The sequence below is a fragment of the Pseudoliparis swirei genome, chromosome 15 (assembly GCF_029220125.1).
Source record: "Pseudoliparis swirei isolate HS2019 ecotype Mariana Trench chromosome 15, NWPU_hadal_v1, whole genome shotgun sequence".
Taxonomy (NCBI): Eukaryota; Metazoa; Chordata; class Actinopteri; order Perciformes; family Liparidae; genus Pseudoliparis; species Pseudoliparis swirei.
Genome location: NC_079402.1, coordinates 10,170,574 through 10,414,366, shown reverse-complemented (window position 1 = coordinate 10,414,366; position 243,793 = coordinate 10,170,574). Strand labels below are relative to the sequence as shown.

General features: G+C 41.0%; 6 protein-coding genes and 1 long non-coding RNA gene across 14 annotated transcripts; 5 read left to right on the top strand and 2 right to left on the bottom strand.

Moving 5' to 3' along the window:
• The first annotated feature begins 414 nt into the window (after positions 1 to 414).
• Positions 415 to 4,076, top strand: ube2g1b (ubiquitin-conjugating enzyme E2G 1b (UBC7 homolog, yeast)). The gene is made up of 6 exons (XM_056432127.1): positions 415 to 675; positions 1,123 to 1,225; positions 1,313 to 1,410; positions 2,304 to 2,482; positions 2,570 to 2,680; positions 2,834 to 4,076. The coding sequence occupies exons 1-5, from the start codon at positions 633 to 635 to the stop codon at positions 2,654 to 2,656; spliced, it is 510 nt and encodes a 169-aa protein (XP_056288102.1). The 5' UTR covers positions 415 to 632; the 3' UTR covers positions 2,657 to 2,680; positions 2,834 to 4,076.
• Positions 4,077 to 4,267: 191 nt separating this feature from the next.
• Positions 4,268 to 8,588, bottom strand: arpc3 (actin related protein 2/3 complex, subunit 3). The gene is made up of 7 exons (XM_056432126.1): positions 8,486 to 8,588; positions 8,013 to 8,112; positions 7,219 to 7,295; positions 6,878 to 6,946; positions 5,293 to 5,419; positions 4,796 to 4,890; positions 4,268 to 4,518 (listed from the first exon to the last, which is right to left on the bottom strand). Exons 1-7 carry the CDS (start codon positions 8,489 to 8,491, stop codon positions 4,456 to 4,458), a joined length of 537 nt encoding a protein of 178 aa, XP_056288101.1. The 5' UTR covers positions 8,492 to 8,588; the 3' UTR covers positions 4,268 to 4,455.
• Positions 8,589 to 8,664: 76 nt separating this feature from the next.
• gpn3 (GPN-loop GTPase 3) lies at positions 8,665 to 11,478 on the bottom strand. The gene is made up of 8 exons (XM_056432122.1): positions 11,340 to 11,478; positions 11,066 to 11,174; positions 10,404 to 10,571; positions 9,981 to 10,105; positions 9,718 to 9,833; positions 9,329 to 9,425; positions 9,122 to 9,250; positions 8,665 to 9,018 (listed from the first exon to the last, which is right to left on the bottom strand). Exons 1-8 carry the CDS (start codon positions 11,385 to 11,387, stop codon positions 8,968 to 8,970), a joined length of 843 nt encoding a protein of 280 aa, XP_056288097.1. The 5' UTR covers positions 11,388 to 11,478; the 3' UTR covers positions 8,665 to 8,967.
• A 148-nt stretch (positions 11,479 to 11,626) lies between these two features.
• rnf170 (ring finger protein 170) lies at positions 11,627 to 15,746 on the top strand. 3 transcript variants are annotated; one of them, XM_056432123.1, is made up of 7 exons: positions 11,627 to 11,836; positions 12,678 to 12,841; positions 13,167 to 13,242; positions 13,560 to 13,674; positions 13,906 to 13,979; positions 14,532 to 14,663; positions 14,972 to 15,746. In XM_056432123.1, the coding sequence occupies exons 2-7, from the start codon at positions 12,702 to 12,704 to the stop codon at positions 15,239 to 15,241; spliced, it is 807 nt and encodes a 268-aa protein (XP_056288098.1). In that variant the 5' UTR covers positions 11,627 to 11,836; positions 12,678 to 12,701; the 3' UTR covers positions 15,242 to 15,746. The 3 variants fall into 3 exon arrangements, with proteins under 3 accessions (XP_056288098.1, XP_056288100.1, XP_056288099.1); XM_056432125.1 differs by lacking the exon at positions 11,627 to 11,836 and adding an exon at positions 11,847 to 12,060; XM_056432124.1 differs by lacking the exon at positions 11,627 to 11,836 and adding an exon at positions 12,070 to 12,400.
• A 2,107-nt stretch (positions 15,747 to 17,853) lies between these two features.
• On the top strand, positions 17,854 to 42,644 carry hook3 (hook microtubule-tethering protein 3). 5 transcript variants are annotated; one of them, XM_056432631.1, is made up of 25 exons: positions 17,854 to 17,961; positions 25,197 to 25,282; positions 25,538 to 25,610; positions 25,826 to 25,876; positions 26,817 to 26,949; positions 27,064 to 27,131; positions 27,340 to 27,402; positions 27,994 to 28,077; positions 28,894 to 28,956; positions 30,343 to 30,506; positions 30,630 to 30,770; positions 30,999 to 31,086; positions 31,293 to 31,406; positions 31,586 to 31,696; positions 32,078 to 32,162; positions 32,283 to 32,352; positions 34,191 to 34,331; positions 34,706 to 34,793; positions 36,017 to 36,051; positions 36,216 to 36,298; positions 36,481 to 36,581; positions 36,668 to 36,772; positions 36,933 to 37,004; positions 37,891 to 38,027; positions 39,424 to 42,644. In XM_056432631.1, the coding sequence occupies exons 1-25, from the start codon at positions 17,905 to 17,907 to the stop codon at positions 39,437 to 39,439; spliced, it is 2,229 nt and encodes a 742-aa protein (XP_056288606.1). In that variant the 5' UTR covers positions 17,854 to 17,904; the 3' UTR covers positions 39,440 to 42,644. The 5 variants fall into 5 exon arrangements, with proteins under 5 accessions (XP_056288606.1, XP_056288607.1, XP_056288609.1 ...); XM_056432632.1 differs by having other exon boundaries at positions 38,190 to 42,644; XM_056432633.1 differs by lacking the exon at positions 17,854 to 17,961 and adding an exon at positions 21,364 to 21,753.
• A 16,730-nt stretch (positions 42,645 to 59,374) lies between these two features.
• trabd2a (TraB domain containing 2A) lies at positions 59,375 to 129,579 on the top strand. 2 transcript variants are annotated; one of them, XM_056432349.1, is made up of 7 exons: positions 59,375 to 59,499; positions 62,354 to 62,914; positions 86,616 to 86,762; positions 87,344 to 87,518; positions 118,458 to 118,548; positions 124,068 to 124,334; positions 127,991 to 129,579. In XM_056432349.1, exons 1-7 carry the CDS (start codon positions 59,407 to 59,409, stop codon positions 128,190 to 128,192), a joined length of 1,536 nt encoding a protein of 511 aa, XP_056288324.1. In that variant the 5' UTR covers positions 59,375 to 59,406; the 3' UTR covers positions 128,193 to 129,579. The 2 variants fall into 2 exon arrangements, with proteins under 2 accessions (XP_056288324.1, XP_056288323.1); XM_056432348.1 differs by lacking the exon at positions 59,375 to 59,499 and adding an exon at positions 60,669 to 61,060.
• Positions 129,580 to 140,038: 10,459 nt separating this feature from the next.
• Positions 140,039 to 141,989, top strand: LOC130205830 (uncharacterized). Its single transcript, XR_008833982.1, has 3 exons — positions 140,039 to 140,306; positions 141,691 to 141,762; positions 141,919 to 141,989. It is a non-coding gene; the product is annotated as an uncharacterized LOC130205830 (long non-coding RNA).
• Positions 141,990 to 243,793: the final 101,804 nt, after the last annotated feature.

The following is a 243,793-nucleotide window of genomic DNA, read 5'->3' as shown; positions in this document are numbered from 1 at the left end:
CCAAATGCCGGTAAACCCTTCTTCACATCGCCAGGAATATAACTGAGGTGAGGAAATCGGAAGTAGTTTTTATCTTTTGGCATCTTTTCCACAGATTTGCACCTGGGGGTGCAAAAAAGAGAACGTGTAGTGCTCATTGCAAACGGTAGGGGGCAGTAATGCACCAATGGAGGTATTGTATGCTGCAAAGCAACACGAAGAAGAGCGTTTCGTCCAGGACAAATGTAACCCCGGATTTAACCTGACAGGCAGCACAATCTAACCTTTGTGGGAAATACATTCGGACATTTTTTAGAAAACGAACTACCGTCTATATCAGCCATGGGCCTTAGTGTGAGATTAACATGCAGTTAGTTGGTGAAATTCATCGAAGACCGAACACACCCTTGAAGAAATGCTTACCTGACAGGCAATGCTGAGGAAATAATATAACCGTTTTTTTCTTAACCTTTTTTGGTTTTTGACTCATGTTATTTATTGGTCTTGACCACAGAGGCAGATGAGCAAACGTGGACGTCGTTAGCTTCAGTCTCTGCCCAGTGATAAACTGAACCGCGGTGACAGTTTGACAGTTAGTTGGCGTTAATCAATACAAGTGACGGAGTTGGGAAGCACGCTGTTATAGCTTTACAATGACGGAACGCTCCTCGTTGTTGCTCCGGAAACAATTAGCAGGTAAGTTTGCTAACTTGCTACTGGACCTTATTTTCCGCACGTGACGTCCCAGTCCCACCAGAGCCATCGCCGCGTTGTGAACGTGTTATTTGGTCAGCTTGTGCTCTTACGTACGGAGACAGCGAGTGACAACAAGGCTGTAGTGCACGTGCAGCGTTACAGACCAAGCTAGCAGACAGCTGTGAGAGTGGACGTGACGGAGGCTAGTTGTTGCTCAATAACCAGTGACACAGGCCACTACGTACGTTGGATATTCAGCTAACTAAGCTTAACTAGGTTGATATTAGGGCCACTTGTATTACTCTACTTGCATGCCAATACATATTTAAGTATATCAGCAATATTGATCAACTTACTACTGCTGTTGATGTAGTTAGTGCGACAAAAACCTGAGTTTCAACTGCTTCCGTCCACATTACATCAGGTTAATTGCAATTTGATTTCCAGAGCTCAACAAGAACCCAGTGGAAGGATTCTCTGCCGGTCTCGTTGATGATGATGACATCTATCAGTGGGAAGTGGTTGTCATTGGACCTCAAGACACGTTATTGTGAGATAAATCACTTTTACCAGTTGGCTTACTGTCACTCATAAACCCCACTGTTCACATTAACGCCGTCCTCTTTGTCATCTGTAGTGAAGGAGGTTTCTTCAAAGCTACCCTAACGTTCCCCCGTGACTATCCTCTGAGGCCTCCCAAGTTGAAGTTCGTCACAGAAATCTGGCATCCAAATGGTGAGAACTAACTGACCAGGCTCCTGTGTCTCTAATTAATCTGTATCAAGGCAAGTAATCAATACATTTAGTCTGCAGCTGGTGTGAAAACAAATAGTAGGGTTACCTATAGAAATATAGCCGTACATGGCTAAAACATTCACTAAGACTTTTATTTTAGGAGTATTACATTGGATTATGTTATTTAGTATCTGCTATAATGTACATGTGAATACATTTTCAGGGGAACTATATTTTTTGGATATTCAAACAGTTGCTGTGAGTGTTTTTAGTTTGCAGCTGCAGTTCTGTGCTAAAGATGCCTTGACAAGAGTGTCTCACTGCAAGTGGCGTCACAATCTTTTTGCCGAGTGCAGAGCTGCAGTCTGGAACCTGATCTTCTGCATAAGTTCAAACGTGTCAGTAAGGTTGGGGAATATGTCCCACATTTTTTATCCTGTTATAGGTAATTTCATATATCAATATATTTATATCACAATATAGCACATTGTCTGGTAGTTTAATAGAAAGTCGATGTGAAATAACCACATGGCCTATTTAGTCGTGTGAAAAGAATACTTGACATACGAAAACTACTAATTTAGTGCAGAATTAGCAAAAGAGACTTTTATACACTGACTATAATACATGCACATAAATACAGAGTGAGGTGAAGACAATAGTTTGATTAACTACACTGTGGTGTTCCTATTGAGCATAATTCATATCAGTTTAGGTTTTCAGAAAAATGTGCTTATTGGCATCAATTTAGATGACAAAGTTGTGTGCCATGTTATCTCGTGTATCGATTTCATCACAATGGGATTCCGTTGAATGACGATAAATGGTCCCATTTTAATTTTCAACTAGCTCTACATGTCGGTTATCTCTGTGTATTCCTGTTCGTCTACCAGTGGCAAAAAATGGAGATGTCTGCATCTCTATCCTGCATGAACCTGGCGAGGACAAGTATGGCTATGAGAAGCCTGAGGAGCGCTGGCTGCCGATCCATACAGTGGAGACCATCATGATCAGCGTTATCTCCATGTTGGCAGACCCCAATGGAGACTCCCCCGCCAACGTAGACGCAGCTGTAAGTGCCCACTGTCTCGCCTCAGGTTGCTCTCCAGCTGGGGTCAGTTTGCAGACTTTGATGGAGTTTGTGTTTTATATCCTGCAGAAAGAGTGGCGGGAGGATCCGAGAGGGGTTTTTAAGAAGAAGGTGGCGCGCTGCGTGCGGAGGAGTCAAGAGATGGCTTATGACTAAAGCCTTCCTCCCGCCATCAACACAGTGAGTAGCACCACCTGTCAGGATTCATCGTAGTGTGTCAGTTAGGTTACTGTCGCTGCTCATCGAGGAGATGTTTTTCCTTGAGCGCTGTAGGTTTACACAATATACAACAACAACAATGATGACCAAACCTTGATGTTTATTTTGTTTCAGATTGGAACTGGACAGGGGATTTGACAACTGGTTACACTTAAATTGGCTCGATGGTCATGGGGGCCCACAACTAGTCACCAAAACAAGAAAAAGACTCACAGGAAAAGATTAAAAAAACATATTTCTCTACTAATTTTGCTATTTGAGGGTTTATATTTATGACTTATGCTGACTGGCAGATGCATTCATGCTGCCATGAGTTACATTTTTCCACCATCAATTGCACCAGACACTTATTGGTCAAGCATCTACTTTTCACTCACAGGAAGACTAATTACACAGCCTAATACTTTCTCTAATGTACATACGTGTCAGATTTTTAGGAGGAATCCTCGTTGATAAATGCAACATTTTTTGTTATTTAGTTTACATTTATATTGACCTATTTATTTAGAGTGAGGCTGTTTTAAGATGCATATCATCTGAGTTTTTTTGTTTATTTTCACCCTGCCACACTGAGCCATCCAGTCCACAGCTAATTTTAATCAAATATGCAATTTTGCAATATTTACAGTCCCACTGGTTCTCATTTCCCTGCACACCCTAAGTGTTCTCCAGAGAATGTGGTCCTTCTCTCCCTGATGGGCAAACTTATCACCCAGCGCTGCCTTAACGTGGACTGCCAGCAAAGGAAAAGTATATCTTCAATAAGGACCGCATCCGAAGGCCTGTTTAGAATCCAGAAAAAAAAAAACTTGTGGGCAAACCAAAGAGAATACACACCAATAAATATATATATTTTAACGAACATGCTACTTTTTTTTATTTTACTCGTGTAAATATAAACTGTTTGTCCTTGCTTTGATAAACTGTCAATATGCTTTTGAACACTGCATGTTTAGAGAGAATGCATTCAGCTTGCCTCTGGGAGAGGCGGGATGTTATTGTAGTCGCGTTCAATTGGGGTCTTTTTCACAGAAGGTATTTTGACATGTCGCAGGAGATGCAGTGTATATAATCAAAATAAGTGGCTAAATTCCATTCAGCAGCTCCCGCCTCACGCTTATCTTTAGAGGCACTTCAACAGAATGTAGTTATCACTAACAATTTTCTGATGAGTAAAAATGTCTACCGTTGTAAAGGCCGACAACACCTACATGATCGGCTGATCAGGTGACTTGGAGCCGAACGGTAATAACCAATTTGTATGCTTAGTATGGACATCGGTTGAATAACAGGTATGTTGGCACACTTATGAACTTTACATTGTGAAAACTAGTAATAAACCATATTGTGGACAAGTGCGCGAGTACTGAAATATTTTTACCCCTCCGCTATACAACTTGGTCTTCATCTAAAAATAAACCTGTGCCTTGAGGTCAGTAAATTCTAACTTTTCAGATTTAACACCACTCCACAAGTATTAATCACAACACATATGGGCATAGTTTAAAATGTGAGGTGCAATATAAGTACATATACAGTTCCACAACATTTTCCAATATCCATGATTGCTTTATTGAATTAAGCACCAGCTCAATATGGTCAACATCCAAACAAGATATATTCTTACTCAGATTATAAAATCATTTTAGCAACAACAAAGGAGCAGACCCATCCACACTCAAAAGAAAACTCCATCGATCTTGCAGGTGTAGAGTAGAAACGGAGTCCTGAGTCATTTACTGTCCAGGAGCTGACAGACTTTTATTCATGAACTGCCTTTTGACAAAGCACACCCACCACTGGAAAGACAAGAAGGACACGTCAAGAAAAGTACCTGGAGCAAGATTTTAAAAAAATTAATTAAATCACTAAACGGGTGAGAGATGCTCCAACATGGAGTTGCACTCGATATGTTGATATACATTATATTGATGCAGTGGATGTGCTATATTAATGCTCCATCAACCAAACCTGGACGTACTCGCAGGCTGCGGTCGACCCTTGATGAACAGCTATAGCTTTTCTACAACACTCCCTCATAGCAATGCATATGAAACTGTTGTGCATTGGACTCGCCTTGCTGGGTTTGTCTGTCTGGGGATCAAACACGCGATCACATAGTCTCAAGCCGGTCTCCTGGCGGATCTGCTGGAGGTACGCCCTCATCGTCTCTGGAAAAGGTTACGGAGAGTTATCATGTTTTAGACAGTCATGCAATGTCACAGGATAACATTTTATTTGCTACGAGGATCAATCGTTGACCTCACACCTATATTATTTTCTTATTCCAAAAAAAAAAAAATAGCCGGGAATAACATGTAAACATAGATGTGACGATGACAAATGCAAAGACAGCATGGATGTCGTGTTGATTCAGTCAAATTAACATCTCAGCCTCTACCTAACTCGAATATGAGGTTGAGCGACGCCACACAAGCATCTTTAAAGATGATGGGGGGTCAGCATTGCCGTTTTAGGATTGCCATTACTTCAGGCTGGGTACAAGGATACCGTCTACTGGGGAGCAGGGAAGTGAAACCACATTAGACCTCGTTGATGGTGCTGGTTCTTACCGTCCTCTTGCTTGTTTGCAGGTTTGACATACATAGCATTGAGAGGGAAGCCAGGTTCTCCAGGAATGGGGAAGTTAGTGATGCCCAGAGTGTACATCTCCTTCTCTCCCTGGCTCCTGGAGCTGCACTGTAAACAGAAACCAAACCAAAGGGTTAGATAGATCACCCGTTTGAAGGAATCAACGCCCATTTCGATCGGCATTTAATTCCTTCTCCCTGTGCGTAAAGAAAATAATTCACATTCGACTAATTGAATTAGGGCTGCAACAACGAATCGATAAAAATCGATTATTAAAATAGTTGGCAACGAATTTCATTATCGATTCGTTGTGTCGCGCGATTATTACGGCGCTCAATAAGTCACGGAGTATAAACAAAGTTGATTTGAGCGCAGAGCCGCGCAGGAGAAACAAGAGTGTAGCAGAGGGAGAGGAGAGAAGGAACGCTGCGTTGTGAGAGCCAATCAGCGCTGAGCTGCTCCTCTGTTGATGAATCTAATTGGCTGCTGCTGCTGCTCACGTGGCGCTGGATGCGGAAGTCATTCACGTAGTCGGAGACATTCACGGAGCCAAGTGCGCCTCCGGGTGACGTTATGAACCCAGGCACCAGGGCGCTACATGTCACGACGTGTGTGGCATTTCCACAAGAGTATAACGTAGAAAACGTGGTTATTTATTCCGTGGCGGATAGCGGAAAATATTTTTCCACGGAGAAAGGCAACGGAGATAAGCCACGACGCCACTCGCTGTGAGCGCTGCGCTGCGCGTGCAGATATTTAACGGAGCGGAGCAGCGCGTGCGCTCTGATCGGGACACGTCTCATCAAAGATGTTCTATTGCGAAGAGCACCACTTCACATGTTTTCCGCGTCTCACTGCAATCTCAACGGCAGCGGGCCAGGTGAAAAAAAAATATCTGAACGCGTCTCTGATATTGTTCAGGGGGCCGGTCCACATGGGGACCACTGCTCAGGAGAGGAAAGCTGTCAGTCTGTTTGTGACGGGTTCATCCACATGCTGACCAGTGGATCTCCAGGACCTTTCCATGACTTTAAACCAAATTTCCATGATTAAACATTTTGTGAAAACTGTCTATACGTGACAAAGTGAAAATATATAGTATTTAAACTAACAATGAGAATTCCAAAGCATACCGTATATATACCATGTAAATTAACATCTGAATAAAACAAATTTGCATTACTTTTCCAAATATTTTGGGATTTTATTTTTTTCAATTACTTTTCTAGGCCTGCTAATAGCCATTTACAAATGCCATGACTTTTCCAGGTTTTCCATGACCGTACGGACCCTGTTTTGAATAAAGGGTTGAAAATTAAAGTTTGTTTTTTTATCCGATTAATCGATAAAATAATCAACAGATTAATCGATTATCAAAATAATCGTTAGTTGCAGCCCTAAATTGAATGACCCCATAAAATCCCTTTGTAACACAGAGTAGATCTTTAGCCTTTGATTGAGAACACAGAGTAAGAGTATGTTCTAAATTGTTTCCCCTAATAATACAAAACCAGTGTAAAGTCTAGATTTTCATCACTTCTGTCCTTTAACAAATGTGCAATTTACCTTCTGTAGCCTCTTCAGGCATTCAGAAATGTACAGCGTGACGTAGATCAGCGTCCTGTCTGCCTCATTCTGTAAACAACAGCACACAAACAAACAGCATGAATGTTATTAAAATAGTTACAGTTACAGCCAGGTCTCAACAGTAAGAGGAAATAGTTCCAATCCAGAGCAAATATGCACTTCTGAGGGGAGCGGAAAGAAGCAAGTAGGGGCACGTGGGGGAATCAAAATGCCCAGTTGCGAGTGACAGGCATACTAGTGAGGTTCATACTTGTTCCTCACTGTCAAACTTAAATGAGGAATGACGGACATGCCAATGCAAGTGAAACTACACGACTTACCTTGATTTCATAGTTCTTAAAGAAAACATTGGCCTTGAAGTAGTAGATGGCCTCATCGATGATGTCCGACTCGATACCTGAAATGGAAAAAGAGGCATTTCTGATCAATTAATGATGATTAATTAGATCGTTTACATTTAACAAGTGTTGTCAAACTATGTTCATCAATGCGTCATTTCCTGTTTTGATATCTGGTTATATAATTATAATCTCCAGGCATAGAATAGAATATACACTTTTATTAATCCCCAAGGGGAAATTAGTTCTCTGCATTTAACCCATCCTTAGTTATTAAGGAGCAGTGGGCTGCGGTGAAGCGCCCGGGAAGCAACTGGGGGTTCAGTGCCTTGCTCAAGGACACTTCGACTTGCAACTAATGGGGAGAGCGGGGATCGAACCCACAACCCTGCGGTTGCAGGACGGCCCTCTTACCCCACTGAGCTACAGCCGCATAACTTGGCACTCATTATTGCTCTATAGTGAAAATTCATGAGCCCCACTGTGACTACCAAAATCAAATATTCTGCGGGATATTACATCCTGGAGACATGTCTACACAACCTGGGGGGGGACAGTGACTTCTGAGCTTTACAGACACGGACACGGTGGAAGAGGAGCGTCAAGAAGACACGAATGAAGAAGTTAAACTTGAGGCTGCACTCTTCGGACCATATATGGATGTGAAGCCAATCCATGAATCAGGGACGTGTCGTAACAAGGTAAACTCGGGCGAGTGAGACTCCATTAAGGCACAACGTACAGGTATCGTGTGTGTTTCTGAAGTGCAGCCTTACCGTCTCCTCGAGCAGGTCCCTTGAACTGGGTTTTAAGAGGAAGCAAAGCCATGTTCCCCACCATCCTGGTATCGGGGACCATCAGGCTCGAGTGATACGCCTTTAAAAGAAAGAGAAAAAGTTGCTTTCACCAGGTCACGTTAGATTTCTGTCAGAGAGCAGGAGTGACATTTCCACTACGGCTCCATCCGCTCGAACGACGATGCCATCGCGAAGCCAATGTGCGTTATAGACGATAAACAATGAAGATCGTCTAGAAATAAGTCACAACGGGGACTTTATGATGTCGGACATGTAAAAGCATCACTAGCGAGCGTAAGCTAACATAGCTAGTTAGCTAGCGAGACTCGTCATCACAGCTAGCGTTATCTCGGAGGCTCTTGTGTCAACCAGGAGTTTAAACGCATGTATGTGTACTCGACACCGCACAGCAGGAGCTTCTGCTCGTCAATAATCGTCTAGAGTTTACTCACCGGCATGTTGAGTGATAAATATCAGTCCAACTGCTCAGCGAGAGGAAAACAGTAGCACGGTAGGACCCAGCTTCCGCCTGTCCCACCCTTCAGCTTTACAGGAAGTGGCCGCGTGTTATGCAGCGTACCGACCGCACGGGGGCGCTAGCGCACCATTTTTATTCACACCGGAAGTCAAGTTGAATATTTTGTCATATTTTATTTTTAAAATATAGCATTAATACATGCATTTACAAAAAAAACATGGCTCTGAAATAATGAAACATGAATGATTTAAAATCCCCTTAAATCTTCAAAAGAACAGGAACAAAAATGATATGTGGTATTTGTGATCTTCTGTCTTCTTTACTCCACACATGCCCCTTTCTTGTTGTTCTTGCAGTTTCATGATATTCTCCATCTAGGGTTGATATAGGGAATCCTGGTTCTTTGTTATCCTCAAACTAGTCCTGGAGTTACTCGACTCCTCAGCTGTCCACTTTCTATTGAAACGCCTCATCATAATTTAGGTCAGCAGACTCTTCATCAACCTCCTGTAAAAAAAGTAAGAATGTGAATAACAACAAAGGAATAATACATAATATTACAATAATGATCATAAAATGATTTTGTATTGTGTTTTGTTCATTGCTTTACCTTTGGCTCCTTAAATTCCAGGTCCTCTCCATACTGTATACAGAAGTCAATATTTTGCAGTACTATGTTCATACCTTCCTCATCTGTCCGGTCAAAAGGCAGGAATCTCACCATACTGTAGTCATCAACCTGTCCACAGACAAAGACATTCAAAAACAAATTCTGATCCAAAATTAAATGCAATATCAAATGAAGGACTTCACTTACCAGACCACAGATGGCTTGAGTCAGTTTCTTGAACTTTGCGCTTCTGTTGTTATCTATGCTATCTTCCATCATTGAGTACATATCTGGGTCCAGGTACCTAGTGACAAACAAAGCAAAACACAATGTGTGCTGCTTCCGCCTGAAAAAATTGTAAGCTTTTCAAGAATTCTTTAAAAAAATGAATATAGCATACGTTTTTTTCAATATCTTTAGGTTATGAAATTTGTTTCAGACAATTCTATAAAAGTAATATTGAAGTCACAATAAACCTTCCTTTTATTCCTTGTTCTTTTAGTGTCATAGTACCAACTTTAAGGGTAATCATAAGTAATGTTTCATGGGAACTGAAGACACATTGCACGGTTGTTCTCTACTCCTACAGCACTTACTTCTCAATCTCCTTCTTGGATTTGGGGCTGAGCAGGTCCATTTTTGTCATGATGCTTATTTGAGGGATCTCTAATAACACCATGGCACTCAGGGCGGCCATGACTCCTGAGAGGAACTATATGTGGAGAGGAGGGAAGGTGTGAGACTCCATGTTTGCTTTCATTGCCAAATGAAGTGCACCCCAGTTGAGACAAAAGTAGTGTTCTGGCACAAACAGGAACCAAATAAACAGATGAAACTACTCAGGAGATTTGCCCGTTACCTTAAAAGACTCCACCATGAACTGGGAGTCTACCAGAAAGACCCCACACACCCGAAACTCCCGCTGCTGGAGCTGGTCCACCAGCTGCTTCATTACAGGGAGGTGTGTATAAAGTTCAATCTGACCTGCAAAAGAAGCTAAATGTCAAAGCTGTGCTAGAGCTGTAAAAACATTGCTCCAAAACTGTAACAGTGCTGTATCTCTGTTGACAGTAATCTATTATAACATGCCATAAAGAAAAACATGACACATTTCATGAGAGTATATCTCATCCCCTTGTTTACTTTCTTAAATTAAATTCATGCTTTTCTAAAAAGACCTACATTTAATTTCTTTGCCCCATTAAAACTCTTAACATACTGGGCCAGCACAAACAAAGTGGGTATTGCACTGGCTCCAGCATGCGTCTGCCAAGATGTTTACCTGGGCAATCGAACAATATGTAGTCATCCTCTACATGACCCAGGCTTTCATCCAGCCAGTCAAAGTTGTTGGCGAAGTACTCCATGCAGAAGACCAGGCCTCCGTTCGGGCCAAATCTGAGAGAAGGGTCCTCCATTACATCTTCCACCGAGATGAGCTCACGGATGTCTGCGGACACAGAAACAGTGAGATTGTTGTCGAAGTATACTAAATGTAATAGAAAGTACCACATATTAGCATGTGATTCAGAACATATATGTCATAACATTGTGCTGTGCAGTGCATACGGAATTACTTTCTTCATTTAACAAACTACAGTAGACTAAATACATTTAAATAAAAAACGTATGGTTTTGTACTGTTTTTGTCTTGTTTAGATTGACCATGTGTGTGCTCATACTAAACAGTATCCGTCTGAGTTGAGTATGTTGGTGTACAGTATGCGAAACAAACTCACTTATATATCCATCCATCCATAATTTAAAAAACACATCTCAATGTTTCAGAGTTTCACTGAAAAGCTTGATTAGATCTAAAACACTATCTAACCCCATATGCATGTAACACATGAACAACTCTTGAATCTCGTCTTACAATTGTGTAACCCTCTTTGTACTGGGTCAATAATATTGTTTGTCAAACTAAAAACATGTTGTGTTCACCTGCCATGACGGTGTAGTCAAAGTGCTCAGCTGCCGGGTCCAGATTGACTACATGGGCTGAGCGGTTCATGGCGGCCAAGTGCTCGATCATGGTGGAGCAGTAGGTACTCTGAAATGAAAAATAAAAGGCTGATACAAGGTTAAGTGGATCTGTGTGGCTTGGACGAGAAGACGAGAAGACAAGAAGACAACCTCATGCCTTCTTAGCACATCGCTTAGCCGCACAGCATAACAAGGCATTTCAGCACGCGCGACTAAATGGCGGATAGCTTACCTTGCCGCTCCCCGCCGGGCCCATCACAAGCTGCGCATAACGAGGCATGCTCAATGAGAAGGTGTTGTGGTCAAGCTCAATACCTATATTCGCTGAAAGTAGCTAGTTTAGCTATGTTATGTACTGATCCCTTAGCCCTTCTTCTTTTTCTTTTCAGGGACGTTCAGACCCACTACTGCCACCTACCGCCTTGAGGTGGTACACCTGGAAGCGTCGATAAGAGCGGAAACCCGAGAGCAGAAGAAGAAAAAGGCGAAGAGGAGGAGGAGGAAGCGACAAACTGACTCAACACCAGCATGCAGGACTGACTGCTTCTCATATAGAAACCCCAAACTGCTGCGAAACTAAACTCGTTGCCAAACCTGCACAAACCGGGTTCTCGTACACGGCGTATTCACAACGCGGCAACCTTCTCACGAGCTCCTAAAATCTGACTTGAAAATGTCTCGAGGCTAAAAAGAGTGAATGGAGTTGTCGAGACGTAACTGGACTCATTGGTAGGTCATCGTCATATCTTGCGCTGCAGGTCACGTCGACTTGCGTTTGCTGGATTGTGCTTTAGCTGCAACTCGCGTCGGCTGGACCCGACCGTTGGACCCGGGACCATGCGTCGCTTAACCGGCTCAGGAGGGGCGCGTTAGCTATTTTTATGCTTTAACTGCAAGCGATTACTGGCCAGGTTGAGCCCGGATTTAGAACACCAGCCATTAGTGTTTCATCGGTGTGTAATAACAACCATCTCACGCCACTGTCCTGCGGTGGGTCTGCTTTCAAAAGCGACACGACGTTGGCTACCAGCGTTAGCAGTATTTATAACGTCAACTAGGTTACTAATATAAATTACTACGCATTATGTGCGAGTCACGGCGACTTTGCGCTAACGCTAAATGTAGCTAGCAGTGTGAGTTCAGTAACTTGTCAGCTTAAGGCGGACAGTGACAGCTGACAGTCAGTAAAGTAAACAACAGCAGGTATTTGGTAATTTGTAGTTTCATATCGATTTGGATTGGATCAGACCAGGAATGCTAACGTGCTAACGATATTATTGTTTTGGTTCATTGGTAAGAGCAAACGTCATTTATGTGGCTTAAATGTATTCAGTGAAAAATTAGGAAAAAATCCAAAAGTTTTCGATTGTTCAAATAGTGGTAACAGGTAGTTAGATGATGGGATATTCACAATATGAATGATATTGCTGCTGCTACTTGCACTATTAGACATTGTAATACTTCACGATGCGTTATATTACTAATGCACACAGTTTTCTTTGACTCTTGGATAGATAGGGATCAGAAACGGAAGACCGTGGAGTAGTGCTAACCTCTCTTTGTGCTCTAGTGTTGTAGGCTATGAGTGTGGGTGATGGAGGACAGTCAATGCGGAGACTTGGACTACCTGGTCCAAGATGAGGATACTCTCATTGAAGGTGTTGGCAACCAGGTCGTATTTGCTGTGGTGCTGAGCATCACCTTCCTTGCAGGAATTCTCACTTTGCTCTGCAGGTAATTTAAAGTCCATTTTTCTCTCAGTAAAAGATGATTACTATAATTCTGCACAATGCAGCGAGTAAATGTATAACACAAAAGTTGTACTTCTGGCTCAGGCTCACAACGGATAACTTCCCTCCACAGCCAGCGGGCCTGTTGCACCTAACATTCATTTAACTACAGTATTATGAGTCTTTCTATCATTCAAAATAAAATGGCCTGTACGGCATGCTTAGTTTTGCCAGCTTTCCCAATCCTTTGTAAAAATGAAAATGGTCTCATGTGTTTTTCCACTCATTAGCTTCAGCTGTCAAATGTCTGCCTATTCACATTTTTGCAGACAACAGCAGCAGAACATTCATCCTGAGAATCAAGAGCATGTTCGAGCCGTCCGACAACAGCTCCAAACCGAGCAGGTAGACGGGCAAACACGCTAGCCTCTCCGCCAACATATGGTTACACAAACAATAAAAAAACACCAGAGACACTTCTTTATTTAACCGTGAACAAGTTCGACAAATTAAATGACATGTTTACTCAATGTTGTGGGTAGGGGATACGGTCACACACACTGTTTTTTTGCAGCACTGTTGACTGGTGTAATTTTGTATGCATTTGTAAAATCTATTTTTCAATTAGGCAACGCATTTTTAAAATGGTGTTCTCCGTGATGACTCGTATTAAACGTCCATGTGTGTTTTTGATTTTCATGCATTTGATTTCTGTTTTTCAGGATGAAAATCCTCAGGCGGAGGCCAGGCAGCAGTATTACACAGACATGTCTTGTCCTGTGTGTTTACAGCAGGCGGTTCTGCCTGTGGAAACTAACTGTGGACACCTTTTCTGTGGTAAGGCTGTTGTACAGTTCGTAATGTACGCTGAAAAATTTAACAAATTATTAATTGTTACTACTTGAGTCTGTTTACTTCACTCTATTCTGTTAACAAATGCTGAAATAGCTTTAGATCATACATCGAAGTTTGTGACTGGAATCCAGTTGCAAAAGATGTATTCTTGGTGATTTTATTTGTACCTATGCTATGTTCATGTTGTAAAGCAATGTCTTTTTTTCTGCATAGGATCCTGCATTGTAGCCTACTGGAGGTATGGCACATGGCTGGGTGCTATTCACTGCCCCATATGCAGACAAATGGTGAGACTTGTAATACATGTTCGATGTAGAATATTCATGTTACTCTTTCTCGATACCAGATTGCAGGTAGCTGTAAACAATGCTATCTTCCAAATTTACTCAGAAAGATAAATGCTAAATTATCATCTATAAAGACAAATGTTTATCTCTCAGTTAAAAGGCATTTCATTTTCTATGTATTTGTTTTCTGTTGGTTATTTTTTATATATACAATTGTATTAATCCCCAAGGGGAAATTAGTTCTCTGCATTTAACCCATCCTTAGTTATTAAGGAGCAGTGGGCTGCAGTGAAGCGCCCGGGAAGCAACTGGGGGTTCAGTGCCTTGCTCAAGGACACTTTGACTTGCAACTAATGGGGAGAGCGGGGATCGAACCCACAACCTTGCGGTTGCAGGACGGCCCTCTTACCCCACTGAGCTACAGCCGCCCCTCAAAATTATGTGTGCACAGAGTTACTTTCTCCTCACTAAAAAAATTTGTATTCATGTAGGTGTGCGTATTTTTTGGGCGTCAGTATTGCCATGTGCCACGTGTCTCTGCCCCTTGCCCAGGTTACGTTGCTGTTCCCACTGTTTCATGAGCACACCACCCCTCAGAGGGTCCAGGAGGAGGGGGCGGAGCCTCAGTTGATACTCACGGACATCGTCGATTACAATCGCAGGTTCTCAGGCCAGCCAAGATCTGTGAGTATACCACAGCGATATTACAATATTCATATTTAAATAACTTGTGTGTGTGAGATTAGCAACAATTATTGAAATAGAAACAAGTTAAAGTTGCTACTAGTAACATGTATGTCAACTTGGTACAAATGTTATTCAAGTTTGTTAAAAGCAGTATCACTGACTATGCTTTTAAGTGTTAAGAACACACATTTCCCTCCAGTATATAACATCTGTGGCTCTGCTGGTAAAAGAGACAACTATACATATGCGATAACAACATACACGAGTAGATTTTGAACTTCCCATAATATATGTTGTCTTCTCAGTACATGGACAGGCTGCGAGATGTGCCCACCCTGCTTCGTCATGCCTTTCGGGAGATGTTCTCTGTGGGTGGCCTCTTCTGGATGTTCAGGATTCGGATTCTTCTCTGCCTTGTGGGAGCAATCACCTACCTGGCCTCGCCGTTCGACATCCTCCCTGAGGCACTTTTCGGTCTGCTGGGATTCATGGACGATTTCTTTGTGATCCTACTCCTCTTTGTGTACATCTCCATCATGTACAGAGAGGTGGTAACGCAGAGACTTAATGGTTAGAGGTTCTTTGATAACAGAAGCTTTCACTCGCTCGCAGCGGGCTCGGGAAGAGTGAACGCGGGCGTCTGAAGTGGCCACGCATCTTGGTTCATCACTGGAGAGGGGTCATCAAAAGAATGAACTCTGAATGTTCACACGAGATAGAATTCACCACGAATGCTTCATAGATTGTGTGGGATGACGGGGGAACAACAAAAGACAACAGAAGACCTGTTGGACTCTAAGAGGAAGTCGTTTCGGTGCATTCAGTGACTTGAGAGGCTGAACTGAACACTACCACCACCATGTGTCATCATTGCCAGTTATTTGGTTAATGTGCACGAACATAATGAAGACTACTGTGTAACAAAATGTGGTTATGAATGTACTGTCTACATGGCAGTGTCTTGATTATATGCATTTAAAGTTGTATGTCTGCATTGAGACTATTGAGTGGAGAACCATCTTGTTGTGGCTATTGCAGCCTGTTGGGTCAATTAAACTGATAATGCATTTGTTTAATTAACCTGTGACTATTCATAATGACCAAAATGGAAAAACCACAGCCTTTTTGTGCTTGTGAGAAAAGTCACGTGATCGTTTTGCTTCCAACAGTTTACATTTATATCTCAGCTCTGAAGAAGTCTGAACCTCTCTGCATGTGTCCACTTGAACTGAGGATGGACACGACAACCAGATGTTATAGAGAAATAACTTTTCAAATTTAATTAAAAAGTCGTCTTGATCATGAAAATAAGGCAAACCAAAGGTATCGAAGCATAATTAAAGGGCTTGTTGAATGTAAACATGCTAAAGTCACGTTCATTTAAAGCTAATTGTGTGTTTGAATGTCTTGCAGTCCTGAGGTTCAGAGGCCCCTGAACTCTGCACACCACAAAGAATGTAATGTTGGGGAACATCTGTTTCCTAATTTTCAACCTGTTACATTAAAAAAAAAAGGTAATTCATATTTCAAAATTAAATTAATATGTGATTTAATATTGGGAAATATTTTGCCACGGCATCCTGACTCACAGAAAGATGTTGTTCTCAACCCTTTTTGCCTAGTGACACTTAAATTAATCTTACATTTGTTGAAATATAAATATTTGTTCCGTTTCTATTAAAGCTTTAATTGGCACCCAAAAGTTACTTTGAGGCCATGAGGGATTTCTGACCCTCTGAAAATGTCTGCTTCGGAGTGGCAACTGGAACTGTATCCAGGCCATTTGCCTGCCGTGAGGCTCTATTTGCTGAGGAAGCACTGGCCTCCGTGTTCAGAAAGGAAAAACAATAAGATTGCAGTCGGTTTCTAATTTGGTGGATAAAAGGAATATGTAAAATACATTCAGTTTGCGTCACAGCTTCAGTTCCCTGTCAGAATGTCATGTTTTAAGGTGTGGCACATGCCAAGCTTTAGTATTCCTATTCATGCTCCTCCAGTGTGTCTCCGGGCAGTTTGAGCAACCTCCACCCTTTTGGTTTTTTCAACAGCCAAACTGAGGCATCGTGTGTTCTTCTGCTCATCATCAGGGAACCGGTTTGGTGAGTCTTACCCTGGTGGGTAAATACTGTGGTTGCTGGAGGAGTCAGTGCTTTGGACCCAAAAATAGATGACACCAAGATCAAGCGTTTTCCATGGAAAATGCTCCAAAGTGACTGATTCTATGAAACAATATCACGGTCCTCTTTGTCAGTCGGGATACTTGGCTGACATTTACCATTTATTGAGTGTGGTGGTCATATGATGCTCCAGACAGTTCTGCATTACACAGACTGGTCTCTGAGCACAACCCCCAATCTTTCTTCAGGTGAGACTCAGCTGTGCACTTTCCCAAACTAGAGACTGACACTGCTCAGTGAAAGGGGGTAGACGAGACAGCTAATAATAGCATAGGTCACTTCTGTTTTGGCTGTAGGTCTATGATATTTAAAAAACTTGACGTCAAATTATCCTGTAATTCACATTAAAATAAGATGGAATTAGACTAACGTAATGTTACGGTTTTGCCTATGGTTGTATACTTTCCTATGTTAGTAATCACATCACAACCCCTAATTAGCTATCCAGATTGGGATCCACTGACATTACCACGTTTACACTCAGAATGCATTCTCCTTCTCTGCTTCTGTGTTAAGCGAGGCTGGATTACTACAGGGCCTTAGGCCAAAGGTGTCTGCATGGACATTACTTCATGCATATTCAATACATTACATATGCGTTTGATAATGCACCAGTAAAGCACCATAACCCGAAACTGGCCCAGAGGTAATTTCCACATTTTTACCAAACACTTTAGCCAGCAACTCTTTTTTTTCTCCGAGGTCCAGCTGGTTAATGCAAGTGAACCACCTGAGTTGTACTTTTGAAAGTGGCTATACATGCAATTTTAACGCACTGCTTCTTATTTGTGTCACCAAGCTCCATGCCATAGCATCTCCCGTCCCCAAAGCAACATTTCAAATGATGGATAATTGTGTGTTTTTGTCTTTTTATTTTTATTTTTTACATGCACTGCAGACTCCGCCCACCCAGCCCGCCCCCGGCAGACGCCGGGCTGGCGAAGCAGCGAACCCGACTATTGGCCGACGTGACTGGGAAACATCGGGAGTAACGTTACATGAAGCCGACTGTTAACTTCAGGCTCTGTACACCACGCAAAGTCGGTTAACGTCACGTAAAGATGACTACCTCGGGGCCCTTGGATCGAATGGAACTCTGTGAAAGCCTCTTGACATGGGTAGGTCATCAAATGGGAAGGTTTTTTAGTTTTTTAAATATTTATCTCTCACTGACAGACAGCTCTCTGGCGCCGGGGCGACGCTTGCTAGCTACTTCTAGCTCCCGGGGCTAGCGGGGTGTAACGTTAGCGGGCTCGCCGCGGTTACGTGCACCGGCCAGCTGTTTGCTGCTTTTGCTGCTGATGTGTCGCTTTTGTTAGCTGCCAGAAAGCGTCCACCCGGCCGTGAACACAATACTGCCTCTAGCTCTGGATTCAGCTAGCTCAATGTTGCAGTGCCCCGTCGTGTGTTGTGACGGGGTGGATCTAACGGCAGAATCATTGGCCTTGTTGTGGTCCATCTCTTTCTGAGCGAAGTCTCCCCTCTGGATCGTACAGCGCGTCAGCTCGGTGTCTGCTTTGGAGTCTGACATTCCTGCCATTGTTGACAGTCGCATCGTGTCGGAGCTCCCTCCCTTATTTCCTCTTGATCATAACACGTCAAATACGGGCTCTGCTTTCTAACGGGACTCTAAATAGTTCCACTTAAAATCTGAAAACGGATTTGGAAAATAGCATCAGATTGTAGGGTCACATGACACGGATTGTAGCATGTTTACATTGTTGACAGGAATCACATCTCTGAACTGAAATGTAGACTTTGAGAGAGGGAAAAGGCAATACTTCTGTCACTGACGACTCATTTCTAATGCTTCAACTTCCATCACAAACATTATTCAGATGTGCACAGACGTGTGAATGGATGGGCTGACGTATCATTTGGTGGAAACTGTGCGTCAGTACTTTCATGTTTTCACCACACACTACTGGTTTAAATGTCGGAAAACAAATTCAAGTACAGCTGGTTTTAGTTCGACCTCAGGACAATCAATCTACCGTCCTGCGTGGTCATGTCACATCATCATACTTGAAATCAATTTGTGACTTTTCTGTGAAATGGTGAAAAAGGCCTTTCAGAGCTTGTGCTTATGTAATGTGACATGAGCATTGATGCCTCATCCTCACAGCTGTTTTCACAGCTTGGCAACTCAGAGTTGCCTTTCTTCGTGCTCCTCTTAATGATGTCGCTGTCAGACATTCCCCACATACCTGTCAGCTGTGAAGTCACAGCCCTGAGTGTGACCGACTGTTATTAAAGCGCATGGGGCAATACCTCTTACGAAATAGCAGAAGCCTCAGCATTGAGTCAATGTGTTTACGATTGTTGTTTGGTTTGAATGCCAAAAGTATTGACGTAACAATAGGTTTGATATGGAAAATGAATGATTTCAATTTGTTCTTTCAGAGTTCTTTATGTGGCCCAAGCCGCATTAATATCTCGTAATTCCAGTTATCAATCGACATGCAAATTTTTTTTAGTTTCACCAAGTGTATTAATATGAATAATGAATTAATAACTGTATCCATTTCCTACAAATGTGCCCGATAACGATAGTAACCAAATGCAGTATAGCAGCACTGCTTGGAAATGATCACGTCTGACATGCTTTACACAGAAAGTATGCACTGGATGACACGTCACCGAAGCTACGAGGTGCATTGCTTTCATTGTATTGTCTGTTTTATTAAAAGTTGTATGGTGAGACCTGATATGGACATTATAGTGTCGAAGGTAGAGTATCCGTCTTCACTTTGATCACTTGTCCTAGTCATGTGACATTTGTGTTTTCCACTGCTAAACTGTCTCACTTCCAACTGTTTACACAAACTCTTAGGTGTGGACTTCCTTTTTTGCATCAATCCGCCCTGTTTTTGTAGTTATGCCAATATTGTGAACGATATCATTCGTTTCATTTTGTATTTCTTTGCTTTTTTTTCAAAAATGAAAACATACGGTTTTCAAATAGATAAGACAAAGTTTATTTTCTATTTCATCGCCCTGTTGCGTGCTACCACGAAACGGTTGTCATTCCCTGAGTTATTGTGCATGTGCCTCGTTTCGGTCTCATACATTGTCAGACATGAACTTCTTAAAGTTAAACTCAATTAAGCTCTCTTCTCTACCCTATGAGCAGAGGGCTATGGATGATGTGATCGAAGCAGACTGAATGTAATCTGGAAACATGAGCAGATTTTATGAAACCTGAACCTCAAAATCCCTCAGATCACATGATGCTTTGACAGATTAATTGGTTTTCAATCATCACATTGCAGCTCACACACGAAGATTGGGCATTAAAAGGGCCTTAACCCTCCTGTTACCTTTAGGGTCAATTTGACCCCATTCAATGTTTAATGTCGGTGTTCTTTGGGGTCAATTTGACCCCAGGCTGTTTTTCACTGTGTCAAACATATAAGAAATATCAACTTTTTTATTTATTTAAAGGGCTATTTAGGTAGTCAACAAACAAACAAACATAAAGTACCTCACACTTAAACTTGGAAAACAATATTAATTCTAATAATTTTCAGGAGGTTTTAATTGCTGGGGTCAAATTGACCCCGAGGGTAAAATATGTTCGTAAATGTAAAGGTAACAGGAGGGTTAAGACACTGTGCAGATAAAATAGTACAATATGGTTTGTGGCAAATGCTGCTTAATCTGGGTTGTGCTGTTTCAGTGACCACACATTACTGTAAACTTGATAGGAAACCTTTAAGCAATAGAGGTTGGAAGTCTTAGTGGTTGGCAATAAATATCATCATAACCTAATCATAATAATAATGAACTTGGGACATACGAAACAGTTTATTTCATTAGCTGAACAACAATCTTTGTAGGCTATTCTTGCAATACAAAATTGTCTGTAAAAATAATGTCTAAAATAGATGCATAACACACATGTAGTGTTTAGTTCTGACTAGAAGCAACATTTAAATATCACTGTTGCAACAAATATGAACAATGTATTTATTTGTGGGTGCATGTGTAGCTGTCACTATTGTTATGTTGAAAGTAGTTGGTCCCTGGAAACGGTGACTGTTGATCCATGCTTATACGATGTGGATGGATACCCTAAAAAGATGATTATTTCTAAAATGATGTTGATTTCAACAAACTCTTGGTCGCTAGAATGTTTCTCTGTCTGTGATAAATGGAGTTTTATTATCCATTTGAGTTTTATGGCCATTAATTTATTTATGATTCCTGATCGACATTCATTTGTGACACAAATAATGAACTTCTAAAAGCATAATTCATGTGTCATCAGGAAAAGAAACAGCTGGAAAAGGGGCTTCTTTCACTGATAGCCAGTGTCTGCACAATGTCCCATACAGCATAAAGGAATCAGCAGCGCCGCTCCACTGTGGCTTTTCAAGAGACATCACATGGGCATACATTCTGTAAAAAGGCTTTGTCATCCAGTCAGGGCTCCAGACTGCGACCAAATGGTCGCATTTTGCGCCTAAAATTAGACACAGTGCGAGTAAATTTTTCATCAACTCGCGCATGCGCGACCAGTAAATTATCAGATTTCTTTTTTTTGTTATTAAATATTTTTGTTGTTTACAAACTTGTTCTACACTTCAGCCCACTATAGTTAGCGGTAATGCCTGAATGACTGGTTTGCTAACCGACATTAACTCCAGAAGAAGAAGAAAGGAGACGAAAACCGAAGAAGAAGAAGGCTGGCCTGTGTGTGAGAGGGGGGGGGGGGCTAATGTGTGAAAAGAGGCGCACCGCAACGGAGACACAACGAGGGCGAGGGCCGCAGAGTTTGAGGTCCACGAGGGGATCCTCACCACCGAGCGGCGTCCCCGTCCCCCGAGTTGAATCTCTGGGTCAACTCAGAATCTCTGGGTCAACTCAGCCGACTCTCACATGTCTGCCCTTATAGACTGATGTTCACGGTAAACGCATTCGATCTGGAGCGCGCGAGGGTTTTGATAACGTTAGCGGAAGGATTTAAGTGACAACATCCGGTTTTGCAAAGTTAGCGGAAAGAACCACGTGAAACAACATCCGTTTATCAAAATAAGATGTCGACAAATCATACACTAACATATAAAAGTAAACAATGAACTGATGTTGTATCTTTATAGATAGTTTCTGAGATTTAGCTTAAATTATGCTAACATTAAAATGTTTACTGTACCAAGGAAGAGTTTATAAAAATTAGTCAGTCTTTTGTATGTTAAGAAAAGTCCTGTATATAGATTTCCCCAAGAGTTCCAGGAAATGAATGATGCAGAAGATGTGTTCCATATATGAATCCCCTACAATAGCAATCAAACAATTGTAATGTATCAATTAGGAAATTTTCAAAAAGTTCTAAATGTTTAAAGAAATCGGTAATTTCTTTAATGTTTGAGTTTTATATGTATTTCCTCATAGTCCTAGGCAATAAGCAACAATGCAATAGAATGCTTCAATCAACACCACCGTGATCGGTATATTATCGGATCGGCAGATACTGATTTCAGTGATCGGATCGGCACCAAAACCTGATCGGTGCATCTCTAGAAACCAACCAACAAAATGTTTTGATTGGCCACATCAAACAACATGCACATGCTCAAGGTATGTTTTCTCTTCAAATATGTTTGAACTCAATACAGTAACTTCTGAAGAGTTCTCTGTTGTGAATGTTTTGCAGTTCATGAAGGCAAACAGGCATAAGATTGTATATTGTCAAATTATTTATCAGTAATACAGTAAAATGATGGGAAAACTTTGCAAGTCGATTTATAGTGTGTTTTTTCCTGCAGAAAAAAGGCGCGCCTAAGCCGTTTTCCCGAGCGCCTATGACAAATCCCGAGCGCCTAAGGCAAAAAACTGCGTTGAAAAACAAAAACAACTGTGTTCATCAGGTTCATGTCAGCGAATATGTTCTCAATAGTATGTTCAAGGAGGTGTGCTCACCTGTGTGTGTGCGTATCACAGCTGGCCAGCTGCTGATCACATGAATAGAATCGACTGCATGAATAGAAAAAAAAATGGGACCACCCACCACCCATTTTGACCCAGGAAAAGTGCTAAATTTTCTGCTTGCGCCCCTAACATTTTAAGTTAGGAGCGACTGTGCTCCTAGTTAAAAAAGTTAGTCTGGAGCCCTGCATCCAGTGGTGTGTTTACCACAGGTCGGTTGACCTGACATAAAGTCGAGCATGGGGAGCTGTGGCAATGACAACCTATTTCTGCTTGGGAACAATAGTTTAGGGTATAAAAATAGAGCATCGTCAAAGGTACTGTTGCTCAGTCGGTCTACAAAATGCAATAGATGTGGATTTTTGCTTCATTTTTTCCCAGTGTCGGCACTTGTTGCTGTGACCCACCAGGTGTAATGCCCTTTTTCGGTCTTCCACAGTGCTGCTTACTTTCAGACTGGTCTAAAAAGCAATTTGAAAGCAACATTTTTGACGAACAGTTTCATCACAATTACATCCATTCTAATATGTAATACAATCTCACTTTCCAGTATTGTGTTAGCATCTAAACACAGGAAGTCGGCACGTGACCCGCTCTACGAGACGACTCCGCCTCACAGGAACGGAGTAGACTTGAGTGTGATCTGTCGTATTCATTTTCGATTGCAGTCTCAATGTGGCAGGGTAGTTGGAGCGGGTCAGGTTTTCTCAGTCTCTCACTGGTAACCCGTGTTATTGATTCAGGGTGATTGTTTCTGTGTTGTGCCAGAGGTTTACTGATCCACCGAGAAGCTATCTTATTGGTGATTGGCTACCTGGAAAAAAGTGATGGCTTGTTAGTGGAAATGGGAATAATAATACAGATGTTCGAGGGGGTCATGCGAGTCATTTGAAAGCGTTCATACAGTCATTCAGGAGCAATGTAGTAAAACTTTTAGTGGATGTACCTAGAAGTCGATCTATACCCACATTAGGATATTTTAAATAGCTTTTTTTGTTATTGGATCAGTTTTACACAATTTATTAACCCTCCTGTCGCCTTAGGGTCATTTTGACCCGATTAAATATTTCACCCTCCTGTTACCTTTATATTTACTAACATATTTTACCCTTTGGGTTCAATTTGACGCCAGCAATTAAAACCTCCAGAAAATTATTAGAATTAATATTGTTTTCCAAGTTTAAGTGTGAGGTACTTTATGTTTGTTTGTTGACTACCGAAAGAACACCGACATTAAACATTGAATGGGGTCAAATTAATCCTAAGGCGACACGAGGGTGTAATATTGATTCGGGTCAAATTGACCCTAAGGCAACACAAGGGTTAAAGTGAGTGGGCAAACATTTTTAAGGTTCACAGTTACGTAGAGGTTGTGCACTTAATGTCCACCCGTGTATCTAAATGAAAACAGCAGTCTATAGTATTTTAGGAACATTAATAAAAATATTTAGGTTGTATAAATGTATCGACGGATTTGTGTGTGTCGTTTTGAATGTCATGTTGACCTTGTGTCATGTGACACGGGGCTGTATTGTTTACAGTGTCAAATGTCTTCCTGACCTCTGTCTCTGCTAATAAGGGATATTATATGTATCTTAGGTGTTGCTTCATGTACCAGACCTATGGAATTGATTGTAAAGAATACATCAAAATAATAATAAAGCACAGTGTATTCACCTGTCCATTGAAAATATGTTCAAACCAGACACACAATACAGCCACACAGAATTAGAGCTGTTATGCATCATCTGAATCTCCTACAACTAGTAGTTTAATATTAGGGGAGCCAACACCAAGATAATGGCATATTTTTGCCTACCCAACACTTGTACAGTAAAATATTTAAAAAGAAATCTTTGAGTTTATCTGCTGATGTCTTGTTTGTTGCCCTCTTGGTGAATCTGTGACTCAGAGCTTGAGAGCTGCACGATGCGCCACGTAATGAAAAGTGAGCCGGATGAAACGCCACGCAGACGGCATTTAAACCTCGTCATTTTCTTTCGGTCCGAACTCCAACATTCCCGCTCTCAATTTCCCCCCCTCCTTTGGCCTGTGGGCCGAAACAAATATTCTCTTGTGTCTGGGCAACATACTTTCAGCCAGCTGGAAAAGTGGCGAAGAAGGATATACAGGCCAGAAAGAGAACCATGGCTTGCCAAGTGAGAAAAAAAGGTTCTGCAATAAGATGGATGGAGCTGATGAAAGAGAAACTGAGCCAGAAGGAGAGGTTTAGCAGGAGCAGTGAGTGAGCTGCACACACGTGACCATGCTCTGGCCTTCAGGGAGCTACTCTGGAAAGATTCCATCATCATCCCATTTGCCTAACTTGTCATGTCAAATGTTTGTTGACATTTTACTCGAGGTGCACTTGACTGCATCGTTTTCTGCTGCACTCAACAGGTGTCTGTCTGTTTTTCTTTTTTAGATCCAGACATTTGGAGTGGAGGCTCCATGCAAGACGGTCGAAGACTTGACGAGCGGCATCGTCATGGCCCAAGCGCTGCAGAAAATGTAAGTTCTCATCTTCAAGAGGGAGAAGGAAATGCATCTTTCTGAGAATACTTCTGTGGTACACCGTTTACACTGTTGGCTGCATTTTGTGTTATTCCTGAGCGGATCGAATTATATGTTGAAAGACAAAATATCCGAATGCACTGTAAACATAATTCTCACTTATAAGTCCACATAATATTCAGAATAAACTGTCAGCCTTTTACTCTGTATGTTTGCTGAAGCCCTGTTCTCTTGTCTATCTGCATCTTCTAGAGATTTAGTTTATTTCAATGACGCTTGGATTGGTAGAGTCAAACCAGAGGTTGGGGACAACTGGAGGTTGAAGGTAAGAATACGTTAGTTGTATTTGTAGGTGTGTGTGGTTTATGTTTTGTGAAACAAGTTTTTTTTTTCCTCATTAGCAAATGACATAGCAGACTTCAACGTTTAAATTAAATGAATCTGTTTATCCAGAAAGTGGTGATTATTTGGTGGTACTGTCTAGGTTAATTGCTATTTTTAATATTCAAGGGATACCTCGACATAAATCTCTCGTTTCAGATCAGCAATCTCAAGAAGGTTCTGAAAGGCGCTCTAGACTATAACCAGGAGGTAAGAAGACTCTACTTTTATCATTTAGATTTCATCAGAACCCAGCATTCAACTCACAGAAGCCGACGTTTAGTTTAGTTTAGTTTATTAAGGATCCCCATTAGTCTACACCGTAGTGGAGACTATTCTTCCTGGGGTCCAGGCAAAAAACATTACAATACAATACAAATACATAAAATGCAGTACAGCATGATACATTTTCACAAAAACACTTTTACTTAGAAAACAACATTTACATTAAAAGTAAAATATTAACACCTAAATACCTTAAATACCTAAAATAATAACCTAATCTACTATAATTTCCTTTCCGATTATTGCTGCCTTAAATTTCCTTTTGAAATCACATTTATTTCTTGTTAGAGTCACATATGAGGGGAGCACATTCCAGTATGCAATGGCTCTGTACATTACTGATTTCTTTAGTGCATTAGTTCTTGGTAGAGGAAAAGTAAAGTGACCATTTAGTGCATGTCTAGTATTATAAGCATGTCTCATTTGCAGGTGATAGCTGTAAAGACAGACTGACAGGTTTCTGTGAGGAATACACATTATTTAAAAACAGAATAAGGCTACATGCCAGTCTTTCATCCACCCTCATCCATGACAGCCTGGCATGCATATCATCCACACTACTCCTCACAGAGCAATGAAGTGCTAGTCTTGCCGCTCTGTTCTGAGCAAGTTGAAGCTTACCGAGATCTTGCTTTGATGCACTAGACCAGATAACAGGACAGTAGTCCAGATTCGACAGAACTAAAGATTGTATAACTAGTCTAATTGTCGTATTAGTTAGCAGATGAGCGCTTCTTGTGGAGTGGGCACACATCGTGTTTGCAGACACTGCCCTTAATCCCTTTAGCTCAACACAGGCCACGATAATCCGGTTTTCATATCATGATATGTTTTGATTATTAAAAAGCCTTTTATGCCTGTCTAGATCCTTGGTCAGCACATTGACGACTTCACACTACCCGATGTCAACCTCATTGGGGAGCACTCTGACCCTGCAGAACTCGGGAGGATGCTTCAACTTATTCTGGGCTGCGCTGTCAACTGTGAACAGAAACAAGGTACACATTACTCACGTGTCCTATATGTGGTTCGAAAACAACGTTCGGCGATATCACATTGTTTTACCAACTCGGAGGCTTGAATCCCGCTCGTTATATTGTCTATTTCTCCAGAATACATCCAGACCATAATGATGATGGAGGAGTCAGTGCAGCATGTTGTCATGACCGCCATCCAAGAGGTGAACGATCATGCTTTTTTTATATAATAATAATAATTGTTGACCGATGAGAATAAGGTGGGATTGGGATGGCTGACGGTGCTCCTGTGGCCGTCGGCAGGTGCAGCTGGTCGCTGGTTGTCCTCATAACTGAACCAAAGATCAAGTTTGGTGCTGTGCACACTGAACTTTCTTCCAACCCTTAACTTATGTCTGTGTGTTTCTGCAGCTGATGAGTAAAGAGACTCCAGTGATGGGAGGAGCTGACTCGTATGTGGACCTAGACAGACAGGTATGGAGACTATAAAACCTCACAGTGGTGCTTTTTATAGCACGTCTGTTTTCTAACGGTGCCATCAAAATGGTCTTAGATTAGACAGATTTCAAGTTTGAAGGTAACTGGTCTGTATTGAATCGACTTTTCTTTGACGGTGAAATATTGAACATTCACACGTGAAAGTCTTTGAACTCGCACACAGACTCCCTCCAGTATCGGCATTTTCTACTGAAATATCAACACCAATGCCGTTACACACAAAGTGCTTGAAACCAGACCTCTGCCTCAGCCGATGCTAAACCCTCTTCCTCTTTGGCCACGGCCCTGTGAAACAGCTGGATGTTTAGAAGAAACAGCTGGATGTGTCAAACAGCGAGCATCAGTCGACGTGCTGCGCTGTTGTGCAATAACTGCTGTGTACAAACTGCCTCAAAAACATCTCGCACTGTTTTTTGGGGTACATGTATTGGTTTAGTGCTTGATCCAACAGCTCCTTGAGGTTATACATGTTCTTTTCTTTAGCCTCAGCCGAGTAGACAATAAATTGTGTGGAAATTAAACAAAATCTGCAGGGTTTTAATTCTTTTTTTAACTTTTGTTTCTCAGCTGAAGAAGACGGCAGAGGAGCTGAATGATGCCTTGTCGACCAAGGAGGAGATTGCCCAGAGGTGTCGTGAGCTTGACATGCAGGTTGGTTTGATCGCTCGTGTGTTAGGGTGGTCGGCTTTAAACCTCATCACAGCACGGTGTTCAAATCTTGTGTCCAAACCTGAAAGCCTGAAACACCATTGGGCCTGGCGCGGTTGTATAGGTCATTTAGTTATCACAATGGCACACTATTAAAAAGGAGTTATGTGAATAATTGACATTAATAATATTGCATAACATTATTCTATGCTGCCCTCATTATGAGAGAACTATTCGGTCTTTGTCTTCATGGAATGACAATCATATAATGTCCAACCCGTGGTTACGGTATATTTTAGCTGTTTGGCAAATAGCATTGTGCAATGATGATGCAATTTGAAACTGAAAGGTTGAGTGAGCACTTCTGAACAGTAACTGTATACTTTTCAGGAACATATTCATACAAATAACTAACTTTACTTTACTTTTTTGCCTTTTTATTTTGTAACTTTTCATACTTCTTACAGCTATTGTTTGATTACACTTTAAAAGCAGCTCCTTTTTTCCATCATTACACTGTAAAACAACTGATTGGACTTTTCTATATTTGTTTACTTCAATATTTCCTGGTTAGATTGTTGATTTTCTTAACCTTAACATGTTGATTTTCTTGAACTTAACTGTGAGAAAAAAAAGAAACATTAACACACTTTGTGTATCAATATTGATAGCAGATGATCATAATCTTTGATTTACATTAACTTGCTAAAGACAGAGCTAATGCAGATGAAATGGAGCTGTGATTTAAAGGGTTACCTGCTCTCCCTTAAATCGGCTTGCTGATTTCCTGACTATGCATCACTGTGCCTTGCTTTAAAGGCCCTCCGTGTCCAGGAGGAGCGTGATAGACTGAGGTTAGACTTTAATGAGCTAGAAGAGAGGGTAAATCCACACTTTCTTTTCTTTCTGTCTCTTCTTTCCGTCTCCATGATGTGTGTGTGGTGTGTCTAATAGTCCTGGGGGGTTCTGTCTGCTTGCACCAGCATCCCCTTTGGAATCCAGATCCCCCTCCTTCTAATTATCTGCGCATGTGTGTTTGTGCACACGTACACACATGCGCCTCATGGGGCACACCGGCCACAACACGCAACAAGTTTGCTGTGGGTGTGTCAGTTGTCACCCTTTCACTAATTATCCCTTGTTCCCTTGTGTGTTTCATTGCTCTCCCAAAGCAATAGCAGACAGTCAGGGGTAAACTGTTGAGTATATGTAAAATATCACACACACTGTATATTATTATATTTATTATGTGATGTAACCATTCTGCTTTTTACTGAATGTAAAGTGCACATCCAGAACCCTTTTAGCAAAATGAAAAAGGACTCTGGTCAGGAGGCAGTCAGCAGCAGCATTGCTCGTACTCTAACTCAATTACTTATGTTTCTTTTATTTTTTATGATCAAAGCTCTGATGGGAATAGGCGTGTTGCAGTGGGAGCATTTTCACACTTTTGCAAGTTGTCCGAGACCACTCTAACATAAGTGTTACCGACACATAAATAGAATATATTTTACACATAGAACACACTTTTTTACAAAAGCAGACGTAGCCAGTGCGTCAGCGGGAAGTCAGAAAAGTCTGATGGCATTTGTTTTAAAGTCTCAATATATATTAGCTCATGACTTATTTATACAGGGTTGAGAAATTAAGATATGTGGTGATAGTTATATCCTTTCAGGCCAGGCAATTACACAATTTGATAATAACCGTGCTTATTCATCTTATAAATATATTTCTATCCCCTTTTAACAAAACTATTAAGATTAGTTTTTTAATGTTTTGAGCTGTAACAGACTTAGTATTGAATAACTATCATTTGTGGCACATTGAAAACTAGGAATCTGCTTTGCTTTGTATGGAGTTTGATACCCTGTCTGCCATGTTGAGAAGGCAACATCAAACCATATGTAGCCCTCTTTGCTATGTTGGAGTTTGTTGGTTTTCCCCGTTGACGTGTTTTTTGGTGTGCGCTTGCTTTATGACCAGAAGCGATGCTGCAGCATCATGACCGAATGGATTGAATGCTGTCAAGAAAATGTTGCGTTTACATATCAGTAGTTTCGGAGAAGAACTAACTTATTTCCTTTTTCTGCTTCTCTTCATTCTCTATCTTCAACATTCCATCCCTCTATCCTTCTCTACACCGCCCATAATCCTTCTATCCCTCCGTCCTCCACTCACGACTGAACCCATGTCCTCTTGCCCTTTCTGGTTCTCTTTTTGCATTCCCATTCTTTGCCCTCCTTTTCGCTGGCGTCCCTTCCACAGGTGGCAGCCCTGCAAGAGGAGAAGAGCAGTTTACTCGCAGAAAACCAGGTCCTGATGGAGAGACTTAACCAGTCTGACTCCATAGAGGATATAAACAGCCCTGCAGGACGCAGACACCTGCAGCTGCAGACACAACTGGAGCAACTGCAGGAAGAAACATTCAGGTTGGGAGTTGATAGGAGGAGAGAGATTTTGTTTTGTAAAAAGTTAGCGTTGAATTGATGGATGCTGGTGTGTCAAAACCTGATTTAAAAAAAAAAAAGATGATTACTGCTAATTCTGTCTAGGTTGGAGGCATCAAAAGATGACTTCCGGATCCGTTGTGAAGAGCTCGAAAAAGAGCTCGTGGACTTAAAGTCACAGAATGAAGAGCTTGCGTCTCTGGCTGACGAAGCACAGTCTCTCAAGGACGAGATGGATGTCCTCCGGTAAGAAGGGGATGCTAAATCTCGGCTCTCAACACACTCGGATTACTGTAATGAAGCAAACTAAACTCAAGAGATGCCAAATGGAAATAAATATCCCAAAGAAAAGGAGATGAAGCTAGATAAATAATGTATTGTTGAGCCACTATCCTGTTATTTCCGACTACTCTCCTTTCCGTCTTTCTAAATGGAACATTGAAAATTGAGAGTGCCTGTTGTTTCCCTCCCCAGGCATTCGTCAGACAAAGTGTCAAAGCTAGAGGGCACAGTGGAGCACTACAAGAAGAAACTGGAGGACATGGGACTTCTCAGGAGACAGGTACCCAGACGGCAGCAATAACTTAATGCTGTTCTATTGCGATGAGTTGTAATGCATTTTCCTGACGATATATCACTCGGCGTTCCTTATTTAGTTTCAATCGGTACCTTTTAAGAAAATATATTCACCACGGGTTATTCTAACAACTGCCCATATTTGTACGTCCAAGTTACAAACAAATAAAGTTGTCTGTCGTTCTCTCCCAGAATAAGCTTTTGGAGGAGAAGAACACGGTGTTAATGCAAAGCATTGTCAGTTTGGAAGAAGAGATACGAAAAGCTAATGCGACTAAGGGCCAGCTGGAGACGTACAAGAGACAGGTAACCAACCAACAGCCATGGTGACTCAGTATTCACATGGCCTCTGGCGTGGCGATGTAGCCCAACTTGTTAATCTGTTATTAGAAAATACTCACATTCATATCTATACATAAATGTATAGATATAATGTATATTTGAAGAGGTAATGTATTTACCTTATCTGCTCTTTCTCTGCACAGGTGGTTGAACTTCAGAACCGACTGTCAGAAGAGTCTAAAAAGGCTGACAAGATGGAGTTTGAATACAAACGCGTCAAAGAGAAAGTGGACTCTCTCCAAAAAGAAAAAGATGTATGTACAATTCATTGTATTAATATATGTACTTGTACAGTATTATTTCACAGTATTATTTTGACTCTGAAGTTGAATATAACGTTTTCCGAGATATCCCACCATACATTTTCTCGGTCCTATTTTATAGATGGAATGTATAAAAACCAGAGCGGTGTGCCTACATTTATAAATGAAACATTTTGTTCTCCAAGTAAGAAGAAGGTTATGCATAACTTTTAAATGCTGCCGTATACAAAGTTACTAGAGTGTGCACGGACCCTACTTGATTGACAGATGAATTATTTTGGGCACATTGGGGATCTTCATCGCAAACCCTGCACCATTTAATTTTCATATTTTCTGGATAACTCCGTCACACATGTTCCTCTCCCTCTGCAGCGTATGCGTACGGAGAGAGACTCTCTGAAGGAGACCATTGAAGAGCTACATTGTGTCCAAGCCCAGGAGGGACAGCTCACATCAGGTAAAAGGAAGAAATGCTAATCTTTTAGCTTGGCCTTTCTTCAGCAAAGTATAATCTACTTGGCCAAGCCTAAATATTTGGTTTTACCCTTGATTCACGTTACTATTTTGTTTGTTATAGGCTTGTTGCCGATGGCCAGCAACGACGGCTCTGACTCCCTGGCTGCTGAGATCACCACCCCAGAGATCCGGTATGCCCTTTGAACCCCACATTTTCATTCACTGAAGTGATTTAATATAGAGAAGCTGGTGAGATAGAAATGTCGAGTACAAATATCGGATCATCTCATGCGTTCCTATTCACTAGGTTACAGAGGAAGAAATATGACGTGAAAGTATTTGTACTTGCTGTTACAAGTTTTTGGAAACAGGTTTTGTTGCGTGCTAGACACGCATCAGAAGATGTAAGATTAGATTTGTGAGGTGGCGTGCGGTTGTTCACTCTGTAGCCAGATGGTTAATGGTCGGCTCCCTTTTGTTCTCCGCTGTTTTAAAGTGAATAATTTGGGCTTTAAAAGAACCGTCTCTGTCGTGACTTATGCAATAGTTGGGTGTGAGTTACATCAGCCCGACTGCTGCTTTCCAAGAGGGCTGGGTTTCGTGCTGGCAGCATAACCCTAACCCTGGTTCACACAGTTTACCATGTGTGAACAACAATACATATGGATTTACTTTGAAATCCTCTTAAAGCTACTAATGGGAACACAAAGTTAACCCAGTCCAGACTAATTATTACCCTGTGGAGGTAAAGTAAGACAACAGCTGCCTGGCCTGAGGTCATGGCATATCCTGCAAGCTTTCAGAGGTGGAAGGTAAAAATTGCAATAGCAGGGTTTCATGTGAGATTTCTAAAGAGAAAAGCTGGTTGAAATACAAAATTGATGATTCATACTCTCTTGTGATGTCCGATTCATCGTCCAACAGTGAGTGTGAAGACTGAACCAGGCTGTGCCTTTTCGACACATTCAACCTGTTGCTTTCATAAGCTGCATCCAGAGTTGATTTCTGTCCTTCAGTTTCCACTAAACCTCGACCAACAGAAATCCGCTCATGCCATGGTAATATTTTCCGAGTAAGCTGCATTGAGAACTCTACTTAAGTCTTCCTCTGCCTTTGCTGGCTCGACCTTCGCGAGCCAGCAGCTGTGACTTCATCTGGAAATAATTTTAAAGTCTTCCAGTTGGAGAGTAGTCGGCAGCCACGCCCTAAAACCACGTGATCTGTTACGTCTAGGATCTGTCTTTTGATAGTGTTGAGTGTCTGCTGGTTTCTATCGCTTTGGGGGAAAGTATCTCAAGTATCTCTGCACCTTTCCACCTTTTCAGTTTTGTGTTTAGCTGAGTCCAAAGTTCGACATCAGGCGAGAGTCATATCAGTCGGGGGAACAGGGTGGGCATCTCAAAGTACATACGGTATATTTCTGTTTTTTGAGGAGGCATTGTTGGTCAGTCTGACAGCCAACCGCTTGTCAGTTGTCTTGTTGCTCTAAATATTTTAGTATTATCTACAGTCTAGTTAATACTGGTTCGGCCTAGTTACTAGACCAAACCAGCAGCTGGGTTGCATCCATGTGCATAACGTGTGTGTAAGTAGAATGTATTGAGTTTCCCAAGTGCTAAAAAAATTAAAATTTCTCACGTTTAACTTTGCACAGTTTGTGCCAAATAGTAACAGAGGACAAATATAATAAATATACAGAGAACTACGCATGCAAAAATGTGTTTGTACTGGTGTGCTGTGTTAACGCTGTGATGTCACGAGTATAATTCTCAGTCCGGCTAATCAAAGATGAATTCTTGTGACGTCGCTCGGACGGACAAGGACGAGGTGGCTGAATACTTCACATGATTTAAGCCGTTGTTCATCTTTAGCCGTGATGATATAATATCTGATTTAATTGACATGTAAATGTTTTATAGGGCTTGGGAGTACAGGTACAACAACCCATATTGGTTGGTTCAACTATGTTTGATCAGTTATCGCTGTTGTTTGAAATGAATACTTTCTTCCGTCCCATGTGTTGCTCCAGAGAACATCTGATTCGTCTTCAGCACGAGAACAAGATGCTGAAGCTGGCCCAGGAGGGGTCCGACAATGAGAAGATTGCACTGCTGCAGAGTCTACTGGAGGATGCCAACCGAAGAAAAAATGAACTGGAGACAGAAAACAGGTCAGCAGAGGGCACGGAGACACACACGCACCCTGGGAGCCCTCGCAGCATAAGCTAACAAACTGGAGGCTGAATTATTTTTTGTATTTGCCTATAAAAACATGATAACAATTTTTTTTTTCTTGCTTAGTTTCTTATTGAAAATTCATGAACATCTTTGGTTGTGTTCATGTAGTTTTGAGAGACACAGTTTCAGTGTGTGCTGCGTGTGTTGGTTTTATTTAGGTGTTCATGTCCCCCGTGAGATTCTCTTTGTCTTTACTGGAATTTCAGGGAGCAAGCTTTTAGTCCGCAGCCTGTCTCCCTGCTTATTGCTGCGTCTAAACGTTCTGGTCAAACTGGTCTTTTGTGCTTTTTTAAATTTTTAAATCTAGGTTAATCAATCAGCGCCTGATGGAGGAACAGGGTCAGGTGGAGGAGCTCCATAAGAATCTTCAAGAACAGGGCTCCAAAGCGGATGATGTAAGTAACGACATGTTGTTGTGCACTGTGGAGGCATGACTCCGATACCAGTTGGAACTCTCATCAAAACACACGTGAACAAAGACGTTGGACAACACGGCAGCGCACCGCTCCTCCTGAAGGCTCACGGCTTTGATATTTTAGTTTGGAAAAGTCACATTACCAAGGGAAAATGAGTATAATTAACATAATTAGCTCTCCGTCTTTTCACTCAAACCAACACTTATTTTAAGTATTTTGATCACTTTTTAATACAGTTTATCAAAACAATTGTGTCAACGAAAATTGTATCAGCGAAACTTTCTCACGATTATGGAGGAATTATCTCAGAAGACCTTTTAATTAAGTACATTATTTTAGTACAAGGAGCCGGTGTGTCAAACATGCAAATATCAGAATCAGAATCCGAAACAGTTTTATTGCCAGGAATGTTTACACAAACGAGGAATTTTTTTTGGCGGAAGGTGCAACATTTAGACATGACAAACATGACAAACAACAATCAACACGAGTCAATATGAGAGACACCATGACTGATTATCGCGTGGATGATTTTTGCCTCTTAGTGAAATACCTGTGCATTTTCTTTTCAAATAATGCTTCCACTCACAGACGATAGTAAGTATAACTTTGTGATTCCCGACAAGTTCCCTCTCTTAGACGTTGTTCTTTCAAGATGTTAGCTATATTAGTTAAAAAATCTGTGTTTTATGTGGAACTAATGTTGTGTTAGTTTACATATTGTAAACATTTTGCAAATCTAAATACTTAACGCACTAGTTACACTGAGTTTCTGCACTAAAGTAGGAGTAGTTTGGAGATTCTGCAGGTCTCTTTGTCCTGTTAGAAATAGAAGAGCGGCATCTGTTATAGGTTATTATATCTTCTTCCATCACCCGCCCAAAGGTTTTGGTTCGGGGTCTGCATTTCTTCTGTGTTGCCTCGTTTGCGGAAAATAATATACTTTAAAAATATAGTTTTATACCACAGGATAACATTACACAAACATGTCATGTTCTACACTCCGCTCTGTTGGATGAAGGGAAATGTGCAGGGTTTTATTATATTGTGGTGCCTTGTAGTGACTACTTTAACGGTTCTTTTGCATTTATCCAACACCAAAGTCTCTGAATGTTTCTTGTCTTTTAATTTTTTTATTTGAAGTTGAATTTGTAGGTTGGAATATATTGTTTATCCTTGATTTTGATCTTCTTTTTCTTCAGTCTTCCATCCTGAAGAAGAAATATGAGGAGCACATGTAAGTTCCCGTTTTACAAGTCCATAAATATGCTCGCATATAAACCAAACTGGGTTTGGATATATGTAAAATGTCCTCTTAACTGGGAGGCTTAATGTGAAATATTCCACAAAACTTTGTTTGAATAATTTTTGTTGACGTTGGTGCTTTGTACTCTTCATCAGGGATAAACTACGAGAGTTGAACAATGAGTTACTGAAGAAGAACGCCTTCATCGACGAAATGGAGCCCAAATACAACACCAGCTGTGAGTTTGAATTCTGATGAAAAGCAGTTGAAGCCTGATGACCTCATCCTCTTTTAACACCTGTTCTCATTGTTTTAGCTGAAAGGAGTATGATATTGTAATACAGAAACACTGAGACATAGCATCGCAAAAGACGACTACACTAAGCTTAACAAAATCCCTTTTATGTTGTTGCCGCTCAGCCCAACGAGTGGAGGAGCTGGAAGACGCCTTGAAGAAGAAAGATGAAGACATGAAGCAGATGGAGGAGAGATATAAGAAATACCTGGAAAAAGCCAAGAGTGTGAGTTTATTTTTAGCTGAACTATTGCGTGCTCTCAGTGCAGGTCAACAGGACAGTGTATATGTGATTGAATGTGTCCGCTCCAGGTGATCCGGACCCTAGACCCCAAGCAGAACCAGGGTTCAGGTCCAGAAGTCCAGGCCCTTAAGAACCAGCTGCAGGAGAAGGACCGGATGTTGCACTCATTGGAGGTACTAAAGTATTCGAGTTGGATGATCCGGTAAAGAAAGCAGTGGATTCTGCAGCTTGTTAACCTTTATAGATGAGCAGGGGCTGGAGAAGGAAGCATGTTAATCAAAAAGCTCTGGCATTGATCATTTGTGTGTGCTTTTGAATGTTTTCTCCAAACAGAAAGAGATGGACAAGACAAAAACCCAGAGAGAATATGAGGAGAAACTGATCGTGTCTGCCTGGTACAATATGGTAAGAGGGACCTTTTCAAATCGTGTCCTTTTTAAAAATTCTGGCCCACACAATTGTACAGTTGGGATTTATTGCCAAGAAGATTAACAATTCATAATACACAGAAAACCAGTCTTTGAGGGGGAGCAATTTCCTTCCCTGCTTCACTCTCTCTCATTATTAATATGATTTATATATGTGAGTAATATAGAACCTGAAGCCATTTTTATGCGGAAATGCCAAACGGTTGATGGTACCAGCTTTTCAAAAATGAGAATTCCCCACTTTTATTATAAAGAATTGAGTATCTTGAGGTTTTGGACTTCTCATCGGACCAAATATATATTTTTAATAAGTCATTTTGTGCTCTTGGACAGTGATTGGCATTTTTATTTTCCAAATATTGACTTCAGAATTTAGTTGCTACTTCTAATAATACATGGCTCAATCTAGGATAGCTCTTAGGAATAAAATATGAAATGAGGCACTGAAAAACAGACGTATTACTTCAGTCAGTTCCTATTAATAGACGAAACATCTTACTTTTTCTTACGCATAGGATTCCATCCACATGTATTTATGTGTGAATTTGAATGCTTTTAGTGGGTTTTAGTATGCATGAAATTCATAATTATTTACAGGTCATGCAAGAAGGCATTTCAACCACCAGAGGGCAGCACATGCTTATCTATAGTTGTAAAAGAAACTGCATGTCCTCCGTTAAACATGTGATAAATAGCTGGTGTTAATGTTCACGTTAAATAGGAACTCGTCTGGTGTTTGGGCTCTTGTGCTGCGCTGATGGCAGCTGATTCTCTGGTGACTTCCACTCTGCGTGTCGAGCTCCTGCTAAAGCTCTGGCTCCTTCGCGGCTCTTGACTCTCCATCTCTGCATCTTTTTTTCCAGGGTATGTCTCTGCAGAAGAAGGCGGCTGAAGACAGACTTGCCAACACCGGTTCTGGTCAGTCCTTCCTGGCCCGGCAGAGACAAGCCACCAGCACACGTCGCTCCTATCCAGGCCACGTCCAGCCAGCTACCGCAAGGTAGATAGCAGCAGGGCAGAAAAACAATGCGACAAACTACCCCACAAATCCCCTGAACTTTTTTTTTTGAGGCCGCTATTTGCATATTCATTTCTAATGGACGTTCTTGTTTTCCTGCTTTCCGCCTATTGATTTTCTTTTTTTTTCCCCCTTCTTGATCAGATCCATGAGGTAGAGATGCCAGGCAAGGATGCCCAAAATCTCGCAGCACTTTTTCTTCTTCTTTTTAATTTTTTTTTATCACAAAGCATATTTTACCCTGCCTCCTGTGATGTCAGGCTCCACCCCTTTTAAACACCCCAGCATATTCCGTAGGGTCTGACTAACCACCCCAAGCAGCCTCTCTTCCTCCCTCTCAACCACTGACCTTCCTCAACCTGTGCTCTGTGGCACACCTTTTATCAGGCAGGTAATTTTGACCCCAAGGCAGAGAAGAACCATTTCTGTTTTGAGGAACCGCTCTTGCCCGTTCATTTCACATGTTTTCAACGTTTGGATTCTGTTTTTCAAATATGTTGCTCTCCTGCCATGTCATTATATGTAATTTTCTTATTTTAGATGCAATATAGAGCAACAAATACATACAACGGCAGATTTATAGTCTCATCATCTCATGTAAATGTTCCTTTGGCTCGCTTTTGGTCTCGATGATCTCTAACAGGACTTCATGATTTGGAAAGACAAACAGGTGACTGTCATCTGGTAACGGTGCAGCAATAATGGTGGCTGGAAATTTCCTCTGAGAAAAAACTTAAAGTTGTAATCCTCAGCAAAGAATTCTACATAACTTTATCATTTTCAACATTATCTTTCTTACCGTCAAGCAGACTGGGAAATGCATCAGTTCATATAGTTTTTGAGCTCCACCAGCATGGAGCAGGTTGTCTCGGACAACACCACCTCACGTGCCACAGCATTACATTTCAGAACATGCACCTCCGTGTTCGGTCCACAGCGCTGCACAGACACAAATGTGTTAAAGGGATAGTTGTGAGATCGTTTGAGATCCTCTGATCGGGACTTAGTCTGCAGATCACCGGTTCTGCTAATGAGTGACCAAAGAGGAGGAGTTTAAACGGTGAAGGTTGTTCAGGGTCTTTTTCAACAGTACACAGTGCTTCTCACGCCACTCTCAGCATCTTGAATCGGTATGTATGCCTGCTGCAGCTGTTCCTGTCCTTTCTTCAACCCATTTCCTGTTCCACTCTGTTTGCCTTGTCATTGTTTTTAAGCCACATCCTGAACGATCTATTAACACGACGGACCTTTTTTCTTTTTTTAGACGCTTTGGAAGTGGCCCTGTTCGTTGGCTTATGTGTTTTAGATCAAGGCGCAGAATCTCAAGCTAACAAACCCCGCCGTCTGACCGTTGTCTCTCTCTTTCCTCCCTCAACAGCAATGTCACTGCATGACTGGCACACCACTGAACTGGCCACGCCTCGAGCGGCCCGGCCTGTCTTTGGCCATACGCTGGCCCCGCCCCCTGAGACACACGGTGCATGAACTACCTGCCTGCCTGCTGTTTGCATGCCTTTGCATTAACTCAAGTCTGCGAATAATCAGCACACCAGTAACGGCATGAGCACTAACAACCCTCCGCAGCGGCGTGCATCGTAACCCCCGGACCAGCTCAAGGAGGCCAGCAACTAAACTCCTTTCCTTCCAGCTCCGTGCTCCTCATGTTCTCCTGCTCTTTGTTCCCCTTCTCTCCTCCCTCCCCTCACTCTTCGGGCACGAGCCTGCTTGTGCTCCCATGCCACGTCCAGTCTGTTACACTTCAATTTATGTTACAAACACCCAGGACAGGGGCAGAATACAGCGGCGTCGTCTGTCAATCAAGAATAGGCCTTCTCTGCCATGTGCAACTGCCTCGGGATACCTCAATGACATATTTCCACATATCTGTCTCTATTTCCATGGGAGATAAATATTTGAGAGGTGTGGCCTGTAGATCAGTCTCCATAACAAAAAGCTTTCCCCTTTAAACCTCCAGGTATGGTTCTGCCCAGCCTCTCCTCCACATGTTGCTCTTAGAAGTGGTTTTACCTCAAGTAGTAGTCCGTGCAACGAGTGCAGGACATTACTGTGACGTCCTGTCGGCATTCGGACAGATCGGAGCATAGGATGGCAAAATAAGTGTTTTAAAATGAATAACATTGTTACAGATACACTTTCATACGGGATAAAAGCCCTCATTCAGACCACTGACTTGTTTTCCAATGGAATTTAATGTCCGCATAGCATCTATTTCTCCATTAAAATCTTACTTTAATGCACATTTATACGGCGGTTGTAATTGACAACTATGTTGTCTGTTATTTGTCTAAGTAGCAAATAACCAGTCTAATTGAGCCAACAGCAAGAGGCTCGGCGGGCGGTGCATTTTGTCACACGTTTTATCCATTTTACCATAAAACATAAATGCTAATTTAATAGAATAATTTTCTGACAAAAATAAGCAAATGAAACCGTACATTAGCTCTTGCAGGCTAATGTCGAGGGCATTACGTGTGTTGGCTGGACAGGGCTCAACCATTTGAAGAAATGTAGAAAGGGAAAGCCCTGCAACGATCCCAAAGGATCCCGTTGATCACAGATGTTATTCAATCCATTTCAGTTCATGTCAGTTTTTTTTTTTTGGCATTGACAAATGTGTTGACCGCTTACACAGTTTACACAGATTATCAATAATAAGAAACCTAAAGTTGGTGTTGTTGAAAGACATGATGTACACTGTGTGTAGTTTTTAATGTATTATTTCAATTTAATTTTCAGAGGTATGTTGACAATTAGGGTGACAGAGACTTTAAAAACAACAACACCTGGAGTTAAGGATATTTATAGGCATATGTGCATACAAATTGTTCAAAAAAGTGCGATGGTTGAATTCTCCCATTTTAGTGCCTGGCTGGTCTTTTTCTGACTAAAGAAGGCAAGGCATACCACTCCTATTTTAAAGACCAGTTTTATTGTGTTATTTGAAAAAAAGGTGAGTTTTTAATCTCATATTCATACATGAAGTAGACTTAATGAGGGCTTTTCTTCTCTGTACTTTGACCTATTTTACTTTATGTATTATTGTGTAACCTTGGTTTAATTCATGCCGTGCATTTTTATCTTGATGGCTTATTTATTCTTTCTGGCGCTTGTACAGCAATATTGTTACATCTTCTTTCTTTTTTTATATCGGTAGTATTATATCACCACTTGTACTGTTACAATGGAGTTGAAGTTTCCATACAAGATTGAGATACTGTTACACACTTGTCTTATGCAACAAAAGGAGGAGATCTAAATAGCGTATTGTTTGTCTCCATCTCATGAAAATGACACACGGTTATTATTAACCGTCATCAGTGAAAAAATGAGGAAATTGTGCACGGTCTCCAGTCTTTTCAGGAAGAGGACGCTCCTAGAAAACGTGTCACGTTTTAAAAACAGAATTTTTTTCTCATCAACAAAAGAAAGCACATTTTTACACTTTTTAATTCCCTGAAAGGTCGGTGACCCTAGAAAATGACCTTTGGTGTTTCTAGCGATGGCAACAAAGACTGGGGGAAAGCCTCTTCAGCTTCAAGCATGCGTGGGTAACTGTAGTAACAGTGAGCTCAGATGTTTGATGAACTAATCTTGATCAAATTATATTCAACATTCAGGCATCAAATAAAAGAACATGCCCAAAGGGAGTGGTGACGCGGTACGTCGTTGCCGTCTTAATTCAAAGCAAAGCCGTGATGTTTTGTCTAGTTCGCGACTTGTTTCTGTCCAAGTCTGTGTTTTGGAAACCACTTGCCATGAACATCCAGCTGTAAGTTATATTACACAGAACTCTTTTTAACCGTCCATCCTCATGAGTCATTGGTTTGGTAAGGAATCTGTATATAATGGAACACTTCCACGTTGGGGTTGACCCGTTTAAAATCATATCGGGGATGTCGGGGAAACATTTTTCTGTTATTTAATAACCCCTAAGAGAGGGCCTATTATGTTCTCTTTAATCCCCGTTCAAGTCAGCCGCTGTAATGTGTCGTTATATGCGTCTGTGTATATACTTAATATTACTGGCAAATAATGAGATACTGGGAGGGGGGAGATTATCGCAGTAATAAAACCTGAGAAAACCAGCTAGTTTGTGACATTCTCTGACCTTATTAATGGCAATTTCGTCTCAATAAAGCAAGGGTTTACTGTTTAATGCTATGATCCCAAATCATTTTCATTTTTCAGAACAAAATAAGGAAAATCGCAGTATAGAAAACGTGGTCATAATGTGGCGTATGAAGCTCTGACCGATAACTGCACCGTCAGAAGTGTTTCAGAGTTGAGACCGACGCGTGCAATGTTTGCTGTATTTTTGTACTCATTGGAAAATGTTTCTTTACATATTGAAGTTGCAAATAACCTTCCATTTGCCACGTTTTTATAACACGATGTACATACTAAATGTGGCCGTGCTAGAGGAGGTCTCTGGCTATTTGAGAACAATAACATGAAACGTATGTCAAGTTAGATGGATTTCATTTAGCGTCGGTCCGATCAGGGCCTGTTGATGGGAAATGTGCTTCCTTCGCTCCAAAACTTGGAACTTACTTTGTAAATAAAGCTTGTATAAAACTGTCCGCGTCTCTCTTCGGCCTCATTTTTACCAATCATGATGACCAGTAGCATGCAATATGAAACCACACACACCGTAGTCTAGTTCCATAGGTCCACTTTATTTAAGGTGGACCATAATTAGACTGGTGACATCAATTAATCCGTGACCATGAATTCCATTGTACACACAATTGATTATCTGTATATTAGTAACGTATCAAATGACAGTGATGAACCGACAGAGGAAGCCACTGAATCTGCAACGCCCCTCGTCTGGACGGAGCTTCAGCTGACCAGCCCGCAGCACCAATGTTGCTTCTCTTGTAGGAACTGTGTTGGCACTGAGACATTCTGGTCCAACCACTGGATGGAAACACATTACATCTGATGAACGATGAACAAAGATGGCCGCTCGCCAGCTACCTGGATAAGAAACAAAATTGTTTCAGACAAGCCGTTGTTTCCCTCAGGAGAAGGGATATAGATATATAGATATATAGATATATATATTTGGACTTCATATGCCAGATAGACAGAAGTAGCCTATGACTCTGAATTAAGGATAATTTGACTGCTGAGTGTGTAAATAAGCAACTGTTTGCAAAAAAGTTCACAGCATTAATTTAGAGAGTAATACGTCCCTCTTGTGCACCTCTATGACCCCAAGTGACCAAAAGTATAAATAATGTAATACAGGTAGAATGAGCCTCAATGAACCAGATGGAGTTACCGTGGCCTGCTGGTGGAGATTCTGCAGGAAGAGATCACGACACATGTTTAGTGTAGCTATGTCACACACACATACACACACACACACACACACACACACACTCCTTGGGTTGCAAAGACCATAAAAGACCAAACAGTCAAGTCGAGGCCGTTGGTGAATTTAAATCCTTTCTTCAGCCGTTCTTTAACGCCTTCCAGCGGTGCGTCTTTGCTTTCACTAGAACACTAGACCGATGGAACAGTATACAGGTCCGGCTTTCTCTTATTTATAATGCAGAATTTAGATTAGCATTTAAGTTACTGTGTATGGTGAATGCCAATTAGGTTTTCCATAATAATAGGTTGCCTTACCCGGCATCCTAACTTTGGCCGTAACCACTCGCGTTGATCCGGAACCCGTTTGGTCCTCGCTAATGAAGTGAATCTGTGCACGCAGACGCATCCCGGCCTGGGAAACGAAGCCCGGATCCCCCTCGAGGCTGCGGACACAGAAACTTCCCCGTATCGGTGTCGCATTCTTCATTCCTGAGAGCTTCTTTCTCTCTCTCTCTCTCCCGACCTCGAGCCTCTGGGTGCTGCCTCCTGACGTTTAGCAGGCAGAGGTCCAGAGTCCATGAAAATACACTCCTCCGGTTTCTCACTCACTTCCACCATGACGGCTCTGTTTGAAGGGAATGGTTGCAGTCCGGTGTGGTATCACTTCCCAAAATTTGCTGAACGGATTGGTTGTCCCTATTTCTAGTCCACTGCTTACCTTGAGTGTTTGTGATGTTGTTTGCACAACTGTGTGATATGTTATACAGGACCGTTCTCTGGTGGACAATTATGAATTGCACATCTTTAGGAGGTGCTTGGATTACATCATAGCAATTCTGAAGGGATGTGTACATAATGTCAAATACAATGCATGTCCTGGCATATTGAATCATCAAGTGACACTTTTCTGCCTTGTAGTGGATGTAATAGTTTTGAGGAACATCTCCAGGATTGTTCAGTGTCCATATACCGATGAAATTACACCTGCCTCACTGTATGACATTTACTGTATGTTCTAGCTCTGGTTTGCTCCAATGTGTCATCAGGATTTCAAGGACACGAAGGAGAAGAGAAAAGGCGCCACGGGCAGACAGTGAGTCGTGAACATTATTATTATAGTGGACAAGCAGCAGCAATAACAGGATTCCACCCGTGTGGTCCCCGATCTTTGTCCTGTTGCTTCCATGTCATTCCGTTAAGGTTCGACGCCCCGTCAAATATCACAGATGAATAGATTCATCCATCCTATAAACAACCGATGTTCTGCAAAAATAAAACTATATGAATATAATTTGACTTGAGATGCTCTGACAACATTACTATTTAAGAGAATTTAAATTGATATGGCATGTTTTTTTTATTGTTTCTGAAGAAATGTTCAACACCTTCAACCCTAATTCAGCTAAATGGCAACGCTGAATTTGACAAATTGTACAGTCCACACATTCCACTGCACGTCGTTGCTCTTCCCAGAAAATGCTGCAAGAGTCAGAACATTGTTGTTAATATCCCAAGAAAATATTGTCATTGATCCCAGATGTTTTCTCTTTTTTTCTCTCTCTCTTTTTGAGTCTCAATATTGAAGTAATTATGGAAACATTCCACCGGGAGGAAAATCAGAGCAAACAAGAGCTGTCATTTCCCTAATGAAAGGGTCTGTTATTATTCTTCATAACTTAACGTCTGGCTGACAATATGGGCTTTATGACACTTTCAATTTCCATTTCAATCAGAATAGTGGGGGTGGGGGGGGGGGGCTGATAACACAAGGCTCTCATTGATGCACACACTCCGCCGCGCACACACAATCAGACACACACACACACACACAAAGATCAGGTGGTGCGTCAGCCCTTTGGTTTGGAGCCCGGCGGATACCTGACCTGAGATTTTAACACGCACAGAAAGCATTCAGTGTCCAACACACACACACACACACACACACACAGAGCACATCACCCTCAGCCAAGACACAGGCAACCACTCCACTTTTACATGATCTATTTTGGCACGACTTCAAGGAGACGCAGGTGAGAAGTGCACTGAAACTGAAACCTCATGCTCGGCCTGTTGACACAGGCGGAGAGTCAAAGGGAGAGTGCCTCTTTGGACTGTATTGACCCATCTGAGCGAGGAGAGTTTGAGGACAGCTGTTTGACGGACAGCCGCTGTGATACATACATATATATATATTTTTTTGAGACAAAAATCTCTTCTCATTCAACATGAATATGTATTTATTTGTCGGGCCTCCTCTCAGGCTTGTTACGTTGTCGAAACGCCTCTCGTTGAGCAATAGGTCGCCGAGGTGTCGAGCAGAAAGAGATGATTTCAGTTCCAACATGAGCCCTGGCCTTTCCAAACAGATTCTCAGGCTTACCGTCACGTTGCATCCCCTCTGATATCGCCTGCTGATGCGCTCACCATCAGAATGAGGGACCTAAAAATTATAACAATAATCAAGAGTGCTTCCTGATTTTGCCTGTTTAGCCTCCCATCCAACCCGTTGTACCCTGTTGTTCCCCAGAAAGTGACCATACTTCTCCGCTCATGAGCAGAGTCAACATTACATGGATGCACACAGTGATGAAATAACTTAAGTGGAAGTGGTAAATTGAATTATCCTTCATCTGGTACTTGACACCATGAAAACAAAGACAAAACTGAGTGCAATGGGCTTCATTCAAAGCCAAACTGTGATGGTTTGTCCAAGACTAGCCGAGTAGTTTTATTGCCGTTCCACAAAACGAACCGTGTGTAACAAGACACAACGTTTCACAACGCTAACGAAGCCGCATCAAGAGTAGAGAGGAGATCACGTTTCATACTCCTCCGTTGATTAACTGTGAATGTAAACAATGCGGTCTTCAAATGTATTCACTTTGCCAATGTTTCGGAAGAAAGTAAATGCATTCAACATGTGTGTCGGGCCTCAGACACACAATGGATTCTTGGTGAGAATTACGAAATTTTCAACAGAAACTTTGTTTGTTTAAATTGAAAGAAAAGTCCACAGTGCAATTTAGAATGTGTGACTTATAAAAAAAGTTTACTCTCTCTCTTTCAAACACACACACACACACACACACACATATATAGACACACACAGAGTCTGACAGAGCAGGAAACCATCGGACCAGAGGGATGGACGTCTGAGGGATCTCCACGGTGTTTGAGCCGGAGTGAGTCACGCTGGGCACCGTGACCACTAAATCAAAGAGGTGTTTGAACAGCTGCATTCCTCCATACCCCTTTACTCTCTCTGTCTCTCTGTCTCTCTGTCCCTCTGTCTCTCTCTCTCGGAGTGCAGGAGTGAAGTAAGTCATCCTTTGACTGTGGACAGGTGTCTATTAGAGGTTGAGCGTAAAGATGAGACAGAGAGACTCTGTGAGGCTTCACAGCAGCAACTGCCACTGATTTATGGAGCCATGACATCCCCAAGTGAGTCATTATGCAGCTTCCATTTCTTTCACTCACACAGCTGTCCTCCTCCAGAGTCACATACTGTTGGGCCATTCGTTTTCAGTGACAGGCACGATAATCGCAATTGTATGGACAAACTCAGCACTGAATTTGTTCTTCTGACTGAATCCTGGCATTTCCAAGTTGATGTTGATTCTTTGAACTGCCACCTTTGATTTAGTTCACTTCTGTAACCATGCTATTAGTACAGTGTACTTAATCTAAAATCATCAATCAATCGAATAAAAATGCATTGGAATTGTTGGATGTTTTAACAGAATGCGAATAAATTGTTTTATTTATGTATTTATTCGCACAATAAAAGAACAACAGTATAAATGTAACATTATTAAAAGACACAGAAATGAGTGCAGGTGAGAAATGACGAATAAATGACCCAAAGGGCTGATACAAGGTTGTCACCTAAAGTATACAAGAATAAAGTTAAACGGGGTACATCTTACATAAGAGACGATAAACAAGTACCTTGTCCTATGGTCCTGTGGATTCAAACATCAACATAAATATCGATAACAATGCACGTCATCAGCAAATACAAAACAATATGTACATGATGGCTCAGTCTTGATTCACCAGGCTGGAGACCGAGACAAGCATGAAAACACACAAGGCAGGAAAGAAATCAGAACAGCTGATTTATGCATACAGTATATATATATATATATATATATATATTATAAAGTGGAAAGAAATGCTGTTTTTGAACACGTTTGAGCGTCTGGCAGTGACAGATAACTGAGACATCAATTTAAGCATGTCGTCATTAAACTTAATGATCTGAATACACATGCACGCTGCACATCAAAGAGAGAAAGAGAGTCTTCGTGGAACGGGCTGGAAGTCGAGGGTGGAGTTGGAATGATAATAGTAGGAAAGATTATCTTTTTTTTCTTTACCTAACACTGGCTGGGAGCAATAAACAACTCACGGTCAACTTTTGACCTCAACTGGGGACAATCTTTGGAAAAGCAACAGGATAGACTTCAATTGCACCGAATTTTCAGTCCATTTAATGAACAAAACTGATCGTGTTTCATGTGACTGTCTCGGTCTGATGTATATTTAATTCCGAACATACCAATAAACAAAGACCTAACCATTGGAATACATTGAATATGTCCAGGTAACTTTGCACACTGGTGTCAGGTGTAACTTTAAACTCATCACACTGCAGCCTGATGCAAACCTATACTGTTGTATTCATGTGTTCAACCAAACTGCTTTTTAAATATTGTTTCATTATTATGGTATTTTAAATGGTTATAATATGATATTTTGGAACAGTGATATAAATACATTTATAGTGTAATCAAACGTTTTTCAAAAGGATTCTTTAAATGTGGTGGCTGAGCAAGACACAGTGTAGACACGCGTCTGTTCTCTCTGGTCTACGGACTCTGTAACGAGACACTGTTTCTAAAAGACTTCAAACCTTCAGCATATGCCTCAAACCATATTTGACATGTCTGACTACTTATTGGCTGACATATACGCTGATTAGGGATCTGTCATGAACTGATGTTACTGACCCCTCCCACACACACACACACATTGTTTGGGCTGTACTCATCATGCATTGGTTGCCAGTTGTTACCACTTATTGCATTGTCCTCTAACTCCGTTTATCAGCTCAAGTGTAGTATTATTCTTATTCTTATTATTTGTAGTAATACTATTATAATGTATTAGTATGTGGAATGTGCTTGAAACAAATCAATGACACCTGGGAAATATGTCCTCATAAATAGAGAGGGGTAACAGGACAATGGTGGTGGTGGTGGTGTGGGTGGGGGGAGGGGGGGGGGTTAGTAAGCTGTAAATTGGAGCAGAACTTTGGATCTAATGTATGTGGTGTGTGTGTGTGTGTGTGTGTGTGTGAGAGGGGGGTGCACCCACCACAGAGCCCTGGATTCCAGTAAATGTTTTTTACCATGAACACCATTTTCCCTTTGATGCTGTGACTAAAGGCTCAGTTACTCGACCACTTCCATCCCAACTGGCCGTGGAGTCGCGCCTTTTCTCTCCGCGCGTCAGTCGGAGTTAGTGTCATGTTTGTTTTTTTCAATCTGAAACTATACAAGAAGCGAATATTTGAATGTGTTTTGCGAATATCAAACACAGTAATCATGTGGTTTGTATTGCTCCTCAAAATCAGAAGGTCGGTGTATAAAAAGTACCGATGTTGATTTATCTGGAAGGTTTGTTTGCTTGTGTTAGTAAATCATATATCAGAATAGATTTAGATTACTGTAGGCGGCAGAAAAACATAATTTAGATCATTCGTCAGATTATCTCTCTGTGGGTGCATTCGTGTGAGTGGAAAAGTAAAGCCATTTTCGAAAACATCGACATGTCTGGTGCAGATTTAGTAAAATGCATTCAAATCCACTGGGTGTTTAAGAAGTGGATACCTATGGAAATGAGCACCCAAATGATTCAGTGTATAACTGCTTGTTATTTATTTAAATCCCGTTTCATTCACATCATGTGTGTATCGCCGAGCAGTGAAAGAAACGAACCACAAACTGATCTCAGTGTGTTGATATGTATTCCCCCGCCTCTACATGGAGCACTTCGAGTGAAGAGGCGAAGGGTACAATGATGGGTGACACTAAAGACACACCTGTCATACACAGATAACCAGGGATGACAATCATTATTGGTGAGACAACTGACTGAGTGACAGAGAGCAAAAATAAAATGGAGAAAAGAGAGAGGTGGGGAGATAAAAGAAAGTGAGGAGAAAGAGGTGAGTGAGAGCTGCAAACACTGAGTAACCACTTGCCTTGTGTGAAATGAGAAAAACAGAGAGAAACTCCAAATGTTGCGTGAGTGACCCATGAGAGTGTGACTGTTGGCTTCAGAGACTGCAAACACTCCAACTTGTGGTCGGTCACCATCCACATCTCAGCATTGAGCTTTCTCAGTAAATACATTCTCAATTATTCCCCCAACCCAAAGTTACTCTGTTGTGCTGCAGAAGTTTCATGCTAAATACTTGTTTTGTGAGTGTATTATGATGTATATGTATTTGTATGTGCTGTAGTCTGCTTTTTCTTTTTGCATGTACTATAGGTAAACGTGCATATTTCGTTGAGTCATTAGTGTCAAATGTGCCCTGGAAATGAACACTGTACTGGTGAACGTCTGAGTCCAAAGTATGCAGTGAACAAACTAATTACACTTCCAACGGTGAGACGGAGGGGAACGGAGGAGAGAAGACTTGGAAGTAGGTAGTAAAGAGAATACTGTATATTTAATATAATAGGTGTGTTGGGTAAAATGTGTGCACAATAAATCAATAAAAGATATAAACAACATGAATACAAGGAAGGCAGTCGGCAGAGGGAGAGATAAGAAGATGAGGACACAGATTAACCAAAATAACTCCCAGGAGAGATTATTGAAGAGTACAGACATGTTGTTATTTTTTCTGTCAGTGCTACTCACTTATTTAGCAAACCTAATTTTTAAGAATGAAAATTGTCTTCTGTCCCTCGAGCAGCACGCCAATCATAAGCAATAAATGTACATTCAAGGCACATGTATACCTTACTTTAAATCCATAATACAAACATGTATTAGGGCTTGTTGGGGCATACAGTCTCGCTGCTTGCAATAAAGTGAGTATAATGTGAATTGATGCTGTCTTCAGTTTTTTAAACCTGTTCCTCGATAACAACAAACATATTTTTTGTTTTGGATGAACTACCAATTGGTAGTTGTGTAATCTGTCAGATATTACTCAGTGAACACCTCTCGGTAGAAGCCAGACCATCGACATGTCTTGTTAAATGTTCTAGTTACACCTGTTAACTGGCCCAGTGCGCGAGGTGCACACTTCAATCCCCGCTAGTTGGGTTTCCTGAGTGTGAGGACAGGCCTTTTGATAAATGAGGTCGCTACCTGAACATGAAAATCGATTTTGATGCGTTTAAATGTAATAAACATAACCAGGATACTCCAAAGAAAAGATCATGAGTCAAAATGTCTGCTACTTAAAAGGCATATTAGAAGTGAATATAAACGTACATGTATGTTCTGTTTCCCTTGTTTGGTTCTCTAACTTTATCATTTAAATGTGTATTATATTATTATAAAGTTATATCTCCTACACAATACTGCACTGAAGAATAATAGTTCGACTTCATAAATGTTGTTGTAAAACCACCAAAATTCAGCTAAAAATATTAATAGATTAATCAATTAGTTGCATAAGAGAAGATAATCAAAAAACTAGTTTGATAATAATTTCACTTTGAATAATTTAAAAAACATGTCATGGTTCCAGCTTCTTAAATTTGAAGATGTGCTGCTTTTCCCTTTTTCCTAATTTTAATGACTTCTAAATATTGTTATTATATATATATATATATATATATATATATATATATATATACCTCTCGTTTGGCTCTCTCCGAAGGCGGTCGCATTTTTTCGCTCCCTCTCCTCCCCCTCACCTTGAATATATAAACAAAACAATAATATAACATGAGTAGTTGCTACTTAAGATCATTAGTTTAATTTAAATAATGTCTTTACTAATAAAATACACTATTTTATTTTAAGATTGTAGTCATTGTTTAAAGAAAATTGTAGAGAAGAAAAGAAAAACAACAATGAATTGTGTATACCAATGGGATTTATTTTGTCAAAACATTGCACTGTAACAGTTTAAATGTTTTACTGAGTCAATACAAAAATTCCAACTTTACAAGAGGAGGAATGCAACATTACAGACAGGCATTTAAATTCTTAATTTCAACTTGACTGGATAGAGGACCTGGGTTAAACATATCGAAACAGAACACTTATCTGCAGTCTCGGGCATACACTGTAAAAAACAAGTGGTGGAACATTCATACTTATGCAACATAAACTTAAAGCAATTTTAAAATAAGTACCTTAGAAATTAAACATTCTTTTAACTACAAACAGTCTTTGGTGAGAAATGAGGATTAAAACCATGTGCCACTAAATACAATCCTAACAATACACTAGCACTGGAATATATATATTTGCCCTCAGACAGGTAGAAAAAAGAGACACAGCAAAAACATTGTTAAATGGGAACACCTGGGAACACCTTACATCGTGTGCTGCGCACGGCGCTAATCCAACAGGCCCCCCCCCTACAGAAACGTAACATACAAAGTTATCTCTGCTAAATATAATCAGTGCTCTACACTTTCAACTGATTAGTACAAACAACTAAATATATTTAGTAATGACACAGTTGTTTGACAAAACATGGAATTATAAGTAATGACCACTTAAAATCGTGTTTACAGTGCTCCAACTTAAAATAAAGTTAACTCAAGTTATATTTTCCAGTTCATCCAATTCAATTATTTGCTTGATCCAAAATTAAAATGCTGCTCCTTTACAACCCAATAATATAGTTTCAGGGAAAGTAATTTGCAAAGTAACCATAGTGTGAAATTTTAGTTTGTTCGATTCAATTAAAATACCTGTCCCCACATTACAATTTTAAGTTGGCAGAAAGAAAAATGATACATTCAAATCTGATGTCTTTCAAACTTTATTATATAAATGTTTAAAAAAAAGACAATATATTTTACATTTGTTTTCATGTGTACATTTGTTTCATTTTTTTTTTTACAAACACACGTAACAAACAGTACTGTGAATATTACTGTGCACCCACAAATGTTATTTTTCTTTAATATGGATTAAAAAGGGGTTTCAACAAAGTGCAAAGTAATGCAACAACATACTATGTAAGTATATATAAGTCACAACACAAGGTTATGACAGCAGTATCAAGTAAAACTTTAGTGCCAAGGCCCTCTGATGCTGCGTTCACACCCAAAGCTCGCGAAAACATCCTGCGGAGCAGCAGCAGTTAGATTCAACCACACGACGTCAGCGATGACGCAGCGTCTCAACGCAGATTGGCTTTCGCAACTCGGCGTGAGGTGAATCTTTCACTTCGCTCTATTCTCACTGCCTGCCAACAATTCACGGAATCTGTGCATTGACTTTGGTGTGAACGCAGCATTATAGCTCAACAGGAACCCCTATAACCAGCTATAGCTGCTGCAGCTATGACGCAATTGAACGGTGCAACTTGGTAAAAACAGGCACCTATCTCAAAGCTGCCTTCACAACCAAAGCGCTGCGAAAATATTCTAACTAGCGTGAGTTTACTCGCCCGAACATTTGTGTTTGTGTTTTTTAACGTGATTATGTTCATTATTCATCGTAATCAGAACACAACATTTGGTTGATGTGGTATGTGCTGACTATTTCTTGTCTGGATGTCACCACACACCTCAACCCGCAGAGAGAGGTGTATCAATTTGATCCAATATGTTGTGTATTGTTGCCATGTATTACATTACATACATGTTTCTGATTATGTCCAACATGGCTAATATTACAAAAAAATGTAATTACTACAGCTGAGAAAATGTCCCTTTCTTAATAACAATTTGGATGTTTGTGTGTGTCCCTTTGACAATTTGTGCCGACATGTTGCCAGTTTACTTGCTAACTAAATACTTAGTAACTTAATACTTAAAACAATGTAGCTAACTAATTCAGGTGATCCGATTTTATACGTGACATATTACAGTTTTTGTACAGCCAAAATTCAATTTAGCATGTGACTTACCTTTTATCCAAGTCACCTTCACATGGGAAAATGGCGGCTCCAAAAAAATTCTAGAAAGATGTGGCCGTCATGACGTCAGACGCACAACACAAAGAGAAACCTAATTAATGCGCTTTTACTGAAATGAGAATTGTAGGTTATGGGAACGACAGATTGATATATAATCCAAAAAAGCAGATTGACTTAACTAAAGCAGAAATCTGATTGAGACTCATTTAAAAATGTACGTTACTTCTACTGAAATACTCTTTTGCTGAAGTCAGTCGACATTGAGGTAAGCAGGAGATGTCTGAAGACACCTGTGAGATACTCAGTTTGCTTTGACACCTGTAGACGCTAATCCTGCAGCCCGTTTATCGAGTTTATTCAAGTGTGGCCGATATCTTTTATGACACAATCCCCAAATGACACTTTCTGTGCAGATTGAAGACAAACGTACCGCTCGAATGTCTGTCCATTAAATATGAATCTGCACGCAGCTGACGGTTAGCATAGATAGCAATAACGTCCAAACTTATTATGTCCAAAGTACGAAAATTATAAAAATCATCTACCAAAACCGTCGAACCTCAGATTCAAGACCAGCAGTGCGGATTCCGTCCCTGTCGTGGAACTGTGAATACTGGAGCGGTCCAGGGAGTTTGCTCACCCAGTCTACATGTGCAGTGTGGACTTGGAGAAGGCTTTCGACCGGGTCCCTCTGGTATTGTTGTGGGGGGTGCTGCATGAATATGGGGTTCTGGACTCGTTGCTACGGGCTATCGGGTCTCTGTACGCCATAGGAGCTGTGTTCGCATTCTCGACATTAAGTCAAACACGTTCCCGGTGGGTGTTGGCCTCCGCCAGGGCTGCCCGTTATCCCCGAACCTGTTTGTGATTTTCATGGACAGGATATAGGCGCAGCCTGGGGGTGGAGCAGGTCAGGTTTGGGGATCTCTGGACTGCATCTCTGCTGTTTGCAGATGATGTGGGCCTGTTAGCATCCTCGGACCGTGACCTCCGGCATTCACTGGGGATGAGAGTCAGCACTTCCAAATCTGAGGCCATGGTGCTCTGCCGGAAACCGGTGGATTGCTCCCTCCAGGTGGGGACAGAGAGCCTGCCCCAAGCGAAGGGGTTCAAGTATCTCGGGTTGTTATTCACGAGTGAGGATAAGATGGAGCGGGAGATCGACGGGCGGATCGGTCGCCTCCCTTTAGAGGTTTTCCAGGCATGTCCAGCTGGGAGGAGACCCCGGGGAAGACCCAGAACACGCTGGAGGGATTACATCTTCCGGCTGGCCTGGGAACGCCTCGGGATCCCCCAGAATGAGCTGGAAAATGTTGCGGGTGAGAGGGAAGTCTGGGTCAGCCGGCTGGGTCTGCTGCCCCCGCGACCCGATCCCGGAATAAGTGGATGAGAATGGATGGTGTACCAATACCTCTAAGTCATATCTTGTTTGTTTAGTCTGTACAACGCAGCAAGAGTGAGCCCTCTCTGCTCCCAGTCCATACACCAAGATGAACAAAGCTACGCTTCTGTTGTACATTTAATTCAGTTCAATTCAATGAAGTTTATTTTGTAAAGCCCGATATCACAAATTTCGAATTTACCTCAGAGGGCTTTAAGCTAGCCACTACTAAGATTAGTAATGGACTACTGCACAATTACCAATACCATAAGAATAACGATAAGTGTAGCAATAGCGTGAACAGATAGAAGGGCACTCGGGGAAGTCAGGCCACATGCCAGACTGTCATTATGTTGCACATACTGGGAGACACTTGCAGATACTCGTGCCAGGCCTTTTCAATCAGAGTGTAATGGCGTGTGTGGGAAGTAGACCACGGTCCATATGACTGACCATCTGTCAAAAGTCTGAGTCACATGAACTCAAGCTATGACTGGAAGGCTTACGCTGCTTCTCCTCCTCTCATCTCGTGTGTAACACGAATGGATACATCTGTCTAACTGACAGTCGTGTCTTCCGTGGTCCATTTCCAGGATTATGAGAACATCAGGAATGTGTTAATCAAAGTGCGCACGCAGACATATACAATTACTGTAATTTATAGATTGCAATCTGGAAGCACTTGCAACTTTGCATACACACATATTTTCACTGTTTGTTTATTGGTATTTGTCTCTTTTTTTCCACCTTTACTTCAACCAATCAGATAACAGGGTTGTGTTACGAAGACAAGTATAAAATAAATAATCTCATCGTTTTACTCCTCTGAAGATACGGACAGAGTTGTGTCGCCTGACAGGATCAAAAACATCCTCCTCCCAGTCCTTATAAAATGAAACATATGTGGTCATTTCCATTTCGTCAAATCCTTTTGAAGAGGCATAATCAGATGTTTGCTCTGGAACCCTCAGTAGATCCCAGGGCTATTTGATCTTCACAAACGCAGCCACTTTAAAGTGGAAATGTACAGATGTGCCGTGGTATCAGTATTGACAGGGGTCACTGAAGTCCATAACGGGCTTCAAACAGACTTAATACTTTCTAATACAATACATGTTGGAGTGTGTTGGTTATGGATCATTTTGAATTTTCTACAGTTTCATTATTTAAAAGACTATTTTATATGTTTTTAATGAATCATTACATAACATGTAAAGGGTTATACAAATGCTGGATTCAGTCAACATTTGAATAAATAAATTAATTCATAATAAAATATCCAAAGCAAGAAGAGGACTTTTTACAACTGTTGAATCTGTTTGAAAAAAAAACACAATATGTTGTCTCAGCTTTACCTTTAAAACTAAATATCAATTAACAGAATCTTGATATGGCCGCCACTATAAAATAAAAAAATAAAAAGTATCACAGCTATAGTTACCTGAAAAAAACTTGTATTAATTTTTTTACTCATCACCCCCCACGCTAGTGTATCATATGGTTTTAAGTTATGAAAACACTTTGATTGTGAACCGCATAACTCATCCCACATTTAGTATGATTTTACACACAACACACAGGCAGGAATGAAAAATGCTCAGCAGGGCAATGTGAGGAATGTGCAAGACACACTATTTACAATAAAACAACAAATACACACAGTAAGTGTGTGTAGTGTGTGTGTGTGGTGTGTGTGATGTGTGTTGTGTGGGTCTATGGGTGTGGGATGGTCTGTCTTGGAGGTCCTGATGCCTGGCCTGAAGGAAAAGAAACTGCCTCAGTTCTCTCTTCTCTTCACGGAGGCGCCTGCCCGCCCGCCTGAGCTGAACAGTTCGTTGTTGGGGTGGTGAGGATCTCACATGATCCTGCTGGCTCTGGTTCTGCACTGCACAAGTTCCATCCTGGGGGTGGGGAGTGTCCCCACAGTGTTCGTCAGCCAACGCACTACTCCAGCCTTCCTCCTGTCCCGAGGAGAGCAGCACAACCAGCAGCTGATGCCTTCTGTCTGACGCTCTCTCTCTCTCAGCAGAAGGTCTAGAAGACCGAAGGATCCTCTGAGGATTTTTTCCTCAGCTGCCTGAGGTGGTAGAGGCGCCTGAGGTGCCTTGCCTTTCCAGACCAGAGTGTCTGTGTTGTCTGCCAGAGTGTTGATGATGTGGGACTCACGGTGATGTGGACTCTCTCACCTTATCCCGCTCAAGTCCCTCTAATCCCGTCCCGTTAATCCCCAGTGGTGAGTCCTAAAGTCCAAGCGTACTCCTCCCAGTTTGTTGATATTCATGAGGAGGCTGGTGACATTCATGAGGAGGCTGTTGTCAGGCACTTTCCTCCAGGTAGGCCTTCCCGTTGTCGGAGGATCAGGCCCACCACCACCACCGCCATCCGCAACTTGATGATGATGGTGAGCTGCACCTGGCCACCACACAGTGTGTACAGGAGTACAGTAGGGGCTGAGGGAGGAACCTGGGGGGATCCTGTTCAGAGGGAGGGTTTGAGGTGTGTCTGTGTCACCTGACCACCTGTGGCCTGGCAGTCAGGAAGTCCAGGATCCAAGCACACAGGGGGGTGTTCAGTCCCAGCTCAATCAGCTGGGACTGAACAGCTGATTGAGTGAAGAGCTGAAATATGTGGTTTCACTTCACAGCAGTTATCATATCAGACATATGTGCCTAATGCTGCCCAGAGCTAGAGAGGATGATGTAGTTGGATGAGTATTTAAAAAGAATAACCTCCGTGAGGTTTGTGGGGAGTAGAAATAAAGTGTGTGTGTGTGTGTGTGTGTGTGTGTGTGTGCGTGTGGCTTCTGGGGCCCATCTACAAATCTCATGTTCCCCACCTTTTCGGACATTAAAGAGGAAGCAGCTGCAGGTACAGATGCACAACAAAGAGGATCTACCCCCCCCACACACACACACACACACACACACACACACACACATACACACACTCACACACACACACACATACACACACGTACACACACACACACAACATTATTCGTGCCTCTTTCATTGTGATCTGGCAGCACCTTGGACAGGGTTACCATGAGAAAAAAGTCATTTTAATCTAAAAAAGTGTAGGGACTGTCACTGGTCATTTTTTCCGGTCAAAATTAATCTTGAATACAAAATTAATCTTGAATAAAAGATGTTGGGATGTGCACTTGCAGCATTTTTTTTAGTTTACATTTGCACGCAATCCTTTATTGTCTCCCCTCTAAGCAGGGGTTCTTGACCCTTCTTCAGTCAGGGAAATGAAAGTTGAAATGTAATGAGACATTAAGTAGAGATGTTTTGACACCAGTGAGGGTGAACCAGCCGCATCCGGAAGTCTTGAGACCAGAGCATGCTGGTAAGTCATCACTCTCACAGTCTTTGTCTTTTTATTCTTCATCCTTGATTCGTCTTTCTGGCTCCTCCTTCTCTTTTGGTGTTTCAAATTCCAACTAAGCACAGAGATGTTACAACTTTAACTTCTTTGACTCTGTGGTGGCATCAGCCATCTTTTATGGAGTGGTCTTCTGGAGCAGCAGCATGGCAGCGGCTGACAGGAAGAGGCTGGTAAAGCTGATAAAGAAGGCCAGCAGCGTGCTGGGGTGTCCTCTGGATACTGTGGAGGTGGTGGGGGACGGGAGGATGATGGCAAAGCTCTCGTCCCTGATGAACCACACCTCCCACCCCATGCATGACACTCTCGCAGCTCTGCACAGCTCCTTCAGCCACCGGCTGATTCCTCCCCGGTGTCTGAGGGAGAGGGACCACAAGTCCTTCCTTCCTGCTGCTGTCAGGCTGCACAACACACTGCAGTAGATCGCTGGAGATCCTGGCAAACTCAGCACTTTACTTTACTCAGCACTTTACTTTGTTTTCCCCCTGTATATTTAGTATTAGTATTCGTATTTAGTTTTTAGTATTTAGTGTGTTTTATAATTATTTGTATTAATGCTCTGATGTGCACCGCTGCTGTGATTTTTTAAAATGTCCCCACTGTGGGACGAATAAAGGTATATATCATATCGTATCATATAAAGAAAGAGATGGAGAATTGCACAGATGGTCAAATAAAACCAAGTGTGTCCACTAGGGGGGGCTTGAACAGGGCCCCTTTTCTAGAACATGGGTCCTAATTACACAAGTGGACAGAAACGCTGTAGAATTTGGCCAATACAAACGGTTTGTTAAATATAGTCTGGCACCTGTGTCACAGTTTGCTTGTTTTCATTTCCATGTTAAACTGGGTAAATGTTGTCCTCCCCTTATCAGCCAAGAAGCTTATTAAATGTTATCACGTTGAATAGGATTGTCACAGTCATGTGACTTCCCCGCGCACCGCGGGCTGCTGCTATCTGTCCTTCCAGGCGTCCCGGCCTCATCACTCCTCTGCAGCCTGCTCTTTGTCTACAACGTGAAGCCCCGAAGTCGTTCTTTGCGTCAACAAGTCGTCCTGTATTTACTCAGACGTCTGACAACACCGACGTGTGCGCGCTGCCCCGTGCGTGAACCAGCGCTATGACTGCACCAGCGCATAGAACCGGAGCGCATAGATCCGCCTTCAGTCTGGTGTTTGAAACCTTCCACGGTGATATCCAAGCTTCCATACAGGTACTTGCATCATTTCGTGTATTTCGGTCTTTATAACACGGCAATAATATACAAAATTACGAAGATAATATGTTTCCCTCCTACTTTTTTAAAACCCAAACCAAAGTGGTGTTCAATGTCATCTTTTACTGAAGTCATTTTTGAACTATTTCCCACCAAAACACCATTGGGCCTTTTTAAAGATGACACTTTTCTTGATTGAGCCTAAATATGAGTGCGCAGTGCTTGCTACAGTTATGGATCCACGAGGGTCACCAAACTGTAGAGGCCGCGTCTCGTGCGTCCTGATGCATGGATGGGGATTATCAGACTAAACAATGGGCTACGTTTGCCGCATGAAAGTCTGCTGATCTTCAACAGAGATGGAGCTCCGTGGTCTCCGTGTCTGCGCTGTGATGAAACACGCAGAGCGAGGCGCTGTTATTGCGGGTTTTCTCATGCAAATGCCTCCAGTTTGTCAGGCATTAAGTTCCAGGGCATAATCTATCCTCGGGATCTCCACTGGCACCCTTGATTGCCCGTAGGCCTCCTACAGGGTGACGACAGGACACCACATCAGTCTGGAACTGGAAATTAATTAAACGAGCAACTGTGAATTGAAATCAATGCTACGGGATATTATTGATCGGGCTATATAAATAATGATACAGCGCGTTATTGGCATTATGGCTCGTGTCGTTGTAAAGCGTAGTGTTGGTAATGGTCTGCAGGCTTCCACACCTTGTTTTTATTGACATGAATGAGGTGAATGGAGACTTGCTCATCGCGGGCGGGGTGTGTGTGAGTGTGTGTGAAAGTGTGTGTGTGAGAGAGAGCGAGAGCGAGAGAGAGAGAGAGAGAGAGAGAGAGGTCGCAAATACAAACAGTGAGGACTTGGCAGACAGACTGCGCGTGTGTGCAGAGAAGTTTGACTTTTAAAAGTCCAACTCGTCGATGCATTGTGTTCATTCACGCCAGACTCATCTTCACCAGCCTCACGACTAAACTTTTAAAAAACATTTTATTTATGATTATTTACTTTATTCGGGCTCCCGGCGCGTTCACACTCGTGCGCTGCTGCTCCATTCTGGCTTGAAACCCTTGAACCCCTTGGATACACTTTTGCCGAGAGATAGAGAGAGAGAGAGAGGGAGAGAGAGAGATAGATAGAGAGAGCAAGAGAGAGAGAGAGAGAGAGTACTGTGACCCTGCGTAAACTCCAGTGACCAGCTCTGCCTCTCCCTCGCCCAGAGAACACACGTGAACCAGCAGCAGCGCGTCGGTGTCCAGGGCTCGAGCCAGCATGACTCTGTCCGGCGGTTTGTCGGATACTTGTCAGCTCATTTTACGCGACCGCATGGAGCCGGAGCTGTGGAAGTAGGCAGGCTGCACTTCTCCCATGCGTTCTGGGGGATAGCCGCTGCGACGCGTTGCGAGGCGAACACAGGCAGCCGTGCACCCTTTGGACAGAGCGACGATGCGGGGCTCTCTGGGCGCATTCATTCAGTCCTGTGTGATACTGCTGGTCCGAGCGGACCAGTGGAGGCTGAAGGACTCCGACGACTGCGAGCTGAACAAGAAAGTAAGTCCTGAAATAAGGAACCACACTGTAAGCTGTCAATACCAACTGTTACTTATTATCTGAACCTCTCAACACATTTTATTTTATTTTGCAGTGAAGAGTGTTCTTCCCTCTCTGCCGTTTGACATACTCCCTCGCTACAACTGCTTAGTGTCCAGTTGCACCATACTGGGACTTGTTTAATTCGTGAAGCGGGTTCCCACTAGTGAGGAAGGTTAATGAAATGGTCAAATCGACATTGCCTGCTGAAGCCCTTATGTTTTGATTAGGTCTGCCACTAATGTCTGATTTCATTATTGATTTTTTATTTGTATCCTATTTCTTCAACCTGTAACTCTCCAAAACAAGAGGAAAAGCAGCATTAAAGTGTCCATCAAAAGTTCCCACAACGCAACATGTTGTCTTTTAATAGTTTTAATTCGGAGTCCAAAATCCAAAGACACTCAAATCATATAATTTCAAAATAATATTACAACAATATTGTCATTACACGCTGGTAGTAGTGTATTTTGGCATGCCAAATAAATAACACAAGGTCAATCAGTTATCAAAATGAATAATATGATTGATTTTCTTTTACTAATCGCAAAATCAACTAGTTGTACCAGCACTAGTTTTGTGTATTGGCTTTCAGTAACATGTCTTTACACTCTAGGTGTGTATATTTGGGAAAGGGCCATCCTTTCAAGACTAACTCTGTTCTTTTTATTGTTTAAAATACAAATAGCTTGGATTACGTAACTTTCCTTTTATTGATTACGTTGCAATCTCAGTCGGTCATGTTCTTAAACTCACGCAGAGCATCTCAGGTCAGATCCAGCAGAAACAGGAGGATGCGACACGCTGGGTTCACAGTGTAACAATCCCTGACTTGTGTATTGTTTGTTGGCACTTGGGTCCTAAGTGGCCTGTTAATAAGCCATTATCAGTCTGTTAGCAGTGCGTCTCATAAACAGCCTCTCACAGACAGAGCTGGCTGGCTGGTGCCAGACAGCCCGGTTTGGTTCTTGTATAGTCATGTTTTTGTCACTTCACCGCTCGTGTATTGATCTCTCTCTCCTCTTAATGCCAATCATTTGGTTCTGACTTTCTAATATTCATGGGTAAAATGTAAAACTTTTGTGTTCTATATAATTGTAAAATAAAAAATGTTGGTCTAAAATGGTCGGTCAATAAAACAAGCAATTAGAAGGCAACTACGTGGGCAAATGTACTTATTTTTTCTCTTTAATCATTAACCAGAATATGATCATACTGAAAGTAATGGTTCGTTGCTTCCTATCTTCCCCCCAGCAAACCGACCTAAACTCCTTCCTGTGGACGATCAGACGTGACCCTCCCTCGTATTTCTACGGTACGATCCACGTTCCCTACACGCGCGTTTGGGACTTCATTCCTGAAAACTCCAAGCAGGCCTTCCAGGAGAGCAACATCATCTACTTTGAGCTGGACCTGACGGACCCATACACCATCTCAGCCCTGACCAGCTGCCAGCTGCTCCCTCAGGGCGAGAACCTGCAGGATGTCCTGCCCAGAGACATCTATCGGAGACTTAAAAGACACCTTGAGTATGTCAAACTCATGATGCCTTCGTGGATGACCCCGGATCAGAGAGGGAAGGGGCTCTACGCCGATTACCTCTTCAACGCCATCGCTGGCAACTGGGAGAGGAAGCGGCCCGTTTGGGTGATGCTGATGGTGAATTCGTTAACTGAGGCCGATATTAAGACACGTGGGGTGCCGGTGCTGGACTTGTACCTGGCCCAGGAGGCGGAGAGGATGAGGAAGAGGACGGGGGCTGTCGAGAAGGTGGAGGAGCAGTGCCATCCACTCAACGGGCTCAACTTCTCCCAGGTGAGTTTGAAACTGTCCTTACTGGCTGCGGCGCTCCGCCATTTTTGACCTTTTTGACCTGTCAGCAGTATGAAATGCACGCTTCAGTCAGTCCGTCTTATACTTAACAACGTATGGCTGCTTTTTCTTCAACTTTTTCCCACACCGTAATTGTCAAGATTTGCATCGTTGCAGTTTAACCGCCCATAAACTGTTGGCATTCATCCTAGAGATAATCCATTCATTCGCTGCGGTCTTTTGGGTAAAGCTTTGAGGTGGAAATCATGAATCACTTTTCTGATTTTCTGTCGGTGACAATGTAGTTTGTTCAATTATATCCCCCCCCGAAGCTAAGTGGTTGCGCCGTTTGAAGAGGCACTTCAGTACGTATCACCCCTCGGGTCTGTTGCTGGTCCAAGTTGTCTGTCTGTGTGTGTGTGTGTGTGTTAGGCCCATTGTCAAACATTTGTTTGTTTGTACATTGTTGAACACTTGGAGTGAAGCTACTGCTTATCACGCTGCCACTTCCTGCATGTGGTTCACAATGCAGGCCCTTGGATAGGAACAGAGTGGTAGGCCTTTACTGTGAAACCGTAAGTCTTGACAACGACAGCAAATGTGTGTGTTACATGTATTAGAGTCGACAACCCGCACATGATGATGTGTTCGCAATGATACGAGGTTGATGCATTGAAATTATGCAATTTTATAAACCATATTCTATATTCTTTATTTTGATCCCCATTAGCTTCCACAAATGCACAGGTCCTAGTTTTCCTGGGTCTGTTTTAGCCAAAAAACGGCACCAAAACAACAATACCTAAACTGGTATTATTGAGATTCATTCTTTTTTTTAAAGATACTTTCTAAAAGAAAATCTACTTTCGATGTTGGTGGGTGGGGAGCATATTGCAGGCAGAAAAAGCTCTATGAAGAAAAGTTATCATGAAGTAATTTGTTCTTAGACGTGAAACTACCAAATGATGTGTTTACTTTAAGTGTATTATACCGATCCCATAAACCAGTCTTTTTTAAATAAAAGAAGTGTGGTGCATTCTTCTAAAATGTGGAGCCACTGTGTCCTGCCAGAGAGGGCCTTCAACATTTTAGAACACAGGAGTTACTATTTGAATTGAGTTCCCGAGGCCTATGTGCCCTTTCAGTTATTGGCAGGTGAAAGGATACTCAAAGTTTTACAACAATTGTCCTTTTCCCTCCTCCTGGTACTGGCCAATACTCAGGGCGGGCTCAATATCCGTAGTTATGCCGTCTAGTCTAGTTGTGTCCTATTAATTAAAATATTTCTCCTCTTGCGCTGTTTTTCAATGTAGTGCAGCAGCAGAATTAACTTATATTCATAAAACACCAGGCTATAATTAAAATATAAACAAGCCTGAAAAGCATCTTGCGGTATGAAAGTCTCCATCGTTAAGAATTCATGTGTAGCTCCATCTTTACATTCATTAGCTTACACATATCGTAACTACTTCCACACAGGGAGGTTAACAGGTTTTACATTTGGGCCAAAAAGGGCACTGATATAAGATACGATTAGGTAAGATAATCCTTTATTAGTCCCACAGTGGGGAATTTTCAGGATCACAGCATTGCATATTACATCGGTACCTGGTATTGGCTGATTTTGATCATTGTAATGAAAGTGGGAGAACAATAAGGATGGGTGCAACGCCTCGGCGCATCCAGTGTGTGTTACAGGTGTCAGGGGTGCGAGTGACGTAGCTGGTGGGTCTTCCCCTCACACTTTTTAAATTTGTTTCAACTCAATGCCAAACCTACTCGGCTTCACATTGACTAACATGCACCAGCACTATGATGTGTAGTACTAATGACCAGATGTATGGATTCACATTCACTTTTATTTTCATAACAGAGGCCTTCAGTTCAGTCCCTTCCTCTCTCTGCCATAGCGTAGTCCTGTGGAGAAAGGTGTGGTGTTCATAATCAGCTGTACAAACATTCAGCCGTGCTTCGCCGCGCTCTTTTTTATTAAAGAAAAATTGATCCTAATGGCTCAAGTCTGAAATTGCCAGAAAAAATGGACCCAGCACACTTACGTCCCCTTGTCTGCCTGTCTCACTGCGCCCCTCGGTGACCCTTTCAGTATTGCAAACATTTTTTAAAGGCAGCAGTCACTATGAAATCATGTTATGTATTATTGAGGAATTTCTGCAAATGCTGGTCAGGAGCTGAGGGGATTACACTTGACCACTTACCCTAACACCCAGAAGCTTTAAGTGTTGTTATTTTAAAGCAGGCCTTTTTGGCCCTTCAGACATAAAGTCTCTGCCAAAAACCACCCAGGACTTTTATTAGCATTCTCTTGAGTTGTGGATGAAGAATGGGGCAATGTTTATGTCATGATAAACACATATGGAGTATGAGTTAACAATCGCAAAGGAGATAGGATTTTATTCTCCGACTGACTGAGATGAGATGATACAATTCAGCTTGTGTTCATAATTAATAAAACACACACGCACGCACTTACACACACACACGCACACGCACACACTCCTACTAAGGAAGCTTTTTTCACACGATGAACAGTGAAGTCATTATTGCTCAGATTCTTTCACACTTGTTTCATTTTTGGCAAATTTGATGCAAACTTTTTTTTTTGTGTTATTTTAATTCAGTGGTTCGGAGTGATTTTTGGATGAGATCCCTTTAATGATTGTCGTCATTAGAAATAATGCAACCGTTTTCTGTGGTTTTGCAAAAAATGACTGGACTTGAATGACTTGTTTTTTTAAAGCTTGATTTATGACAATTTGATTCCAAACATAGCATGGCACAGGTTATAATGTGTAGTCCAGGGTCAGATTCCACCCATTGATATAATGCCCATCGTAACAGTTTAACTTCACTTTGCGAGCTACACACTGGGGCACAAATTGCATCCTGGGTAAATGTGGCCTTGTTTGGTCACTAAATAGGAGCCCGCTCCCTGTGTATTGCAGTCTTTATACAAACACATTTTAATATTTGGATATATACTTTATTGGGTGAAGCATTTCATTATGCAACCCTTTATTGGGAAATGACAAATGAATTAAAAGTAGGAGGTCATCATGAATCATTTTCATAACGGCCATATTGGTCTCTTGTAAGACATTGACACACCATTCTGGTGTTTACACGTGGAGACTTGTTGTGATGGATATCACAGAAAGAAAGTTGGTGGCTGAAATTGGGTTTTGTCAACAGGTCTATGAAGAGAGAGAAACCTCCCATCATCACAGCTTTCATTGAATTATATCCACAAAGCCTCCAGAGGGCTCAACAATGGACCCTAGTGTCCCAGGAACTACCTACCCTGACACTGCACCGGCACAGCACACAGCTTGGCACTCCATAATTTCCACACTCAGTTTAAATCCAATCAACAGCAGCTTGATGGACGCCTTAACCGGGCTGGCTTGAAGCAGCCCGCTTGATATTTCTGTCTACATTTTCTTTTTTACAGTTCTCATTTCAAGCCTTTTAGCTCAACTCAAGTGTAAGATGTCCAGCTCGAGTGTGATGAGTGAGATACACTCTTGGTGAAGCAATACTGTAGATGCCATTGTTGACTGAAAATACATTTAAATGAGGCTACAACAAGAGAACCATAGCTCTGTAATAGTCTCTGTAATGTTTTCACTGGCCATTTACATCTGGCATGAAACAGACTTCAGAGGAAAGTGGAAGGCAAATGGAAAATGTAATATTTCTTTCATTGAAACCGGGAAAGTTTCTCTCCTTGCCGGCCTTTGTTGAAGCCTGTGTATCGCTGATTGGATGAACCATCTTTGAGTATGATTTCCACAGCGGAGATTCAAATGGCAGTCTAGTTCTGAAGAAGCGTAAGGTGATAATAGGCTTCATACCTCCATAGTAGTTTGAATAGTGGCTTGTAAGGTTTAGGAGTTGTTGAATGAAACCATCATCTGCTGTCTTGGCTCTTGGACAAGAAATATTAGCATAACTAATTATTGTTATATGTGAATACTTAAGTGCCTAACATTTGTTAAGATGATAGGATTTAGAAAGTGTTATGCTTAAAAATATGGTGCTGTTTTTTTCATCTTTTAAGTGATGTGTCCATTTTTGCCTGCCACTATGAAATAAGCCCATTGAGCTCATTATTTTCAAACCACAATGAATTATACTTTCCAAACTCAGATCCCTAATCTGGCTAAGCATGACTGCTCTTATTCGTGCACGGTGCCCCCTCGTCTTTTGAAGAGCAGGCTCAGCCTTGCCCATTACACTAAGTGAGCTTGTTGAGGACAACAATGGCCGCATGAAGGCCGGCTTTCTCTGTCACAGTTGTTGGAAACCCGCGGGACATTCCACACCTCAGTGGAGCAGACCTGCTAATGAAAGTGTTGTTTCTTTCCTCCCATCACTGGGAGTAATGGTGCATGGAGAGGTGATGAATGCAGGTCTCAGTGTACGTCGATGAGAACAGGGAAGGAATGTTTGAAGCCCATTTGGTTCATTCATGACGAGGAGGAACTGGAACCGGGAGAGTTGAGATGCAGACTTAGATCAGTAGAAGAGCCATTAAGGAAGGAAGGCGTGACTCCGTCTCCATTAAAGGTATCATGACGCTACCTTTGTTTGACAGCCTTGTAACTTCACTTGTGAGGTTTCCTTTTCCCTTCAACTACAGCTCTCTGGATCTGCTGGGCTTTGAGAGGCGAGGTCTGATGTAATCCAAACACAACTCAGTTCTTTAACCTGCTTTTAACCCAGTTATCAGATCTTCATGTCTGTCTGTCTGTCATTTAGACGTTTCCGTACCCAGTTACAGAAAAAAAGGCTCCTCTTTAAATGTAACAAACACATCAAGCCCATATCAAACTTTTACATCTGATATTTATGTTTTGTCTGGTTTGTCAGTTCACATCTCGTTACATAGCACCTTTAAAGATTTGGGGTTACAGGTTGTTCTTAATCAGATCATCTTGACCCCTTGGTTAAGTAAAATGATGTGGGAAATGAAAGTCTGTTCTCAATCACAGTAAAAATGCAGAGCTCTCTTGGTTAGCGAACGTAAACTTTCAATTGAATAAATCAAAGTAGGGTTTGTTCTTGAATCAGCAGATTTGTGGGAAATGTCTGGTGCCATAAATCAGGTCTGAGAGGTTCCATGAGAGCAGGCGGCTCACCCAGTACCCAAACTCATTGGACCGGACAGATGATGTCACAAAGTGTGAGCATCCCAAAACTCCCACACCCTGCGCTGTCCCGATGGTTAAGACTGCTAAGTGTGTTGGTTATGCACACACGCTCCACTTCCCGGACAGTACAATGGCGGTCCTTATTTTCCAGCCCAGCATGGGCAGCACTTTGGGCAAACTGCCACTGAGGAAAATCTGTCTCAATCCCTTTTTGTAATAAGATTAGACGGCAAAATGAGAATGATGATGAGTAGTAGTGGGAAGCTTTGGGAATCCTACAATTTTACTCTATTCTAATTCCTGGTGTCACAATTACAACCAGAAGGGACTCTACATTGGGTGCATTATTTTTCAGTCACTTACTCTCCAAAATTGCATCCACAAAATTCTGTACTTGCGTCATGCGCAGCTGATTATAAGATTATTTAATTCTAAATGCGCTCGACCATTTGCACTCAGTCCATCTTCCTGGAGCTGCATTGTTCTCTTGTGGTCGAGGCATAGACTTTAAGTAAGAAGTGGATGTAGTCGTTGCGACGTCACCCATTGGTTTGTGGACGGACGTTTTGAAGCCCCGAGTTTGCCGTTGTGGTCGTCGCCATCTTTAAGTTTTGCAACCAATGAACGGAAGTTACCATATTTGGACTATGGAGGAGTGATGTAGATATGCCATATATGGCTCTGGTAGTGGTGGCAACCTGTCAATCACAGTAAGCCCTGCCTTAAGCGCTTTATGGTCTATTGTACTCTAAATTGGACCATCATTTCTGAAATGAACATCATTTTGTATTGAAGAACACTTACATCTGTCAATTCAGACCATAAACCCATGTTCACTTTTTTTTACTGGGGTAATAAATCAAGTAAGAAGACTTCTACACAAACAGACATATTTCCCCCCTGCTGGCCAGGAGAGAGAATGCAATTTTTAAGACACTTCAGTATAGCTTTCACTCTTCAGAACCACACATATATATACATATATATATATATATATATATATATATACTAGCCCCCTCAAAGCCACAGATTATCATTGAAGTCCACTTTGTTTTTTGTACGTATTAAGAAAACAATATATGACACGTTGATTGACGAGCTTTTAGCGGTTCTGCTAGGTGGATTTTTCTCGCTGTTTCCTCCTGTTTCCATGCTTATTCCTAAGCTAAGCTAGCCGTGTCCTAGTTGTAGCTTCATGTTGAGCATACAGCTTTACAGTAAGAGTGCTATCAATCTGCCTTATTTCTGACAAGAAAGCAGATGTGTGTGTTTGTGTGTGTAAGGGAGAGAAAGAGAGAATACTGACTGATCTCATTTGTCCCACTGGAAATAATCAATTGATTTCGGGATCACCAGAGCAGAAGGGCCGCCCGGCAGTGATGAAATGTATACATGTGTTCACATGGGACACAGCCCCCCAAAATGCAATCACTCTTAACCTGGGCTTGAATATATTATGCTTATAAAGGTATGTTTTTGCTTAAAAATGATTAATTTGTTATTTAGGCAAATGATGAATCATGTGCACATTTTAAAATAACCAATAAAACAGTTATTCCAAGTAAATGTCATCATATGAGATATGAATAGGAACCACATGCAATGTAATTTCTTAAAACCAGAATTTTTTTTCGATTTGTTTGCAGTAAATCAGATTAAAGTAACATATGTTGTCCTGTAACATAAATACACTCGCAAAGACTTTTTTCACATCTATTCTCAATTATATTGCAGGAAGCAATTCATTAGGGCAGCACGGTGGCTCAGTGGTTAGCACTGTCGCCTCACAGCAAGAAGGCCCTGGGTTCGAATCCCGGTCGTCCCGGTCGCTCCAGGTCCTTTCTGTGTGGAGTTTGCATGTTCTCCTCGTGCCTGCGTGGGTTTCCTCCGGGTACTCCGGTTTCCCCCACCATCATAAAGACATGCACCGCAGCCTCACCCCGGTTCGTATGGATGTGAATGAATGTTGGTGGTGGTCGGAGGGGCCGTAGGCGCTGATTGGCAGCCACGCTTCCGTCAGTCTGCCCCAGGGCAGCTGTGGCTACTGATGTAGCTTATCACCACCGGGATGACTGTGTGTGTGTATGACTACTAGACTCTGCACTCTGTAAAGCGACTTCGGGTGACTTGAGAAGCGCTATATAAAATAAATGATTATTATTATTATTTCAGAAGTTGTTTATTTTTTTCTTTGTTCGGTCTACTTTGATCGAAGAGAGTAAACGCTCCATGCTCAGTTGCAGCGCGCCGTGTGTTTTTCCAGTGTGTATTTGATCATATAATTGCTTGTATCCGTTTATTATTGTTTGTGTCTGTGAGTGCTGTGCACATCTGCGTTCATGTGCATTTATGCATGAGTTCTTATTTGTGTGTGTGCATACACATGTATGGTTGAATTTCCAACGTGTCCTCACAGTTTTCTTCAAGTCCCTGGTTTCACGTGGCACTGAGGTGCTTGATTTCTTCCCCACTGTTGACCAAACAGTCCCATATTAGATTTCTGACATTACCCGTCTGTGTCTGGATACACGACACCGGAGACAAAGACGCTGAGCTCATCTCACTTTCAAAACCCCGTTTCTCCCCTAAAAGCTTGATAGACAGAAATGTAAGTGCAAATAACCACGAGGAAAAGTGATCGAACCAAAAATACCCAACAGTCATTAGAGTGATTTGAAAATCAATGAATGCCATTGATTATACGCTTATTATAACCAGCCATACTTCTATTTTAGGAGAGGGTATGTTTGTTTTCCAGTAAACACTTTTCCTCGTAAATCCCCCCGCTGTCATATCAAAGTAGAATAACTTCACACATTTTATTTTCCATTCCTGTGGATATCCACCCATTTGTAACATTTTGTTTTTCAAGTATATGTGATTGAAAGTGGATCGGATGCAGCTGGATGGTGCCAACCGTGTGCCAAGAATAAGATTGTAGATCCTTGAAAGTGTATCCAGTAATACTCTCCGGTGGAGGAGAGTCTGACTTCTGGAGACGGCTGCGGGCTTTTCCTGGTTGTGTAACGCAGCTCAAATGAGGATTTAATAGCTTGTGTCTCTGACTTAACACCGGGTCAGGAACATTCGTGTAGGTTCGGGGAGCCTCGTTGCACAATCATTGCACCCGTGCTATTGTTCAATTCGTCAAATACATCTAGTGTTTGTTACTTAAAGATTACCCTGATTTAATTCAATTCAATTCAGTTTATTTTGTATAGCCCAATTTCACAAATTACAAATTTGCCTCAGAGGGCTTCACAATCTGTACACATAGACATCCCTGGCCCAGAACCTCACATCGGATCAGGAACAACTCCCAAACAACCCTTTCACAGGGAGAAAAGGGAAGAAACCTTCAGGAGAGCAACAGAGGAGGATCACTGAGACACATTGAGGCCTTTCCATCCTGCCTTGCAGTAAATTATACACCTCGCTGGTAATGCTTTAGTAGGCCAAATAGGTCAACAAGTTTAACATGGTTCACTACAATTAATTAATCAATGACTAGATCTACTTCAAAGATGAATGTGTCACGACTCAAATAAAACAATTAGAGATAACTCTGAATGTTATTACAGATGAAATACCAAATATCTCTGCCAATGAATTATTTTTGCCTGCTGTTTTCCATTCACTGTTCCAATTTGGGAACGCTTGCAGAGGGCAAGCAGCTCACGGAGAACCAGTGAAAGACATTTGTGATTGTGCTGTCTCGCAGTGTGCCTCCTCCACCTTAATTTAAGTAAGAAAAGCTCAGCATCTACAGATGTACTTAACACTCACTAACAGCAACCTCCTCACATTAAAAGCTTATGTCAGTTCTACGTAAGAGCAATTACAGTCATTAATATGCTAATTTGAATTTGTTTGCCGCCCATCACTCCTTCTATTGTTGTGTAAGTTAACATTTTTGCTGTCCTGAATGTGGCCGGGACCCCCGGGTCATTGTTGTTACTAAGCTCTGAACAGTGAGTCAGCACTGACTTAGCATGGGACTGATACAAATTAAGGAATTATATATAAATGCCATCTATGAGTAAACATATAAATTATACTAATTCATGTGTATAAAAATACAATTTTCATAATTTTAGCAACAGTATTAAAATAGTTTAGTTGTGAAAAAGTCTGTTTCAGGTTTGCAGATGTCTTTTGTATCATCCAAAACACTGCAGATAACAGTTAATCCTTCATTTAGAATATTTATAAAGTGTAAATGTGTAACTTTTCCATTGTTTTAACACAGAGGGAAAGACAATTACTTTTCCCTATAATTCATCATTCACTTTATTTTGCAGGCTGGACATTGATTCATCAATTTCCTGGGGTTTACACTGTCACTTGTAATTGTAAATTGTGAAATAGTATGAGCATGCACTGTGTTATCAGAAGTTTCTCACACACATGCAGCCTTTGCTGTTGACACTTATTTACTTTTCCCATTAAGGAGTCATGAACTGATACTGTATTGTCGGGGTACCGTATAAGTTGCACTAATTTGTTTAATCAACATGCGGTAGCAAACTGCCACATAGCGTGAACGTGTTAATGGACCTCAACACTTCAACATCACACTTCTATTTCCCTGTAACCATCGATGTGGCTGTAATGTGTGTGTGGTATTGGCTACCCTGCATTAAAACAATGTCACGGGGATGTGTGTGACTGCTGATGGCCACATGCTCAGTAAAAGGGGGTTGTGCACATGAGAGGTATGAAATTAAATGGGAATAATTGTAATAATTGTAATAATTCTAGTACATTTGGATCTATAGGGAAAAGCTTAATGCCAGTGAATCAGGAAACTGACGATGTTAAACGCTCAACTGAGATTCCGTGACCTCGGAGCAGAAGTCCAGTGGGCTGATCTTACTTTCTTTTTGGGAATTATAATACCATTAATAGAAAATTAAACTACTAAAAAAGCTACTTATCATCTTTCCTCCACAAAAATATAAAAATTAAAGTAAATGAAAAACAAAGATGCTCTTCCAGCTCAGGGCGAAGTTAGTTTCATAGGAGCGTTTATTTCTCACAGTTTAACGTGATGTCTTATAAATTGCCACTTTTGCCTTCTCAGTGCCGGCCAGGTTTGTGGCTGGTGTGCATTAAATCAGTGCCTGTAGAAATGAGCCAAACCTGGCTGGGCTTCATCCGAGCAGGACGAAGCCAAAGCTGTCCACGTGCTCCAACACAAAGGATTAGTAGTTTCTAATTCCTCGCAGTGTGTCACCAGGAACCTGTGGAACGGTTTTGTGCACCAGCCACTTTGTGATCATATTAATTTGTTATGTTTTGTGCCTGCAAAAAAGAGAAAGGAGTCATTATTCTAACTGTTTGCTTTGAGGCCGCCGTCTTTTGCAGAGAAATGTTGAAACTTAAGACTCTTTGGGTGGTAGTTTTATAGAGTATGTCCAAGAATGCTTTTACGAACTAAACCTCAAACAAGTGACACAAATGAATAACAACTGTAGTGATTTCACATAGATATATGGATGCGGATGAATCCTTTTTAAGCCGATAAGATTTGAACAAGGACCACATAGTTTATGAGCTACCATAAATCCACTTGTGTCTTACTGGCCCCAGTCCACATTTTTGGTGGCTTGAGTGGAATTTCACAGGTGAGCACCACACATGAGGATGTTGTGAGACTTTGTGGTTCTCCACAGATGTTTTGACCAGACTTGGACTCAAACAAGCAAATATCTTCACAGTGTCACATTCCTGGGAGTGAGATGAAGGAGCGTCTTTCACAGGTGAATCTTTCACACCGCTGAACCACACGGAGCAGCAACCGTGAATGACTTTCATGCATTTTGTGCAATGGTGGTCAGCCAGGAAGTAAGAGAAGCAGATGTCCTGTATGAGGGTTCGGAATATCAACAGCGACGATGCCCGAAGCATCGGGATGCACATCTTAGATGAAACTGCGTTTGTCTCTCCGTGGGGGGTCTCGTGAGGCGGCCTGAATTAGATTTTGAGTTGTCCTGCTTGATGCTCATCGCTTGTTCCAGGCGCTCCCTAATTTTCCTCCTTGCAAAATAGCAGTGGATTTTATGAGACATTTTGATATCACATGATCTCCACACGTTTCCCCTACGGCATGTAAAGCAAACCCAGTGTTGCCAGCTCAAGCGGCCTGTCGCTGCAGCTTCCAGACAAGATCTTTTCAGTGGAACAGTGAATTTGATTGATAGTTGTTGCGTCTCGGTTTGGCAGATATTTGTCTGAGCACAAGTGGAAATGTGATGGTCCGCTGCGCTGACTTCTTTTGCACCCATAAAGGAGAGAAAAGAGAGTGATGCTGTACACGCCTGCAGTGTATGGTCATGTTTTTATCTGAGAAGTTTCCTGTGAAGCAACAGATCATGTTTCTGACTGCTAATGGAGACACTACCATTTATCTTTTTGATATTCTTTCATGTTCCCCACCACTGTATATATACATACTGTATATATCAACAAAAAAATAAATATATATGCATATAAATAAATAAATATATATATATATATATACATACATATATGTATATATATATATATATATACACATATATATGCATATAAATATATATATACATACAGTATATATATGTATATACATATATATATACACATATATATGCATATAAATATATATATACATACAGTATATATATGTATACACATATATATATACAGGACTGTCTCAGAAAATTAGAATATTGTGATGAAGTTCTTTATTTTCTGTAATGCAATTAAAAAAACAAAAATGTCATGCATTCTGGATTCATTACAAATCAACTGAAATATTGCAAGCCTTTTATTCTGATTTATTGCTGATTATGGCTTACAGCTTAAGAAAACTCAAATATCCTATCTCTAAATATTAGAATATCATGAAAAAGTATACTAGTAGGGTATTAAACAAATCACTTGAATTGTCTAATTAACTCGAAACACCTGCAAGGGTTTCCTGAGCCTTGACAAACACTCAGCTGTTATAAATCTTTTTTTTACTTGGTCTGAGGAAATATTAAAATTTTATGAGATAGGATTTTAGAGTTTTCTTAAGCTGTAAGCCATAATCAGCAATATTAAAAGAATAAAAGGCTTGCAATATTTCAGTTGATTTGTAATGAATCCAGAATGCATGACATTTTTGTTTTTTTAATTGCATTACAGAAAATAAAGAACTTTATCACAATATTCTAATTTTCTGAGACAGTCCTGTATATATGCATGCATAGAATTTACTACGTTGCTTTAAAATAAATGACATAAATACAATTTAAAAAGTGCTGAAAAGAACACTGATACCATGGCTGGCTTCAAAGACAGTGTTGGCACCCGATACAAAGACACAGGGACAGAGACCGTCATTAAGATCACATAGAGGTGTATGTAAGCCATTACAGGCACACATGTTGTTAAGCGTTCGTGCAAGCATCCGCACATGTCAGACCAACACATACGTAAACACGTGTGTCGGATTCCCCCCACCACCCAGAGTCAGCTCCACGCCGTGGATGAAGGTCTTCGGGGTTGTTGCTACCCAAACACTGTTTATGTTTTGGGGTAACGTCTGAGCTGCGGCTGAGATCATAAAAACTGTGAGAGCTTAACAGCAACGCCACTGTTTGGCCTCCCAGCTCATTTCACCACTCTGTTTCACTCTCTCTCTCTCTGTGTGTGTGTCTTCTTTGTTCCAGTCCCTTGACAAAGGTTTAAACAACCGTGGTGTTATTTGAAGTAGACTGAAAATGTTTTAAACTGTTCTCGCTGCGTGGCACTGAGCGTGGCAATGTGGCTCTGTCGGTTGGTCTCACAGAAATATCAACATTTTTAGATTTGTTAGATACATTCATGGTCCCCCAGAGGATGAATCATACTGACTCTGGTGACCCCCTGGCCTTTTCATCTTGCACCACCCAACCCACCATAAGAGGGACAATGTGCAGGGAAATGTCCAGACAGCTATGGGATGGATTACCATGAGAAAGACATTCATGGTTCCCAGAGGATGACTGAAGGTGATCATGTGACCTTAGCTCAAAGCCTCACAGAGCTGATTGCGTGACTGTAGACTATTATCTTGTTATTCAACAGATCTGTGTTCATTTATTTGATTCGTTTAAAAAAAAGATTTGTATCATGATGAATTTAACTTCTTCGGGTTTTGGGTTGGTTGGACGAGCAATTTGAAGACATTTCGATGGACTGTGGGACATTGGAATGTGAATTTTGAGAGACTAAATGATTCATTAGCTGCAGAGTTGAGATAATTTTTTTGATCAGCAAAATACACAACCACCAGTAATAAAAAAGAAGAAAGATACATGTGGCTGACCGAAAGGGTTAAGACTGAAGCTATACGTGCCCTAAACTATGATTGCTTAAAACACTTATTCCAAAGAACCTTATATATATATATACAAAACAAAAACAAAACAAACAAACCAGAAATTCATGCATTTGTCCCCATAAACCGTTACTTCTTATGCTTATTCATTAGCTGCAGAAACATAATTTGATACTTTACAGTTACATGCCCAAATCGATATCCAGTCAGATGCAAACCACTCTCTGTCTCCGTGTCTCGACGTGTCCGTCTTTCACTCGTCTCTGCTCCCACAGCACTCCCCCCCCCCCCCCGATCTAAAATAAGCGGACATCTTTTTTTAATGTATCTCGTAAAGTTTTTCTAGCTTTGACAGTTGATATTTTGGTCATAATCTCACATGACAGGCGCATGTTTATTTGTGTACCATCCTCAGTGAATGCAAAGGGACACTTTTCTGAAAGCTGAACTCCCAACACATTGAGGACGTTTGGATGATTTTCATATTGTGTTGGCCGTTTATACATCTGTGGTTCTGAGGCTGCGGGTCGTGGCAGACGTCTGCACAACAACAACCACCACACTCTCTTCTGTCTGTCTGTCTTTCTCTCTCGCTCTCTCTCGCTCTGTTCTTCCATCTTTCCACCTATGTCTCTTTATCATTTTCTCTTTTTTATTTTTCGCCAGGCGTTTTCTCTCCATCCTCCCACTGTCTTTCCATAAATATTGTTTTTCGCCCTCTGTTTATCTCTCTCAAGCCTTCTGTCTACTCTGTTGATCACCGCAATAAACAGATGCATTTCTCCGATAGATTGGAGGCTAAGCCCCATTTTCCATGACACAGACTCATCCTGCACGTGTGAGGTTAAACATTTGCGCTGGTGTTAAAGGTCTCAGGCAATGTGCTTTGAGTATGTGTTTTTGTTTAGAACAAGGGGATTGAAGCAAGCTGACGGAAAAGTGTTTACATGCATATTAATGTGAACATGCAATGCTGTGTGTGCTGGTGTGTGTGTGTGTGTGTGTGCGTGCGTGGTTCGTTGCGAGTGGTTAGCCAGTGGTGCTTTGGTGCCGAGTCCGGGCCAGTGGTTTAAGAAATTGCAGCGCTATGTGGTTTTCTTTTTGTATTCCTGCTGTCTCTCTCTATCCGGCTTCTGCACAGTCAAAAGTTGGAGATGTATTCCTGGCACAGATGCCTGCTGTGTTTGTTGACCAGTTTCTGGGAACATGTTGTCTTTACGTCATGTTCCCTGTCATCCGGCGCAGTTGGAGATCATAAAGGTCTTCAACTACATTCTAATCTTGGTATATCTGAACACCTTATTGCAATAGTGTAACTTCTGAATTGCAGTTCAACTAAATCTGAGACGAAGCAATTAAAGACATGCAATGTTCGCCCAACACATGTTATGTAATAGTAAGACACAGATGCAACTTCTTAACTTCTTCAAGCTAAAAGAACAGACCTGTTCTGACTCAGGCTCTGGACTCTAAAGGTAAAACTGTAGCCGGCCAATCACAATGTTTGCAGGGCTTTTCATTTGGAGACAGGGGCCTCAGCTGAATGACTTATGTGTGTGTGTGTGTGTGTGTGTGTGTGTGTGTGTGTGTGTGTGCAAACTGGCCTGTTGAATATGAGTAAGGAAAGTATGAAACATTACTAAGTTAGTCCGACGGTGCTGGTTCCTTATTGATATATCTGCACAACAGTAATATTCACAATATTATACAAAGCTTCTGTCCTCAACATTGACACGCATCTAAGAATAAATAATGGATGAACTAACTGTTCCCCTCCATTGAGGTTGATGTGGTTTAAGCAATGTTGTTTATGTGACCGTAGTAATAGTGGAGGAAGTCCATTAGTGACCTTTAGAGTCCTGAAGAGGTCAACCTGTTTGACCTCAGCAGAAGCTATATGTCTGTGTGTGCATGTGTGCGCGCGCGTGTGTGTGTGTGTGTGTGTATTTGTGCAGTCTGTAAATTTGAAGCATGCTAATAGGACTCACAAAAGTAATGAATACCCAATTCTGTTTTCTTTTGCTGGAGAGTGAATAAGAGCCTCAAATGCTATACTATTATACTACTATATTTCTTGACAAAGAAACAAACTGAAACAATAGATGAAGTAAGATCATATTCATACACATATATTAATGAGCTGCTGTCGTGACATGCACAGACCATAACTAATGAAGTGACACTGAAGAGCAGTTACAGGTGATGATGCATCTTTGGGGTAACTTCTTTTACTGCGTGAACGCAGATAATCACGGTCACACACACACACACACAATGTGAATACTGAGATGGTCAGTGTGTATCCACAGTAAGTGCTCACAGCTGCATTGGTTTGAATGTCGGCGTGAGCCGGTGTTGTTCTTGACTCGCGCCGCGCTGCAGATGACCAGCGTTCCTCACAGAGATTGATGGATGTTTTCCTTGTGGCGCGCTGAGTTTTCAAGACGCTCGTGTTGCTTCTTAGTGGAATGATGGGCAGAGCGGCTGGCCGGCTGCTCTGTGTGTGTGTGTGTGTGTGTGTGTGACCACGATTACCGTGTATGTTGTCAGGCTTTGAACTTTCTTTTTCAATTGATAAGCGCAGGATTCTATCGATTGAGAGCAGTGTCCGACATAATTATATTGATTATGTAATTTTTTTTTACACTTTACCACATTGCTAATAAACTGTTAGATAGGCGAGCAGCGATAGCATGGTACTACATTGTAAACTGTATAATATACGTTTTTTGTTTGTGCACATCCGGAACCATCAAATATTTGGCATTTCTGCAACAACAAAAAATGTCTTATCAGAACTGTTCTTTCGATTTGTTAAATTTTTCATTCAATGTTTTATCATGATAGATCGTTTGTGTGTGTGTTTCATAATCTGTTGGTTGGGACTCTACAGCTTGTTTAGGGTGTCGTGAAGCAGCATAGAGTAGAGGGTATGAGAAGTCATTTCAATCACCACAATCCCCAGTACACACACACACACACACACACACACACACACACACACACACACACACACACAGAACTGCAGCCATTTGGTTTGAGGCTGATTCTCTGTGACAGCCTAAATATTTGGCTGTGTCCGGGAACCAAGGTAAATGCACCCCACAATGTTTTTACAGAGAGAGAGAGAGAGAGAGAGTTTTGAACAGAGATAAAGAGAGAGAGAGAAACACGGAACACACAGAAAGAAAGAGAATAACTGTATTCACCGCTACATTTACATGTGGTTTGTGTGCTGGCCTTTAGTGTGATGATCTACATGGATCAAGTGGAGGAGACCTCCCCCCATTTACAGGCACTATAATATTTGTAAGCAGATATAACATATATATTTTTGTATTTGATAAGAGATATATATATATATATAATATATATATATATATTGAGAGTAAAATACATTTGTAAAGTTTTTCAATTGTTGACAAATACTGTCCAGTAATAAACACTAATAAATCTTCATAGAGGCGTATAGCTACATCACTTAGTATCATGTATTTAATGAATAACGCCTAATTATTAAATGGTATGTATAGCCAATAAATGCTAGACTAAAGAAAGGTGTTACCCCATTGGAGGACAGTGTTACTCTGTGCAAAGGGAGATGTGTCTTGCAGACATTTGCTTTTTGCACTCTGTCTATATTTAATATTTTGTGTATTTGATTTGTCAGTGTTGTTGTGTGTTGTGTATGCATGTGTGTTGTATATTTACATATATATTTTGTTTTGTATTTTACTTTTATTTTACTTGTATACTTCTATATCTTTCATCCCTGTTTCTTATATTTTGTGTTTTGTTTTTACTCTTGTGTGTTGCTGCTACTGTCACGACAAATTTCCCCTTGGGGATTAATAAAGTATATATCTATCTATCTATCTAACACAGCATGCACACAGACTTGAACATTGGATGCATACAACTTTATTATCTGACAATTACTCAGCATGGGTGCTAAAATCCTTTCCCACCTTGTCAACACTTTATTTTCAGGTTAAAGAGGTTTTTACTTATTGCAAATTGATTATCTTTTGCTTTCGGACTGTTGATCCGCCGAGAACAAGACGTTATCCTGGGCTGATGGTTGACACTGTTTTTATTTTTACGCTTTCTAGTTTAATAGATGAATTTAGTTATCAGAAAAATTATGAATCGAGTAATCAATTAAACAAATCTTTAGTTGCAACCATTGCAAGGCAGAAAATACATTATTCATTGGAGAATAAACCCTTCTTCTCTTCATCCCACACTGTGAAAACCATTTTTCACGCTCATTTAGAAGAGAAATAAACTTTAATATGTGCACACTGACCTCAGCTGTCTGGCTCGGCAGAGAGCTGCTCATGTCCGCAGTCAATGAGTGAACGGTTCAAGATCAAAAGGAATAAGATATTTCAATTATACCGGAGGATTTTCCTTTACAGAAGGGGGAAAACAATTTTCAGTCCTGATTATTGTTTTTTTTCTGTGTGGCTTGGCAATGTGTGGCTTCTCTTTTTGTCTTCTCGCTCCATCTTTTCTCTTTTTCTCCTGTGAAGGAAATCAAGGCCCCATATTTCCTTTTTTTTGTCTCATGAGAATGAATAAAGCTATCCTCAATGCCTTAAACCCTGCAGAGGCTGCGGTAAGCCACGATGATGAAGCATTTAAACGCACACACACACATGGACAGACAAATACGCAGAGAAAAGCTCTAATCTTGCACAGGTGTATACACACTCACATGCACAAACACACACAGACACACATGCAGCAAGGAGGTCACGAGTGAGCTGAGGAATGCGGGGGTCAAATCTTTAAAGACCTGGCTGATAGAGGGGATGTATAGGATCAAAGAAAAGAGAACAGGGGGGGATAGATGGATGGAAGGAGGCATATGAGGAGAGGGAGGGAGGGAAAGTACACGATCAAAGAGGAGAGGAAGGGAGGAATGAAATGATGGGAGGATGAATGGACGAGAGAGAGAGCAAAGGTGTAGGGCAGACGGGGAAAAAGTTACAGAAAATGTACTTACGGTGGAGATGGAAGGACTAAAGGAGAGAAAAGGGGGAGATTGGGGAGGGAAAAGATGGAGTTGAGGAAAGATAGAGGACGTAAAAACAATACAGATAATTCAAACTGACAGGTGTGTGTGTGTTAAATGGTGGGGTTTCAGCCAGAAAGTGAAAGCTCACTTGTGCAGTGGTGAATGATGTATGTATGTGTGTGTTTGTGTGTGTGTGTGTGTGTGTGTGTGTGAATGTTGAATCTCAGTGAATACCTGTTGAATGAGGCCGTGAACATTTGTTATTAGCTACTCTTGACAGTCATTTCTTTCTAAACGTGGATACATTTGAAAATACCTTTCTTATTCACATTTATATCCCCATGTCCTCAATAAGCAATGATTTCCACCACCCAAATATGTTTTTTTGAAGATCTTAAGAAAAGAAATCAAATGTTATGCGAGGGTAATACTCCACCAGAAATGTCTTTTGAGCAATGTCGTGAGACGTGGGAGAAATGGACGATGTTTACGCCTCAATAATAACAAGATAAGAACACTTGCATGTTTCTCAGGACTTATCTTTATATTTAGCTTTTGAGAGGACAGAGCAAACCAGACCCCTTTTTTTATTTATTTATATGTATTTCTCTTGCTCTTGTTATTATTTGTTTATCATTTCTGTATATATGTGTTCTATCTGTGGTGAAAAGACAAAAATAAAGTGTTAAAAAAAGAAATATCTTTTGTATTACACATTGTCAACGCTTTACAAGGTGACTGGAACACGATTGCATCACGTCTTCCAGAGGACTCGGCTGAGCAGCTCCACGGTTACAATGTTTTCCAATTCTGACCCAATGTCCCGGCAACACTTTCCAAATGTCTAAATATGTCAATGATGTCAGTAAACAAGAACTGCCAAGTCCTGCACATTGGTATTGAATGCAAGACATGTATTGATTTGATAGTTGCTGATTTCTCTCCGAATGTTAAGGTGTAAACTTGTGACCTGTGCCTCTTCATATATTGGGTCCCATGCGGTTTGTTTACAATCTGCCCTGCAATCTGCTGCTAAAATCCGTCCCTTAACCCCACCTAGTCTGGACGATGAAGTAAAGGAATACAGTTACATCCTGCAGTTAAAGAAAACAGGTGTTGGTGTGTACATGTGGGACAACCTGAGGACGATAGTTCAGAGTCTTTGTAAAGCCCTGGCAGCGCTGTGTGCTCCTGATAGGTCTTGTTTTAAGGCCTCTGACTAACATTTCACTGATAACATCACTCATAAGTAACTCAGAATCCCTATCCCTGTCTGCTTCTGTCTGCCTTTGTGCTCTCCTCCTCTGAGATTTCACTGATAGCATCAGCTCAGAGACTCCATTTCTCTCAGTATCTCTTTCTTTCTGTCTCCCTTCTCTCTTCGAGTCCAGCTGTTGTGCTCTTCTGTCTCTGCTGATTTCTGGTAGAGACATCATGGAGAGCTCACCCCTCTCTCTTAACCGTCTATGTGTGTGTGTGTGTGTGTGTGTGTGTTTGCGTAATATGTAGAGAGACACAGAGAGGGAGAGTTGTATTACTCTGATAACATCAGGGAGTCAGGAGGAAACAGAGGAGCGGTTGGAAGTCTTCATTTATATTTGGGAGATGGCCAGGGCTACAAGTGCTGCATGTGTGTGTGTGTGTGTGTGTGTGTGTGTGTGTGTATGTGTGACTTTCTGAGCACATGGTTTGTAAACACAGTGTGGACCGGCTACTTTTTGAAACTCTTGTTTTAAACATGCTTTTTCTGCTCACGCACACAAGCAAGAAGTAAGAACACACTCCCAGTTAGAGCGATAGGTGCATGCTGGCACTCACATGCTTCTCTTTAGTTTCTTATCAAAATGAAATTAAGTTACTGAAACATTCTCAAAACCTCTTTCGCCAGCACTTGCAATCAGAAGAAGCCCAATAAGCCCGAGGCTTTACCATACAAGGAGCTCCCATTGCACCAGATCCATACAGGGGCAGGACCTCACGTGCAGTTTATCGTACACTATCTTATCTTTACTGTGTTTGAGCCGTGCAGTCGTCAATGTTAAAGTCAGTTTTAAAGCAAACTAGTTGGAATAAATTACAACTACAACAAACAAAAATGTTGTGCTTCATATTTCATGGGCTTCGAATTCTCAACTACATCGCCCGATTGACATTGTTTCTGCTGATTTATGGCGCCGCCCCCCCCTCGGCTTCAGATTTGTTTCGGCCGCAATGAAAGAGTTTTGACTTCTTGATATCGGCCTGATAGTAGAATGACGTGAACACGTCTGAGACCTCAGTGGAGTAGACAAAGGAACTAAAATGATCCTTTGTGCTTACAGACTTTGAAATCTACATTTTTCTAAATCATTACTCGACTCAACACTTCTCTTTTGCATGTTCAAACACTGATTTTCGAATAAAAAGGGAGAGCGCTGCTACTCAATATGCCGCATCGCTGATGCAGCTGTGTGGTGCAGGTGCTTGTGCTCAGCGGGCAGTCGCCTTCAGTGGAACGGCGGCATCATTTGAAGTGAGATGTGTCAAATGAAACCGTTTGACACATCTCACTTCAAATGATGCCGCCGGCTCATTGATATGAGGCCGCAGTGCCAACAGTTGATGTTAGGTTGATGAATCAATACAACTCTTCTGAACACGGCTAATGATTTTTGGAAGGCGATCAACCCTTTTATAAATGTATCCTCCCCACAAAGATATTCCCCAAAGCGTGTTCGCTACTTTTCTTGCAAATGTCAAACGAAGCCGGCACGCCGCAGCGCAAGTTTTTTCAGCCGAGCCGCCGAACACTCCAAGTCTCCACATGTGGGAATCTGACTGTGATGATGTTTGCTCTGGATGCACACACCCACCCCACTCCACCTCGACAAGGGGGGACATTTCCATGACAAAGGACAATTATTGACTTTCATTGGCTGCGCTTGCTTTGATATCAGCAAGGGGTGTGTCCGTGTGTCTGTGTGCGTGCTGGAGGGGGCGGGATGGGGGGTGTGTGGGGGGGGGGGGGAGAAACAGGGGGACCTGATGAAAGGAGCCGAGTGGGAAAATGCACTCGCTGACCCACAGTGCGCTAACAGAAGAGGAGGATCACAGTGGAAAGAAAGAAATCATTCATTAAGGTTTTCTTTCTTTCTTTCTTTCTTTCGCTCTGCTCCTGTTTTCTGTATTCTCCCTCACTTTCTCGTTTATGTTTTCTTCCTGTCTTTCCATCCCGTAACCTCCCACTTTAAAAAAACTTCCGTTCTTTGTATCTGGCTTTGACCCCCACTCTCCCTCCCCCTCCTCTCCCTCCTCCTTCTTCCCCGAGAGCCATAATTTAAGGGGCTGAAAAGGCACGGCGGGCGGAGAAAGCGGAGAGGAGAGAGCTGAGAAAAAAGGGGAGACCCTGCAGATGAGGGCCTTCCTTCACGGACGTGGCACAGATGTGAGGCTGGTTTTGTGAAATGAGTCGGGGAGGGGCGCGATAGGCTAATTTGCGTGGCATAAAGACGGGGCCCTTTTCATATGCAGAGCGCTACTTTGATGCGCGGCCGATGAAAGCTGGAGGGAGCGCAGGGGAGACGAGAGGAGAGGGTGACGGAGCGGTTCTTTGTCCCCTGACAAGAAGGCATCTGCTCCAGGCTGCCCTCATCTCCTCCTCTCCTCTGCTCCAGCGAGGCTCCCACAATGGGCCGGCCGACAGAGAAAAGTGTCATCAGGGCACCTTAGAAAGCGGAACATGAACACACACAAAAAAAACTCAGCCACTCGGGTTGGTCTGGTTGGCGTACGGGTCTGCATATCAATACAGAACTCATTTGACAAAGAGAGAGAGACACACACACGTACACACATGCACACTGAATTGTAAAAACATGGAGACGTACTGTAGACACATTTACAAAACACATCTTCACTCTGACTGATTGCTCCCATTGAGTAGCAAATAAGCCATACAAACTTTCCTCTTTTCTGGGGCTCAAGATCAATGGTTTGCAGGTTGAAAGGTGTGCGTGTGTTTGTGTGTGTGTGTGTGTGTGTGTGGCGGGGAGATCAGAGGGAGAGCGTGTGCTGAGGTGAGTGGCGGTGGTTCCTTTGTGCGTCCGTCTCAGTCTTCTATGTGGAGACCATAGGACCTTCAGAGTGTGTATGTGTTCACGTGTGTTTGTGTGCATTTATGCATGTGTGTGTTACCTCGCGGTACTGATCATAGGCGGCCGGCTCACCAGGGCCCTCTCGCCAAACACTGGCCGATTTCACGCTCACACAAAAGCTGAGTCTCAGAGCACAGAAGGGTTCGGTCGGGAAAACTCAAACTGTCTCCTCTATCGTTCAGTAAATCTGAGAGTTGTACTCAGTCAACGGCCTGTTTGGGTTTGAAGATCCCATCACCACAAACAGATATGCGGGAGATGCATGTGTGAGTTGTGTCCATGCTGCGTGGCTCGAGGCACGACGATGTCAGTGTGTCGGTCGGTCAGTTGACGGCCCACCGCTTTGGCCCCGACTGAAATATCTCAATAACTATTTAATGGCTTATGAGGACATGTTGAATAGATATTTCTGGTCCCCAGATGATTCGGTGTCTGAAGAAGAGGTACCACAAGTCCTTCCTTCAGCTGCTGTCAGGCTGCACAACACACTGCTACTGGACATCTTTGCACACAGCACTTTATTTTCCTGGACACTTTAACCTGACTTTGGTCACTGCCTTGTGTATATATATTTATTATTTTTCCTCTGTATATTTAGTATTTTAGTATTTAGTATTGTTTTTGTGTTTTATTTTTATCTTTTATTAATGCTCTCATGTGCACCCGCTGCTGTGATCCTGAAATTTCCCCACTGTGGCACTAATAAAGGATTCTCTAACCTCATCTAAAAATTAATACAGTGCCACTAGCTGTTGGTCTTGTTTGGATATGTTCGACTGTGACACATGAACACAATGGAAACCTATTTTTTTTCCGTTTGTTGTTAGTTAAACTTATCATTGTCCATCCGTCATCCTTGATCAGTGCCAGGAGCAGCATTACTCATCTAAGAAATTAAGAAGGCAGATTTTTTAACATATTCATAATTGTATGAGTTTTATTTAGAGAACTATGAGGCCAGAGAGCCTTCAGAGGTTCTACAGGGTGACAGAAATACATCGATCAATAACTAATTGATGTCTCCTTCTAGGTGATCTTTGCCCTGAACCAGACATTATTACAGCAGGAGTCTCTACGGGCAGGAAGTCTACATGTCCCGTACACCACCGAAGACCTCATCAGACACTACAACTGTGGAGATCTCAACTCCATCATCTTCAATCAAGACACTTCCCAGGTCAGTCTCATTTCATCTCATTTGATCTCATTTCATCTAATTTGATCTCATTTGATCTCATTTGATCTCATTCCATCTCAATTTATCTCATTTCATCTCATTTTCTCTTATTTTACCGTAAGTTACCTTACGTTACCTTATGTAGCAGTGGACTTTAACTACTTTCAATCAAGTTAATACGCTAAGAGTAATTTTGACCCCTTGACCTTTTGGAGTGTCCCAGTGACATGACCCTTGACCTTTTACCTTCACCCCTAACCCTCTGACCGACCTTTCATCCCCCACACCTCCTCCTACACCACCCCTTCTACCAGCTCCTCTATACCATCGGCAATTTACTTCTTCTGTTCCATTATCCTTGCCATGTCTTTCTCTCTTTTGTGTTTGCTATTCTTCCTCCCAACAATCCAGTTCACCTTGGTCAATTCAGATACACATTTTAATGTGTTTTTAGAATTCCTTTGACTTTGTGGAAATTGAATGAAGGAGGGTAGGAGAAAAAAAAGGGAAAGAAATCTCCTCTCCCTCTTCTCCTTTCCACCTTGGTGGCTTGACTGAACCATCACCCTTGCACCCTCTAGGTCCCCAACTTCAATAATGTGACACTGCCACACAGCGAGCAGGTGACCGCCCAGGAAATAGACAGCTACTTTCGACGGGAACTCATCTACAAGAGGAATGAGAGGATGGGGAAGAGGGTCAAGGCCCTGCTCGAGGAACACCCAGACAAGAGCTTCTTTTTCGCGTTTGGAGCAGGTTGGTGGTAATGCTATACTCGAAATAATGACAAGGGGTATGGAAACAAAGTTTAATATTTCATCGGTATTTAATGACACATCTCCACAGATGCCGGTGTTTCAGGCTAAAATGTCAGACCAAAAGAAGATATTTTAGGTCTTTATTTAGTCTCCGTTCATCAAAGCACTCAATGAGATTACTTTTATCTCCACAACAAAGTGACTTGAATTCTTCTTTTTGTTCAGAGAGCACTTCTGCAAAGGACAGCTTAACAAACTGAGCAGCTTAACAAACGTGTGTAGACAAAGGGAAAACAAGAAAAAGGGGACAGAAATCCCAGTTGATTGGAGAGGTGGAACTCGCTGATTAGATTTCTCTCTCTGATCGGCAAGGCTCCTTTCAGATAAAGAAATATAGTATTGAATTGTACTCATAAAATATATGTTCACAATCCTTCTTTTCTGTATTGCATGTGACGGACGCAATGTTCTGTCTTTCACAAGTTTTCCCAGGACAAATACACATTTTCCTCTTCTCCTTCTCACTGTTTGTTGACTCTATTAAAAAAGTAGCTCAGCTATTGATCAGCGTCTTAGCTGACTTAACTAAACCAGACCAGACGAAACCATTGATCTACAGCTTCATCAGCTGAGGGTGAAACAGTGTTGTGTTGGGCAGAAGCTCAATACAAAATCCTTTTATCAGTTCAAGACTGACCAGAGACACCTGGCCTGTTGGAGTCCTTTCACATAGTTTTAGAAATGTCAGTTCAATTCTTTGAATTCCTCTCCAACTATGCAGCAGCCTCACAAGAGCCTGATAAGAGACTTGACTTAAGACAGGGAGTATAAAGGGACCAGATAACAGCAAGACCATTCCACAAAGTTGTCTATTTAAGCACGGGATGCCTCTGTGTGTGTGTGTGTGTGTGTGTGTGTGCAGAGCCTTATATCCAAAGCAGACAGTCTTGGTTCTTGTTTTGTTTGGCCTCAGATTGTTTAATCAACGCATTGTTTACACCTAATAGACGAGAAGAAGAAGAAGAAGAAGACAATGCTATTTTACAATAAATAACTTAGATGGGTTATTCAATCATATAAAGTATGTTTTCATGTCATGCCAAACATTGAATCCACAAAATACAATGCTTTACATTTAAGGTAAAAAAGATGACATCATTAAAGCACACATAAAACCCAAAAGGTCTTTAAGTGCAGAAGTTCACATTAATTATGCACTGAATAGAAGAAGAAAGAAGACAAAGGCCACTAACCTAAATATATATATACAGTACATGAGTACAAATGACATCTGTAGGTAAATTACATCGTTATTGAAAAAGTAGTTCACCACCAAGAAATAAGCATTCAGCAAGAAACGTCTGCAACAAACAATTATGACCATGATTAATGTCTCAATTATTTGATAAATCCTTTGGTCTATCTGAACATTCATGCAGGCCAAGGGGATGTATTCAAATTGCTTTTTTTTAAAACAACATACCTTAAGTCTAGCTATTACGTTTTCTGTCAAATATGACACAGACATAACTAACCTTATCACTTTTCTTACAATTAATCACTTATTGGCTGACTAATTCACTAATCATTACAGCTATATATGTCGTATATATGTTTCATTTATTGATTTATTCATAATTTTGTAATATGAATTTCACTCATGGTAATCAAAATTCAAGTGTTCCTAAATCCATTCCAATCAAACTTTATTCATCACACTTTCAATAAACATTTTAAATAATGAACAAACTAAATAATTTCTTCACATTATACAATGTACAGAGAAAATAAAATAGATCCAGGACACATGTCACCATTCATCATACATCTCTAATCAGATATAAAGAAATAATTCTGTCACATCATAAGTTAATACAAATTGACTGCAGCCTAAAGCTTCATTCACCACACTCATTAATGGCACTATATGGACTTTTAGTCAATGCATCATTGACATTTATTATGGGATATGTATGGAGGAGAGGGGATCACATTTTAGTTTACTTGTGATGACATCGCCAGAAACATCCTCCACCAAAGTTTATTTGTCATTTAGAAGCAGAGGAGCTGCAAAGTTGAAGCAGAGAGAGAGAGAGAGAGAGAGAGAGAGAGAGGCCTTCACAGTCTGTTGGTCTTCGAGCTGACAGGAAACAGCTGAGGAAAAGCAGACACACACACACACACACTCACGCATACACACTCAAACCCTAACAAGGAGTACATTTCACAACGCGTCCCTGAGGAGGTGCCTTTACAAGGGCTTGGTCTAAAAAGGTGTGTGCCTCTGTGTGTACTTGTGTGTGTGTGTGTGTCTGTGTGTGTGCGCATGTTTGACTGTGTGTGTGTGAGCCGGTGAGTGAAAGTGATACGGGCAATCAGCCCAGAAGCACTAGTCCTAGACATACGGAGGGCAGGTTGAGTCGGCATGTTCAAGGAACGGGATGGGGCACATTAGGATGTACGCACATGTGCATTTGCATGAACGCACATGCACACACACACCCACACAATGTACACACACACAAACATTCACCAGCCCCCAAGACAGATTGGAGAAAAATGTGTCCCTAATTATCCCCGGAGGGGTCAGAGGACACACACACACGTACACACACACAAACGCACACACACACACACACACACACACACACACACACACACACACACACACACACACACACACACACACACACACACACAACAAAGGAGCCCATTATGTCAGTGTACTCAACCTCCCTGTTACAGTCAGGTGTGAGAGCACTCTTATCAGTGGCCATCTCCTGTCTCTCTGAATCTTTACAATGGAGGTCTTGACAGATTCAGGATGTGATTATTGAGCATTCCTGTATTTTGTTCGCTAATGATTTTCTAAAGTGTCACACTGAGGTGTTGCACTGACCAGAAACGTGGAAAGAACCTCAGGTAAATTAGGATTTATCGAACTTCATCCAGAATTCCAACTAAATGGTATTCAGAGGAAAAAGCCACATATTTATCATACTTCTCTCCCTGAGTAATGAGCCATTAGCATGCAGAGGTCGGCCTGCACATTCCTGACTGACCTCTGTGGAAAATTGTTGAGGGTTTCCATTTTCCCACATAATAAGCTTTATTGCCACAACAAGTTAACGAAACAGTTTGTCCACCATCATTTACTCCCTGTCAACTTGGCTGGCTGGATGCAGATTACGCTTCGCCGAAGGAAACGTAAACTCAAACAGATTTAGTGTTTGTGGAAGCCTCGTCATGTTTGTCTGTCACTCACAATCGATGACAGTCAGCATCTGAAAAAAAAGTACACTGCAAAAACTTTTTATCTGATAAGGGAAGCGCAGTTAACTTTTTGGCCAAAAATACCATGATATTAAAGTGATGATGAACGTGGATCAATAATCATAATGAAAGAAAAAGAATCATCTGTTAGTTATTGCTGCGGCTGTAAAACACAAAGCTCCTCTTGTAGTTTATCAAGCGTGACCTGTAGATGAATAACTACTTACTACATATGAAGCAGAACTGTTAGAACAAGTTAATTGAAAGAACTCCACACAAAATATGATCATGTGGTATTAAAAGTATAACAATCGTGAAATCTTGAGATTTTCATGTGTGTCTGTGTCTCAGGGGGAAGAAATATTTAGTGATTTATTTTTGGGGTTTTGTGGAAAATGTTTATGGAGAAAGCATTAACGGTCGACGGTCGCACACTGCCAAACCAGAGCTAACGTTTTCTAACCATAAATGATTTCTCATGTGCTTACAGCATCACACACAACACACACACACACACACACACAGACTGCCATGCACTCATTAATCCACTGTCTTGTTTCTTTACTTTGTAGACCAAGCCTCAAGACAAAAACAATCAAACATCTATAATATAGGATATATTATATAATATATAGCGTCTTATGAATGTTAGGGCTTAGCCTGAACGCCTTCTGTGAGATTAACTTTTGTCTGGAGCCACGTACACGCCAAACCACACTGGATGAGAAATAGCACAATAAGAGAGGCGGTTTGTTTGTGAGGAACTATTTTGAGAGATTGTTCAATTGAAATTAGTCAGCAAAAAAATCCTAAAACTCGTCGTCAGTCCTCCTATACAGGACTGTCTCAGAAAATTAGAATATTGTGATAAAGTTCTTTATTTTCTGTAATGCAATTAAAAAAACAAAAATGTCATGCATTCTGGATTCATTACAAATCAACTGAAATATTGCAAGCCTTTTATTCTTTTAATATTGCTGATTATGGCTTACAGCTTAAGAAAACTCTAAAATCCTATCTCATAAAATTTTAATATTTCCTCAGACCAAGTAAAAAAAAAGATTTATAACAGCTGAGTGTTTGTCAAGGCTCAGGAAACCCTTGCAGGTGTTTCGAGTTAATTAGACAATTCAAGTGATTTGTTTAATACCCTACTAGTATACTTTTTCATGATATTCTAATATTTAGAGATAGGATATTTGAGTTTTCTTAAGCTGTAAGCCATAATCAGCAATAAATCCGAATAAAAGGCTTGCAATATTTCAGTTGATTTGTAATGAATCCAGAATGCATGACATTTTTGTTTTTTTAATTGCATTACAGAAAATAAAGAACTTCATCACAATATTCTAATTTTCTGAGACAGTCCTGTATATGATTTCATATCAGAATCAGAAAAATGTATTAGCTACGTGTTTTAGACACACAAAGAATGTGACTTGGCGGCTGGTGTGTACACATTAGACACACAAAACAACAACAATCAAACACAATTAACAGTCAACATATAAGATAAAACAAATCAAATAATCAAATAAATATGACCTCTAAGATACAGATTATTTGGTTGTATCCAGTCTCACCAGGATGAGGCCTTTGCCTCCCAGCTCTCGCTGTCGGAGGAGCGATGTTTTTGCAGCGGTCTGGTCAGAGTGGTGGTCAGAGAGGTTCAAGTCAAACAAACACAAGTGGTCACTGGTCAGCCCCGAGGAACACACACCTCTTTATGTCTCGCTCGTCTCTCTCGCTGCACACTTGCTGCCTTTCTTCGTCCACCACCGTGTACTCACTTTTAGTTTTTTAGTGTGTTTAGGGTCTTACGATCCGTCTGCAGCTCACACATTTTTTTTCAGACTGCAATTTGAGCTTCATTTCAAAGAGCCGTGAGACAAGATGAAAGAGAACGTAAGCCAGATGATAAGAGCCGCTTGCAACAGTGTTGTGTTTCTGTAGCGCACGCCCACGATGACCACCCAGAAGTTTATTTACTATTATGTGGGCGTTGCGAGATTCATGGAATAAGAAACATAGCATGCAACACAACGTTCTTTATCCCAGTTTTCCCTGGATAGCCTTCAGCCTCTGTGCTCGATTCAACTCAAAAGGTGTCCGTTGGGTAACATAACCATTACCTCGACCTTTGCTGACCTTTACATGCAACAATCGTAGAACAAAAAGGCTCTGACAGAGGTTTTGGAATTTGGCGAGCTTTCCGAGCTGCTCGTTTTTGTTCAGCAACCAAACCTGCCTGCTGGCTGAAGTCAGATTTCTGTCAGATGAGACTTGCCAGTTCTTGCACTCTGTCGGGGAGCGTTTGAATCTCAACTGGCCGGCAGTATTTTTGGAGGAGTAACTTGAAGTAAAGCGCTCTGGTTGTCTCCATAAGTGTAGAAATTAAGGTTTCTTCCAGTTTTCCGATGTGTAACCAAACCGCTGCCCACTCTTACGCTGCTCTGACTTGAGGGTATTGTCATGCCTCGCTATACTTTACTGTATTTTAAGTAAATACCTCCTGGAAATTTGTCCTTTCTCCACCCCGTCTGTTTGTCTGAAATACCACGGCCATCACTCAAAATAAATGATGTTTAAAAAGCGCCATATGTTTAGACAGGCATATGGAAGCGGTTATTGCTGCGCTCTATAGGTACAGTAACCCAATCCATGTATACAATCTCAACCCACGTTCCCTTTATAATCTCTGCCATACCCTGGCACTCTTGACTTTAATAAAACGATGTGTTTACATATCGCTGATGGCCGAGGGCTTCATTTCTGTTGGCTCTTACTAATTCTTGCCCTCCCCCCCTTTCATGCTGAACTTGAATGCATCAATGTTACTCAACCCCAAGCTGCTTAGCACATCACGATTCCCCTCAAACTCTGCTCACAAACCACACATTTTAATATTTGCGGTGGTGTAATTGCCGGTGTGGTTGACAGGCTCTGGCGGTTACTGTACTTTGACATGTTTGACTCTTTTCACAGACAATTACAGTTCACCTTTGGATATTTTACTATTTAGTTTGTTAGGGCCACGCTAAAGTGAATACCGCTCGGTTAGTGAGCTGTTTAGTGTGGTGGGAAGACAGGAATGAATAGAGCTGCGGCTCATGACAGATGTTGACATGAAATCTTAACTCACACGGAGCACCTTGACGTGTCAGTGTGTGGGTAGCTGTCGGTACTGGAGTGGGGAAATAGTCACTTAATACCCGGCTGCAGTTTGAGAGTCAGCACCGTGTACTGACTGGACCACATTTACATTTATATGTATAATAGTAAAATAAAAGACAATGACATAACTTGTTAAAGGTGGTATTTTCTAAGTGCTTTCTGGTGCACAGTCACCGTCAGCATCTGATGCTATATATGCTGTCTGAAAATAATATTATATAATGAGAAAAAAGAGCAGTTTTTAACATTTTAATGATGCTGTCATCACTGATATGCTCTGGTGGCACGCGATGCAGCCAAACTGTTCAAGCCCGCAGACCTTTTCAAACAAGAAGTTTCTAAAGATCACAAATATATCTTTGATGTTGGAATTCTTTCTAAAATGATGCACAAGACATCTATAATATTTTCATTGGACTGAATGATGAAGCCATACAACTTATGGAGCACGTCCCTCATAAACGAATGGAGCACAGCCCTCAGTATAAACATCTTCAAAAGACTGGTGCAGAATATACTGTACATAATACTGTCAGACAGTCTTGGAATTAGATTATATAAATTAATTTAACAAGCAGTCATAAGAGGATTTAGGAAATTTTGTAAAACATTAAATAGATGTCTATCAAATGCATTTTTTAAATATAAACCATGCTTTAACTGCCCCTGTGTGTACCATCTTAGGCTCAGCGTTATAGCTGATTGAATGGACGTTCCTATTCCGAGGCCAAATCTTACACATAACTGGCCAAAATCCCCCCGGTGTGTTTACACACTGAGAACTACATCACTGCGGTCGCTTGCCCTCTGTTGCTTTTTTTCTACCCCAGATGGTGTGAAAGTCAGAAACGTGGTGCTTTTTTCACAGCACCTCACCCTCATAAACAGCCAGTTTACAACTGTTTGGGGCAGTCGCTGACATGAGTACACACATGTCATACTGCACCATTAAAATCCAGACCAGACCTACCACACACTTGGTAGGGAAGGGAGCAGGCAGGGACGAAGCGTCCGGGCCAAACCTGGATCAAGTCCTGGATTTAAATTGGCATGACACCTCCATGCTGTAACTTTTTGAATGGATGTCATTTTTTTTTTATATTACATTTTGTAGAACTATTTATTTGACTGGAGTAGAGACAAACATCCTCACAGCCAAACATAAACCACTGAAGTGGAGGACGAGAAAAGAGTCTAGAATTTTTTTCAGTGTTAATTTTGTAATTTTTTAAAGGCACTGAAAAATATTATCCTGCAAATGGGAGTGTTTGAACTGAAAATGCTCAAATAGGTGATTTTGAAACGCAATGACAAAAAACACACATTATTTGTTTGTTTGTTTTGCATCTCATATCAATGCTAAACGATACGCTTAATTTGGGTGGGAAATCTCTCTCTCTAAAAATGTCCCGTGTTCTTCAGGAGCTTGTACTTGACACTGCACCTCCTTGTTCGCTCGTTAAGTCAATGTATATCGATATTGAATATGTTGCGTGTCCAAATTGCACTAAATTCAGGCACGCCCCAGCAATGCCAAGCGTAAAGTAGATCGGATGACAGTTACTCAAGATACGCATACTCATAGATGGACCCTTTCACACAGAGGTTTGACTTTTGACTATTTTGTGCTCCCCGACCACTGGGAGATTTTAACAAACGGCAATTAGCAGCAAACCTACTGCAACCAAGAATGGCAGCGAATTAACCCTTGTGTTGCCTTAGGGTCATTTTGACCCAAATCAATATTACACCCTCCCCCCGCCTTTGGGTCATTTTGACCCGATTCAATGTTTCACCCTCCTGTTACCTTTATATTTACTAACATATTTTACCCTTTGGGTTCAATTTGACGCCAGCAATTAAAACCTCCAGGAAATTATTAGAATTAATATTGTTTTCCAAGTTTAAGTGTGAGGCACTTTATGTTTGTTTGTTGACTACCGAAAGAACACCGACATTAAACATTGAATGGGGTCAAATTAATCCTAAGGCGGGGGGAGGGTGTAATATTGATTCGGGTCAAAATGACCCTAAGGCAACACAAGGGTTAAGTAGAAAACAAGGTCAGAGAGTTCCTTACTCCCCGAATAGAGGTCCTCAACCATCCATTATTTCTTAGGATGCAAGTCGCTGCCCGATGTGTATGTTATTGGTTATTGGAGAGTGTTGCGTTAAATGTCACGCCTTGTTGCTCCTGTGTCGCTGGCGTTCAAACTTAAATCACACAACGGGGCGTTCGCCCTTGTTTGGGTCAGAGCACCAGGCTGTCCTCTTCACTCAGACGTCTTCCCGGCTTTGTGAGTACCTCTGCCGCCACCTCTGCGATAAAAAACACTGCCCCCCCCCCACCTGCCTCCGTACCTTTCTTACAGAACAGCGAGACAGAGCTACGGCACGTCTGTGAAAGGGGCTACTGACTCCTTGCTTTATCGCAGGGTAATCCTATAGACTGTATAAAAGTAGTGGACAGAGTCATTTTGACGCCGCCCATTGGTTTGTGAACTGACGCTTTAAAGCCTCGAGTTCGGTAATTTGTCTGTCGCCATCTTGGATTACGGCTGCCGCCATCTTGGCCGTTCCCATATTTGGACTGCGGAGGAGTGAAGCGGAGCACATGGCTCTGGTAGCAGCAGCGACCTGTCAATCATAGCAAGCCCGTCTTAAAGCAAGCTGCGCTAACTCCCTAATTTTTTTAATGAACATAATGTTGTATTGAAGAACACTTGAAACTATCGATTGCAAAACTCACATGTACCATGTTTACTAAGGTGATACATCCAGTGAAAAGAAGGGTCATTTTCTCATAGACTTCTATTCAATTAGGCTTTTTTTTGCAACCTGCTGGCCGGCAAAGAGAATGTACTCAGTATTTATTTCACTGTTCAGAACCAGAGGTTTCCGCCTGTGTTGACTTCTACTTTTTCTCTCCTGTTTTTCACATAACTTTATTAGAACCAGAGTATGCTGCCTGGATAATCCTCAATATTTCAATGCTAGATGATTGGGCCTGTGGTTACTAGTGGTGTATGCAGGGTTGAATACTCATGATCCTTGACTTCTGGAGGTAGAAAAAACACCTTGAAGCAACGTCTTTGTCAGAAATACAATAGAGGAGCAACTGGTGTTCCTGTTTACAGTGAAACCAAATGAGCCTTGAGATAAAGAAGTCATTCAATAATCGATCAAATACTCAGTGTTTCGCCAGTTTAATGCATTTAATGCAAACTACTAATTCTATCTCAGCCCTCTCCCACGGCCTTATTAAGTAAAGTTACTGCTTGTCAAGTAAAGTTAATCCGTTGCTTTACAACGAATTCCATGTATGCATCTTGTCCTAGGAAGTCAATAAATCGATATTTCATCCATATTCCGATCTTCATCTTTGCTTTTACTGCTTTAAGATGCATCCATTTGCAACACACAGAGAGTTGTCATGACGTTTATTTTATGGGATGTGAAACACTGATTCACTGACCATGTGTCACTGTTTTTTAGTCCGTCTATATGGAGCTTCCTTTTGATCTTCTTCCTCTTCAGAAGTGAATTATTACCTGGCATATTTACGATCCTAAACACAACCCATACAACCATGAAACACATTCTACCAATGGGACGTTAACATGTCAGGAGCATCTGCAATGTATCATGTGGTACATCTCTGTCTGTTCTTAAATTGGAGGATAAAGCTGTCAGCCACTCTGAAAACTGGCTGTTAAGCTGCACCTAAACATATACATTTTGTTGCACTCATCGGGTCAAAGGCCTCCAACTCTGTACTTGAAAGACATATTTCATACAGCCAACACTTCTCTCCCAGTCATAGCAGGGGAAGCTTGTCACAACAGCTTGTTTTGATTTATTGAAAGAGTTGAACTCCTCACCCCTGACCCCATTCAAACCCAGCAGTATTTCCTTATACACCTGGAACTGGCTCTTAGCGCGCCTGCCCAGGGGCTAGAATATTATTTCGACCACAAATACCTCACTATATGAAAGACAAAGTTTAAGCACATCTATATAAACTACTGTTCAACAGTTTGGGGTCACTTAAATATGTCCTTATTTTTCAAAGAAAAGCACTGTTTTTTTCAATGAAGATAACATTAAATTAATCAGAAATACATTCTATACATTGTTAATGTGGTAAATGACTATTCTAGGTGTAAACGTCTGGTTTTTAATGAAATATCTACATAGGTGTCTAGAGGCACATCTCCAGCAACTATCACTCCAGTGTTCTCATGGTGCATTGTGTTATCGCCTTAGAAGACTAGTTGAGGGTTAGAGAACCCTTGTGCAATGATGTGAACGCAGCTGAGAACAGTTATGCTGGTGAGAGAAGCTACACAACTGGCCTTCCTTTGAGCGACAAGTTTGAAGAACAAAATTAATATTTAAAATAAAAATCATTATTCCTAACCGTGTCAATGTCTTGACTATATCTTCTATTACTTTTGCAATTTATTTGATAAATAAAAGTGTGAGTTTTCATGGAAAACACGAAATTGTCTGAGTGGGAATTGTTTTGCAGGAGCAGTCCCTTTTCATTTTAGAGATAAAACATAAAGGAGAGCAACACACTGTTCAGAGGGGATGAAGATATGAAGAGACAGAGGAAAACATGACTGTTTTGTGGCTTTCACTCTCTCCCTCTCTAACTGGAGTTATTAAATCATTTTATGTTTTATTGGACTGCGGAGTTTTTTGGTTGGCTCGATGAATGAGCCTGCTTTTTTGTCTTGCACGGCTTATGTGCTTCGCCACACAAGCCGATGCCACAGAGCATCAGTTTGAGTTTTTATCCTGAAAATGAGCTTCAAATATATATATATATACATACATATATATATAAATACATATACAACTTATATATATAATATATATATATATATCTTATATGACTCCTGACATTCCTTATTTAACTCTAATTCAATTCAATTCAATTCAGTTTATTTGTATAGCCCAATTTCACGAATTACAAATTTGTCTCGGAGTGCTTTACAATCTGTACACATAGACATCCCTGCCCCAAAACCTCACATCGGACCAGGAAAAACTCCCAAATAACCCTTCAGGGGGAAGAAACCTGCAGGAGAGCAACAGAGGAGGATCCCTCTCCAGGATGGACAGATGCAATAGATGTAATGTGTACAGAAGGACAGATTTAGAGTTTAAATACATTCAATGAATATGACAGAGTGTATGAATAGTTCATAGTAGGCATATTCCACGATGGAGACCTCCACGATCCATCAGGCAGATGGCGGTGTGGAGGAGGAGTGGGCGGAGTCTCAACAGTGGGCGGAGTCTCAACAGGACAGTGGCGTAGTCAGGAGCAGGAATTCCACGACCCAGACCTCGATGATCCATCAGGCAGATAGGATCTATGCCGTCTCATAGGGTCCGATGACCCCATGAGACGTGAAGTCAAAAGGACTCCGGGGAGAAAGCAGAGTTAGTAATGTGTGATTGAGAGATGAAAATTCATCCTGAAGGAGAGAAAAAAGAGGAGATAGGTACTCAGTGCATCCTAAACGTCCCCCGGCAGCTATAAGCCTATAGCAGCATATCAAGGGGCTGGACCAGGTGAACCTGATTCAGCCCTAACTATAAGCTCTGTCAAAGAGGAAAGTCTTAAGTCTACTCTTAAACGAGGTGACTGTGTCTGCCTCCCGGACTGAAATTGGAAGCTGGTTCCATAAAAGAGGACCTTCATAACTAAAGGCTCTGGCTCCCATTCTACTTTTTAAGACTCTAGGAACTACAAGTAGTCCCGCATTTAGTGAGCGTAGCTCTCTAGTGGGGCAATATGGTACTACAAGCTCCTTAAGATATGATGGTGCATCACCAATCAAGGCTTTGTACGTTAAGAGAAGAATTTTAAAAGTGATTCTTGATTTTACTGGGAGCCAGTGCAGAGCAGCTAGTGCAGGAGTGATGTGATCTCTTTTCTTAGTTTTACTGAGAACACGAGCTGCAGCATTCTGGATCAACTGGAGGGACCTAAGAGATTTATTAGAGCAGCCTGATAATAAGGAGTTGCAGTAATCCAGTCTCGAAGTAACGAACTCGTGAACCAATTTTTCTGCATATTTTTGAGACAAGATGTGCCTGATTTTGAAATATTACGTAGATGAAAGAATGCAGTCCTTGAGATTTGCTTTACGTGGGAGTTAAAGGACAAGTCCCGATCAAAGATAACGCCAAGATTCTTTACAGTGGTGTTGAATGCTAGGGCAATGCCGTCTACAGAAACCACATCACCAGATAATTGATCTCTGAGGTGCTCAGGGCCGATTAAAATTACTTCGGTTTTGTCTGAGTTTAACATCAAGAAGTTGCAGGTCATCCATGTTTTTATGTCTTTAAGACATGCTTGAATTTTACCGTGTTGGTTGCTCTCCTCTGGTTTTATCGATAAATATAGTTGAGTATCATCTGCATAACAATGAAAGTTTATGGAGTGTTTCCTGATAATATTGCCCAAAGGAAGCATGTATAAAGTAAATAAAATTGGTCCAAGCACAGAACCTTGTGGAACTCCGTGATTAACATTGGTGGTTATCGAGGCGTCATCGTTTACAAATACAAACTGAGATCGATCTGATAAATAGGATTTAAACCAAATTAGTGCCGTGCCTGAAATGCCAATCGACTGCTCCAGTCTCTGTAACAGGATGTCATGGTCAATGGTGTCGAATGCAGCACTAAGGTCTAACAAGACCAGGACAGAGAGGAGTCCGTTATCTGCTGCCATTAAGAGGTCATTTGTAATTTTCACCAGTGCTGTCTCGGTGCTGTGGTGTTTTCTAAATCCTGATTGAAATTTCTCAAATAAACTATTATGATGTAGAAAGTCACACAACTGATTTGCGACCACTTTCTCAAGGATCTTGGAGAGGAAGGGGAGGTTAGAGATCGGTCTGTAGTTAGCCAATACCTCTGGATCCAGAGTGGGCTTCTTCAGGAGAGGTTTAATAACAGCCACCTTGAAGGAGTGTGGTACGTGGCCTGTTAGCAGAGACACATTGATAATATCTAATAGAGAGCCGCCAATTAAAGGCAAAACGTCTTTAAGCAGCCTCGTCGGGATGGGGTCCAAGAGACAGGTAGACGTGTTCGAAGTAGAAACCGTTGAAGATAATTGGTCACGGTTGATGGGAGAAAAGCCATCCAAATATACACCAGGGCATACAGCGGTTTCCAAGGCCATTCCACTTGAGGACAGATTCAAGATTCAAGATTCAAGATGTTTTATTTGTCACATACACACACAGGGTGTGCAGTGAAATGAAAGTGGCAATGCTCAGCAGGAATGTGCAAGGGCAACAAGTACACACTATTTACAATAAAAAACAACACAATATTTACAGTAAGTGTGTGTGTGTGTGTGTGTGTGTGTGTGTGTGTGTGTGTGCCTAAGAGGGGCAGTTGTGTGGGTCTATGTGGGGGTCCTGGTGAGGTCGGAGTTCACAATCCTGATGGCCTGAGGAAAGAAACTCCGTCTCAGTCTCTCTGTTCTTGCAGCGTGACTACGGAGGCGCCTGCCTGACCGCAGCAGCTGAAACAGTCTGTTGTTGGGGTGGTGAGGATCCTTCATGATCCTGCCGGCTCTGGTTCTGCACCTCCTGGTGTACAAGTCCTGCAGGGTGGGAGTGTAGTTCAATAGTGCGTTCAGCCGAACGCACTACTCTCTGCAGAGCCTTCCTGTCCTGAGCGGAGCAGTTGCCAAACCAGGCTGTGATGCTTCCTGTCAGGACGCTCTCTACAGCTCCAGAGTAGAAGGACTGAAGGATCCTCTGGGAAACTTTAAATTTCCTCAGCTGCCTGAGGTGGTAGAGGCGCTGCCTTGCCTTTCTCACCAGAGTGTCTGTGTTCGTTGACCATGTCAGATCCTCGGTGATGTGGACTCCCAGGTATTTATACCCGCTCACCCTCTCCACAGTAGTCCCGTTAATCCCCAGTGGTGAGTACGTCCTCTGTTGTTGTACCCTCCTAAAGTCCACAATCAGCTCCTTAGTTTTGGTGACATTCATGATGAGGCTGTTGTCCTGGCACCAGAGTGACAGATCAGCAACTTCCTCCAGGTAGGCCTTCTCGTCGTTGTCGGAGATCAGGCCCACCACCACTGTGTCATCCGCAAACTTGATGATGGTGTTGAGCTGAACCTGGCCACACAGTCATGTGTGTCCAGGGAGTAGCCTAGGGGGCTGAGGACGCAACCCAGGGACGATCCTGTGTTCAGGGTGAGGGATTTGGAGGTGTGTCTGCCCACCCTGACCACCTGTGGCCTGGCGGTCAGGAAGTCCAGGATCCAAGCACACAGGGGGTGTTCAGTCCCAGCTCAATCAGCTTGCCGGCCAGTCTGGAGGGACTATGGTGTTGAAAGCTGAACTATAATCAATGAACAGCAGTCTCACATAGCCCCCCCTCTGGCTGTCCAGATGAGAGAGTGTGGTGTGCAGTACCTGGGAGACAGCATCATCTGTGGATCTGTTTGGGCGATAAGCAAACTGCAGCGGGTCCATGGAGGAAGGGAGGAAGGCGCAGATGTAGTCCTTTATCAGCCTCTCAAAGCATTTCATGACCACCGAGGTGAGGGCCACGGTCGGTAGTCATTCATACATGCTGGAGAAGCATTCTTGGGCACAGGGACAATAGTGGATCTCTTGAAGCAGGCGGGGACCACGGACTCAGCCAGGGAGAGGTTGAATATTGTGGTGAACACTGGAGCTAGCTGATTAGCACAGGTCTTCAGTACTCGCCCAGATATGCCATCTGGACCTGCAGCTTTCCTGGTGTTCACCCTCAACAGAGCCCTCCTCACACTGTGCTCGGTCACAGAGAGTGTGTGTTCATCCCCAGCGGTAGAACTCACCTCGGCTACGCTAACGGTGTTGTTGTTAGCCGGCGAGCTAGCGCTGTTGTTGCTAGCCTCAAACCGTGCATAAAATGAGTTCAGGTCGTCCGCTAGGGATGCGTCGGCACTCACCATAGCGCGGGGTCTGCTCTGGTAGTCTGTGATAGTCCGTAGCCCCTGCCATAGGCGCCTGGTGTCGCGCTGCTCCATCTGTGATTCCACTCTGTCTCGGTACCTCCTTTTGGCGTCCTTCACCGCCCTCCTCAGTCCATAGACCGCTGCCTTGTACTCGTCCATGTTGCCGGATACAAGACCGGAGTTATAGGCAGCAGTACGGGCGTTCACAGCTTCACGGATGGATCTATCAACCCACGGCTTTTGGTTAGGAAAGACCCTAACTTTTACCGTGGGGACGATGGTGTCCGCTAGCGTTGCTATGAGGCTCATTGCTACTTCCGCAAACTCGCTGACGTCACTGGAACTGGATTGGATCATGTCCCAGTCGACGACACGCAGAGCGTCCTGTAGCTCAGCCTCTGATTGGTCAGACCACCGCGTTACGTTCCTCGTCACTACCGCTTCCCGCGCGATCTTTTGTCGGTACTCCGGAAGCAGAAAAATGGCGGCATGGTCTGATTTGCCGAACGGAGGAGAGAGACAGCCTTGTAGCCTCTCTTGAATGGCGTATAGCAGTGGTCCAACGTTCTTTCCCCTCTGGTAGCACACGTAATGTGCTGGTGAAAGTTCGGCATGACTTTTTTTAGGTTTGCCCTATTAAAGTCCCCAGCCACCACCACAGCCGCGTCGGGATACTTGTTCTGATGCCGACATAACACATCATGTAGGTCCGATAGTGCTACGTCGGTGTCCGCTTGTGGTGGTATGTAGACGGCTGTGGTGATGACCGAGCTGAACTCCCGGAGAAGGTAGAATGGACGGCATGAGATCGTCAGATGTTCCAGGTTCGGCGAGCAGGAACGAGAAAGAGTCTTAATGTTCTTGGGGTCGCACCACATGTTGTTAGTCATGAAGCAAACCCCTCCACCCTTAGATTTACCAGACTCTTCCGTTCTGTCTGCACGGAAAACAGAGAAGGACTCGGTTGGGCATATGACTCGATCCGGCACCAGCGGGGTCAGCCATGTTTCCGTCAGACAAAAGATGTTACAGTCCCTCATGTCCCGTTGGAATCTGATCCTTGCCCTAACATCATCCATCTTATTTTCCAGAGACTGGACGTTAGCAAGAAGGATGCTGGGCAGAGGTGGACGGTGGGCTTGAACTCTCAGTCTGTTCCGAATTCCGCTCCGTTTCCCTCGATGTTTTCGCCGTAGTAGCGGCTCCACTGTTGTTGATGTGGTTCGCTCGTACGATCTCTGCCGGCCACGCTGGATCGATGGAAAAAGTGGACAAAAACCCTTGTTTTGCGCAAAAGTTTATGTCCAAAAGTGTGCTGTGGTCGTATGCTGTTAGTGCCGATGTGTTTGTGGCAAAGAAAACATTAAAAATAAACACAAAAACTAAAAGAGCGCACAATCTCCGCGGAGCTACCTCGACGGCGTCTGGACACAGCCGCGCCATCTCACTGGTTATGGCACTGGTTATGGGCAAGAGAATATTAATCTTGTCCCTAATAGTTAAAATCTTTTCATTAAAGAAGTTCATAAAGTCATTACCACTGAGGTTTATAGGAATGCTCGGCTCCACAGAGCTGTGACTCTCTGTCAGCCTGGCTACAGTGCTGAAGAGAAACCTGGGGTTGTTCTTATTTTTTTCTATTACTGATGAGTAATAGGCTGCTCTGGCATTACGGAGGGCCTTCTTATATGTTTTAAGACTATCTCGCCAAACTAAGCGGGATTCTTCGAGATTAGTTGAACGCCATATGCGTTCAAGCTTTCGTGACGTGTGCTTCAGTTTGCGGGTCTGAGGGTTATACCAGGGAGCAAACCTCCTCTTCCTCACTGTCTTCTTCTTCAGAGGGGCTATCGAGTCCAGTGTCATTCTCAGAGAGCCTGTGGCACTGTCAACAAGATGATCAATCTGGGACGGACTAAAGTTAGACCAGGAGTCCTCTGTTATATTGAGACGTGGTATCGAATCAAATACAGAAGGAATCGCTTCTTTAAATTTAGCTACAGCACTGTCAGTTAGACATCTGGTGTAGAAACTTTTGACTAACGGAGTACACTCCGGTAGTATAAATTCAAAAGTTATGAGGTTGTGGTCTGACAGAAGAGGATTCTGTGGGAAGACGTTCAAATGCTCAATGTCAACGCCATAAGTAAGAACAAGATCAAGCGTGTGGCCAAAGCTGTGAGTGGGTTTCTGTACTCTCTGACAGAAGCCAATCGAGTCCAACAAGGAGATGAATGCAGCACTAAGGCAATCATTATCAACATCCACATGGATATTAAAATCTCCAACAATAATAACTTTATCAGTTTTAAGAACCAAACTTGATATAAATTCTGAGAATTCAGATATAAACTCTGAATATGGACCTGGTGGCCGGTACAGAATCACAAATAGAATTGGCTGTAGTGTTTTCCAGGTTGGATGTGAAAGACTAAGAACAAGGCTTTCAAATGAGGTGTAGTGTAATTTTGGTTGAGGATTAATTAATAGGCTCGATTCAAAGATGGCTGCTACTCCACCTCCTCGACCGGTGCCTCGAGGAATGTGAGTATTAATATGACTTGGAGGAGTCGATTCATTTAGGCAGACATATTCTTCATGGCTCAGCCAGGTTTCAGTTAGGCAACATAAATCAATGTGATTATCTGATATTAAATCATTTATTAACACAGCTTTAGATGACAGAGATCGAATATTTAGGAGACCACATTTAATAGACCTGTTTTGTTGCACTGCTGAAATAATGGTGTTAACTTGTATAAGGTTATTGTGTACGTCTCCTCTTCTGCTTACTTTTGATTTATTTAATTGAAGTGGCCGTGGGACAGACACAGTCTCTACTCTAGAGTCATGGGTGGGTAACTGCTCGAATGGAAGAGCAGAGAAGGGTGTTAAACTACAACTCTGCTCCTGGTTTCTGATCTGAACCCTGGGTTGTCATGGATTAAGTCCGGTGATCAACTTGGTCATATTCGCAGAAATGAGACGCGCTCCGTCCAACGTGGGATGAATGCCGTCTCTCCTCATCAGATCAGGCTTTCCCCAGAAAGTCTTCCAGTTGTCTACGTAGCCCACATTATTCGCTGGGCACCACCTCGACAGCCAGCGGTTGAAAGACGACATTCGGCTATACAATTCGTCTGTCTGTAAATTTGGGAGAGGGCCAGAGAAAATTACGGTGTCCGACAACGTCTTGGCATAAGCACACACCGATTCCACATTAATTTTAGTGACTTCCGACCGACGGGCTCGGGCGTCATTACCACCGGCGTGTATTACAATCTGACTGTATCTCCGCTTGTCCTTAGCCAGCAGCTTCAAACAAGACTCCATGTCGCCCGCTCTGGCCCCCGGGAGGCACACGACGGTGGTCCGCGGCTTCGCTATTTTCACGTTCCTGACTATAGAGCTCCCGATAACCAGGGTGTGTTCCTCAGCGGGTGTGTCGCTGAGCAGGGAAAACTGGTTCGAAACGTGAAGTGGTTGGTGCACAGCGGGCTTCTGTGTAGACTTACTACTCCTGCGAACAGTTACCCAACCATCCGGCTGCACGGTTACCGCCGGGGAACAGCTATCAGCTGACTGTAGCTCCGCGCCGACTACGGGAGAGGGCGGGCTAACTAGCATAGCTGTCTGAGCTTCGATAGCGCGGAGCCGTGCATCTAACCCACTTAGACCTGCCTCCAACCTAGCAAATAAACTACACTTGTTGCATGTATCGTTATCATTAAGGGAGGCAGGGGGATAACTATACATGAGACACACTGAGCAAGAGGGAGCGGGAGGGGGAGAAGAAGAAGTCATTCTCGCTGCTGAGCTGGCAACCAGAGCTTACCGGAAGAGTGAGATGATGCGTTCAGGAGCAGCTGGGAAAATGTCAGTCAATTTCTTTTTCCATATCTTTCTCAGTGTAGTTTTTAGTTTAATTGGTCTTAAATCCTAAAATGCATTACGCAAATTAAAGAAAGATATAGCTTCGTGAAATTGTGTGATGCCACTTTCTGATGTGGACATATATAAGCAATATAATCCGCTGCATTCATCACAAACAGGCTCAGTTTTGATTAGCTCATGTTGAAATTACTGTCGTAGCTTTTATAACTTATTTTATAACACTAAAAGGCCGGAGCAAATGAGAGTGTAAATAAAGAAATATGATTTTCTGTTTATGTTAAGGCTGTTTCAGATGATGTAGTTGGTACCTATTTAAAAGTTGGCCAGGAACGTTTTTGGACAACTTAGCTTACTGATGTATTTAGAGCTAGTTAACTAGGGATAGAAGATGGAATGATTAGGGAGGAAATGGGATGAACGGAGCTTTGCTAATTGACAAAGAGAGACAAATCTGTCTGTCGTAGTAACTAAATGGAAGATAAAAAGAAGGAGAAAAAAAGGCCGGTTAAGATAACACAGCCAAAAACAGAGCCTTCATTCCTTGAATCTGCTCTTAGTTATAATCTAGACATAGATCACAGATAATCTGCAGGTCTCATTTGACATTTACAAAATCTCTGGCAGATTGCTCAAATCAACTGGGCACAAAATTGCCCCTCAAGCCACGTGTTTTAGATAGAAGCTCTGTGAGAGAAACATCAGAGAAAAACTACAATGTGGAATGCTTCTTTTCTTTTTAAGTGACCCCGTATTGGTATCCTCTTTCGTTACTGGGATGAATGAAAGGCTGAGCGGAGACTCGCAGCAGGATGCGAAGCTGGCCGGGATTCAAGATTCAAGATTCAAGATTCAAGATGTTTTATTTGTCACATACACACACAGGGTGTGCAGTGAAATGAAAGTGGCAATGCTCAGCAGGAATGTGCAAGGGCAACAAGTACACACTATTTACAAATAAAAAACAACACAATATTTACAGTAAGTGTGTGTGTGTGTGTATGTGTGTGCCTAAGAGGGGCAGTTGTGTGGGTCTATGTGGGGGTCCTGGTGAGGTCGGAGTTCACAATCCTGATGGCCTGAGGAAAGAAACTCCGTCTCAGTCTCTCTGTTCTTGCAGCGTGACTACGGAGGCGCCTGCCTGACCGCAGCAGCTGAAACAGTCTGTTGTTGGGGTGGTGAGGATCCTTCATGATCCTGCCGGCTCTGGTTCTGCACCTCCTGGTGTACAAGTCCTGCAGGGTGGGGAGTGTAGTTCCAATAGTGCGCTCAGCCGAACGCACTACTCTCTGCAGAGCCTTCCTGTCCTGAGCGGAGCAGTTGCCAAACCAGGCTGTGATGCTTCCTGTCAGGACGCTCTCTACAGCTCCAGAGTAGAAGGACTGAAGGATCCTCTGGGAAACTTTAAATTTCCTCAGCTGCCTGAGGTGGTAGAGGCGCTGCCTTGCCTTTCTCACCAGAGTGTCTGTGTTTGTTGACCATGTCAGATCCTCAGATCATGTGTGGAGGCCGCGATCTGCAAACTGAAGGAATACATTTCGGAAGGTTTGGAGGAGCAAAAACACGTTTGGGGAAGAGAAACACCGTTCTGTCTCAGAAGTCCTGCTGGTTGAACGAGCTGAAAGATTGTGATCAAACCTCCAGTGCATAACAGTATGCAGTTGATTGAAATACAACACAGCGGGTTGTGTGTTGCTTTCTCAATTTCCTAACATAAATTCACTTTCAAAACTTATTAGTGCTGGTTTAGACAAATGGTTTTACTGATGCCAATCTCGTCCTTTTGAACCCTCAATCCACCCTTCAGCTCTGCAGTGTGTGAAGCCTCATTCCGTCAGTCCGCTCGATCACAGGGGTTCACAGCTTTCTGTTAGACTTGCAGCCCCTGATCATGAATTACATTCCACTGAGGGGGCCATTTCAACCAAAGATTGAGATAATTCTTTTTGAGTATAACGATGTACAATTATATAGTAATTCATGAGGAAATGCAGATGCAGCAAATGTCTTTCTGCTTTCCTATCCTTTTAACTTTCTCACAATGCCCCCAGATTCATCCTTTAACCATCAGGGGTTGCTCCGGGCCAATGGTTAAACATATCTATCAGAACCATACATATTTTATCTTCCAAATGTAGATGTGTGTGTAGTAATGGCAAACTGAAGAATACAAAATGTCATGGATATTTTATTAAAAGCAAAAGTTGATCTACCGAGCTTTTCTTGCACCTGAACAAATGTACTCAATGAGAAGATAATTCAAACTCTTTTCCTGAATTGGATTTGATCAGTAGTGCAAAGTATATTTACACAAGTACTGTATACAATTTTGAAGAGTTTTACTTTTATAAAACTTTATATTCCTACTGTAACGTAATTCAGAATTGAACAGCCTGGAAGAGCTTATACAATAATCCGAGTCCGCTGTAGTTCTCTCCTTTAGGGAGACGTTTATTCACTGATCAAAAGCAAAGTACAAACCACGGGGAGCTCTCCTCAACATGCAAGTTGAAGCCCGGAAACCACACCTTCCTTAGCACATCAAGATTCCATCTTTTATACCCAGATCTCGTCACAGGTGCATATCCCATCCCTCGTACCCCCGGGTGGGGGCTGTCTGTTGGCCGTGCGCCCCTCTTGGTATGTGTAAATACTGATAACAAGTGTAAATGTTGAATACGGTCAGGCGTGTAGCTGCCCTTGAGCTGCAGACACAATATCTCTGTCTCCTCACAGGCAAAGTGCCGTCTCTTCTGATGCTTTGCCGGAACCTAGACATTACGGTCCCTTCAATAAATCAGATTAATATTAACACTACTCTAAACAATGTCAGTGTAATATTGGGTTTTTTACATCCCCACATCTATTGTACACCGATAGTTACTTTGCAAATAGAGATTTTACACACAAACGATGTTTCTTTTATACGGCACTTTAGAGTCGACATACAAAACTTAGCCAACCTGAGGTCAGGTGGGCAGGTGGCCACCCCGGCCCCCTTAAACTGCTTTTAAAATCTCTTTTTGCTTGCTTTTATTGTACAAATATTCTCTGCGACAGTATTTCTAGGTAAAAAGGAGACATTCAGTGGCAGGGACATTAGGAACTAGCAGTGCTCTGGTTGACTTTGTTAAAAACTGCTCACTTTTACGGAATTTTCTAACTTTGATCACAGTTTCAAACGACCACAGGGAATAAGCTGGTGTGCTCAGCGCAAGCGCCATAAATTATTGGCAGAAAGAGCCAAACTGAGGAGAGTGTAGAGACTATTGCCGTCTGACAGATGTAATCCCTAACACGGCTCCAGAGTGCTGTGTGCCACCACAAATGTCGAACGTGAGTTTATTTAAAAAACAACCTCACACCACAGGCCTCTTATGTGCTCTGTTTCTCATTTATTTCCAGCATCAATTCAAAGTTGCTCAGCGCGATCTCAAGGGAACTATTAAGCCGTTTTTACCGCGACGATAAACACGGTGAAACATAATTCATGTAAAAAAAAGAAGACATTGTGACTCAAATGTAGGGATGTGTAATGATCAATCTTTTTAATTTCCACAAGTAGTTATCCATTTGGTTTGCAATTTTACTCATGAAGATTTCTTTGTAAGCTGAACAAACGACCTCTCCCACAATTCTGGGCAACTCCGCCAAGTATTACCCATAATACACTTCACTTTGATGCTTTTTAACCAAACATCACTCATCAACATTTGTCTGCGGCAGGTCATTACATTAGTACCAGACACTTTGAGTTGATTCTACCTTGAGATAATACCCAGATAAACAAAAATGTCCCTATATGTCAACATTGCAGATGAGGTGGAGGTGAAAAAATCCACATCTCACATTTTCTCTGAAACACTAACACCTACTCTATGTTTAACATGTTATGATTTAGAATTGAGAAGATCTGGCTCATTTAAAAAACATTTTTTGATGTATCTCTTCAAATATTTTCATTCAAGACATTTCTGGCTCCAGTCTCCACAGTTTTGCTTTGGGAAACCTACACGCCGAACTAAGATATCACTTCAAATAGCCCCGGCTTCAACCCTGTTTTGTATAGCAGACTTTACATGGGCACCGTGTCAAGATACAGTCTACACAGCCTCGACAGAGAGGTGTTTAAGCCCCGACCGAAGGCCTTACGGGGCGCTCTTATCCTCAGCCATCGCAGTCTGGCATCTGACGACTCAACATTCCTGCGTTGTTTTGGACGACTTTTCCCTTTGTCTCGAGTCCTGTTCTTCGTTCGATGTTAAATCGAGCAATTGACATCAGCGCTTATTCTTTTTGTCTCTGCTTCTGTCTTTCTGACTTGAAGTGTATATTTTGGTCTTTTTTCTCCCGAGGTTGTTTTTGCATCGCCTTGTTTTTCTTCTTCCCTCCATCTCTCTCTACACCCTGTGTCTGTTTATGTAATAGAGATCATATCAATTTGACAATAAAGCACTGGACCTTTGAATTCAACCTGTTCCTGAGCTCTGCGTCTCAATATGGCTGAGGGAAATTGAAAGAGAAATGTTTTGCTGGTGGTTGAGATATTTAAATTCAGAAAGGCTTATTTTATTAAACAGAACTGTATTTGTGCTCTCTGCAGATTTGGGTCTTTCAAATTCATACAACCATACACCACTGCTGTGTTTTATCACTGCTTTCTCATAGCCTACCACCGGTATCTTTCACTCATTAAGTCCTAATAGATTGTAAACTGCATTTTATTTTTCACACCTTATTATCCATTATTAGTGTTCATATATATATATATATATATTAAAGATTTGTATAATTGACGATTTTTATTTTTTGTCATATATTTGATGCAAAATACAACTCATCAATTATACTGAATTACATGTTTTCGTAATTTTGTATTGTATTTCAAATCCCTGTCAGCTTTTTACAGTATCAAATTAACAAAATTACAAGTCAGGCTTAAAATGTAGTTTGTGTTGTAAATAAATATACCATGCATGTTCGGTAAAGGCATGTTAAAAGGTGTATGACAAAGACACAAATTAATGCAGAGAAAGACATCCAAAATAACCCAAATCATCCAGGACTGAATGTTAACAACTCTAGATAGATGTGTTATTTAGCCAAGCTAACACTGTAGCTCCTCATACACATACTGCAGATGGCCGTAGTGTATTGTCTAAAGGTGTGCTCTAAGATGTAGATTTAAAATGTTCATTTGACAAGAGGAATGACATCATGCTCAGAAGCAGGGCCCATACAGTGGGTCATTAACGGCTGAGCAGTAGAAGCACTAAAACAACATGTGGAGGTTTATTTTGGCTCCGTCAGTAGTTTCAACCTAAAACTGGACTTCACTCTTCCTTCATCAATCTATGTATTTTTTCTTTTTGTGCTGGAGGTTTTGGAGTGGCTTGAACAGCAGTGCAATCATTTTGATTTTTTGCAAACACAAGCTGATTTTTCAGGCTTGAATGCAGATGCATTTAACCTAACATACCTTGGTTTTGGCTACCGAATTCCTTTCCTCTGCTATTATATTAAGCATATCCTTATCCTGCAGAGTTTGGATCAAAATGACAACTTATAGTTCCAAGCAACATCATCTTAAATGGATTCCAGGCAAAAACAATCATTTTTAAAACTATTTTTCCAGGGCCCATCCAGTGGCAAAGAATCGTGGTGCCTGCTAGGTTGAATATTATATGAACATTTAGAGGCTCTTAGGTTTCAACACCACAAGTTGGCTATGTTACATCAATTAACCAAAGATTGAAAAAACAACATTAACTGCTGCTATCCAGTAATTGAATTGTGGTTAAGATATGTTAACATAAAGCACTTAGTGCCTCTCTGCTGGATTCTTGTCGCCATGTACCATTTTAGCAAAGTGGCTCTCTGGATGCCAACGCTGGTTGGTCGGGGGATTCACCGTTTCCATACTGTCCCACGTTCATACTGAAACATTGAAACAACTTTGTCATGGATGCCAATTGTGTACGTTCATGGTCCCAATAGGATGAATCCAAAGGCCTTTAGTGACTTTTACTCTCGTACTACCAAGAGCCTATTTCAATGAATGTACACAAATACAGTGTGTTCAACTGAACGCTACCAACAATTGAATGTATTTTACCACAAATGATTCATGAATGATGAACTAAAGACTGATAGATTACATTATAATGCTACCTCATAATTACTCTCAACCAGCTTGACAGTAGTTGATCATATTGTCACATTTATTTGTGTCTAAATCGTGGACTTGACTGCTAATAGATGAGGTTGAGATTTAATACAGGGGGGAACAGACTGTCCATCAAAGACATAAAACAGAATGATTGATGATGATGATGAGCAGGGATAAAAAAGGAGTGCTTGCCTGTTTTTTTCCAGACATTTGATATGACCGTTAATATAGTTCTGGCCTCGTTTGTAAAGCAGGATGTTGGCTGTGGGATCTTTATGCCAGTGGATAACCAATAATTTTTCTGTTACTTGCCTTGACATGCCTTTCACTTTTATGGATGGCTTCGTCTCCTCGACTGTTAAAGACCCCGAGCCTCTATTCGACTGTTAGCAACTTGCTGAGCCAATACATGGATTTTCCAGTGAAACCTTTGGCTGGTTAGTACATCCGATGTCCTTGAAATGTCAAATCCTAAACGTCATTCTATTATTTAGAGTTGATAATAATTTGAGTAGCTTAACTCACTCTTTTTTAACATCTCTCTTCCTGCCTGTGTAATTTATGTTCCTAAAACCGCTTGCAGTGTCAAATATCTACACAAGAATAAAATGCCGTAAAAATTGTCCAGTGGCAAGGCATATTTAAGCCAAAAGTGTGTGGCTTTATGCCAGTGGCAACTAAAACACAGCATACTATAGACTAAAGAAAGTACCAGACACCTCTCTGTCATCTTTATGCAGGTCTTAGTCGTCGTGAGGCTGCTGAGGCCCACACACTAGCAGGCAACATGCTCGCTATGGCTATGCGGCCTAGAAGGGCCTCAGTTCTGCCCGTAGCGTTTGTTTATCCAACATGCTGTAATGTTATGAGAACTGCTGCTTGGGCCCTGGTTACAAGTTGTAATGTAAATATAAATGCGCATGGAAAAAGAAGGCTATTTAAGACTTACCATATGTTCTAATAATTTGAGCCGCTGATTGTGGAGGCTGGATGTCTTTCTAAGGACGGATACTGTTGTGGTTCTCATCTGGTCTTCCTCTTACTAAGTACAGGTGTGCAGCAAATAATGAGATCATTTTCCTTTACTTGCAACATCAGGGATCTGTTTTCTAACTTACAATTCCATTTCTTTCTTTAACATGTAATACTTATATCGTAAGTGAAAGGAAATTAGTCCATTATGTAAAAAGACGTTTAGAAAACGACCAAAAGCAAAGCAAGCATCATCAATTCCAGATAGGCTATAGAAGAATAAGACTTATTTAAATTATCCTGTCTTCAAAAAGTACAATAATAAACAGCAACTTTGCTTTGGCAAGTGTGTTTAGTGTAAAGCTAGATTTTTAACAGCATAACAAGGAAGCGTTTGCATTAACGGTTATTGTCATTGTACAACAGGACTGCACATTAAAATAATAATAATAAAATGCAATTTTTAGTCCAATTATTTGCCATAACAGATCACCTCTTGCCAGATCATAGTGCAATAACTCCAATAATAACTTAATATTTACACTATGTTGATCTGCACTTCACACATTTCATTTATTTACACTACACACATACACACACATTTCATTTACACTACACACATACACACACTTTGCATTTTGCACACTGTCTATATTTAATATTTTTATATTTAATTTAATTTGTCATTAGTATTGTGTATGCATATATGTTGTATATATACATATATATTTTATTTTATATTTTACTTTGTATACTTCTATATCTTTCATCCCTGTTTTTTACATTTTATATTTTATATTTTATTTTTTATTCTTGTGTGTTTAGTTTATTGGTGCTGCTACTGTTACGACAAATTTCCCCTTGGGGATTAATAAAGTATCTATCTATCTATAATGAAAACACAACATATATATATATATATATATATTTATATATAGTTATTATATGTGGAAGGTGGCGGATGTATTTAGTTCAGCAGACAAGATTATATGGTTATTTTAAGTGAATCTTTCGGCAACAGTTACCAAATGTTTTCGAATCCTGAAGCTAATAACATAGGAGCATAGGACATGAACCCTGTTCTCTAGGGTCAAAGTCGTGTGCCTCGTACACACAGCCTTACAGTCCTGGAGAACCTTCACCTCCCACAACTTCTGTGCGGTATGAGAAAGTCCAACTTCCTGGATCTAGGCAGCAATTGTGTTTCCTCCCAATATTAGACACTTATAGACTGTTATAAAAGCTGTCACTTCATAGAAAGGTTCAGTACAACACATACCAACTCTGTACGTTTCTATCACCATGACATGAGCTAATCTGTGGCCCTCTCACTCCGCGGTGCCATATATATGAATGTTTCTGCGTGTTGGGAGTTAGCTGTGAATGAGAGCTTTCAGGTCTGTCCTGGTCATTATCTCGGCCATCTCCCCTCTCCTGGAACGACATACAGTCGACATATTGTTCATTGACGTACATATTTCTGGCCCGTTTCATCGTTTTAAAATGTATGAAATTGGCCTAAATAAATAATCTGTGGAAATATGTGTCAGATGTCACTCCAGAAGTGTGTTTCCTAAACCTTGGGCCTTAACTACGGGCTGCCGGCCTGTTTCTTGTTTCTCGTAGGAGCTTGAACGGATATGGCTGCTTCTATTTCTTATGCAGGGAACCTGTAGAAACACTAATGTGAAGTTATGCTCAGAAATAACATCACATGTTTATTGCTGGAGTACAAAGTAACTTTGTTATTTAGATTTGCCATGTGAAAACCAATAACCTTAACTTAACATTATCGTTATATGTTGATTTTTAACAAAGCCATGCAATGAAAACATCTGTGAAACCAGCGTGGCAGAACTAAATATAACACAGCATGGAAGAATACAAAGTTATTTACGGGTTAGCTCCACAGCGTCAATATTTTTACAGTTATCATGTGGGTTTTGTTTTGAAGCAAATGTGGAAGTATTAAAATGTAAAAAATAAATATGGATGTGGTTTTGTCCCAAATATCTAAACATGTTTTCACTAAGCCAGACATTGATGCTTGGTGTGTCGCTGTAAAAATCGTTCTTGAGCAAACGAGGCGCAGGTGTTTTCTTACCACTAAGTCTGTTTCAGTGTTAGAACGCACAGAGATTGATATTTGGATTAGTTTCTCTGGTTTTCCGCAGAGAAAATTAATTCACCTCCATGTAATACATTAGTCAGAAACACAGACTAATGTATTACTTGGTACCAGTTATTGGCAGTATGAGAGAGAAGCAGAGTGACGTAGTTGTCACAAATCACCTGGTATATTTAGGCCCCAAAGTTCAGGTCAGTTGCCAAAGGCTACATCATACACAAGGCCTAATTTCATGAAAATGCAGATGCAGACCTTCTAAAACTTAACGTTCTGTTCCTGCCGTCTGCCTTTTTCCATGGCATCAATCATTTTTAATCAAATGTGTCTGAAATTCATTTTTGTTTGTAATTCCATGACATCGGCGCGCAGGCGAGCTAAAGGTTTGGCCTTTTTTCCCCTCAAGTATGAAACATGTTCTTGTTAAGGTGGACTGCTGGACATAGCAACTTACCTCCATTCAAAGTCATCCTTGATTATTTTAGTTTGTCAAATTTCTATATTTATTTCCCACAACATTGGTTCTCTCATTTTTGATCTCATGAAAAAGCTCCTTCCAATTTATAGATTTGGAGTTTCGAGGTCAATTCATCAGACCTCTTATAACCGTTTCGTGAAGTGTTTTTTTTATGCAGTGCAGCAGGGTTATTTGAATATCACCTTCTCTTAGCTCAAGCATATATTAGCGGAGTTCTTTTCCAAACTCGGCCCCCAAAAAACCATAGGATCCTTTGGGGACACATCAGCTTTGATGGTTTACCTCCTATTAGAATTTGCGTGTGTATACGAATTTGTATGTGTGTGTGTCCCTTTGAAGTTTTGAACCCCGCCCACCCTTCTGTGGCCCTACATTGTGCCGAACAGCTCCATTTGTCCCACCTTAATCCTCTGACGTAAACTCACATAAATCACACTGAGTTGTTTCTAAACGTGGGCAGGCTGGGAAACTCTGTCTCTCTGTCTGGTTTCCAAGTCCCATGGAGAGTTTAAGAGCTGCTGGATATTCATTTATCTGACCACCTGTATTGATACTCATTTCAGCTTAAAGTAGAAAATAAATGCGTGTCTCTTTTGCATTGTAGCTGCCGGTTACCCTCCTACGTCATTTAGAGAGGTGTCCAAATGAGATAAAGGCATCCTTACTTAGAAAAAAAAGGTAAAGCATGACTTCAGAAACAGAACAAATATAAAGTTTTTGTCCATTTTTTAAAGGGTCCATCAGACTTTCTTCTTTTGAGACATTGTTCCTTTCAGAGCTGGTAAGCAGACACAACTCATTTGCATTTACCTTCGTTAAAAAAGGGTTATGACATTTTATCAACTGTTGACATTACACTTTTGAGGAGTACGCCCTTAGTCTTCTTCTATGGTTATTACTCACTGGGACATAGTTCTAGAGATGAGGCAGCATTACGGCACCCATAGTGAATGGAGGCCAACCTCTCTCTATCGATGGCTCTGGGCCAGATTAAAGTGCCGGGGCTCATTGTTTGCACAGCTCTGCGGTGCCACGGCCGAGCAGGCCCAAACAATGGGCCCCTGCTCCCTCTTGTCAGAGTGAGGGGAAGAATGGAGACCTCTTGACATGGCAACCTGAAGCCTCAATGCCCCCACATCTCGTAGCTGAGAGGGTCAGGAGCGAGAAAGAAAGAAAGAGGGGAAGTTAGAGATAAAGAAGTAGGAGAACGGAGAGATGAACATGGAGGAGGGAGGAAAAAATGGCTGATATGAGGGCGGATAAAGAATGATCAAGGAAAGCGAGAGAGAGAGATAAAGAGGTGAAGAGAAATGAATCAGAGGATAGTCCATGAAACGAGAGGAGCAGAGGAAAAAGCCGAAGGGATGTGGTGCTGAATAGAAATGGTGCACAACAGCAGGGGTAAAGTAGGAAATGTAGTGCAAAGAGAAGTCAAGCACTTTTTTGTTTAGGCGACAGCAGAAGTATGAAAGGATGCAAGTGGAAAGAAAAAGTTTGAAATTTGGGGAAATAACCTCATTTACCTCTTTGACAAGACTGAGACGAGAAGATTGATAATGTGCCAGGAGGTGGTTAGCATAGCTTAGCATGCAGACTAAAAGCTGGAGAAACAATATCGAAAGTCCCAAAATATGTTTATTGAATGCGATTTAACGAAGCTAATGCGTATGCTAAGCGAGGCTACATGTGTCCCTGCTACTTCTCTGTATTAAAATCATGTATACGATTTATGAACTGCTACTACTTCCTATGGACAGTTAGAAGTAGTAGTAAATGTCACGTTTAAATTTGCTTGCAGTAACTAATCATTAGCATTCGGAAGTGAAGGTCATCTTTTTCTTTTTTTTCTGGTTGCAGGTCACTTTCTGGGCAACAATACAGTCATTGATGTGCTTCGTCGCCAGGGATACGATGTGGAGCACACCCCTGCTGGGAAGCCCATAAACAGGTACATTTACTGCGAAAATGGCTTTACCTCCCACCACCACCACCACCATACACACAAACACACACACACATGCATATTTGACTAATCATCAGAATATTTTTCGTCTTGTAATTTTGTCAACACTGAGTTTATGTTTTCTGTTTCACGAGTTAAAATGCAAAGAAATCTCTCAAGGACGATGATGAAAGAATATTGGGTTTAAAGAGTCGTTTTCAGAGGGCTAATTTTTCAAATGAAAAAAACTCCATAAAAAGCAGATTAAGTGTCTGAGTTACAAGAGAAGACAGAAGAGACCAGCAAGGGAAATAGCAGAGAAAGTGAGAAATACACAGATGATAAATGGAGAACGAGGCAGAAAATATTATGTTTCACCATATTTGTTGCACATGATGATTTCTTCAGAAAACATGAGTCTGTAAAACTCCGAGGCCCATACTTTATCACTTAAATGGGAGTACGGTTTCATTTCCATGCCACATTTTACAGGGCAACCACTGTCTCATGGCCTTGACAGGAATATATTCCTTTCAACTTTTTTACTGGATTTCAAATGGGAAATCATTTTCCCAGCACTCCTCCATAGTTGGTCTGTGTTCATTTTCAGACCTGAAACAGATGTTCAATTTCCGCTTTTGGCCCTTGTGAGAAATGCATTGTCTGCAAAAAAGGAAAGACGGCGCTCTCCAACTGTTCCTAAACGTAAAAGTATTTTTTCATCGCCGCTTCAAAATTAATTACTTTACCTGTTCTATTGACAATGGAGAGTTGGCATTAAACCACACATCACACAGGGGGCTCATCAATGGAGCCCGGGTCCCCCAGGACTACCTCCTCTTCTTCCTCCTTCCTCTCTCCTCCTTCTTCCCCCTCCTTCCTCTTCCTTCTTCTTCTTCTTCTTCTTCTTCTTCTTCTTCTTCTTCTTCTTCTTCCGACTCCTCCTCCCTCCTCCCTCCTCCTTCTTCTTCCCTCCTGGAGGCCTCCTCCACACACATGTCACTTTAACATGCACTTTTAACTTAAACACACGTCACATGTAACATACACTTTAACTTAAACACACATGTCTCTTGAAACACACACCTAAACACTTTAACGTTATTTGTTTATCTTTATTTATCTTATCTTATACTTAAGTTAATACACACTTTGCACTGTTGTTGTCGCGTTGATTGTTGTTTGTCATGTCAAATGTTGCACCTTTCGCCAAAAAAAATTCCTCGTTTGTGTAAACATTCCTGGCAATAAACGGATTCTGATTCTGATTCTGATTCTGATGTTGGTTTGGGGAAGTTGGTGATCAAAGGAAAGAAAATAAATAGTCAGATTCAGAGCACTCTTGTACTCTTTTACATGAGAAACAAAGGACCCTCATTGCCTTTAAACTTTCAGCATGGGAATTATAAATGTACCTGTTATTATATTAAGTTTAAATACAAGCTTTACAGGAATTTTCTATTGGTTGTTCCCATTGGTTTAAACTATTGTATCATTGTTAGTCTGCAACACAGACAATGTTGACTCAGCTTTAAAATGATAGTCTTGAACATGTTCATGGTATTGATACTATTTATCTCTGTATTTATTACTCTCCATTGTTACAGGCGGAATCTGCACTTGAATTAAATGTATTTCAAATACGTGAGGGATTCACAAGAAACGTTGCATTGTTTACTGTTCCCTGTCCCAAGGCTGTATCAGAACTGTATTAAGTTACTCGTAATGCATACCAAATGCATACTGCTTCACATAAAAAGCATTTAACTGGTGAAACATGGGCTGGCTTTTACTGTGAGGCAATGAAACAAAGTTGTTGTCACACCAATCAGGTCTGACCGCGACCATTCATCGAAAAAAGGTTACAACATCGTAACCCTGGTTCTATGAGCACAACCAGAGCCCGATACTAGACTCAATCTGTAATATTCCTCCAATCACGAGAACAAATTCACCCACTGGAAACTTGCACAAGAGTAACCCCAGAATCCGGAGAAGTCTTCGTAAATACGTACGTCCCTTCAACAGGTGTTTTGTGCACCCCCAGTCGTGCAGGTCATTGTTGGCCAAGGGGAGAATAGTAACCAAGCACCACTTGTGCTTCTTGGCATCCAAGCGGAGGCTGGCAAGCCAGGTGAGCAGCCGCTATAAACTGAGCATCTGCATGGTGTTCAATGCAGGGTTTTCTGTAGAGTTGTGGAGCACAACCTGCACACATCGAGCACAACCCAGAGCCACTTGTTGGTGTGACAGGGGGCGGCTCTGCTTCCAGTTGGTTGCGAACCTCGACTAGAGTCAGACCAATTGACCCTTGTGGAACATATCCCATACTCTGGACCACGATGATGAGGTCGTCGAGATAAAAGAAGACACTCATGCCACGGTCGTGCATTGCCTGCAGCAAAGTGCCGGGATCAAGGGAATAGCTGTTTTCCTGGTAGGCTATCCCTTGGATAGTTAGACGCAATAACTTCAAAGCCCACACACTCTGTGTGACTTGGCGGTGATTGCTCCCCATCAAGCAGTGGTGTATAAAGTACCCAAAAGTCATACTTGAGTAAAAGTAAAGATACTTGACTGGAAAATTACTCAAGTAAAAGTAAAAGTCACCTATGAGAATACTACTTGAGTAAAAGTATTAAAGTATCTGATTTTTTTTGTACTTAAGTATCAAAAGTAATTTTCTGATATTAAATGTACTTAAGTATTGAAAGTAAAAGTAAATGCTGTTAATAAAAAAAACAAAGGGTCAGAATTTTGAGAATTATGAAGTTTATTTGTTTGGGCGCTGTGGCCGCCATGAACAAGGAGTATGAGCTAGGATGAACTTAGCAATATATGAATACTATGAAATTACTAAAATATAAAAACACGATTAACACAGAAAAAAGCAGAACCAAAAGTACCAACCAAAATCATCACTTTAAAGTGAAAAATGTATTGTTAATCTTCAAAAGAAGTTGATTTTCAAAATGGACAGATGTCAGTCTCGCTCTTCTGGGGCTGAAGACGAGTCCTGCGATGCTGAAGAGCCGTTCACATGGTGCAGGTAGAGTGTGTCTAGCTTCACAGGCCCTGATGCAGGTAGAGTGTGTCTAGCTTCACAGGCCCTGATGCAGGTAGAGTGTGTCTAGCTTCACAGACCCTGATGCAGGTAGAGTGTGTCTAGCTTCACAGGCCCTGATGGTGCAGGTAGAGTGTGTCTAGCTTCACAGGCCCTGATGTAGGTAGAGTGGGTCTAGCTTCACAGACAGCAGCACACAGTTGGGAAGCATTTCAGCAAGTCAACGTGATCCACGTCTCCATCCAGCTGTTTGCTGCTGTCACGGGCTTGAGATGACGAAGAAGAAGTCCTCTTCATCAGATGAACTGGACCTGGTGGCATCACATAGCTGCAGGGAGGGTTCTTCCATGTGCTGCTTGATGTAGTCCATTCCTGAAATAAAGTGAGAGTATTACAGACATGATAGAATTAATAACACTTCCTAACATGTCATGACCCCAACCAACAGTTTTGTACTAACTAGTTTGTTTTAATTTGAGGTTTATACATTTAGTTTCATGCACTGTCCGTGCATCCAGAGTTGATTTGTGAATATGTACTTGTATCTCTGTCGTTAAACACAACAACAGTCCCAAATCAATATCGTCGCCATTACTGGACAGTCACTCTTATAATATTAATACAAATAATGATAATAATAATAATGCTGTAATGATTAGCATTATATTATAGCTAAGACGACTCAAATCAACAAATTCTCACAACTGTCAACACTTCTTCAGCTCATTAACTCGCTAGAGATCCGTCTGCTCCACTCACGCTAATTGTCTCATTTAATTGACGATAGCTAGCGAACATTAGCCTAACATACAACATGCGTAGGACAATCAGACACCTGCCTCCCCCCCTCCTGCCAAAGATATAACTTACTACAATCCTGAGGACAACACTGCTAGATATCTTAACAGGTCTATGATGATTATCAAAACTAAATATTAACGTTGCGGCTCATGGGATTAATCTTAGTTTACCTCAATGTGTTTCCTGAGGTTGGATAGTGAGTTGTTGAAGGCCATATCTCCGTAGCTTTCGGTCGGCATGAGAGGCACTTCATCCGGTAGGAAGAAACTTTCACTCCGACAAAAGAAAAGAGTTCGCCCAAATATGGCCACGGACGTTGATCTTGGTCCCGTGGTTGTTCGAGTAGCTTCCATTGCTGCTCCACATGAAACGAGTCGTCTCTGTAGCCGCTCGCTCGCTAACATCCTGGGCATCACTGGGAATAGAAAGAACGTGGCAAGGACCACTGATGCCCAACCTGGTGCTCGTGCTGCGTTCAGGTGCGCTGCGGTGTGTTCCACAACAGTCCCCGATGTTTCTCATGATTATTTTTTTCCGTAGTAACGAGTAACGATACTGTTTCAGGGGAAATGTATCGGAGTAAAAGTACAAGTTTTCATTGCAAAATGTAGTAAAGTAAAAGTAAAAGTAAACAGAAATATAAGTAGTAAAATAAAGTACAGATACCCAAAAAAACTACTTAAGTAAAGTAACGAAGTACTTCTACTTCGTTACTATACACCACTGCCATCAAGACATTAAAAAAACTGAGTGACTGATGAAATCATTCCAATAATGAGCATTGCAGTGGGCAAAGCATATTTTGGAAAAGAGTAAAAGGATGATCGACTGTGACAATTAGGTCCCAAGAAAATACATTATACATTATATACACAATGCCTTCTATATGTTTTCTGCCAGCATTACTTTGTAAAAAGTTATCTTAAATGTTAGATTAAATAAATATAAACATTTTCTAATTATTTGGTGTTACCAGATATTGTCAAGAATATATCAGACTATGAAACTGCAGCTCTCAAACAATTATGATGAAAGAAGCTTAAGAAGTGTGTAAAAGGTAGATGCGTTCTTGTATATGTGGAGCCAAGGAATGCAGAGTGGTGGTCGGACCTCATATTTAGATTTTTAAGTTGAAGGAAAAAGAAAATATGCTCACTTCAGATGCCCCTTATTCACTGGAGCTGTCTTTTTTCCCACAATGTAGATTGTAATGCAGATAAATCTGACAAACTCCCCACCAGACCCCAATGAAGTGTTGAAACGACCGACCTAAGCATAGCGAATACCTCCTGCTGTGAAGCATGTAGTGCAGTCGACCATAGCACACTTCGCGGGTGGCTATCTCACTGCAGATCTGTGTGTGTGTGTGTATGTGTGTGTATGTGTGTGTCACAGGGACATGCATCGAAAAAAACTACCAGAAAACAAGCATCCCTGAGACTCACATAATTTGGAACAACGATCAAGTCTTTGCTAAATTTACAACGTAAGGACAAAGTTCTATTGAACTAAAAACACTGAATAATAACTACCCATCATTTAATTTTATTTTAGAATGATTGATCGTATAATGTGGGACAGATAGAAGGCCATGAATGGCACATCCTGCGACTAAATTCTTTCAAATGTATCTCATGGTCCTGTGATTTGCACCCGCCAGGAGATCCAGACCTGACTCACCAGAGTTAGACGACCACGACGACGAGCCCCCTCTTCTCGAGCCTTTCCTCCATGAGCTCCCTCACAAAGAGGACGATGAGGGGCGTCCCCTGGAGGACGATCTGTTACCCCACATGCTCCTGCCACCGGACAGCCTGGAGCTGCTGGAGAAAGCCGAGAGAAAAATGCTGAAGAAAAAGAGGAGAAACAAGCAGAAAAAGCAGCGGCACCGGCATTTTAATGACCTGTGGGTTCGCATCGAGGAGAGGTAAGAGGACACGGGATCTTCTTTTCTGATACACATCTGTCATCAACGACTTCTCTTCCTTTGCGCTGTGAGAAAGGGATGAGGAGAAATGTAGAAAAAGGTGAAATGGAGGGTCACAGGTGTGGACAATAGAAGAGAAAGGAGTGTAATGATAAAAGCTCTGAGAAGAAAGACAGAGAGGATGTGAGGGGAGGGAGGGAGGGGGGGGAATCGGAAATGTGTAATGCAGCCTTTCCACCTGTCTATAGAATAGAACTGAGACTTCTTGGTGTGACGCCGCAGGCTCAAACAGCCACCATATCACATCACCATCCTCTTCATGCAATCTGCACACATATCACCGCATATACACACGCACTCCACGCAGTGTCGTATGAGTCCAGACTAGTTCTTAGATGGTATAAGTGTCTTGGATGGAAAAACAGCAGCCTGTGAATTCCTGCTAAGTATCCGGTTGTGTTCTCACAGTAGCTCAAGGCAGGGATGTTACCGGACAACAAAACAAGCTCACCTTTCAGACAAAAAGGAGACCTCTGCACAAGGTGTGCTCTGCCGTGTTGGAAGTTATTTTAGTTTGTTGTCGGGGGCAAAATGTTGTCATGAGTATAATTGTGCATGTGGGCAGGAAGCCAAAAGGTTTTCATTCACACCTCGGGGCAATCAAGAGATTCCAGTTCACCTGAGTTCACATTTCTGGACTGGGAGGAAACATTATGTGGAGCCTGTTGCTTTGCTGGTAGTTTACTTTGGGTTATTGTGCACATTAATACAAATATTTCTGTATATGCGCCAGAGTTATCCAAGAGGCTATTTTTCATCTGTGAAGGCGGATGCCACAAAATAAACCTATTGCTCTACCTGGCATACACCAACGCATAGAGGTGCACAATCAAGTTTCATTTGAATGAGCACGAGTTTGCATGCTGAAGTCAACCCTCCTCCCTCCTCCCTCCTCCCTCCTCCCTCCTCGACTCCTAGAGACATAGAGCTTGTTTGCTATGGCTAGTTTTAACATTATGCAGATGGAAACTGTTCATGCAGGAACACACACACTCTGGTCCTGTGGAAGCCAGAGGCTACCACTAACCATATCAGTTCAATATCTGAAATCTGCGGTTCATATTCCTCAGACGTCTGCCAACTCTTCTTCTTCCTTTGCTACATCTGTCCTCTTCCCAACTCTTCCTCTTCATGCTACTTTTTCGCAACTCTTCCTCCTCCTTTGTTAATACCAAGCTGCACATTCTCTTAACAATACATGTTCCTTTGGTTGCTACAGTTTACTTTAATGGTTCAACGACATGCAGCTCAGGTGATTGGGCGAATGTAATTGATCCATTGGTGTGAGCATGTTTCTCTGCATGTTTAAATCTGAATCTGGGAGACTGGGATACACTCAATCCACTCTATAGTTAAGCATGTGGGCAGATCTGACTCCGTTGTGTCTCTTGTTGTAGTATATAAAAAGTTGCATAGTGCAGTGTATTGTGGGTCCTGCACCGGGTGTGGGCGGAACACGTGAAAGGATTAAGACGAAGGAGGAAAAGGAGAAAGTAAAGTCTGGTGTCTTTTTCATCTAAACGGTTCCCTGGTAAGGCTACAATCCTTCCAGTGACTTACGCATTTATATATATTTCACCTCCGTATCCGTATGTCTTTTTCCACATACAGTATGCAAAATTCCAAATTCTTGCCAGAAAGAAAGTGGCCGACCATGTAGAGTCTGTTCTTCGTGGGAACAGAGGGGGTTTGTGAACGTCTGTGTACATTATGTCTGCAGAAATGTTTTCTCTCTTTCTGAGAGCCCCTGTGTTTTGATCGGAAAGGAAGCAGACTGTTTGTGTACATATGTTCGTGTACCCGGTGCACGTCTTTGTATATTTGAATGTCTGAAAAGGTGAACGAGAAAGGCACAGAGTGAGTCCGGAAAACTGAGGCGACTACAGCGCTCTGTTCTCTGTGGTGTTTGATCATGACTCCTCTCTTTGCCCTCAAATCTAAATAAACCGACTTCATAACTTTAAAATAAATGTCTTATGTTTGCTCTGGACTTTTAAATAGCTGCTTTAATAATTTAAAATAAACATATCTTGCTAAGCAGGTACCAGTTAAGAGTTCTGCCCACTGTTTGGTCTGAAAAAATCCTCCAAACTAAAATATTCATAACTAAAGCCTAAAGCTAAAAGCCAAAAGGCTTTACAGTCTTTATACAACACCAATCAATGCAAAGCAAGAAAAATGATCTCCAAGTATCTGCGAGTAATGCAAACAGTCGTGGTTTCTTTGTCAGACATCTATATGAATTAACCAGTACCAAAAGCAGTATTTTTTGTAAAAATCCTAATTTCACTGACTCTTAACTCTCCAATCGTTTCCAATTCCAGCCGAAGAGATTGCAGTCGGCCATCCAAAAGGAAACTCATTTGTCCTCAACAATCCCTCTAAACGTCGTCTCATTTGTCTGCAGACAGTCACCTGAGACTTCATTTAATTCTTCTTCTTTTTGTGCGATGGTGATAGACACACTTTTCTTGCCAAACTGCTGTTGCAGCCCGCTGGGACGAAGAGATTCCAGCTTCAGGAACTTGGGTGTTTGTTTGGCCTGGCCTCGTCCCAGTCCAAACCACACATGCTCTGCAGGCTCTGCATCAAACAGCAGATCAGAAATGATTTAATTGCCAGACTTGTTTAAAAAAAGGTCAGATAGAGACAGACAGGATATATAATATTGGGAGGAGAAGAAAAAAAGAGAGAGAAGCATGCAGGCTGATTGGCTGTTGGTTTATAGCCATACGCTGATCAATGACTTGCACTCCTCTGAGTTTTGTATTTGTTAAATCTTTGCTGATTGTTCTGCGCTGTGGATTCCTTTGTTGAGGATTGTTCCTTTGTAGTCGTCACCATCATTAATATTTCCATTGGTTTTTTTTCTGGCGTCTGCATATTTTCTTTGGAATTGTGGACGATATGGGGACGTATAGAGTCCTGTTCTCCTGCAGATTATTAGGATGTTTGTTCTAAGACCAAAGAACAGTGTAAAAACAAATATAAATATGGAAATGTGTCTGGAAATAATAAGATATTACCCAATCTGTTGTGATTCCCAAATATGGAGAGGTTTTTGAGCAACACATTCTCGTCAGTGGCCCGAAGCTTTAAACTCTGACGCTCTAGCTATCCCTCTAGTGTCACTTCATGATTTGTCTGGGACGGCAGGTCGGTGTATATGATCAGACATTGAGGGGGAACTGACCAAGCTGCGATATTTGACAAGTTGGGAGTGAGAACCAGTTGCTTTTGAGCCCGTAAAAAAATATATATATATATTAGTTACTAATCTACTTCATGAGGATTTGATCACATTCGACAGTCTGGCAACATAAACACATTACCCCGTAACTATTGCTAAACCCTGATTGGTGCATGGAAGTATGTAACATCAAATGTATTTTCCAACTGAGCTCCATCCTTCTCAAAGCTTTGAGGAGAACACAAACTGACAAAAACTCCTTTAGAAATCTCACTTGGAGAAACCAAAGGTGTTCTTACATTATTCCCAGTTCAAATCCCAGAAAATAGGTTGTGGGGCCTTTGAACATTAAAAAAAGGTCAATAATCTAATCTGAAAATCTAATTTGTCTGTCCTCTCTGCACAGCACTATGGTCCAGTCTCCACCTCCCCCGCTGGTTCGCATCATCAACCGTTACATAACAGTGCAACCACCTGACCGAGTCCACAGCCACCACCATCACATATCTTCAGCATGGACCACCTCCTCGACCTCATCCTCTTTGCTCGTCTTCCTCTGCACATTGCTGACAGTGATCCCACAGGCATGGACTGTGTTTCTCGAGTAGAGCATTAGTTGGGACTCTACAAAGCAGCCAGCCTTTCAGCTCACAAACTCTCACATGTGGCGGTTTCCTGTATCGCCTCATGTAAAGTGAGATCTGAGCGTGCATCATAAGACCTAGAGGAAGCTGGAGAAGAGGGTGGTGAGTCGGAGACGGCAAACAGCATGGAGAAAGGATGTGAAATCAGCTTTGGCCGTATGGTAACAATACACTCCATGGATGGTGCGTGATATACCCTTTGTGTTGAATGGTAAGTCATTTCAAGAGAGCATGTCTCTTACAAATTGATTTCTTCATTCGCATAAAATGTTAGGAGTCTTGAAACACAAGTGTTTCATACGGTTTCAGTTATTTTGCACACACACACACACACACACATCTGGAGTGGGTACACAGAACGCAGCAGGAAAGAAAAGCGAAAGCTCACAAACGGGAAGTGTTATCGGACATCTCAATGACATTACACAGCATGTCAGTCCCCTTAGTGTTACAATAGACTGAATATTCAACATTCAAACCTCTGAGAATATATGTTCTTGACTGTTCAGTGAATGAACATGAGAACGTCACCCAAACTGTTGCTGAATATCAATTACCTTCAATAAGAACAACTGGAACCATATGTCCTTCGTGTGAGTGTGTGTGTGTATGCGTGTGCGTGTGTGTGCGTGTGTGTGTGTGTGACAAGTAAAGTCTACCAGCTCTTAAACCCCCCCTGGCCTTATAGAGAGAAGAGTTTCTCCTCGGACCTTCATTTATTCTTCCATTTTTAGAAGAATTGTTTGCATTAAAGCTTGTTGTGGGGGTTGATTGTACATATTGTTTCTAAATATTATAGATGTATTTTAGAATTATAAAAATAAAAATAATCATCAAAAGTGTTGTTGTTTATATAAATATATAAATAGATATGCAGTATATTTTTGAAAAAACAAAATCAGGAACTAACCACCATAGGCCATGTCAAGTGTCTCACTGGCATGACATTTTTGGAAGGGTCATATGACCGTCTTGTGCTTTATGTATCAGTGTTACCATTTGCTTTGCTGTGTGCCTATGTTGAATGGATTCACGTGTGTTTTTTTGTCACATCGAGAGCATTTGTTTAATTTATTCAACTACTATAGTTATACTGTAGGCCATATCAAACATTCTTTAAGGTTGGTTTTATTTTCTAATGTCTAAATGTATTTCAAATGTTTTCAAGTCGGATTTCAAATGCATATGATTGTAATAATACTTATAATTCAGTTTAAAATATCTAAAGCTGTCTCCACAGATAGAGCCCATACAGCATAGTGTTCTAGGTCATTCACATTTCACTTGTGGCATGAGATGATTGTAATAGTATTACTATGACAACAATAAATATTTATCTACATTAAAATCTGATTGTATTGCTCATGCATGGCTGCAAAGCAGATCATTGGAAAGTCGGTCATAACCTGCCCTTCCGATTTGTTTTCCTCCATCTTTTTAATTTACCACTGGACCAAGAGTACATATAGCCATCATGAAGAAGTTCAGAGCTGCTTTTATCAATATGTTCATAGTGACAATGAATCAAATGATTGCATGAAAGGGATTGCTCTTCACCACTCTGCATTTTCCCCGTAGCGCTACAGGGCTTCTTTTGATTCAACATTTCTTTTTGGCATTTTTACCTCGAAAAAAATCAAAATAAATTGGAAGAAAAGTCGTAAGAGGAAACATTCACTAAATGTATACTCAGGCATCAGATGTCTCTCTAAACGGCCATGTGCATGTTTACATTATGGGTTATTAAATGCATTACGATGTAATATGTCTCCAGGTTACTTCAGGACATATTACTAACTATTGACATAAAGCGGTAATCTGACGTCACAGCGGCATTACACCGATCGCGTGTTCTGGCTGTCCTGATCAAATGTGTGGCGCAGTCTCCACACACATGCTGTCCTGCTGCCCTGACCCGAGGGTCGTGCCATGTTTACGTGAGGTTAATGTGCTGTGATAAGGCTGCTATTAAAAGATGTTTGATGTGTGCATGTGGTCCGTCACAAACAAGGCAGCTGCTCTTGCAGTACATGTCGACCCTGCAGGAAACAAACAGGGGGGAAAGGAGTCTTTAGATGTACAGGAAATGAGAGTTAATTGATTTGTTATATCAACAGGAAAAGAAAGCTAATTGAGTTGTTAGTTTGTGCTTTGACTTAAAGTGACCGTGTGCTGGAGGAGGTCTGCCTGTGTACGGCTGATGTGCACGAGTAATGTTATTTGGGCATAAATGAGATATGAGGAATGCACATGTGGAAGATGTAACTGAGCTTTTTCTCTGTCTGATTTGTTTGATTTCTTGCATTACAACATTGAAAACTGCTGAACAACACTGGCTCAGAATCCTGGAGGCGTTTCCTGTGTTTCCATTTATTTCTGTTTCCACTTTTTTTCATGCACTGAAAAGGAGGCGTTTCAGATGATGGCTGCATGCAGAGGCCAGGCATCTTTTTGGTAAAAGGCATACTGGGAAATAGAGTACATTCCCCAATTGAGTTTGCTGGTGAAAGCTGGCCTGACAAAAGGGTAACATCTGGAACGCAAAGGCCATCCCAGTCTGATCATGTGTGACGCAAACGGCATCTGGATTTTCCCTCCTTACCTCCGACACTTTGATCGAGGGAGGTAACATTTGTAATCTGTCTCGCTGACAAATTATGCCCCTGGCTTTTTCCCGTTGATCCTGTGTGTATGCACAACTGAGCACGTGGCACGTCTATGCCCTCTAGAAACAAACTGTGCACCTTATTTCTATACCATACGTTGCCAACGCAAACTGCTAAAAAAAAACATTAAACTCAAATAAATAAATAAAGAATGTGACTCTAAACAAGATCTTTCTTCTGCTCCGTGTAACACAACACTTTGAAAACAGCAGACCATGTATGTTACTCATTCTATAAAAGAATAAACAAACAGAGGTGCAGGTCACCCCTCTAATTGCCTCCCGTTGAGTACTTCTAATGACTGATACATGGCACAAAGAATAGTGTGAATTCCATAAGTCAAACTGAGTACCCTAGGAGCTCACTGCAGCAAGACAAACGGTTTCAAGACAAGAAACAACAATCAGGACAGAAGGACCAACTCTGATTAGCAGAGTCCAATATGAGTTGTGTTTTTTATTTGTTCTTTTGTGAAAACCTTTTGGGTCGTAACTGTGTAATTACGTATCTGTGTGTAATTTAAGCTTGTGAGGCCTGCCGGGCGATATCAGGTGAGTCTAACTGCAGGCTCAAACCCAGGAGTCCAGTGCCCACGAACATGATGGACATGAATTAGCTGCAGTGTAGTATTTCAACCACAGTCAATTGGAACACCTTTGAATTTGTGCGCACACACAAAAGGATGGATAAGTCTCGTCAGGTGAATCCTAGTTAGGATATTCAAATCGGTTCCATCGCGTATAGGAACATTTTTGAGGATTCATGGTAGTAGCAGTGTGGCTCATTATCCTCCATCACATTCACATGAAATAAATATGCTCTTGACAGACATCTTACTCCTTAAAACACAATCACATAAGAAAATGGGTCTTGTAAAAACACGCCACACTGGACTGGAGGTGGGGTTGCCAGATTGGACAAAGTAAACCTGTAGAAATTGAAAGCAGATGTCCTCGCAGACGTCTGTTTCCTGTGGAGCCGGAAAAGGTACAAAATAAAGACATGGCATTGCAAATCTTAGGTAGTTTATGTCGTGGAAACACGGGAATCGTACGCTATTTATTGCCGCTTGCCCGTATAGCTTGTTAGAAATAACACATCCCTTGTGGAGAAGTCGGAAAATCACACCTTTGTGATGCATCGCTGAATTTAATGACAGACGTATGTGCGGTGGTATACCTGGTTTGGTTTCCTTTTAGGATTTTAATAAGAAATATTGAAAATACGTACATACGTATGTCAGAGAATCTGTTCACGACATGACTTCGGTGTCTTCGACTTTGATCCATATTAATCCGTACTTGTCATGTTTTTATTGCGAGGACAATACTAATTTCATCGTCCAGCCATCTATATGGCTAGTCCCTCTGTACATTTTTAACCACAAGCTCAAATAATGTTCCATTATTAAAACAATCCCAGCATGTTATTGCTTATTTGATGTAGCACTGGTCAATCCCTCACAGTCTTACACAAATATGGCTGTGTGTGTAGAGTAGGTCTCACGGTGGCTATTGTTACTGAGAGCCTTGCCATAAGTGCTGTGTTGAGTCCTCTGTGTATTTATCTAGTAAATCTCATTGGGGTTATATGTAATGTGTTTTTAGTGCAGTGTAGAGCTTTGGCCAATAGGAGGTCAACGTGTAAACAAAAGGATTTCTCTCCATCAGAGAACACTCTATTCTCTGATTCTCTGTCAACTTTTGCAACAAATTATTATTAATTTATACATTAATGTAATCAATGGTTTAACCTATATGATGTCTAAAAGAAAGTACAAGACTCATGACAAATTCCCAGGGACATCATCAAATTGCAATGTTTAATATATATATATATATATTTAGAGATAGATAAACATATATATTAAAACATTGCAATGTTTAATATATATTTATATATATATTTATATATATATATATAAAATAAAAAATAAATAAAAAGAATATATATATATATGCATTAAGCTTAATGTGCTTCGGCTAATATCAAAGCATAATACAAAAGTATTTTGCATATAGTCAAATAAAAATACAAGTAAGCTGCACGTGTTTAAGGAGGCCATTCTATGGCAGTTATACATATTTATAATATTTCCACACACGGTTCCTCTCCACCGGGCCCTCTCTCTCACAGTAGTGGCGTATTGGAACACCTGCATGCAGTGATTACTAATGTTATTGGTAACACCTGTGCTTTTCCTACAATGACAATAACTCTTATGTAAGAAGGGTTCATTTCTACAGGGAAGGGAGGTTTCATAGATCCTTCCTCAATCACACATTAGACTTTCACACCAACATTTACAATATGTATGAACTATTAGTTGACAATTCTGATGAAGACGTGGGGCAAAGTCTCCATGCTTGCATTACAACACTCTAATAAAACACTGTTATTTAGTGAATGCAATGCATGTCTTAAATACATGCATTGTACTGTATATTGAGTCTTCAAGTATACATATCTCTTTACATTTTAATGTTACCACAGAGGATAATGCATCGCATCACAACTGATTACACAATCTACAGGCAATGCTCAAATTAATTATCAAAGCAGCTATTTAGGATAAACCGTGTTACACTTAAAGTCACATTTACTCTTCGGAAGGAGTTTTAGAGCCAAACATTGTTTATGTCTGTCAGAGGCTCTGAGGTCGGCCTACCTGTGATTGTCAGCTTATAAACAAATGGACCATTTGTGAGCTGGTGCTGCGCCACAGGGTGTCACTCAGTTACAGCCGGGTCAATAGAGCCCATTCACAGGGAACCATTTTTTGGGGTGCGTTATTGATAGAAGGAAGCCCACACTGGGAGCTCAAACTTTGAGCCATAACACACACACACACACACACACACACACACACACACACATAAAGTTAACACAGTCCAACTTCACCCATACAGATTCTGAGTGGGTTTGGTTCATATCCATTTTCACCCTCTAGAAACTCTAACTAGGTTCTCAGATTCAGCTTCAGGAATGTGTGCTCCGGGTCAATGCAGTCACTGGGAGGGAGGGAGCTGAAGCTAAAAGGTCACGATGACTAACTAAAAGGAGAAGAGTTCACCACTTTCCTCTCACCAAATACCCTCGTCTCTCATAGTCACAGTGCTGTCCTCATTAGGAGCTCATTTTGTTGCTTTGCATTGTATTAAATATTTCCCACGTCTACCTTTTGAACCAATGTGTGGCAGTGGCGGGTGTCGGTGCTACATAGGCATGCTCTTCCATTCGACAATATAACATGGTTTAGTATGACCAATAGCTTATTATGCATGTCAGTGAATTCAAGCGAGATATATATATTGCTGACCAACTGAATTAATTACACATATTGGCCATCACTAATGTTGAATTAGACTGTAAAATCAGACATAAATGTGTCACAGAGCAATATTTAAATATACATGCAGTTAAGGCACAATAGAAATCAATAACTTTTTATCATGAATACTCTTCTGCAGCGCTGAGATAAATGGAAACTGTGTGTAACATTCTCAGTGCAGATAGGAAAATAGGATAAATTCAAAATATAGTAGATATTGTGTTTTGTTTTGTCTCTAAACCATTAATTTTACAATCTGAAAAGTCAGTATAATAAAAATGATGTATGTTTCTTTCAATTTCTAAAAGAAAAATGAAAATTATAGGATACATTTTGACCAGTTGCCACCTCTTTGAATGTGAAACACATCATAAAATGTGTGCAATGCTGCCCTCTGCTGGTGAGCCGAGGCTGATGGACTCTTTATCAGAAGAGAGAGACTATATAGAGACTTCTTTTTTACATCCAAGATTATGATCTTATTTTTAAATAAAATGTCATTAATTGGTTTTGATGTACGATACAATCACTATTTGTTTTTTTTCTTCCTATATACTCCTGACTTTTCTCTTTTTTAGACATACTACACCATTACTTTTCACAGTGTGTTTTCAACACAATTACGCTTGAATATACACTGAAATATGGGTAATTTTGGACATGTGCTTTTCATTCAGAGGGAAATAGTTTTTCATATCCGTTGGAGGTTCGTTGGATAGTTATACTGCATTCTCACTTCAGTGGGTTACCTCAGTTGAAAAGTCATAACTATCTTTGATGGTACTGCAGCAGTGAACACTCATATTATTACACATTCATCTTTCTTTCAGGGTGTTGAAGACATTTTATATTAGATCACATACATTTGAGTATTCAGTACAGTCCTTAACACAGTCCTTTCTTTAGAGGGTGAACATGAGGTATGCATTTCTAAGATACAGTTGTATTCTTGGGAGAAAAAATATACTCTCAGCAGATATGTTTGATCCTAGAAAGATTAGAACTCATACGGCCAACGAAATAGAATTTTGTTGTCAATAAAAACTGTGTTTTAATAAAAAAGTACCAATGTATTTTCCAATTTTATTATGTCGAGAAATCTGTCGCCTGGGTCCTCTCGCTTTCTGTTATTTTCTTCCGAGTGCCTCCCGCTGGAAGCTTTACTCAACACACAACAACTCCGATGCAAACTCTCTCGGCCTTTCCCATCCCCCGTACCTGCCACCTTCACTTGCACTGATTCTGCGGTCGTGTTTAAAATGACTATCTATTAAATTACCATAGTAGAAATAGGGAATGAAGTTGTCCCTGGCAGAAGTTTATTGAAGAATAAAGGTACGCTCCCACACATGGAACATCTTATTAACTGGTGTTAATGGTGTCTCAGCTGATAAGACTAACTCTTCTCCTTACACATGCACTTTCACTGGGACTTACTCTACCCTCTAAAGCCCTTCATTGATTCCTGCAGGGCGGCTGCCTTTAGCTCGAACGCCCAGAGAAACAGAACATACACCACCATAGAAGAGCATACTTTTACTATATGTTTTGTCAACTACCTTTTTATTATTTATTTTGCACTAGAAAGGTTATGGAATAGAAAATTACTTGGCAGACCAATTTTTTCAAATGAATTACAATGTATTGCATGGGAAACATTACAGAACAGGAATACAATAGTATTGCTAATCCACCACCTCGCTCCGAAAATTAAATAAAAAAGATAAATTAGGTTGATTGACGGATGAGGTGCGTCAATTCAAATGACGGACGCACTTTTGACTCGTTGAACAAATAAAGAACAATGCACATGTGATACATTAAAAAGTGGCTTATCTGCTAATGTTTTTCAAAGTGTATTTATTGTAGTCCTTCAGCTGAACATAACCATGTCCATTAAATTGTCTGTCACGTTTTGTGAAGTATGAAGCAGAATACTGCCTATCGCCCAAGGATTGAGTGTCAAAACCTCTACAATACAGCTTTTCTCAAGACATGTCAGCTCTTTCCTCGAGGCTGAATGCATCACCTTTTTTGAAAGACGGTAGGCAGCCCTTCTGAAAATTCCTAACCATTCTTTAGACCTCTCAAATGTTAGTGCGTAGTCCCTCAAAGGTCCCTGTCAATCCACCTTGGGTTCTTTCCGAGCAACGGGAGATAACATTCTTGAATATATTGCACCTGGGACTGGCTCCTCAGTCTGCCAAGATCAATGTCAAGTCAGAGGCTGTACAAAAGTAGCAGAGAAATTCTCAGAAATAAAAAAGGTGAAATATCACCTCATCGCAAAACAACCTGCAAATGTAAAGGTTCTCACATAATAGCATTATTTTTTAAGATATGAGATCTTACATTTTTTGCATTGAGCATTGCTGACTTATCCACAATAAAATAGCTTCGCAAAATAGCAAAATCTTTGAAAAAAGTCATTCTTAAGTGTGTTTCAGCTCCAAAAAGATGACCATATCTCTGACTTTGGCTTCTCAACCATCTCAGTTATTCACACAAATTTCAACTCAAATCTTCTGTTAAAATGAGAGTATGAGCTCTCGTCTAACCAGGCCGTCACTGTTTTGTTATCTTAATAAGCTGCCTGCATTGCCCCATGTTAATAACTCATGGTGCCTCTCCCATTGTCACAAAAGAACATTGTTCCTGTTTTTTCCACTTTTTTCAGAGGGAAAGGAACACACTCCAAGAACAGTTCCTTTGTCCGTCCGTGCTTAGTCTGAATAGATCTCATCATGTTTTCATTGGAATCCAACAATCATTTTTGAGGGAAATGTTCATCTGAATGCAGCGTGGCATTTCTTTCAAAGTCCCAACCAACAAATAGCTGCCAAAATAAACCCAGAGGAGGATCATAGATAGTGGAACGTAGAGATGTATTCTTGGACTTGTTTGCTTATAAAGGCTGCTGAAGATGTTGCAGATTAACTGTGAAAATATAGCAAAACTCGGTCAGAAATAAAAAATATATTTGATGACATTTGTTTTTCTAGCACCCAGAGTGTCTGCACAAAGTGAGCGAGTCATTTTCTGTTCACTTGACACTGGATGGAGGATATGAACCCTCACCCCTGAAAATGCTTGAGGAATAAAATGTCTGAGGTTGCTCTGACCTAAAAATCTCATTAAAAAAGCAACTCTGTACCGACTATGAGATTTTCAGCTCATGATGGACATTTTAAAACCCAACGATAATCCAATCAATTATCCACATATGTTCAACCACATGGCTGGATTAATCCACACTCAAGGCGAGGCAGATGATTGAGCCTTCTGCTGCAGCTCGAGGATCCACCGGTATTCAACAGTGACGCTCGGATAACGAACACTGAAAAGGAAAAGATGGAGCAGATGAACCTCGTCGACCCCAAGAAGCATCACTGATCACAGGCGTGACAGCGCTGCAGAGGTAGGAAGAAGACTGACAGCAGCTATGGCGATGCACGTCAGAGCTGATACAGATACGGTCCTTCACTTGTGGCTACCTCTGTCCACAATTGATAAATTGGAAGACTGTATCGAAGCCTACAGTGATCAATAACGAGAGAAGAAAAGTACTTTCTTTCAACAAGTTAAAGGAATACAAAGTTAACATCAAACAGAAGGTGTTTACCGGTTGACATATTTGAACACTAGGTGGCAGTTTGACACAGACGTGTGTGTAATGTTATCTGCAAGCCTCGTGGCAAAGCTGATTTTTTATTTAGCATTAATCACTGTTATTGCTGTTGATTGGTGGTGCTGATTGAAGCTCCAGATTATTTTGATTGTCCCAAGCCACATTTGATCTAGTCTTTGTTTGGAATATTAATCCAAAATCAAATGCATAATGTGATGGTGCCACATAATGTGTTCAAAGTATTTAGGCACCATGGAAGCAATTTAAAGCTCAGGCAACAACACCACTTCATTGGGTTTAGAAAACAAAAAATGAACATCAAAAAACAGTCAGATGGTGTTATCATGAGTATCCACTACTAACCAGGGGTCAGGTGAGTAGTGAGTAAGGAGTCAGCAGGCAGTCCATGGCAGTATAAAACAGGCACAAAAAAGATATTGTGGGAAAGTGTGAGAAACAGCAGCCACAAGAGGTCCTTGAGCATGTAGCTTTATGTGGCCATCCCAAATATTATGCAGTCTGCAGAATGTGAGATTAGCTGTGTACATTCACAGAGGTGCACACTCACACACTCACACACTCACTCATGCACACAAGTGGCCAGGCACGTGCACAGACATGTTGGGGGGCAGGTGCTCAAACCCCCCAAAAAGGGCACCCATCTGCAAAATGATTTTTCTATTGATCACTGTAACTTGAAGTGAGCAAGTAATTGGTTGTTCCGAAACACCTGAAACACATTGTGTCGTGAGAAGACATGAGAGCTGAACAAAATGACATTTTACAATTTGTTTTTATTTACAAAACAATAGGAGCGAAAAAATGCCATATAATAAACAACTTACGAACCTCGAGCGCTCGGCTGAAAAGATTAAACGCAAGAAAAAACAACACCTACTAACTACTTACTAACCGCGAGTGAGGTCATGCCAGAATATATCAGACTGAGGCTTTATAACGTTTTTACAGAAGTCTGATATTTCCCGGCATGAACTCACTCTGGGTTAGTAAGTAGTTATTACAAGTGTTGTTTTTTCTTGCGTTTACTCTTTTCAGCCTCTGCAATTACTCATACAAGATTGATCTTTGTAGCGGGAGCTTGTGAGCTTGTGAGCGCCGCGGAGCATGTCGAGGCGAAATTCTCACAAGAACTCAAATAAATGCCCTCACAGATATCCAAACACATTTGGGGGGAATTGATGACAAAGAGATTACGTTTTATTCTTAAATACTGATTAATGAAGAACAAATGTGTCTACGTCCCTGGGAAATAAATCTTGAGCCGGAGATTTGGCAGTTATAGAATTACAATATCCTATTTCTGATGTTCAGTTGTGTCCTTTCCCCAAGTCATGTGGTAGAATAGGTTGGCCGCACTCAAAGAGGAAGAAGAACTCATATTGTCATTTAATTTCTGGATATATTGTACTTGTGTGATACTGGGTATTGACTCTGTGCAGGTGTGTCTACATACAGATGTTCCAGATGCATGTGTGTGTGTGTGTCTGGCTCGGCGAAATGAGGTGACCTCTTTGTATGTATTGTTTATGTATTTAATGTCCTGTACTCCATGTGTATACAGTAGGAGGGGTGGGGGGAGTGGGTTTTGTTATCTGATATTTCAACAAAAAGATGATAAACAATGGAAATATCAGTTAATGTTTACTGTGTTATGTACCTGTCAATATTTCCAAATAATACATTATTTGTTTTGTTTTATTCTTACATATACTGTTGCAGTGTGTCTCGTCCTGAACTGCTTGTTTTATGTGTGTTATGGTCTGTCAAGAGACTACAGATGTTAAATAGCTGAAACTACAATCTGGTGCAGTCAAATGGTGACATTTATGTTTTAACTGTAAATGATCCCTCTTAAAGAATAACATAATAATATATTATATAATATATTTCTTTTAGCATCCATTCTGGCTTTACAGCTCATACAGCTGTACTGAATAGCAACAGATCACTGAGAACTAATAATATAATGATAATATAATAATAATAATAATAATAATAATAATAATAACAACAACAATAATAATAATAATAATAATAACTCGTATGAATCAAATATATATTTTTAAAACATGGGGGAAATAATTAATATGTCTCTTAATTGCTCAAACGCACGCACGCACGTGCGTCAATGCCATGGAAACCGGACCGAGGGTATTTAAGGCCGCGGACGTTCTGATTCTGCCCTTTGCACTTTGGACTTTGACGCGAGCGGACCTCACCTGTGAACCCTCCTGTGAACCCAGACCTGTGAAGGAAACTCTGAGACTTTTGCACTGCTTGAGACTTTTTGTTGGAAACTAAACTTGTTGGCGAACCGAACTACACGAGATCCGGACTACGAGAGACCCGAGACCCCGAGGAAGGCCCTCCGACGACCGAGAGCCGAGGACCAGCCCCTGCTGAAGCGACCGGGCTGTGATTTGGACCATAAGGTAAGACCATTTCTACATTTAATTTAGCATTTTTATTATTAACGTATCCCCTTAAATCCATAAAAGTGTTCTCAATTTAGAAATCAGTGAAACCTTTTGAGTTTTAACGTTTAGAATGTTGACAGTCGATGATTCGTCGTGTAAAATGAGATTTGAGCTGCAGACTGTCTTGAACATTTCGGGAGATGTGCGGAATGTGTTGACAATGAGTGCAAAGCCTCGAAACCCCTTTTATTTGTGTTTTAAGGCATCAAAACGTTGAAATGTAACTTTGAAATTACCGAAAAAAGATGGCGCTTGAACCAAATTTTTAGAATTCTCAAATATACTCTGTAAAATGCATAAACTCGGCACCATGGTAACCACATGGAACGCTCGGGCGTCACCTGACCTGGCCTGCGCGTGACCCGGAGCTGCTCTGTGAGCGTTGAAACGGGCCTTATTGTACACGCATCTGCTCCTTTTACTTTATTATATTGAAGTGATTTATTTAACATTAAATGCTCTGCGCTCGTTGTCGCGGTGCTTTGTTTGTTAAGTTAACTGATGGGAGTGCACGAGCGCGCGCTGCCTCCAGCGTCTCCTCCACGCGCTCTGAGATGCACCTCGTGAAGTGGAGGATAATGAGTTATGAAGGAAAGAGGTTACTGTGGTCATGTTGGGTTGATATCGCCATGTTTCACGGTGCGTCATGACGCGCGTGGTTTAACCAACACCGGATCACAGAAACCACGTCCCCCAGAACTAAAACGTAATTTTCAGTTATGTTTGACTAGAACGTATTTCTCTCCAGATTACGTTTGTATTTGAAGTACAAATACGTCTCTAATCAACGTATCTTTGCGGTTTGTTGTCTCTCTTTTCTACAATGCTGTTTTGAATTGGAAAAAGCGTCCTCTAGTCTTATTTATTATTATATATGTTGTTTCGCCTGCGTATTATGACGCAATAGGCGTTGTAACGGAACCCTGAAACTCTCACCACCTTAAGAGAGTTAGCCTCATACAGGTCCAATCAACTATTCAACTTTTTATCAAATGCATCTGTCTGTGAGATCTGTGGATATACCATAACGTTTGCATGGACCTGTTTTTGGGGCCCTTATCTCAGAGCTATCGGTCCCAAACTTTAGGGTATTCATATTCAGATGCCCCTCTTTGAATTTGAAAATGATCCAGATATTTAAGTTGTGGGCACGCAAGCAAGACGCACGCATTGCCATGGTAACGACCTGGCCGAGGCTATATAAACAGCCTCTATAGCCTCGGCCCCTTTGCACTTTGACCTCAACCCGAGCTTGAAGCCTCTTGTTGACCAGAGCTGTGAAGCTAACTCCTCGAGCTGTTGACCGCTAACTGAAAGTTATCCTTGAATCTCCTTCTAGCTCCTGACTTCCTGTTTCGTGGACCACCGAGAAGCCGGAGAATGGTGGACCACTCGTACGCGCGGCCGGGAGGTACGTTTTATATTTATATTTAGCATTTTTGTGATTTATTCTTACCTTAAAACCATTTAAAACGTTCTCAGTTGAGAAATCAGTGAAATCTATTATTGCTCAATGTAATCCAGAAATATTTCATGGCATGACGAATCCTTAAATGTTTCCCTGCAGCTGGTGCCGACGACGTTGGAGCTCCCCAGCCCCCGCCCCCGGGAGGTAACGTTGCACAATATCAGTTTAACGATGCGTATGTGGGTTTGGTGGGTGTCTTGGGCCTTTTGCCACCAGACGAGGCCCGGCTGAGACTCATCCGACTCCGACTCGGCCGACTCATGCGAATGAGGCTCCAGCGCCGACCGACGGTCAGGTAAGTTATCAGGTAAGTAATACACTTGTCCCTGTAAACTCACACTGTTTAAAGTACTGTCATTGGTTTGTATGTGCACTTTATTTTATATTCTACTGTAAATGTAATATGTTACAATTGTTGCACTTTGTTGATTGTTGATTGTTTAATGTTATTGTCTTATGTTGCACCACCCGCCATGACACATTCCTTGTATGTGAAAACATACTTTGCAACAGACAGACCGAGGAAAATAGATAGATAGATAGACAGACAGATAGATGGACGGATAGATAGATAGACAGACAGATGGACGGATAGATAGATAGATAGATAGATAGATAGACAGATGGACGGATAGATAGAGCGATGAACAGATACTTTATTCATCCACAGGGGGAAATGTGGTTGTAGAAGCAAGGTTACAGAGTAAACACACAATATATACAATAAAATAGCAGAGAAGGAAATATTCAATTTAAGAAAATTAGATGATAAAGAAAATGCAAAGTTGATAGAGTGTATATACAGTGAAAGGGTTATTGATCAATTTAAGAAGGATATGGTCAGAGGTGATTTATTATAGTCTTATAGCAGTTGGCAGGACTGTTCTCCCGTATCGGTCCTTTGGTCTTCCTGTCCTCTCACCCTCTCTTTAGCTGTGAACGTCCTGAAGAAGCTCCGGCCCCAGAAACCAGAAGAGTCCACCAGGAGGAGCAGGAAGAGGAGGAGCCCGACTGCCCGGCAGGACAGCCTTCCCTCGCGCCTGGTATCTCCTTGACGACGACGAAGAAGAAGATGACGAGGGAGGACCACATGAGAAGGATGAAGGACTACAGGACCAGATGAAGAGCGTGTTGCCTTTCTTTAGTGGGCGGAGTAAGTAATCCTCACTCACCACGACAGAAGTATCAGTAATAGGATCCCATCATCGGAGGCCAGATCCAACACAACAATGTAAAGGTTGTGTAGTTCAGTTCAAACGTATTCATGTCTGGTGTTTGTGTCTCACAGGGCAGGACTCCTCTGTCTCTCCCAGCTGAGAGACGCCAACCAACCTGGCCTCAGTTGACCACTGAACAGGTACAATCAGGACCCCCCCCGTGCCACCCAGACCCCCGACACCGCCCGCCCGCCCACACAGGAAGCAGCTGTGAGAAGACGGACGCTTCAGCCTGAACAAGACATCATAATTCTAAAAGCTTTGTAATATTTCATTTGTCACATGGAATACTGTATGTTCATGTAAACTGTGTCCAGTATTTAGATTGATATCTCCTGATTTTAATAAATGTACAACAAAATCTAAATATGTCTTTTTATTCAAAGCTACTGGGTCAGCAAACACTGTTATGATGCTCATATTGGGTTATAAATCGACTTTAATGTTTATGCACTACAATGTTATAGTTTTTATATTTACTTATTGTGTTGATTCTTAATAATTAATGTCAGTAATAAACGCTTAAACCAAAAATTATATTTTTGTTTTGTGTTCTGCCAAAAATAGCTGAAATGACCACAAAGATATTTTTTATCAAAAACATCCTAAATGGCAAATCGTCAACATGTGTCATGTCAGTTTGCAACAATCAGTAACAAATACCAACATATATCTTCACTCTAAATAATCCAACTAAAGCAATGCATCATTTATATCTACAAGATTTTCATTGACAAAAATACAAAATAGGAAAGTAAGTAACAGACCCCGGCAGTATATGAAATGATGCTTTTAGACCAACCTCCTAACTGGATGGAGAACATTGAAACAAAACCAAAGAACAGACCACATGGAGGAGGACGTCTCCACAGCCGCTGGACCTCAGCAGCATGAATGACGTCCTCTGGAGGCTGAGGACAGGAGACATGAGCCGGCATCTCGTCCAGCAGCTCCTGGAGAGACCGTCTGGAAGCTCCTCGCCTCCCAGCAGCCTCCTCGCCTCCAGCCTCCTCGCCTCCCAGCAGCTGGACAAAGGGCTCGGCCTTCTGGACTCGTTGAACGTGGCATGTCGGTTCCAACCTGTAGAAGGAATCAAACGGAGACTTTAATCGTCCCGTTCATCTTTGGGCCGACAGGCTTTCTGTAAGAACAACTCCCGTCTCACATCTAAAAAACAGAAAAAATAAACCGGAGCACGACGACCACAATATTGTGTATTTGACATGAATACAGAGAGGGCACTTCTCTCATCCAGGGTAAAAGGGCAGGTGCTTGAGCACCACTAGGGCTCTATCTGCACGTGCCTGCAAGTGGCACTCACATGTTTGTGGTTTTAGCCAATTTAGATTTTGAAGCATGAATGACATGAAATGTGAGAGTTTCTCACTTTTGCAGACGTGCAAAAGAGTTGTGATGTATATTTGTGACAGTTGCACTTAGAGTTAAAGACTGTGTTAAAAATGAACCAACGCAATTGAGATAAATTGTTGTCACAAAACAGCAAACCAATTGACACAGTGAACCTGAAGGCCTCCATAGAGATGGACTATGGCACTGCTCAAACATGCCTTTTGGCTATAAACTACGGTGGCTGAGAAGGTCTGAATGAAAGTAAAGCCACAACACATATTTAATCATTTAATGTTTAAGTTCTTGCACTATGTTGACTGTTGTTGTTTGTCTGTGTCATGTACACACCAGTGCCAAGTCAAATTTTTCGTGTGTCTACCACACATAACAAATAAATGTTTCTGATTCTGATCTTGATATGCAAAAGCAACAATTCAAATGCAAAAGCCTCAACACACATGCAACAAATAATAATAAAGCATGTATTTGCACATTATTTGACCCTTGTAACCAGCACTGAATGCAGACCACATTCAATAGTCCTGGTGTACTCTAAACCAGTCACAATTATCCAACAGACACATAATGGTAAAAAGCAACAGTCTTGGGCTCAGCTGGAACCTGAAAAACACAAACTAAAAACCTGCATCATTTTTTATGTACCCTCATTGTAAACTCTGAGAGGGTTGATAATGGAAACTGTAATGGCACATTATAATGGACACCCTGGAGGGACGGTTGTGCCTCAGAACGTATTTTCCCAAGTCAATCAGCACTCATGTGGATGTATTTCATTAGTACGGAAATTGCTTACAATTCAACATATTATGAGTTTTAGGCCCTCACAGAATTGACTGTGCTTGCAGAAGATTTGCCCTCGTTCAAGTCCAGATAGCAGCCACTAGAAAATCAGTACAGAACTCAATGAACTAAAGTGACTTAGTTTGAAAAAAAAGCTTATTGAAGTACCATTATTACGCAAATCATGAAGCCGAGACTACGATTTAACCTCCCAATACGAAAGTTTGACAGACAATTATTAGACGTACCCCTTTCTTATTATGAAGAATACCTTAAAATATTGGCATTTCCTCAGTCTTGCAGATACAAGAAAAATATATTTTGAGATATAATGCTCTCAGAGAAATATACATTCTGATAATCAGAAGATAATATCAATAAAACTAAGGTAGAGAGATACTATTTGATGCAGTAACCAGTGCAGAGAAAATGCACACAGCAGATTTATATTCGTTAACATCTCTGCCTGCCATGCAGTCCTCTTGCCCTGAGGTCTTACTACTGATAATGTTCACTTCATGTTGTCATATCTTATTTCTCCAACTGTTACCAGCCTTTTTCAGATTTGTTCTTATTTTAAACTGTGGTTGCTCCATCTTGCATTTGTTTTGCCCTCAGCTGCTTCCTGCTGCCTTGCTCAGTGTGCACTTCAAGGCAAATGCCTTTTAAATTTCTCCATATTTTGCCTTTATATTCTTTGGACAGAGAAAATGACACCATCAGAGATAGAGAATAAGAAAAACCAAACAGTTCAGGAGAAGCACATGATATATGAGCTTTAAGGAGATTACTGGGTGTGGAGGTTAGAGGTGCTTCGTGGATAAAGAGAGCAATGAATGTATGAATGTGTATGTATTTAGAGCTGTTGGTGGCAGTGTTGGTGCATTTGGGTCCACTCGTTGAATTAGAACCTTGACTCAGTTAGCCTGTTGCAATTATTCACTTCATAATTGTCTCTCAATTGCTGTCGGGACTTTAACTTATTATTTCCTCCTTTCATTTCAACCCTCTTCTTTCTAATTGTTCGCCGCGTGATTCAGAGGAAGTGATTGTCTCTTGAGCCCATAAGGGCCATACGTGTGACATGCTTTATGCCACATTTTATTGGCAGCCATCCAGCTTCAACCAGCACAAGCTGGAGAAGAAAAGACTTGTGTATGCACCCATTTTAATTGCTTTTTGAGGCTCTACTCTGTGTTTAGTAGTGGAGCGCATGTGCAAATAATGTGTGTTTGGAAGTGGCCGAATGTTTGGCCTGTGGTGTATCGCCCTCCAAATTGTCCCTGGTCGCCTTTTTCACAGGGTAATATAGTTCGAGTCATACAGACCAGTGGCCAGACCCACAGCGCTAACCAGGACCTGGAGGCAGCCCTGCAGTGTCTCATTCCTGCCAACCCTTCAGGCTGGACCACTCAACTCGCATGAACTCCCTTCCCAGTGCAGGTCAATCCCCCTCAACCACTCAGATCATTGATGTTCATCCTGCTTTCTCTTTCTGACAGCTCACGAATCGGCCGTGGCAGAGATTTTCAGTATCTAGTGGATTGGGAGGGACACAGCCTGCAGGAGGAGTCCTCTGTGTGTGCTGACCCCAGGTAAGTGAAGAAGTTTAGTATACCCAGCATGCAGTCTCCTGTTGGTTTGTTGTCTTTATTTCTGTCTCTAGTAGTGTCTCTATTTCGACGATCAATTCCCAGTTTTTGTTTGCGTTGTTGATTCCTAGTTTATTATTATTTATTATATTTCAGTCTGGACCAAAGCGCAGGACACACAGGCCCCTTTGTTGTTGGTCTTTATCAAATGTATGTAGTTTACCAGTCAATTGTCATAAGTGGGCATAGGCCACCTCGCTCCAAAAGAAGACACATATAGTAGACACAATAAAATGAGTTTAACATACAGTACCCAGGAGGCTGTTCATAATAATTTGAATTAATCATCTTTGAATGATTCACATCTGGTTAGACTCCTTAAATATCTCTTTTGCACTAAGAAAAAATATCTAAAATTCCCCATTTTTGGGAAACATAGAGGCCTTTTTTTCTATGATGATGTACAGAACTAGTAAACAGTCATAAACAACAGTTAAGGGCACCACAAAACAAATGGCCTGGTGATGTTTACCAACAAAACTGAATAATTAAAGCATCATGCGCCTTCCGAGACTTAATCGGTAAGTAACCACCCACTAATCACCAATAACTACCCTATTAACTCTGGTTCACGGGTCTGGATCCAAGTACTCAACTCAGATATTAAAATGAGGTGACAGAATAAGCAAGCCTATCACATGCACTATTGCGCCTACTGTGTTAATAGTAGTACCACTGGACACACAGAGGTATCCATACATACGACAGTAAACAGACTGTTTATTGTATTTTCTCTGTCGTAAGAGACCAAAGCACTAATTTGCATTAAGAAGCAGATGCTAATACAACCGTCAGGCCAATTTACTGACTGTTTTGATACAATTCTTGAAATTAAGTTTCAAAATGATGTCGTCAGGCTCTGCCTGGCCAATCTGTTTTATATTGACTTTAATGAGCTATGAATAGACATTGTGCTTTGATATTTATTCTTCAAGTTAGTCGTTGCATGCCGTTGCGTGAAATACAGACATTTTGAAACCAACGTCTGAAAGAGAGACTCAAAATAATGCAGAGGAAACCATAAACATACACACAGAAAATGTGTATGATAATAATCCCACTGCAGATGCAGCTCAACTAATGATTGGAAAAAGGCTACTCATGAAATTGTATGACATTGTATGAAGTTGTATGAAATTGTACCGATTTAACAAGTTGAATTGATCAGCAGACAGACAGCGTTCCACCTGTTGCGCCCAGGAAGTCATCGACTTAATGACATCGAACATTATGAGCACATGAGCAGTTTGTGCAGACAATAGTATCACAGAGCTAACACATAATTCATCTAGCTCAGGCTTGACGTGCACTTGATTATTTCTGTAACATCCGAGGATTATTATTAAGCAGTGGTTGGATACGTTTGTATATATTGTTGCCTTGAATAGCTCCTTGTAAGGTACACTGTGTTAAAGTGGTTTTGGTTAAATGAACACCATGTTAAATGTAATATGTCTGGAATATGATAAATTTAAGTCCGATTTTCACAATAAATTATATCTGGCTCTTTATCTGCTAAATGCTGCATTGAGTTTGTAGGAGCTTGGCTGTAAGGTTCATGGCCTGGTAGCATACGGTGGGTTTTAGAGCTTTCTTCCACTGTAAACAGATTCCTGCTATAAAGCGTTTTAGACCTCAGGGCAACTGCAGAGTTGGGTGACAATTCTGTGTGTTTGACACTACAAGCAACCCTCTGTAAAAACATTGATTATAGCTGCTTTAATCCCAGGTATTTTGGTAAAAGTTCTTATTCTGATTTAATATTGAATGTAATATTTGATCATTTTACATGTTACATTAAATTTGCTGATTGCCTTTTTAATATGTCAGGGTAGTGTGAAAGCAGGACTGTTAAGGGGCTTATCGTGAAGTCAGGTTTTCCTTTGCTATTCCTGTCACCATGCCGATGCTACAGGTGAGTGCTGTGGGCTTTGTTCAGTGTCATGCTTTGTCTATATATCATCATCACCGTACTCGCTGTGGAAGTGTTTTCTCTCTGGTCTTGTGTCAACTATAGATGACAGATCCTCCTCTTCTCTTCTCTCCTTTTTCTTCTCCTTCTTTCCCCTCCGGGCATATACATTCAGACATCTCTATTGTTGCCAGGCACAGGCTACTTGGCCTGAATGAGATTTGGGATGTGCAGCTTCAATTGTCTGTGAATCAATATTTTGAGAATGTATTGAAGTGAGAGGAATAGAAGACAAGCACTTCTGGACAACACTCCTTAAAAAAGACACAATAATTGCAATGCTACGTTTTTTAAAAGACATGCTTCCAAATCAAGCCACATCCCCAAGTATGTTATTTAAGAACAATAGTGCAGAGGAAGTGAATCTGCCCCACTTGGTTTTTATTAAAGTCCCTAGATCTCTTTACATCTTTCTTTTTAACTAATTCACAGCGCGCTAATGGTGTTTCCTTTGGTTTTACCACTGAATTAGTAGGACACCGATTATTTGCAGGAAATGATCTTTATAAAATGTATTGAAAAATAATGATAGAACACTTTCTTTGTCCATGGGGAGGTACAATATGTGTAGGAAGTTAATATAGAGAGCCATGTGATTCAGATTCAACATACCAACGTGGTTCTGTGTGTGTAGTACACATACCTGTTGGGGCTAAGCCACACTATGCAGAAGGGAACAGGTTCAAAGCGTTCAGAGAGCTGATGAAGGGTTTCTGAGCAGAACATCCTCTGGGGCCAATGATATTGACTGACACTGGATATTAGCTCACACACATTCCTAATCGGACCACATAAAATGTTCTCAATTCCGTTAACATGTTTTTTATTTCTTTGGCTCTCTGCTTGATGACGACTACTCTTCATCAGCTCTGGAGGAAACAATACGCCGTGAGCAATGACAACAGAGATCCAATCCGCACCGCTGTTATTCTCGGGGTGAGAAATCACAGTGTGAACTCTATTTTTCATGAACGTTGCTTTCTGACTGACTTTTCCATTCTCTGTCTGTCTTTCTCTCCCTCTCATACACATATCGACATGTCAGTTACCTCCTTGGTTTGCGTCAATAAGTATATGGTTGGTTCAATGCAGGTCTGGAGAAGGAATGGAAAGGCTGTAAAATCCAATACAACTGGATACAAAAGGATAAAGACAATTGAGGCAGTATGAAAGAGAGACATACGTTGAGGGAAGGGACAAAGAGAATTTAAAAACAAAAACTGATAATTGTAATATAATTATGAAAATAATATATCTAAATTTGTAAGCATCAACACTGCCACCAACAGCTGAGATCCCAAAGAGTTCCCAGCTGTACTCAGTTAATTGGAGTAAATCTTCAAAGTCCAATTAAAAACATATTGATTCGTAAAAGTCCTAAATAATCTAAGTAGGAATTTCAACAAAATAAATTGATAGTAGGTATTTATCCCACATATGTAAATAAAATGACTACGTCAGGGTTGTATGCCCCCACCAACCAATCAGGTGGAAGTTCACACAGGGTGTGCTGTTCAGTACCAGCGTGCCCAGCCTAGCTTTGACGGCACAGCAGAACGGCTTGTTTTGGTCAAACCCATTCTACGAGACATCACTCGCATTGACACCTCTTTGGTCCTCATGAGGAGAGTTCCCTGGACCAGTTACCAAATGCAAACTCTACCTTATGGATCATCTCCAGAGCTTTGCATCTGCTTAATCTGTTATAAGAGGGAACAGGCCACAGCTGGACACCAAACCATTTGTAAGACAATTGTCCCATTACTTCTGAAATGTGGGGAACCGTGTACACTAAAAAAAACGATTCAAGCCCTTCTTAGAGGTGACACATTTAAATATTGTTTGATACATTTAAATAAATCAATTACAAAACGAAGATATTTATTTTGAATGGGTGTAACACAAAATGTATGAATACTTTCATTTATTAGATTTATTTAGGTTACACTCACAAAAACGATTCAAGCCCTTCTTCGAGGTGACACATTTAAATATTGTTTGATACATTTAAATAAATCAATTACAAAAATAGATGTTTATATTTAATGGGTGTAACACAAAATGTATGAATACTTTCATTTATTAGATTTATTTAGGTTAGATGGTGTGCATATCAACTCAAAATAAATGTGTTTCATTGGGGACTACCCTTTGCGCATGCGCCTTCTGAAGAATCAGTTGTTTGCATGAGGTGAAGACATTTTCATAGCTGTACAGTGGTGTAGTGGCAAGCACTGTTGCCTCAAAGCCAGAGGTCCGTGGGTTCGATTCCCAGTCGGGGCGTTCCTTCTGTGTGGAGTTTGCATATTTTGTTAGTTCGTTAGTTAGTTTATATTTTGAGTTGGACAAACATAAATTAATTTAATTTAATGAATATCGTTATTTTATCTTAGATGTATTTGATACAAATGAGTTGGACTAACTTAATTACATTGTATTGCACTGATGTGCTAAATTTGAGTTGGAGTTGCATAAAATTGTTGGATGGAAAACCTGCCAACAATTTAATTGAGTTCATCCAATGAGTCATTTCTTTGAGTGTACAAAGAGCTGTAACTCATAAACAATCATTGAAAATGAGGCTAAAAAAGTCTACACTTCCACCAGATATTGACTGCTTTGTCTAAAATACATTGCAGCGGTGTGAATAGGCACAATTAGTAAAATTGTGTCACAGTCCAAATATGGCTGGCTGTAACAATTGTGTTTTAGTTGAAGCACATTTACTAAAAACATGCTTCCGTAAAACATGCTTCCATAGCTATGAATGTTGACATAAAGACTTATAGGGTCATGTTTGACAGTGGCGTATGTTTGGAGGGAACACTTTCAGAAAAATCACTGAGTGGTTCTTTAAATTATCAGGTTTTTAGCCATGCTGGTGCCTTGATTCAAAGGATGGCAACGTCAGTGTCTACCTCCTCCGGGAATCCCCTGTGCTTTCCATTAGTGCCTGAAACAGGGGCTAACTTTTCCCATATCCTGTAAAATATCTCACCATCAAACAAAGCGAATGGCACTACATTTGGTACAAACCCTCATGGTTCCCACTTTGGTGATCCTCCAACTCCTGCTACCGTGAGGTTGAAATTGGTTTTAGGCAAAATGGCCGAACAAATATGGAATGTATTGCCATCATATTTGGAGCAAACATCCATTTATGTAATTTGTTGCTGCACACTGCTGAGAATGTGAAAATGATTATGTAATGTGTAGTGTAGTAATGTATAGTTTGTCCACACTTGAGCAATTGAAATTTGTGTTTTGAGTCATGGTGGATGGGAACAATTTAAACAAGCTTATCTCTCCACTGAGTTATCAAATAATTTCCAAACGAGCAGATGCTGGATGAATATGCCCTTTGACACTCGCTTGGAAACAAATAAGTAACTGAGCAGAAGAATAACTAGCTGGGAGCAGGCGGACGACATCACTCCTCACAGATGGGAATCCGATGCCACGACAGTGATAGAAGACAGGCTGTCATTATGGGTTTATCATCATCATCATGAGGTGAACTGACAAGGCCCCATTGTGTTTTGGGGAGAGAAACAAAAACAAACCGAAATCGCATAGTTTATTGACATGTTTCGTTGCAATCGCATCAATCTGCTGGTCGTGGGAGTAGATGCAGCGGAGATCCATGAATAGCTCAGCTTCACTGCTAAAATGTCACAAGAGTTCTCAGCCTGGGCCCAGTTCCTCGTACGTGGTTCAACTAAATCGATTAAATGTCCTATTAGTCATCTTAAATTAACCCGATGATTGAAGTCAGGCTATCTCTGTTTCTCAAAGGCTGATCCATCCTCAAACTATTTTGTTAATGCAAACCCGACTTCAGTGATCAGGTTTGTTGCGCTTGCCCGTCCGACTTCAAAGGGGGGAAGCGTCGATCACCGAAACCATGATTTTCTAACAGCACAATGTAAAATAAACTCAAAGGATGAGACTCTTTGTTCTCCGCTGACGAGCAGGAGATGATCATGAACGCATATGAGGAATTCAAGACCATAATCATGGCATAATCTAACAGCGTCACCACAGCGTCATCAGTGTAGTATTGTGTAGGAGATAGAACTTTATAATAATATAATACACATTTAAATGATAAAGTTAGAGAAACAAACAAGGGAACCAGAAAATACATGTACGTTTATATTCACTTCTAATATGCCTTTTAAGTAGCAGACATTTTGACGAATGATCTTTTCCTTGGAGTATCCTGGTTATGTTTATTACATTTAAACGCATCAAAATCGATTTTCATGTTCAGGTAGCAACCTCATTTATCAAAAGTCCTGTCCTCACACTCAGGAAACCCAACTAGCGGGGATCGAAGTGTGCACCTTGTGCACTGGGCCAGTTAACAGGTGTAACTAGAACATTTAACAAGACATGTCGATGGTCTGGCTTCTACCGAGAGGTGTTTACTGAGTAATATCTGACAGATTACACAACTACCAATTGGTAGTTCATCCAAAACAAAAAAATATCCAAGGCACAATACGTGTTTGTTGATATCGAGGAACAGGTTTAAAAAACTTAAAACAGCACCAATTCACATTATTCTCACTTTATTGCAAGCAGCGAGACTGTATGCCACAACAAGCCCTAATACATGTTTGTATTATGGATTTAAAGTAAGGTATACATGTGACTTGAATGTACATTTATTGCTTATGATTGACGTGCTGATCGAGGGACAGAAGACAATTTGCACTCTTAAGAATTAGGTTTGATAAATAAGTGAGTCGCACTGACAGAAAAAATAACATGTCTGTACTCTTCAATAATCTCTCCTGGGAGTTATTATGGTTAATCTGTGTCCTCATCTTCTTATCTCTCCCTCTGCCGACTGCCTTACTTGTATTTATGTTGTTTATATCTTTTATTGATTTATTCTGCACACATTTTACCCAACCCACCTATTATATTAAATATACAGTATTCTCTTACTACCTACTTACAAGTCTTCTCTCCTCCGTTCCCCTCCGTCTCACCGATGGAAGTGTAATTAGTTTGTTCTCTGCACACTTTGGACTCAGACGTTCACCAGTACAGTGTTCATTTCCAGGGCACATTTGACACTAATGACTCAACGAAATATGCATGTTTACCTATAGTACATGCAAAAAGAAAAAGCAGACTACAGCACATACAAATACATCATAATACACTCACAAAACAAGTATTTAGCATGAAACTTCTGCAGCACAACAGAGTAACTTTGGGTTGGGGGAATAATTGAGAATGTATTGACTGAAAAAGCTCAATGCTGAGATGTGGATGGTGACCGACCACAAGTTGGAGTGTTTGTTTGCAGTCTCTGAAGCCAACAGTCACACTCTCATGGGTCACTCAGGCAACATTTGGAGTTTTTCTCATTTCACACAAGGCAAGTGGTTACTCAGTGTTTGCAGCTCTCTCTCACCTCTTTCTCTTCACTTTCTTTCTTTCTTTTATCTTTTGTCAGTTGTCTCACCAATAATGATTGTCATCCCTGGTTATCTGTGTATGACAGGTGTGTCTTTAGTGTCACCCATCATTGTCCCCTTCGCCTCTTCACTCAAAGTGCTCCATGTAGAGGCGGGGGAATACATATCAACACACTGAGATCAGTTTGTGGTTCGTTTCTTTCACTGCTCGGCGATACACACATGATGTGAATGAAACGGGATTTAAATGAATAACAAGCAGTTATACACTGAATCATTTGGGTGCTCATTTCCATAGGTTTCCACTTCTGAAACACCCAGTGGATTTGAATGCATTTTACTAAATCTACACCAGACATGTCGATGTTTTAGAAAATGGCCAATGACAAAAGAAAAGAGAGCTTTGGATGTAACTAAGAATAATCTCATGCTATTGGTATTAAATGTTCCTGCTTCATTCCCCCCCACCCCCGTCTTTACTTTTCCACTCACACGAATGCACCCACAGAGAGGTGAATGCTACTCTTCCTTCTCAAACTGTGCGTTACTTCTTGTGTAAATCATGCTTTTGAGTTTGATTTAACGAGGAAGTGTGATCCCGTAAAGCTGCATTACGGTGAATCACTTTAATGAGCAATTCTTCATCTGTGCATCCTTTATTTAAGGGGCAAACCACTTCATCTTCACTTCAGAAACAAAAGTTCAAAGTTCAAGTACTATTTAATGTCAATGCAGTTGTAGTCTATGCTATTATTTATCAGTAAACCACAATGAATGATCTGGGAAGATAACATGTCAATCTAATATACAATATATAATATCATAATACAATTCATAGGAGCAATTGGCAGCCACGTCTATGTAACGTCTAGAAGTTTTGTATAGTCTTTGTCACTCCTAGGTTTTCTGCCACTCACCTCGTCTCTCGTGTCAGAAACCTCTCCCTCCTTGTGTGTGGTTGCATGCCTCGCCCTGATTGTTTCCACCGGTGCCTTGTTGCCTGCCTTCCCTCCGTGTATTTAGTCTGTCAATTCTTTGTTCTGTGCCAGATCGTCTCAGTGAGCTTACTAGCGATTCCCAGTGTGTTTTCTCCGTGCCTCGACCAGTTTTTGTGTTCCAGCGAGTTTTGCCATTTTGATACCTTTGCCTGTGTGACTGTTTACTTGTGTACCAAACCTTACTGCATTCAAAACACTGTTTTTGCACACAACTACTGAATCCTGAGTCTGCATTTGAGTCCTGTTCCTCGTCGATCCCAGTCCCTAACGATCTACATGCACTGCCAATGCCAAAACCCAATAATCAATAGGTTTGTGTATGCAACAGTGACCGTGTGTCTTTGCCAGTTGTGTACTGTAGTTTGCAATCAGCATAAGTGCAAATACTGTTGTGTCAATGCTGATAATTCTGGCAAGGATGCTGTATATTCATCCTATCTTGATCTGTTGGCAGATGCTGTGGTCTCAGCTTCTGTGTGTTTGCATACCCTGTGTCTTCATCTCCCTCCCCTCTGTATTTGTTTGTCAGTGGACATGGCCTTCCTGCTCCAGCTCTGCTCCAGAGCAGTTGCAGCAGATCATTCATTTACTTTACTCGACTGACACACCTGCCATCCATCTACTCAATGAATATACATGGTGGCAATTTTCTAACAAATAAACAAACGCAGAGGTCAAGATAAAGTGGTTAGGTATAGACATTAGGAGGTCATTTTGTGGACTATTTGACCTCAGCCTAAGAGCTTTGGGAAGCAGAACAAATTCTGGTTCAATCGAGAATCGAGGAAACGACAATTAAGAGACTTGGATGTACCCCGTGTGTTTCACCTGCTCTTCACTGTCACCGAGACCTGCCTTCCTCAATAAATCCCTTAACTGCACATTTGTCTGTGTTCTGCACAATAGTCTTTCAAGTTATATTGTATTATAAAAAATATTTGAAAACAAAGGGTTTAAAGTAAATTAGAGTACTATTTTTGTGGGCTGTTGGGATCATCCATACCCAACATTCCAATCAGGAGACACAAGTCAGATGAAGAAAGGTCTTGCCAGTCCTTGGTGCTCGGACTCTACAGGGAGATTTGTAATCGAGGAGTTTCTGCCCTGAGCAGCAGCAGGATGAATGTGCAGACACTAGTGGTGGTGCTGATGAGGCTGATACAAAAATGAGTTGATGAAGCTGAAGGATCCACGAAGACTGGGCGGAGATGGGGAGGTGGAGGGCTGCGTCACACCAACATGAATGAACTGAAGGTAGAGAGACATACCTACATTATTTAGAAGAGACTAAAGCAAGCTGATAGGCTTATAATGTAATAAGAAAAAAATCGACCAACTTAGGTATGCAAAAGTATAATCTTCTTGACTAAACTTACGCGAAAGCTGAATGTGTTGACACATGCATCAATGTGGTGATATTAACTAATTCCAGTGCAATACATATACGGTTACATACTTTTAGAATTATAGGAAGAAACTAATAGTGATTGGTAATTATTAAATATGTATAGTTGGACTTTAAAATGGCATTTTGCTCTCCATGTCCACACAGATGTCGTTATTGACGGTCGGTATATATACCGTGATGCATACAATTAGAACCTGTTGACACTTCTTATTCAACATGACTACTGTCATGTTATTATTACATTATTTTACTTTAAATATATGTGTAAATATTTCTAAAATGATGCTACCAATTTGCATAGATATAATATTTTCGATAAAGAAATACCCCAAAAAACAATTTGATTGGCTGTAAAATCACAAAATGCTGGAGAAACTCATTTCTGTGCAGGTTTGAAAGGCAGAAGCAGTGAGATGCACAATTGGAAGGTATGTGGGTGTTTTGATCTCATGGGATCTCCTGTAATATGAAGCATTGCTGCTTGCCACTCCACTTAATCTAAAATGACAGTGCCGCTCATTAATTTGTTACACACGTACACTCATATGTGCAGTATACACAAACACACAAAACACGGGCACAAAAAAACAGCCATATACACACTCCTGTAGAATAATTGACGGATGTCATTTCATATTATGTTTAATTAGTGACACTTTATCTGTCATGTTCACCTTTAAAAATATCCTCTTTTTTTATGTAACATTTTGTCTGATACAGAGAAATTAACCAGCTAATCATTGATGAAGAAAAACACAGTATCTTTAGATTTTAAGCCATTTTAATCTCTTCAGCTCAATCAGAATTGGAGCTGGTTAACATTCACCTCAGTCCCACTCAGATTTTACCCAGAGTCCATTGCTCCTCACTGTGCTGGTAAACAGCTTACACAAGCAGAGACAAAGTTCAGCAGCCTGCTTGACTGTGAAATAGACTTGAAATTAGAAATAATTACTGCATAATAATCTAAATGCATTCTGTACAAGACCCAATTATATAACATTAAAGGTAATTACGGAACCACTTTGATATGCTAAAAGGGGTTGAAAATGTTGATCCAGGTTCCATCTAAAACTTTTCATTTACGTCATTAGCACAGTCAAACTGATATTATATAATATGGTATGTAAGGCTGATACTAAATAAAATGTATGTCAGTATGTTGTATGTCTGTAAAACTTTGTTTTGGAGTTTGGGTGTAAATCATAGGATTTAATATGGTTAATTACTGATGTAAACGCATTATAATTAGTAATGTAATAAACTAACAGACATTCCATCTGACTTATGTTCCCATTAAACTCTTATTTCACAGGTATCATACAACACATTGACTTCCCCACTCACAACCGTGGTCACATCCTGGATCTGGTCTGCTCCACTGGTCTAACAATACCTCATCTCTCCAGCCTCAACCTCAATATCTCTGACCACCTGGCTATCACCATGGATATTGACATCCCTATCCCCTTCCCAAAAGCCAAGCGCAATATATCATTCAGAAATCTCAAAACCATCTCCCCCGCAACTCTTACAGCCTCTCTTGCCAGTACCATGTCTTCCTCCCGTTCCCCGCTCTCTGATAATCCCTCTGTTCTCGTAAACTACTATAATAACACCCTCTCATCCTGTCTTGATCAGCTGGCTCCCATTACAACCAGAATTGTCTCCTTCAAACACTCTGCTCCCTGGTATACTTCTGAACGCTGTGAAGGAAGTGCTGTGAAGGAAGTGCAGCGCTGGTCGGACCAATCGGAGTCTATGCTACAGGACTGTTTTGAACGTGCTGACTGGGATATGTTCAGGGTCGCGTCGGACAACAACGTCAGTGAGTACGCGTCCTCAGTCACCGGGTTCATCAAGAAATGCATAGATGACGTTGTTCCTACCAAGTCGGTTCGGATTTATCCCAACCAGAAACCGTGGATAAATGGCGATGTTCGCGCTGCACTCCGCACGCGTAACACCGCCTTTGACTCCGGGAATATGGCGGAATACAAAAGAGCCCGCTACGACCTCCATAAGACCATCGGCTCTGCCAAGCGGGAGTTCAGGAACAAGGTGGAGGAAAAGCTCAAGAGCCATGACGTGAGAGGTGTGGAAGGGCTACAGACAATCACGGACTTCAGAGGGAAACCAGCGGTGAAGAGAACTCTCTACCTCCCTCCCAGGCGAGCTAAATACATTCTTTGCTCGGTTCGTCGTGAACGGCAGCCCGCCAAGGCAGCGCCGCCGAGGAGACCAGCCTGCTGATCATCTCAGAGGCTGACGTGCGCAGAGCCTTCAAGCGGGTGGACATCCGGAAGGCGGCAGGTCCCGACCACATCCCGGGGCGCGCCCTCAGAGCATGTGCAGACCAGTTGGCAGGAGTCTTCGCAGACATCTTCAACCTCTCCTGTCCCAGGCTGTTGTTCCTGAGAGCTTCAAGATGTCCACCATTGTGCCTGTCCCCAAACACCCCAAGGTAACCTGCCTGAATGACTGGAGACCCGTAGCCCTCACCTCGATTGTCAGTAAATGCTTCGAGAGGTTGGTCAAGGACTTCATTTGTTCCATGTTGCCTGCCACGCTGGACCCATGGCAATTTGCATATCGTCAAAACAGATCCACCGACGACGCAATTGCCATGGCACTTCACACCGCCCTTTCCCACCTGGAGGGGAGGAACTGTTGTGTGCGAATGCTGGTTGTGGACTACAGCTCAGCGTTCAACACTATTGTTCCCGCCAAGCTCGACACCAAGCTCAGAGGTCTAGGCCTGCACTCTACCATGTGCAGCTGGATACTGACTTCCTGTCGGACCGCCAGGTGGTGAGGATGGGCGGTACCACCTCAGAGCCGCTGACCCTCAACACGGGAGCCCCTCAGGGATGCGTGTTGAGCCCTCTCCTACTCCCTGTACACCCACGACTGCACGGCCATGCACAGCTCCAACGTCATCATCAAGTTTGCTGACGACGCAACAGTGTTGGGGCTGAGCACCGACTTACGAGACAGCCTATAGGGAGGAGGTTGGATCACTGGTACAGTGGTGCCAGGAGAACAGCCTCGTCCTCAACGCCAAGAAGACCAAGGAGCTGATCGTGGACTACAGGAAGCGGAGAGGAGAGCACACCCCATCTCCATAGACGGAGTTGCAGTAGAGAGGTCAGCAGCTTCAAGTTCCTCGGCGTGCACATCTCCGAGGACCTCACATGGACCACGCACACCACTCACGTGGTGAAAAGGGCCCAACAACGCCTGTATTTCCTTAGGCGACTGAGGAAATTCAACATGGCCCCCGCATCCTCAGAACATTCTACACCAGTACCATCGAGAGTGTTCTGACAGGTTGCATCACCGTCTGGTACGGGAACTGCACCGCCCTGGAGCGTAGGGCACTACAGAGGGTGGTGCGGTCGGCACAGTACATCGTTGGAGGTGAGCTTCCTCCATCCTGGACATATACACCAAGCGGTGCGTGGCCAGGGCCAAACGGATGATGAAAGACAATAACCACCCGCCACAAACTGTTCACCCTTCTACCGTCAGGCAGGCGATACCGCAGTATCAAGTGCCGACAAACAGACTGAGGGACAGCTTCTTCAGTCAGGCCATCAGGCTGCTGAACAAGGACTGAGACCCTCATTAACACTACACACCAGAACATATTCTGTGAATATCTATGGCCATGGTGTATATTTTATTACATTGTTTATATATATATATATTGTATATATATATTGTATGTATATATATATATATATATATAGTCTCAAAAAAGTGTATATTTTATTACATTGTTTTATATATATATATTGCCATGATGTATATTCTATTACATTGTTTTATATATATATTGTTAATACTTTCTTCTTTTTTTTGTGTGGATATTGTATAGTTTATTCTCATTCTTATTCTTTTTTTAGTCTGCTACTGCTGTCGGGTGTTTTGCACATAAGAATTTCACGAACCGATTATACTTGTATAAAAGGGGATGTGACAATAAAAACTTGAAACTTGAAACTTGAAACTTGAACTCCACCAAATGAAATCCCGTAAGCGCCAGCTTGAAAGACTCTGCAAAAAAACCGGTTTAACAGTCCATCTACAAGCCCACATTGAGTACCTTCAACAATACAAAGAAGCTCTCATCCCAGCCCGGTCCACCTACTATTCACACCTCATACGCTCTGGTTCCTCTAACTATAAGGCTCTCTTCTCAACAATAAACACGCTTCTCAAACCCAGGGACAACACCTCCAAAACCTTTACAGTTGACAAATGCAATTCTTTCCTCTCGTTTTTCAATACTAAAATTGATATAATCTACAGCAATTTGAACACCGCCCCCGCTATTTCCATCTCTCCACCTGCTCTCCCCATACTCACCACACCGCCCCTTTCTAAATTCTCCCCTGTGACCCCGTTGGAGCTCTCTTCACTCATAAAAGCAATGAGAAGCACCACCTGTAGCCTGGACCCCATCCCATCTATTCTCGCCAAGGAATGTCTCCCAGCCATCGCACCACTCATCATTACAATAATTAACTCGTCCCTCAACTCTGGCTCAGTCCCCGACACACTTAAACTGGCTGCTGTCACCCCCATCCTCAAAAAACCTGGACTCGACCCTGAGACCATGAGCAATTTCCGGCCCATATCAAATCTTCCCTTCCTAGCAAAAATACTGGAACGCGTCGTCGCTGCACAACTAAAAACTCACCTCACCTCCAATGATCTGTTCGAGCCATTTCAATCTGGTTTCCGCTCACAGCACAGCACTGAAACAGCACTTCTGAAAGTCACCAATGACTCTTCATCTCCTCTGACTCCGGTCACCTCAACATCCTCATTCTCCTGGATCTCACTGCAGCCTTCGACACCATCAACCACAACATCCTTCTCTCCCGCCTCAAAACGTCCCTCAATATCACCGGATCTGCTCTATCCTGGCTCAAATCATATCTGACAAACAGACAACAATTCATCAGCATCAACAACTGCACCTCCTCCACTGCTCTTCTGTCTCAGGGCGTCCCACAGGGTTCAGTGCTTGGTCCACTTCTATTTATTCTTTACCTACTCCCCCTTGGAAATATCATACGCCAACACGGTCTCATGTTCCACTGTTATGCCGATGATGACCAGCTCTACATCTCCACAAAGACCATCACCACTGCCACTCACTCTACTCTAACCAACTGCCTCACTGACATCAAATCCTGGATGAACACCAACTTTCTCAAACTTAACTGTGATAAATCTGACATGCTCATCATTGGTCCCAAATCTCTCACAAAAACCTGTCATACCTTTTGCCTCGCCATGGATAACTGCACTCTGTCTCCATCCCTACACATCCGCAACCTCGGAGTCATGTTTGACAGCAACCTGTCCTTTGAACACCACGTCAAACAAATCACCCGAACTGCCTTCTTTCACCTAAAAAACATCGCCCGTCTCCGCCCATCACTCTCCACATCTGCTGCTGAAACACTGATCCACGCCTTCATCACCTCCATAATAGACTATTGTAACAGCATTCTTTATGGCACAACATCCAAAATTCTAAATAAACTCCAGTATATTCAGAACTCTGCTGCTCGCCTGCTCACCCACTCCCGCTCCCGTGATCACATCACCCCTGTTCTCCAGACCCTCCACTGGCTCCCCGTCCCAGAGCGTATCCAGTACAAAATCCTTCTCCTCACTTACAAAGCCCTCCATAACCAGGCCCCCTGCTACCTGACCGATCTGCTTCACCATCACACTCCATCCCGTCGGCTCTGCTCCTCTGATGCCAACCTCCTCTCCATTCCTCACAGGACCAAGCACCGGACATGGGGTGACAGAGCCTTCTCCATTTCTGCCCCCTCCCTCTGGAACTCTCCCCAAAATCATCCGTGACTGCATCGAACTCTCATCGTTTAAATCACTAATCAAAACCCACCTGTTCAAAACTGCTTTTAATGTGTGATTGTGTGCTCTGAACGTTCTTATTTGCTTTTATCGTTTGTTTTTATTGTAATTTTTAATGCATAGCTTTTAGGATTTTTTACAATTATGTGTTGTAAAGCGTCTTTGAGAATTATGAAAAGCGCTATAGAAATGTTATGTATTATTATTATTATTATTTACTTTGACTTGCATCAATGGCCACAATATTATGGAGAACAAAAACCTAACAAAATGAATCTGTTTTCTAGATTGTAAGGGGAAAAAACAATGATTATCCCCAAAATGTTTTCTTTTAGATCAACAGATCGACAGAAGAAATGTGTAATTGTTGCTTCACTGAGGGATAGCATCTTGTCCTGTCCATGATAGGTTATTTCAAAATAAGTTATATCATACACTTGGCCTACGCTTTAAGAGATTACTAAAATGTTAATTCGTAAATTATAAATTGTTTCACAGAGTAGAAACGATCATTTAAACATGCTCAAAAGTGGGCAAAATCTTAGACTATCACTATTTGAAAAAGTTATCGTGTTCAGAGTTTTATTTATAAACTTGCTCTTAGCGACTAATGAGGCCCTGAATGTACAAGATTCATAAATGCAGCTCAGAATGCAGACTTTAAAATACACATCGAACCACCAGACAAAAGTTTCCAGAAATAACAGGAGTTTGATTATTACTGCAATGTACACATGGCGCGGCTGTGTCCAGACGCCGTCGTGGTAGCTCCGCGGAGATTGTGCGCTCTTTTAGTTTTTGTGTTTATTTTCAATATTTTCTTTGCCACAAACACATCGGCACTAACAGCATACGAACGCAGCACACTTTTGGACATAAACTTTTGCGCAAAACAAGGGTTTTTGTCCACTTTTTCCATCGATCCAGCGTGGCCGGCAGAGATCGTACGAGCGAACCACAACAACAACAGTGGAGCCGCTACTACGGAGAGACGACGAAACATCGAGGGAAACGGAGCGAATTCGAACAGACTGAGAGTTCAAGCCCACCGTCCACCTCTGCCCAGCATCCTTCTTGCTAACGTCCAGTCTCTGGAAAATAAGATGGATGATGTCAGGCAAGGATCAGATTCCAACGGGACATGAGGGACTGTAACATCTTTTGTCTGACGGAAACATGGCTGACCCGCTGGTGCCGGATCGAGTCATATGCCCAACCGAGTCCTTCTCTGTTTTCCGTGCAGATAGAACGGAAGAGTCTGGTAAATCTAAGGGTGGAGGGTTTGCTTCATGACTAACAACAAGTGGTGCGACCCCAAGGACATTAAGACTCTTTCTCGTTCCTGCTCGCGAACCTGGAACATCTGACGATCTCATGCCGTCCATTCTACCTTCCCCGGAGTTCAGCTCGGTCATCACCACAGCCGCTACATACCACCACAAGCGGACACCGACGTAGCACTATCGGACCTACATGATGTGTTATGTCGGCATCAGAACAAGTATCCCGACGGCTGTGGTGGTGGCTGGGGACTTTAATAGGCAAACCTAAAAAGTCATGCCGAACTTTCACCAGCACATTACGTGTGCTACCAGAGGAAAGAACGTTGGACCACTGCTATACGCCATTCAAGAGAGGCTACAAGGCTGTCTCTCTCCTCCGTTCGCAAATCAGACCATGCCGCCATTTTTCTGCTTCCGGAGTACCGCAAAAGATCGCGGGAAGCGGTAGTGACGAGGAACGAAGCGGTGGTCTGACCAATCAGAGGCTGAGCTACAGGACGCTCTGCGTGTCGTCGACTGGGACATGATCCAATCCAGTTCCAGTGACGTCAGCGAGTTTTGGAAGTAGCAATGAGCCTCATAGCAACGCTTAGCGGACACCATCGTCCCCACGGTAAAAGTTAGGGTCTTTCCTAACCAAAAGCCGTGGGTTGATAGATCCATCCGTGAAGCTGTGAACGCCCGTACTGCTGCCTATAACTCCGGTCTTGTATCCGGCAACATGGACGAGTACAAGGCAGCGGTCTATGGACTGAGGAGGGCGGTGAAGAAGGCCAAGAGGAGGTACCGAGACAGAGTGGAATCACAGATGGAGCAGCGCGACACCAGGCGCCTATGGCAGGGGCTACGGACTATCACAGACTACCAGAGCAGAGTCCGCGCAATGGTGAGTGCCGACGCATCCCTAGCGGACGACCTGAACTCATTTTATGCACGGTTTGAGGCTAGCAACAACAGCGCTAGCTCGCCGGCTAACAACAACACCGTTAGCGTAGCCGAGGTGAGTTCTACCGCTGGGGATGAACACACACTCTCTGTGACCGAGCACAGTGGGAGGAGGGCTCTGTTGAGGGTGAACACCAGGAAAGCTGCAGGTCCAGATGGCATATCTGGGCGAGTACTGAAGACCTGTGCTAACCAGCTAGCTCCAGTGTTCACCACAATATTCAACCTCTCCTGGCTGAGTCCGTGGTCCCCGCCTGCTTCAAGAGATCCACTATTGTCCCTGTGCCCAAGAATGCTTCTCCAGCATGTATGAATGACTACCGACCGTGGCCCTCACCTCGATGGTCATGAAATGCTTTGAGAGGCTGATAAAGGACTACATCTGCGCCTTCCTCCTTCCTCCATGGACCCGCTGCAGTTTGCTTATCGCCCAAACAGATCCACGGATGATGCTGTCTCCCAGGTACTGCACACCACACTCTCTCATCTGGACAGCCAGAGGGGGCTATGTGAGACTGCTGTTCATTGATTATAGTTCAGCTTTCAACACCATAGTCCCTCCAGACTGGCCGGCAAGCTGATTGAGCTGGGACTGAACACCCCTGTGTGCTTGGATCCTGGACTTCCTGACCGCCAGGCCACAGGTGGTCAGGGTGGGCAGACACCTCCAAACCCTCACCCTGAACACAGGATCCCCAGGGTTGCGTCCTCAGCCCCTACTGTACTCCTGTACACACATGACTGTGTGGCCAGGTTCAGCTCCAACACCATCATCAAGTTTGCGGATGACACAGTGGTGGTGGGCCTGATCTCCGACAACGACGAGAAGGCCTACCTGGAGGAAGTTGCTGATCTGTCACTCTGGTGCCAGGACAACAGCCTCATCATGAATGTCACCAAAACTAAGGAGCTGATTGTGGACTTCAGGAGGGTACAACAACAGAGGACGTACTCACCACTGGGGATTAACGGGACTACTGTGGAGAGGGTGAGCGGTATAAATACCTGGGAGTCCACATCACCGAGGATCTGACATGGTCAACGAACACAGACACTCTGGTGAGAAAGGCAAGGCAGCGCCTCTACCACCTCAGGCAGCTGAGGAAATTTAAAGTTTCCCAGAGGATCCTTCAGTCCTTCTACTCTGGAGCTGTAGAGAGCGTCCTGACAGGAAGCATCACAGCCTGGTTTGGCAACTGCTCCGCTCAGGACAGGAAGGCTCTGCAGAGAGTAGTCCGTTCGCCCGACGCACTATTGGAACTACACTCCCACCCTGCAGGACTTGTACACCAGGAGGTGCAGAACCAGAGCCGGCAGGATCATGAAGGATCCTCACCACCCCAACAACAGACTGTTTCAGCTGCTGCGGTCAGGCAGGCGCCCGTAGTCACGCTGCAAGAACAGAGAGACTGAGACGGAGTTTCTTTCCTCAGGCCATCAGGATTGTGAACTCCGACCTCACCAGGACCCCCACATAGACCCACACAACTGCCCCTCTTAGGCACACACACACACACACACACACACACACTTACTGTAAATATTGTGTTGTTTTTTATTGTAAATAGTGTGTACTTGTTGCCCTTGCACATTCCTGCTGAGCATTGCCACTTTCATTTCACTGCACACCCTGTGTGTGTATGTGACAAATAAAAACATCTTGATCTCTTGATGTCAATTAGTGGTTTCTATTAAACTCTGGCTTCACCCGTGGGAGCAGCCTTCATTATAATATAAAGTGGAGACGAGGCGAGTTTCTCCTGGGACATGGTTGATCATTCTTTTGAAAGGCAAGACCACTGTTGAAATGTTGGTCAACTGTCTCCAATGCACCCTACAATAAGAGATTTAAATAACAATAAACAGATGAATAGAAATAAATAATTAATTCAAGAAAGTTTAAAATGAGGTTAGAAAACGGTCTCACAATGTGATTAATCTTGTGTTAGTTCGGTAAGAGAGGAAATATCACACGTTCCACCACATTTGTTTTCATCCCACCTTTTTATTTATTTATTTAGAGAATAAGGGACAGTGCATATTGATAGACAGTACAATGTACATGTAAATATGCCAGATTATAGCCGGGAGGGTAGTTTCCATCTGTAGTCCCTTGGCAGGTTGATGTAGTTTAAGAATACAAGCAGAGTGAAATGGAAAGCACACATCACTTCACACGTAATGACAGTACAGTAATACAAAAGAAGAAGAAAAAGATTAATAAAAAGGTGCATTTAGGACATTTGGATACCGTACGGATTAACTCTAATGGTCACACCTGCCTGTTTCCTGACCCTCCTGTCACGTTGGCTCCTCCCACAGCTCCAGCTCTCATTCCCCTCACCTGGTCCTCCTCCCCACCTCATCGCTCCCTCGCAACTTAAGCCCTCTACTCACACTTGTTCTCTGCCAGATTTTCTTGTGTGTTTTTTGCCACGCTCTCCAGCGGTATCCCGTCTCCATATCTTATCTGCCTGTTATGACCCCGTCTGCCCATTTTTGACCCTGGATCGCTGCCTGCCCCTTTTTGGACTTGTTTGCCCCGATGACTGATCCCCCGGTGTTGACCCCTGCCAGAATGCTAGTAAAAGATTTATACTCACAACTTTCTCCTGTGGTCGTGCTTTTGGGTTTCGTTCACAGTACTCGTAATCCTTACAGAAACTTTATTTCAGAATGTTATGGCTGTATTGTTCTACTAACAAGGGAAATGTGTGTAACAATATTTAATTTGTGTACATATTGTGGGCTTTGCTTGTGTAAATTCAGTAACTAGAGCCAATGACGGGAGAAAAATGTCTTCCTCCCATCATTTTATAGTAAGTTAACTTTTATAGAGGAGAACAGGGCAAAACAATTTATTTCCTTCGGTACAGTGTGACTTTTTACTTTCCCCCTCACTCAGTGTTGAGCTAATTCAACTGAGACAAAGGAATATCTGACTTGAGTGACACTTCATTGAAATTAATTCAAGTTAAATGGCTAGTATACTAGATCATTGTTAGATATGAATGCTGCGTTTTGGTTTGTATTTTACCTGAGACAGGTTAAACTATAAGTCATTGAGCTAGAACAGTACATTTGAAAGGGCACAAACCTGTTCAACTACATAAGATGCAATACATTAACCAAAGGAAAGCACAACTGTTTTTCCTTTTTTATTTGTTAAATGGGCTAAAACTGCATTAGTGTGCAACCCTGTGTTGCATAATAAAAAAAGATTATCCTTGAATCCTTCAATTAACTCCAAAATAAACATGAATATATGGGTTCACCATGGTAATATAAAATCTTTCATTCTAGGAAAGTACAGAAGTATTAACTTAAATAGTAATATCTAGTTGATAGGTTTTAGTTCGTAAAATAAAAATAGATCTATTTTTTAACAATACAATTAATACAAAAGTCATTTTTATACAGAAGCTCTTGTCCCTGGTGAACACTGTGATTTATATCAACTTCTCTTTCAAAGTCCAGTTGCTGACAGTTTTGTGATATTTTGAGACAAATACTTCCCACATTTTATGGATATAGTATTGACAGTCATGCCAAGATGGTAACACGATGGAAGTGAAATCTTCAGGTTCCCGTCGTAGTCGTGCGCTGCAGTTCTGTTCCTGCTTTGCCGAGGCAGCAGCACTATAGGACCGGTGTGCCACAAGGCCCCATGTGAACACTGAAGATGAAGTAAGTTTTATACAGAACATAAGAGAGAGTTATGTCTTTACTGCACAAAATCAATTACATTTGCTTACAGTTTGCTCCAGGCCAAATTGAAGGCATCACTGGGAGGTGTAAGCCTTTCAGTTTGTACTCCGAGGTGATTCATTAAAGGAAATTCAGGGGGGGCTGATTAGTGAGTGGTTTAACAGTCAAAACACGTGCACATGTAAATGATATATGTATTTGATGTGTGAAATAGTTTTCCACCAACTGAGTTGAAGTAATTAGGAGGAAATGTTTTGTCTTTTGTTTCAGCCATCGTAAAGTTGATCAGTCAGCTCTGGGGCTGTGACTGCGTTCCTCGAGGTATCGTTGCTGCTTCTGCAGGCCGTTCGGGCCCTTTACATCCGGAATGAGTACAGTTCACTTTCTTGGCATTGCGTCAAAGCGAGTTTTAATTTTCTGCAAATGATAATGATGCATTTATGGACATATTCATTTGTAACTAATAGTTTTTCAGAGTGTGACACTGAGTGGGTCTTGGGTCTACTAAAGTGTCACTTTGGGATGTGACACTTTCCCAACTGGAGGATTGTTGTTGCTGTTGGTTACAGGTGCAGAGGAAATGAAGAGAGGGATAGGCATGAGAACAAAGCTTTAAATGGGAAAGATAAAACATGACTTTCTGATTTTCACAGACCGGTTTGAAGGTGCCAGATTTTGAATGAATGCAGCCGAAGGAAGGCGTCATCCTGCTGCGTCCGCTCTCTGTGCCTGCATCAGGCCTGTGAGCCTCGGTAACGCCGAGGGGCATGACTGAGCTTCGGTGTTTGACCTGGGCTGTTGAGAACCGGCTGCACACCATGCTGATTGGCTGAGAGTAACACCCCCATAGGTCTGAATGCTCCTCAGGACCAGAAGAGTCCAGAACACAGCTGAATAAAAATAACAAGAAAATACAGGTAGGGAGCAGGGTCTCACCTACACCCACTTCTAGTGGGTCATGATGTATTTCTTTTTAATCAGTCAATACATTGTGTTTTCACGAAACTGTTGCACATTATACCCTTTAAACTGACATTTCAGGTGCAAATGCCTTGATTTGATGACCTATTCTTCCTTTCTGCCTTTGCATTTGGTATCAGACTCCTCAAGGTGATCAACATGTAATGTAATCAACTGAATGAGAATTCTTTTGTTTGAACAACAAATGGACTAAATAGTAGATTGAGGCTATTCTCCCTGCCTCCTTGTTTATGTATAGTGAATAACTCTGAATAATGATTGCAAGATAATTTAATTTTAAATCATAGGATTTTTACCATCACAACAAAAGGTGGATGTGTGGATTTTGTCAGGTCATTAAGTTATTTACACCTGAAGTGATTGGATGAAAGAATGTACATAGTTGGTGATATTCAATTCAATTCAGTTTATTTGTATAGCCCATTTTCACAAATTACAAATTTGTCTCAGAGGGCTTTACAATCTGTACACATAGACATCCCTGCCCCAGGACCTCACATCGGATCAGGAAAAACTCACAAATAACCCTTCAGGGGGAAAAGGGGAAGAAACCTTCAGGAGAGAAACAGAGGAGGATCCCTCTCCAGGATGGACAGGTGCAATATTGGGCATATTTGCATTGGAAATGTGCACATATCTGCCAACAGTTGTCTTGTTTATTTAAAAAAATAAAAACTTATTTGTAACTGGAAACATATGGAAAATGAGCCTTTGATTTTTGTGATTTTATATTTATTTTTATTTATCAGTAATATACAGCCCTGGAAACATCAACTCATGTGAAGCAAGGGAACTTATGTACAGTAGAAGTAGAAATCCATCTGAAATTGTAACAGCAATCATTCAATCCTTGGGCCTAGACTACTAGATACTGCAAAAGCTGTATCATGCAGCTGTTACCCAGCGCATGTCAATAAAGAAATGTGACCATCAGCATTAAAATAACTAACAGCTTTACTACAGTGTCAGGGATACTTGTTAAAGCTGAATTTGTGATATCCAGGAAAGTTTACAGAGCGTTTTGCCCTGCAGCGGGGAAAGTTCTCCTCTGCTTTCTTCTAAATCAGATTGTACTGCTGCCAACTGCCCACTTGCTTATTTGTGTTTACTACAGCCTTTGTTGCTGTGGTGGATTCCAGGAACAGTAGAGTTGAAGGATATGCATTAACGAGCTATTTAGTATTTAGCTGAGTCTTTTTTTGTCATCAGCATTTTTTCATATTCTCAGAAGCGAATATGTCCTATGTGCTTAGTTGTTTATGTTTGTTTTTATACGAGAAGGTGCCTAGCTCACTGCTTGCAGGAGTTAAAATCCTTCTGTGCATTTGCAGAGAGTATAACAAGGTAAAATAGGTGTGTGTGTGTGTGTGTGTATGTGTGTGTGTGTGCCTGTGTGTGTGTGTTTCCATCTGTCATCTGTCCCTGGGGTGGATCCATCAATGTTTATGTCCAGAAACAAAATAGTGTGTTTGCAATCTGATGTGTTTGTATACTTCGGTGCTTCTACTGTTATTGCACACACAAAAAAGGTTTGCAACTTGATGTAATTATATGAAAGCTGAAAGAGGCCGGACTGAAATTATATTCTGTGATATATACATATGCACCTATGTATGTATACATGTACAAAAATATACTACCTGAATTATGCTGTTCTTTCTAATGGCATTTAAAACTCATTAGCAATTTGTACCTGTCCATTATTTGTTTTGTTAATTCCAGTGTTTTAATCCTGCTACTAAGTGTTCAGTGGTAAGTCGCTCTATTAACAGCAGCAGACTTGCAATTCAAGCCTTTCATTTAAAACTGCCACAACGTGTCAGTACAAGACACGACTGCAGACACAATGAGCAGCTCAGAATTCCTGCTACAAAGTGCAAAATTAGACTTAAAATCCAACCCAAGATGCATGAGAGTTGGTGTACTGCTGGTTGAAGTGATGTTCAGTTTAATTGACATTCTTGTGTAACACCCTGTTCTGTTTCTCCTGTGTTCCGTGTCTTCTATGTCTTCTCTGTGTCTTCTGTCTTAATTGTTTAATTCCCTGCACCTGCCCTCAGCCACTCTTGTCTCGTTACTGTCTGATGTCGTACACCTGTTTCCCCCCTATATATTGTCAGTCTTTCCCTTGTCTCCTGGCGGATTGTCGTCTATAGTTCCGTGTCTTTTTCCCGTCGTCCTGTCCGTGTTCCTGGTTTTGCCTGTTTGACCCTGCCTGCCCCTTTTGGACCTTGTTGTTTTTAAAAAATCTGTTTTGCCTCATTAAAGAGTTCCTTTTGTGTTATTCATATTGCGTCCAGCCTGTCTCTCTGCGCCTGAGCCTCACCCTGTGACAAGAACCTGACATCTTGCTGAAGCAAGTCTTTAGTTGCCCATTTTTCAGGCGATAACATTGAAATATTTCAGGAATTAAATATTTGAATGACCATAAAATAATAATCTTAGGGTTTGCCCTTTCATACAAAACGATCAATAACATTGATACTGTAGAATCACAGAATATCAAGAATAGGATTTTAAGATTCAAAAGTTTGGAGATCGAGGACTAGCATTCAACAGGCTTTAATACCCCCTCCCCCCCCCCTACACACACACACACACACAGAATGTATTAAGAATTTTGAATGCAAAGAAAGGCTCAGCTTTTCTTAACAAGATGGTGCACAATGCGGAAGGGTGTGTCAACAAACCAGTTGACCGTCTGGGTCTTTATTTGATTTTTGACTCAGCATGTTCTTTGTTGGTATCCTCCAGGAGCTCTTGTTTCTCCTATCGGTGAAGTGGAACCTCTCCAATAACTAACCTGTAGGAATGATTATGTTTGTTTCTGTTAGACTGGCAGCCATTCCAGGGTGTACTGGGAGAGGCTCAGGAATATGAGATGAAGAGCATGGCCAGGTTAATAGCTTGCATTGAGTACATTGGTCACCAGTTGGGTAACAATGTACTGTTTTGTAAAAAGAACTGGAACTACATGTGTGAAGTCAGTTGCCACTGTGCATGTCATATAATAGATATACTGTGGGGTTTGGACATATCTTGATTAGGCAGCTACTGTAGGCTTATGCAAATGTCCAGTGGGTGAACACTTGCCATTTTAGGAGAGTGTTCCCGATAGAGTCCAATAGTGAGCCCTACCTGTGCTTATGGAAATATGGTAAGCTTTTGTTATAAGCACAAGGCAGTGTAGCTCTTTTTAACAAAATGGGAGGAACAGAACATTTTATAAAAACACAAGAATCTTAAAAAGCTATTCAGACAACTTTCAAGGGGAGATGTGAATGACAGAAACAGGAAAGATAATAATTAGAAAAGAGTGTGGTGATGGTGGTGGTGGCATTATTTTCATTGAGCTCTGTGTTTACTTCCATCTCCTCTTAATCAAGTGATTAGACAACTGCTCAGCATCCATTAGAGGCTTAGTGGTTGATATAACACAGATTAAGCCATAAATCATAACCACACTGCTTGTCAACTTTAACAAAAAATAGAAATTTACTTCAGGTTGATACCATCTACATAGCCTCCTGATACTTCTTATCGACTGCGAAACCCAGATTGGAAATGTCTTGCTTTGCAAGCTGGACATTTTTGGTAATATAACTGTGTGGCCTGTTTAGCAGTAAAGATAATTACATAAAATACCTGCATCAGTCCAATCTTTGAACGGCTCTTGGACAGTATTTTAAACCTCAATCCCTTTCATGTTGTCTGAGCTATAGCTTCACGACTATCATCCTTGAGCTTCTTCTTCTTTTAAATAATCCGATTCATGAATGTAACATACTGAAAATGTCTTTTTGCATATTCAGAGTTTCTTTCTCTGATCTTTCTAAGTAGTTAACATAAAAGTAGGACTAATCCCTATAATATCGTACAGTCATCTTTTATTATAGTAGTAGGTGAACATTAATCAATTCTGCATGAAAGGACATGTGATGCGATGGATTGTCCCCGGTGAATAGCATTCATCAGGCGTTGGTCAATGACAAAGGAGTGGCTTACAATAAGAAAAGATTCCTGGAAATGGTTGTGTGTATGTGTCCTACTTCTATATTCTACAGGGGTTTATACTAATTACCAACACATTTGTTATTGCTGTTGCATTATTAAAGAGGTGATCCTGTCATCCCTTGGAACACTAGTGTTATGTGTCACCGAACAGGATGAAAGGTAGCATACCCGTGGTGATGAAAAAGTCAAAGAGTCACCTTGGATCTTGTTGAGTGCCATGGCTGCAGGGCAATATTGACCAAACAGGACAAATACTGATAGATGACTGCAGATTAAAATAAAGAACAGCATGAAGAACAATATCAGTTAGGGGGTTTGATGTCAAAATGTGAAATCTTAAATAAAAGAGACATTTAAAAAGGTATTTTGCTGCACTTTATTTTGCCTACGATGCATCCACAGCAACACTAAAAGTGGCCAAGTGGCCCACACACTGAATTATTCACATCAGAGTGCCTATAGATGCACAGCTGGCCGCTCTGCTTTTATTGTTTTAACTCTGTTAACTCTATTTTCAGAGACGGTGAGACCCCAGGCAAACTGTAACAAAGAGTTCATCTGTCACTAACCAGGCAGAGCTTGAAGTTAGTCACTCTCTCTAGCTACAGCTCTAGCATGCTCCTCCTGTGAACATGCACATCTCAAGTTTGATGTTGTGGAGTTTATACCAAAAATGGGACTTCTTTCCCGCTTTGATGTCTGAATTTTCACTCCCATATGGTCCCATATGTATGAAGGATATGAACAAAGTGGCATATGCATGAATGCACCAGAATGAACCCAAAACCAATTTATTCTCTTTGCCCATAAAACATAACTTTCTGTCTGCCCATGGTTGGTTTACTGATTGGTTGAGAGACGACTATACTCCGCATTGGTCAGTAAATAAACCCTGAGAACAAAGTTTTGAGCGAGTAAATGAAATAAAGTCAGACCGTCTTAAAACAGTGGAAGAGTTTCTGAAGTAAGACAAAGGGAGAGAGTCCAGACAGACACAAGGCAAATACCTAGGGTCGGTGGCAGGAGGTGGGAGGATAAACAAGAGAATAATGTCTTTGCAGCTATGGGAGAGAGCAAAAGTAAAACAAATACGTAGAAAGGATGATCCAGCTGAGTGTTTACCTTAAGCAGAGTGAGAATAATGCTATTTCCTCCATCACCGTCTTGCTGCACCATCTTGTCTGTGTTATGTGGGTGTGAGCAGAGAGAGAGAGAGACAGCAAGAGATGGGGTGCGAGGGGGTGAGGGTCATGGATAATCAATAAGTTTCCCCTAAATTGCATATCATTCTAACTATACACATACCCATAAAACAAATCAATATTCAATAATAGCATTAATTAAAAATTGTTAACTATATACCTTAAAAAATAAGCAATGGCATTGGAGATAACATTTTTACAATACTTGAAACCCATTGGATCAAATCTGCTTGTGTCTGCATTTTTTTGGAAATACAGTTTAGTTACTGACTGTAAGCACTTAATGTTGATGCAAATTTCAACATACAAACTAACTGTCTTCACAAAGTTTCTTCCTTCTTATCCAGCAGAAATATACGTAAAATGATTCAGATATTCAGGCTTTCATATCTCTCACCCCCAGGCGCGTGCACAGATAGAGCCCTAGTGGTGCTCAAGCACCTGTCCTTTTACCCTGGATGAGAAAAGTGCCCTCTCTGTATTCATGTCAAATACACATTATTATGGTCGTCATGCTCCGGTTTATTTTTTCTGTTTTTTAGATGTGAGACGGGAGTTGTTCTTACAGAAAGCTCGTCGGCCCAAAGATGAACGGGACGATTAAAGTCTCCGTTTGATTCCTTCTACAGGTTGGAACCGACATGCCACGTTCAACGAGTCCAGAAGGCTGAGCCCATTGTCCAGTTGCTGGGAGGCGAGGAGGCTGGAGGCGAGGAGGCTGCTGGGAGGCGAGGAGCTTCCAGACGGTCTCTCCAGGAGCTGCTGGACGAGATGCCGGCTCATGTCTCCTGTCCTCAGCCTCCAGAGGACGTCATTCATGCTGCTGAGGTCCAGCGGCTGTGGAGACGTCCTCCTCCATGTGGTCTGTTCTTTGGTTTTGTTTCAATGTTCTCCATCCAGTTAGGAGGTTGGTATAAAAGCATCATTTCATATACTGCCGGGGTCTGTTACTTACTTTCCTATTTTTTATTTTTGTCAATGAAAATCTTGTAAATATAAGTGATGCATTGCTTTAGTTGGATTATTTAGAGTGAAGATATATGTTGGTATTTGTTACTGATTGTTGCCAACTGACATGACACATGTTGACGTTTGGCCATTTAGGATGTTTTGTACGATGAAATATCTTTGTGGTCATTTAAGCTATTTTTGGCAGAACACAAAACAAAAATATAGCTTTTGGTTTAAGCGTGTACCTGTTATGAAGATGAAAAATGAGCACTGGCGTAAACTAACAATATATTACTGACATTAATTATTAAGAATCAACACAATAAGTAAATATAAAAACTATAACATTGTAGTGCATAAGTCTCAACCATTAAAGTTGATTTATAACCCGATATGAGCATCATAACAGTGTTTGCTGACCCAGTAGTTTTCAATAAAAAGACATATTTAGATTTTGTTGTGCATGTATTCATTAAAATCAGGAGATATCAATCTAAATACTGGACACAGTTTACATGAACATACAGTATTCCATGTGACAAATGAAATTCTACAAAGCTTTTACAATTATTATGTCTTGTTCAGGCTGAAGCATCCGTCTTCTCACAGCTGCTTCCTGTGTGGGCGGGGCGGGCGGTGTCGGGGGTCTGGGTGGACGGGGGGGAGGGGGGTCCTGATTGTACTCGTTCAGTGGTCAGCTGAGGGTGACGGGTTGGTTGACGTCCTCCCTCAGCTGGGAGAGACAGAGGAGTCCTGCCCTGTGAGACACAAACACCAGACATGAATACGTTTGAACTGAACTACACAACCTTTACATTGTTGTGTTGGATCTGGCCTCCGATGATGGGATCCTATTACTGATACTTCTGTCGTCTGAGTGAGGGATTACTTACTCCGCCCACTAAAAGAAAGGCAACCGCCGCTCTTCATCTGGTCCTGTAGTCCTTCATCCTTCTCATGTGGTCCTCCCTCGTCATCTTCTTCTTCGTCGTCGTCAAGGAGATGCCAGGCGCGAGGGAAGGCTGTCCTGCCGGGCAGTCGGGCGAGTCCTCTTCCTGCTCCTCCTGGTGGACTCTTCTGGTTTCTTCAGGATGTTCCACAGCTAAAGAGAGGGTGAGAGGACAGGAATACCAAAGGACAGACACGGGAGAACAGTCCTGCCAACTGCTATAAGACTATAATAAATCACCTCTGGCCATATCCTTCTTAAACTCATCAATAACCCTTTCACTGTATATACACTCTATCGACTTTGCATTTTCTTTATCATCTAATTTTCTTAAATTGAATATTTCCTTCTCTGCTATTTTATTGTATATATTGTGTGTTTACTCTGTAACCTTGCTTCTACAACCACATTTCCCCCTGTGGATGAATAAAGTATCTGTTCATCGCTCTATCTATCCGTCCATCTGTCTGTCTATCTATCTATTTATCTATCTATCTATCTATCTGTCCATCTATCTGTCTATTTATCTATCTATCTATCTATCAATTTTCCTCGGTCTGTCTGTTGCAAAGTATGTTTTCACATACAAGGAATGTGTCATGGCGGGTGGTGCAACATAAGACAATAACATTAAACAATCAACAATCAACAAAGTGCAACAATTGTAACATATTACATTTACAGTAGAATATAAAATAAAGTGCACATACAAACCAATAACAGTACTTTAAACAGTGTAAGTTTACAGGGACAAGTGTATTACTTACCTGATAACTTACCTGCGGCCCGGTCCGCGTCGGCGCTGTCGGAGCCTCATTCGCATGAGTCGGCCGAGTCGGAGTCGGATGAGTCTCAGCCGGGCCTCGTCTGGTGGCAAAAGGCCCAAGACACCCACCAAACCCACATACGCATCGTTAAACTGATATTGTGCAACGTTACCTCCCGGGGGCGGGGGCTGGGGAGCTCCAACGTCGTCGGCACCAGCTGCAGGGAAACATTTAAGGATTCGTCATGCCATGAAATATTTCTGGATTACATTGAGCAATAATAGATTCAGATTCCAGCTGCTAATCAATCAGTTAGCAGGTCAATGTACAACCGTTTAGACTCGTGAGCCACACCTTCCAGACTAAACAATGATTCATATCTTCTCACTTTCCCCTTTTCAGAACTTTCAATGGTAAAATCTGTCATATTTGATACCCTCTAAATAAAATAAGTGTTTTAAATCCACTACACGAATAGTTAACACATACCACAGATATCCAGTGACTTTTAAGACATTCCGGTCCTCAAATAATCATTTTACACTGAGAAACCTCCACATCTGTATTTTTCAAACAGGCCCCTTGACATTGTGAACTGTTCAACTATAAACTCAAAAGGTTTCACTGATTTCTCAACTGAGAACGTTTTAAATGGTTTTAAGGTAAGAATAAATCACAAAAATGCTAAATATAAATATAAAACGTACCTCCGGGCCGCGCGTACGAGTGGTCCACCATTCTCCGGCTTCTCGGTGGTCCACGAAACAGGAAGTCAGTAGCTAGAACGAGATTCAAGGATAACTTTGAGTTAGCGGTCAACAACTCGAGGAGTTAGCTTCACAGCTCTGGTCAACAAGAGGCTTCAAGCTCGGGTTGAGGTCAAAGTGCAAAGGGGCCGAGGCTGTTTATATAGCCTCGGCCAGGTCGTTACCATGGCAATGCGTGCGTCTTGCTTGCGTGCGCACAACTTAAATATCTGGATCCTTTTCAAATTCAAAGAGGGGCATCTGAATATGAATACCCTAAAGTTTGGGACCGATAGCTCTGAGATAAGGGCCCCAAAAACAGGTCCATGCAAACGTTGTGGTATCCACAGATCTCACAGACAGATGCATTTGATAAAAAGTTGAATAGTTGATTGGACCTGTATGCGGCTAACTCTCTTAAGGTGGTGAGAGTTTACGAGTTTTAATTAATGTATTGTCACCTAAAGAAAGAAAATAAAGGAGCGTCACCAGTCTTCAGGGTTCCGTTACAACGCCTATTGCGTCATAATACGCAGGCGAAACAACATATATAATAATAAATAAGACTAGAGGACGCGTTTTCCAATTCAAAACAGCATTGTAGAAAAGAGAGACAACAAACCGCAAAGATACGTTGATTAGAGACGTATTTGTACGTCAAATACAAACGTAATCTGGAGAGAAATACGTTTCAGTCAAACGTGACTGAGAATTACGTTTTAGTTCTGGGGGACGTGGTTTCTGTGATCCGGGGTTGGTTAAACCACGCGCGTCATGACGCACCGTGAAACATGGCGATATCAACCCAACACGACCACAGTAACCTCTTTCCTTCATAACTCATTATCCTCCACTTCACGAGGTGCATCTCAGAGCGCGTGCAGGAGACGCTGGAGGCAGCGCGCGCTCGTGCACTCCCATCAGTTAACTTAACAAACAAAGCACCGCGACAACGAGCACAGAGCATTTAATGTTAAATAAATCACTTCAATATGATAAAGTAAAAGGAGCAGATGTGTGTACAATAAGGCCCGTTTCAACGCTCACAACAGAGCAGCTCCGGGTCACGCGCAGCTCAGGTCAGGTGACGCCCGCGCGTTTCATGTGGTTACCATGGTGCCGAGTTTATGCATTTTACAGAGTATATTTGAGAATTCTATAAAAATGGTTCAGGCGCCATCTTTTTTCGGTAATTACAAAGTTACATTTCAACGTTTTGATGCTTTAAAACACAAATAAAAGGGGTTTCGAGGCTTTGCACTAATTGTCAACACATTCCGCACATCTCCCGAAATGTTCAAGACAGTCTGCAGCTCAAATCTCATTTTACACGACGAATCATCGACTGTCAACATTCTAAACGTTAAAACTCAAAAGGTTTCACTGATTTCTAAACTGAGAACACTTTTATGGATTTAAGGGGATACGTTAATAATAAAAATGCTAAATTAAATGTAGAAATGGTCTTACCTTATGGTCCAAATCACAGCCCGGTCGCTTCAGCAGGGGCTGGTCCTCGGCTCTCGGTCGTCGGAGGGCCTTCCTCGGGGTCTCGGGTCTCTCGTAGTCCGGATCTCGTGTAGTTCGGTTCGCCAACAAGTTTAGTTTCCAACAAAAAGTCTCAAGCAGTGCAAAAGTCTCAGAGTTTCCTTCACAGGTCTGGGTTCACAGGAGGGTTCACAGGTGAGGTCCGCTCGCGTCAAAGTCCAAAGTGCAAAGGGCAGAATCAGAACGTCCGCGGCCTTAAATACCCTCGGTCCGGTTTCCATGGCATTGACGCACGTGCGTGCGTGCGTGCGTTTGAGCAATTAAGAGACATATTAATTATTTCCCCCATGTTTTAAAAATATATATTTGATTCATACGAGTTATTATTATTATTATTATTATTGTTGTTGTTATTATTATTATTATTATTATTATTATTATATTATCATTATATTATTAGTTCTCAGTGATCTGTTGCTATTCAGTACAGCTGTATGAGCTGTAAAGCCAAAATGGATGCTAAAAGAAATATATTATATAATATTATTATGTTATTCTTTAAGAGGGATCATTTACAGTTAAAACATAAATGTCACCATTTGACTGCACCAGATTGTAGTTTCAGCTATTTAGCATCTGTAGTCTCTTGACAGACCATAACACACATAAAACAATAACAGTTCAGGATGAGACACACTGCAACAGTATATGTAAGAATAAAACAAAACGAATAATGTATTATTTTATTTGGAAATATTGACAGGTACATAACACAGTAAATATTAACTGATATTTCCATTGTTTATCATCTTTTTGTTGAAATATTAGATAACAAAACCCACTCCCCCCACCCCTCCTACTGTATACACATGGAGTACAGGACATTAAATACATAAACAATACATACAAAGAGGTCACCTCATTTCGCCGAGCCAGACACACACACACACATGCATCTGGAACATCTGTATGTAGACACACCTGCACAGAGTCAATACCCAGTATCACACAAGTACAATATATCCAGAAATTAAATGACAATATGAGTTCTTCTTCTTCTTTGAGTGCGGCCAACCTATTCTACCACATGACTTGGGGAAAGGACACAACTGAACATCAGAAATAGGATATTGTAATTCTCTAACTGGCAAATCTCCGGCTCAAGATTTATTTCCCAGGGACGTAGACACATTTGTTCTTCATTAATCAGTATTTAAGAATAAAACGTAATCTCTTTGTCATCAATTCCCCCCAAATGTGTTTGGATATCTGTGAGGGCATTTATTTGAGTTCTTGTGAGAATTTTGCCTCGACGTGCTCCGCGGCGCTCACAAGCTCACAAGCTCCCGCTACAAAGATCAATCTTATATGAGTAATTGCAGAGGCTGAAAAGAGTCAACGCAAGAAAAAACAACACTTGTAATAACTACTTACTAACCCAGAGTGAGTTCATGCCGGGAAATATCAGACTTCTGTAAAAACGTTATAAAGCCTCAGTCTGATATATTCTGGCATGACCTCACTCTCGGTTAGTAAGAAGTTAGTAGGTGTTGTTTTTTCTTGCGTTTACTCTTTTCAGCCGAGCGGTCGAGGTTAGTAAGTTGTTTATTATATGGCATTTTTTCGCTCCTATTGTTTTGTAAATAAAAACAAATTGTAATATGTCATTTTGTTCAGCTCTCATGTCTTCTCACGACACAATGTGTTTCAGGTGTTTCTTAACAACCAATTACTTGCTCACTTCAAGTTACAGTGATCAATAGAAAAATCATTTTGCAGATGGGTGCCCTTTTTTGGGGGGTTTGAGCACCTGCCCCCCAACATGTCTGTGCACGTGCCTGCTCACCCCAATCCAAAGACATTTGCACACACACTACCGCCCTTGCAATTATGTGCTCTATCATGTATTACAGAGCGTCAGGGATAAGGAAAACAACATAATATGTCTTTCATTAGTTATTTATTGTATAGATTGGTCCTAGGTAACCTACAACTACAAAGGCAAAATAAATAAAAACAAAAGAAGAATTTGAATTTGAACCTGATTATAAATAAAGAATAACAAAGATCTAAACCGTGTCCATGTGCCCTATCCTACTCTTACCATGTGTTTATGTGCAGTACTTTCACTCAACTAAGCCCATAACCCAGATAGTAAAGCAATGCCTCCGTTCCAAATTCAAAACAGAAACGCATGTAAAAAATAAACTTAAAGTTAGGCAAACAAACATTGTGGCTGGATCATTGCATATCACCATGACTCATCATAAAGTCATCAGATTGATAAGGAAACGGTAACATGATGGTTGTGCAGTTATGTTAACGCTTTTTCTTTTTCTTCACTAGGGAGAGATAGAGGCTTTTCTTTAGCATACCGCCACACCTTCTGAGGAATTAAATTTAAAAACAAGATGTGGGGGATTGTATATGCTGATTTCTGTAGATTTTTGACACATTAGTTGATGAAAGCTTTTGTAATCAGTATTTCCAAAGCATCTATTCACTGGAATGTGTAAAAAAACAAAACAGAAATCAACATATACAATCCCCCACATCTTGTTTTAGATTAATTTGACCCCATTCAATGTTTAATGTGAGTTCTTTCGAGTCAACAAACAAACATAAAGTGCCTCACACTTAAACTTGGAAAACAATATTAATTCTAATAATTTTCTGAGGTTTTAATTGCTGGCGTCACTAAATTGAACCCAAAGGGTAAAATATGTTAGTAAATATAAAGGTAACAGGAGGGTGAACATTGAATCGGGTCAAAATGACCGGGGAGGTGTACATGATTCGGGTCAAAATGACCCTAAGGCAACACAAGGGTTAAATGGAAGTGCAGGAACAGCGACAATGATTTGTTCTGAAAGACTCTATAATGTGCTGTCAATAACTAAATATCTATAATTCCTTGCTCATGATATAAATGCTGAGCATATTGGGGGAAGTGTCAGCAACAGCAGGTCATGTTCTCTTTTAAGTGGAGTTTAATGGTAATTTGTATTGGGTGTGTGTGGGAGGATCCCTCACCTGCAACAGAACGACATCGTCTCTGTTCTAGCACGGTTTATCGAATAGGCAATTCCCCTGTCTCTCATTCTCACCAGTGTGGGTGGGAGTAAATATGATAACGTCTTTATATGTGTGAGAAAAACAGCAAAAGCAATACGGAGAGAACACACAACCTCTTGTGTCTGTGGATACATACCCGTCTGTGTGGCTTCTTCAGCATCACCGATCACCCCAGTCCGTGACTGAGTGTTACTGTCTGCACACTGCAGCCCCGGGTTTCCCTAATCAGGGTGGAGATGTGTTTCCATTGGTTAGGTCACTGTGCCACAACGCATCTATAAATGCTCAGTTTACTTTTCTCCCATTGATCCATTGTTTTTTTTGGAGGTGGCGCTAAATGTTATCGGCAGGTTCAAATGGGTGTTGACACAGAGCCGCCTTATCTGAAGCCAGCTGTAACAGACTAAGAAGGTGGGGCTGATTAAAAATAATGAGCTAAAGCCCATGTCCAAGCCATGTGAGCTCATGTTATTATAAACTTTCAGTAAAGTTTCACATTTCCCTGGACATAGGCTTCTGCACAGCTCTTGGACAGTGATCCAGAAAGCCTTCCCAGCATACTTTTGAACTGGAACAACTTATGTCACATAACAATTATCGTTATGCATTACACCAAATAGTCTGTTGAAAAAGTCTCTATGTTCTACAAATAAAATGTGAAGAGCTGACCCAGTGGACTGTTTCTGATGGAAGCATGTTTTAGTCATCTTTATTTCATTGGCGTGTCTCTCAGCGGGTGATGATGTACCAGATGAATAACACACCCACATCAAAATGTCCTCAAGGTGGCGGTAATATACAGCATGAATGTGTTCAATTTCGTTTCGTTGCAATCTGTTTATACATATGTATCGTTTATAGCTTTTTCACAGCAGTTATTTTGCTCTGTCCAAGTGTGAAATAACAGGTATTACTAATCACATTTACAATGTTGAGAAACTCAAACTACAAAACGGACTTCAGCCATCAATACTTAAATTATTGACACCTTTTTGCATTCTCTTGTGCATGTAGACAAAATAACAGTTATGGCCATTAGTTGTAACATGTTAGTTTTCTCTCTGAGTGTATGACTACAGTTATTGTGAAAGTGTTCTGATGCTGAAGTTGTTTTAATATAGAGAAGAGGCACAGTACAGCAGAGTCCAATTATTCCCGTGAATAGATTATTAATTTGTGGAATGAAATGAAAATTGACCTTCAGATAAAAAACTCAATTTGTCATCTACTAGAGAAACATAAGCAGATCGCCAACACAAACAAAGAGGCACAGTGACAGACTTCTGATTGTACTAGTAATGAAAAATGACACTGTAGTTGTTCACTCCATCAGCTGAGGTGCTCTTTGACCGTGTGGTATTAATGGTGATAGCTTGGCATGTTCACAAAACATCCCTTTACAACAATTATCCCAGAATACCTAGATGAACCAAAGTCTGGCCTTTTTTAAATGAATCTCTAAATTAGACTCTCATAATGGAGAGCTTTCATTTGCTCTATTTTTCCCCTGTGAAGTCTTGATAGTTCAGGATGGTGTATGCTAATTAAATGCAGTTAATGATAGGAGGTTGAAAGAAAAGAAAGATGTGCCAAGAGAGTTAGTCATCTGTGTCCTTTAACAGAGCTGTGTCTTGTTACATAGTCACCTTTAGTATAAGTCCCTTATTCTTTAGAAACACAACATACGTTGTAATTCCATTAATTGGCAAAACAGCTGATTTTAAAAGGGGCAGTGAGGTAGAGCAAAAGAGGTGTGTCCTTAGACATGAATCATTACACATAGATTAAACTGCTTATTCATTCACAACATGTTCTCACACCAGTGTCCTTGAAGGGCCACTAGACAAAATAAAACAAATTCTGAATGTCATTTAACAAATGTTCTATCATGATAATATAACTTTTTTTAAACAGACTGCTTGAGTTGAAACACAGAGTGAACTCCCAAGTGATGATGTAACGAGGATGCTAAATCATTGTTAATTACCACAGAATTAAATAACAAAGGAATAATTTACATAACCCAAAGGCTCCCTGGAGGATAATATAAAAAAGAGAAGACTTGCTAAATTTGTAACATAATTGGAAGATTATGTGGAGGTTTACAACAGAATAGATGCAGTTCATGTGGCGGGCATCCATGAGTCACAAATCGGGATGTTTCATTATGTCACAGTCTCAGGAGATGCAGGCTTGGACCCGAACACAGAGCAACAGATGGGGAGGAAGCAGTAAGAGTTCAATTAATTATTGTCATTAAACTTTATCGTATAGCACCTCTCAGTACAAGATCTCAAAGGGCTTTACAAGAAAAAAAGATTACAAATAAGACTATAAAATGCGAAAAACAAACCATAAATAAAACATAAGCAGCAACAGATGAAAAATAGCCTCTTGGCTAACTCTGGCACATTTTCTGCAATGTTTTTATCAATGTGCACTGTCACTTATTAAATAAACCATTAAAAAAAATTACAAAAACAGATCTTTGTTTCCATGCACTGTCGGAATATGACAATAATCCTAATTTGTTATGGCTCTTGTAAACATTCGATTCTATTTTGATATTCTGAATCAGGCCATATTCTGAATGGAGCATTTGGGATATGATGAAATTATTCTGGTTTGAGGAGCTTTCTTTCGACATCTATGCAGCGCATTTGGATTAAGGTCTCAATACGGTTCTTACAGCACTTTGTGGCGCACAGACTCTTTACCATTTACAGCTCTGTCCTTGGAACACAAACAACCAGTTTTCAAAGGAGAAAAAATATGACAACAATTCGGAGGGAGAAACACATCTACTTTCAAGACTCATGGAGGACTTGGATAGCAACAGGTTTTTGAGAGGCCAAATATCGCAACACCAACATTTGGTGGTAGAAGGAATGAAAGAGGAAGGCCGTGGTCGCATGGCCAAACAAATTCGCAGACAGTGGAAAACATTGAAAGAAAAACCAATATATTTTGACGCAAAGAAGCACTTTCCCATATTGTGTGGTGATAAACAACATGTTAATGCAATGGCCCCTGTCAAACACTGCCGAGAATGGCGTTGACCTGGGATTCACTGCCCGGTGATTAAGTGCGGCTTGGGGTAATTTTCCGTTAATCGGAATATGCACGGCTATACTAAAAACCTTTAAGTGAATCTCAACTTTGATCGGAAGCCAATGTAAAGAAGATGGGTGTGTGAGCCTTCCTGCTGGATCTGTTCCAACAGCCTTGCAGCAGTTCAGAGAGGTTCAGAGAGAAATGCTGAGGAAGCTCAAACAGGTTAATTTAAAGATTGGTAAAAGGACAAATAAAAAAGGGTCCCACCGACCACAGAGGAAACAAGACAGTAGAGTAACAAGAAAACGTTGCTGGATGAATGACGGACAGGTGAAACTAATCAGGGCTGGGCAGTCAAATCTGGAGGGAAAACACACAAAGAGAGGAAATAGGAAGAAGGAAAAACATATATGACACTTTAACTGTCTAATCTAAGACTTTTGTTTTGGGATTTCTTCCCTTTCTTTTCAATTTTACCTGATCATACCATAATATGAATAAGAGAAAGAAGTGCAGATGAGTTCACTGGGAGCTGAGAGTCAGTCAGCAATATTGTATTCACCTTCACCACTTCCTCTCTGTGTCACTGGCTGGGGAGGCCGCGTTGTGGTGACAGCAGTATTAGTTGAATTAAGACCTGTCGGTCGCTCGGTTTCTGTTTAGCATGCACAATAAGAGAATACAGACCTGAGATCTGTGTAAAATTAGCATATTATAAAACACTATATATGTCACGGGGGGATTAGGGTGGACCCAAATGCACGACTCAGGAGACAATAATGCAAATAAAGATCCTTTACTGAGAGCGTCGTCAGGAACGGATCAGACAGAATAATCAAACACACTGTGGAACGCTGGAGGACTTGGTCAGACAAACACGAGACAATCTGGCAGAGGACAAGTGAGGGAACCTAAGTAGACAGGGACTAATTAGGGAATGGGCAACAGGTGAGATGGGCATGAAGACCAGGTGAAGGTAATGAGGGACTAACGAGGGCGTGATCAGAGGCAGGTGAAGGGAGTTGGACTGACGAGATGGGAAGCAGGATCTGGAATGACATGATAGTTAGTGACAGGATGAAAACAACTAATACAAAAAGGAATGTGTGGAGCTAAACTGTTACAATATAAGCTCTCGCTCAACCACACACTTGGTATGCACACACAATGTGCAGTGCCCATTCCAACGGGACTTTCCCAGGCCCTCAGGGTCTAGGGGCCGAGTAAGAACAGGAGAGAAGTCGTCTCTCATCTTAACATCATGATTATTTAATTCAACCTTATTTTACGGAATGAATACTTGTGTCATACACGGTCTACTAAATTCGTCAGCTGCAAAACGATATCAAACAATTTATATAGATTACTAAATAAAACATGATCAATTAAAGGAAGAATGAATTAAACAATTACACGACATAGAGAGACATTGTTATCATGACAGACAGACCTCTGTAGATAGACATGTGTGTGTAAATACATACATTATACATGAATGGATAACATTAATCTCAATAATTCAGCAGAAATCAGTGTCCTGTGTGAGGGACAAGAAAAGGTACAAAATAATAATACCTGTTGTTCGGTGCTGTGGTTGAGATACAACTTGCAGGCAGAATAATTCAAACATCCAGTTTATATGGCAGGAAGCTACAATAATTGTAAATAGAGTTGGCATTAATTACATTAATTATATACAACTTTTATCAACTCAGAAGTTTAATATTTACATATAAAATGCAGGGACTTACTAACACTTGGACTAGCTTATTGAGTACATGTTTCTTTAACTTTCTCCTTACAATTGGATGTCTTCTATGTCCTCAAGAATGGTCATAAAACATCAGGTGTAAAAACATTGTCGCCGTAACGGTTTGAGTGCCATAATTGACTCAAAGTCCTACGTTGAGTTTGTATACACAAAAGGTACATTGTGAGTCTAACCACTTAGTGCCCTTAGCTTCCTGTGTATATATATATGAATGTAAATGTAAATGCTACGGGCATTCTGCTCAGCATAATGATCATGTAGGCATACAGCAGCTAATGAGTAAGTAACGGTGCTTTCAGCCCACTGGCACATTGGTGTGTGCACAACAGGACGGCCTGTGCTATGACTCGCACAGAAGAAAGGAGGTAGATGCAAAAGCTTTAGTCTCCACCACTGTGGTTGTATTAGTGTGGAGAGAGGCTTAAGGGAGGACAAATATTATGAGTAAAGTAAAAAGCGATGTCATACAGCAAAGCTGCTCTGTAATAACACAGTAATCCAGATATCTTCTCCAAATCTACCAACGCACTGTGGTATATTGGTTCTTGGTAAAACAGCATACAGCATTGCCCTCAGCCCTGTGTCCTAAAAAACTAAAACGGAAAATAATATTTATGTCAAATACAATTTGATATGCGTGAGGAATTTTGTTTTATTTAGTTTTTTTGTACACTCAAAGTTCCGGCTTAATATTAAAAAATGAACATGTGCGGTGTTAGACTTTAAGTCACATTTAGGTCAATTGTAAAAACAGAAAAGGCACTTAATGTCACAGATGATAAGATAACATATTTATATAAGTGTAATTTCACAATGTAACCTCTTAGCTTTAATATATCTTAGAAATATTCCCAAAACAGTTTGAATGTCTGCTCATCTTCATTTAATCACAACGGTATCCTTTTCAGGTGATTTAAGGCCATTCCAGTAGCAATTAAGCAAATGCTCAGGATAAATCTCCTCACTTTAAAACTGGCCCCTTTAAAGATAATACTGACACTGCAAACATGGTGCATTGTTAAACATATTTAAGTGATCCCCGAGGCAAGTGGCACTGCACTAACTGTTAAGGTTAGAGATGGGATAAGATAATTCCTGATAATTCCTCCTGGCGCTATGTTCTGAGCTCACTAGCCGCTCCGCCGAGAGGCGTGTGAAAATGGGAGGGGGTTGTTTTGCTGTCCAACATCAACTGGCCTACTTGGTGGGGATACAAAAGAGGAGAACAAGAATGAAGAGGAGCGATGAAAGTCACAATGGGATTCACACAAAATAGAGGGATCATTGCTGCTAACTCCGAAGAAATATCTTCTCCATGTTATTCAACGTGTTAAATAAATGAGGAAGAGAGTCGTATACAATAACGCAGATTATTTCAAGTTAAAATAGATGCAAAAATAGGTCTATTAAATGTGTCCCTAAATATTCGATCTCTGTCATCTAAAGCTGTGTAAAGCTGTGTACTGAATGATTTAATATCATAACACATTGATTTATGTTGGCTAACTGAAACCTCATTGAGCCATGAAGAATATGTCTGCCTGAATGAATCGACAAGTCATTCCTCCAATACTCACATTCCTCGAGGCACCGTCGAGGAGGTGGAGTAGCAGCCATCTTTGAATCGAGCCTATTAATCCTCAACCAAAATTACTACACCTCATTTGAAAGCCTTGTTTTTTTCATCAACCTGGAAAACACTACAGCCAATTCAATTTGTGATTCTGTACCGCCACCAGGTCCATATTCAGAGTTTATATCTGAATTCTCAGAATTTATATCAAGTTTGGTTCTTTAAACCGATAAAGTTATTATTGTTGAGATTTTAATATCCATGGATGTTGATAATGATTGCCTTAGTGCTGCATTCATCTCCTTGTTGGACTCGATTGGCTTCTGTCAGAGATACAGAAACCCACTCACAGCTTTGGAAAGCTTGATCTTGTTTTACTTATGAGTTGACATTGAGCATTTGAAATAGTTTTTAACAAATATAATCCACTGGCAATGAATCATAATGAGAGCATATGCCAGTGTGCAGTTAACTGTGTGTTTGTGGTTAAGAAAAAAAAAGAGAGAAAGAATAGAACATAATTGGAGTACCTCTTTATTCAGACAATCATAGAGAAAGCCTGTAAATTGCATAGGGCAGGTGCTACACATGCAGCCTATGTTAGCAATATAGTTCTTCATCACTAAATTAATTACTAGCATTTGTTGAAACTACAAGTTTGACTTGACCCAGTGCAGCTTTGTAGTCTCTGTTGTATAAGTGCTGTCCACCATTTACATCAGAAAGACAAGCACAACCACCCAACGTACAGCTGACTGCAATCTATACAAGACCAGAGGTATAAGCATTTAAAAAACATTTTATTTAAGTTTCTTTAATTTTATACAGTTTCATTATTATTTAACCAATCTAGTGTAACACACTATTTTACTACTGCTACTACTACTACTTCTACTGTTATTATAGCTTTTCATTTTTTTTCATTATTGTATTTACAGTGGATTGGAACATCTTTGTTTACTTTTTTAAATGTTCTGTTGTTCTTGCGGCCCACTCTTATGCTCTCTTATTTTGGCCTTGTAGTGATCTTTCAAAACTGCGTAGGTACACCGACCGATCTGAAGGTGCTATACAAAACATATCGGAGTCAATGAGTTAGGTACAGGTTTTACAGATCGTATTTGGGCTGGTAGTTGTATAGACTGTAGCAGTCTACACTGTTTCATGAACAAGAAGCAAGTGACTTGTGCCTTGAATTAACTTGTGCACACAATTTTAACAGAAAATAATATTAAACTATATTGTGAATATTTTAGTTTTGGATTAGTTGGAACATTTGGAAAATATATTTTGTTTTATGGCGAGAATCCTGTCGGAAGATTTGTACTATACTCCATCTGTGTACAGAAAATCAGTGTGGCGGTACCAGAACAATACACAACTCCTTCACGGCCGCAGACGGTCCAGTAACAGATTGGCAAAATAATGTTGTTGGCCCACATATCATTGGATGCCAAACTGGTTGGCCTAGTATTAGAGGCAAACACTCTAGAATTATCCTATTATTGGAGGCCAAACAAATGCGGTTACAGGGGCTGTTAGCGGCTGTGTCTGCACTTTTTAATCACACTAGAGTATTTCAACATGTTTTTTGGCGTGTGACATTTTCTCATTTATTAGACAGAGGTGTAGAGAGCAGATGAAGTGGAAAGAGGCGAGAAGATGTGAACCAAGGCGTTGAGGTCCTGTGGCATCCACTATCAGCGCTCACAAGCATTTATTGAACTGGTTGTCACAAGTAATTATTGTAACTGTAACTACTATATATATATAGAGTTTTTAGGTTTTAGCTAATCTGGATTAAAGAGGAAGAGGACACTTAAAGTGAGTGGACATATTGTATAGGAGTTTTTCAAATGTATAGGAACAAATCGCATTATAACTGAATATGAATTAATTAGGTCAAATCTACAAATGAACATAGTAGACAATCAAGATCTCCAGACTATCTGGTGCAGTACTCTAGCAGTAAAATGTGTCCCACAGTGTAAGCACTGTCTCATTTTAAATGAAATACAAACTCCTTGTGAAATATAAAATGCATAACTTTACCCAAAACAGTTTGAATGTCTGCTCATCTTCATTTAATCACAACGGTATCCTTTTCAGGTGATTTAAGGCCATTCCAGTAGCAATTAAGCAAATGCTCAGGATAAATCTCCTCACTTTAAAACTGGCCCCTTTAAAGATAATACTGACACTGCAAACATGGTGCATTGTTAAACATATTTAAGTGATCCCCGAGGCAAGTGGCACTGCACTAACTGTTAAGGTTAGAGATGGGATAAGATAATTCCTGATAATTCCTCCTGGCGCTATGTTCTGAGCTCACTAGCCGCTCCGCCGAGAGGCGTGTGAAAATGGGAGGGGGTTGTTTTGCTGTCCCACATCAACTGGCCTACTTGGTGGGGATATAAAAGAGGAGAACAAGAATGAAGAGGAGCGATGAAAGTCACAATGGGATTCACACAAAATAGAGGGATCATTGCTGCTAACTCCGAAGAAATATCTTCTCCATGTTATTCAATTAAATAAATCAAAAGTAAGCAGAAGAGGAGTCGTACACAATAACCTTATACAAGTTAACACAATTATTTCAGCAGTGCAACAAAATAGGTCTATTAAATGTGGTCTCCTAAATATTCGATCTCTGTCATCTAAAGCTGTGTTACTGAATGATTTAATATCAGATAATCACATTGATTTATGTTGGCTAACTGAAACCTGGCTGAGCCATGAAGAATATGTCTGCCTGAATGAATCGACTCCTCCAAGTCATATTAATACTCACATTCCTCGAGGCACCGGTCGAGGAGGTGGAGTAGCAGCCATCTTTGAATCGAGCCTATTAATTAATCCTCAACCAAAATTACACTACACCTCATTTGAAAGCCTTGTTCTTAGTCTTTCACATCCAACCTGGAAAACACTACAGCCAATTCAATTTGTGATTCTGTACCGGCCACCAGGTCCATATTCAGAGTTTATATCTGAATTCTCAGAATTTATATCAAGTTTGGTTCTTAAAACCGATAAAGTTATTATTGTTGGAGATTTTAATATCCATGTGGATGTTGATAATGATTGCCTTAGTGCTGCATTCATCTCCTTGTTGGACTCGATTGGCTTCTGTCAGAGAGTACAGAAACCCACTCACAGCTTTGGCCACACGCTTGATCTTGTTCTTACTTATGGCGTTGACATTGAGCATTTGAACGTCTTCCCACAGAATCCTCTTCTGTCAGACCACAACCTCATAACTTTTGAATTTATACTACCGGAGTGTACTCCGTTAGTCAAAAGTTTCTACACTAGATGTCTAACTGATAGTGCTGTAGCTAAATTTAAAGAAGCGATTCCTTCTGTATTTGATTCGATACCACGCCTCAATATAACAGAGGACTCCTGGTCTAACTTTAGTCCGTCCCAGATTGATCATCTTGTTGACAGTGCTATAGGCTCTCTGAGAATGACTCTGGACTCGATAGCCCTCTGAAGAAGAAGACAGTGAGGAAGAGGAGGTTTGCTCCTGGTATAACCCTCAGACCCGCAAACTGAAGCAAGCGTCACGAAAGCTTGAACGCATATGGCGCTCAACTAATCTCAAGAATCCCGCTTAGTTTGGCGAGATAGTCTTAAAACATATAAGAAGGCCCTCCGTAATGCCAGAGCAGCCTATTACTCATCAATAATAGAAAAATAAAACAACCCCAGGTTTCTCTTCAGCACTGTAGCCAGGCTGACAGAGAGTCACAGCTCTGTGGAGCCGAGCATTCCTATAAACCTTAGTGGTAATGACTTTATGAACTTCTTTAATGAAAAGATTTTAACTATTAGGGACAAGATTAATAATCTCTTGCCCATAACCAGTGCCAATCTGTCCTCAAGTGGAATGGCCTTGGAAACCGCTGTATGCCCTGGTGTATATTTGAGGGTTTTTCTCCTATCAACCGTGACCAATTATTTTCAACGGTTTCTACTTGAACACGTCTACCTGTCTCTTGGACCCCATCCCGACGAGGCTGCTTAAAGACATTTTGCCTTTAATTGGCGGCTCTCTATTAGATATTATCAATGTGTCTCTGCTAACAGGCCACGTACCACACTCCTTCAAGGTGGCTGTTATTAAACCTCTCCTGAAGAAGCCCACTCTGGATCCAGAGGTATTGGCTAACTACAGACCGATCTCTAACCTCCCCTTCCTCTCCAAGATCCTTGAGAAAGTGGTCGCAAATCAGTTGTGCGACTTTCTACATCATAATAGTTTATTTGAGAAATTTCAATCAGGATTTAGAAAACACCACAGCACCGAGACGGCACTGGTGAAAATTACAAATGACCTCTTAATGGCAGCAGATAAAGGACTCCTCTCTGTCCTGGTCTTGTTAGACCTTAGTGCTGCATTCGACACCATTGACCATGACATCCTGTTACAGAGACTGGAGCAGTCGATTGGCATTTCAGGCACGGCACTAATTTGGTTTAAATCCTATTTATCAGATCGATCTCAGTTTGTATTTGTAAACGATGACGCCGATAACCACCAACGTTAATCACGGAGTTCCACAAGGTTCTGTGCTTGGACCAATTTTATTTACCTTATACATGCTTCCTTTGGGCAATATTATCAGGAAACACTCCATAAACTTTCATTGTTATGCAGATGACACTCAACTATATTTATCGATAAAACCAGAGGAGAGCAACCAACTCTGTAAAATTCAAGCATGTCTTAAAGACATAAAAACATGGATGACCTGCAACTTCTTGATGTTAAACTCAGACAAAACCGAAGTAATTTTAATCGCCCTGAGCACCTCAGAGATCAATTATCTGGTGATGTGGATTCTGTAGACGGCATTGCCCTGGCATCCAACACCACTGTAAAGAATCTTGGCGTTATCTTTGATCGGGACTTGTCCTTTAACTCCCACGTAAAGCAAATCTCAAGGACTGCATTCTTTCATCTACGTAATATTTCAAAAATCAGGCACATCTTGTCTCAAAAGATGCAGAAAATTGGTTCACGCTGCTCACATTCCGAGACTGGATTACTGCAACTCCTTATTAGCAGGCTGCTCTAATAAATCTCTTAGGTCCCTCCAGTTGATCCAGAATGCTGCAGCTCGTGTTCTCACTAAAACTAAGAAAAGAGATCACATCACTCCTGCACTAGCTGCTCTGCACTGGCTCCCAGTAAAATCAAGAATCACTTTTAAAATTCTTCTCTTAACCTACAAAGCCTTGATTGGTGATGCTCCATCATATCTTAAGGAGCTTGTCGTACCATATTGCCCCACCAGAGAGCTACGCTCACTAAATGCGGGACTACTTGTAGTTCCTAGAGTCTTAAAAGTAGAATGGGAGCCAGAGCCTTTAGTTATCAAGCTCCTCTTTATGGAACCAGCTTCCAATTTCAGTCCGGGAGGCAGACACAGTCACCTCGTTAAGAGTAGACTTAAGACCTTCCTCTTGACAGAGTTTATAGTTAGGGCTGAATCAGGTTTGCCCTGGTCCAGCCCCTTGATATGCTGCTATAGGCTTATAGCTGCCGGGGACGTTTTAGGATGCACTGAGTACCTATCTCCTCTTTTTCTCTCCTTAAGGATGAATTTTCATCTCTCAATCACACGTTACTAACTCTGCTTTCTCCCGGAAGTCCTTTTGACTTTACGTCTCATGGGGTCATCGGACCCTATGAGACGGCATAGATCCCATCTGCCTGATGGATCGCCTGGTCGTGGAATTCCTGCTCATGACTACGCCACTGTCCTGTTGAGACTCCGCCCACTCCTCCTCCCCACCGCCATCTGCCTGATGGATCGTGGAGGTCTCCATCGTGGAATATGCCTACTATGAACTATTCATACACTCTGTCATATTCATTGAATGTATTTTAACTCTAAATCTGTCCTTCTGTACACATTACATCTATTGCATCTGTCCATCCTAGGAGAGGGATCCTCCTCTGTTGCTCTCCTCCAGGTTTCTTCCCTTTTTTTCCCCCTGAAGGGTTATTTGGGAGTTTTTCCTGGTCCGATGTGAGGTTTTGGGGCAGGGATGTCTATGTGTACAGATTGTAAAGCACTCCGAGACAAATTTGTAATTTGTGAAATTGGGCTATACAAATAAACTGAATTGAAACTGAATTGAATCTCGTGTTGAATTGAGGGAGCCATGCAGCAGATGTGGAAAATAGATAATGAAATACAAAATGTCTATTCATCATTTATTCCAACAAACCAAGCCAAGCTGATAGCCAAACCAACATGCCCAAACACACCGACAAGTAGGTGTACAGATGGAGATGGACCATTGGGTGTTCTAACATTTAACTATTGATAATGACTTTATGTGAATATAATTTTTATACGGTGTAATGTTGGCTGCTTTACACTAGTTAAAACTATATTGTTTTGGATCTCTTCACATTTCTCTGCCTCATGTGTCGCTCAGCTCAAAGCCCATTCAGTGGAGAATATGAAAAAATAAAACCTAATTAGAAAGCGATAGAGCCAGTATGAGGGTTGGTTTTGAAATAGTTTTTTAACAAAATGTAATCCACTGGCAATGAATCATAATGAGAGCATATGCCAGTGTGTGCAGTTAACTGTGTGTTTGTGGTTAAGAAAAAAAAAGAGAGAAAGAATAGAACATAATTGGAGTACCTCTTTATTCAGACAATCATAGAGAAAGCCTGTAAATTGCATAGGGCAGGTGCTACACATGCAGCCTATGTTGCTTGTTCTTCATCACTAAATTAATTACTAGCATTTGTTGAAACTACAAGTTTGACTTGACCCAGTGCAGCTTTGTAGTCTCTGTTGTATTGGAAGTGCTGTCCACCATTTACATCAGAAAGACAAGCACAACCACCCAACTTACAATTGATTGCAATCTATACAAGACCAGAGGTATAAGCATTTTTTTTAAATTGTATTTAAGTTTCTTTAATTTTATACAGTTTCATTATTATTTAACCAATCTAGTGTAACACACTATTTTACTACTGCTACTACTACTACTTCTACTGTTATTATAGCTTTTCATTTTTTTTCATTATTGTATTTACAGTGGATTGAAACATCTTTGTTTACTTTTTTAAATGTTCTGTTGTTCTTGCGGCCCACTCTTATGCTCTCTTATTTTGGCCTTGTAGTGATCTTTAAAGCACGTAAGTGCACCGACCGATACGAAAGGTGCTATACAAAAACATATCGAGTCAATGATTAGGTACAGGTTTTACAGATCGTATTTATTGGGCTGGATTGTATAGACTGTAGCAGTCTACACTGTTTCATGAACAAGCAAGTGACTTGTGCCTTCGAATTAACTTGTGCACACAATTTAACAGAAAATAATATTAAACTATATTGTGAATATTTTAGTTTGGATTAGTTGGAACATTTGGAAAATATATTTTGTTTTGTAGCGAGAATCCTGTCGGAAGATTTGTACTATACTCACATCTGTACTTATGAAAATCAGTGTAGCGGTACCAGAACAATGCAACTCATGCAGCCACAGACGGTCCAGTAACAGATTGGCAAAATAATGTTGTTGGCCTATCATTGGATGCCAAATACTGGTTGGCCTAGTATTAGAGGCCAAACACTGCGATTGTCCTAGTATTGGAGGCCAAACAATGCGGTTGGGGGGCTGTTATGGCATTTTGTGTCTGCACTTTAATCACACTGAGTATTTCAACATGTTTTTTTGTGTGTGACATTTTTCTCATTTATTAGACAGAGGAAAGTGTAGAGGCTGACTGGAAATTGGAAAGAGGGCGAGAAGATGTGAACCAGGGGCGTTGAGGTCCTGTGGCATCCACTATCAGCGCTCCACACCAAGCATTTATTGAACTGGTTGTAATTCAGTCCATAAGTAATTATTGTAACTGTAACTACTATATATATATAGAGTTTTAGGTTTTGGCTAATCTGGATTAAAGAGGAAGAGGACACTTAAAGTGGTGGACATATTGTATAAGGAGTTTTTCAAATGTTATAGGAACAAATCGCATTATAACTGAATGTGAATTAAATTGGTCAAATCTACAAATGAACATGGTAGACAATCAAGATGCTCCAGACTATCTGGTGCAGTACTCTGGCAGTAGTGTGTCCCACGGTGTAAAGCACTGTCTCATTTTAAATGAAATACAAACTCCTTGTGAAATATAAAATGCATATTTTACCCAAAGCTGAAAAGTTCCCTCCCATCTGTCTCCATTGTTCCAGTCTGATGCATCTCAGCACACTTCCTCAGCTCTGTTTCTGTAAATGGGTGCAAACCGCCGCGGCTTGGAGACTTCAGCATTTATCCATGGCAATTCCACAGGCAAAATTCTGAATTAGTTAGGGAGCTCAGAGGGAAAACAACAATATAATTAGGGAACTCCATCACCACATTGTGCACACTGTAATAAGGAATTGTGTTTCTTTCTCTATCCCTCTGAGATACACATAATATGTGTGAACACTTTGGTAAATGAGCCAAAGAACAGGAGGGAAAGTGTGGCATCAGAAAATGAATTTTGAAAATATGTATATTTAGCTGAACGTCTTGCATATTTGGTATCCAGGAAGGCTGTTTACCAAAAAACTACCTTTGGCTCTTGAGTTGTGTTTGAATATAAAGCAAGCCTTCTACTGGTCTGAGATGGTAGTTTCTTTAGGATTCTTCTGTCTTTTATTATTTAATGCTTCCTGTTGCAGTACTTTTTTTAATTACATTTTGAACAATTGACTAACAGAGAAGGGATTTCTGGCATAACACCACCACTTTCCAAGGTGCAGGGAGAGGAAGATATGTTTGAGGAGGTAAAAACTCAAGCAACACTTAGTGTTAAGAACAACTTTTACAAGATGAATGCTCTCCTTTTGTCAGAAAGTTCAGAATCAGAATCAGAATCAGAAACAAGTTTATTGCCAAGAATGTTTTCACAAACGAGGAATTTTCTTTGGCGGAAGGTGCAAGATTCGCGCACCAAGACACCGAGGCGCCGTCCGCGGCGCCATCTTGGAAAGGGTGGATGAAAGATTACAGCATAACATGAGGGAAGAGAGGCGAGAAAAAGAAAAAGCAACCCCCCGACTATGCCCCTAGAGGGGTACAGTGTGGGAGCAGGAGAAAAAAAACAAAAAAAAAAAAACACCATTGCACATAAGCACATACATCTTAGACATGACTTGCAACGAGTAGGAAGGGGGGGAGGGGAGGTAAGCCAAAGACTGGGCGATAGCCCCGCCATTGGGGGAAGAAGGTAACCAGCACCGACAAGCAGCCAGCCCGGTCCGTCAGCCGTCACGGCGCCGGACACAGACCCCGTCCTGTCACCCTGGGGGGGCAAAGCAGGCGAAGGCGTGGGACGGGGGGGTGGGGGTAGTGATTGCATATCAGTGTGTTGAGTTTGTGTGTGAGTGGCCTGGTGTGTCGTCCTCCCCCAGTCCACAACAGACAAAGTTCCCAGACCGCAAGATGGTCGTTGCCATGGAGATAGCCTTGAAGGGTCCTGGGGAGAAAACAACCACAGGTGTCTGTGGATAGGGGGAAGGGAATGAGAGAGAGTCTCGCTTCAGTGATCTTCGGGGGAGTTGTTGTTCCAGTCACGGCCTTGGCCAAAGCCCGTCCTGGTAGAGGGAGCCGAAAGCAGATAAGATTGGGATTGTTTGGTCTTCCAGTAGCTGCATTTCAATTTTGCGCACCTACTAGTTCTTGACCTTTTCAGAACAGTCTAATAACTCCATTCATGAGATTAGGAACTCCACTTTGCATAGCGTACATAATACTTGATTGTCCTTTACACTCGACCCACCCAGTTGAATAAATCATAATTGTCCCTTTATAAGATAACACAAATCTTCAAACATAAAAAAAAAATCTAATGTAGATCCAACAATAAAAATGTAAAACCCATTAAATAACTCAAATGGTCATAATACAAACTGTGCATCATGCCAAAATAAGATCTATTAAATTTAGCAAATTAATGACAAATGACAAAAAAATTGCATGAGAGAACAATGCTCAAATATTGGACTGAATCTATCTACATTTATAATGGGAAAATTAACTAAATTAATGCACACACAAACACATGCCCCAACTCCAAGTCCAAAGTGCAAAATAAACTGGCCTCTGCCCTCCACTGATTATCATGGAAAACGTTTTTCCTCCCACCGACCCCTCATCAGCTGCATGTAGTGAATATAATTACAAACTGTCTGGATTATGGTCATCATAATCATCACCGCTGCTAAAATACATTAATTTGCATTTCTCACAAGGGACACTTCTCTTTGTTTCTCAGGCCTAGAGTGTCTCATTTCACCCCTGGCTGATGGATTAGTGACCGTGTTTACATGCATTCGAATAACTGGCTTAGTCGGACTGAAATCGAATTATCCGTTTCATGTAAACACCTTTGTTCGACTATGTGCGGTCTGACTACGATCCGATTTACATCCCTGGATAACTCGATCCGATCCGGTTGATAATTCGACTATCGCGGCATGTAACGGTGAATTGGATTAGGAACTGGACTTTGCGTCTTTGCGCATGCTTGAGATCCCGCCGCCCTCCTCCCCCCTCCCTCCCATGTCGTGACCCGGAAGTCGAAAGAGACGATACAAACAAACAACGCTATGGAGAACACAAGAGCCACCACACATTTCTGGACCGAAGAGCAGACAGAATTTATGCTTAATGTATTGAAGGAGTTGAACATACTAAAGTTCATGGTTCTTTCTCGAAATGTTGATGTTGTTGTTGTTGGTTGTTGTTGGTAGTGGTGAAGAGGTCAAGCGGAAATGGCTGTATCACCACGAGTTGTCAAGATAACAGCGCCACCTATCGTATCGGATATGACATGCTTTCGGCCAATGATTCGAATTACTCACTGTCATGTATATTGGGATAACAGCAGATCCCCAAAAGATAGCATAGTCCGACTAAAGCAAGATTCGAATTATACCATCATGTAAACGCACTGAGTGATGTAGACCCTAAGACCCAGTGGCAGGTCAGAGTTATCCATCGCCATCTCTGAGGCCTGTGTAGCCCACAGAGCAGCCAGGCAGAAAGCATCATTCATGAGTCAGAAGGGACACTCAGGTCTAGTGTACGGCGTTCAGACACACTTTGTCATGACTCATGTCACCCCGTAATGACGGATAGTTATCACCCTCTTCACTCTCTCATTTTGTATCGTTTTCTCTTTCATCCTCATACCCTCATTTGTACACACTTTCTTATTTACTCAGCACAGCTTCATTAATCTCTTTATTGCTTTCTCTGTTTCTATTCACCCCCAACACCGTCTCTCAGGCTCGACTTCAATGCCTTAACCTGACGGATGCTGGCGGTCTTGTTACAGACAGCACAAAGCTCTGAAAGCTCTGAAAGCTCTGACAGCTACAGCAATAGCCTCAGCTTCCAAAGTGTGCTACCTGATGAAAATTTCAATTTTACAACCAATTTCCCACAGGTACAGCAGGCTAGCACAAACTGCTTCACTGCTATCCGTGCTATGTGGTTCCCTCTACTCATGAATGTGTGTGGGTATTTTAAGATTAAATGTACCCTTTCAAAAATGGGACAGAGAATAATAAGTTCAATCACTAAGCATTTGGTTAGAGACGACCTCATCATTTCGCTTGTCTCATGTGCCCTTTAGCGAACAGAAAACAATTGCTTTGCTATGTGAAAGGACCCTGAACACAGTGAATGCAATCCATATAATGGACAGATTCAGAGGAGTAGTGCTGGATCAGTAATTCCCAACAGTGTAAAGAGCAAGTCCAGTTCAAAAGGCAGCTAAATAAGGTCACTGTGTTCAGTCCATTGTTCAAATTAGCTTGGCTCGGATTCAGCATTCTTCAGTAAGTGGTGAAGAAGATGGCTCGTGTTATATTTACAAATAATGTGTTATTTCCCAATCATCACAATATGAAAAAATTGATCAAGGTAACGACGTTTAGACGACGTACAGCGCGCCCTAAATGTAAAACCACATATTGTTCATTTACAATGTGTTCATATTATAGATGATAGATATAATGTGTTAATTAGTGAACATTGATGGAAGGACGAATGTGATAGCTAGGATAATTATTGCAGTTCTTGGCTACAACTTCATAATGAAGAGACAGATATGAAAAAGGTGTCCATCAAAAATGTACGTATTTATCATCTGATTAAAAAATGAAATGCAACCTTACATTTGTTAATAAAATGTACATACTGAATCCAAAATGTTTGCCCATAATTATAGGTTTCAGAACCATCATTTAAAGTTGATTGACTTTCATTTGTGTCCCAGCATAAACTATTTAACTGCAAACAAAGTAAAGAATAAAGAGATGAGGAATTTAAAGTTATGGAGCCGAACAGCTCAGAAAGTGTTGGACTCGTGCTACATAAAGAGATTAATAAAACGCATCAGACCCACTGTGCAAGGTTTCTGTGCATACCTAATTTTATTGGGTGATTAAAAAATCGCATATGAAATGTGCATACTTAAAATAAAGACGTGTTGAGCAATGGCCTTCAATGTGCAACTTGAAAGCAAATTAGCATATTTTAAGAAGTCCAAAAGAGGGTGTTAAAACCTCACCTGCTAGAGAGGAACAAAACATGAATAAATAGAAGTTTTAAAAAGTATTTCTTCTTAGTGGACCGAAAACGGCAAGAATGCTTTCTCTGTCTTCATCTATCAATATTTCTCTCCTTAAAAACATGGACACACACACATACATGCATGCATTTAGTATCACTAGCCTTGTAAACGTGTATTTCTTTACTCCTTTTCTTTATGTGCTTGCAACAGGAGAGAGAGAGCGAGAGAGAGAGGTAGAAATGAAGAAACTGGGCCAGAGACGGAGGGCACAACCACTGAGCATGAACTGATGTTAGATACAGCAGAATGGGTTTGATAGGACACAAATGCCGAGTAAGGAAAGAGAAAATTATTTTTAAAAAGGCACGAGGGCTAATAGTATTTCGTACATATTTTTATGAGTCATACAAGACAAAGCCCCTCTGGGCGAGAGGACTGTTAAATAGATCTGAAGCGCTATCTGTCCACAACTTCATCGGCATTTTGGGAGCTGCTGCTCTGTTTCCAATGTGAGAACCAAAGAACCGCTTCAACAGATTATTACATTTTGCATATTATTTCCCCAGCAAGCTGCACTGATCAGATCGGTCATGGATCAGGGGGCAGATGGGTTTAGGCAGAAATAGATAGTGCATAGCTTCTGGCTTCCCAACGTGATTACAAACTATTAAAAGGCATTTTGCACCCTTTCTTCTTAATGTCATTTATTTTCCCCTGAGAGCAGTCTTGTTTGGCTAAATGGAACTCCAATCATAGGCCTGATGCTTCCTTAATGAAAAGCTAATGGAACGCAAACCAATGAGACGGTATTGACATTGAGAACACACAAAAAACAAATGTCAATCTGAACATTATTACTTTCTTTACTTTGTTGTTTAGGCTGCTGGAAATGTCAACGCATACAGTAGCTGGCGTATCGCTGGAATGAGTTTAACCATCAATACTTGACAGAGTGTTTCTTTATGGGATTAGAGTGATTCAACCTTATAAAGTTGTGACCACTAAAAAAGACATCCTCAATTCTAGGTTTTTAATGGAGCAAAAATTAATAGAGAATATTTTTTTTTAGAATGAACTGGAAAGCAAGTTATATCTTCTAATAAATACAAAAAGTTCAACTTCTGCAAGGATGTGGGTGTCTTTATTAGCTTAACACAAACGTTGGTGTGGGAAACTATTTAAATAACACTCTCTCTATAAAAATATCTATTTTGTACCAATTATATTGTATTTTATAATTCTCACTGGCATCATGCAATGCCTCAACAGGAATAAAACTAAGTATAATTGCTTAAACAAAACTGCCCAAAACATTAGTTGTGGTCTTAAATAATGACAACATAATTAATTGTGTGTTGAACAAGGAATAACAAGAAAATCAATTCATCCCCCTGAAGGACAGACTGCTAAATGAAAACATCCACTCAATAACGTAACCACCAACACACATTTGAGAGCAGTAAAATACCTCGGTGAAGGAATTGGCTTTCTAATCTCGGGGGTTGCACCGGCCCTATAAGGGTAACTTCTGTGACTGATGAGAGTGCTGGCGCTGAGATTTACACAAACGCATTGATACGGGATGCTTGATTAAGATGACTTTCATGCTCAGTGCTACGTGGAAGACATGCCATGAGCAAGTGGGAGTCCAGTGGATGCACTTGAAGAAATTAAAAAAAGGAGTATGGGCTATAGCAATTACAGAAATGATTCCCGGCAAGTGGGGAAAGCGGCCATGGTGAGATGTCCGTTGCATTTTAAGAGCTTTTCCACTGAGCCACATCTGTTAAGGAACAATGATTTAGAGAGGGCTCACTGTTTTTAGTGCTAGTCAATCAGCTAAAAGCAAGAATGGCTGCGGAAAGCTTCCACTGTTGTTAATGCCTCGAGTATTTTCACGTGTATGTAATCCTATTTATCTCTGTCTGACTGGGGAAGTTTTGCTGAGCTTGCCAATCTCGCTTTAGTTTAAGGTGAGGCTAAACATAGGAAATGTCTTTACAATGCACTATACAGATTACATATATAGATTTTATTTAAATATAATCATCGTACGGGTCTGTGTCCATGTAGTCCTGGGGTGGCATGGACCTTTTGTTATTTTAAAACACTTTGTTGCTCTGTCCAAAAATCACATCCACACTATTTGCCACTCTCACAAGAACCGTAATGATAATAATAATAATAATAATACATATAATATGGTAATATGACATGTATCCTTATTTAAATGGGCCAGTGTCCAAACTGAGTACTTTTACGTAACGATATTAAACATTTTGACTTTAATCGTTTTGTACTTTTACTCATGTAAGATTTAAAAAGCCAGACTTTTACTTGTAATAGTATTTTTAAACTGTGGTGTTACTATATTTACCAAAGTAAAACTTCTGAGTACTTCTTCGATACCTGATGTGGGCGACCCAGGAAGAACTCACGAACGCTAAACTGGAAGAATCGCAATGCCGGTGTTCACAGCGAGGTGGTCAAGGGGTCTGACGACCAATTCACCGGCGTTGGCGTTTTTTTGCCAGCTCCGGTAAAGACAAGGCTGCAGTAAATGATTTAAACAATATCTTTTCAGAATGGTAAGAAGTTAGACTTTCATTTATTTGCTGGATCCCACAGCAGGACTACGGGGGCGTGCAGCGACCCGATTTGCACTCAGCTCGCCCAGGACTGGACTATACAAGATGGATTACTGCACTGACCGGCCTCTGGTCACACATTACATGCACAAGGTTTATTGCCATCAAAACTGGAAGGGACATTTTGTATGCCATTGTTTTACTACTTATTTTTTCTTTGAACATAACACAGTAGACACCAACTAATGTAGTAGTAATGATATGTGTATTTATATCACACTTTTAAAGCTAAATTTATTATAGATTTTTTTAGGTAAATTTCAGTGATATGTCATAAAGTCAGACTCACCTAGAAACTCGTAGGAGTAGGACTTAAAAAATATATAATTTATATGTAATGTCAACAAAATCAGACACTGGTTCACACGTCCGTTACTTCTAGACTAGATTACTGCAACTCCTTATTATCAGGCTGCTCTAATACGTCTCTTAGGTCCCTCCAGTTGATCCAGAATGCTGCAGCTCGTGTTCTCACTCACACTAAGAAAAGAGATCACCATCACTCCTGTAATAGCTGCTCTGCACTGGCTCACTGTAAAATCAAGAATCACATTTAAAATTCTTCTCTTAATGTACAAAGCCTTGATTGGTGATGCTCCATCATATCTTAAGGAGCTTGTAGTACCATGTTGCCCCACTAGAGAGCTACGCTCACTAAATGCGGGACTACTTGTGGTTCCTGGAGTCTTAAAAAGTAGAATGGGAGCCAGAGCCTTCAGTTATCAAGCTCCTCTTTTATGGAACCAGCTTCCACCTTCAGTCCGGGAGGCAGACACAGTCACCTCAGTTAAGAGTAGACTGAAGACTTTCCTCTTTGATAGTCTTATCACCTGGTCCAGCCCCTAGAGATGCTGCTATAGGCTTATAGGCTGCTGGGGGACGTTTAGGATACACTGAGCACCTCTCTCCTCTTCTCTCTCTAATTATGGATGAATGTTCATCTCTCCATTGTACATTATTAACTCTGCTTCCTCCCCGGAGTCCTTGTGACTTCACGTCTCATATGGTCCATTGGACCTGGCGGGGTCTGATGCCATGGCTCTGCTGATGTGCCCCGCCCACTCCTCCTCTCTACCTCCATCTGCCTGATGGATCATGGCGGTCTGGACCGTGGTCCATGCCTACTACCAACTATTCATGCACTCTGTCATACTCATTGAATGTGTTGTAATCTTTAATGATTCCTTCTGTACACATGACATCTTTTGCTTCAATTCAATTCAGTTTATTTGTATAGCCCAATTTCACAAATTACAAATTTGTCTCAGAGAGCTTTACAATCTGTACACATAGACATCCCTGTCCCAAAACCTCACAACGGATCAGGAAAAACTCCCAAATAACCCTTCAGGGGGAAAAAAAGGGAAGAAACCTGGAGGAGAGCAACAGAGGAGGATCCCTCTCCAGGATGGACAGATGCAATAGATGTCATGTGTACAGAAGGACAGATTTAGAGTTAAAATACATTCAATGAATATGACAGAGTGTATGAATAGTTCATAGTAGGCATATTCCACGATGGAGACCTCCACGATCCATCAGGCAGATGGAGGTAGAGAGGAGGAGTGGGTGGAGTCTCAACAGTGGGCGGAGTCTCAACAGGGCAGTGGCGTAGTCGGTAGCAGGAATTCCACGACCCAGACCTCGATGATCCATCAGGCAGATAGGATCTATGTCATCTCATAGGGAACGATGACTGGGCTATACAAAATAAATTAAATTGAAATGAAATGTTTGACTTTGGTCGTAAAACACCAAATCAAATGTACAGGACTGTCTCAGAAAATTAGAATATTGTGATAAAGTTCTTTATTTTCTGTATCAAACGAGCCTAATGGTGGCGCAGCATGGCGCACAGCTGTGTCCCTCTCTCCTGTGCATAAGTCTCCAGTATCTGATGACGCTTTATGTGGAATCCATTTAAAATCCAATTCATCTAAAAATGCAGCTAAGAAATAGCGTCCGCTCTATGAAGCATCGTCTCCATCTCCAGAAGTCCTCACAGGGAGCACCCTGGACTGTAGTGTTCATAGTTCAGGATACTTATCATTCCGACCTGCACACACATCATGTTGCCATCAAACCACATCAATAGTAAACTTTTCTGAACAATGCACTTCGACAGACTCAAAAGAAGAGGTCATTTCAAACAGTTGGTTTTCAACATGCCCATCTATCTGCAACGGGTGTACATGCCTGGAGGCGTCTGGAGCACAATGCTGCAATGGACTGAAAGCTTCTCTGATGTCAAATAATGCTCAGAAGTGATGAAGGTTGGCTTTTAAAACATTCTGCACAAAGTGGACACATTGCTGATCCTGCGTCCGCCGAGATGCGTGAGATGTCTGATATAAAATAAGATTTTGTCCCTTACCAAGTCAAAATCATTTCTGTAGAGTCCCTTATATCACAACAGTCCCCTGCTGGAAAGCAAGTACACATTCAAAATGTCTTATTCGTCAATCTAAAAACAATAAAGAATGACGCAACTGACCGACCATTCTCTGTCATGATACAGTTAGGCACACACTCAATAACACAAAGAAACTATTGATTTACAGCCTGTACTATGCTGTCATTTAAATTACCCAGCTGCTGTCCTTATTCAGCCACTTAAGAACCTTTATTTGTTTGTGTAAATAAAAAATTAAAATGTGTGTGTGCGTTTGTGTCGGTAGGCGTGTGTAGGTGTGTGTGGGTGCTCGTCTACTTTTGGAAATCAATTGATGTGTTAAACCTTCAGAGTGAGGACATTTTTGTGGAAAGAAAACATTTCTCGTTTTCTTTCTCTTTTTTTTAAGGACTTGTTTACAGTTTTCTGATGGTAAGTGTAGAACAACAAGGTTGTGTGTTTATGTGTTTGTGTCTGTGTGTATGTGTGCATGATTTATGAGCAGGTATAAGCTCAGTTCATTAACTCAAGTTCATTATAATTGAGGCAATTCATGATGTCGCCGCATACAGTCACAGCATGCTAAACAGAGAACAGTGGGTGCGTTTGTCATATCTCTGACCTCACTAAATAAAAACCACAGTGACTGACATTCCCATTATGTTATACATAAATCATTAATACTACACCTTCCACAAGGACATAATATATCGTGAAACTCTTGTTTGCAATTGAAAATGTTGTGTGAATGCCTCTTACTCTTAAATACCATGAATGTCAGAGGAATGAGAAATGAGATCTGTGACCTGTAAATCTGAAAATGTATCTTTTGCCTGAAGGAAAAAACAAGAGGAGATGGAGTTCTGTCTCCATCTGGCTGATAACTTTTCCACAGCTTGTTGTAGTTAATGCATTCATTCATTTGTACGACTGTTTCTTCTTTGTTTACACTGAGCAGCATGGGGCCATCACGATATGTAAATGTGATTTTCTCTACTTATTCATTTTCTCCAATAAGCTTTGCTTCTATATTGGGTTACACGTAGTAAAAAGTTACTGTCGGGCCTTCCTCCAAGAGAGCTCCCTCTGCCACGAGGTCCGTCTGCAAAATGAAGCCGGATAGATGGTTACAATTATAATCAAAAGAGGTTTTTATCAAAAGCAAGAGCAAAAAATTATTACAAATCACACGACGTGGTACAACAAATATATATTCCATGGAATAGAGACTGTACCATGTCCGGCAGTTGGCTTAAAGATCTGCATATTTGAGGTGTATCCCAGCGTTGGTAACCTTAGAAAGTGCTCCTCTTTTCCACAGTCAACATCACTTCCAGCCCCACAATTGGACAAGTCCTTCTTCTGTTCTTCCTTATCATTCCCGTTGTGTCATATTACGTTCAACAGTCTCAGTGATGATGAAGTTAAAAACATTTATACACTTTGATGATTGCGGCAAGTCGAGAAAAATATGATTTAATTTAGAAATCCTGTCGGCAGCCCTGCCCTTTTAATGCTGATGCAGATATCCCTTACTTAGTGAAATGATTGTGTCTCAGCAATCATTAAGCTGCACAATGAAAGGACTTTATGAAAATCATTTAAATTATTGTGACTCCATTGCTCTCCAAGCTTATTTTTAAACGCATCTCATTCTAGCTAGCTAATTATTTCCCATGAAAAATACAGAGAACCAAATCAAAGAACTCAACCCACAAACGTCAAACTGCTGTCATTGAGATTCTGGTGTTTACTGCACCGATGCTCTTTCTACCTTCTCATAAGAGAGTCATGTCCATGCAACACTGGCCCCGTGTGAAGTTTAATAAATCCTGTGTCTATGACATTTCGTCTGACTGTCGTATAAGTACTGTCGACTTTATTTATCTGAAAAGATTTCATTTCTGAATCACTACCAAATGTCTAAGGTACAGCCGAGGTTACCTGCTGTGAGCAGAATTTGTTGAGTAAAATTGAAAATGAAAAGTGGCTGACATTGCAAAGGAATGGATTCCATAAGTAAGACTCTTCAAAAGCCATGTTGAAAAGCCTTTTGGAAACAACTGCAGCTTCCTTTTCCCGCCGGCTAATTGGTATCCACATCTCTGTGGGTGGAGTGTGTTTGACATTTGACTTGATACTTCAACCTAAATGATTCTATACAATCTGCAGGTTGACTCTCAGTCCACCACGATGCGGCCAGTAACGGGCTTAAAGGCTTGTGCTGCTTAGTAAACATCATCAATGTGTCGTATCTGGGAGTGCTCGTTATAAATGCAATGCCTTTCAGGAACTCTGTCCCAATTTTTAATTACAGGGTGCGTTTTAAGAATGTGTGAAGTCTGAACTGTGAATAAAAAAATACCAACCAGAGACACCAACACGGACTAGGTGCAAAATAATAAACACGGGCCCTAACACTTGAAATGCATGCCACTAACAGCCAATTGTATGGAAGTTAATGGGATAATTCCTCAGCAGACCATTTTTTATGTAATAACAAGATCATTGAAGTTTATATGCTTTAATTGGCAATCAATTTGCTTTGATTATACTAAAAGCATTTATATAATCTAACATGAGTAGATTATTATTATTATTCATGTGCAGACAGTTCATACAGAAACATGGCTTTTAATCAAACAGGACTTTGCCTTGTAATGTATTGTTCATCTTTTTAATCATCTTTTACTTTTCAACAAGTGCTGGAACACAGTATATTCGGTATTTTAGTACACATTCTGACAAACTGCCGACCCATTTGTCTCATGCCACGCCATGCTTAACCAATAAAATACGCTTTTGTCAGTTTGCCTTTGTACATCTTTCTCAGATCGGTCTTGCAAAGTAAACCGCTAAAAACAATGTGGCAGGTTGCAAAGTTTAAATCTTAATATCCCGTGCTCCCAGAGCAGTGGCATTCACTTTCCAGAAATCAATATTAAATCAGCAAACGATATATCATCAGTCTGCCGCTGTGGCAGGACTAGCTGGTGCCAGCTGACACAGAGCTGTAGAACCTGCAGTCATCCAGACGGGTCCGGCTATTTCAATTTGGATTTCATTAAAACTCAGGCAACTTCACACATCCCATAAAATAAATCAAATCAGCTGGACAAAAATGTATATCTGTTCCAGAAGCCTAACCTATCAGTAGCGTACTTTATGATTGCATGACATGACTTATTTTGTGTTTTAGCCACTCAGCCAAGAAGGGTGTGAAAATGGGTACATGGACTAAAAAAGCTGAGGAAGGGTCTCTTACCCCCACCTCTTCTCCATTTAGCCCTGTTAATGGTAAAGCCTTTACTGAGATATATTTGAGGCCACAGAGCATCCATAATACCTATCGATTATAGTATTGGGACACCCTGACTGGCTATTTATTGGGCTCAGTCCCTGCTGAGGCCATTTGAAATTGTTTGCAATCTGAATTTGGAGTCATGCCATATACAGTCCCAGGGGAGTTGTTTTTGGCTTGAAATTGAGAAAATAAATTGCACCTGCAAGTTTGACTCCCACAGATGCAGATTCCCCGTCATATTAGATGTGTTCACCCTGTCTGCCTGGTTAATCAACCATCATGTCATTTCAGATCCTGCCCGTCACACCTGGTCATCCCCCTTGCCTTGGTTCTCACACCCGTTTCTCCTGTTGCTCATCCCCTCATTAGTCCCTCACTACTTAGGCCCCCTTACCTGTACTTGTCCTCTGCCAGATGGTCTTGTGTGTTCGTGCCAAACTCTCCGGCGTATCTTTGTCCCATGCCTGGTCCATCTGTTCTGATCCTATCCCGTTGACCCTGGATTTTGCCTAGCTCTTCTCTGATTTGTCAGCCTGTTTTGACTGACCTCCTGGTTTTGAAGCCTGCCTGAAAGTAAGTAAAAATGATTCGCTTGTGCAAATGTTTGTATGCATCCGACTACGATACTCGTCAAAATAGGTGGAATTGGAAGCCAGCAGCAACCGGTATCAGCAATTACTCCGAATAAATAACATAAACAAATATTCTTTAAAAAAGAACGAATATCAGTAAAGAAAAATCATCTCAACAGAATAGATCCAAAGTTGAATGTCACACAAATGGAAGCTTCAATAACAGGGAGTACAACTATCGAAGGCACAGTTCTTTATTGTTCATTGACAGCGTATTTCCATGTTTAGGTCCATTATTGACTCAAACGTCCAGATCTTCCTGAGCAGGTCTCATAAATCCAGACTGACATTTGACTTGTGGCATAGTCAATTCCTCCAAAAATTTGTTTTCCCCTTTTCCTCCCCTTTTGACGGCGGCTGCTCACTGTTTAGAGTGGATTTAAATAACAGTCAGAATCGACAACAAACTTGTACTGTAGAATACCGCCAGGTTCATCGAACTGTGGGGAGAAGTACACCAGGCCCTCGTGGGAAAAGGGCCCATAAAGATACAGGAAGGAAGAGTGGATGAGGTGCGGGGCCAATAGAGAAGGCATAGGTTCAGGGTCTAGGATGGTGTGCCATGTCCCTGGTTAGCACCAACTAGTCTAGTGTAATATCATATCAATCAACAGTCAATGAATTAGTCATATTCCGAGACGTGTAGGTAATAAGTTGTTTCTTAACATCTCTGGAAACACACCATATTGTTGTGCGCAGCGATAACCACATTTTGAGTTGCTAATTGCACTGCATTTGTCAGCATTAATAACTTCTCCAATGAAAACATTTGGGTGAACAAAATGAATCATAAACACTTATCTGCTAACAATGTCCTATCTTTCAAGTGTATGGAGACTATAAAATATGATGGATGGTGAAAAGCAATTTATTAGCCCCTGACTTGCAATAATGTGTCGATGATTTTCCTTTTGCTTCAAACTAATATATGTTTATGACATCGACTTAACTGAGGTGACGGTCCAACAACAAACCAGAACAGCTGCAGGACTGTAATGATGTTGTGGTTGTCAGATGCAAAGCAAGTCGCTCGATAGTAGCGGTTGTATTAATTAGTCTTTGGAGTAACCTTTCAGGCAGCGGCAGCAATAAAGTAAATGTTAATTCACATAACCACACAATGCTAAGTAACAGACTTTTACGTGCAATTGAAGCAGTCAGATAATTCTCCGTCACAGAGAGACATTTAGTGCCACCTGGAGCTTTGGCATGAAAACATTTTCCAATGTCAACGTTAGAAACGAGATTACAGTCGCCGCTGATTTCCAGGTCTTTAGCCCACTCTGGAAACAACATGGTGCACAACAGGCTCACACAAGATGCATGTTTCTTTCTTTGTTGGATACAATTCAGATGTAGATGTCTGCCAAGCTTGAAGATAATGCTTTAATGTTGTGCTTGGTGCTTTGGAATATTGTTCAGTCGTAAACTCCCATCTGCCATATTTTCCCTTGACAAGGCCCTCAATCGACTCTCTCACTTGTACAGCCTCTTTGACTATGATCTACAACTTAAATGTCTTGTGGAGAATCCCAGTCATTAACAATTTCAGAGTTCCATAGCTGGAATCAATAATGCATCGTGTTTTGCTTTCCAAACTCCTCCACAGCTCATTACGAAAGAACTTTAAGGGAAACGGGTCCGAGGGCAGACGGTAAAACAAGAATGATGGGTTGATGAAAAAGAGGCAAAAAGGCTATGGAACAACAAACAAACCGAACGGAAGCAGTGATAATCAGTGATGTTAGCCTGAAGAGTCTAGTCCAGTGGGAAAAAGCATTTTTAGGTGCAGTATTACTTCCCAGCTTCCCATCCCAATTTGTCCTGGTGCTACAGGCGGTCTGAGCCTCACACCACTACAAATCATTACTGGCTGCTAAGAGGCTCCTTTCAGAGCACTGAGAAATATTTTCATTCACTGCTTCACATTATTCATTTGGTTCCACAGGTTGACTTTGATAGTGCAACATTTAAATTGCAATGCCACACACACCTACTACAACCAGTGGAGGTTAAAAGTATTTCAGAAACCCATTATTCATAATATTTCTTCACATGTATTTCTTGAGAAAGGCCGTACAACCAATAAAACCATTTGTACAAAGCGTCTCTAGTTGCACACTATGACCTCTAGACATCATGTTTTAGTTCGCTTTTTATTCATTGTTCATCACGCAACTGTCTAGCAGTGAATTACTTTTAGCTTTTGTAACAGCTCATTCATTTATTTTTGCAAAGTATTGTTGTCTATTCATAACATTTAACTAGTTCAACTGTGTTTTCAATACTTTAAGATAGATATTAAAACTGTTTATCCATTTCAGTGTTTCAACTGTTTAATCAATACTCATTATCTTCAGTGTATTGATGATTTTAGCGACTAACAGATTCATGGGCAGCTTGCTGCTAATTGTAAATTTAACAAATTCCTGATTTCCCTGTAACCCCTGGCAACTGCATAAGTACCCCTGGGTAAATACCCCTGGTAGGGAACCAATGTTTCAATACTTATGCATGCTGGTTGCAATCGAGCTGTCATGATTGCCATTTGTTACACATGTGACAAGTCACACTGTCTGCCATTCATTCATTGATTACCATAATGACACTCACCTTCTTGACCTTGTTAGCGATTCAAACACTGGTGAAGGTTGAAGCAGAAATGTGTCAGCAGTGAGTCATATTTTCCAACGACTTTCACTTTTTTAAGTGGGTCTAGTGCTTTCCTCTTATAATATTGTTATTTTCGGTTGAGCACTCGGCAAAGGCTTTTCATTTATTGAAGCACACTTCTGCCTCGACTCTGTGTATTAGATATATACAAGCTTTATTTAAAATATTCAGAGTGAACCTGAATACTGGTATGGTATGCAACAAACAACAATGACTGTTACATAAAATATCAATCTTTTTTTGGTGTATATGTCTGTATCAAGGTTACAAAACAACCTGATCAAAGTGGTGCTCATCATCAACATTCATTACTTTGCTGTATACTTCAAAACTGACATGAAATTGTTTGCTACTCGTGGCTTAACAGTTGTGTGGCACGAACGACATGCAGATAAAGAATTCGAATGTGTCCCCGAGTTTTTGCATTTCATGAATTATTAAATGTAGAGCAGCCACCACACAGCAGTCAGGAATAAGAAATCAGTGCTCAGAGGAGAGTCACCTCAAAAAAATGAATTGGAGTGCTGCTCCTAATGAGATGCTTGCTCGGGGAGGGAACGAAGGATGGGAGGTGAAAGTAGCTGAACGAAATTGAGTGTATGACACAGCTTGAGGAGGTCAATGCACTGGATCCGCTTTTCCTTCGCCCTCCGCTATGTTTTCCTCCTGCATAGTTGTAACATGCATGAAACTAGCATACAGTTGTCTGAAGGGCAAAGTTCCCACTCCAAATCCTCTGTGTAAGGCAGATAAGAAACTTTGAGAATGAGTGCAAGAGTGCATAAGATGAGTCAGACCAACTCCTAAGATGCTTTCAATACATGCTGTGCACTAGCTACATTACACACAGACACACATATGAAAACCTGGTTGCATGCTTTGTTATTGTTTATCCACGATGCATTTCTAAAGAAAATTCAATCTCCACCACCAAACTTTTTTTTTAAATGCCATAACCTCCACACACATGAACATATCTTCTGATACACTTCTCCTCTTTTCAGTCACAGCATGCATACTAGTTGGACTTGGACATCACTGTCTGTCCCCAATGACAGTGAACATCTCGTTCTATTTGCACCCCAGCTGTGAGTCTCATTTGTACCCAACTAACTGATTGATGTTGGTACATCAACTAAGGGAAGATGTTGCATTGTGTATAAATGAATACAAGTATAAATGTTTTTTTTAAACATCTTCCTGAACTAAATTGTGGCTGCAGTGCATCTTAGACACCTCACAAATTATATTAATTTGTATTTTGGATTCTGGCCATAGCTGATTGCACGCTGGTGGGAGCTGCTAACCGTTTGGGTGTGTTGGGAGCTCTTGGAGCAATTGATCTTCCTCTGAACCAACTTGAGATTTGTGATCACCTGGAAGAAGAGAAGCCCCTTGCCACAACAACGGGAGTACATATGGTGGGTGCTCGATGCATGCTGTCTGAACACTCGCTCACGAGACCAACACACGACGAGTAACAAGGGTGGAGTGTTTTGTGTTGCACCTGAACCCCGATCCTGGATTGATACACCTCCATGTTCCATGTTCTTTGATGACTAGAGGGATGTGGTGTGCAGGGTATCTACTGCTATACATTGGCTGCTGCCGGTGGTCAAACACATGCTCATTCTTGGAGCAGAGTATTACCCGTAGGGTTAAGTGAAGAGCACCGTTCGTATTTATAGATATTGGGTATAATCAGCTTTTCTTTGGGCAAAGTTTTTTGTCTTGGAATTCTCAAACTCAATTGCTTTGGTACTTTTGAGTAATATTCATGCATTCAGCTCCCATTAACGTGTTGCTATATTTATTCATGCGACCTGACCCAGTGTGGCTGGCAGTGCTGACTGGATAATGAACATACCGTTTGGTGAGCCTGATCTGGTTTCAGTTGTACAGATTTCCCCTCTAAAGACGGCAGCAAATCAGATCCTATATCAGTCTCAAAGGGTATGTGAGAATAGTGGCTTATCAGACTTTTTTTATTTTTTTACCTCCAGTGTTCTTCTGAACCTTTAAATAACCTTTCACCTACCATCTGATAGGATCCAGTGGGCCTCTGGGTAGGTTGCCTCTAATAGGCTGATGTTGTTCTTTCCTCGCGGTGACATTTCAGATCTCCACATGTCCGTCGCTCGTCACCGCTGCTGACTATTGCTGTCTATTCCAACAACACAGGCACAGCCCCCTTCTGAGAAAAAGCATTTTGAGGTTCTGAAATTCAATCTCACTGATAACAGCTTGGAGGTCATCCTCACTGAATTATTAACATTGGAGATCATTTGTTTTCTTGCTACAAAATGAGTTTTTGGACAACATTTTTTTCTCTAAATATCCATTGATTCAGTCAAGGAAAATCTACCAAAGAAAAAACAATAACATATACCAAGATGTCACAGAAGAAATAGACAATAGATTGATAATATTGAACCGAGCATAGGACAAATGAGTCAAATCACGAACCTTAGAAGAGTAACATCCCACTCATCACGTCTTATCCATAAGAGTAATTAGCTGAAAAATAAACTGTCTGACATGATATCCGCCCACATCTGTCTGATAAGTGAGGACTGTGATAGCTTGCAGGTAAATAATGTTCTGCAGGGATGCTTTCATGCTCTACTCTGATAGATAGTGCCATTCTTAAAATATTTGAACGAATAACAATACAGCTGTATTGCCAACAGGATTGGTGGTGAAATAACTAAATGCATGTTTTTTTGACTGAAAGCCACCTATCTCACACAGCATATGTTGGAGACTATCATTCGTCAGTGGCCATTTGCCATCTCTTGTTGTCCAATTGTGTGTCTGGCAGGCAGCAACAGGACGTGCCAAGAGGAGGCGTTTGCCCAGACACGTCCTTAACTTGGAGCAATACTGCAGCACATATTGTGATAGGAAGGCTGGGCACTGAAGACCGTCTTTCATTTGGTCTGGATGTATCACTTGGCTTTGATCAAACCAAATCTCTGTGGCTATGTTTGAGAACGCCTCAATCTGAGAACAGACCAGAGCTAATTCATTGCCCTGAAGCAATCCACCAAGAAAGACAAGGGACACATTAAAGAAGCTTTTTCCTTTTACACTCAACTTCTGTTGCAAAATACTGTCTGACATCACACCCAGAATCTCATGCTATCCTCTTTGTTTCTCTTTTTTCCCACTACTTTAACTCTTATTTTTATATATTTTTAAAGAGAAATATTGGGCACAGACTACAGACTTCTGAACCATTATCTGCCTGGACAAACTCTGGACAACTGTTGGTATCCTGCCTAATCAGTCTCCAAGAACAACATGAAATACATCAGGAGAAAAAAGTTTAAATATGTGTACTAATGAGTGGTAGTTGTTCTGTGTTAAATAGTTGCTAGGTTTTCTTAAAGGAGTTGCGCCTCTTAGACATGGCTGTTGTTTTTTTCTTTCGAAAAATATTAAATCAATTATATACTAAAATATTTTTATACAAATGGGCTTAAACCAGTTGGCACAGCGGTCACTCATAAACCACAAAGCCCCTTAGGACAGCAGTCACTCATCAACGAGCTCGGCAGAGTCCTCAAAAACTCCATTTATCTCTACATCCCCAGCTGTGATCCACTTAATAGATATAATTGTCAGTCCATTCATTATCTCTTGTGCCATGCGGCTCATCATATTGTTTGATTAGTTTTAGTTTGGGGATTTAGAAAAAGATCACGAGGTCATTGTAACTCTTTGACAGGTGTTAATTTTCCCAATTTCAGACCGCTGTCCGAACTACCCGGGGGAAATCCTTTTGAAGTAAATTTACAGATTGACTGACTAAACTCTGAAGCAACTTGTGCAAACTGTATGAGTGTCTGAAGTACAATGGAGAGAGACATTGGTGAGCCTCTTTTCCATACATAGCACTCTGCCCACATGCACAATTTGTTTTTAAAATTACGAAGGCCCAAATCTACCATTAATAATATAAATACAAAACAAAACATAAAAGCAGATAAATCACAGAGTCCAAATATCACTCAGGGATGGTTGACCATAAGCATGAGACTTAAGGCGTTAAAAAAAATCTCTATGGTAGTTTGCCGATTTAAAAATGTCAGGTTTGTGCAGGATGTATCGAGCTCTACTGACGATTCTCTCTGGCCAATCAGCTAGCTAGCCAGAGGGACACACTCAGTTTTCATTCACATGATGGGTATCAAATGAAGTATTCTATTGATAGTGCTATCCTTTTAGAGGTACTGATATTATGACTAGCATTGTCATTTTTTAAGATCCCCAGATGTGGTACTACAACAGGAAGTTGAAAAAATGTTAAAAAGTTGGTTTCTACTCGTAGAAAGGTCCTTTTAAAAAGCAATTTATTTTTATTAAGATTTCTGAACAGGACTTCTTGAAGCTCAGTGTCCCCCTGCACATAAATCCCATAAAAATTGCATTTACATCCTACACTAAAATAATCTGCCTGAGTTGTATTTCCGTATAAACAGCGTTTAATGCCTCTGTGAACCTACATTTCATACACTCTTGTCTGTCATCTCCACTTTCCTCCGGTCCTTTTATTTGCATTTCATGTCCCCTCTCCCTCCTGAAATCACTGGATCGCATCGCTGATATCCTCCCAGCAGCCCGGTTATCGGGACATTTTTAATAGTGTGGTTGAAAATAGAAAGAAGTGGTTGGCAGGTTGCCGTGCTGTTGTCACCTTTAGGTTACAGATACAATATCCTGTAGCTGCGCAGTCACCTTTTTTTGAATGAAAGTGCAAGTTATTTGAGCACTTTATTTAGCTGACCAAAATCTAGATATAACTGTTTGGCTCGAGTCAATATTTAGCCAGAAGACCAATACTCCTTCACAAGTAAAACAACACAGTGCTCCTTACATCTCTCGTGGAACCACGAAAGGAGACGCAACATAACCTTTTGAAACTATCTAAATAATCACTTTTCATTTGTTTTAATGAGCCTCTTGAAATATATTGTAGTCACCTAATGCAATCTAAATATTGTATTATGAATATTACAATAACTCCAAATAGTAAACATGCAGTATCTTTTTAGGGCTTATTTAAATATGTTCTGTCTTCCTGCACTTATAAAGACGGCATCTCCTGCCACTTCTGCCCTTTTGAGTTTGTGATCACACACTCTAGGAGGCTAAACCTTTTCAGATATTTTAGATTGGCGCTTTACTTTTGCATTTTTAACAGTGTTAAGCGTTGCATGAGAGTGAATGCAAGCCTCTGAAAAGCAAAAAGATATCATAAAAGATGTCATGTACTCATCATTGTCAGGGGAATCTTCTCTCTCTCTCAAAAGAGCACCTTTCACTGCACGGTCTCTTAAGTGTTGTCATTACTGAAGGACATTTCAATTATATCAAGATCAATTTTAATTAATCTTTGGAGTCGGTTTGCCCTTGTCCTGTTCTTCAAACTGGTAAATTAATTTAAAGTGCACTGCTGAATGTCAAGAACTGTGTTTTAAACAACACTGATATTCACACATGCAATATACTACTGTCTCCCATTGACAGTTTAATTTAATAAATGTTCTACTGGTCTAACACACAGATTATGTATATTACCAGAGCTGACAGAAATAAATATATATATGTGTGGAGAGAATGATATATCAGTTAAATATAATAAATTTAGTGTTTCTCGCAAACGAGTAACACATTATACAGCTGAAGTTGCCAATTAATTATTCTCACAAAATAAATATTACATGCGTGATAAAGAAATGTGGTACACTCTGTATTTTTCAATGTGATATAAAAGAAAATGAGCAAGGAACTCACGATGTTTTGAAAAGTTAAATATGTCTCTTTGCTTTTGTAGTGAATTAACAAGACCTGGCAGGTCTGCATGTGTCAGCAGTGGGAATAGTTAGTGGAATGTGTATTACTCTGCAGATGGGAAGGGTGTGGCATGAGTCAAACAAACACATGACTTTTAATAAGGAGCCTGCTTTTTTGTGTGTCTGCGAATCAAAAAGTCAAGATTGACTCATTGGTCACGTCAGTCAGTTTTAGTGCATGTGAGCGTGACCCACTGGTTAGCTCAAGGCTGCTGCTCTGCTCTTATAGGACCGTTACAGATGAAAACGCTGTACTGACTTAAGGCATTGCAAAATAGATGCTTCCAACTTTGTATCTTGTATTTTTTATGTTTAAAATGTGTGTTTTGCATCGCATGTTGTGCAAAGCTTCAGAAGAACTCGGGTTAAAACTGTTTCATTTCCATGTTACTGGAGAAGAGTTAGGATGCGTCTGAAGGATACAGTTTACTTTACAGAATGTATGTTGCCTATTTTAAATGTTGAATTTCTTAACATTAATCTACATTTATCACAACAGACATTCCCTCATTATGGAAATGTAGAAGCGACACAATGTTTGCTTTTCCCCTGGCCTTTACAAGTCTTCATAACTAGTAGCTTGATGGAAAATATAAGTGAGAAAATACGTGATATAGCAAGCTCATATAATCAATACGCCAGCACTGAGAACTCGGTTTACTGCATTTATATCGTCCATGTTGCCAACATCATCTTCAACAAAGTGGGAGAAGACGGGGTGGCTGAAATAGATGAGAGGAAAAGATAATGTGTCTTTCAGTCCAGCAGACAGCAGCCTGCCAAATCATGTTCCCCGCCTATTTTTTCTCTTGGGGGTTGAATCAAAGCGATTCCCGTTTAGAATCTCAAATAATTTTGGTTCATATTCACCTCCCAACTGCCACGTCTAGAGAGACATGCCCTGGAGTGTTTACAGACACCATTCCCAGGTGTCTTGGCTGAGCCATAAGCTTGGAGTAGAGTAGCATTTATTTCTGTGTGCCAATTGTTTCCCACTCACAGGTTATGAAGAACGCTGTGAGGCTTTTTCCAATCTGTCACACACTAAATCATTCTCCTTTACATCACATTTACTCCAAGCATTTTATGAAGACTATCCATGCCACGTATACCTCAGAAAATATGTGCAAATGTAATGCAACTCCTAAAAAATTCAATATCAAAATCAGCAGCGGTGATGGAATATTTATGTTGTTGAGGATTTTATTGCATTTTTTACCTCGTGGTAATCATATTTCGTGTGAGTGTTTACAAGCAATGCCCCGTAGGCTTTCTGAATATATTATTGATAATATCAGATAGTAGCCTATTATCATGAAAGACAAGTCCTTTCACTCTTTGCTCTTCATATTAAACAGATATGGTTTAAATGTAGCTATTTTTCAATAAATTTGTTAAAAAAACAGGAAGGCAAGCCTTTCTACTCCGGCAGTGGGGTTTCCTCTCCAAATGAGACAACGACTTGCAGGGTTCTTGAAATACTGCAACCATGCTAGCTCTCCAGAACTTACCTGGTTCCTGGTGCTTTTTAAATTATAAAATGTTTTCTCTTAGGCTGGCGTCTCTAATTTTGGATACATTAAATTAAGCTGATGGTTAAATGGCATGGAACGAATGGTGTTAGAAGTGTAATACAGTGCAGTGCACACAAGGCCAGTTAAATTGAAAATAGCTTTTTAAACCTTTACATTTCTATCTCGCATATTAATTTGGTAAAAGTGCTTTGTATAATCTCATAGTATCTGTCTTGAATCATTTTCTTGCATAAAGCAAGTTATTTTATGTTCTCAATCTCCTCGTAAGTGATGAGTTGTTTTAAACTCAATCATCCATAGATAATGTTTTAAGGATAATCATCAAAGGATTCTGTAGACCAGCGGTCCTCAACATTTTTTCAGACAATATTTTCACCGACCGGCCTTCAAGGCGAAATAAAATTATACGACCGGCATGAAAACAAATATGATGTACATAAAAAATACAACTCACCATTATGCTGAAATATCGCCATATTATTATGCTTGGCGTGTGAGAATCACCTGTAGCGGTAAACCTATAGGACTCCGAATATTGTCTTTTAAATGCAGTTTTCTTTTTCTTGGAAGTCATAGGCTTTTCTTCTGTAATCCTTATTGGTCATTTCCCATTTCAAAAGAAGCTCTCCAAAGATGTCTGTTTTTTACAAATTGTTGAGTTGGATTTTTGGGGTAACGTATCATGTCACCGAGATTTCACCGTCATTTCAGACCGTGATAATAAATAAAAAATTGCTTGCATTCATTCTTTCTGTGTGGCCCGGTACAAAAGAAACCACGGACCGGTATTGGTCTGAATCCCGGGGGTTGGGGATCACTGCTGTAGACTGCACTTGCAAAATGTATAAGCCCTCAGCAAACTCTTGATATGCGTTACTAGTGAATCTTTTTGCATTCTGGGTCTGACAGTGCGAATTAATTAAAAATAAAAGTAAATTAAGTAGCTAAAGTGTTTATGTATTATCTACGACATGGCAACAAATTAATATCAACAAATTATGATTCACTGGCAAAATGTAAGAATGTAACAAACAGTTCAGTTCACACACTCACATTAGAGAATAAATATATTTTAAGTCTTGATTTAAGTCAGAATGCAGCAAATAATGCCAATGTAATGAAGTAACGCGACATTTACCCAACAAAAAAGTTAAACATAAATATGGCATCTTTCAATCCACATTGGTAATCTTATTAATTTAACTCAATGCAGAAATGCATCAATGTCATCCCGCAGAGTTATTGTTTAAATGACTGAGACTCGCAGACACACTAAACATGTCCAATAAGAAAATATATTTTCAATAAGAAAAAGAAAATTAAGAATACCAATGGCGACTACTGAAGTCCTGATGTTGGCAAATATGTCTTGCAGCCTTTTCTTTTCACCATTTCCAGCAGAATGTAAAGGTTAGAATCTAAATTTGTAATTTGTGAAATTGGGCTCTACAAATAAACTGAATTGAATAAATGAGGAAAACCAAATTTTGTATTAACGTTTTTTTAGTAAAAATGACACACATTCACCAAAATGATAAAGATGGGACTGAGAAATGACTTCATATTGCAGATAAAGTTGCATGGGGTGTGTGCAAATAAAAAATGACCATTAATTTTTTTATTTTTAATAAATATGTATTGTACATAAATAAAAATTCTACATTATATACATGTTGTGAAATAGAAAACAGAACACAACTATTGACAGACTATTTACAATATGGCTTCACTATAATAACATCATGTCATCGTGCACTCCTCTGCTGGGCAGGTGGAGCTGCAGGCTGCGCTGCAGGCGCTGGTGAATCTCTCTGTAAAATACAAGACTAGTCAGCACCGCGCACAACGGACACCGACGGACACCGTGACACGTGTGTGTAGTAAAGACTCTTACCCGTCCAAGTGGCTCTCTTCTGGCGTGTTTCCTCCTCGTGGCTCTGCAGCTGCTCCAGGCTCGCTGCGCAAAATCACTGCTGTTTCTAAATGAGTCTCACCTGTGTGGTGGGGTCCCTTGTGATTTACTGAGTGTTCATTGGTTGTTTTTTTTCGCAAAATGTTGACAGATAAACGGATTGACAAATCATGGTGAAGGGTTTTGTGTGACGAGTACTTTCCGCGCCAACGCACACCGGAAGTAAACAAAGTCGCGATTTGGACAAGTTCGGCGGGCCGGATTAAAAAGCCTAACGGGCCGGATGTGGCCCGCGGGCCGTAGTTTGCCCATGTCTGGGTTAGATATATTTTAGATACATCTGAACATTTGTATTCATCTTCCTCACATTTAGAGAAGGTCATCTTGTTTGCTCAGTGAACCTTCCTCTTGTGTTAGGGTCGGCACCGACCCGTTTTAGATTTTAAATGTATAAAAGAACCACATAAATTTGTTTATTTTCATCAAGGCTTTTTGACTTTTTGACAGTCAACAAAATAAAAATAAAACGCTCTGGTTGAAATTATGACCTTTGTGTTGTTAGGGTCGGTTTCGGCCCGGTTATAAAAATAAGATTATAAAGCAATAATTAGAGCCAAAACTGAAATCATAAGTGCACTGTCAGCCAACACAGTGACAGCCAGCTCCTCTCCCAATCATGTGAGCTTTAGGGGATTCTCATTTTGCATTGTTATCTACAGAATCTACAGATTTACACAGGCAAAGCTGCGAGTGGCATCCCTGAGCAAAAGGAATACATGTGGTCCTCGATATGACTACTGGACTGCAGGATCACAATATCACTTGTGACAATTTCTTTACCAGCTATGACTCAGGCCACCTGATTCTAAAAGAAAGAGGTGTGAGGTCTGCCCAAGCAGTAAGGATAGAAAGACACGTATTGTACTTCAACTGCAAGAAATATCTCTGCAAAGAACACACTAAAAGTGTCACTTTTTGCCACACATGCATCTAAACACACACATACACATGCAAGTTCTTGCACACAGAGACTTTTACTCTGATTTTGTTTTTTATTAGTTTTGAAACTAGTAATTGATTTCTATTGGTTTGATTTGCTTGATTGGTTGTTTGTTTGACCTGGCAAATCTATATTTTGTGTTATGACATCTTCTGCTTTTTATTTTGTGCTTGTATTGAAGTTTTATTGCTGAAAAAAATACTTTTTAGCCTTTTTCTTGAAGTAAATATATATGGGTCGAAATTGACCCTAACACCATAAATGTTACTATAGTTAATAATATTAAAATTAAAAAATAAATAAAACAAATATATTTTAGAGATGTATTCTAATACCCCTCAGTAATAGTCAGGTAACACAACAACCCTTTATTTATTTAAATGATCCTCTTGAGGTTCATTTTACCATTTTTTAAATTGAAATATGGTATACTGACAAAGAAAAGGCCCAGAAGCCCACACCAAAAATATTAAAACCAATATTCTCATGGATAAGGAAGCCTAACAAGGTAACCAAGAGATGAGAAACTAATTGGATGATAGATAATTGTTGTTAGTGTATTTTACAGCTGATTTAAGACACGGGTCAAAACCGACCCGTTAACATAAGAGATGGTAACAGAAAGCTAACACAGGAGGAAGGTTAAACCATTACAAAAGCTGAAAATGGCATCAGCCCTTTTCAGTATCATTTGAAGACATCTTCTGTTAGTTTTTTTCAAAAAGGTTTTGCCAGGTTTGGCCTACATCTGGAGGATTAAAGAAACAACATGTAAAGTTTTAGAGTCAAAATGACTCCTTATAAAGGACAAGTTAAATAGCTATACAATATATACCCTACCACCCATCTTAAGTCAGTATCCTTTGTTGAGACAGTCTTCCGTTATTGTGTAAAATGTCTTCAGTGCAGAAGTTCAGAGATTAAACTAGTAGTTAGTTAGTTAGCTATAAGCCCACTCCACCAGAGCTTTATCCTCATCCATGGCCCTCCTGAGAGAGATGACAGAGGTACACATCTGCACAGCTGTGTGCTGAGAGTACAACATCACTCAGCTGCTTTTCCCATGAAGTTAAAAGTCTCCCTAATATTAAATTCCTCCCTATTTCCTTGTCGCTGTGCTACTTACTTGATACTCGTTCAATGTTTGAAGACATAATTTTATGTGGGTCAAGATTTTTTTATATATTCATAATCAAGTCAATGATCAACTCCTGTAACAGACTTCCATCTCTACAGTGAAGTTGGCAAACATTAGAATTGTGTTTGCTCATTTTGGGTGTGCTGGAAAGTTTTGGGAAGCACTGACAATTAATATTAACAGAAGGCTTCAGCAGCTGACATGTTCTATTAATATCACGTGGTTGTCGTATTGCACACATACAAATATGTGTATTTATCACAGTAGACCTTGTTCTTTGTACATGTAAAACCAAAGCCACCTTCACACCTGTTGGCTGCCTTTTCCTATCCCCTCTTCATCACATCCTCCTCCCTCTTCCTGTGGAGGTGTCCTTGAAGATGTTCACTGCCCCTCCCCTTGTGTGACTCTTGCAGTTTTAGCTGCTTGTCTAAACAAGTAAATTATCGGCAAATTTGGATGGACCGTGAGCCTGGGGGTCGGGATCTGGGCTCGCATCAAGACCAAGGTGCATATAATTCATCAAAATTAACATGTCATAATTTGGCAGTAGCCTAAACACTCCTAAATTGTTTGCTCTGTCACACAGGCATGCAAGCGCAAAAACACTTTGTTTGAATTCCAATTTGGTAACAGAGATGAGGTAATATGAGGGACTTTGCTCGAGTTGCAAAGAAATGTAGAAGTTAGTAGTTAGTTTGCCATTTTCATTATGAGACGCTCTCTTTCAAAATGTCAGATGAGCAGCTGATGTCAGGCAGCCTCATAAATCAATGTGTCCGTGTTTACTCTCCAACTTAAACGTTGGGCACTTCCGATAGAAAGCAATATGAAGAGGCTTTGCAATGTTGGGACCCAAGTGACTCGGTGAAGGGATGGGTCCACAATAAGTATTATGATTTAATTGGTTCAATATGGAGGATGATTTATGTCTCCTTCTTGTAGGTGTTCTGTTGTCCGATTTTTCGTATAGGTGATCGTCATGCTGTTATGTATATTATTTTAGTTGTTGTTTAATGTTGTCTAGTTTGAGGTAATGTGTAACTTGTATCGACTTGAAATTTAAAAAAACAATGTAATGCTGATGTAAACGATGTAAAGAAAACTGAAACTATTCTCCCCGTTTAAAGCGTAACGTCTGACATTGTCACAGGGTGAGGCTCAGGTGCAGAGAGACAGGCTGGACTCCAGGTTTGAGTAAAACAAAAAACATTTTACTTCAGAAAAAAACTCTGGTTTGAAAGCAACTACAAAAAACACTAGAAATCACCATGCGAACCAAGACTGAGACAGCGAAAATTGAGAAAAAGACAACAAACCGACTGGCGACGAGGGAAAGACTGGCACAATATATAGGGGGGGGGAAACAGGTGTAAGGTATGATACAATCAGGGAGACAGGGGAGTGGCTGAGGGCAGGTGAAGGGAATTAACCAATCAAGGAGACAGAGGAGTGGCTGAGGGCAGGTGAAGGGAATGAAACAATCTAGACCAGGGGTGCTCAATACGTCGATCGCGATCTACCAGTCGATCGCGGCGACCTATGTTGTGGCAAAAAGAAGAGTAGACAGACAATGATTTGATGTAGCAATCCAGTGGGACTGTATTAATGAACACAAGGCAACATCCAACAAGTGAACAAGTCCATCTTTTTAGCATCTTTAGCACATATTTGTAATGTATATTTAGCCCCTCCCATCAGACCTTTTAACCAATCAAATCAATTATCTGAAGAGCCAGGCACATGATTTACTCTGGTTGGATCAAGGTGACGTGACCCAACCACACTAGATAGCACACACTATAGCGCCAAATTACAGCAGAAGCATGTCATTTCTGTCTCTCCGTGTCGCGTTAACAGTCCTCTGCTCACATTTTTTAGAAGACGGGGTTGCAATTACAACGCTAACGTGCAGAGGTTTAGCCGGTAAAATGTTAACCATCTTACTTATTTTTGGTCATGAATGTTTGTGCATTTTCACCTTTATTTAGGTAGTTTAGTCAAAGAAGAACACATTGTGTAAGTCACAGGGAGAGGCAATTAATACCACACATGTTAGTGCCATGCATTTTAATTCACCATGACACCTGAGGGGAATCTACACAGATAAAAGTCCAATGTTGCATGACTTGAAATAATTAGAGGAATCAAAACACATCAAAAGTCACTTGGAAATACACAGTTTGAGTATAAAGTGCATTGGCCAACACACCGTTGCTCTTTTTTCTTCGTTCTTTGGTCGTCACTTGAAACAAGCAATTGGCCTCAGTGCCCCTCCACATTAATTTCACAGCTTTCTAATTCCACAAGCAGTTCAGCTGCTCTGACAGAGTGCTGCCATCATGAAAAACGTTTTAATAACATTATGTAGCCCTTGATAGCGAATGTGGTTCCATGGGAGCCTGCACTCCCTGACATTTTCTAAAAAAGTAAAGGGAGCAATTACTTTCATGCTCTGTTTGATCTCGAACAGTCTTCTGATGTGAACCACCATCTTGCAAACGGTAGTTCACTTCTTGTTAACTTGTGATATGAACACAACGGCTATGAACCGATGCAACACATCTTTGGAAAGCTAAGATTATTGTGATTTGATTGGTGCAAACCTTTTCAAGATATAATCAAAACAGCAGGTACAATCAAGGTCTCTTTTAAACTCACCTATGACGCCTCACAATAATCCAACAATCGATAATATTCAGACAAAAACGGTTTTATTACGTTGGCAAAGGTCCAGATGATCCAATCCAGTAAAATATTTTGTCCGAAACATATTATTACCTCAATAAATACCCACGGACTGCTGTTGCATCATTTCAAAATAGCCGGCACATATGCATAAATATTCATGTATTTCTCTCGTAACTTAGTAAAATAAGTATTTTTCATACATATTGGCTTATTTCAAAGTTTCTATATCATATTTCTGTGCAAAGTAAGTAGGAGCTGTTGCGGTCAAATAAGTGTATTGAAGTCAAGTGTACAGGACTTCCCTTTTAACTGTAGTACAGTAGATGTAGAAAAAGATAATTGTATTATACAGTGGTTCCCTCCAGAGAGGGAACCACTGTATAATACAATTATCCAATTACACAATTATACAATTACTAGGATTATTTATATTAAAGTCATTATTAGTCTTCTCAATATTTGTCACAGCAGCCCCAGTTTTAGGAAGATACATATAAAATGACTTTACTATTACTAACCACATCCTCAATGTTGGCAAACATTGAGGATGTGGTTAGTAATCCAACACCACCACCATCTCCACCTCCGTCGCATCAAGGGTCCATCCATTCAGTGGACCTAGACCCCCTGACCCTCATGCAGCATGTCCCCTGTACAATAAGGCAGTGCTCTATAGCCAGGGACAAGATACTAAGAGCTTAGGGAGAGAGTTGTTATCCAAGAATTTAATATACAGGACTGTCTCAGAAAATTAGAATATTGTGATAAAGTTCTTTATTTTCTGTAATGCAATTTAAAAAACAAAAATGTCATGCATTCTGGATTCATTACAAATCAACTGAAATATTGCAAGCCTTTTATTTTTTTAAATATTGCTGATTATGGCTTACAGCTTAAGAAAACTCTAAAATCCTATCTCATAAAATTTTAATATTTCCTCAGACCAAGTAAAAAAAAAGATTTATAACAGTTGAGTGTTTGTCAAGGCTCAGGAAACCCTTGCAGGTGTTTCGAGTTAATTAGACAATTCAAGTGATTTGTTTAATACCCTACTAGTATACTTTTTCATGATATTCTAATATTTAGAGATAGGATATTTGAGTTTTCTTAAGCTGTAAGCCATAATCAGCAATATTAAAAGAATAAAAGGCTTGCAATATTTCAGTTGATTTGTAATGAATCCAGAATGCATGACATTTTTGTTTTTTGAATTGCATTACAGAAAATAAAGAACTTCATCACAATATTCTAATTTTCTGAGACAGTCCTGTATGTGAAATGTCATACTTCATCTCAGAGGCTCGGAGATTAAATTGCATTAAACAAATATATATATTGTAGATTTAATTTTAAATGGAAACCTTTTACTTATATTTTTAACAACTTACACACCCTACCTTGACTTAAAACATGACCAGATTGAAAAGGGTTTTCATTTTGGGCATTTTGTATATGCATTATACAATAATGAAAACTTTTTTTAAAGATCTGGAAGCAAAGCATATTCGTCCAAACTTTTTGAGGAATGTCATAAATGATTGTTTTAGCAGAATACTAGATAGATTGGTTTTACTGTGTTTTATGGCTGGCTAACATCCCCTCTCTCTTCACAGGACCAGCATCTCGTCCATCACATCCCACGTACAGCAGCGACGAGCCACCCTGCGGCTCCTCCACAGACAGTAAGATGCATTTATGTGTTCTGTTAAATAAACAATGTATTCATAAATCTATGAACTGGCCGACTAAGCTTCCCCCTCTCTTAACAGGACCAGCCTAATGTCCACCACGTCTTAATTGCAGCAGCGCCGAGTCACCCTGCAGCTCCTCCACAGACAGTAAGATGCATTTATTTGTTTTCATAAATGTATGAACTGTCTGTGTCAGTGACATTTGTCAAGTTCAATTTATAATTCAACATAATTGCATCTTTATTCAAACAGTGAACCAGTAAGATCTTCTTTAGTGGCGTCTTCTGATAGACAGGTGATACTGTTTGAGCCTCTCTAACCAGTTGCTCAGTGTGTGTTTGTGTCTCCAGGACAACAATGTTACAGCACAGCAGATCCATACCATGTCTATTTTTTGATATGTTTGTAAGTAACACAAACACACACACACACACACACACACACAGACACGTGTACACAGGTATTGAGCTTGTGTTTCTTTCTTTAAACACAATCTTTCTATGAACCAGGCCAGATGGACAGGTGCTGCACCGACCAGCACTACAACAAAGTAAGTGAGCAAGTAAGTTTTGGCCACATTTACCTTTTATTTAATCTCTCTGCAGCTGTTAGTAGATTAAAGTGTCTGTCATTTGTCTTCCAAGATTCCTCCATGAAAAATATAATCTATTTTTTTTTATGAACAACAGCACAGACAAGGATGCATTTTGCCAGCGTCTTGTATCATTCTGCTCACTTCTTCCTAAAATGCTCCTGCATTTGTTCCACAGAAAGAGAAAGCGTGTGGAGCAGCACCATGATGGGCCGTATGTGAAGAAGCCAGCCAATGCCTTCATGTTGTTCATGAAAGAGCGGAGGCCAAATTATGTGGCCTAAATGAGAACAGTGGTCATCACCATTCTAGGACAAAAGGTGTGTTTTTTATGAGCATATGTCGGATGGAAAGTCTAAGGTGTTTGTTTTTGTGTAGGGAGTAAAGAGAAAGAGAGGAAGGAGCAAGGGAGCCAAACTGGCCGAAGGTAAGCCCATTTTTATGAGGATCACAGCTTGCTTTCATATGAAATTGGATGAAAACTGTAATGCCATGCTCATATTGGAGTAAGATTGATCATAGCAGGGCTCTCAAGTTTTGAAGACAGGCAAGCGTGACATTTCCATCAGCAGCACCCCCCCCCCCCCCCCCCCCCGAGAACGACATTTTCGGATATCAGTCAGTCGCGCGCAATTCCAGGATGCTTTATTTTCATTGGTTGCTGGATCAAATCTCACCCAGATACAACAGATACGGGGGGTTTTCTGATTGGCTATTGTGTAGCCCATTTCTTTTTTTCTTGATTGGCTGATAAGTGGGACCTCACAGCAGAACTCCAGGGGAGCGCTTGATTCCTCCACGGTGAGGGCAGCGCGGCTCATGTTTGCGACATTAAAACATTAAATAGCCGAGAGTTTTTTTCAGCGTGAGAAATACGATGTGTGGCGGGAGTGCGTGACTTAAGACCGAAATGCGTGAGTCTCACGCTCAATGCGTGACACTTGAGAGCCCTGTCATAGGCAGTAAAAATACATAGAATGAGACACTTTTGCCATGTTCTACCAAGAGGATTGATCAGTATTGTTGTTTGTTTGTTCTGCAGCATCTACAGGGCCCCTTAGTAAAACGGTCCATGGCTGTGAGGATGTAACGGTTACCTCTCTGAGTGGGAAAAAGGCCCAAGAACATCAATCACCAACCTCTCCCTGGGACACCCAGCCAGGAACTGTTGGAGCTGGCCATGAGATTACATTACATGTCATTTAGCAGACGCTTTTATCCAAAGCGACTTACAATAAGTGCATTTCAACCTAGAGTACAAACTAAGAACAACAAGAATACAGGAAGTAACATTTCCTCAACATAGTCGAACTACAAAAGTACCATAAGTAAGTGCTATCTAAGTGCCACTGAAGTGCTAATCTGTGTTTTAATCCAGATATAGTTGGAAAAGGTGTGTTTTCAGTCTCCGACGGAAGATGTAGAGACTTTCTGCTGTCCTGATGTCAGTGGGGAGCTCGTTCCACCACTGAGGAGCCAGGACAGCAAACAGTCTGGATTTCGAGTGATTAGCTCGAGGTGCAGTAAGATTCAGGTGTCGGAACACAGGACACACCTCTCTACCAAAACAACTCCTTAAAACAGGACAGACTAACAATCTAGCAGCTTTAAACAACAAATACAACAGTAACTTTAGCAGATAAAACTAGTTTAAAGAAGAGATCTATCCGCAGGGCCTTTTCATGCAATGCAGCAGTCCTCCACATCCCGCCTGTAGAACCCATGGTGGAGGCGGCGGAGGGTCTTGGTGACCCCGAAGTGACCAGATCCCAAACGAGCTCTTCTCTTCTGGACACAGAATATCTGCAACATGCACTCCTTGATTAACTGCCCTTCAGTGAACAACTTTCCTGCTTTCCTCACTGGTTACATATAACTTGCCTCAACTGCAGCATCACCAAGCTGCGTGGCTGGTGTTGTTCCTCTCATCCCCCAGGTGCTTCTCATACTGTTCTCCGTGTTTATTCAAGTAATTGCCTTGAGATTATATTCCTTATAAAACAGGTACTTTTTTTTGCATATCAGGCCAGTGGCATTTCCAATAAACTCCACAAAGAAATACTGCAATGTCCATCAATCTTGAAACTGCAGTCAATAGTGCCAATAGTGTGATTTCCATTATCTAGTTTATCAGGGCCTCAAAAGAGACAGGGCAGGTTAATCTCGATAATAACTTGATTCAGTCTTTTATAGGTCTTGTAAAGGACCAGAGTACTTATAAGGAGAGCTGAGGGGAGTATTGTTGATTCAGCGCTCTTCAAAAAGAGAACCTATAATGCAGTCTCATGGGCCCAACAAACCGATGTTCATAGCCTCTCATCAGAGGTCAATGAAACTATATATTTATGTCCTTGTTAAGACATGCTCGTTGAAAGAGTGCAGACGACGGATATCCAGTAAACTTATAATTCAGTAAGTTGCCCACTTCCGATTTCTATCCATTCACTTGCTGCCCCAATTTGTCTGGAGTTGAATGAAAGATAATATTTATTAATTGAAAAGGCATTTGAAGAAAAGTTTTTCACAATTTGCTGGGGGGAAATGTGCAGTGTTAAGGTGCGTTCACACCAAAAGCGAAACTATTTTTCGCGTCGCCCAAAACGCGTGAGTTTACTCGCTCGACTGTTCACCGTGTTCAGGCCATGAGCGTCGAGACGCTCCGCGAGGGGCGGGGCTTATGTCCGTGTCTCGTCTCCGTGAAGACCGTTCTCATCTCCTTCATCCACCAGAATAACTAACCACTAGTTCTGCTTTATATTTGTTGTGGACGTCTCACACAGTAACGCCCTCGTGTTTGGGTTCATGACATTAATATATATTAATACATGACATCACCCGTAGGCTCACTCAGCTCAGTCACTTTCACCGATGAAGTTACTGTTACGCCTGAAAGACTTCCGCTTCCAGCGCTACGAGAGCGGAACTCAAGAGCTGATTGGTCCGAGTTGCGAGATGACCGCCTCAAAGTAGAAATATTTCAACTCGGGGCCAAAATTGCGCCGCTAAAAACGCGCCGCAGTAAACGTGTCGGCCACATCGCGTCGCCCCAAACGCGCCACCCGGAAAAATATCGCGTCTATCGCAGCCACACACGTCTGTACGCTGACTTTTCATGGGATTCGGTCGCGCGAAAAAATAGTTTCGCTTTTGGTGTGAACGCTCCTTTACAGCTGCAAGGGATGGACAGTCCAACAAGAAGATTAATAAAAAACAAGTGGTATTACAAGACAACGAGCCGAGCCGGGCTAGCTGGTTAACGGTCTCATTTCGGTGGATATTTCTGACGCCTTTGACATATCAACAATGTAACCTCCTCAAATTCTGTTGATGTAATTTCATTTTTTACGAATACAAATATTTTTTAAATAATGGCCATATCTTACACGTTGCACCTTTTTAAAAACAAAATCATACAAATATAACATCTACTGACCAAAGATGGGTCTTCTCTGCCGCCTTCCTCCTTAAAAGATAAAGCAATTCCTCTAAATCATCTCTTCATTTCCCGACATCTTCGATCAGTCAGCCACTCTCTCTCTCTCTCTCTCTCTCTCTCTCTCTCTGCTTCATATTACTACAGTGGCTATGAAGTTCCCAACGGCAGACTGCTTGAAGCGAGGAAGACATTTCTCAAACACACCGTCACAGGTCCCCAGCTAGTCTCTTCACTCACTAAATGAAGCCACAATCTGAAAATAGCCAATTCTATAAAGTGAGACACATCAATAACACATCGTTGCAAGATGAATCGTGAGCCTCACTAAGGAAGTTGAAATACAACTTCGGCGTTGCTAAAGAATTAAGTACAATTGGTCACTCTCGATCCTCAGAAATGTCTGGGTACTGACTGCCACACACACTTTACACGCAAAGGGAAGATCTAAACATTTTTGACAGATTATGAATCGGAAGCCGATTCTAGATTTTTTTACATTATCAATTATTCAGTGGTTTTCCTCTGAGCAAATGGAAAAGCAATATAATCATGCCGTACACAGATTTGTTTTATTTATTATTGAAACCCCATTTCAACTATTTACTATTCATCTCCCCACCAATTCACTCTCACTCATATTTATTTCTTCATATTTATTTTCTTGGTTTCCTCCTCCTCCCCTGCACACTTCAGATGCAACTGAACTCTCATCTTCACCCAATGTAGTTAATTGTTATAATAATGAGTGACATACATCTGTTTCAATTCTCGAATTATTATTTTCCTGTGGGATGAAGAGAAAAAACAACATATGCAATTATAAAAATGTTTACATTTCAGCAAATCCAGCACATGCTCGACCCCTTAAATATATTCAGCAGAGCCTTCGGGCAACTGCAGTATCACACTTATTCAGCTGTATAAAGATTTACTGGTGATACTTACTGTCATGCGGAGCAGTATCGAATAACACATACCGCTCTAATGCTGCAGAATCTCAAATCAACATAACAGTAAATACCATCACCCATTTCAAATTAACATTACAAACGACACCATCACCTGGTTTAAATGAACATCACAAAACCCATTATCAAAAACGATAAAGAATCAGCATGACGGAATAAAATTCAAGTCAGCAGAACTTATTGCATCTTAATTAAATTTTCCTTCTCAGTCTCACTTTTTATTCTCATGACTGTAAATACACACCAGACAAAAATTATACAGTTGAGGTACAATCTGAGGGTTTATTAAACCTCCTTCTATACTCTCTGCTCCAGTGCATCTACTAAAATTGAAATCTGCTGTAGCGGAATACCATTAAATTAGAATGAATTCTTGCCACACACTGTTCAGCAAAATCGCTGAGTTTCAAATCAACTAAATGAATAGTGGTGACTGGAGTGGAGTCCCAATAAATTGTTCATAGTGGTGGTACCCGAAAATCTTGGGGTAGCACACCAAAAGCCTGGACTGAATTTCAGCAATTCATTTATGCTTTTGTAGTTTAGGCTAGTTGAAAACTATATATCAATATGAGAGTTATTTTACTATTAATGTTACTAATTATATGAAAAAAATCGATTCTGTATAACAAATGTTTTTTTTAAATCAATTATCCGAAGAAAAACATCAAGCACACAAACCTTGTGTAGTGAATGCCCTACAATGCACTAGACTCGTTATGCTTTAGTGTATTATAATAAATCTAGTGCAATTTAAATGCCAGTGTCCAGAAGCAACGCCTTGTGTCTAAATTATAAAATATTTTCCCATTTATTTATAATTTATTTTGTGTTTTTTCTTAGTATATAGTTGTATATATATATACACTACCATTCAAAAGTTTGGGGTCATCCAGACAATTTCGTGTCTTCCATGAAAACTCAATAGAAATAGAATAATAATAGAATAATACAATTGAATAGAAAATATAGTCAAGACATTGACAAGGTTAGAAATAATGATTAATATTTGAAGTATTAATTTAGTTCTTCAAACTTCAAGCTCAAAGGAAGGCCAGTTGTATAGCTTATATCACCAGCATAACTGTTTTCAGCTGTGCTAACATAATTGCACAAGGGTTTTCTAATCAGATATTAGTCTTCTAAGGCGATTAGCAAACACAATGTACCATTAGAACACTGGAGCGATAGTTGATGGAAATGAGCCTCTATACACCTCTGGAGATATTTCATTAGAAACCAGACGTTTCCACCTAGAATAGTCATTTACCACAGCGCACGTTACTACTGACGTCCAGGCCTTCTCGGTAGCCCTGGCATGTTGGAGAATACGCCCAGCATGTCAAAGATCCGTTTGGTTGAAGACTATGACAATCAATGATAACGTCTTGATGTACTTTAATCCGTAAAGCTACCTAGAAGGCCTCGGGCCTCTCTTCTTACATAGGGACAGAGAGGGGGAATCTGATTGGATAAAAGCTTTGCTTAAAACAAGCTGCACTGGAAGCAGCGCTGCAGGCTGGAAGCAGAGCAACAGAGGAAGATAGAAACTGTGCAATGAGAAAATAAGCTAATAGGGTAAATCATTTAAATACAAAAAGAGAATCCAACATTTCAATGTTGGGGGAGGTTATTTTACCTGAAAGAACTGGGACAGGTGCAAGCCATTTTGTTGTTTCTTTTTTTCCTCAAAAGCATAATGAATACATCATATACGTTACATGTAATTTCCATGTTCTCCCCTTCCGTTGTTTCCCCTCAAGTTCCTACCTCCAAATTCCGCCAACAAATAACTAATCACACGATCTCAATTGTCAAAGCACAATACAGTTTTAATAATTCATTAAAGCTTGATCTTCGTCTCCCTGAAAACCAAAGATGTACATCCAGGTGTTGGTAGAAGATTTAGATTCAAGGACTTAGATAAGACTTAAAATATTAAATCTCATTAATGTGTCAGTTGTGGACAGAATCATTACATGTGTGTAAAACCTGCGTGGCTGTGTGTTTGTTTATGAGCATCTCGGCAGAATAGTACTCTCCATAATAAATCTATTTTCAAATGCTACGTATTGTGAATTCAAAGATCGTACATGCAGGGTATGTTAAGCAGCTTCTTATGAGCAACAGCATTCTAATATAAATGCTACAAAAAATATAATATTTAGAAGTCAGAAACGCAGAATTATTTTCTCTTTCCCTGCAAACTGTTACTATTCTACGGCTTTGGGGGCGAGTGGCACAGTTGATTCATTTGACAGCTTTACAATGCTATTCATTAATTCAAATCCCATTCTGCTGCACTATATTTGCCTTCATGTAAAATGTATTTCTTCATTATTAATGCACCTGCTTGACATTTCATGCGTAGCCTCTCTGGTAATGTCTGATTATAACTGAGCACTGTGTATTCAAAGTAGTCATTGGCTTGATAACATGCTGGGTTTGATGTTTGTAACTTTATTTTTGATGATCCATTTTGAATTGAATTGCACTATTACTATGCAAATATAAAAAAACAGTATGTGTAAAATATTTGCAAATGTTACTCTTTGCATATTTTTTACCTTGCAATTATCTCTTTGACATTTCCTAAACAATCCTTAAGCACCTAAAATACTATGCATAAGTACAGATCTTACCTTGCATGTGTACATTTGAAACTAATTAATTTTGTTGTCTTTTTTTTTCATCTCAAAATATTTGAACTGTTGGATAATGTGGCCTCGATGGCATGTGATCGTCAATTTGTCCCATTGTGCTCAAAGCTGGATTAGAATCAGCAGCGATGAAAGAGCATTGATCACAACCTTGATGGGACCAGTTTACCGTGATTAACAGTTTGGTTTTATGAAGCCAGATATTGAAAAGATAAGACAAGCCTCATGTGTTGTGAAAGGGGGCGAGCGCAGAGAAGCAGCAACAAAGACTTTTCAACAATTTCACCTGAAATGACCTCCGAAATACCAACTTCCTCACAGTGCTGAAAGACTCTTATCAAAACTACCAGATATTGAACAATTGGACAATAACCCCATTTCTTGCAGTAAGATTTAAAAAGCTTATTTGGAGGCCAGAAAACAAAAGGAATGGATTGGATGACAAAGTTACGACACAAATTGTCCCATCGCAATAGCAAACCAATATTCTGATGTGGTCTGTCCAGAAAGAAAACATTATTGATCCAGTTCAGGGACGGGAGACCGTGCTGAAAGACTAACTAACACTTCTAAAACAACACAACTGTGTCAACAGCAAAGCGTCCGCTTAAATCAGCAGGTGTAAAAAATGCAATGAGGGAATCTCTTTTGCTGCTGCGACCATCTCCCTGAGACCATCGACAATGGCAGCTGACCAAAGCAGGCCTTGACGCACATTATCTCATTCACACGTCTCTGTTTCTCTCTATCTTCCCTTTTCATAGCTCCCTCGTTCAGAGGTCTTGGTACCATTGCGGGTGCAACCTTTAATTTCTTTATCTCCTCTTTTTCACCGGTGGAACAATGTGTCCTGACGGCAGACAAGATTCAGTCTTCCCGAGGGCATACAAACCTGTGAACTTCATTTAGAGGTCCAAGATAGCGTAACATTTAGAGAGAGAGAGAGAGAGAGAGAGAACATGGTCTCTTGGTACACATTACGAAATTAACAAACATGCTGAATGCTCTCCAACATATCTACAGGATACACTGCATGCTCTATCAATGTGTATTTCAGAATTAAGCTCAAATATTTTTCAGCTTTATTTGCATATATTTGTATTTTTGTTTTGTGTTCATTCTACCTTGAATGTCACACTATTTCAAGACCTGTACAAAAGGCTATTTGTTAAACTAACATGTATGCTCCACATTGTTTTAGGGAACTGAGTGTTTTCAACATTGCATTAAAAAAAATGTGTTACTGTGCATAACTTTACGTTCAATACACATTCTTCCTTTTTCTTTTTGTTTCTCAGTTATCCCTTCATGGCTCCCTTCGAGATTTACCACAACAATCTATCTCTCTGGTATTCATTGATTTTCTCTTCCTGGCTTCATTGTGTGAGACCTTGATCAAGTTTGGAGTTGGTAGGCTAGTTCAATTGAAAGCTAAAATCTCTTAATTTCAGAGTTATGAAGCCTCACTGGTGTGACATTTTAATGACTTAAAATACAAATCAAAGCCACTGACATGTATCCATTAATATATGTAACACATTCTATTGATTGTAAATGTAAATCCAAGACCCATGTATCATCAGTTAAGTTTCAACAACATAATCTATCCCAGCCCTCTTTGAATTCTGCAATAAATTACACAAATGATTTATATCAATTAAAAGGTCAACAAAGTCCTATGTGTGTTGTTTTATGTGAACTTGATTTATTATCTTACACAATACATATTAACACCACTAGCTAGTCAACTTACTTAAGAGCTAAGCTGTGTGCCACACATGTAACATTGTCTTACCTGATGTATTTTATCTCACTTTATTTTTCATCCGAGAAGCAAAAGTACAAGCAAGACTTGTTGCTGATGTGAGTAATACTGGTAGTAAACACACAGGCATCGTAGCTTTCGCGAGAGGGAAAGTTATGACAACACCTACGCAACACTTTAATGTGTAGTATTAGTAATTAATTAACAAAATATTATTTTTTCTGACTTCCCATTGGCAGATCTCGTCTTTAACCACATTTTTTTCCCCAAATGAGGTCCCATGGCGGTCCACTGAAGGACACTAAAGTACAGTATGAGGCCAAGCGTTGCTTTTTAATCCTCGCGTAAGTCATTGATCTATACTGATATCTAAGGGATGAACCCACTTGCGTTAATGTCCTCTTTCCTTCTTACGTACGGATATACTGGATAATTTTCAGATAAAATGAAATACTGTGTCTCGTGTTCAGTATTTTATGAATTGTGGTAATCCCCAATGTCTCATTCCACACTGATGCTGATGATATCCAGTTGTACCTCAAAATACACAAGCGTCTTTGTGTATTTAGAAAAGCGCTATATCAATTTTAATTATTATTATTAAATCATCCCAATTCGGTAATCCGAATTATGAGTTATGCGTGCCCTCGTCATCTCTGTACGAGACTTCTTCAGATCTCTTGTAGTCTTTTCTACAGCTACTTCATCAAAATGCAACAGCCATCCATCTGATTAAAACAAGGAAATACTCCGTCACATTGATTCTATTTTGGCCCCTTCGGGTTTCATGCCCCACTCAAAACAAATGATCATATCAATGTCCATTGTCAATAACCAAATATGATGTAGCCCCAAGTTATAAAATAGCCTCCTGGAGTGATGTTCACCTGCATTCATATATGGGCTAACTTTTGGTTTAAACTTCACTTTTATTCAAAAGCCGTAATTAATGCTACGTAAACTTATTCTAATAGTTCTATATGAAAATTTAAAAAACGGCACCATTATTTTTGTATTAAATTCATATTGTCCGTATAGTTTCATATTATAAGGCAGGACTACAGGTAACATGATAAGAGTAACCTACTTGTTAATAGTACTCAGTGCTATTGCTGTTATTCTTTTTCACAATTAAAACATACCGTGGTAATTAACTGTGGCTTCCTGTCCCTCTGCTCAGCAACAACCAGCAAAGCTGTGCCAGACCCGCTGGCACGGATTACCACCATGCATTACACAGTCCAATATCGGTCCTCTGGAGTGGTGAATTAGGATTTTACACTTCAGTCGCCAATGGGGTTTTAACAGTTTTCACAATTTACTTGATGGTAGGCCCGACAGTTACATGCCAGCCGAAGGTAATTTAAAAATTTGCCTAAGCTATTTATTATGCAGGTGATTTTCCTGGTTGTTTTTTGTCCAGGCCTATTTTTCTGGCCATTGCTTTGCTTTACAGTTTGCTTTGTTGTGCCCGTATCCAGGTCTCCGAGTAAGCCAACGGGATCCTGTGATGGGCAGAATGAGGCTCTGCTAGCTATCCTCTGTTGTGTCGTACTGACTCTGGAGACCGAATACACCTACAGAGAGGGCTCAGGGTCCAAGGGTTCTGCTTCTCTGCATGCCATCATGTTAGTTGGTCACTAACTGTTGTAACTCACAGTGGCAGTGGGGATTTTGCCATGTAGCAAGAATCAGTATTGGAGTAAGACCACGCAAGGCCCAAGGCAAACTGCTCCATTAGGCCCTTTGTGCAAACCATCATACATATGCCTTTATATAGGTAGGCCCGTTATGGCCGTGCATACAACAGACTTCCAAGTTTAAAATGCAACCACCTACCTCAGTATGACGCTACTGGAATTCACTTATCTTCAAATTAAAGCTGCTCACAATCATTTAAAAAAGATCTAACAGGCATTCATATAAATACCAAATGAGCAGGAAAGCATGAATGTATAAATAATATGAACATCAAAGCAGCTGCAGCACAAACCACAATGCGCACACATTATGTAGGAATTATACTTGTTTAATATTCTTCATTCCCCAAATCAGTGACAACTCACCAATTTGAACCGTGTTTCGTGTGCATTGAAATTTCTTCAACAATCTGCTTCAGGGCAACTTTTTTGCTTCTTCATTCTTAATGGATAATTTGAACACTCAGCCTCTCCCATGGCATTCGTCAAAAATGTTTTTTTTCTTTTAGCTTGGAGAATGAGCACCTGACAGTTAAAGCGATAGATCCTCTGGGTGAAGTAGAATTACATTGTACATGTGTTTTCATCATAGAGTACTGTCACGGCGCTATTAGAGTGGACCCAAAAGCACGACTCAGACAGGAGTAACAAAGAATACTGTCTTTGGTTGGAAACAGGCTGGGTCAAAACCGGGAGATCAGTCGAAGAAGCAAACAAGTCCAAAAAGGGGCGGGGCAGAGAATCAGAGGTCAGGGCAGGCAGGCAGGGTCAGAACAGGCAGGTCAGGAATATACTCTAATAACGCTGGAGAACTTGGCACGAAAACACAAGACAACCAGTGGACAAGTGTCAGTGAGGGAGCTAAATAGTGAGGGACTAATGAGGGGATGGGCTGCAGGTGAGAAGGGCGTGAGGACCAGGTGAAGGGAATGAGGGACTAACGAGGGAGTGATCAGAGGCAGGTGAGGGGAGTTGGATTGACGAGATGGTGTGACAGGATGAAAACAACTATTACAAAAAGGAAGGCATGGAGCTAAACTGTTACAAGTACCGACTGAGTGGTGCATTAAATCAATATATATTAGGTACACATTGTGTAGTCCTCCTTAATTTCATTGCATTGTGGTGTATCTTCGTACTGTTCGCAATGTGCTTATGAAGTTTAACATCTCTCTTGACACACTGAACTGCCACGATCTTTTCCCTTATGTCTACCCTAAAGCCCTATTTATTTGTGCCACCTATACGAGGGTTGGGTGTGTCCACACAGCCAAAGTGACATCACCGCATCAGATACAACCCTTCGTACGGGTTCCATCCATGTGGCAGGTTTTTGACTGTACCAACATTTTTAATTACATCGACGGAGAGAAGATGTAGAACGTTGAGGAGCTTTGAGGATGTCTGTTTGCCTTGAGAACAAACCAACACAGAGAATATAAGATCCACATCTTTATTTTGTCACGATTCCATGTCAGCTTATGTTTGTGCAGCCGTCCTTGTGGAGAGTATAACCGAGTCCTACGGAGAACATTCCACAGCGGTGGGCTTAAAAGGCATGGTATCGACGCTGAAGCAATCATTTCATATCCGAGTCGTAGCAGTCGCAACATCCCCAACAAATCCCACAATCTTGTAATCAACCAGTAAGAGTTGCTAAGTTGCTAGTGTTGTAAAAAGGACATTATCCCTCACCAGCTTCCCAATTGTCAGGATTACCAGTGATGATTTATGGAGCTGCCGAAGCATTCCGTGTATGCCCACATTGTAGATTTCTCTAGATTTAACAGGCAATGCGAAGCACCAGCTATTCATTGTAGATATGGATACTGGCCAGAGTCAACAATTACAATAAATATATTATCACCACATGCAGTTTTCTGACTGAAATAGAGTCATCCAACAATGTGTAGGCTTTATATTTGCTTTTTTCTTTCCTTTGTGCAAATAATTAGAAGACAGGGTTGAGGCTATCCAAGACATATCTACAGAATAATAATGTGAATTCTTGAATTATTGTATTGGCTTGCTGTGAGGCTGCCGCTTCTTTAGTCTGATGTTCTTTTGCTTTAGTTTAATTGAATGTTATTACAAAGTCCACTGTTTCATTTTTGCCCTTTGTTAATAAATGTCACTTTTCTTGCACTACACTTGCTTATTAATTGTTCATCAACTTCCCTTTTTAAAGTTGTTTGCGTAAAGAACAGAACATAATTTGTTCAAGGGAAAAACACGAGGCAATTCTAGCCGTTTAGCCATGTTTTCATGACTGTCGCTCTGCAGATATGAAGTAGCAGCAGCTGGGATCTTAACAGAAACTTAAGACAAGGCAGATCCCTGCATGGGGCTAAAAAGCTCACAGGCCAAGCAAACAGCTCCAGTATTTGGGGACATTAAGACATAAAGATGAGGGAAATGGTGGCACACATTTGAATTCATAAAACAACACAATTGAAACAATAGAAGAAGATAAGGTTTGTGCTGTGTAAACCATATGGTTGTTTACATTTAGCAGGTGTTAAGTTGTAATAGGTCATTTTGACTTTGCACATGTACATAGGGAACATTTGTGCTTTAAATTAATACATATCGCAAGATATTATCATAGGAAATATTAGGGAGAATATTGATATTGTTGTTGATGTGTTATGAAGCATAGGGGTAATGTCTACTCTATGTATATGTCAATGGCAGAAGTAATGTTTATAATTGTATGTGTGTTTATGATTATATGTATGCCGCATGAGAATGAAAGTTAGTTTATTGTTTCAATGTTGACACATGAGTTGGAAGCCGGTTGAAGTCCGTGACGTTGCTTGAAGCAGGAGAGTGACATGTGGGACTTTTATTGTGAAAGGGAACTTTCATCACATAGCTGACCGGAAGTAATATTGGTCGCGGGATCATGACGTTTGACCCGGCTATTTTATGACCTGTTTTATTACCTGTTTATGACCTGGCCGTAAGCCAACTAGAGTGTAGCATGCTGAACTGACCAATGGAACTAACTTTTAGGATTAAGAGGTGTGGATGCCGTTACTAATAAATACGGGTGGAAAGGGTGAGTTCGTTCTCCAGACGGTCGGAAGGTTACAAGACAGTTCCCTATCAGCTACTTTGCTGTTAATCTGTGGCGTAATATTCCGGTCGGCCCTACGATCGTAGCTTCAATTTACTGCTTAGACTTCTTGCCATTAAATATTGTTAAACGTACTGTATCTATCGGATTCAGATTCTCATTTTATATCGAGCACGGGACCTCCAGTTTGTTACACTATAATACAGGCAAGATACAACTGTAGCCCCAGCTTTATTTCACTTGGGAGAGTTGGCGGTCTGCATTTTAATAAGACTGCTGTCTCATTTTAAAACATATAATTGGTTCCTTCCTGCACAAGTATTGACTTTCAGTGCCCAAAGTGGCCATTTGAGGGGTTTTTTAAATCCTCCAGAAAGCAAGTCAACCATGTTTGAATGTTGATGCTGTTTTTACAAGTTAATACACAAATCCTCTGTGGG

What these genes read in the sequence shown, in the direction of transcription:
- gpn3 (XM_056432122.1), bottom strand. Translation starts at nt 11,387, where the DNA reads ATGCCTCGTTATGCGCAGCTTGTGATGGGCCCGGCGGGGAGCGGCAAG. An exon ending in GCCCGGCGGGGAGCGGCAAG is followed by an intron (nt 11,175 to 11,339) that starts GTAAGCTATCCG and finishes TTTTCATTTCAG; the next exon opens with AGTACCTACTGCTCCACCAT. An exon ending in TCATGGTGGAGTCTTTTAAG is followed by an intron (nt 9,834 to 9,980) that starts GTAACGGGCAAA and finishes CTCCACATATAG; the next exon opens with TTCCTCTCAGGAGTCATGGC.
- trabd2a (XM_056432348.1), top strand. Translation starts at nt 60,956, where the DNA reads ATGCGGGGCTCTCTGGGCGCATTCATTCAGTCCTGTGTGATACTGCTG. An exon ending in ACGGGCTCAACTTCTCCCAG is followed by an intron (nt 62,915 to 86,615) that starts GTGAGTTTGAAA and finishes GTCTCCTTCTAG; the next exon opens with GTGATCTTTGCCCTGAACCA. An exon ending in GCTGGGAAGCCCATAAACAG is followed by an intron (nt 118,549 to 124,067) that starts GTACATTTACTG and finishes TGCACCCGCCAG; the next exon opens with GAGATCCAGACCTGACTCAC.
- arpc3 (XM_056432126.1), bottom strand. An exon ending in TGCAAACAAGCAAGAGGACG is followed by an intron (nt 4,891 to 5,292) that starts GTAAGAACCAGC and finishes AACCTTTTCCAG; the next exon opens with AGACGATGAGGGCGTACCTC. An exon ending in AGACAGACAAACCCAGCAAG is followed by an intron (nt 4,519 to 4,795) that starts GCGAGTCCAATG and finishes TTGTCTTTCCAG; the next exon opens with TGGTGGGTGTGCTTTGTCAA.
- rnf170 (XM_056432123.1), top strand. Translation starts at nt 12,702, where the DNA reads ATGGAGGACAGTCAATGCGGAGACTTGGACTACCTGGTCCAAGATGAG. An exon ending in ATTCTCACTTTGCTCTGCAG is followed by an intron (nt 12,842 to 13,166) that starts GTAATTTAAAGT and finishes ACATTTTTGCAG; the next exon opens with ACAACAGCAGCAGAACATTC. An exon ending in CTGTGGACACCTTTTCTGTG is followed by an intron (nt 13,675 to 13,905) that starts GTAAGGCTGTTG and finishes TTTTCTGCATAG; the next exon opens with GATCCTGCATTGTAGCCTAC.
- hook3 (XM_056432631.1), top strand. Translation starts at nt 17,905, where the DNA reads ATGACTACCTCGGGGCCCTTGGATCGAATGGAACTCTGTGAAAGCCTC. An exon ending in GCCCAAGCGCTGCAGAAAAT is followed by an intron (nt 25,283 to 25,537) that starts GTAAGTTCTCAT and finishes TGCATCTTCTAG; the next exon opens with AGATTTAGTTTATTTCAATG. An exon ending in GGATGTTGCACTCATTGGAG is followed by an intron (nt 36,773 to 36,932) that starts GTACTAAAGTAT and finishes TTCTCCAAACAG; the next exon opens with AAAGAGATGGACAAGACAAA.
- ube2g1b (XM_056432127.1), top strand. Translation starts at nt 633, where the DNA reads ATGACGGAACGCTCCTCGTTGTTGCTCCGGAAACAATTAGCAG. An exon ending in GCTCCGGAAACAATTAGCAG is followed by an intron (nt 676 to 1,122) that starts GTAAGTTTGCTA and finishes TTTGATTTCCAG; the next exon opens with AGCTCAACAAGAACCCAGTG. An exon ending in GGACCTCAAGACACGTTATT is followed by an intron (nt 1,226 to 1,312) that starts GTGAGATAAATC and finishes TGTCATCTGTAG; the next exon opens with TGAAGGAGGTTTCTTCAAAG.